The sequence below is a fragment of the Vanessa atalanta genome, chromosome 3 (genome assembly GCF_905147765.1).
Source record: "Vanessa atalanta chromosome 3, ilVanAtal1.2, whole genome shotgun sequence".
Taxonomy (NCBI): domain Eukaryota; kingdom Metazoa; phylum Arthropoda; class Insecta; order Lepidoptera; family Nymphalidae; genus Vanessa; species Vanessa atalanta.
The window spans coordinates 8810441-9090105 of record NC_061873.1 but is presented as its reverse complement, the minus strand read 5'-3'; the positions used below and the strand labels follow the sequence as shown (position 1 = coordinate 9090105).

The window sequence follows — 279665 nt, the reverse complement described above, 5'->3', positions numbered from 1 at the left end:
CCCATCACAACAATATTACTCGCATCACAAGACCGTATACCATTTCCACCAAAAATCAGTAACATTCTCTATTAAAAAAAAATGACAGTGATAACGTAAGATAACCAATGTTTTGCTGTAGTTCAACAAGGACAAATACAAGATTCTTGTCATTATATTACTGTTTTTTATTGAGGATGAATATTTACGAATTTCAAAACACACTACTTGAACTTATGATTTTACATACACTAAGACCAAAACAAAATTTTCTTACAAAAACTAATTTTAATACCGATGACCTGAACTCGGAATATATTCTCGTGTCAAGCATTTACTATAGATCTTGATGAATGATTGAAACTTTTTACTATACATCTAGAATTTATTTTATGATCGTCCACTGAGACACATACATTAGATAAGATTAATTATTAATTTTTATTTTATAAAGAGACGAAAAAAAAGATTATCGATACCTCGTTTCATTAAATAACATTTTACCGTGAATCTCTAAAACTTGTCATATTTGACATTGATATTTCATTCAATTTTTTGACATTGACATTGACAATATAATATGTCAAAACGAAATCACGAATATTTCCTAATATCCATACTTCTTCAATCAAATCAAAGCGTTGATGATATTTTGCTTTATAAACATAATAATAGGATTTGTTTTGCAAGGAAAACACTCAAAGCAGTTGTCATTAAAGTTTTACTTAGTGTTATGTCTATTTCTATACAAATAATATACGTTAAAAAAATTAAATGTTTTATTTTTGTTTAAACATTTAACGTATCTTATTTGTAAATAAACAGATGATTACATTGGTTAACATGACATAGAACATTAAAGAAATTAATAAATAGTTTAAAGTACGAATATTTTTATAAATCAGTAAAAGTAGTTTGCAGTAATCACGTTGGGTCATCGACGTTTTCGCTTGTCAGTCGGTCGCGTGTCGTGGCGTAAATCAGTCAGGATGATCGCGGCAATCGGCGTAGTCGCAGCGGTATACGCTGTTTGGTTGTACCTTGGCCTCTTGCAAACGATTGTGGTATCATTAATACTTGCTGGTATTTATTTAATATTATTCCACACGAGATGGTGCTATGTAGCAATCAAAACGGCACCCAGAGACCTCAGGTAAAGTTGTACAAAAACTATACCATTCTTACTTAACTAGTTTATTAGGTATAAATTTTAACAATGTCATTGTAGTAAAGTACTATTATTACATACTGTTGCTCTTAAAGAATATGTATACAATTTTTAAATAACAGATGATTTTAGTGCATTATATATGTATTTTCAAATATATAATGTTATATTTTAAATTATAATAAAAATTTAAGTTAAAATTATAGTTTTTTTTTTTTAATCGTATTACCATTCTACTACTAAATCATTGTTACTATTCATCTGCAATGTATATTAACATTAAAAAATCAAAATAAAGGTCAGTAGAATTTAAAAATCGTGCTATATTTGTCATAGTAGAAATATTTTACTTAAAGTATGCTCTGATAGTTATATCTCAGAATTTTGATTTGAATAAGTATTAATATGAACATTCTATATTAATATATCTTTGAAACATATTTATATATTTTAGAGCATTATGGTGTTACCTCAAGATATTGTGGATAACAAGATCGCTTTCAAGAAAAAATTGGACTTTACCTGATATATTTCACGAGACAGTCCAAAGGAACCCTAACAAACCATGTTTCTTATTCCAAGATGAAGTTTGGACTTTCAAGGAGGTATGTTTGAAACTACTTACAAATCAACATAATATTTAATCAACTGTGTTTATATGTAACTGTAACATACAATAACTGTATTATATATGCTAAAAATGAAAAATAACACAAAGCACAAAACATGACATTATTGGTTACTAGAGATTTATTTAAAACAATCTTTGCATTGGGGTATTTAAAAAATTGAGATCAGTGTGGTTATATTTGTATACTCAATATATTTCTAGACTGTTGAAAGCAAATAAAATACTTTATAATAAAAAAAATCATGGTCGTAACTTATATGACATACTTATCATCATTAATTTACTTTAATGTAGTAGAATTATTCAGTATATTTAGTATAAAAAGACATACAGCATATCATTTGTAGAAAATTAACATTGAATTAGAATCTTAATTAACATATAAGTTAGACACATACAATTTTTACTATAATGAATGGTGAATGAATTTGAAATTCATACTTATTACAAATTACCTTATCTAATTAGTAAAAAATACTTCGTTTGTCTAGAAACTTTCTTTCATGATACATCTGTTAAATTATGTTTTAATCATTCATTTTACACCTCATTAATATATTATGATAATAATATAAACCTATTATGAGTAGTCCTTTTTCTAATTGATAATTTTAAATAAAGTTTTAATGTAAAATTATCACCCTGTTCAATGTGGTTCAAATTAGTTAACTTCTATGGCTCTTCCTTAAATTATTTACTTTTATAAATACTGAAAAAGATATTTTGATAATACTTACATGATAAATGCATATTGTTAGGAAATTCAAATATATACTTAGGCATTTGTTTGTCCTAATTGACTATCAACACAATAAAACTAGAATACTACGATTATGAACAATTTTAGCCATTCTACGTCAGGACGGACAGGTAGTAATGAATAAAATTTTATGTACCTAAAAAACTAAAAGCCTAAATAACTTCCTGTTGTTATCTTGCTGTTTTAATTCCTGTCAAACTATAATTTTACAGATATTTTTTTATTGCATATTCTTTTAATAGTTATATAAAGTATCAAGATATGTTTACCATATTTCCTGTTGGTATTGCAGATACAATGTTATTGTCATAATACTTAAGTGTTTATTTTTTATAACAACGATAATGTATATATGTACTTATATTTTTTATTATTTTCTAAAGGTCGAAGATTATAGTTTACGCGTGACTGCTGTTCTGAAGAAGCACGGTGTTAAGAAAGGTAGCATCGTCGGTCTGCTTGTCAACAATTCGCCTCAAATGCCGGCACTGTGGCTGGGCAACGCTAGACTCGGCGGCATTACGCCACTCATTAACACTAACCAACGAGGCAACGCGCTATTACACTCTATCAGTGTTGCTAAATGCGATGTCCTTATATTTTCCGATGAATATCAATCAGGTAGGACGCTGTTTTCACAAAGTGTGTCGATTTAGAAACAGATAAATATTACAGAGACATGTATTTATTGCAGCAATGCAGGATATATCGAGTCAGTTGGATCCTGCATTGAAATTATTTAAATTTTCTCATCGACCCTTGAATACGACCAAGGCTGAGAAAAACGCAAGCGGTGACGGTATAAGTGATTTGACTTCACTATTAGAGATCACACCACCGGCACCCTGGTCCCTGGCCGACGCTGATGGGTTTCAGGGAAAGCTCTTGTACATTTACACATCTGGTACAACCGGTCTTCCGAAAGCGGCTGTTATTTCTAATTCAAGGTAAGTCTTAAGAATTATACAAAATTTAATTACTTATATCTCAAAGTGTTTCGTCGATTTTACTGGCTGTTATATTCCATTTATATGTTTTTATCTTAGTGTACATATATATCAATGTATGATGTCTGTATGTTTATATGATATAACTTAAAAAAGTACAATGGATATCCAATAGTATGTGATGCGCGCACTGAACCGAAGCGAGTTATAATTATATATAAGCATTATAAATATTTACTTTAATTAGAATACCATTGGAAAAATATTCCTTTATCTTAATTGTAATCGTTATTATATTGCGCAGCGTTTAACGATATTTGATATAAGAATAATTATGAACGCTCATTTTCCTTATAACAAAAACTTTATTTTAATAAAAAATTATAAAAAAAGTTTCCTTAAATAAATAAGCAAATTTTTCACATTATTTAACGTATATTCGACTGATGGTTCCGTGTTGTTTCTTGTCTATATATTTTTTTAATGTGTCTGCATGTTTCTTTTGCCAACATAATAATCTAAATTTTATGTTTATTTATGATTTTATATTATTTTTATGCAATTATAATTTTGCTTTGGGTTTAACTACGACGCCTTCTTCATTGATTTGGAATAAGTTCGCTTAACTGTTACAAATATTAATTAATTTTATCCATGTGACATGTATGTGTTACGACATTTATGTTTTTTTTTTTATACAAATAAAAATCACATCAAATAGGTTACAAGCACGTTGTCCAATACCGTTGTCGAAGAACTTATAATATACATACAAAATGTATTTCTTACATGATCCTTACTAACACAGTACTTGGTGCGGTCTCAGTTAACTTTCACTAACACAATTCTCACTTTCTCTTGACCAGTAATATTCTAATAACACTTATTTTCTAGCTAAGACCAAATTTTAATCAATCCTTTAACTAATAAATCCTTTTTAAGTATGTGCTAATACATTATCAGTTTTTTTTAACTCATGACTTATTCCGTAATAATGTATTTTTAATCTGTACGCGTTGAGGTTAATAATATAGGCAAAGAAAAACCTGAATATTTTATTAAACAACCTACATTTTTAAGTCATTGCTAAAACGCAATCTTTGTCTCACTTTACAAAGACGTATATTTTTGAACTCAAAACAAATGGAAATCATTTGATACATCCGTAAAATGTAATTTTCTGCATGCGATTTCACTCAAGAATAACTTTATGTTAATGAGTGTGTATACTGCCTACCAGCGACTTCGTAATCTTTCTTACGTGTACACTTCGAAGTTCTTAGAGCTTTCGAAAATCTGTGTCATTCGAAAACAAAATCAAGTATACATCTTCCTTTGCAATTTAATGTTACTACATATACTTATTTTTTTGGTAAAACTGCGACACTTATATTTATTCACACAGGTTACCGACCGAGGTCTTTTAAAATAATGTATTTTCTCAGGGGTTACATATAAAGAATAAGTAGGTGTATTATAATTAGTTAATTATTATTCAGGGTCTACTCTTTGTATTTTAAAACTGATTTTGTTTTATATTTTCATACATATTACTTGTCAAACTACGTAGGGACGTACATATTTCCCTAATTTTGATTAACTTTTTTATGAATCCATAATTAAATGATATATTCGTTTAGCTCAGACTTAATAAGATCATGGTAGATACTAATTTTCTTGTGAGAAAGTTAGTGATAAAGAAAGTACGGTGTCCCGTTGTATCAAAAGTACCGAGCGTGAAGTACGAACATCCAAACACCAACCTTTGCCTTTATAATATAATAATAGATTAAAAAAAAAGTTTTATTATTGTGAGATCTTGCAAACACTTAAAACGTTATATTACAAGATATAAATTTTTGAAGCTAAAACCGGTTTGGAAGGTAGATTCTATCGAGTAAAATAGCAAATTGGGAGTATAAACTATTAAGAAAGGGATAGGTATGGCTTATGGCTGATTTATGAATGAAAAGAAAATAATACAAACTTTTATCTTAGCTTAACTTCATCATATTTATAAAATCTTTTATCGCATAATTTGTCTTGCTAATATTTTTTTATATGAATTTATAATTTGCGTTGCTTTTTTGTGTATCTTCACAGACATGTGAAGTGCCTTTGGTATATATTTTTTTTATGTGCCTGCTTATTTTTATTGGCAGGCAGCATCAATTTTCAGAAAACTTATAATGATTGGCTTAATTGTATTATAGAAGTGAATACCTTGACTAAGTTAATATGATTTAACTTCGCGGAGACGGAAACTTTTTTCAAACGGTATTTTTTTGCTGCCTTTACGCTTAGTCGTCTCAGACGCCCATTAATACTTCTTGTAAGCACGACTTACGAGCGTCACTCATTCTAATGCACACCGATAATGTAGGGAGATCTATATCATAACACATTGTACACTTTAACTATTAAAAATTTACAAATCGAGAAGTACCAATGTCTGTTAGTTTTCTAAATTTGCTAACCTTTTAGATAACGTAACACGGTGTTAGGTTATGGCAAAGGCTGGGTGCAAGGTATGACAAATTTGAATTTCAATCGGGTTATAATATATTGATAATGCCTAAAATTTTTATCACGGTGTAAATTACTAAAAACAACGCACAGAAACCGCAACACAAATATAAACAAAATAAAAAATAATATTCAGTCAAAATCGATAATCGATACAACCGTATTCAATTATGGCACTAATCAATACGGTTGTATCGATCGATAATCTAAATTTTACGTCGTCGCAATTTCTAGTTTCATCTGTCAATTTTGTCATATAGTGAATATTTTGTTGTACAGATAAGTAAACCCTTTTTACGTAAAAAAGTAGCAAAAGTAAACGATAATATTAGTTCGATTTATTTGTCACACATTATTAATCCTTATCAAAATAAATACCATATTAATTTTAAACGTTTTCTAATTAAGCGATTAGCACAAAAAGACTTAATTCTAGAAAGTGGCCTATTCACTACTTTGCAGAGCTAAAGTTTACTCTGATTGCAAATTAAAATATTTGCCCTAAATTACCATCAACCATTTTTTTAAGTTATTACATAATGTGAGATTATCTGTAATATGAACCAACCGGTGGTAAGTGGATACCATTGCTCATGCACATTGTCGTTGTAAGAAAAATAAGCATTCCTTACATCGCCAATGCGCTATGAGCCTTGGGGACTAAGATATGTCTTGTCATTTGCCCTTAAGTGATAGAATATGTGAAAAGTGGGCGGTACCTATCCAGAGGATTTAGAACAGAGGCCTACCACGAAATGGTACCACTAATTCTATAGATAGTTTTTTAAATATGTAATCCCTGATAATTTTAATTTTTACGCACAAAAGGAAATTTAAGTGCGCTGTGCGTGTACGCTGTTTAACTTGGTTTGTCGTATTATGTATCATCAATTTATTTTTATTTAAATATAGACTATAACCTTACGTATTAAATGTCATTCCGTTTAAATTATTACCTTTTTAATATGTAGAACAGCCAGTATACTTTTAATAATTATTTACTTGTTTTTTTTTTTAAATATCAAATCGATTGGGTTTTTAAATTAAGAATGTATGGAACCATTTCTTTTTTCACAGATTTGTGTTTATGGCATGTGGTCTTCACAATATGAGGCTTAATTCATCTGATATTGTATATTGTCCGCTGCCACTCTACCATACTGCTGGTGGTGTCGTTAGTGTGGGACAAGCATTAGTATTCGGATGCACGGTGGTGCTAAAGTCCAAGTTCTCCGCTTCGCAATATTTCCCAGACTGTGCTAAATACAAGGCGACGGTAAGTTTGTATTTTTTTTTGTTATACTAGAGACTTATACTACTAATAAGTTATATACTAATATTTATAATGTTATTATTATTTAGTTGTTGTTATTGCTGTAGACAAGTTCATGGGTCTATGCGTACCTACAAGCTATAGTCCAACTTCATAATATTTACCATTTTCGACACTTAAATTATATATAAAAAATAGCAAAAATTACGGCATTACCTGCGCGAAATTTATAAAACTTTACCCATAGTACACAGACCGTTACCCCCATTTCATACCCCCGAGGGGTGAATTAAAAAAGTAGCCGATGGCCTTTCCAGTGACTCAAACTATATCCATACTAAATATAATTTAAGTCGGTGCAGCGATTTAAGCGTGAACAGGTAACAGAGGTTACTTTCACATTTCTAATATTAATATATATTATTATATATCTTTCATTTTGGTATTTAGTAATACATATTTACTAGTTTAAGGGTTTTTACAATATGTGTTTTGCAATAATATATAACGTAACTTATAGGAAAAGGTTCTTGTATCACCACAATGCTTAAAGCGTAAGAATTACATCAGACATAGGCAGGTGTCTTCGATAATTTCCACTGCCGAACATAAGATTATATATAACTACAAATAATAATGTACGTAAATCCCGTTAAGTGCTTAATAGAGCTCGGTTGTGGTCAAGATCTACGTGTTATATATCCACTCGGCCATCTCGACTCTTGAATATGATTTCATATGTGACTTTAACATTTTAAACTATGGCAACTTTGTGACAATGTACAATAAATGTATTAGGATAACTAAGCAAGTTATTTTAGAAGATGACTCAATCAATGGTGAATTTTAAAACTTTGCTTATAAATATATACATTTATAACTTTAGCACCTATCATAATGATCATAATTACTACATAATCGGATTTACTTTATTGCACAGACAAACAAACACACACTGCACACACACACACTCGTGCAAACATTTCTAATATAACACATCAACTAATTTTGACATTGACACACTTTTTCTCCATTCCCTAGTATTGACAATACAATAATCGCCCATACAATATTCGTTTGCGTTTTTGTGATGTCTCTTACTTATTTTAAATTTTAGTATTAGCTAAATTTTATACATTTGGCTAAACAAATAATAGTTCCGGTTTGATGGGTGAGTGAGCCAGTGTAACAACAGACACACCGCACAAGGGACTTAATTCCCAAGGTGAGTGGCATATTGGCAATGTAACGAATGCTTATTATTTCTCACACCGCCATTGTCTATGGCGATGGTGACCACTAACCATCGGATGGCCCTTTGCACTTTCGCCTACCAATATTATAAAAAAAATACTTTCTCGTATTGCGTTGTGTTTATAATTTGACAATTTTGTTCTTGGCGTAACTGAAAGTCACTTATTTAAAATTTTAGTTTAATATAATATACTTAAAATAATTATATAGTGAGCAAATATTTATGTTTCTATAAAAAAAACGTGCACAAAAAAAGACAAATTGCTACATAATGTGAATAACATGCTGTGAGTGTAACAAGGTCAGAAAGTCTAAAGTACATTTTAACTTTGATAACTTCGGATTACTCAACTCAACATTAAATATTAAGTATAAATTATTTATTATCTATTTTCACAATTTTTAATTTTCGGTTTCAATTTTAAATTTTTCTTTTATAATATAATCGGTTTTTCATTAAAAACTAATTCAGTATAAATTATTTTTGAACAACAAGGTTTTGTTTTGGAAAATACAAACGTCGACTTTTATTAGTTCTTCGTATAAAATCTTATTGGTTAATAAATTTTATCGAACCGAAGTAATATTTATATAAATATCATAATTATTTTTTAAATGAGTGTAATTAATAACTGTTCTCTTTAAATGAGAAAAGATTATGTATTCATAATTAATCTCGTGCCAGCAAACACCGTGAGGAAACCTTCGAGCGTTGTATGAAAAACAATTTACAATGCAATGGCACATCCATTGCATTGTAAATTGTTTTGTAAATATACTGTTATTTTAAGATTAATTTTACATGTGGTTTAAAAAATAATATATATTTATATTTTTAAATAATTTATAGTTAAAATTCGAACTATTACTCCATTTAATAATTGCAGCCATTGGTTTACTAATCAGATATTCCATGGATAAAAAATAATATAATTTATAATTCTTTAACTTTTAAATCAGAAAACACTGTGACATTGTTTTAAATAGCGGTATTGCATCCTTCTGAACGTTGCACGTGGCGTACTCACTAGATTATTCTAAAAGGCATACACGTGGCCTCACACGGAAACGTGATGTTATTCTCAAAAATGTACCTTTTTGGAATTCAACATGCTAAATTGCGGTGCAAAATAAGCTATGTAAACATTTCTTTTTGCCCATAGGCCGCGCATTACATCGGTGAGATGTGTCGCTACGTGCTAGCGACGCCCCCCTCCCCCGCCGACAAGCAACACAACGTCCGCGTCATATATGGCAACGGGCTAAGGCCACAGGTAAAAAGATCATTATACTTACTATGTAACCTATAAAACTTCCCATCAATTAGACTTAATTGCATTAAATACGATTTGATGTTTACGTCATTTTGATATAATGTTATAATTTATTATTAAAATTGTTTTATAATTGAGTATAATTATATAATATAATTAAACAAAAATAATATAATTTTAATCAAAATGTTGTTGTTGTAAAAACATTGTTTTATACAATAATTATATTTATAACTCGATGCTTATTTTCATAAAATAATGATTTAAAATAATTTTGGTTTTATAATTTAGTATTTAAATGTGAGCATCGTACTGTAACGTATCGTAGTTAGGTAAGTCATTATGATTCCGAAAATGTAATATGTCATAATGTGTTAAGGAAAAAACTATGGGGAAGCGTACGAAAGCAACTCCACGTTAACTGTGCCAATCCTCAATGGATCAGCTTAACCAATTATGTCTGAAGATAAGCGATCATTGTTGTTGAGGTTCCCCTGACCGATTTTGGTCACAGTGGCTTAACTGGTCTTAACGAAGATCGTCCAAAGTTGGTGATAATATAGTGTTTGAATGTGTGCGCAAGTTCAAGTGCACTTTATTTCCTCATGCTGATATTGCGATGGGATGGCACAATTCAACACGACCGGATTTTAGGCACAGGGCCAATAGCTTTAAATGCTTAAAACTTAAACAGATGAGGCACAGATAAACATTACTCAGCCTAAAAACTCGTATAGATCTATTCACTTAAATAAATATCGTATCTGCGTGCACACACACCTGAGTGAGTTAGTGACGCTCGTGCTAGATGTCTTAGTGTGCGTGAGACGACTAAGAATGAAGACAACAACAAAAAACAAATTAAATTATATTTGTTAACTTTATTGTATAAAAAAAATTAACGTGAACGGCATGAGTGAATAGATATTATATTATTCTATCTATTATAACTATGTTCTTTTGTCAAATGGTTTTTGCGTTAATTCAAAAAAAAAGAACTATATATATTTTAATCTTCTGATATTAAATAACTATTATAGCATAAAGGTAAATAGGACGTATCGTCAAGCGCTCAACCGTTCAAACACTAAACTATTCAAGTTATCGCGATGAATAAATAATTCATATATTGTAAAGTATATTAATATATTTTATTCGAAAGACCGAAATTAAATTCGGTAACTATTTATATATGCATTTATTATTCTCCACGGGTAAGTGCGTCTGTGCATTTGTTTGCTTTTTATCTTAACGTTTAATATAATTGTATTATAATTAAAAAAAAAAACAACTTTATTACATTTTTCATGCGCCATAGAAAACTTTATTATTATTATATAATCTATATTTGTAATAACGCGCAAGTCTACGATACGATCGAGACCTATCCACAAGTATAGATCGTTAAAAAATAATATTTTTTTAGTCGATAACATATATCCGCAAAATTCATATAATCGAGATATTTCTATAATAAATTCATTAAATTCAATGACATGAAGTTCAACAAGCGGTCACGTTTGACGTTTACGGGTGCGTTATATGATAAGTAAAGGATACGCCGTATTTGTTTAGTATTATTTATTTTAAATAATAGATAGAAATTACAGCTTTGTATGAGCCCTTTTGTAAAATTACCACCTACTCATTCATTATTTTACTTCTTAACAACAAAAATATTAGGACTGTAATATAAATCGCTATGGTCAATACGTCATCAATATTGGGAAATAAGATATAATGACTTTTGTACTCTGGCTCATAATTAAAAGAGATAAACAGATAACAATATTTGTTATTAAACAAGTATTCCTGTTTGGAAGTAGAATACGCGATGGTGTAGTTCATTCATCTATTCTTACAAATAATACGATTCATTATTTTGAATGTATTTCAGATATGGACCGAATTCGTAACACGATTCAACATAAAGTACGTCACAGAATTCTACGGCGCGACGGAGGGAAATGCTAACATCGGTAATAATAATTTATTTGTACATTTTTATAGTTTCGTTGTAAAGAGCTTCTGTAAGAACTCCCTTCATATCTCACTCTCACTTCATATCTTTGTATTTTTATAAATATTGAAATCACAATAAATGTCGCATATAACTTTTTGATTCCAAGATGGAGATATTCGATGGCTTTGATTTTACCAAATATTAATCACTGATTCAATTAAGTGATCACTAAAACGGCATTTGGGAATAAGATCAAAAACATTCTCAACTCTTTTTATAACGAATGCTGTGTGTGAATTTTGTCACTAATATTATTAAGTTTTTTTCGTTGTTTTTTGTTTTAACTTAATATACCATTTACACCATAATGTATTCTATGCTCGACTGGAACCGAAAAATAATGTCCTTGGCCATTTGCATAATCTGTGCAAATAAATATACATAAATATTGTGAATCATTGTCTATGGTTCGGTCTGTTTAAAATAAGCTTAAATTATACCGTGGATATAGTTGTGTGAGTGAGTTTTGCCATTGAAGTATTAACACTGGGATCTGTTATCAAATTTAGCTCTCCATTGGTTTGACTGGCGCGGACATATCGATGCGAATAGTACAAAGTCCACACAAACGACTTGCGGCAATTATGTATTATTTAGAATATATTAGAATACATTATAATTCTAACATATTAATATTTGAATAACCGGATTAACGAAGCGCGGTACAGTAATTGTTATTTTTGTAACGTCTTCACGGTTCAAATGAATACCTGTGCTTTACTACTATACGTCGATATTATAAATACGTATTTCGATATTAGTTAATTATTTTAGTTTTATCGTTTTTAAACTGATGAATGACAATTAGGACATGAGAGTGATAATATTTTTTGGGAAAGAAAATAAATAAATGTATAATTATGCATTAACTGTAACTGTAATTGACTTCGTCATCCTCCATCCATCCTCCTGTCCTTATCCCAATTTTCAATTGGGTCGGCGCAGCATGTCTTCTTTTTCCATACTTTTCTGTCTTCTCTGTCGGCCGTCATCTCACAAGTAACATTCTTTCTAACCATATCGTCTTTCACACAATTTCACTTCTTCGTATGGACAAAAAATATTCCGTGCTAGTTTTTAATCAATGAAAGATTTAAATGAAAGATATTTAAAAATATTTCGTGTCTATTTGTAACCGTTATATATTATATATATATATATATATATATATATATATATATATATATATATATATATATATATATATATATGATATCGGTAGGCGGACGAGCAAGTGGGTCACCTTCACCAATGCGCCACCAACCTTGGGAACTAAGATATAACGTCCCTTGTGCCTGTAGTTGCACTGGCTCTCACTCACTATATATATGTTGTATTATATGTTTGTATATTGTTACAGCCAATACTGACGGTACTCCTGGCGCGATAGGTTTCGTGTCGCGAATCTTCCCAAAAGTCTATCCTATCGCTATCATTAAAGTCGATCAAGAAACCGGAGAGCCCATCAGGGATGCAAGTGGACTTTGTCAGGTAAATGAAACGAACGATATAGTTCATATCACCTTTTTATCAACTAGCTTAATACCGGATGAGGTAGACTTGAATGTTTTGAACATAGCTCAAGATTGAATGATTATGCAAGAAAATGTGGTATTATATTTTTTATATAAATATTGTATACACAGCCTTACGTACGAATACTTACGTTGATAACAGAAGTCTCTACGCAAAATTAAGGATTTTTTCTTACCTATAACATATTATTTTGATAATAATTTATACGATTGTTTCCACCAGTTCGCTCAGGCGGACGAGCCGGGCGTGTTCGTGGGCAAGATATCGCCCAACAACCCGACGCGCGAGTACCTGGGATACGTGGACAAGGCCGCCTCCGACAAGAAGGTGGTGAGGGACGTCTTCACGCACGGCGACGCCGCCTTCATATCCGGTGAGTACTGATAATCTAGTCATTATATATGTACCTACATTCGGAAATGTAAATGAACTGAGAAAGCTGATATATGAACTGAAGTGAAATTGACGACCTCGATATCCTGTGTGAGTTCGCTGCCGTCATGAAAAAATGGTTTTCGTTTTTTTTTTTGTGATAACTCGATTGTGCCTCCGTATACGAGAATTATGATAAAATACTTTTTTGTTGCTTCATTTAGGCTCTACAATTTAGGTTCAGTACATCTAGATCTCGATCATCTAGATCTCGAGCGCGAAAGTTACTATTGTATAATTATAATTCTCAAAAGAGACTACACAACTGAGTAAAGTCTCGTAATACACTCGAGTTGTGCAAACACAAATAAACGCTCTAATCATTCCCACACTCTCATACTACATCGAGAGGATATTTAATAATAATAACACTAAAAATATAGCAACATTATAAAAGAAGTTCAAAAAATTATATTAGGACAGCAACTCCAGATGTTAAGGGTGTTTTTTATTAATAGGTTCAATCAATGCATATCTTATTGGCTGGCCGTCAGCCACAAAGAGGCTTGGTTTTGTTGGCATTAATATAATTGGAGTTAAAAAAAGCACATTAATTACGATCTTGTTTACATTACGTACAACACACAACGAAAAGTTGTATAGTTCGTTCTAAAAAAAATATTGTATAATTTTGGCTTAGTGGTAGGGCTCAGTGGTAGGGCTCTGTGTTGATATTACCCATTCAACATATTCTAACACCAAAACCAGTAATACTTATTACTATTTAAAGGGTGAGTGAGCCAGTGTATCTGTAGGAATCAGGGACATTACAACTTCGTTCTCAAGGTTGGTGACCCGTTTTAAGGCATGGTTAATTTTTCTGATCGTGGTAATTATTGTGGGCGATTGTGAGCAAATGCAGACAAGTAGCCTATTAACAAGCCTGCCTACCTATTTTAAAAATAAACTTTTTTGTTCTTGTTCTCAGGCGACATCTTGGTAGCGGATGAGTTGGGCTACTTGTATTTCCGCGACCGCACCGGCGACACGTTCCGGTGGCGCGGGGAGAACGTCAGCACGAGTGAAGTGGAAGCCGCCATTTCTACAGTAGCCGACCATAGAGACGCTGTTGTTTATGGTGTCATGGTAATTCATATTTGCTTTAAATTATATAAAGGAATAGTTGTCGCCCGCGTCTTCGCTGGCGTTTTAGGGGTTGGTCGTTAGGTGTTAGACATAAAAAGTCTATGTCCATCCTTAGCCTTCAAGATTGCTTCATACCAAATTTCAGCAAATTTGATTCAGTTGTATGTCCGTGAAAGAGCAACAGATAGACTCACAGACAGAGAGGGTTTTTTGGCATTTATATAAGTATAGATACTGGTTAGTGGTGATCCGTTAACTATAATGCCTTGATTTGTTTTGTTGGTGTCATGACGAAATAGAATGAAGTTTTGAATGTCCGCCAGGTGCCGAACACGGAGGGCCGCGCCGGCATGTGCGGGATCGTGGACCGCGACGGCACGCTGGACCTGCAGCGCCTGGCGCGGGACCTGGCGCGAGACCTGCCGCCCTACGCGAGACCTGTCTTCCTGAGGGTCATGGCCAGTATGGACATGACTGGTAAAATCTTACTTTTATTTTTTAAATTCATAAATAAACAAGTAAAACACGCTTTCTTGATTGAACAAAAATACGCTATTTTAATATGACAACCGTACACTTCAACTATTACAAATATCAATGTATAGCGGGTGAAAATTCTTATTATATTATTTTAGTAATCAGATTATAGAAAGAAAAATATGAAGTCTTTTGAGAAGACAAATTATATAACCGCTATACAAAGTTAAGTACATACGAGAGGGTATTAGTGAGTGTTTCAAAAATCATTGAACCATTTAAACACCTAATAAATAATATATACGAAGTAGTCGTCTGAGGCGTGTTCCTGAAAGAATAGCTGTTTATCTAATAATATAACTATTTGGAAAATTTTGTGCTTTCTCTGTTGTTTTTGAAGTGATAACTTCTTATGGGAGGATAAACCGCTTTGTTACGTAATGCGTTACGGTGGCAGTCTGTCTGGCGTCCCTCTCTCTTACGCATACGGCAGCGGTATGTCTACCGCTCCTCTCTCACTCTAACCCACAGCCGTATTTCGGACATTATAAGTTATCACTGTTGTCGGGCGTCCCGAGACGCTCACGTATTTCTTTTAATTTATAATGGTTAATTACAATTTAATTTTCAGTCTACGCTAGTACTTATTTTAATTTGAGTAGTTTATTTTTTAGTATTTAAAATTAAATTTTAGTAATAAAATTTAGTATTTAGTTTATAGGTACCACTAGGGTAACTATAAATAAAATTTGCAATATGACGTTTGATTAGACGTCCTTGTAAGAGATTACTTGAATGAAGAATATGTTTACAACAGGTACGTTTAAAATGAAGAAAACTGATTTACAAAGAGAAGGCTTCAATCCGAGTTTAGTGAAAGACGATAAACTTTATTACTTGGACTTGAAACAGGGGAAGTACCTGCCGTTAGGATCTGAAGAGTACGAGAAAATATTGAAAGGAACAATTAGACTGTGATGTGTCGATCTGAATATCATTTATAAACTAGAAAAATATTTCGTTTAATTTTAAATTAAATTTTACAAAAATATTGTTAATATATTAGGCATTGTAAAATATATTGTTGAGTAGATGATGTAAAAAAAAAAAATGGTGTACAATTCAGAAGTGAAACCTTTTTGCATCAATAACGTTACATTTGCACCCAAATTCTAACTTGAAGTCAAAGATGTTTCACCTTAAGGAGCTTTTGTTAGAATTTCTTGGATAATACTGCCGGTATGTATCAACAGCAGCAGCCGTTAACACATATATTGTATTTATCTCATTTAATGTGATCGTTATTGCGAGAGTACCTGAACAGTTGTATTGTGTATAATTTGTTGATTTCTAAATAGATCATTAACTCCATCAAGTATAAATACTAATTTTATTGTGTGTTTAACTAATTACTCAAATGTTCTGTAACGTAGATCTGACAGATGTTTCTAGAAGACAGTATTAATACTAGATCTGATTTAAAAAAAAAATACAATTAAATTGTTTATTTATAAAATAAAATGAAAAGTTTTGTAGTAGCAAATTTCTATGTTAAAATAATTTGCATTTTTTTACTGTATATTATTTTTTGGTCGAGCCTTAAATAAATCCTTTTTTCAATGAAAGAAAGAAATAGCTCAGCTATATTGATTCTTGATTAATATTTACAATTCAACAGTATTCCTTCCACTACATATTATTTACTTACTACATGTATCCACTTTAATTTTACTTGCAAAGTTCCGATAACAGATTCGTCAACGTTCAAACGACATTTTTACGCAAATCCGGAATGAATATCGTAGAGTATTCATGATAAAGATCAATTATATCGCGTTAATTCGATGTCAAATGTTTTTTTTTTTTTATTTTGTCCTCTTGTAATTGGAAAGGCTATGTGAGTAATGTAATAAATTCTGGCATGTTAAAAAAAAAAAACTAATTTGTGTACCCCGAGTAAAATAAAATTGGTCTGCAAACTTTGATTGGTCATTCCTCATGAATATCAATTTGTAAATCAAAATAATGTTTTGTACTCTGTGAATGGGAATAAGGTTTTTTTTCTATATGTAGTCGACATTGACCTGGACTTTTATGTAAATTAAAAAAAAAAAATAATTTATCGTATATAATACATAAACATTCGCTAAAGGACTCTGCACTACACAACACCGTCTCATATTACGAACGTGCTAGAATCATGTCAGAAAAAAAAACTTTGTATTGAGAAGTATTAGACTATGTCCACCATTCCGTCGCCGACCAACACCGTTACGGGCCATGCACGTCAACGATTGTCGGCTGGAATATTTTTAAGGTGCCGATACCCTCTGTGCGTGGCACGCGATGTTGCCTAACCGGTGCGTGCAGGTGGCGAAACGGTGAGCGTACGGGTAAAAACCGCGTATGATAATTTAAAAAAAATACTCGCTCGTCCTGTCACGTCTGCTCACCCGAAAACACAGGTGAACTACTTTAACTCTGAGTGTGGGAACCTTACGGATATGATACGCGGATGATATGATTACTAAAACCGTTATCAATACGTTATACATACGACCCAATAGAACGCTATTGGGTAGTATGACAAGTTCATAGCACTGTCATAGTACGAGACGGTGAAGTGTGGCGACTCCTTAAGAATAAAATTATATTTTCATATTAAGCGTTTTTAAAAAAAATAAAATGGCAAATTAACAAAGCGATTCGATTTTTAAATCGTTTGTGTATGTATGTAATTATGATTGTATTTTGATAATCGATTTTATAAGGATTATGTTGATATTGCTATGCATTTCTTGCAACATTTACTTTGTTAAAATTATAAAGCGCCATTTACTTCCGACCCAATGTTCCGACGATGAATAATGGATAATATTTATTCATTTACGTTGAATGAGTCCGAATTAAGTAGGGTACATATACTATCCTGTTTGCTCTAAATTTTAGATAATTTACTTGATACTCGAAATAGACCTTTATCAACAATAGTTTAGAAACGAAATTGGTTTTGTACATGAAAATATATTGAAGATATATTAACCTTATTCGTATGTAACTATGCTTCGATTTACGAAAACACAACACAATCACAATTAATTTAATTGTTTATGAACTTTGTACTTAAATAATCATTAAACGGGTTAGAAAGACATGGTATTGGTTCTTGAATAAATTTGAATGTTATTATGTATATATGTTTTGTTTTCTTATTAACGTCTTGGTCAATTTTATGTTATTGGGTAAATAAAATGACCGATACTATTTTTAAATGTTTCTATCATAAATTGATCTGTTTGTGTTATGATTAATTTAATGTTAACATTATTAATTAATAATTCCATTTATTGTTTGGTTTATTTAAAGAGTTTTAATAGTTATTACTTGCCCTTTTTAATACGCAATTAGAAATAAATATCAGCTTAAAGTTGATTGATGTTATAAACTATTTATCGTCATTCCAGTCAACATAAAGACTGAAGTGATTTTTTAATGTTTTTTTTTTTTACATTTTAGAATAAGGGTTCAAGGTAAAGGGTAATTTTGCGAAATGCCTAAAAGTAAATTGGATTTTTAAATATTGTTGTTTCATTTAAGTGACCTTTGTTTTTTAACAATAGTGGTACTACGAAATGCTTTTACGAAAGTGTTAATGTATGAAATATAAAAGTAGACATAAAAACATTATTGAATAATTGTAATAAATGCAAGTGTTTTGAGTCCTGGGTTATAAAGTATATTTAAAACATTTACACTGTAAGCCTGAATCGATGTACCGGCTAAGGTCGGTAAATAAAGCAGGTAGGTAGGAAATGCATCTTACAGATTATAATGCTTATTTCAATGGGCAGAGATTACTGTTTACCATTTACGAAATCGTAAGATTACTGAAATAAAAAATATGGTACTCTAAGTGTCGACTGTGGAGAGGACCGGGGTCACATAGCATTGGTTAGTAATATTTAGTAAGTAGTTAGATTTACCGATTACCTGATACATTTGCCGGACAACAATTCCTAGTAAATATTAATTTTCTATTTAATAGAACTGTATTGGTTTGGTAATGCCTGTCACAGTAGTGCACTCTTAATCCTATTCTATCAACTTATAATGAGTAACGTTAAACCGTCTACACACAGACGGACAAATGATTAATCTCAATCTGTTAACCAAGATATTATATTGACTTTTTAGTGGGGGACAGACGACGTTTTTCGATTTTGGTTTTAAATGATTAGTTTAATATGAGCTTAAAAATAGAACCGTAGTATAGCAAATTTATTCATTTTGAAATTTCAAGCTGCATACTGTATTTTACCAATAATTATGAGGAAGAAAAAAATGGTACATATGTCATATTTAAATTTTGGAATCAAACCGAAATAACAAAATGTCAGTAAAATTTGTCGCATAGATAAATTGTCAAACATTTTTGTAATTTTTTTTGTAGGATATTTACATGAGTTAGGTAACGGTTATTTTTTTGTGTATCAAGCGGGCCCTTAGGGGATCAGCTGTTCGCGCATGTGCATCTGGTGCCGAGGGGCGCTCCGCCATTGACGTGTCGCGTGGCGTTGGGCGCACGTCCTTGCGCATTTACAGAAAACTATTCATTGCCGGTGCACGTATACGCGCGGCGTTTACGTATTATCAGTGCGTTTGTTTGGTTCCCAGTGTGTAGATAGATTTTGGTGCGTCCCACTGGGCTGATCGCCAGCATGGACGCGCTTTTGGCAGCGCTCGTCGCCCTCATGGCATTAGCCGCCGCGATGGCCGCCGTGCTGAGTACGCTCTCGAAAGCGGCAATTTTTGCGATCCTCGCGGTCGCGCCTTGCGTCTATCGATACAGGAAACGAATTTATGTGATCGTGAAAACGTTACCTAGGGATTTCAAGTGAGTATTAAAATCCTTCGACTAATAATTGTGACGTTTGTCGTGTGTAAATAAAAGACAAGACAATTTTATTTTTGTAATCATCATGTTAGACGAAAGACTAAACATTTATTTTAAGTAGCTTTGGAACAAAGAATTTACTTTTGCAGAACGTTTAAAATTGGTAAGGAAGTTAATTAATTTTTAGTAGCGTGATTGATATACGGCTTTTGAGTTTTTGAATAGAGAGGCCGTACTTTTTCTTTTTGAATTTGTTATTTACTATTACAATAGTACCTGAATTTGTCATAGTGTAAAGAAAGATATATCATAATTATGCTTATGATATTTTGAGGAGGTGCTATAATCTAACTGATAATATTGAAAAGACTTAAATACCGACTGAAAATCTAATAGTTGTATAACACCCGGCGCATTTTGTAGTGTACATTAAAATTGTGGTAGATTAGTAAACGCCTAATAAATAGTAATTGAGCGTTGGTTATTATTAGTGTAATTTTAACATCCTCTTACATGTCAAAGTATTTACTTTAAATATATTTACGTGTACTGTGCCCTTATCCGTCATGTGACGTATAAGTACAAGTACCTGCAACAAGAGTAAATATTTGCGTACCCGATATATTATAATAAAATGATGGCTAGACGGTTGATACGCTTTTTGCATAACTATGTCTTTAATAGGTTTCGCGGCGATAAAGAAACCTTATAGTTTTTCATTCATCCGATTTCGAATCTATAACTTAATCCTTCTTGTTAACATATTTATAATATAACATATTATTTTAAAATTTATTTATATTTTGTTTGAATCCATTTTACAAATTTTAATGTTCTTATACTCTTTAGAGCTTGATACACGGCCCAAATGTGCAATAAGTGTTATCCATTATTATATAACGAATTACCTAGAATGTGTCGCGTTTTATGTAATCAAACAAAACCATGACTCCTAGTTTTATAGTTTAAATAGAACCATGTGCAGTTCCTACATATTCGTACCTACATATATGCTTAAGGAAAAAATACGCCACAAAAACTGAATTACTATCCGTTATCAATTAGCATAGGAAGTACATATTTAACGTACTAGTTACAATGACACCCATATTAAATTGATAATAGAATCACTTGTGAAAAGGTAAGTAATTTTAGCTTAAATAAATGGTTTACGCGAGGTTTTATTTTATTTGATGACTTTTAGAGTTAAGCAAATACCGGAATATTGACATGGAGCTAAGTCAAGTTCTGGGGTCCTACTTCCAATAGACAGATAGACTAGATATATGTATGTATACAGGTAGGTAGCTGCCAATAAAATTTCTTATAGAGAGTCCTTGTGATATAACAATTTGAAGTACCGATACAAAACAATATCGATGTTTTTTGGACTTAGTACATAATAAGTATATTTACAGCGTTTGTCAATTTTTTTTTTCTCGAAACGTGACCAAGATCGACATGCAATAAATTTGCTGCAATACTAAAATGAACTTACAATAAAGTCCGTCGATCTTCATAAAAATATTTAATTATAAAAATGACAATTTGAATGGACTCTTATTTATACTATTATTATGAATGAAATGTTGTTTGCATAAAAAGACCTAAAGAACTTTAATTTATAAAAAACCTCAATAATATAAATGTGAAAGTATTAAATAATCAAATGGTATAGTTCACAATTATGCTCAATTTTATTGACCCGAAGGAGGAGTTTAATACAGAATAATTTATACATTCATAAAATACACTATAGTAACAATTACATGTGCATAGCATTTTAATTGAAAAACAAAACCAATTCATCAAACCAATAAAGTAATAAACGCTACCAGAATACTTTTTGAACGGTTACGGCTAGATTTAGATTTTTTTTATTTGTAAGCATTAAGTAATATGCTGCTGGCGCCAACATGGTTAAGTCTTCGATCGATGTTATTCACATGTTACTCAACATTACCGCTAGCACTGCGTCGTATTTAAAGAATAAACTTCCTCAGTTTAATGCCAAATCACGATACAGTTTCGGTTTTAGAAGGAACGGAATATTAAGGTCAAAAAGGTTTTGAAATTAATTTATATGTTTAATTACTCACTTAACATAATTGCATTGTAAACAATATTCTATAAGAACTAAGGTATTACAAGGCTTATAATTATTTGCCATGACTAAATTACATGGTAGGGTACCTACATCTTATGAAGACAGATTAATAATAATTTTGTTGATCATACAAAATCATAACGTATAAAGCAAATCGTTATAAAATACCTAAAAGAACAATGGTTTTACAGGGATATAAATCTATTTGCTCTTGATATTAAGCATTGTGTATTCTTAATAGAGCATCTCAGAAGTCTATTTTTTCTTAATTGTAGAGTCTAGTTTTTATTACTACTTTCAAATAGAAAGCTTTAAAATCACAATATATCTATATATATATATAGTATAGTATAGTAAAGTCTTAGTATATTTCATTTTCTACAAAGTTTCCTTGAATTTCATTATTAAAAGCTAATTTAATAATATGTTTATTTATTATATCTAATTTTAAGATTACATTTTTGTTATCCAATTTTAGTAATTGATCAAAATTTAATAAACTAAATAGCTTTACATATATTTAATTTGAAGGAATATTGGATGGATGTTGTGATTTTTTTTGATTGATTTTTAAAGAATAGCCAGGCGAGCTGGCGGAGGGAGTACCTTATGGTAATTAGTCACCATCGCGCAAATACAATGGCATACCTATCGAGACGAGTTTGCACAAAGCCCTACCACTAAAATCCTTTAAAAACAAATACTATTATTGTGTGTTTAATTACTATGTATATTGGTATCTTTGTTATATATATTGTTTCACCTGGCAGCTTCTTTGAAATTGGTATTTAAGTACTTTGGACGGTCAAGCGACACCCAGTATGTGTTTCAAGGCCAGTTTTTTTTCTTGAATATTTCGTTCTTTTTCTTGTAGTGGTTAATCTTAGAACATTAGCCAGTTGTTTATTGTTGTAAACTTTAAAAACTACAACAATCATAAGAGTCAATTTTCTTATGAGATGCGCGCAATACTTCTTATGCAGATGTTTGAATGTGTTCGAGGAACGTCTATGCCGAAGGTAAATCAGTATATAGTGTAATTAGTAACTAAACAAGACCAAGAACTCGGCGATGACATATAAATATTGCTTACTTAAATTCTGTGTTTGATTGAATAACTACATAGTATATGAATGAATAACTACATAGTTCAAATGAATATCGAAGGCGGGAAGAGTAAACAAAGTCTTCGAGCGAGATAGCAAGTTACAGTAATAATACGTATAATAACTTTATATCTTCCTTTCGTAAATCAAAACTAAGTTCAATTAGATGTAAATACTTTTATTTTAACACAATAGGTTTAATCGGCACAATTATCCAAGTTGTACAATCAATCACCCTTCATTTTAAGATAACCCCGTTGAGCTCCCAGTCTGACACCAGTCCGCCTTCCTCTTTTTTTTCCAACCTCCTTCTGTCACATCAAAATATACGCGATCATCAAATAGGTCAGCTGAGCTCGATCGTGATTGGCTGCTTTTTCAACCAGCCAACCGCCATGCAACAGTGTTACCACCTTTAAAGAATCACCACATCCCTAAGATATAGGCTTTTCATAAATTTAAATACTAGAAATAAGTTCGTAGAAATAAAAGAATACAATTGTAAATCATACGTGATTAGCTTAAGAGCTAGACTATAAGCGGCATGTAATCGTTCCAGGATCACGAACTGTCATACTGCTTTTAATTCATTTAATTCTGTACATTTATATTTCATATATATTTTTTTTTTTATGGTATAGGGACGGACGTCATCTTACAAGTAACATTATTTCCAACCATATCGTCTTTCACACAATCCATCTATCGTTTCTTTGGTCATCCCCTACCTCTATATCCACATCCATTCTCAAAACCTTTCTCACAACATGGTCCTCAATCCTCCGCATGACATGTCCATACCAAGATAGCCAATAGCTTCTCGGTTACCGATGCTACTTTCAAACTTCCTCTTATGTATGATGTATATAAATTAATATATTATTATATAGATAATACTTATATATAAATATATTAAAAGTAGGAGAAGTCTATAAATAGAAAAACGATATCCGTAAGAATTAACGTTACTAACGGGAACATAATGTCTACAGTAAAAATAAGTTTATAAATTTCCTACTGCTAGACTAAGTCCTCCTCTCCTTTTGATGATAGGATGATCTAGCACGCTTGGATGGACGCGTGGATTTGAGAATACATCTGATTGATGTTTTCTATCACCATCAAGCAGAAAATTAATAACAAACACAAATAAGGCTCATGAAAACTCAGTGGTGTTTGTGTGGGTTTGAACCCGCAATCACCGGTTAAGATTCAAGTGTCCTAAGAACCGGGTCATCTCGTCTAATTAAAACATACCTTCAGATAATTTATAAGCGCTAATTTGTAAGGTCTTATAACATCTTTGCTAAGTATTTTCTTTGCAAGTAGATAGCAACTATTAGAATTTAAAATGTCGTAACATTTTAAAAATTTGCGCAGCTTCTGTTTGTAAGAATATCACCCACGTTCGTTGTGAAATAAAAAAAAATCTATAATGTTTGATAGATGTTTGAAGAACAAAAAGTTATTTTATAACCGTTTTTCTATTTATACTGCATGTAAGTAGCAAAAGGGTTTCTTTTAAGTAGATACTTACATTTTTAAAGCTAGCTGTTATATTTCTTTATCTAAACTCATCATAAATATTAATTTTAGTCCACATCTGTGCAGCCTCAATGGCCGTTGACTTGTCCGACGTGGATCTTAGACATAATTTAAATCGGAATAATATTATTTATTATACAAATAGTGTCTCAAAGACAATCCGAGATGTAAAAGCGGCTTTTTTTATTTCGTTTTAGTAGTGCACTGATAAGTTATTCCCTATATACGAAATGCATTGTAGGAGTACGGCAGAAAAGTGTACTCATTTCGGACAGACAATCAATATTGCTTTGGCTTTTCGCTTTTTCAAATGGTCATGATTATTGTTGCGCTCTGAATTGCAAAAACAACGGAAGTAAAAGTAATTGTAAATAGTACATTTCTTTTTAAAGCGATTTTGAAATGGGCATGGTCGTTGAATTCACTTGGTAGTAAGGATTCGTGCCCGTCTGGGTAGGTAACAACCGCTCATCATTTATTCTGCCGCCAAACAGCAATAATATTGTCGTGTTCCGGTTTGAAGATGAAGGAGACATTGTAACTGTGCACAAGTGACATAATATCTTAATACCCAAGGTCAGCGGCGTATTGGTGATATTAGTAATGATTGATGTTTCTAACAGTACCAATATCTATGGGTATTGGTCACTTACCATCAGGTGGGTCATTTGAAAGTACGCTTACCTATCTATCTACTGAATTAATTTTATAATTGTCTGACATACAAACTCACAGCCTAAACCTGAGCCTGAAATTTCGGACAGGTATTTCTAAATTTATGGAAAGCAAATGTCTGGGGCAGTGAGTTTAATGGGAGATTGATGTTTTTATGGAAGTTCGTAATTTCTGATACTAGAAAGATGAAAATATGTATCTAAGATTCTGTTTTTGAGTAAAAGACATCTATTAGAAGCGTTTATCAACAAATAAGGTGAAATTTGCGCCGAAAATTTGTATGAATGTTCGTCATTTTTTTAGTTGGAAATCTGCGTTTGGTAATGAATTATAAAAAAAACTGCGACATAAAAAAAATTACGCTATTCCATATATTTCGCGATATTCTAAGTAATATAAACTATTTTATTTATTTTTGGAGCGTTGATAGGCTGCCATGGTATTCCAAAAAGTCACGACATGATTTACAGTACCTAAACATTTTGCTGGAGGCAAATATTCAGTCGCGTGAGCAAGTCTTATTGTTGTATATGTTCCTATGATACCTATTTGCTTATAATATATATCGAAAGAAGAAGGTTTAGCGATCACCAGATACCTGTATGTTAGATAATACCACAAAACACAGAAACAGGCTCAGGAACTATATAAGAGACATGTAAGAAAGGAGCCAAATCAAATTTGGGCGATCAATGCAGTCAATATGTGTTTCTGAGTTTTAATGAAGGAAAACATCATCTTCAGTGATCATTGTGATATTGAAATACAACCAGCGTCAACCACGACGTGTCAGAGTTCAATACTGGCAAATTGTAGTCAGTTAAGCACTTCTTTTAAATAAATTTGTTGAATCTTTGTGAATTTTTCGGGAATCCGAATATTGATTTTTCTATTATTTGGCATTAGGTGCTATAACGGCAGTGTCACTTTACTTTTTTCTTATCCTTAATTTGAAAATGCCACCCTTATAGTGAACCACATTACTTACTGCATTATTTTCAATCCATTAAACAACAGAGTTGAGATAATGATAAGTCTACCAAAATTAATTAACTGATACTTAATATAATACAGAATGTCATTATATACAAAATTCATAGCTTTATGTCACTAGACAATACACGGCTTGTATTGTCCCTGCGTTTTATATTAATAAAAATTATATAAATCTTGTGATACACAGCTTAGGAGTAAAATGCGAAAAATTGCGTATTCAGAAGGTTCTTATTTCTTTCTATTTATTACTTTTTGTTTAAATTTTTTTTGAACGAATAGGAAATGCTGTCAATTTTGTAAAAAACCATGTGTATATTTAAAAAAAAAAAATATGTTTGACGAAGAAAAGGTTTGAATACAATTCAAAAAGTTTTTTTTACGTTTTACTTATATCTATTGCTTAACTAATTTGTCGTTGCTTATGTATGTATCTATATGTATATCATCTTTACACTGATCATATTTTTCTTATTACTTTTGACGGGTAAATTATTAAGATATATTTTAATACTTAATTTGATTACGTCTTAAAATATTATCACTTTCTTCCAAAGACTTGATTTTAATAGAGTATATAACATTACTAATCCTAAATAAAAATATACGTGTAGAATTGACGAATTTTAATTACTAATATACTTTTTGATCCGTGATAGTGATAGCAGCACAGTTGAATCTTTTTCTCCTACTATTTTGGGTTCAAACTCAAGGTTTAGTTAAGATAACAATAACGCATCGAGCGATCGCGGAAGGTAACTTTGACTTATTATTACAACAGCCCATTGTTGTAGACAGAAACAGCATTACATTGCGAGGCCCGATCTACGAGAGGGGCGGTTAAGGGATGCGCGGTGAAATATGAAATTTTGCTAACATTTGGCGCGCTCTTAATCAATAAGAAACACGTGAATTAAGATTAATAAATATTATTTATTACTTGTTATTTTATTAGGACCATGATAAACTTTTCTAGGATTTCAGAAATTAATTTCAGGAATGTATTCTTGAAAGGATGCATATATTATAAGTATGTATATATAAACAACAGAAATAATCTATTGACGTTAATACCCATTAAATTATCGTGACCTTTAACAACTCTTAACTATAATGTATAAATTTATAACAGAAAAATATCGTATATTTCTATTATATTCGTTACGATGTTTGTTTTTTAAAGCTCACGAGAATCTAGGTAGATACGCAACACTTGCAGTGGTTATATGTAGCGAGCTAAAATTAATTTGAACTTTGCCCATTGTGCGTGCGAACTCCAGTTTTTCCTGTAGTTATCTTTGAGTTAAAAACGTTATATATTTTAAACGGTAATTACTGTAATAAATATCATCTTTATAAAAACAATTACCTATAAACTTTCTCGAAAGTTCATTTAATTTTGTACAGGTTTCACATTTTAGTAAAAAATTAAATATTTTAATGTCTGGCTGCTTATCTGTATGTTGGTTAATATATCAAGGTCGAATATCTCAGTGACAACAGACGATATCGGTTTAGTTTTAAAACTTGTTTATAATGTTAAATATAAAGGCATAATATTAAAAAAAAAAACTTATAAAATATTGCAGGAAATATATGTTACTAGTTATCGATGTCTATCTCATCAAATTCGGTTCAGTGGGTTTAGCCGTGAAAGCGTAACAGACGGACAGAGATACTTTCGTATATCCAATATTAGTATAGATAGAAGTGGAGATGTATAGGACAGCGATAAAATGTGTCGCAAAATTTTCGTGACAGCTGACCTACGTTTATAAACAACAAGAAGTGGCTTACGAAAAATTAAAATGAATGGGATTTTTTCTTATTTGTTTACTTTGATTACGCGTTATGACTACTATAATTGCTTTGATATAGTTACAGTAAAGGTACGCTTCCACGGTCAATGAAAATTGCTCAATTATGACTTATGAGTAATACTGATCAATTGTGACGTGACAAAATATCAAGCAATTTACGGTAACGGCAACAATCAATTTAGCAAAATGTTTTGCAACAACAATGTTGAGCGATATGGAGCAACTCCAAGAATCTAGGCAATTTTTTCAACAAGAGCAATTTTCAAATCGTTTTTAGACCATAGTTTTCAAACTACAGTCAAAAAACGATCGTTTACTATGGACGACGTTTTTCATGCAGCGGCCGGCGGTTTGCATTATTTTTCTTATCATGAGTTTTCTTTGTGGTAGGGCTTCGTGTGAGATCGTCTGAGTAGGTACCACGCCTTTATCGCATATTCTACCATCAAAGGGTTTTGAAGGATTAGCGAGGGAGTATTTAAATAATAACTTCCTATCAGGATCAGCCTACTTGAATAAAGTATATTTTGATTTTGATTTTTTTTTGACACAAAGTCGGTGCCATGTTGACGATATAAAGAATGTTTAGTCTTTCATAAATTTTTATACATTTCATTGGCCGTCTTTTTAATGTTTTATACAGAAAAAAAAGAGCAAAACAGACGTATTTGAGTGCAAATGTTTTAAGTAACACGGAAGCACTCTTCACTTGTGTTGTGAATTAGATAATATTTTATTTAAAAACTCCATTTGAATTTCCCGACGTGATTATGTGTTTTTTGCGCTGGCGCCACTACACTTCCGCCTTCCACGTCTCGCTCTCCTAGTGTAAGTGAAACGGATTTAAGCCGCAGATTAGATATATGAAAAAATTTTATAGTTCTAACTTGCGTTTTTTGTTTTCTATTTCCGGATATTAAGAGTAATATCACCAAAACAAATGCTGTATTTTATAGACAAAGAAATGCTATCGATTGATCGACTAATTTGCTCCAGATTGTTCTTTACGTGTTACCGAGCAATAATGGTTAAAAATTTGCCCGTGTAAGTGCACCTTCTTCAAGCACAATAATAGAACTAGTATTATCTTTAGTGCATTGAACTCTTTGTACAGGATCGCTTCACACAAGTCTAAGTAAGCTTTAACTACGTTTACAATTACCTTAACAACTTAAATGAAAAACGTATATCTTAAAGTATTTTAAAACTGATGTATCACACAGATAGCTGCTAAGTTCTACGTTTCTGATTTGCGTTATCATCTTTATCTTGACATTTTAATCTAAGACAAATCTAGTAGTAAGATTTCACAAATTTGTTCTTTCTCAACTCTGTGGAACTGGTAACTAGTTCTTCTGTGCAAAACACTTTTTTTTTACAATTTTATCTATTATAACGCAAGTAGTATTTAACTATTATAAGAGGCGTCGTAATTGTAATAAACTTGTATCTGTGACAGGACCAAACGACCCATATATACGATTGTCGAAATGGTAGAAATTTGAAATCTTAGATTAATTTATTATTAAAGAGCTTTTAAATCGGTTATTGATCGTGCGATTACAGTTTTATAAGTTATGAAACATTTCTCAGCATGCAAGTACGCTGTGCGACCAAGGCTACGTGGTCTTCATTTAATTATAGGATTACGATCGCGTCGACTTCGCTGGAACGGACTAGCGCCGCAATGCCGTTTGATCGTAGCCTAAACAGAATATTTTATTGGTCGATAGTATTCATGCATTTGACTTTTAAGCGAATACGAACTGAATGTATACTTTTTTACAACGTTAATTCCACCTGAATTTCGAACACGGAGTTTTTCCATATAGTAACAATTGAAACACAAAACCTCTTTGGTATAAGTTTTTTTTTTATTTTGGCACATCATTGGCATTTGGCACTGATGCAATTTTCAAATACTGCATTGAAAACAATAATAAAAAGGTTATCAACAATCCATTAGAATTAATAAATTCTTATGTATCTATATAAATAACCAAATTGAACTTACTGAAGTACTTTATTTTTAATTTCATACTTAAAATATTTTTTAAGGACTAAAAAATGACGATTATATTTGAAATATTACAAATCGAGATGTTTATAATAATATAAAAAATATACATATGTTTCATTGTGAGTTTCGTAATAAAAACAAATCTATTTAAAAACGCTTTTAACCTACTTATAAATCATGGTCGATTGATAACACAGAGTACTGTGACATTTTATTTGATTACTAGTTCGCGGTTTCGTCTACGAAGTCTGTTATACAAAATAGCCGAAGTATCAAGGCGAAGGTATGATACTTTTCCCGTATGAATATTTAACTAGAAAACAGCTGCAAAGTCCATGGAAAAGTACAATTAATATCGATCGATGTTACTTTACCTACGTGTATTAGATAAAATGTCAAACGTAACGTTGTTTGATACGGGTTGAAATTTTATGTTAAATGTGCCATTTATGAAATTACGAACTATATATTTTGTACAGTTATATTATCGCTTACCTATCGAAAATACCTCTTTATTCAAAAACATTAGTTCTTGTAATCACATCTGCTGGTCGTTTTATGCTGAATATATTTAAATTAATGTAATTCATCAAAACGTACCACGAAACGTAATGTATTTATTGAGCCTTTTGAAAGAATTTAGCCAAATAAAAGTGAGCCTTTTACTTGGTGGCAGGACTTTGTGCAAGCCCGTCTGGGTTAGACAAACCACTCATCACATATTCCATCGCAAAGCAGCAATACTGTTGTTATGGATCGGTTCGAAGGATGAGTAAGCTAGTGTAACTAACAGGCACATAACATCTTAGTTCCCAATGTTGGTGGCGCATTGGGGATGGAAGGAATGGTTAAGTTTATTAACGGCGCTCATGTCTTTAGGCAGTGGTGACTACTTACAGTCTATACCGTACAAAATAGAACCACAGCTGAATTTTATTTTTATATTCACAACTATTATGTTTTGGTATATATACATTGTTAATGTCTCCAATAAATAATTATTGATCTCTGACAGATTCCTATGGCGGTATGCAAATGCGATGGTGCGCTCGAAGCGGTGGGGGCGCAACAATTGTACGGTGGCGGAGCTGTTCACGAAGCGCGCTTTGAAATATCCCGATGCACCGTGCTTTATTATGGTCGGAGACAAAACTTGGACCTTCAAAGAGGTATAACCTCATATTAATTTAAAAAAATACCTATATATAAAATATGTTTTGTTATGTGTTGAACTGAATTACAGATTGCGGATAACTCGAACAGAGTAGCAAGGGTGATGCAAGATCATTTGGGCTTGAAGCTTGGAGATGTTGTGTGTGTATTTATGCCTAATTGCGCCGAGTACGTGTACACTTGGCTCGGCATGGCCAAGCTCGGCGCGGTGTCTGCGCTCATCAACAATAACCTACGACACCGTCCGCTGCTCCACTGCATCCAAGTCGCTAAAGCAAAGGCGATCATCTTCTCTGATCCGTTGGCAAGTGGTGAGATTTTAACTCTAACAATACTTTTTTAGCATTATAATATATTTTATTACGTTATACAATTTAGCGAGTTGATTTAATAATTTGTATACACATGCATGAGGGACATAACACAGTAAATCACGTTTCGGTTAGACTTCATTCAAGGACGAGGTGCTACTTACATCTATTCAGTATTACTGTTATAAATTGACGAAGCAAATATAATAACCATATCAAATATAATATACTTGTCGCAACTTTGTGATCAATATTTTACTAAAACTTGGAAAAACATCAATAAAAATAATGAATATTTAATGGATATTAGATAGCTACTCGCTTAGAGAATAAATTTATTATGGTTGGCGATAGGTAGACCAGACTTGGTTATTGATTTCTCTGTATTTTCCAACCCACGTGCCGCTTAACCTTTAAGCAGTTTTTTTTTTATAATTATAATAGTACAAAGGAAGAGGTTTATTGCGTGTTTGTTATACCTACTCTATATGTGTATATGTAATTGATCTTGACAAAATATGAAACGTACTATACGCGAAAATAGTAAACGAAAATATTATATTCTGACACTCTATAATAGATTACTTGATGTTCGTCAAATTGCTTTGATTAAATTTAAATGAAATGCTTTTATTAATTTGCTAAAACGGTGCAACACAAATGTCTCCTAATAACTAAGTATAATTAGATTTCCCTTAGCTCACTTATATTTGACAGACTTTCGGCCTTTCTGACGCTAACTATGCCTCGAAATACTATTGGATTTGTTTTCTGCCTTGGCATTACTGATTAAGGCACTTACATATGTTCGATTGTATTGATAAATGTGCTTAATCGGTTACGTTATCCACAAGATGTGATTGCGTAATTCCAATATGCCTAAATTAAGTGACCGTAAGTATATTATTAAAGAAATTAAATTTCTTATACAGCAATCGCAGAGCTAGGGGATCAGCTTCCACCGGAGCTGAAGCTTTTCCAACTGTACGGGGATTGTGCGCCAGGAGTCATTGACCTCCGCGCGGAAATGTACAAACATCCACCAGAATACCCGATAGTGACAGAAAAACCTCAGTATAAAGACACTCTCCTCTACATATACACGTCCGGAACTACCGGCATGCCTAAAGCTGCCGTGTTACCAAATTCAAAGTAAGTATGAGATATTACAACACCGTTCGTATATATTTTCTTACTAATGTTAGAAACATTAGAACAAAAATATTTCTTAGTTTGTATTGAAAGATGAAGTGTGGTGAAACATCAAAAGTCATGTGTGCTTGCCTGGGTTTGAAGCCACAATTAACGATTGAAATTCACGTGTTATAAATCGTGACTTATAAATCAAAGTAATTTATAAGTCAAATAGTACTGAAACTACGATCGACTCGAAGTTTAGATTCTACTAAAATAATCAATTACAGAAAAAAGGTTGCTAGAAATTGTCACCTACTCGTTTCTTGTTCTGTTAATTTATGTTTAATAATATCTATTTTATATTTAATTTGGTTTACAATTGAGTACCTATGTACTAGTTATATTTTATAGATCACAACCATTGACTACGCCGTATGTATATATGCTTAAATAACATTTTAGCTACTTTAACATCAGCCCGAACAGATAATTATATTACATGTATAACTAGTTTAATAATAATTGTTATACATATATGTACGATAGATGATCACGACACTCATTGGTGGCATAAGATAGAAAAAGACATAATCTCTGATAGATACTGATTTGATTCGCGCAGGTACTTGTTAATAGTGGTGGCAACGGTGCATATGCTCGGGCTCCGCTCGTCGGACCGCATGTACAACCCGCTGCCGCTGTACCACACGGCGGGCGGGCTGGTGGGCACGGGCGCGGCGCTGGTGGACGGCATCCCCTCCGTGCTGCGCAGCAAGTTCTCCGTCACCAACTACTGGACCGACTGCATCAAGTATGACTGCACGGTGAGTCTTAACTGGCACCCTTCTCAGACAATCTTCAGATAAATGCGCGTGTGATTTAGCTAATTTATACATTAAACAATCGCGTCAAATTTCGATATTAAAGCAAAGAAATCGTACGAAGTATTGTAATTATATTTTGTTGCCATCAGAAAGTAATTGTTTTAGTAATAATTATAGGAACGAGGGAACGATAATATCGATAATGGTGCATTTTAAATATTTTTCAAGTGCACTGATAATTACTTACTTTGCCTTCTCCCGTAAAACGAGCTGATACTTTTGCCCAGCAACCAGGAACAGGGGACGTAAAATGATGTAATTCCATCAAATTTCTTCAAATAAATATTTGCGTCAATGTTTAAGTGTATTGTGTAAGTCCATGGGTGCGCGGTGCTCAGGTGGCGCAGTACATCGGCGAGATGTGCCGCTACCTGGTGTCGGCGCCGCCGCGCGACACGGACACGCAGCACCGCGTGCGCATCCTCGTGGGGAACGGCATGCGCCCCGCCATCTGGCAGCAGGTCGTCGACCGGTGAGCGCAGCCCTCTGCAAGGATTGTTTAGATGTAGTGTTGCGCTACAAAAGAACCTAAACAAACGAGCCAACTTTATTATCTTGGTGTGCGTGACAGCTACGCTTGACAAGCACCAAAAGTCAAATTACTTTACCAGTGAGTGGTGAGTGGCCAAGAGTTAGCCACTATTTATTTGACGCGTTCTCAGCTCTGGCAGTCTTTTTCGACATATAATAGTCAAAAGCTTAAAAAAGCTTTAAAAATGTTTATAGTTAAAATCATTATTATTATTAACCACAATGGGATCCTATCCCGACATTAGGGATGTCTCGTCTGTGGTGTGAAGTTCATTCCATGATTTCGGATAATGTAGACTCTCTGAGATATTTCGATCATCCAGAACAACGTGATATAGATTTTAATATTACTGATATTAGCCTACTTTAAATATAATACATTGAAAATAAAACACAAAATACCACCAGTTCAACGTGGTTATCGGTAGCAGTGTAACACTGCAACTTTCCTAACCCAAAGATATTAATGAGAATTTCTTGATAGATAGACCCAATAATTTTTATTTACGATTTGAACGCAGCACCCCATGACATGCAGTCGCTAGACCAGCGAGGCAATCACTATGATAATTATAAATTATAATGTTCGTCCCGCGCACGTTTACTTCATTAAATTAAAATGACATTATTCATGTCTGTTTCGTACGTGGTGAGCACTGAGTGTTATGTACTCAAGCGCATCTTATTATGGTTGCTGCTCAGCTCCCCAGCGTCGTAGCGTTAACTATCGTATGTATCTGATTACCTTACTCAATACGGACAAGCAAACACGAAATGATAACATTGTATGTAATAAGCATATCAGCTTTATAAATATTTTGTTGAACACCGACGTACTTTTTTTTAGTATAGGTAGGCGGACTGGCAAATGGGCCACCTGGTAAGTAGTCACCAGCGCCCATAGACATTGGCGCTGTAAGAAATATTAACCATTCCTTATTTCACCAATGCACCGCCAACCTTGGGAGCTAAGATGTTATGTCCCTTGTGCTGTAGTTATACTGGCTCAATCACCCTTCAACCGAAACACAACAATACTATGTATGGCTGCTTTGTGGTAGAATATCTGATGAGTGGGTGGTACCTACCCGACTAGCACAGAGACCTATCTCTAAGTTTTATTTATTCAATCACAATCTCTGTTTAGGTTTAAAGTGCCGCAGATAAATGAAATATATGGAGCAACAGAGGGGAACGCCAACATTAGTAAGTGCACTATTTATTATCTGTGGAGTATTTGATTTCATTGTTTGATTTAACACAAAACAAACACGTCGTGTCTTTGTATAAAGAGAATATTATTGACATTGTTACACTACTGATTACCCTTAAAATTAATAATTTGTTATTTATTGTTTTAATCTACCGTTTTCTTTTGTATCACAAACAATTATTATGAAATGTATGCATTTTGTGTTTATAAAAGCATTCAATTCATTTTCTATTGAATAAAAGAGTAAAAGAATAAAAAAAACGATTTCATAAACAAAGTTATAAATATTATTTTAAATAGAAAGATGATTACCGACCTAACCTAGGCTAACCGGGTAATGTTCTCCTACATACTAATATTGACATACATAACATGCAGCGACATTCCGATCTTTGATTTATGAAACACACATATAGATATTAGATACCTATGCATGTTCTAAATGCGTCTACTAAATCTTTACGCAAAACGTTTTATAAATAGCCAGTCAATTAAACAAGACATTGTCTAAAATTGTAAAACAAATGCAACACATTAGAAGTTAATTTTAAATGTCAACGACATTAAAATAGTTGGCAATTAATTACATCTAATAATAGATTAGATCAGAGATGTCTGTACAGTGCACTGTCGTATACTACGTGTAATTAAAATGATTGTATGTAATGATGGTTTTGTTATTGCAATAGAATAGAATAGAACACTTAAAACTTTATACAATACACGGATAGAAAATAATTATAGTAATCAAAACTACGCTTATGATAAAGTTAATTCTACAAAAATAACTCGTATTATGAATTTGAGAAAAAATAGTTTTGAATTGTTGGAATCCATTTTTATCTCTGTTCTCTGTTATAAATATAATTAGTTGTTCTCTAAAATCGATTTTATTTTGCTTTTTTGCGATAGTTAAAATGATCTAGTGTCTATATCATATTATCTTGTTAAGATAATACCAGTAGTCAATAGACACAAGAAAATTTCCAGTACACATCGAATAATTGAAAGTAAATCACTAAGTCTTTTTCAAATACAAATCTGCACTTTGTACCTAAAAATAAATAATTATAATTGGGTAATCGTATCATCAAATGGAAAATAAAACAGTTTAGTAACTGAGATATTTGTTTATTATGATATAATGATTGATAGACTTGTTTGTTAAGTTTAGCCGTCCAGCGATGAGAAAGTTGAATTTTAAAGCTAGTATCATCCTGAACCCCTGGACTCCTCTCGCTGACTCCAGTCCCAGCACTAGCTTACGCTTAGTGTGAGCGATATAGTGCTCCCATCCACGTTAAGTTTTCGCCGTGCATTATATAAATAGTGACGCTCGTATATGAAGACAGCAAAAGAATATCAATTAAATTTTATTTATTGATGCACGGCCGATAATTTAACACGGAGGCCTTGTGATTAACAGATCTATAAATCCTTGAAAACTTATATTGCAACGCCATTTTGTATTACATTTACTAACTTACGTGCATTAAATAGTTTTCTTATATATCCCTAACACAAATATCGTATTTAACTCCGCAGTCAACGTGGACAACACTGTGGGCGCAGTAGGTTTCCTTCCTAAGCTGGTGCCGACGATTCTGCACCCCATCGCGCTCGTCCGCACAGACGACTCCGGTGAACTCGTGCGCGGACCGGACGGGTTCTGCATTCGATGCCTTCCTAGTAAGTTTTCTAATATTTCGAGTTTATTTCAAGCCTTTGTTTAACTTTACCTTAGAAAGATGAAAAGTTATAAAAGTATGTTTTGGTTAAATTTGTAACAATGAATTATAGTCAAAATTTGATTACTATATTTATAATACTTTTAGCTTACGCTGAAAAGTGAAGGACAAATAGATAATTTAAATTCAAATATCAAAATAACAGACAAGGAAGATACTTCACAGGTCTGTTTACAAAAGTGAGATTTGCGTGTAAAACATTTGTTGCTAATTTTTTGTTTGCATTAAGATCATTTATTGTTTACAACAGCTGAGTGTAAATATATAATGTTATGTTTCATTTATAAAGTTATAAATAATTCTATTTAATCATGGTATTATTAACGCGATTGGACGGATACGGTTTTCCGGTTGTACCTCCATAGTCGAATAACGGAAGAAGTTGTCACGCGTTCCATGCTTATGGAATATTTTTATACATATGCATAACACAATTATTATAACACAGCTTGTATCAATTACTTCGTTTTTAAAAAATACGTTTACAATTTACCTTGTTTTCAAATAGACATAATAAATTTTAGACAATACACTGAAGGTGAACTCAAAATGTTTATTTAGAATAGATAACCGCATACATTATTCTTAGTATCTACTTATGTACATAGAATAGTATAACAACCTAACTGAAAATAAATATACCTACCATTCCAGATATAATCGGTTGTCACACTAGATTCCGCTCAAAGTTGGCTCTCGTTTTTTCTCATCATCATTCAGGGCCGATCATCCAAACATTCGCATTTAATAAATATCATACCCTGTACAAGATAGCTTGATCTTTTTGACAGATGTAATTTTTCTGATCGGCATAACTTTGCTTTGACGTACAAATCAATTTCTTATTTTAATGTTTTTAAAAATTTTAAAAATATTTAAAATAATACATATAATACAAAAGTTCCTAAAAATTCAAGCGTTATCCGAAAATTTTAAACTTTTTCTATTATATATTATTGCTTCAAAGTAAATTGGAATAGAAACACTGAAAATAATTGACGCTTGTACAATGTTACATCGGTCGGACGGTAGGGACGCGAATAACAGGCAGTAACTGCTACAAATATCGATTACAAAAATCCTTATTAAAGATCATTGTTAAGTTATTGTTACGAACGGGGGTCCTTTTGGTTGGGGTTATTTTGGCTAGTGGTTAGAGGGTCTCTTTAGGGAGTATAACTGTTTTTAGAAAATTAATTTAAAAAAATTGAATTCTAATTTGAATTACGCATTCCATCGTCTGTTATATATGCTATATTTTCTGTTTCTCATCACTAGCCTGTTTGTCAAAAAGATCAAGCTAACTTGAACAGGGTATAGTAGATTATTTAAAAATCATTATACTGTCAATTGTGTTAAAGACAAAAGATAATCAATTTCAAGTTCATAATATACACTCCCCTGTTAGAATGAATAATGTATCTTCGTTTAAATAAAATAACACCTTGATACAACTCGTGACGTCTCCGCTTAAAAGGATGCTCGTTTGTTTGAGTAACGATATTAATGAGGTGTTCTGTATTCCAGACGAGCCCGGCATGTTCATCGGTCTAATCGCGCAGGGCAATGCGGCCAGGGAATACTACGGCTACGTTGATAAGGTTAGATTTGAATCTATGCTGAATAATATAACGAAGCGAAAGACTCCGTATCTTCAGTTTTACTAAATTTATTTATTTCAAAAACGTTGTATCTAATATGAGCGGATAGTAAACCTCATTTAAACGTGTATCCGTAGACCGACAGCAACAAGAAGCTGGTCCGCAACGTATTCCGCACGGGCGACGCGGCCTTCGTGAGCGGAGACATCCTCGTGGCGGACGAGCTCGGGTATCTGTTCTTCCGCGACCGCACCGGCGACACCTACAAGTGGAAGGGAGAGAACGTGGCCACGGCGGAGGTGGAGGACGCCGTGCGCGCCGCGCTGCAGCAGCGGGACTGTGTCGTTTACGGAGTGTCGGTGCGTAACCACTAGGCGGAAACACGAACGGGGGAGCCATGGGAGGTGGTCACTTTTGCCCTTAGGCACCGGTACTGTAGAGCCGGGTGATGACGCGCCGAGCGAAGCGAAGCGTACTGTGCACCGAGATAGTGTAGACTCTTCCCTAGAGGTCTGTCCAGTTCACCAAAAGCCGATAGATTCAAGGGCCACCTTAAGAAATATAAAGCATGTTATACATATATGCAAGCACTGTTAATATTTTGCCAATTATAGGATTATATAATATAATATTATCATATTAATTAGTTAAGAAAAGGTTTCGAGCTAGTTGTATAGTAGCTGTGTTAACGTATCCCGCCCTGACGGCTGCAGATCCCGCAGACGGAGGGCCGCGCCGGCATGGCGGCCGTGGCGCTGCGCGCGGCGGGCGCGGCGTGCGGCGCGGGCGGCGCGGGCGCGGCGGCGTGCGCGGACGCGGCGGCGGACGCGCGCCAGTTGTCGCGCGCGCTCGACCACGCGCTGCCGTCCTACGCGCGCCCGCTCTTTCTGCGCTTCGTGTCCGATATCGAAATCACCAGTTAGTGTTGCATGCTACCATTATTATTTTTGTAATAAACTCGTAGAGGTACCTAAACTTACGTTCGAAGCGATAATCGTATTATATTTTCTAACATATATTGTTTATTTTACAGGTACATTCAAACTAAAGAAGCTGAAATACCAGAAGGAAGGTTTCGATCCAGATGTGATCAAAGATCCGCTGTTCTTCAGATCGGGCGTGGAATTTGTACCGCTCACTACACAGCTCTTCAACGATATATGCAATGGTCGCGTCAAACTATAGACGTCCACCAACAAAACGGCATCTCGATATATTGTAGTAAAGTCCATTTGTTTTTTTTAGTTACATGCTTCGAGAGTAATTCAGTAAATAACCGCATTAAAGCAGCAACATATTAACCATGAGGTGATTACAATTATTTATTTCATTCATTTAATTAGTTTTTTTTAACTTTATATTATTTCTATTAGACATTAGAAAATTTGTAAAGTTATAATTCTAAAGTTATGCAGTAACCTAATTTTCGATATTGCACTATGACTAGTGTCTAGTGTCATATGAGCATTGTAACTAGTATTGCAAATGGACCATTGGCGAGATGTCATCAGACTTGTCATAGTAACGTAAAACTATAGTCTAAGTCGGAGTTTAGGCTGAATGTTTATACTCTCCTCAACGAACCAAAAGTGTAAGAAAATTAGCGGTGGCTAGACAAGTTAAATAAATGCGATCAATCGCTGTCCCCAAGGGAGTTATTGAAAGAAAAAAAATATTAGCTCATTTAAACAAAATTACATTTGTATATTTTTTGCACTTTGGTCTCATTGGTAGCAATACAGGGAAAGGAATTAAAAATATATATTAGTGATGTGTCTAAGGTACGCTGAACTCCTGTTTAAGGTCTGAGACCTTCAAAATTTAATATCCCATTAGGTTAAAAAAAAAATCAAATTCGTTTAGATTTGTTATTGAAATTAGTTAAACCTCTTTTATATGTATTTATAAGCTTTTTAATATATGTGCTGTGATCTGATGGTTTTATGTACCTAAAGACTTGCGACTTATAAATATAATTGTAATTCATTTTATAATGTAAATTATTTATTGACAATACAAGCGCGAGTCAATTTGGTATGTCATATCGTAGTTTATTTATTAGTCGCAATTTAGATTTAAACAAAGTCAAAGTTTTGTACTTCGTCGTCTATAGACAATCCTTTAAATAATATTCTCTTTTTAATAATAACAAATAATAAACACAGAAAAATATTGGATCTCAAAATAGTCGCAGTTTTCTTATTGCTCGCTAAGTTTTCTATTTGCATAATATGATTAGCAAGTTGTAATATTTAGTCAGGCGCATAGTCTCCTAAGATGTTTTTTTTTTATAAATACAGGCCGTTAGGATCGTGATACATTTGAGTCACAAGTCCACTTTTATAAAATGTTTTGTTTGCGAAAATGACCAATGCAATTTAATTTTTTTTTTTGTGATATAACCAATAATTTGCCTCAATTTTTAATGAATATACTTACTGAATGTTATGAATGAAATAATTGATTTTAACTGTACTTTTTCACTTTTACTATTGTATAAATTTAAAGTTTAATTTAAATCACATCCGTAGGATACCTTTGGTATAACAAACGTGGTCATTTTGAAAGGAATATTGACTTAAATCACTTATTTAATTAAAGATAGCATTATAGCACCCACTACCGTTTGTAGCTAAATTGTAGATAACATTCCGCAGTCTAGTCTTTTAAGTTGTGTTTTAGGGTTCCTATATTTAATATTCATTTTCGAATACCTACAATATGCATAGCAATGTTTATAAATATAGATCTTGATTGTGCCTTGTTACAAGGACCGCAATAGTAGGGCTCTACTGACTGCTCGGGGAAAATACTGTAAGTTGTAAATAAAAACCTGCAAAAAATTGTTTCTTTTATTTCATAATTTTTAACTAAGAACTTTGAATCTAAATGACACTCACCAAAACTATTAATTTATGCTCAAACAAATGGAAATTGAATGGTGGAACCATAATTATACTTATAGGCAAATTCTAGGCAATGCTAGTTAGTAATTATATTAAATGCTAAATACTTTGAACTATTTTCAATGCATGTGAATGACTTATAATCACGAACATGTGCACAAATAGACTCACAATTTGCAATAGCTCGCACTTACAAACTTACTAGCAACACTCTTATTATTGACTGACCATACTGTGTTGTATGTTGCACGAAGCTTGTATCATATTATTGTTATCGTCGAATGAGCTCCCGAGATATTACGCTACACCACATTTGTTAATTGTGAGCATACTTCTTAACTCAAAATATAGTGGTATCTATTTAATGATAGCTACGTTATCCTACAAGTTTATAATACTTAACGTGTAAAATAATCAATAAAAAAATTAAATATGTGAAACGAAAGGTAATGCCAACAACTATGGTATATATATTTTTTATTATTAATTCTTTATATTTTTTTCACTCCGTTATATTTGACCGCCTTGTTGACCCCGTGCGACCCCGTCTTTTCTTTCCTGTTATCGGTTGCCATGGGCGATAGTACCTTTTGCATAATTATTAATGAGTAAAATTCGGAAAAGACTAGGTCGGCTATTCAATTCCATGGCTTGGCTTGGCTCGGCTCGGCTTAGAATATAGCGTTACATATGTGTTAAATCTTGACATTTTCAGACAATTTCGAGAGTAATATCTGAAATTGTTCATCGCTGGATTGGACAGGATATGAAGTCAATATAAACAGCTAGTTCATCACACCTACAACAATTGATCGAACTGAATTGCAATTTTTAATAAAAATACAACAGAATTGTTCGAATAATAAATATACCAATTTAACTTTAATGATTTTATGTATACTGACTTCTAATGATTTTAAACAAAATATGGTTTACATAAAATAAACAAATTGCGTATAATTTGAAAATATCATTTATTTAAATAATAAAAATAAAAGCTACATTTCCTTTAAAACAACAAACAATAAATATAATATGAAAAAAATACATTGATTCGAAATACTTTTCAGAAAACAAAAAACGGAGAAACTGCGTTAACAATTCAGCTGTCAAAATAAAACATCATAAGTTTCATATTTAACTTAAAATTTCGAGAATATTAAGACTAGAATAATTTACACAAGATCTTTGAATTGTTACAATATCTACAAACGTGTAAGTACTAGTAGCTACAGCTAAGTGTATCAGATCATGTTTATATGTAACACAGTTTGGTATATATTTCGTTATATTCGATTTTTAAAACTATATATTTGTATGTACCGACTGTTACCGATTTTATTTTTTAAATATTTTGAAAAATGTTCGTATGAAAATACATGGAAAATAAACTAAATACTAATTGAATTATTTATGTATAATTGCCGAGTGTACATTGTCGGTAGGCATTTAAATGTTTTCCATTAGACTGCGTGGATTTTGCATAAAAGTAATTATAAATTACTCAGATCTACAAAATAAAACTGTTTCTTTTATCTAATACCCAAACAAAATAAAATAAACGATAATTCTAAATTTATTGAAATGATGATTTGGAAAATTGAATTATACAGAGCATTATTTGAGTCAATAACATTACATAGCGGCAGTGGTTGCTTTAACATTTTTAATAAGAATACAAAGTTTTATTTGAAGCCGTCCCTGAACTTTGTCAACTGTTAACAATTATACGTAATACAATTACGAACTGTACATATTTATTCTGACTAGCAACTATTAAGGCATAATTTTCAAACATTTATTAGTAATCCTTGTATTCAATGTTACTACATGATTAAATACAAAAGTAAAAATTTACAAAGTACATTTTACGATTATTATGTATATATTTAACAAGTTGTTATTGCAGTCGGGATTCGTTCATATACATGTTTCAATTTCACAAACGTTACAAACGCGAAATATCTAAAAACTACAAAGGAATGTAAAAATAAAAAAATTTAATCTTAAAATTGTAAATAACTTTTAAACTATAAATATCACAAAATAGTAAGCGAACGAGAGATAATAAATCATTTAAGAACAAATAAAAACAAGTCCGAACGACGTTAAAGCTCAGTTTGATTACGTCTCAGGCATTCACACGTTAATCTAAAACCGTTTTAAGATGTATCATTTGTGTGATCATCGTTTTAAATGTTTCTATACTAATGTTCAATTCCACAACGTATGCGTGACGTTTTAATCAAACATTTTATTGCACATTCATGTCCTCTCCGGTTTTCCACTTGGCAAATATAAACTATGAATGAATCTCGCCCGACCGTCTCGAGTGCAGTGCATCGTTTATATCGAATATTGTGATTTTTTAATTTCAAATGACGTTAAATTTTCTCTCTAATTGCGTGTCAGCTACCGCCTTAATACTGTAGCACCGCTGCGGAGGGGGCGGCGGGGCGGCGGGGGCGGCGGGCGGCCCTCAGGCGCTGAGCGAGGGGAACCAGGCGGCGAGGCCGGAGCGCGCGGGCAGCGCCTCGCGCAGCAGCGCCTCCTCGTGCGCCGACAGCCGCAGCAGCGCCGCCAGCGCGCGCGTGAGCTGCCGCGCCTCCAGCTCGCGCGACGTCAGGAAGCGCAGCACCACGTGCTTCAGGTACCTTTACGTGAGGTGGATACTGACTTTCTGGAGCTCACTTTTGCGATCTAATTGTTAATTTTAAAATACATAATGAGCTCACCGTCTACTTATGTCTTGTTCTTCTGCAGATGAGAGGTCGGACTTGCTACTCTGTAATTCTCTCTGAAGAGTTTTCTTCATGTCTGATATTCGATTATCTAAAGTCTTTATTTTCTGAAATATTAAGATTAATTAAAATAAAATACGTAAACAAAAATAAAATCATTAAATGTTTAAAAGCAATGTTATGGGCCGTCACCTTATTCTTATCACAGATTTCGGTTTGTAAGTCTTGTATGTTTCTCTTGAGAGCGCTCTCGCTCTCCGTAAAAACCTCGATATTTCTCTTCAACTCTTCCATTTCTTTTAATCTAGTCGTCTCGTTCTCTTTTATAATCATACACTCAGCTTGGTTCTAGAAATAACAAGATAATTGTTAAGTACTGATACAGTACTACAGACAAAAAAAAAACAAAAGTTTTAGGTGATTTTTAACAAGTAATAAGATTTTTAAGTACATATTTCATTGAAAATTGGTCGTATCGGTTGAAATACCTAAAAAGGAGGATTTCGAAGCTCTAAGATTTTGTTTTTCAATACTTTGTGTATTTCAACAATGTACTTGTTAAAATACAAAGATAAACTTCCATCCTAAACAAAACAATGTACTATAATCTTCGAGCTTCCAGAAGCATCTGGAAGTAGCAACAGGTTACATAAAGTAGCAACTTTATGTAACCTAAACGACCAATTTTTGATGAAATACAGCCAGTTGAAATTACCTCAAAATAGCACTTAATAGATATTTTTTTATCTACAAATGCATGACTTTGGTTTGTTGGAAAAATAATAATTAATTTATTATATGTTTTTATAATATTTGAAAAACGTATATAAAGTAAACATTTCCATACTTCTTTGTGCTGCGCAATGACACCTTCCAGTTCAGTGATTTTAGTTTTCAGATCAACAATTTCAGTCTCCAGGTACCGCACGTTGCACTGGCTCATCTCGATGTTCTGAGACATGTGGGCGTTGCGTAGCAGAGCTTCGTCCTTCTCTCTTTTCTCTCTACAACACAGTACGACAGTACGCATAAGTTAGCTAAAAGCATGTTATTGGCCACCACTGAATGCATAGGCCTCGTCTCTTCTTGAGAAGGTAAGAGAATTAACTTATTCCATTGGGTCCAATGCGGATTGGTGAAACAAATTTGGCATAATTTGTAGCTTTCATCGAGATGTTATCGTCTATCGTCAATTATAAAAACAAATGAGGAAATAAACTCGTACTGGGTTACGATGCGTTAAAACACGTTTAAAGGCACTTTAAATGTTACCCATATTAGTTGTTAATTTTAAGTGTTCAGTGATAAGTTGACGGTGTTACTTTTTCAATAAATAAACAAATCATATGTCGGGGAATATAAAATCTATTCATAGAATGAAGATGAAAATAATTGTACTCATATCATATTTGTAATTGCAATCGTTGAAGATTGAAATAAAAATAATGTTTATTTGAATATAATAAAAAATTTGTTATTTCCTTATTTATTCAAAAGTTTATGTTACATTATCCCAATAAAATAAAACAAGAATTTTAAATTATATATATATATGTACATAATAGCAAAATTTGTGTGCGTGACATCTACACTTGACAACGTCATACTTGACGTCATACTACTTTACGAGTGCGTCGTCCAAGCGTTGGGCAGTATTTTTCGACGAAACAGAACGCTCTTTGACAATCCAACTTGACATAAATAATAATCTTTGGCAATAATTATGTTTTTGGTTTAACTCCGTAGAATTCTTGATTATATGATAATTAAATTTGCACCTGTTATTTTTTTATTTATGCAATTTCAGTATCACCTTAAAGATAACTTTTGAGTCTGAGTTGGAGTTTAGTTTTCATTTTGTCATTATTTCTTTTGCTGTCACATTATACATATGTTGCAGCCAATTGTTTAAACTAGCTATTCAATGAAAAGCCTCTTTACTAAACGACGCTGTGGCTTCAACCAGTAGCCTTCACAAGCCAATTCATCTCACGTTCATAAAATAGGGTAAGTTTGTTGTTTAACACTATTTAGTATTGTCAGCCTAACACCTAGAGTGTATTTTAAGAAGCCAAATGCGAAAAGGAAGGCTGCAGTCCCGTAGCACCGAAAGCCATCGAGTTCCGAAATAGTTGAACAACCTTTTTTTCAGGAGCTTCCTTATTCTATGAATAAAAGATGAATTGACTAATGTCATTCAGGCCGCCGGTTGAACGGCGCCATTTAGTAAAGTGGCTAATTTAATCATTTTGCTGCGACAAAGCGAAGGCTATACATAGTTTTAAATATATCTTTAATGTTTTGAATTAGTAGTGCGTACTCTTTGCGAATACAGCTGTGACTCCCATATATTGAAACTATTATGTAAATATGTGTTTAACATTTACGTCATAGACGGTAAATTGATATGATATTTTATTTTAGTTAAATTTATAATTATATTCTTGGATTATCATTAACATTTGCACCATGTGTACTTAGACCTTTACGAATGAATTCACTGTATTTGATATCATATTAAATAAAAGCTTTTTTTGGTGTATATTTCATTAGTTTGTTTCATTTGAATGTCAACTTGCCTGTTCTATATAATGAGTTCTTAATTCTTATAAATAAATAATTGTTAATCATGTTTCTAAAAGAGTGATGAGCATGAGCGTAGATGTAGAAAGGGGAAGAGGACGGCTTAAGAAAACATGCACGGAGTGTTTGAGGAGGGTTAGAGAGGGATGGGTATGAACGATCAGATGAAGAATAATAGAGAAGAATGACCCCAGATATATTGGGACACGAGCAGGGTAAGAACTAAATAATTGTTATTAGTATCGTTTTTGCTATCAACTCATTCATTCGTTCGTTCAATAAAAAAACAAAAGTAAATGGGCTCACTTGTCGAATTTCCTCTGTATATCAACATAGTCGTGTTGCATGTCCGTCATCATTGAGTTAAGGTGGTTGACCTCGACCTTCTGTTCGTCGTAGAGCCGGTTGGACTTGTCTATCTTCTCTCGTAGTATCTTGACTAGTGTCCGTTCGTTTTCGAGTGCCTCGGTTAGTTCTCGGTTCTCCTCGGTCAGTACTTCGATACGGCTCTCGAGTTCAGCTGTCACGTCCTGTAAAAAAAAAGTGTAGATAAAATGGATGAGTACATTTTTTTAAAATGTATTGTATAAAGATTTACTAAATATAAAACAGTCATCATTTATTTACTTAATGACATACGCTATTTAAATTTTTATTTTATAAGATATATCATATTTAGGTAAATATAAAATTCAATTTCGTTGAAAAAAATATATTTTTGTATAAAACGTTTTTAATGTAATAAGCGGTGTTTATCTTAATACTACAATAATAACAAATTTAAAATAACCTTTTTAAAAACAAGCTTTTATTTCATCCATGAATTAAGGGATTTTTTTGCACTAAACGGTACAGACAACAGCACAAATATTTGTGCTAAATTTCAGCTCAACTCATTGTCAATGTGACCCACACAAACTAACAGGTGAAATAAAATACATGCTTGTTTAATACTTTCAGCATTAGTCATACCATGCACTACATGTACGTTTAAAACTAAATAAAAAAAGCAAAGCTATATCGTCAATGAAGCAAACTAACATAATAAACTTATTTAATATTTACATTATTTTTAAAATGTTGTTAAAATAAATAAGCAAAAACAGTAAGAAAGCTTAACGAATATGCCATCGCTAATAGCGAGAAGGTAAATAAAAATATTTAAAAATAATAAAATAAACTTTATTTTATAAAAGTGCGTGATAAATATAAAAACTATTTACTTGTGTAACAAAAATACAGAGAAAATATAACAATCAAAATAAAAGCTATCGAATTGCTGCTGTGATTTGTTTACATTTATAATAAAATAAGATAAAAATATTCTTAAAACTTACGTGGAATGTATGTGTTCAAACAATTTATTAATATAATTAAGTGAATAAGGAAAAATATTGACACGCCGTGTTATCTGACTTGAGTCATGTGATGTGTACATTATCTTTAAACTATCTTGATAAAATGACAATTCAAAATACTATCTAAGTGTGACTATACCGAAGTTACACTAAAGACTGAGAACACCAAATACGGTAAAAAATAAAATTCCTTATTCTATTTAAAAAAAAAAAAAAAAAACAAAGAAATAATGGATATTTTATACCCACATTTTAATTTTAATTAATTCTATTTTAAAAATATTATAATATAAAGAGACAATGTTAAAATAAAATAGGAACATAAATATTTAGCTGCCAAAAATAAAAAGTATAATTATATTTAAAATGTTGATAAGAAATACTTGTTACAAAATTTAACTACCTATACGTTGTAATTATTTTTTCTCGCAAGAATACATTATTAGGATTGACTAATGCTAAGGATTTCAGTATAGGTTCCAAGTAGTAATTAGTTCTAATAAGTACATAATACAAATGTGTAAATGTTTACCTTGTTTTACTTACATTATATATTTTTATTTGTACATTTTGTATAACATAAAAAAAATAATGTGGCAACCCTAATCGATTAACTATTGAACTGTAAATATGGTTATCGATTTATAAAAAAATCGATTTTTATATAAAATAAATTTAATCGATTAGTTGTCTATTCGGTATAAAATAAATTTATTGATTTTATTATCACATTTTATGTATATGGAACATGAATATTGCACACAGGTTTTGAACCTAATTTTTTGAACAATGTTTCGACCCCATTTCTTGTAACGCTAACGTCTGTACTTGTCATTTTTTTTTAAGTAATAATTAAATAACTAAGGAATACATCATTTCAGTTTAAAATGTTCGTATTTATATGTGCTCTAGTAGGGGTCGGGGTCGACGGTAACTCTCCTAGGGCCGGTGTTCGCGTTTGGGTGGCAGGCTAAATGCTGTAGAGGCAGGGACTCACGGCTGTGTGCGCGCGCAGGGCCCGCAGCTCGCGCGACTGCGCCTGCGCCTCCGCGCTCAGCCGCCACACCTGGCGCCCACACAACGGTTAGAACGGCCGATACTGACTGGCTGACTCGCACGAACACTTAGCCTGTCTAAGTCTAACTATACGTTGGGAGCGATCGAACGTACTCCGTAACGCACTTCTGCCTTCAGGACAGTATTAATATCGTGCCCTGCGTATCGCCAGGTGTGACTTTTAGAGGCGCATAGTACATTCCGGAACTAATTTAGATATTTTGTTAGAAAATTTAATTTAGTAGTTTTATGATCGACGATGATCAAGCGTACCAGTGATTTTCGTATGATCCTTTTTAGTAAATATAAGACTAGTGGGCATCTTAATTTGAAAACTTAAATTAATTTCGACATATATATTGCGAACACATACGCACATAAAGATTAAATGTATACATATGTCTTAGTGCGATTTATTGTTTTTCTTGTTGCGATTCTTTTGAAAGTTAAAACATTTATCGTTTTTATGTATATTTCTAGTTAACTCTTCAATGTACTCAAATTATTTTTATCGGTTTCCGGAATTTAAATTCTTGCTTCTAATACTTAAATATGGTAGTCGATTATTTAGTTATTTTTTTATTATATCTGAATCGTACCATGTACTATCTATCACCACTTATCATAAGCATATTAAAATATTAGATAAAATAAATATATTAAAATCATAGGTCTCATAATAATTATTAATTAATATATATTTACATGAAGAGTTTTGATAAAATTAAAATATTTTCTAGATAAAAGTGAAACAAACGAAATCAACAGACGTCATTAAAAAATTTGGATTGATCGTGATTTTAAATCTATAAAGCAATATGTAAAAAAAAAAGTATCATACCACTAAATCGAGTGCTCGATAGAAATAGTACTAACCTTAGCTTCACTATTGGCAAGATTTTGTTTTGTTTTTTCCAGTTCGACGGACAAATTATCAATTTTCTCCTGTAATTCCTTTTTCTCAATCTCGACCCTCCGTCTCTCGGCGCCCTCCTCGCCCGCTTGGCGCGATACGCGTGCCACCTGACGGAGCAAATCTTCAACAATTTATATCACAAATAACATATTTGATATATTATATATATGTTAGTGTAAAAAGTATTTATGTACAATTAAGAATGGAAATTAATAATTATAGATTTACATGCATTTTCAAAACAAATAGTTGAAAATTAGTGTGTATGTATATTATAAATTCTCTAAACGTAGTATGTGTTGTTATTCGAGAGTCGAATATTTAATGACTATTAAGAACATTGTTAGCTAAACTATTTGAATATTAACTTACCTGATTAATATTGTAACTTGTCTTCGTGATAACACCGAAATTAATACGTGTTTATATAAATAGTGATTTTGTATGTTCGCACTGAATACATAAATACAATAAATATTATAAAATATGTCGATACAAACATAATTATTTATTTTAGTTAGCCATAAATAAGTGTAACGTCTACGATCGCATAGAATATACCAACTGTATGTTTATGCAAGACAAACTGACTGAGATCAATTCAGTAGTTTTCGGGTTTACATATATTAATAAAATATTTTTAATATTGTGCATAAAATGCAAACTTTTTTAATATTATAGATAAGTCTCTGCAGCGGGGCAAATGTGCGTCGATGTCGAAGCTGACCTGGGTCTCCAAGGAGGCGATCTGGCCACTCCACGAGGTCTTGACGTCGGCCAGCGCCATCTTGGCCTCCTGCAGCTGCCGCGTCAGCACCGCGCGCTCGCGACACACGCGGTCGAACTCGTCGCAGCCCGTCGCTTTCACTTCTCGCTTGTCTAAGATTTTTATTTTTTAAATCAATTTATCGTATTCGGTCTTGTATAAAAAGCAGACGCGGCGAAGCTTTCCGCACAGGCCTCGGTAAGACCGGACAACTTTGAACGAATTTTACGAGATAATTTTATCATAGTGAACGACCGGCGAACGGGCTCACCGTCGTCGTGCATGTGGTGCTGCGGGTGGGGCGGCGGCAGCGCGGCGCGCAGCACCTCGAGCGCGTCGGCCGCGTCCCGCGCGCGCGCCTCGGCCGCGCCCAGCGCGCCCACCAGCTCGCCGCGCTCGCGCGCCCACTCGCGCCGGCACTGCTCCACCTCCTCCTGCGGGGAACGTCACGAATCCTCATAGTATGATATCTGCAGGTGTTAAGTACCCTATGTAATTTTCTATACCCCTGAACATACTTAGTGATAATAATATTAGGATGGATACAGAATGTAATAAGAAAATAGTATTATATTCTAGAGGAATTTACATTCTCACAAAGTTTTTGAATTACTTAATAATTAATCCTTCGCATATCTTTAATTTTTTTCAAGCCAGTACCAGAAGTTCTACGATTTTTTTTTAATTGAATGCATTAAAATAAGTGGAAGAAATATACACACATTTTGCTTTACACCGGTAAACTCTAGTTTAGTCTACGGCATTTAAAAGTGCAACATCTATAGTCTATGCATACTAAAAAAACTGACTATAAATAAAGATCTTTAACTTAAAATGACAATCTTAGGAATTTTCGAAGCCATTAAGGGCAACATTGAAACCTATATCAATAGGCTATTTGACAATGGGAAAAAATGAAGTGTCAATTATTGTAATCAGTATATATTATGATTTTAAAAATGGTTATTTATAGACGAAAGTTGAAAATAATAATTAATTTATTCAAAAATCCATAAATAAAAACGCATTTTTTTAAACGTTTGTCACGTGACACAAAACGCTCCTGGTTGGAGGGGTTTCTGATGACATCAGTTGTTTGTTAACCTCGTTTGCCTACTGTATGTGGATTATATGTGCCGTCACCGACCCCATTGCAGCGCCATATTGGCAAAGTAGCGTTTCCGCGCGCTATTTAAATATGCAATTTTTATTTTGATATTTTTACTAATTTGTAAATATGTACTAGAATAAAAAAACAACTTTTACTGGGTTACTTAACCTCTACTAAATAATATAAAATGCATTTTAAAAACGAAATAAATCTATACTTTTTGTGTTAATTCAACTAGTAATTATTCAGTATGTGAATGTTCATAATTGGGACTAACAGTTAGTGTGTCGAGTTTGTCCTGAGCATTCTCTGCAGCTGCAAGTCGCGCCCTCAGTTCACTGAGCTGCTTTTCAGCTGCATCTCTGGCTGTAATTGCTTTGGAGGCCTCGGCTTGAGCCGTTCGTGCAACAGCTTGCGCTGCAAGTGCTTCTTCACCTGTGTGAAAAAAGTGCTTAATCTAGATAACGTGATCTCATATATTTTTTATACAAAATGATAATAGAAATAACTATTGCTACTAATGCTAATAATTATATATTATTTTGAATTCAAATTTTATACCAAGATATTTTCATTTATTGCAGCAGGATTTAAAATTATTGTAAAAAGAAAACATTATCAGATTTTAAATTAACATGGTTATTTTTATTACTAACAGTATTTAAAACGGGATATTTACCACTTCACTCATTATCTACGAATGTCTTGTTCACTTGAACAAGACATTCGTAGATAATGTCGAAATATCAAGCTCCAACAAATAAAAATAAAAAACATGGTAAATATCCCGTTTTAAATACTGTTAGTAATGAAAACATTATCGATTAAATGAATTAAATTACCTTGAACAGAAGCTAATGAAAGTTTCAGTTCTTCAATTTTCTGTTCCCAGTACAAATCTCTATCTCTTAATTTAATCTCTAACTGTTCAGCATACTGTTGTTGAAGAGCTGCTTGGTCTACTTCACCACCAGTGCGGTCTGATAAGTAGGTTTGTAATTGTGGTGATATGGACTGTAACAAAATATTTATTATTATTTTTGTAGAAATATTCAATTTCTGTTACTAGATTCCACCAGCATTTTTGCCCATGTGTGATTGTATTTTTGGATGTGTTGAGAATAAAAAGCAACTTAATGCTATTCCAGAGTAAAATCATTAAAATTTAATTTAATTTTAATCGTCAGAGTAAACATTAAAATATTTACCGTTAAAATAAGTCATAGTAAAGTATTGCGCGATATATTGTACTTTGCCGGTCCCGTAAAGAATGGCCATGAATAACATACAAATTGAGAAATTGGTCGGACGGGAGAATTACTCCACATGGAAGTTTGCAGTAATGTCATATTTACAATTGGAAGAATTGTGGGAAAATATTGAACCTGGTACCGATGTCGATTTTAAGAAAGATGTCAAAGCAAAGTCGAAGATAATTTTGTTGGTTGAACCTATGAACTACGTACATATCGAAAATGCAAAAACAGCGAAAGAAGTCTGGAAAAACCTACAGAATGCGTTCGAAGACTCCGGGCTTTCGAGAAAAGTCGGTTTACTTAAGGATTTGGTCAATACTTCATTGGACAACTGTGGTAGTATCGAAGAATATGTGAATAAAGTTATGAGTACAGCGCATAAGTTGCGGAACATTGATTTCGAAGTAAATGATGAATGGTTGGGAACACTCATGCTGGCAGGTTTACCGGATAATTATAAACCAATGATCATGGGTCTGGAAAGTTCCGGTATCAAAATATCATCAGATTTTATAAAAACAAAGCTCTTACAGGAAGTGAAAGTTTCCGAAACTTCTGTATTTTTTACAAAGCATAAAAATACCTCTCATGACAATAAAAAGCCAAAAGGGAAGGGGCCTCGTTGCTATAGCTGCAATAAATATGGACATTTTAAAAATCAGTGTACAGTACAAGTACAGAAAAGTAATCAAAAAACCTTTGCAGCAGTTTTTTCAGCTTACAGCACACTGAACCAGGATGACTGGTATATTGACTCTGGAGCAACAATGCACATGACAAGGCGCTCAGACTGGATGTATGATGAACAGACACCTCCGGTTCATAGAATAAAGGTGGCAAACAGTGAAGCGATCCCTGTGCAGAGTATGGGTAAAGTAAATATTCAAACCAAATTAAACAAAGATGAACATCGAATACAGGTGAGAAATGTTCTGTTTATTCCTGAATTAACTACAAACCTATTATCTGTCAGTCAATTGACAAAGAATGGCTGTAAAGTGGAATTTACTAATACTGGTTGTAACATTTACAATGGCAATAAGAATTTAGTAGCAACAGCGAAGCTAATAGACAATATGTACAAACTTAATGTTGTAAGTGGAAATGCATATGCTGTGACAGATTTAATTACATGGCATAAAAGAATGGGTCACTTAAATATGGCCGATGTAAAGAGGTTACCTCTATGTACTGAGGGTGTAACTATTTCTGGTAAAGAAGTAAATACTGTTTGCATACCCTGTTGCGAAGCAAAACAAACACGATTATCATTTCCAAATTCGGGTTCTAGAGCAAATGCATTACTTGACATTATTCATACTGATCTGTGTGGTCCGATGGAGACTCCATCTTTAGGTGGAGGGAAGTACTTCATAACCTTCATAGATGATTATTCTCGTAAAGTATATGTTTATTTTCTAAAGAACAAATCGGATATTACATCAGTGTTTAAGAAATTTAAAAATGAAGTAGAAAATGAGCTAGAAAGAAAAATAAAAATATTAAGAAGTGACAACGGAAAAGAGTTCTGTAATAATGATTTTTCTGATTTTCTGGCAGCTTCTGGAATCAAACATCAGACCAGCACTCCATATACGCCCGAGCAAAATGGTGTAGCAGAGAGGATGAATCGGACGCTGGTAGATCGTGCAAAGTGCATGTTGTTTGAAGCAAAACTGCAAAAAACATTCTGGGCAGAGGCAGTCGCTACTGCCGCATATATCATAAACAGATCCCCATCACGTGTACTGGCTGAAACAACACCATATGAGAATTGGTCTGGAAAGAAACCAAACATTTCTCATTTAAAGATATTTGGTTCTAAGGTCATGGTACATATTCCTAAGCAAAATCGTCGTAAGTGGGATAGCAAATCACGTGAATTAATCTTTGTAGGATATTGTGAGAATACGAACGGATACAGGCTCTATGATAAAGTTAGTAAAAAGATTGTAATTAGTAGAGATGTGGTATTTATTGAAAATTGTAACGTTTTGGAAAATGTTGCTCCGAAAACTGTGTCAGTACCACAGCAGATTACACTTCCTCTGAGTAGGACAGAGATTGATTGTTTAGACTCAGAGAATCAGACAGAAGAAACAAGTATCAATGAAAGCTCACAAAATGAAACATCTTCAAGTAATGAGAATTCATCTGATAGTAGTATCTCGAATAGACAAACTGATGAGACTTATTATCCTGATACAGATGATTATGATGATTGTAATGATGAATATATACAAAGTAGAATTACATTGAGGTCACATCAGAGAAAAAACATGGAAGGCAATAATTTCATGGGTTTTATGGAAGTTTCAGATCCAATAACTGTTGAAGAAGCATTAACAGGTCCAAATGCAAGGCAATGGAAAGAAGCAATGGATGAAGAGTACAAGTCCTTACTTGAAAACAATACTTGGGAAATGACTACTCTACCAGCTAACAAACGTGCCATACCATGCAAATGGGTTTACAAGGTAAAATGAAATGAAAATGGAGAAACAGTTAAGTATAAAGCACGTCTAGTGATTAAAGGATGTTCACAAAGGGCCGGAATCGATTACACTGAAAGTTTTTCACCTGTTGTGAGACTTGCATCTCTAAGATACTTGTTAGCTTTGGCTGTAAAATATGATTTGGATATATGTCAAATGGACGCAGTATCAGCTTTTCTGCAAGGCGACATAGAAGAGGAGATTTATATGAAGCAACCACATCTATATGAGAGTAATAAGAAAGTATGTAAACTTAAGAAATCTTTGTATGGGTTAGAACAAGCGAGTAGGCAGTGGAATAAGAAGCTTGATTCTACGCTGAAAGAGATAGGTTATCATTCCAGGACGAAGCACATCGATGTGAGGCATCATTTTGTTCGTGACAAGGTGCTTGGTGGGGCCATTGACGTTCGCTATGTTCAGACGGACATGATGGTCGCAGATGCCCTAACGAAAGCCACGACGCACTCAAAATTGGTTTTCTGTGCCTCCAAGATGGGCTTATGTTTAAGAGAGGATGTTGGAAGAAGTTAAACAACGCCTAATAGCTTAAATACTTTTTTGCTATCTCTCAACTTTTCCTAGTGTCTGTCAATGTGTTATGTCACTTGCACTTGTTTTCAATAAACCGTTTTTAATGCTTATATTCTAAATCTTATTATTTCTACAAAATCTATCTTCAAATTTCATTCGGATTTGTTCAGCTGTTCTGTCGTGAATGAATAACAAACATCCATCCATCAACATCATATCAGTTCTAACCATAAACATTTGTACCTTAGTCAATGTAAGCCATTATCGGAATCTAACATAGTTAAAAGTAAACTCTACAGAGTTGCATAAGATTGATAATGTAACACATTTTATGTAAATATAATTACATTGGCCCATTCTCTCTCAAACAGACACATTTTTGCTGAACAATTGATAAGTCTGACTACTCACTCGGACAGGCACACTGCGTCCTATTATCAGTATCCTAAAATATTTATCTACAACTAATTCTGTTGGATTCAGTAAAGCAGCAATTACAATGGGACAATTGTTTGTTGTAAACCTATGTCTTGGTTGGTATCACTCAGCCATTAGCATTTAGAAGAAATCTCAATTTCCCTTTAAAAATTACAACTGTTGAGTTGAAGGAGAATAACTAGTATTAAATATTTAAAGAGTGGTTGATATTTTACAATAATGCTCACCTACCAATAATTAACAACATAGTACTAAATGTTATAAATATAGGAAAATACTTAACTTAGTCCTATCAGTAATAAAAAACACTTAACAGCATAGACCTTGACAAAATAGAAAATATTGTAGTTTATTTTTAACAATTTAACTTACAAGGTCAAACTAACAAAACTAGTAAGTTCATAAAATAATGATTAGATTATATGTTATACATATAATACTATTGGTACATAGTACATAGAGCATGTCATTTCAGCCACCAGTAGGCATAATGTTTTGCCAATCTCTTTAACAATAATATTTCAGTAAATTTTTACAAAACCATTACAAATTATGCACCTAAACCTTGCTTGTGAATTAATCCATCCATTGATTCAAAATCTGAAAAAATTGTATAGTTTTTGACTTTAGTTAGACAGAGAGGTAGATGTGGCATTTGGAGTATTTTTAATATGTAGTGATGCTATATGTTATGTGCTTAAGTATGTAAACAATTTTGAAGCGAGAATAGGTATCATTGAAAATAAAATTTATTTGATTGCTAAAATGGGATTATATGAAAATGGATATTAATTATATAACTTAATTAGGTAGAACTAACATACATACATTAAATAACTACTTGTATAATATTTAAATATAAGATACAATTGTATTTATTTTTATATAATAGCATTACATATTATGTATTAATTAAGTAGGTATCTAAGAATAACATGTATATCGCTAAAGTATGTTCAAGTGCTTGTTCAACTGAAACTATTGAATAATGTTGGTAAGTTTAGTTATACATATAAATAAACCAAGACTCACATCTGATGTTGAATCTCCGGGACCCCCTGATGTTGATGGACTTGTTGTAGACTGAAATTAGAACAATACATTCAATAATTAAATATTAAACAGAGCAATAAACAAACAATTACTTTGGAAATTTCAAAATAATTTTGTTTAATAGCTACATAGATTAAATGCTAGCAGCCAGTAAAATTTTGCCATTGAGATGTTTGTCAGCTATGATTAGTTATTGAAAAAAGACATAAAACATTTTGACACAAATTTACAAAATTTTATATTTTATTTTATGGAATAGCAAAATTAAAGTAGTTTAATAAAGATCGTACCGAGTCATCCCTTAACGTTATTCGCCCTAAAAAGGCCCCGCTTCGCCAGCTACTAGTCAATTTGCTAATGTCGCTGCCAGTTTCTTCCTTAATTTTACTTTTTAAGCTCGCGAACATTTTTACTTTTTAATATTTGTTCTGAAAATAAGAAAATTATTTAATAAAAGGGCTATCTAAACAGGTTTTTAGTAAACATGATAACAGTCATTGCTCACATTCGCAAAACTAAATATCTTGTTAAGGTTCACACTTATGGTCATAAAAAATACAACATAATTTGATACTAAAGCACATTTCTTAAGTTTACAATATTGTAAATGCAATTTATAAATAATAACAATTACAACAAAAGTCGAAATACTTTCTAAAGGACACAATAGTCAATTAGACAATTTACTATTTAGACATACAACATATGACACAACATTACAGTGTCGCCAGCTCTGTTTTTTTCGAACTAAAATTCGTGACAAATATAGAAAACTACAAAATACAAATCTTGCAATTTTTTTTATTAAATGTACGATATATCAAAGGTAATGGACTTTAAATTTCTTTTAAAGTCGTGATTTTGGGAGACAAATAAATATTAGACTATCTATATCTACATCCATATCAGCTGTTTTCATATAACCACCACTTAGTCACAAGTGATTATATCAATTCGGCACCTGCTTTAAAAATCAAATATTTCAAACTAGTTTCTGAATATTTATAAACCATGAAAAATATATTTTTTTTCAAAATAAATAAATTGTTATACAATCAAATCTATAAGTATTGATTTAATAAAGAAAAAGGCTACTACTACTTTAATAATTTAATAAATGCAGCAGCCTTATACTAGAACATAAAGTCGTCCATTATTCATAGCATAGATATTCTATTGTATATATAAATGCTTTAAAACTCAATAGATACAGAGACAATATTATTACATTAAAGGGTACCTACCTAATATCGAATTTAGACTAAATTGGCTAAACATAATATTTAAACAAATAGATACATATTAAATGCAAAAAAAACTTAATAATTTTTTTTTCCATTTAAAGACTTCTGCGAAGTTTTTATTAACTGTATAATTATGTCCTCGTATCTGTAGTTTGTTAATTTAATGATTACGGCTGCGTGGAGTCAATAGAAACACGAGTCAATTGAAAAAAGATGACGTAACTCTGAAGTCAGACGAGTAGAGCTACTAACGTCGAACCTTATGTCGTTTTTATTATATTTATGCTGGCTATTGTTCCAAAAATATTTTTTTAACGTACTTGCACATAATCTGGCGTCATTTGAAATTGATTTCAACCCGAGACATGTATTCATATCTAAAACATTTTTTAAATGTTTAGATGCTAGAAGCCGCCAGAGAACTTCAATCCGAACGTGAATAAAACAATGTATTGACTAAAAGATTTTATTATTATAATGTAGATTTTATAATAATAATTATTTTTAGTACCGTTTCACATTCACATCATTATCAGTAGCATTTCGAGAAACACTATTCACAGTTTCGATTAATCACGACACAGGGTCAATAGAAACCTAATCCAAGGTTTTCTAAATAGCTTTTGATTAATAGTTTTTTCGTATAGACAGATAGCCTAGCAAAGTAAGTATTAGAAAATGAATTCTTTGATTGGAATAAGATCTATAATTATAATTAGAGCCTATTGACAAAGCAGATACAGTATAATATGAAGTCACACCAACCGATTTTGTCAAATTAAATTAACTTCAGTCGACCCTACTATAACCCTACTATAACTGTAGTAAATTTTAATATGTACAGTTTTTAAAAAGATGCATTAAGTACAGTTTCAAATTTAATTATTAAATTTACATTTAGTAACAATGATTTGATATTCGTTTAAGTAATTTGATATTTTATTTATATTAATTCTAACGTAGGTAGGTTCAAATATTAATTAGATATCTATACTCTATTTCAAACACAAGCGTAGAAAAATCAAATAAACAACATTTGACAGCAAATTGACGGGATATCATTGGTCGAGAGCTTCATTAATCTATGATATTCATTTTGGATTTGCGTAAAAATGGCGTTTTGAACGTCGACGTAACTGTTATCGGAATTTTGAAAGCAAAATTTAATGGAAATAAGTGATTAATAATAAGTGTAGTATTGGTGTATTATAAATAAAAATATATTAATCTTAATCTTTAGCAGAGTAGTGCACAATATAGCTGAGTTATCATGAAATACCTAAATCTAAGGTTTGTTTATCTTTTTTCCTACTTCTATAGGTCCTTCTACTACTCGGTAACACCAACTTATTTAAAAAGTCATTATTTTAGTATGTCATTGTTTTTTTTATCGTGAATATAACACCTTATATTATACCGGTATTAGTTTCTATAAGATTCCATAGCATTTTTAACTTGGCTTATTAAACAATTTAAAGCTCGTAAAAAAAGCATAATGCATATTACTCAATACAAGATTATAATAATGATAAAAAACGTGGACTTAGTATTTATTGACTTCTAGGCAGGATATATAAAGAAATACCTATTACTGAGCGTCATTCACCATGACAAGACTTTATTTTTTGGGAGATTCTGAGACCTATTTAATTTACGTCTTAGTTTTTCTCAGCTTGGTTTTTGTATACAAATGTGTCAAGGATTTGTAAGTTCCGGGTTAATCTATTATTGAATGACCCTCCAGTAAAAGTTATTCTTCTTCCATGAATAGTTTGTATTTGAAGGGTCTAATAGGTACGTGAAGCCATTGTCACTGCAACTCCTCGGTTGTGTCCGATTGCTGTCTCGTTGAATGAAGATTGCACCTGTATCTGCACACACGCCTGATCTATAATAATAATTATATCTTACGCAGATGGTTGTCACCGTTGAGAATAGTAATCGGTCAGGACGACGTCATGTAATTGTTATATATTTTTATATTATTTGTGAATTTGAGTTCTATGCGGTGCTGACAACTTCCTATCTGATCATTGAGTCCATTAGGATGTATGTCAGTCTTATAGAAAATGTCGAATTTCTTAAGAAGTGGATTTTATTGCCTATCAAGAATCCCTACGATTTATTTATGGTTATTGACATCTGTGATAAAAACATTTAGGGAGACATTGATATATCTTATAATTTTGAGTTAGTCTTAGGTTTCGTTTGTGTTATATGCATTTCTCTTTTCTCGTGATTTAAGATCTACCAGTACCTTATAAAGATTTGTTTCTGGTAGAAATGCAGTGGAGTAGCTATGCGGGTAAAAGTTCCGGAGCGGCGTTGCATTGAAAAGAAAAATCGGGATCCTGCTTTATTTTATTCACAAATGTTATCATTTAGTATTGGTAGAATAGAAATATAATCTAGTGCAATAAATAAGTTACAATTTAATTTTTAATATAAAAAAAAATACCCTCACTTTAGGGGTCCTCTGGTGCACTGCACCACCTAGCCCTGTGATAGCTACGCCACTGATTAATATTGAAATATGACTTCAAGATCTCTATATATGTCTGCCTTTTTTAAATTAGCTACATATTTCCTAAATAATTCTTAGCTAGAAAAATAGAATCTTGGCTTGTACAGCAAATATATCGGCAAAATCGAATTATAAGTTGTCTAAGTGCCTAGGACTAAAAGTAAGATATTGCTAAAATAAATCAGTATTATTTTAACATAAATTTCGAGTTTTTTATGTAAGTATATAGAAAACTACCATTTGACTATTGTCTTAAATTAACTCCAATCAGTGTGATACTGAGATTATTTTTTATGATGTTAGGTAAGTAAGTGCTAATAATAAGTTAAATATCTTTATTACATATTTTAATGAAACGTATAACTAATTCTATGATACACTATGTGCTTTAATTTTATATATATATAAAGCAACCATTTGGGTATATAAGTTTATAACACATTTATTTGAATCGCAAACTATAATCCGATGAATTTTCTTTGTTTAAGACGAAGAATAAGTTTATATAATACTAGCGGCTGCTTGCGACATCACACATGCGCTTATATTGTTACATTCGATCAACAGTGCAGATTAAGGTAAGGAAATAAATAACCACGTGACATATTCAGTTGTTTATTATCTATACTGTACTCAAAATTGATCCGAAGATCACATCACATAGTAATTTCATAAATAATATTACAATGTCATGTACTTTCTGTGATTGCTCGTGAATAAAAAAATGTTCACAATATTATCAATACTTTGTTCACTGGACCGGTTCACCTTTAGTAGACTGTACTACTACATAATAACATACCATCGTTAGGTATCGAAGAACTTACAGTGTACTTGATGAGAGATATAATTATAATCAATAATTATTGTGTTGCAGTTCATTTTTTTGTTAATATATTTACAGTTTTACATTTTTTTTTTGTGATTTACAAATAAATTCTTGAATATTTAATTAATTAGGTCTTCATTATTCCATTTGGATTTATAATAACAGTACTTTATAGTTAAAAATATCACAAAATGAAATATATTATGTGTAAGACACACGCAACATTAAAAATACAACAAAAAGAAAAATATAAAATCCACTAGAAACCTTGGGCCAGAAGAGTCCCTTCTAAAGAGGAAGGATACTTTCGATGTTCAATATTATAACGGCAATTTGATACCATAATAATTATTATCACACTAATTAATTATAAAAGTAATCGATTGTCTTACAATAAATGCGTCAGATCATAAAATTTTGATAATAAAAATTAAAGGTAACAAATAATCAATGAAACGATAAATTTTAACACAAACAAAAAGACAACTTATGTATTTAAGTCATATAGTGCCGTATTGATAAAAGCGAACTGTCCACCAGCCAGCGGCTCGGACGATTATAACAACCAACGCAAACAAAACGCAACCTCCTCCTGACGAGTTTAACTCCACCCTCCGCTATTCATCTTTTATCGATATGGCATTTCACTTACGATATACGACAATAAATATAACGCACTTACACATTAATCACTTCTTTAATTCCGACGCTAGGAATTATTTCATAATATATACCTAAAAATATAATCACGGCACAAGTATCCCTCCGACTAAATTACTAACGTAGTGTCACTTTATCAGGATTTAGAATCAAATATGTATTATGTATCTTAAATATTTCATTATTAATATATCATTATCAAAATATCCACTAAATGGGAGGAATAAATCAAATTATTAATATTTTTATTCTAACATTAATCGCATGACTGATCAACAAAAAGGATATGGACTAGGAATAATATCAGGCATCGGGCTTCCTCGCCCCGAGAGAGGCGCCGCCGCGCCGCGCCGCGCCGGCGAGACCGCGCGCCGGCGACCGCGCACCGGCGCGCGCGGCGCGGCGCGGCGGCGCCTCCCCTGCCTCTCTCTATCCGCATATCACCTCTACATACATACGACGAGATAAATTTGATCAAAAGTTAATACTGTTCATGTCGAAAACAATACAGGGGAGCTATTTCAGTTATCTGGACTCGTTGACGGGTCGATCGGACTCGATCGTCGGTCGCTATTTGTGCTTCGATAGACAGGGATCGATCGGAAAAATAATGATTATCTAGCAAAATCTATCTGGAATAAAAGCCAACGTTCTATCCTATAATTTAGGTAAATAGCATTGAAGTATGCCTTCTTCGTTTTAATATTGTCCGACAACGTTCATTGTATTTCGATTTGTTAGTCCACTATCACTCTACGAGTGTCGTGATCTATTCTAAGTGGGGTAGGAGGACGCGGCACGGAAACGACAACCGAGCGGACGAGGCGCTCCACAACGCGTATTGTGCTCCGGCGTCAAAAGTATCAGTGCCGAAGGAGAGAAGCGGCTACACTATTGGTGTTTCATCATCGATCATCTTAATCTACTCTAGTGTAAAACTTGTCATCTATAAAAACATAATTTTACAACATAATAAAAAAATAACATAATTCTCACAAAAATGCTCACAGTAGGAGTGGGGTGGTGCAACTTTTGACTCCGGCCTCGGCCTTCGGCAGAAGCTGCGGCCGACGCGCGCGCCCGGCGAGCGCGCGCGTCGCCCTAACAATACCTCGCTTATATACAACAAATCTCACACGGCGCCGACAGGCGGCCGCGCCGATCTTTACAGGAACTCATATCGTATCTTAAAAAAATAATATACAATAGTAATAAAACATTTGAAACCTCACTAACTACTATTCGACGATCTCGGTACGACCTCGATAAATCATTCAAACGGCTCCGGCGTCTCGAATTCTATTCATATCACAATCGCATGACCGTGCCTGAGAATCATATCCCGCTACTTATGTACACACTCTTTCCCGAAGTCAAACACGAGCGAGCGGCGGAGGCGCGCCGACAACGCGGCTCACCTCCGCCTCTCGCACTAACCGAATTCACTAAAATATCATCACCTCCGCCGCGGGAGCGACAGTACCAGCCGATAAAAACCTGCCTTTCCCGAGTGTGTCAGAGGCGCGATCGATATGGATAACGAGGGGCGCGGGCGACGTGTGGTGTGGGAATGGGTGTGGGGTGAGGGCGTGGGAGGGTAGGGCGTGAGAAGGGAGAAGGGCGGCGTGCGGGTGGGGGCATGTTAGGGGGGGCGCAGCGCGGGCGGCAGCTGCACGGGGATGTGGTAGTAGCGGCAGGCGGCGCGGCGGCACGTGCCGGCGGCGGCGTCGCGGCACACCACCACGCGGCACCCCACCACCTGCAGCCCGCACCCTGCAGCACCACGTAAGTTATGAGTACAAGGTACGGATACCACATCACCTTCAATCGTCCAAGTATATGAATTACAATAAAATTACTGCGTGATATCAAATTTAGTTGACTTTTTACATTGTGTTACTGAAACTACATCAACTACTGTATTTTTTAAGTAAACTGATATTTCGAATGATATAATAAATATCATGAGAATATTGATAACAACAACGAGTACAGAATGGTATCTATGTCATGAATACTAACTCAGTTTATCTAAAACAGCTACAATTATTCTATTTTTCATTTATACAACAACAACAGGCTAGTGATCAACAGATAGGTTTTCTCTACACGACTACTTTCAAAAAGACTATTCTAGTACAAATTATCTATAAGAACTTGTAACGCTCTTTAAACACTAACCTACGTATTAGTGACAGATCATGCAAAAGGAAGGATGTCTGCAGGAATTTGGAATATAATATTCATGCAGGTTTTTAAGAAAAATTGATAACGTCATCTTTTACAATACTGTGGAAATTTTCAATTGGTAAATAGTAATTAATAATTTATATAAAGATTAAGAAAATGAAGTTTCACAATTTGTTACTCGAAAATAAATAATGTAGCAATATTATGTCGTTGTCATACCTTCACGAATATGAACGAATCTGCAGGTAGGTCTCGTACATCCTTGTCGATTAAAATCTTGGCACACCGGGAGGGTGTCCAGTAACTGAAAAGTGTAAAAATAATTCATAAGTATTTATTTATGGTTAAGTGTACATTCAAACAGTTTTGCCACAATATTTGTACGAAAAATCAATTACGTTTTCTTAGTATTATGTTTCCAGTTTGTAAAATTTTGGTCACACAGCCATTTATCGTTTGAGTTACCATTCAGCTTCACTATTGCATATGAATTTCATCAACATGTTGTAATCATGAAGCAAAATATTGTTACGACAGTAATAGTGTATTATTCACTTAAATTTTCATATCATTTGAAAGTATATCGGGTGATAATTTGATCATATCCCGTAAATATATATCCAATATTGTGCATAAACTGTTTGAATGACAATAACTAAATCGTCTACTTCATAAACAGTCAAAAATATTTAAAATAATTCAAAGAGTATATTAGAGAATACTACATTTGCTTGTAGAGTAATATTTGTACGATATATGTGAAATATCTGACGGTTTATGAATTTTAATTATGTTAATAGTGTTAATGCTATCTCTATCACTTTATGAACATTCATACATCTGACACTGAAAAGTATCCTCATTGCACAGCCGTCTGAAAAAAACGCCGAAGTAGTTTTTGTAATATCAAAGAGCAAAGGTACCGGGATCTACCTATTGATATTTGATATGTGACTATACCATAATGTATTCGTATTGACCCTCTAATGAATTAAACAAATGCGTGTGTAGTTTCTCAATCGCTACGGTATTATTTAAGTAACAAAAATAAGACACACGGAAGGCGAAATTGCTCGAAATCAAATCTTGTTGCTGCTTTAATATTACAATAACCTTACAAGATTTGTTGCACAATATGATTGTACCTTCCAAGCATTCTTTGATCAAGTGGCGCGCTGACAGTGTGTCACTTTTATATTGTAATATCCGTTATCGAAAAGAACTGTACACAGGAAATACACTACGAGCCCGGAGGCGTTGTCTCGATGTAAATGAGTTCCGTAACCGTCAGAGTAGTGTTAAAGTACGCTGCACTATGCAAGTAGGTATGAATATATAATATCTAAATGGCATGCAGAACGCTTGAAATATAATCATTATTGCGCAGCCAATCTTATTTAAGCGTGACTATATTTTACAAAAAAGCTAAAGCATGATGCTAGACAATTTGTACCAGGGCGAGGGCGTTCTATAGGTTCTGTAGCGTCCAAAGTGTACCCATAAAAACCAACGGTCGCTATAAAAAAAAGCTTAAATAGGCTGTGTGGGGATATTTGCGAAATGTGTCTGCGTCGGCTGTGGTGAGTCCATCGCTAGTTCTCAGTAGTGGAACCGAGGACAGTCATGCTGATCGGTAACGATAGGTAGGCATGGTTATATGTAAAAAGACAAATTAAATTTATACCTTTAGCTTACATGACAGTTCTGGACGTGACATGTTAGTGGTAGTACAAACTGCAACATAATGACCATTAGAGAGTGCGGTTACTGTACGACAAACAAAAGAAAACCAAGTATATTAATTACGTCTACGGTGAGTACTTCAAGTAAGCATCAGAGAGGCTTCAACAAGTCTTAAGCGAGGAACTGAAGCCGCAACGGCGAAGCACTTTAAGCATTGAATAAGAAAACTCAAAGTGGTTAATTGGCCCGAGCACAAAGCGAAATATACAAATCACGTCTTCAGACGGACGCTCATTACGTTAATGTTAAACAACCACGGACCTCACTTTGACTTCTCTTATCTCACCACCTTCATTTCAATTACCAACTACGCATTAAATTACATTTACTCATAAAGCATTCAGCTTGATATTAGTGATAAATAACCCCCTTTAGTAGTTGATAGTTGACTCTGTCGGAGGTGAACTTCTGCCAAGGAGTTGACGTTGTTCCGACGCCATCACAGTCGGGAATAATTTAGAGCGATATTTCATTAATATGTTTATTGTTATTTCGTCAACTCTTTGAGAGAAAATAAATATCTGGCTTCGTTATGTATTTATTAATAAAACATTACCTTTACTGAAATAACCGCAGCTGTGCAAAGTTTTAATTATCACATGAATTTTGAATTGAATTAATTGCTCTTGTTATTTCATTGAATTGAAACGTGTTACCATAAAGCGGTGTTTCAGTATAGGCTACAAACAGGAAATCACTTATATTGAGGATATTAAAGTAAGCTGATTATATCTTACCGGGTGTAAGCAAGGCAATACTGTAGAGTGACTTCTTCCACATTTGAAAGCAAGTATGTTTCACTATACAAAAACTAAAAATCATCAAGAGGTAAGTTGTAGCATCAACTGTTCAATACAATAACTGATACAGTTACAGCACAATGACTAAATGATGGATGTGACGATGACATTCATACGTATGCTCTGCTTCACAAGCGATGCCATCAATTCAGATGTGTCGTTAAATTATTAGCACAGAAAGTTCCAAATTATCTGTGACTAAATTATTGAGAAAAACTTGGCGGTTATGCAAAGGTAGCTTTCGAAGAATAAACACACGTTCCCACCGGCCGTTAAGCATTACAGGAAGATTCTTTCAATGTTTTATTTTTGTGTCCTTCGCTGTGATGTGTCAAGGCGACACGAAGCTTTACCAAGCGTACCGCGACCTTGTTACAGTGGCCCAAACAGGACGGCATTATGTTTAGTTCGCTATCATTAAGCGCTTAGTCTACTTTTAATCACCTAAAGCATAACTAAATGTTACTACGGAAGCGAACTTACGAAGCAAGCTCATAGGAAGTGTTGAACTGTTGAATATATTTGCAAATTAAATAGAATGAAGTTAACAGTAAATGCGATTATCGATCGATTGGTTCGATATCATTAGATATTTTTGCTTTTATATAATAGCTTGTATGAATTTTTTGATATGAAATGTTTTCGATTGACAAAAGTAAAGGTTATAGGCTAAGGAGCAGGTAGAGGTGATATGCGAGTTTGGTTAGAGCGAACACACTTGAGCCCGTGATCGAAAGAGCAGGAGTGCAGAAAAGCCGCCGAAAACCTAGAGGAGTGCCGACTTTAAAGTGTCAGGAGTAAATTTAGGGTTAATAAGCGACATGCTCACAAATCGCACGAGATTACGGGTGGCGTTCTAGCGTAGCGTTTGCGGGGAGCAAGCGTGCGGCACGCGGCACTCGTTACCTGTCCGCGCTCGTCCGTGTACTCCACATAGGGAGCGTTGGGCGGCGCACAGCCTGTCCGTCCCGAAACAAAAAGCGACAAAAGATTGCAATGCGGACGACAGCCGAAGCGGTCATTCGGAAGGCATGTAACAGAAAGCGTTAAAAATAAATAGAAAGAAGTGCGACTTAAAAGAAAACGCTAGAGCGACGCTCGTCAGCTCCGCAGCTCTAATGATGAACACGCCGGCACACATAGCACACACGAGGAGCACTAGAATAATGAGTATAATACCTGATGAGCCAAACGTATATAGGGGTGGTGGGTTCTATCCATGCGAAAATTAGAAGGCGGCTGTGTTAGGTGCGGGCTCGCTGCTGCAAGCCGGTAACCACTAGGTACTGGGTCGACACAATGGCCAAAGCGCACCCGTGCGGAGCTCCTCCGAGAACAAGCGTGTACGTAGCGGGAAACGGGATCGACGGACCAAGCGCTCAACTCTCAGTACGACGATACTCACGATAAACGACGATCGACAAGAGGTAATAAAAAACGTACAGTCATGCATTTCAAGCGTTATTATTACCGGGATCGTAGATACGAGAAATATACACGCATAAGATAAAACGGTAAGTGAGTAGATACATAATAGAATAGATATTATAGCGTAAAACTACCTAGACATCCGCGAGACGGAAACCGTTCGCTTCGTCCTTACAATAATACAATACAAATGTGACAACACGCCTAGCGCTAATACCCCGACAGGCCGGGGCCACACTCGATCGCACACGTACGAGTCTCTACGCGGAGACCCCGCGCCCCGCGCCCCTCCGGCCGCGGCCCGCCCGCGCACTCACTTAGGTCGTCTTCATTTTTTTGTAGGGATTGACCGCGGCAGCCGCAGCCGCAGCCGCCGCGGCCGCCGACGGCGGCGTGGGCGGTGGCATCGCGTACATGTACGGCTGCTGGTAGAAGGCGGGCATATGCATGGGCGGCCCGGGCCAGCCCGGCCTCATCATCAGTGGAGCGCGCATTAGCCCCGGCATGGCGGCGCGGGCCTTGAACGCTTGCTGCGTGTAGGCTGCAGCCGCGTGCGCCATAGCGGACTGTTGTGCAGCGAGTGCAAGAGCGGCTGCGTAGTTCTTGTGTGCGACCTCCTTCGCCACGGCGGCGGGGTCGGGCGCGGAAGCGTCGCCGCTGGGCGCGGGTGGCGACGCGGACTGCACGGGCGCGGACTGTGCGGCTTGTTGCGCGGGCGGTGGCGCGGGCTGCGGGGGCGGCGCGGGCTGGGGAGCACTCGTGGCTCCCGAAACCGCCGTAACCGCGGCCGGCGGGGCGGACGAGGCGGGCGCGGGGTACTCACATGACACGGGCACGAATGGCTGCTGAAGCTGCATCAGTTGTTGATACGTAGTCGCCGGCTGATACACGGGAACTCCGGCTTTATCCGCGGCGGGTCGCTTATACGGCACCACTCCGGGAAAGGCCTGAAATGATAGACAGTTGGATTGAGTGATTTCTGTCGGTTGTTCACCCGTGGTCTCTGTATAGTCCATCTCGTAGCCGTTGTGATACTTACGAAGTTATCGTAATAGAAGGATCCGACGCTTTTCATGTCCATCTGAAAAGAGAAACAAGACGGTTGAGCGGGGTTCTATGGGTTCATGGGCAGGGGTATGAGGGCGGCGCGGCACGGGCGGGCGGGGGCGTCCAGTCCGCGTCGCGCCGCCCGGGAGGGGCCGCGGGGAGCGTGCGGGCGGGAGCGGGTGGGGGAGGAGAAGCGTGCAAAGCTGGCGGCTGTACCGGTGGCGGCTCGAGCTCGGCGGGCGCCGGACGTTTCTTGCCCGGCTCCGAAGTCGCGCTCGCTGCCGGCTGCTGCGATGCGGCGGCCGTCTACGTGAAGCCAAGCGTCGCAGGACGGGACAGAAACAATAACGATGTAATAGATGCACAGAATACACCTAAAGCTTGGCATAAGGTGATATTATGCGATAGATAAAAAAAATTAAAAGTGAAGCGTGAGTGCGACGGAAGCGTGACGCGGAACGACACCGCGGCGAACTTAACAGAACAAGCTCTGCGAAACATAAGCGGCGTCGCGGCGAGCGAGACCAAGCGGAAGAAGATAAGCGAGCGCGAGCGAGCGAGGCGAGAGCGTGCAGCCTGGTGGCGTACCGCGCCGCGCGCCTGCGCCTTAAGGTGCGCCTGCAGGTGCAGGGGAGGGTGGAAATAGCGGCAGGGGTCGCGGACGCAGCGGCCCTTGACTGCGTCCATGCACACCGTGACACAGCCGTCGTCGTGGGCGACCACGGGCGGCGGCGGGTGTGCGAAGCGACACTCGGACTCGGCGCGCTTGCACGCGCCGCGCTGGAACTCCCGGCACACCTGCACCACCACACACCAGCCATGTCGCCGCTCGCGCCCCGCGCTCCCGTGGGCGTACGCGCGCCTCTCTACCCGTCTACATCGTACCGAGTGTCTACCGTTCATATCTAACGAACCTAGTCTACGCGAAGTTCTTTTGATATATTTATTAATTTTTCTTCCGGACCGCACTTGTGATGAAAATCGATTGGTGAAACTAAACGATCTAATTGAAATACCGAATTTGAGTATATTTTTTAATCATGTTAATTATGCAAAATAGTATGTCAGCTGTAAAATATCTACTGATTGTATTTTTGTAAGCTAATGTATGTGAGAGGAGTTAAAATTCACCCGACGCCGCTTTTTTTTGAATTTCTAAAGTTTACGCTATAAAAATATTAACGCATCCGTCGCATATCTATCGTTTTTTTGGTTTCTTTTTAATGTGAAACTAATTACTTTATTAAAGGTTATGCAATTAAACTGGCACCACTACAATGTAGGCACAAATATATTGTAACAGTTTTTACTTAAGGCAAGGAGGCGGCAGCTTTATTTGTGAAATATGACATTCTATATTTTCGGTTCTACCAGTGACAGTAACGTATGTGTGTGTTTCATATTTTAGAGAAAGCGTGGCAATGTTGCCGACATCGCGCCAACAGTGTAGACCCTTCACCGGGGAGAGAGTGAAGCGAGTGATGCTCGCAAAGCGAACGCGCAGACGTATTGAGCCAGTGCGCCCACGCACCACAGACACACGGGGACAGGTATAGGCTGCATCGCCTTAACTTTGCTTAGGAAACCGACACAGTATTATTTAGAAAACAAAATTAGCTGCCAATTTTTAATTAAAAAAATATTCACTGACTTATATTTAATGAACATTTGTGTCGGTCCCCGAAATATGTAGCAACATCAGGAAGCGCTACTCAGGGGTTAAGGATAATCAGAGTTTCAAACCGGCAACGTAATGTTCTTACCTCGAGACGGTCAGTGCGCGGCAATTTCTGCTGCAGCACTGGCTGCTGCATGACGCCCAGCGGCGAGGCCGCCGCGGCGGCCGGGTCATGCCCAAGCACCGCGGGTACCAACTGAGGCGCATAATACTGGGCATACGTCGACCCTACGCCTGGCACACCCGATAAGTACGGCGACGTTGCCTAAGATAAATACATAAAATTAGTCAAACTTTGATTGTATTGCAACCTCTTTATTTTTGTTAGTGCAATTGATCCCAAGTATATAGATACTAATTAAATCCAAAAAGCCTCAGGAACCTTAATTAAAGCACAAATCAAAAGAATATATATTAATATATGCATAGGTAAGTACTATAGTATTAGTTTAAGTAAAGTTAGCAGATTTAAGCCTTGGCATGCTTCATTAAAGTATTTAATGTCGAAGAATCAAAAAGCATACGATTTGTCCAGTAAGCTACCTCCACCGGCCAAAGGAAGAAGGAGTCAGGTTTGGAAATATACTTTTGTTATTGTAAAACGAAAGTGCTAAACTAACATAATAAAATATATAAACTAAGTAAAAGGTAATCGGGACAGCATTGAGGGGGGCTAGGCGATTGGTACGATCGGTGCGAAGGGCCGGCAGCGACGTGGCTTCGGTAGTCTGGTTACCTGCGGAGCGAGCAGGGCGAGACTGATCGGATCCAGCGCGGCGAGGTGGCTCGCAGCCGCTCCCGCTCCGCTCACGCCGCCCACCTCAACACAAAACATCACAACACGCTACTTATCGTGCGAGGAACAGCCCGCGCCCGTCCTTCGCCCCTCGACGTCACTCCGCGCACTAGCTCAACCAGCTTTTCTACTCAAGCGCAGCCGTTGCGTATGAACGAACTAAAAGCTCCTGAAGGAGAACATAGAGGCAGTGGTGCGAGGAGAGACCCCGAGGAGATCGGGCCGTAACGTTAGCAATAGTGTGAATAGTGAGGGAATATATTTCAGTGATTTAATTTGCATTACCGCTTATACCCAGTTCATACAAATGTGAGTAAGTTTGGAGAATAGACATGCCACTTAAGGAACGAATAAAATTATACAATACAAACATGCTTAAGCGGTAAAGAGCGATCGGCCATCGGCAAAATATTTAAATTGTTCCTGTCATTGAATATATCTATACTATTTAGAAGATATCATATATCACTATACATCTACATAAATGTTAACACTACTGAGAGTTAAACTTTAAATTGAAGCCCAGAACTCCAAGAGGAACTGTACTTCTTCTAAGAAGGTAAATAACTATTAACTTCAACAAATACTGAGTTGCATCTAATGAATTTCCCTAACAAAATGAGTTGATTTTAATTGAAGTATTACGACTAAACTTTTGTACAGATTATTTATAAGAGTTACTAACAAATAACGATTCAGGAACAATTTAAATGCTGTTTTAAATATCTACGTGTAAATCAATTAATGCTCCAAAATTATACAGCAAGTTACACCGAAAGCTGCGTGTTGCGTGCACAATGTGCCTACTTACTTCTCGAGGGCCGATCGCTCGAAGCATTCATTTAGTGTTAGCATATGTAAAATTAATTTAACTCACCACGGCTGGAACTTGGCCAGGGAGCACCTGGCCCGGCGTCAATCCCATCTGCTGCATTAAGGCGTTCTTTAGTGCTAGGTGATTCCGACCGTTAATGAGAAGCTGATCTTTGAGATGCTGCGGCGGGTGGAAATACTTGCAGGGTGGCTTCTCGCGGTTACACCGTCCCTGGAAATTATACGAATTTGCATTACACTTTTGATTTGAAAAACCATCCGTTTCAAACGGATTTCAAATTATCAAGTATTTCAGAATGCATTGCATTTATTATTACTTATTATACTTATTATAATTATTATGTTTACGTATTTCTTCTGATCGCTTCAGCATCATTGGAATACAAAGTAATTATTTTCGAAATCCACCGCACCCATCTATGATGATTTATTTACATTCGCGTAATTAACTGTCGCAGGACGTGACAGGAAGAGCTTCGTCGACGTTTTATCTCTAAACGGCGAGCTCCACGCAATATTTTATTCAGTAGAAAAAAAAAAACGGGAAAAGAGCTTATCGCCGTTTTAAAGAAAATACTTAAACAAACAAACTTTAACTGAATACCAAAGCAATTTTAGTTAGAAACTCAACTGATTATGTCTATGAGGCATTATTTTTTTCTTTGCGTTATATTACATAGTTTGAAATTACATGATTATACAGGTATAATCATTAAACATCAGGATGTTTAATGAACAAATTGTATAAATATATTGATTGATTAGAAGAAGTACTGACCGATAATGCTGTATGAAAAATAATTGCATTGTGTGGCTTCAGTGTGAATTATGCTGAAATTTTGCACTCCAGTTTCGGTGTCGGTGAAAATACAATAGCTTGCCGAATATATTTAATTAGTCTTAAAACTAGCATGAAATAAAAGCTTGTTTCTTATTTTGATTTAAATTTAACTGCAGGCGGAAGAATTTTCCGCGCAGTAAAAACAAGTTTGTGCAGTTAAGCGTGTTGTATCCAAGTAAAATAAAATAAAAGTTTGTAGGATAACCGACTAAGTGTGCAAATAATTCATAGCCATATTTAACACGAAATGATTTAAACTATATTTTGAAACTAAATAATTTTCTAAAACAAACCACAAATAAATAAACAGTTGGATCGAATGCAGACGTATTCCAAATTTCTCAGTTATTAAACTTCGGCGATGCGTGCTACAACTAGCTGGTGGAAGCAGTCGGCTGCATTTAGATTAACTTGTTACTGGCAGGCATAATGTTAGTTGGACGGTCCTCTCGCAGTTAAGCTTGGGATAAAGTTATTATTTCCTGTTACGCCGCGCCGTCTACTTAACCGAGTTTCGATTCCTAGCAAGCCGTTTGTGAAACTTGAATGGGTGATCACGTTCCTATCTTAACTACGATAACTCGGTTTGGTCTATCAAACTAGTATTTATTAGAAGGGACGGATTCAACAATTAGTGTCTTATATTTGATGAAAATTTAATGCTTTATATTATTTTTCATGAAATGTTACTAAGTAGTCCTTTCATCGAAATTAATTTTGTAGCAATTTCTAGTGTGTTTTTACTAGACATAGTCACATTATCTATTAAGATACCTATATACTTTGAAATTTTAAATGATTTATTATTGATGTTTGAAAGTGTTGGCTTCAATAGTTTGGAATTTGGATGCATGCAGGTGGACTCATCGATTAGCGTGACAGATTCCCGCCGTGACGAATGGCCGCGTCGCCTCAGACGGATGGTCAGCGCTCCAACCCTCGCTACACATTACAATGCATTAATTGCTGCCACTATCTGTCTATTAAAACGTTATCGATTTTGAGAAACGCGTTAATATTTCCTAATCAGCATTAGTTTTTTTTTACTTTGAACAAAACCGTTTTCTTTATGTGACTATTTTTTTAATAAGCCGAAATAATTCATTTACAATATATTATTAATGAATCAGATAGTTGATATTTTGCCGCCTGAATAACTTTTTTTGTTAAATACTGCAGTGTTTTTTTCGTTACATATTTTTATATTTGTACAGAAAATTAATTGGAGACATGCTTCCGCTTAATTCATACGTTGCCATGATAACATTTATGATGTTCTAGTCGAGTCGAATAAACAAATAATACAAAAATTTACTGAAGTATGGTGGAAACGAGAAGTAATATCTACTCTTAGAATGATATTGGTTATGTCGGCCTAGCATTGAATGTTCAATGGGTACTTGTTGGGGAGAAGGGTGAAGGGTTAACGGTCGCGGGATGGACAATAACCGTCCAAAACTAATAACATTTTTGTGAAAGTAGAGAAGAGAGAAACGAGAATGCCTCCCTTGCCGGATCCTTTATGACACAATGCTCTCTTGCAATAAGGGGTTGGCTAAGTGTCATTTACTCTGCATCAATACCGATATTTGACAAGAATATTCTACGAAAAGGTTAAGTAAGAAAATATAAACCAAAACAGAATACATATTTAAAAACATTCGAATAAACTAACTAGTTTTTCTACGCGTTTTCAATATTAATGCAAGAATATTCCGCAAAGTGTGTATCGTTGTGGAAAAATGACATCAATGAAAAATGAACGAAGGCGTTTTTGTCTCGTGGAGTCGAGTAAAGCCGCCGAGTGCTCTTTAAAGCTGTAACGCGTATAACGAACGGTCCTCGAGTGCAGTGTAGTGCAATGCAGTCGCTGCAGTCGGGCAGGCGGCACGCGCCGGCACCTTCGTTACTGCCGGCGAGCCTCACGTCCGTGACTTCGCCGTGCTAGCGACGACCGACTTAACGAGACTAACTAATTAATATGTTAAATGACTGCCGTTCTCCATAAAATAAAAAATACTTTCAGTTGTATTTTTTAAACTGAATTTACTATTTCGTATACCAATAAGTTTATGTTATATTTTAACACTTCCTTAGCAAATTTTACTTATAATAATAGTTTTTCTGAATAATTAAAATAATATTGTTAGACTTATTTTGCGACATGAGCGAAACAAGCTTCTCAGGCGTGATCGAGTACCTAGCATACAAAGTAATAATTTCCCATTCATAGCACATATCAGGGAGTAATATAAACTTAGTACCTTACTTTAAAATATTAGTTTGTTAACTAATAATAACATAAAGACCAATACACAAAAGAACAAAATCAACTTGGATTTTCCCTTTAAAAAGTAAAAAAAAAATAGTAATAAGTAATCATTGAGTATAAGCACGTGGTTATCGATCGATCGCATGTAATTGATGATCGGCGACACGCCGGCGAGAAAATATCATCGGCCGTAAGCGCATCGTTGTACAGTGAGCTGGCTTACGATTGGCCGGCACGACACGCGCCACTGCAAATCGATACACTAGGAAAACAATGAGCTGACGATTAGATGAATGACACACTCACAGTTAGATTCTAAAGCCCACTTGTACGCACGAAGTGAGTGCCAAAAATGTTCATGATGTCGAACAGGGACGGGAATAGAAGCGACCGGTGGCATGTGCCAACTTGTGTACCTGTGTATAACTGTCCTCCATGTGACGTGCTAGTGTGCGTCGGTATCCATGGCACGTGGCCACGTGCCTATCCCGCTACATTTTGTCTACATGATATGTTCTGATATTTGTGCGCATATATCTGAGGCGCCTACATAGTTACACAGTAGACATTTCAAATTTATAAAAAATAGTATTAAAATAAATTAATATCAATGGTATGTACGATATGTGACGCAATTTGAACCCGAATGTTAAAAATATTTTTAAATTGTCAAAAGTAAGGTAAAATCTAATTTTTAAAAATTTGCGGCTACGAAGGGAATTAGGTAAGCAAAGTCAATTCTGGAAGAAAGTAGAATTTGAATTTAAAATGATTTATAGAGGCGCAGGGGAGTGGCTAATGAGCCGTCACGCGAGAGGGGCGCGTGTTTACGCCTCGCGCCCGTGCTACTTTTTTATTTTCAACTCTGGGCGGCGCCAAGCACCACTACGTTCAAATTGCTCACGAGTCACGTAACGCAAATATACGTATCGAGTGTACGAGCACACATGAAACCAAATCCATATAATTCTTTACAAAAGCTAACGTGCTCCAGTTACAATCCTTATTATATTTGCGAACATTTTAAAACTACAAAGAGAAAAAGCTAGTTCTTTCAGGAGAAATCTTAAATCAAGAATTATTCACTCTGGTGAAGTTCCAAACAAGTTTGCATCGCGGCGCCGTAGCTTAACGTTAAAATATGCATTCGTGCGCGGAGTTATCTCGGCCACTTTTGCCGTTGCCGCCGGCGGACGGTCAGCCGTTGTTTATCCCGGCTTTAATATTAGTTGCTTACTTTTAAATGTCTGGATACAATATTAGAGTTATACTATACTCGGTATTACTGGTGAATTATTTATATTATACTACGTTTTATTAATTAAAAAAATGTCTATATTATTATTATTAACTGGGCTAATAATCATGTCTTCTATGTTAGATGGTAATTATTTAACATGTTGGGTCAACATGGATGATAATGCAGATGGTGCGAACGGACAGCCGCGGGGTGCGAGCAGCGAGATTAATGCAACGGAAGCAGGCACGACCTCTCCAGGTGTTTCATTAAATCGCGCGCGGCGCCTCGGCCGGCTCGTACGGCCATTATGAACGCTGTAAGCTCGAGGGCCATTCGCTTTAAGAACGCCGCGTACTTTGTAACTGCCTTAATGAATCTTGTTACTTATAGGCTCGCGTAAATTGCCTGCTTTACTAACGCATCCCTGAGCTGAAAAAACATTGCATTACAAATCTGGTAAGATTTCGACGGCGACTTTTATAAAGTTCGCACTTTATTTGCTCGAAAAGTTTAATTTGATTTTAAAAATATTCATTGTGTCATATAAAAATAGATACTAGGCCATTTAGAAACTAATTGAACGGAGAGAACGTGATGTAAAACGTTGCCAAGTTAGGCGGGTCAGCACTACCTAACCCGTTTAGCCGCTGCGAGCTGCTGCAGTAATTAGTCTAAGCAGACGAGTACTGTCACGGCATGCTCGCTTGACACACTTCGTTTCACTCGTTTACTTCAGCCATTGACTTGAGTGACATACCTATACACTTCATTATTCAACTGTGACCTATTAAGCAACATTTTTTGGTTTTGTGATGATTGTCTGCTTTCGCTGTAAATAACAATAGATTCTCGATGAATGAAGATTTCTGGGTCACTTTGGCAACGGTAAATGACTTTTGGTATTTAGAGATGTCAGTTGTCAAGATATTGGCCAGTAGCTTGGAAACATTCTCACAATGTTTTTGTTCCCGAAAGGTACAATATGATAATTATTATAATAAATTATTAATCTAATAAAATTATTCATGTCTCGATTCTTGTACGACGACGATCAATGGTGCCGTGTCGACGAAGATAAAAGGCGATAATTGCGAGGCGAACTAACTACAAAATAAAGAGCCTTTAGTAGGTACGATAAGGGAAGTTTAAGGGGAGTTTTCGGGTGCGGGTCGGACCGATAAATTGGGCGGCACTTAATTATGATCTCGGGCGGCATCTTGCAAGCGGCTAATGTCCCGGAGTCGTTTAATGCGCGAACTTGTAGTCTCAGCTCCGGCGGGCGTGATAAATTTCCATCTGCGTCTCGTTCCTGACCCTAGAGGTAACGTCAGCTCCGCGACAGCCCGCACGCAATCTAATTTGTACATTCTCCTACGTACTGTAGGTGCCGTGTAATGGTAATGCTCTCACTGTTTGTTTCTGGGACGAAGTTACACTGTTACTATATTTCAACAGAAGTTTCAATTGATATATATACATTGTATAAGAATAACATTACAAAAAAGAGCCTGTCGTCTATAAAAACAATGTACCTTAGTTAAATTAAAAATGTTTATCAACTGTACGATTTATATATTTCTTTGTCTTTACAACAAAAGTGGCTTTTATAAAAGTGTAGTATCTTATTACATTGGCAGTACAGAATAAACGAATTCCAGTTAGAATACTTCAAAGTCTGCGTTGCACCCGGTGTCGTTCCCACGCTACATCGTATTCCACTCACTAAAATCCGAGAACTTAGTAAACATGTCCGCGTAAATCAACTTTCTTTACACAGTCGAGTTATTAACGAAGTGATTTCAGAAAGAAAACCAGCTTCCTCATTGTTATCATTGTGCTTTCTTGAGCCGCTCTTCTAATCTTTCGATATTACATAGTTTTAATTTTTAATTAATTTTATTCATTTATATTAAGATAATGTTACTGTATGTAATAAGGACTCAAATAACCCAGTGTGTACCAAGCTTTACAGCCCCCAAGGAATCTTATATGAGATTTTACTTGATTTATAGCTACATTAAATTATTTGTAATTTTGTTTGCAAAGTCGAAGTGTACCTATATATCGTAAATTTATCGTACCTAATATAGGACGTTGTGTACTATTAAATACATTAGGTGTGAGACTTTTATTGCTTTATGTTAGGTTAATGTGGGGGCCCGAAATGCGACAAGGGGCTCGAGGCACGAGCGGTGTCTGACGGTATTATAGTTATAGGAATACCATACAGGCACTCGTAATTACAGCGGCCAAGACGTTGGCGAGACGTTACGCCGTCCTAACGACTTTTATGGCGTATGTAACATTGCCGGCACATAAAATAAATGTGCCGCCTCCAGCGTCTCGATATAGCACAGCGCTGTCAGATTAATAGCGCCAAAATGTTCTCTCACACGCTATACGACTGCCATTATTCGCAATTTAGACATATTGATGAGGTAAACACATACAACACATAATGAGATGTGTTATAGCACGAGACAAAACAAAAAATACCTACATTAAATTGCTTTTTGTTGTCGTTGTGATATATTTTAACTAGCGCAAAGCGCACATGTTCGTGTCTAACGTGTCATTTAAATCTTCATACGCCCACATTAACTTTATAGACGGGGAGTTTTCTTCGGACTTCGACGTTAACGGCGCCGAGTGCACTTTTATTGAGGATAAAATATCGTAATTTCCACTCGGCGCCAGTCCGTGACTGAAGAGATTCGTACGCAGCGTGCTAATTGTATATACTTCCGCTTAAGCAAAGTCATCCATTAAATATAAATTACAAGTTAAAAATACATCGACAGTTTTAATCCTTCTATAATAAACATCAATGACAATACTAAAGTGACAACTTGGAGTCCGCTTTTTCACGTTTTTCGAAGTATTTATTGCGCGATGCGCAAAATAAGGCACGGTGAATAGGATGAAGATTTATGGTTTATACATATAATTGTTGGTATCAAAAAACGGGATCCCTATTCGGGTAGGGAAAGTATTCTAAACAATAACCGCTTTTCATATCTCAATCCCCAAACAGCCGTAATCTTGACAAATGACGGTCTTTCAAGTGTAGTCGGCACTACGGGCCGCATTGACAAAGCCCCAAATAAACTGACACGAATATATAAATAAGCATATTCGATACTTTATTGAGTGGAGGAAATGTGAAGGAAATAGTTTCCCGCGTCATTACGCTACGCATCAATCAAAAGTCGACGTAAGAGTGTGTGAATAAACACTCCAACATTGAGCCCAGTCATTAGGATGCCCTTTGATTGTTTGATGCCGGAAACTTTGAAAATATGCTAAACGTTACCCGATTGCAGAAACCGTTTCATACATGAATAATTAATTATTCATTACTTTTCGGCAGATTACACGAGATTACCGTTTGATAATATTAGCCTAGTTAAGTATTTAAAAAGTGTTACATTAATTTTAAAATTGCCATTACCTACATTAATACATTTTGTAAGCCTAAGCCGCGTCTTAAATAACGATTTCCTGGAACCATAAAACTGGGTTTTTGGCAGCAACGCGATGGGGTCTCTAGATTCGCGTGGACGTAAACGGCGAACGCAAAGGCTGCGGTGGCGTTGCACGATATCTGCATTGTGGGACGGCGTCGCGACGCCGGCGGGTCTGGCGTCGCGGCGGCGGCGCATACATCAGGCACGCGACGACCCTGCGTCCCTCGCCTTTCTTCCCCCCTTTACTTCAGGCCTCTTCTAATTATTATCATCACCGTTTTCAATTAAATAGTTTTTCTGTTGCGTAAAAACTAATTGCTCCATCTGATTTATATGTTATTTTTTATTTAACTCGAAATTATGAATAAAAATCTAATAAAATTATTAAACAACAGTGCATTTAACATTTTCACGATATGAATTTCAATGATGGCAAATACATTCAGATTCACAATTAATGCAGAAACTTGAATCTAACGATTTCTAGGCGGAACTAAAATAAAAACATAGCTATTAATGAATAAAAGCTATTAAATCTTAATTTTAATAGCATTGAATATTATTATGAGTGGCAGTTGATAGCTCATTAAATAATAGAAATTTGCGTCATCATGGAATTATGCGCTTAAATTCTTATAAATTATAATCCATATTAGATTTGGTTTATTCTACAAAAGTACCCAAACGGTATTGAATTCGGAATGATTGTTAAGCTTGAAACACGAACACTATGGAGTGAAGACGACAAAATTTACAATTAGGCTGAACAATTTGCAGCTGATGCTTCGGTCGGGCGGTATCGCGAGCGAGTCGCCACCACCAAACTGCGAATTGCACCGCCACGCTCCCATTATCCTATGCAAATCCGGATTTCCCAAATATCGTGTTATGCCGCGGGCTACCTGCTATCGCGGCTATTAATAACCCGTCGCGTTACAAATACGAGCCTCTGAGCTGAGCCGTTTTGCCCGCCGACGAAATAAACTAGCAATATGTTAACTTACTTTATACGCTCGCGAGATATTATACATTATGCAAAATTGACGTGATAAAGCGGCATATCAAATAGTAAACTGGATATTTTCCTGAACGATACAGAGTGAGCTTGTAACATCGCTATATTTATCGTTGAATACGAATTTTTCACGTTTATCTAAATTGCTCGTATTAAAATATGTATTCATTTTTATTATTGAAAGTAACACTTTTATACATCGAATACTTTTCGAGATATTAAATATTCAAACCTGAAACAGCTGTAATGGTTACCTTGTGTCTAATGCTATAATTATAATTACTATGAAATTATGTAATAAAATAAAATCACGTTTATTAATTGAACGTATTTCACGGAATAGATTTGAAAAAAATATTTTGAATTAAAAAAATATATTGATAAAACTATAAAGATATAAAACTTTGCTAGATGGTAAATGACCCAAACTGGATGAACTGCTCTTTTACTATTAATGAGGCGGACACGGATATCAATTCCACGCTGTTTAATTGCGGATCGGAGGACGTACAATCATGTCAGAATTTATCGTAACGCATTGTATGTCTTATCATGTTATTTCGTGCAATTAGGAAAAAAAAAATGCCTTAGAAAATTTTCAACTTTGCTGTGTATTTAAATTTCGAACGAATGAACCCCTACTTATTGTATCCACTAACACGGTTTTCGCTACGATTAACACACAATAATGACGCATTCCGCATCTAGTGAAACAGGTTAATAAAATGAAGGGAAAGGAATCACCTCGAGGTCAAAGTTCCAGGTCGGACCGAACGGAGCCGGAAACTAGCAGTAATCCCTTCGTTTAGGGCGCCTTAAGAATAGGTAATAACCACGTCTATAACTCGTCATGTACGATACGATATAAGTAATGAAAATGAAGAAACGCAATTATCGTCTGGGGAGAAATGTTATTTCCCCTTATTATAAGGGCGAGCACTTACAAGCGTCGTAGTGAATTAGTAGCGGGCGGACAAGGCCTCTGAATAAAGGGACAGAATGCGGTCATGTATAACTTTTCCCTTTTACGATGATGTTATAAAACGTAAGAGTACCGCTGTTGATAAAATCTATGTATATCAATAATAAAGTCACCATTTCGTTGCCCCTGGTTTTATAAATTTCTCAAGTGAAGTTATTGCGCTCGCACCACACTTGGTAATTTTTTGAAGAGCTCACTGGATAATTAGATTAGACGCTGCCGCAGACCGAGGCCACGAGCAAACTGAAGTGAAGTTTTCTTATTAAACATTAATGTCTGGACTATTACCAACTAGTCTAGAAAACTTCGAAATGTAGGTAGTAGTGATTACTTTTAAATCGGAACGAGTAGAGCGTTTTAAAATTCGAACTTTAATATTCTAAGTAGCTACATATTTTATTGAAAATCTAATTAGCCTAATTGTGTTAACACGAGGCTAAGTAATATTGTCGCAAACACGTACATAATAACGGTAGGTATTATGTTATTTAATACAAATGTATTGTTGTCTTACCTAGGGGTCCGTAATGCTGTTTGTTAATCTGAACACATTTTATTTATTTAAATATAAAGAGTTCACAATTTGACGAGTCCGAACTGGTAGACGACTGAACAAGGAATGACCTGTTCCGAGGCACATACGGCTACAATTTAATTAGATACGGCTTCAGATTATCTCGGTACGGCTTCACACGATGTATGCTATTTCATTTTTTTAGTTCACCAACAAACATATAAAGGCATAGGTATGTACAAACATACATTGATTTAACATATTATGGTGATTATTATCCACTTATATTATATTAAAATTTTCGTCAGTAGGTACTTGCGATTTGCTGAATTAATATAATTGTAGTCTGCATGAAATATGGATTTACCTGTAACAAAAGAAATATCAAAATTAGTAATTGTGTTTCTTATCAGACCTAGGTTTGGGTAGGCAATATATTTATTAATATAATAAAGTCGGTGGGAGAGACGAATTATAGTCATTGTGGTGTAAAGTCTTGACTTCAATAATAATAGGTTCCGCGAAAGCGGCATGGGTAGGGGGGGCAGTTCGGATGGTTGCGATTGTTTCCGATGATAAACACCGGCCGCCCGGCGCCCACCCAACCATCCAAGAGTCGGCGCTAATTAAACAACAACGAGGAAAATTAATTTGATTGTTTCGAAACTGCACCTCTTTGTTTCGGGCTTTCGAACGAGTTACCTTGGAAAAATATTTGATTGACGCCTCTCAAAGCCTCCACGCTCTCCTTTATGTGATTTTCAATGCGTCACGATTTATTTTTCAAGCAAAAACATAATGCCTCGAGAACGAGCAGCGGCGATGACAAGCAAGAAAAGACTGAGGAAAGTAGTGTTTGACACCTCGACTGAAAGCTTCTAAGTGCATCGCGGTCGATGTTCCGTAACGTAAATTACTTTTATTTTTATGTTTAATTAAATGATAAATTAACGAAAACTTAAAAATTCACATGCAACACACATACATACCTAGATCATATAATTAACTCATACACTAGTGTTTTGGTAACGTAAACAAAACGTCAGTAACGTTAGTTGAATAATTGTTTCCAACAGTTTTGAATTCAGACGATGATAACATAGTTAATCTTTGTTTACTGCTTAATACTCGACAGTAATAGCAAATATGGAGATTATGACAAATTGTTATTGCATGACGTTGCGAGCTAAGTCGCGTTCTTACCTACCACAAATTGGCTTATTGGGCGACTGGGTAAATAAACGACACCCTCTAATTAATTACTACCAGCTAATGAATCGTTATTCCGAAATTAATTTAGTGTTTAGAAAATATAAATTGATATATCATGTTTAAAGTTGTTGATAGTATTAACATTGAATGTTCTAGCGATAAAACTTTTGATATTAGTAATATCCATGCTATAGATACCATCATACCACATTTCTATATATAGCACAAGGTTTTGGCAACGTAAATATATACGTATATATTGATAAAGATTATATTGCGAGTACTAGTAATTTAACTCTGATGTCACTATGTGAAGTCATCATTTGATACCGCGTAGGAAGGAAGACACTGCAATCAAATAATATTATTTACGTCATCGTTCTGAGTCTTAAAGTCTTTTCAAGTCAATAAGTTACAAAAGAAAACAAATGAAGATAATGTTCCAGTGTAAGTTGAAGTTTTACAGAACGACGTAACAACCGATTTAACAATATTGACTCTTTTAGTTTTTTTTGTTACGATTTCATGAAAGGAACTAACCTAAGATATCAGAAGTAGAATTGCACAAAACAGAGGGAGCAATTAAAAGTTAGCAACACAAATTACTAAACTACAAATGTTACAATAATCAAAATCTATTTAAATAGTAAAACGAAAAAAAAACACCCGTTTAAGTTAAACGTCTACCCCTACGTGAGTCTAATTAAATAAAGTATTTTCGCAACGTTCTCTAAGTGAATGGGTTGTAAAATTGAATTCGGAAAATTAACCGTGAATAGGCACGGGTCGCGGGCAAAAACTTAAATGCGTGCTCGGGAGGCTGTCGGTGCGAAAATGTGGAATTATATGCGGCATCCGATCCGGGCAACTCATTCCGGGAGCGTGAATTATTCACGCGGTGCCGAATGCGGGCGGAACCGAGATAGATTGGAGGCAAAGTTTTGTGTATGTACCATGAGTGCTGAATTAGCACGCACAATAGAATCTCAATATGAATTATGATACAACCAAACAGTGCACCGAATTTATTTATACTACAAGGGATTTAATAGTTATTTATGCAATATGAAAATACAAATTTAATATCGTAATAACTAAATAAACAATTCAGATTTTCTGACTTTAAGTAATGGATTAACAGAAGCAATTAATAGGAAAGCTTTTATAACGAAGTTAGCGACATAATGACTGTATGCATACGTTTATTATAATAGAAGGGTTTACCGAGGGAGGGATGGGGAATCATTAAAGGATGCGAGCTCCGTCTCATTGGGGTTGGACAAAAACGGCCCGCTGTCCGTTACGGTTTGGGCCGCAATTAAACAAGAGAACGAACGACCGTTCATTGGAAAAGCGCTGAACAAGTGAACAGTACAACAGCTATCTAATTACTTTGTGCCTCCGCGGTGCCAGTTGTCTCTACAGTGTAACGTCATTGCAAACTTGCTTGCGGTTTTTACAAACAGCTTTACTTTCTGTAAACTTTATCCAATCGAATTTTGGGGGACTTCGTTGTTTTGGATAATTTATTGCTACTATTGGTTTCATTGTAAATAAAGGACGGGGACAATTTTGTGTTCGATACCTTGTATTTGTTGTCCTTATTTTTATCATACCTAAACCGTCTCATAATTTTATCTCATTACCAACAGTTGAAAGTGCCTAAAGTAGTATAAACTATAAAAAAACGTATCAAAACGATAAATGTTTAAATGGCAAGTCTGTTTCATATAAAAGGAACTGTCTCATGCATCCGTTTAATTTTATTTTAAAATGTAAATCGCTTAAATATAAATCAATTGAACCTCCCTTTAGTGACACATTCACTATAAAATAAAAGCAATGAAAATGAGTAAAAGGTAGAACAAAGGTTTTGATTCAAATTTGGATTGGTAGCTATAAAAAAAGGATTACTCCGTTCTTTTCGGTCATTAGGTGGGAACGTGGGTGGAGCTAAATACAATCGAAATCAAATTAAGTTCATTCAGTTGCGGAGAGGCAGCGGCGGTCGGGTTAAGTTGATTCAGCAGCGGAGCGGACACGTGCGCCGCCCTAGCGCTCGCAATAAGAATAAGAAATGAACCGATAAATTATATATAGAACTTTCTTATAAGGCTATGGAATTTATAACTGTTATAGTTGACGTTCACAGATTTAATCAAACAAATGATTATCGATCACTTTAGAGCTGGTTTAACGACGACGATTTGTATTTAGATATACAAGTTAATATAGTAAATAAAGAAAATTAGAAAAATATTTGAAAAACTAATGAGGTTCGTTCAAGCTTATTTTTATTCAGCATATTATTTAAATTGAGAAAATAACTGGAGCCTTTGTTTTATTTACTATGTATAGCTAAAGTAAATGCAATCAGTGCCATGAAAAACACCCCAAACTCTAACACGACAAATGAACTCCAAGGCGCTAATGATTATTTCGATTCGTGTGTATTCAACTAAAGCAATTATTGACGACCACCACTATAAAAAACATTGATCCAGTAAATAATAAATTTTAACGACAAATATATTGGTTTTGATTTTGATCAAGATGCGTGTACGAATAATGTCAACCTGAAAATTCGATGCGCCCTGACGTCATGTCGAGTGCTCGTTGGACAGCAAGTGGGTTCGAGCTAAGCGATGTGAGGTTTCACGTCGTTATGGATGGTCGAATTAATTGAAATATAGCGTCGCGTCGATGCGCGGTCGTGCGTTATCGGATCGGAGATTAAAGTTGCAGTACGTGGCACGGCGCGAGAGCAGGTGCAGTGGGGAGATAGAGGCGGCTGCACTGCGGTTGCTCTATCGACTTCCCAAACACGAAATCGAAGCGTTGAAAAATTGCGCTGAACGTCTCGGATCCGCCCTCTGAGCGACGCTGAGCTACATACAAATAAGCCGAATCGTACTGCGTCGTCATCATAGATTCACAACTCGTTCGGATTCCGTTAAGCTTGCTTTCCAAATTACAGATCCCAGAAAGTTACTTTCATGATATTTTCACAAAAAATATATTGTTGTAGTTGCGTCGTATTAAAGGTTTTTTATCAATAGAAGATATCATAAAATTCAATGGACTTTGATATTATGAAGAATTGATCTAATAACGACAGTAAAATAATGTATTTCGAAGTAAAATTTTATCTTTATTTAAAAAAATCCGACACGAAAAAGTTGTTGTTACGTCATTATTCCTTTAAGAGATACAAAATGAAAATAAATATGTTCGTAGCAATGCAAGTTGGCGTTTTGCTAAATATGAAAAGTCTTCGAGAGCAGATAGGATGCCGGGGAAAATATTACAGCAAAACTAAGCGCAACTTTTGCCTTAACTCAGCGATCCTACGTGGATGTAAGACATTGGATTTATATCCTTTAAACGTCAAAATAAGATTGAATTGCTGTTTATTTTTTGGTTCACATAAGAACGGGACATGCATCATTTTATGTTATCGAAAATTTCACTGTTAGCAATAAAATAAACTTCAATCCGACAGTTATGTTTATAAAGCCATCGAGGGATGAGGAAGTGGAGACCCATGAAGCAAAGTTTATGACAAACAATAACATTTATTCCATAGTTGGTTATTAATGCGCACCTCATTTACAGCTGGGCGGGCGCCACATCGCCGGCTTTCTGCATTGTTAGTACCGCAACAAACATCTTTTGAAGTGAATAAATTACTCCGGCTTTTAGATTGCACTAGATTATTCTAGTTATAATATTTCATTTTATAGACTTCATGAACATTTACATAACTTTTTAATAGAAATTATGTAATTATCTCGTTTAGTATAAGCTGCCTGTAGGAAATATACCGAGTTTCAACAAATTCTTATTGAACCTCACAGTAAAAACAGCATTTGAAGACTGTTGAAAAATTTATTTAAGCGAAAATAATTTTTGCTTGAGCAATACGTGACTAAAGACATGTTAAAGAAACTTATTTTAAGATCGTTACGAAATGAGTTTGTCCGGTCGATATGATATGATTCAAGTATACGAGATTTCATTTTGACATTACTAAGAAATAAACGTGTCAAGATTTGCATTTAAATAAGTTCAGGACTATATCATCACGTAATAAAATTATATTATTTATTTTTAAGAAGATTAACTAACACGAAGGTTTTTTTGTGTTATAATTTTATAATTTATGTATGTTATTGAGGGACGAGGGTTTGTATAAATCCCTTAATGAAATGGGTCATAGAATGTAAAATACTATACTTTGTTTTTACCACGATTTACCCGCTGTTAGTAATAAGAAAATTTTACAAGTAAAAACTATAACTTAGTTTGGGTCCCGCGTTGGTTCGTAAGCCTAAATTTGGGTTGACAAGGATTTTCGTTGACGTTAAGCGGGGTATATGAATTAAATTCTCTTGAAATACGATATAATGAATTTTCAGTTGTTCCAAAAATACGACTACTATTTCATTACTGAAATAGAAAAAGAAAATCAATCTACGTTTAGGAATACACTTTATAGAAGCGTTTAAATTCTTACCACGGTAGTACAAAATCTTTCTATGAAAAATAGATTTTTGCGAGAAGCGCTGATACTTTCACACAAATAGTGGGAGGCAGGTTGAGGGGGACGATTCTTCTATAGCTCCCCAATAATCGACAGTTCAAGCATTCGTATATTTGTTGCGACCGCGCAAATGCCTGGCGGGATTCAGCCGCAAGTCGACTACTCATGGCCTGTCATGATTGCAGCCCGGATAATACTATGTAAAATTCAGAACAGAATTACATACATACGTACACGTTTTGCGATAAAATGGTTGCTGTTTTTTGGTTTAATATATTCCTTTCCTATTATTTCAATACTACTAATACTATATTAATCTATAAATATTGCTATAGGTGCTTCTTCAAATTTATTAATTTACGGACATTATACCTACTGATAAATTTTATCTGTATTATAATCAAAGTAATCGCAAGAATCCGGCGATATCGGAAATTAATCAAGACTATGTCGGTGTAATATTCATTTTATTATTTCGCGTTAAATTACACGTAGGAAAATAGTATAGATACCAAAGTCATTTATACATTATATCAAAATGTTTGACGATGCACAGGCAGTGTAGACAACATAACATTTTCCTAATATAAAATGAAATAAGTAAATGATTCAGCATGTGTTCATTTAAGGACCATTTTTATGATATCTGTTGATGTATTTATAACAAAACATCTAATAGTATATAAATAGTATATACATATTTCAACCTTCAATTTACATATATTTATTTCAAATGACAAAAAAATCTTCAAGAAAATGGAACTACATTTTTAAACTTTTCAATGTATGGGGGGTTTACATTTTCACTTCACTTTTATATTGGGGATTCAGAGTGTCGGTAATACTGGGCATGGCCTAATAGTACGAGCAACTCGATGCACTGTGTTAAGTAGTGACGTGAAGAAGTCTTATGCCTATGTTCGAAGGATCTCAAAAAAAAAAAGATTAATATGTGTTGGTTTGTATATGGGTTCCTCGATGTATCTTACACTTCGCATAATTTGAAAACAAGTGACGATTGCTACTTCAAATCACTTACATCTAACGTGAAATAGCATATCGAACAAACGATTAGAAATTCATTACATACAATTAACACTTCTTTATAGTAAAATTATTGCATAATAAGTATTTAACTATTGCATTTAAAGTCATCAACTTGATTAAAATAATTATAAATTATGATTAGAGTAAAAACATAAACAATTTTTCGAAATAATACTTGTACCTAAATTTGATTAGGTATACATATATTTTAAACATGAAATAACCCAACCAAATTACGGTACATTAAAATAGGAATCATTGCACACAATTTACACTTTGGTTGGTAATGTGTAATCGTGATGGCTTTTCAATGCTCATTTGCGTATCTAAGTGCTACCGCGGAGGCCATTAGCCAGCCATCGAAGACGTCATTACTCGTAGCGTATGCGATAAGGGGCCTCTGCCAGGAGACAGCGCGCTCTTAACGATGGACTCCCCATGGAAGTGGACAGTATTAAGGGTTAAACACACTCGTAACGGAATCGAACGGCTTTATGACAACTAGAAGGACTTTCGAGTTTGTCACGTAAATTTATAGTTTACTTTCAATGGAATACGAAATAAATACATTTACTATAAAAATAAGAAAAATAGTCAACACGTTCTTCGTGTTTTTATACTTGTTTTATATACAATCTTGTAAGTAGGGAATGCGCCATCTATACAGGATGGCAGGAAAACGCCATTGCAGAGTTTCGTCGTAGATTTTAACGAGATTGCTAGTCGCCGGTTCTGTAGCATCGAACTCTTGGCAAGCACCCTCCACAACAACTTAACGACTTATAAAAGGAGATCTTTCCTATTTTATTATAGGTGCTTTGTTGATATTTTCGCTTAATTAAAATCAGACTGAATAAAAAATTAAATACCATTTAAATATATCTATGTTATTCAAATTGGAAATATTTACGAACGTAACTCATTAATTTGTTTGATAAATATGCAGCAAAGTACCAACCTTGAATCTAAAGAGGACATAAATTATTAAAGAATTTTGAATCTGGTTTGAAGTCGAACATGAAGCTGGCACGGATATCAAAGATTCGTTGCGTTTTATATAAGAGCATTCTAAAATAATTGTTAGTGAAAGTAATGCGTGTATATTTCACTTTCAAAATATTTTTTGCATTGTCATTATAATTCACATTCAGTTCAGTTCACATGCATTTATTCTGTTACTAGGGATAATATTTATATATTGAATAACTGAATTTGAGTTTATGATTGCAAAAAAAGCTTTATGTGTTGAATATTGAAATTCTAGACAGGGCAACAACAAAAATTCAATCGACCTGGGGTATAAATACGGGATTTGCCAAATGTATGACACCGATCTAAAAACGGTTCTAGAGGGATAGACACGAAGTCGAGAATTGATCAGCGATCAATTTTCAGTGGAGTTCACCTGCGATTTACTGGGCTCAGGCACTCCGGCGTATGTTTTATTCAGGTGTATCCCACGCCGCGTGTCGGCCGAGTCCGCTCATTACAATACGAGTAAACGCCGGCGCCGGCTCGGCGGCCAACTTCTGCGATGGCAGACAACGCGACCGATTAAAATTTCATCTCTCTTTGTTCGGTAACGGAGATCGGATCGATGTGCGCCGTTATGTTCCGCTACAGTCGCTCGGACTCGAACGGAATCGAATTTATTGATGATTAATCTAATATTTTAAACAAATCCGACACATGCATTGTTTCTGTATGTATTTTAATACGTCGAGCTTAACATAATTACTGAATGATACTTGAAATTAACAGAATTAAGGAAAGTTGGACGTAGAACGAGATCATGTTTACAGAGTTCAGTCTGTGCCAATTAAAAGGACCCTGATTGGAAGCGATTCTCTAGTGAATAGAGAGACGAATAAAACGAACTTGCGAAAAGTGCAACCGTCTCGTGAAACTTATCTCAGGACAGCTGCTTCGTACTATACATTCAGAAAACAGAAAACATAGGCATTTCATATAAGTACCAGGTGCCATAAGTATATACATATCATTCTATCTTAAGAACATAACTCACTGAAAAATAACGGCGACAAAGAAGGCCATTTGTTTTGGTATTACGCTATCGGGTGTCCTGGCGACACCCGCAAAGGAGGCGGTGGTTTTGAAGTCGGGATTCTTTCAATTTTTCAATTCGTGAGTTTTGCGTCGTCTCATAGAAATTGTGAAAAATTCATATTCACTATGAATTCTTTAAAAAATAGTTTATCTCCTTGATACATTCTCCTAAACTTCCTTTCGCTGCATCGAGCTGACTCATATACTACTCTAGTTGAGGAACTAGTGTACAGACTTGACTTCTATTGTTCGTCTTACTCCCAAACTGTACAATGATGCGGTTAATTTGGAGGAATAAATCAGGCTTGCTTTATATTCCCGTCACAGCCGACAGCGGAGCCTTGGAAGCTATTACAGTAGCCGTAATGAGATTTAGAGCGTTCATATAAAGTTATTTATGTGCAGAACGAGACTTCTACGCGAATGTGAGCAACATCGAGAAATTCTGTATAGATAGCACATATGCTTGTGTATTTACAAATAATTGGAAAAAGTTTGGATCACGTCCGAGAAATTACAAGAAACAGTGTCACGCATTACATAGGCTTTACTGCATATGCCATATCAGTTCTACTTATTGATAAAAACTATCAAAATATGTGCGTAATCCGTAAATGTTTTACTACTCGACCAAGAACTGTTTTCCTGTTAACGACAAGGGTAAGGACAGCTTAACCCTCCCAATCTACTCCACAGTAGATTAGTGGATACACATTTTATAGTTTCTTATATATATACATACGACGATTTTCTGTATTTTTTTATCATCAATAAGCATATGAAATGAAATTGCAAATTTACGTTACTTGAAAAATTTAAACTTTGATTAAAATTTTAATATGATAAATGTTCTGGACACGGCGTCATTCTTAATTGTGATTATATAAAATCGATATTCGGCTTAGTTGTTTAAAATAAAACTTATTCAGAGTACAAAAAGGTAAAAAAAAAAAACTATTAAAGCATATCTACTAAAAACTATAACCGACACGCGAGCATTGTTTGAACAATAGAGCCGGCACCCTATTATTTATTATTATTTTTATTCCTGGAGGTGGATGATCGATCATGTGGAGGGCCTGTACAGTCGGAGTCCTTTGTTAGGGGCGAGATTAATCACACGCATCTATGTATGACGAGCTAGAGATATTCATTAGCAGGAAACGATCGGTACACTTGCCCTACTACACTTTCACTAACTCAATACATAAGTCAACAACATAGGAACTCGCAGTGTTAACTTCCCGTACTTTCGATTACAAAACGCTTCGAATAACTAGACTGGACAGTTCGTTGCGTAAGTTGTAGCGGGAGAGATATCATTCTGCATAGATTTAAGGATAATTGGCTAACAGACGAAAGGTTTAATGAATTGATTGTATGATATATTTAAACAGGAAATTATTTTAAAATGATAATTATAAACCCACAACTTTGCAAAAGAGTAACTACATAGTCAGAACATTTCGTGTTCCAAGATTTTTTATGATACAATATTTAAACTTAATTCGCTAAATAAAATACTAATGTTAATTTTAATTGTATTTTCATTTGATATGTTATATGTTCTTAAAATTCTAGCTGTTGTTATTTCATAATTAGTTTTCGCAGGATTTTATTTAACATCGCCTGGTGCTGTGTGTGGGTTAAATCTTGCAACTGAATTTTAAACCAGTTACACCCACCCAACCAATAATTGAGCTGAATTTTGCATACACTAATGGCGATTTTAAAACAAGGGTAAAATTAAAGCTTGTGTATAATGAAGTATATTTTTATACATTTAGTGATTGTATTTGATGACGTCATGACATTGATAAGGTCACAATTGCACCGTAGAAAAAAAATAATTTATATGTCAACAGTATTGCATGGTTAATATTGGCACTTGGTCCACTAAATATATTTATAAAACATTATTTCCGATGAGGAACTATTGCTGAGGAAATGCTTCAATCATTGTTAGAACGTTTTAAATATCTTATATGAAAATTACTTTCGAAAATTATGATTGTGTCGTTTAATATTTTAAATTGTTAGTACCAGGAGTTAAGATGTTAAGAGATGTTTCGTTATAAAATATTAATTTATTTTATAGTAACACGTGGGTGGCGGAAGGGCAAACTCAGGATGTCTGTACATGTACAACGAATTGTGAGCAGTGCCGTATGGCTCATATTGAGTCAGCGTTTAATCAAATCCCTACGGAATACATCCGCAATAGGATAGTTTTTATGTAAAACACATTTCGTTCGGATATATTTTTACATTGAAACTGACTTATTTCAAGCATCTCTTCAAACCAATACATGTCAGTATCAAATCATTATATCATGTCGTAATTATGTTGTATACAACTGTACAGTTATAATGTCGTTTGTCACTGTCATGAATACATGATCACTTATTAAGATTGAGATAAACCGCGTCATACATTGTTCCTTGTTACCCAATGATATGTTAATTAATTATTACATAGGTCTGATGGTTTCTCATCAAAGACAAATTTTACACATTATACGACACAGTTTTATTAACAACATCGTCAACGACGTAGTTCGCCGGCGGACCCGGTAACACAATAGTGCAAACAAACGCTCGGACACCGCGCCTCGCGATGTCAATTAAGCTAATTAAACACACAGAGGGGGAGAGTGGACGTTGTCGTACTACCCATACATACCCACCCTTAGTGGTTCGTAACTGACGCACCATATTATCTACTACAAAGCCGTAACTCATAAAACCGGAAAACAATGGTCAAACTGTCGCTTCGGTCTATATTTGTGAAGACCAACTATTTCTCCGAATATAAATTCTAATTTTAAGTTTCGTTTGACTCGTCAGTGTAAGTCATTGCTTTTACATTACAAAGAGGACGAAATGTTAAAAGTTTAAAATTGAGTAATGTAAATATTTAAATGTTATAAATTCGAACAGTGTCAAAATATGCAAACTAAATGAGAAATCCGCGGTTTAGTGGTAAGTAATTATTCGATGAAATTATGGAAATGAGCGGCGAAAAGACAAATAATAGAATGAGTGCTAACAAGAGATAAGACAGGGCTTAATTAATAAAGTTTGCGCGCTTGTCTTGGGGCGATGCGCGGAAATCGTCCATGATTCTGGATACAGATCGGATAATCGCATTGCCCTAATTGAGCGTTAGATTGACGCTATCGAGACAGAGTCTTCGAACGCTCTCTTCTCAGTACTGAGTAGCTTTTGCAAATACAACTGAACAGAAGGCTCAATTACCGAAGATAGACTAGGATTAAAAATAAATCTACAAAGGTATACAAAATTTTAAGACATAAATAAACCGTAGAAAAAGTGTAAAAAGGGTTGTATCGTGGGTCAAATTTCTAAAAAGTTTTAACGAGAAGGGACTACCAGTTGTTCTATACTTACATACAATTTTTATTCTACCCAGTATTTATTACTGTAACAAATGAATATTTACTTCAGTTCAACTTAAATAAAATATATTGAGGATAAATTATTTGTAATATTTATTATGAGCACAACAAAATTATTATTTGTTCATTAAACAACGTCGATATGTCATCGTTGCCCTGAACTTCCATTGCAGTTATCACATTTTCAAATAGATTAAGGCAAACTTATGTAAATGATTTCATAAAAAAACCGGCAAAATACTGCTCGTGTTTTCACGTATTTCACCCAGAGACTCACTGTAAACATTGCTGTTGCGTATGTTTGTTTATCTAACTGCTTCTTCCGACGAAGCAGGCAGTCGTGAAACAGAAATGACTAAGTGTATTATGTTACAGCACGTAATAAGGATAAATTATGGTTATAAATATTTAAAGTCCGCTTTCCTGTTTGTATGATTTAGATTAATTTCGAACGCAAAAGCTCGGGTAATAAAAATAAATATGTCAACGTGATATTTATTTCAGAAACGATTCTCCATACGGTTAAGATAATATTTTGACATCGATTTTAAGCAGGCAGAGGGCTGAAAAAACAATAACTGTATTTAATACATATATTAGTTTTATAAATGTAGTTAGTACATATTATTAAAATTATATCTATGTTATGAAATATTCCATACAAAATCATGTTTAAGAAATAAACTCGACTATGATATAAAATAATTCAATATTTTTTAATCTTGAAAAGATTTTGAACCGCAAATCTTAAGGTTTATTTATGACGTAAATTTCTGAACAAGTACAAAAGTAACGAGCGTCTTATTAAAGAAGTCCTGTTTCGGAGGGCGACAGAGTGACTAAGTACATTATAAAAACTGTATTTACACTCGACCTCACGAGGCGGACGGAAAAACTTTCGTTTTGGGCGTTTTATGGGCGAAAAAATTGAGAAAAGTTGGAGCGTAACGGCCGGTGGCGACGAGGAATAGAGGCTACGACGACGGCGAGTTTAATATAATATGTAAATGGAACGGCAACGCCACGACCTAACGCTCCTCATCGGTAACTCATATCGGGTCCAGGACATATTACACGGGCAGTCGTAAATTATTTTGCAAAAGGCAAGGCAGCAGTTTTACGCTCGTGCCTAGCAGATGAGCCTGCACAGCGTATGAGCATGGGTTACGAGCCTATGAATGCAAATGAGCCACGCACGAGCGAAGGTTATTTTATCGATTGCAATTTACATAAAACCCTGAAAGACAGACTGACGGACGCACTCACCGTTTCTTTTCTACCATGTTACGTTGATGATGTATGAACTAATGTTTTTAATTACCTGAAACGGACAAATATTACATAAATTAGTTTATTATCGTTCATTTAAGATATTTATATGTAGCTTCTAATTTTATTATTATTCATCGATACCTACGTAATAGCAATAAATTAATGAGATTACAAAACATTTAATATACAAAGATAATAATTAAAAAAACTACGAGTTTGGATTATATCAGAATACAAATTGTTCTCAGTATACTAACAAACAATGTCTTTACTGCTACTTGTTTTAAAGTTCAACTAAGTGTACAATTTCAAGCTTATCTAGGCGGTTCATGAGGTATGTTGTTATCATATGAGCAAGTTAGTGAAAACTTTAGACGTTGTATATTCTAATATCAAGCTTGTAAAGCAGTGGACCCAAAAGTTTTCCGAACGTGATGCTTCAACGTCTCTAACTACTGAAAAACAACGATACATCAAAAGTGAGTTACAAGTTAACTGACGGTGTCCGCGACGGCAACGGTAAAATTTCGATTTGCGCTGACACGGGTATTACCCGGAGGAATTCGTTTGTTGACTTCTTCATTTTCTTACTCGCGATCTGCATAAAGATTTAAAAACTTTACGTATAATCACACGATTCTATAAGTTGATCGTACGAGTTGCACGAATGGTCAAATGTACGGCTTTTGTGTGGGCATTAGTGACATACAAAGATGAACAGCGAATAGTAAAACGTATAATTCAAACAAAACTATACATCCTATTCAAGTGTACGGCAGAGTAAAAAGCAAAGGGAGGAGCGTTGAGAGGACCGTTGAAGGGCGGAGCTACAAAGAAAAACCTGTAGTTACATCTTCACATATAAAATGTTGTTAACGGTCACGAGGCGATGTTAGTTGCTAAGGGATATTTTAGTTTGATAAAATATTGCTATTTTTTTCAAGGATATTTTACGGATTTGCAATACGTATTATTCACGTCGAATAAGAAGTATAAAAAACTTAATGTAGAAAGACATTTTCCGTGAAGACAATAAAGAACCTAAAGCGCACAGTTTTAAACTTTTCACGAGACGAAACACGGTGAAGCGACGCGGACGCCTAGAAAGTTGGAAGGCGAAGACGACGGCGCGGTGCGGGCTGCCGCGATCTTACTGTCAAAGTAAGAAATATTGCTTACATTCGCAATATCGGAAGTAACATACACAGTTTCTATAGATTACTATACGATGGAAACAAATCTCAAGTCTGAGCTATCTGAAATTGGACAGTTTTTGGTAATATTCAATGTTACTGTACTTTATATTTTTGACTAGATAATATAAAGTTTTAATTGTATATTTCATATTCATTGCTATTTATGTAGTTAAGAGTATATTTATGTTTTTATGCTTACATATAAATATGGTTGCATAAACATTGACATGTATTTAAGTATATTTTTTATTTACCTTGCATTGTGTCAGATATGTTTTACTGCATAACTATAAACGTCTTGCCTTCGTCTTGTACTTAAGGTTGTCTGGTAGGTAATTTTATATCAACCTTTTGTGATTATGTTTGATGTCAATCTATTTTGTATTTTAGATCAATATTAAATAATAATGCACCTTTAAGCGTAGCGACCGTATATATTTTGCCAAAGCAATTTAAGTTTTTTTTTTATTTGCACACATTACAGTAAGAGTTTTAAGATCCTAAAACAATAGCTTATCTGAACTATACTAGTATAATATAAATGGTATCCTAACTAATTCAAAGAAAATACTTTAAGTCAATATAAGTTTCAGTTTTCATTCCACACCACTAGTTTGTTGATTGTGATTTAATTATTTTTATTACAATCATAGATTATTCAAATTAATTATTTAAAACAAAATTATGTACAATTTAGCAGTATTAAATAAGCAACACTTAGAACGTAAACTCCGTTCGCTGTTGTTTTAATCCTATTCCCGCGACAAATTAATATGCCCATCGTCAGCCGCATCAGTAGATTACGACGCATTCGCAGTGCGATTGTATTTTAAGTGTATTATCCAATTTGTTGGATATTGTGCGTGTGATAATCAGCAGTTGTGGAATATAACCGAATGGGTAGCCGTAAGCTGTGGCGGTTCTGCACAATGCCTGCATTATCGTACGCAGCTATGGAGAGAGCTAGCGCACTTAATAGATTTTGTTGGCGTGGTATCCGAAGCGGTCAGCCTATTGCAAACTAACGGGATTACTGTCCGAATTTGCGTTTCGTATACGATACCGGTACGTTGTTTCGAGCGAGTAGCCTATCATGTAACATGATACGTAGCAGTTCATCCTTGAAATTTAATGTCGATAGCTTAGTGGCGTGCTAAACAAAAAACTCTGAATGTCTTCGTTAGAGAAAGGAACTCCGGAGCACTTCCACTCAGCGATGAACGAGTACGCGTCAAGAGGTTCGGAGCGCCTCGTTACCTTGAAGCGAAAATAGAGCGGAAGATTTTAAGATTTAAAAGGTAATAACTAATAATGAGTCAATAAGCGACGTCAGCATAGTGTTCGTAACAAAATAAAATTAAAATTAAATGTTCATTCGCAACAGCGTCGGAAGTGGAGTGTGTACCTTGATGTTAAAACAAACTTGAAATAAAATCGGGAAAATAATTAAAATCGGCGCAAACCATTAAAAGAGCAGTTTATAATAGGAGAGTGCACCGTCGAGTGTCCTTCATGTAGGCAGTTAAAGAGTTGGAGGAGCGCACTCGAGCACGAGTACTGTAGCGGCGCCACCTCGTGCCGACTAACGAACCCGCCGACAAAAACTCTCGCGCTCGGCACCACGCGCCTCAGCGATAATAATCGCACCACCTTCGCTTTGTACTCATGAATAGAACCTCATTGACTTAATAAACTGTTCATACTAACTGAGCTAAATAATTAACTTCCACCGACTCATTCCATTTCTCTACTCCTAGTCTCTAAGCCCAACCGTCATATAAAAACAAATCCACTTTTAGAAGAGTACTTGATCACGGAGTAGAAAAATGTTTTAGTGTTCTTATAATAACATCCGACAAAACTGCTAAAGGGAAACGAATAAGAACAGTGATTCATTTTATGTTCGTTCCGAGAGAACCAATAAAGACAAATGATCGATATTAGGTCAGCGTCCCCTAAAGTTGCTAGTTTAATCTTGTGATGCAGCCTCCTCGTAATCTGCTTAATAAAGTTCTCATGACCAATCGGGCAAGATTTAGCTTATCATAATATTTACCATAGTATATAATTTTTCGAATGTTTATTATATTAATAAGTATGTATTTAGTGAATATTTGGTGCCAACTGGCAGTATGTGAAGCTGTTATACGAAGTACGTCAGGCTACTTTTAGCGTGGAGTCGTGAATTGCTTCCACATGATCACACCTTATACGTCGTCAGAGAATTGCATAGCTAACGAGCAAACGACGAGTTAATGAGTTGCACTTTTTTGCATACATAATACTATGCTAATGCTAATGTCTTAAATAGTGTCATTTTGTTTCAAAGTTATTATTACATACTCTTGATTTTTATGCATTACATTTTCATAATCAGTTCTTATTTAATAAAAATACATATTATTCAAATAAACTTAATTTCATTACTCGAGTTTAGAAATAAAAACTATGGTATGTATTATTTTATCGCTCAAGAATTAAGTTTTGTTGAATTTTATAAAAAAAGATGCGTCATGCAATGTAAAAATTAAGCCACATACAAAATCTTATTTAGTTTGTTATTATATTCTTAGTAGTACAAAAAAAAATTGCACAGAATGTCTGTTAATTAAGTAATCTATGGTATGCGAACACGAAATAAAATTATTTTGTATGTTCCCAAGTTGAAATGGCTCGTTGAACAGAACATATGGATCCTAACTATAGCCGGTTTATGTTTTGTAAGCATCTCTGTGATTTTAGCGTAAAACAAAACAACCCAAATTGTAATGTAGTTTTCCTGCATGTATTTGGAGTTTTAGAGAGATTCTTGAATATCTATTAATTCGAACGGCGAAGTTTCAGTCCGTCTTAATATTCAAAAGGTTTGTATTTCATTTTATGGAGAGGCTGCAGGTACTTTTCAGTGACGTCAATCAATTATTAAAACTGTCTAGGTAACGCAAGCAAAACTTTGTAGTTTGTAAGTTAGTTCGAAAATTTATTTTACAAAGCATTTATGTACAAATATTTCATATCTCAAACCGATTCTGCCACATATTTTATTATCGTTAATAATCGGCTATAACGACATAGAAAGCTTGTAGCGGGGTTTGATCGGCGGCAATAGATCACGTGGCCGTCACAAGATATATGGGCGTAGCCGACTATCGCTCGTTGCAACGCAACATTGTCCGCATCCAAACCGCAACCTTTTTGCAACCCTAAAATATTATCAGTAAAGTTACAAAATATGTGAAATAGTTAAGGATTAAATGTTTTATACTCTAATATTTCTCTTACACGAATAAGCTTTTAATAGACTATCGTTATGTTTCAATATTGTTGCGATATTATAATCTGATATCGCAAGTACTGACAGCAGGCGAATATTAAATCGATAACTTCGAATAAGATACGATGTGTGTCGTATGACAAGGCTGGCGTTCTTGTGGTTTTCTTGCAAGGATGACGGGATTGTGATATGCTAATGCGGTAAGAGCCAGCGCTGCAAGTGCGAGAGGGACGGCCTTAGGCTATGTCTGCTTTCGAGTGGACAAAGCGCATGATGCGCAAGCAAACCGGTTATACTTGTTTATTTTGCACGCATTCCTGTTGAGCAGTCGGGAATGAGCGAGCCATTCCCGGACGGATCAGGAACTCGCTTTCTACACTGTACGAATGGCCTTGAATTCTAAGCAATTTGTGGGGCCGAGTTGAATTTTGAATCATCTTTGTACGGTAACATCGTCTTCACATATTTCAGTTCGATATAATTTATTCCCTTATAAGACATTACATAAATTTGTATTAACGTTCATTCTTTTATTTTTATACAAAAATAAAATTTGTAATTGGAAATTTAAAATAATCTATATTTATAGAGCTACATGATACAAATATTTGCTTAAATATGATGAGATTACGGGTCTAACAATTACACGAAATAACGGCACACATTCGCTAGGTTTGTTATATGTTTATTTGCATACATAAAAGGACTTTCCAGGGTGAAAATCTCTTAGCTGCGAAATTATACTGGTTTCGTGTCACGTCCACGATGAGAATTTACTTTAATTGGCAAATAATACGTAGGGCAATTAAGGATGCTAAGTCGGGTAGAGGCGCGCGTGACGCGACTAGTGAATGTAGATATTCAATTATGCAAACACAGTCGCGAAAGAACACCCGAAGCTCCCCAACTAACTCGCTTTGAAAAATGTATTTGTTGACCCTTTAGAATGCGCAAATTAAATTTTCGTTTATAATGAAATTACTTTTTAAAATTTAATCTGATGTTCATGTAGCATATCTTCTTATGTACACTTCACCTTTCACTGGAATATATATAACTATAATTTTGTAGTATTCATATAGCACTATAAACTTTCACCTCACATAGTAACAGTCTGTAACTACACAACATTTGCTAACACCGTTTCTGTTATAATATCCTAAAGAAAAATTGAGATTTATTTTCGATGTATTGCAGGAAGGTAACATACTGAGCTGTTTTAATAATTTACTGTAACTAAAACATACAACAATATTTAATATCATTGTTTCAAAAAAATATTAAGGATATAAATGTAGTGAATAGGTATACATGGCATGTCATGAGTATATTCCATTAAAAGTACTTTAAGTGCATAACTACGTAAAGTAGTGACGTGTCGAGATAGCTCTGCGAAAGCTCTTGAGTTACGCGATACTCGCCTGGGGGACACAGGAATTGTCATGTAAAACGTCCTACGAGTGCGCCATGAAGCGGGATTTACCCTGAGGCTGGAAATGCACTTTCGCGAAACGATTGCTGTTATTTAGAAACTTAGGCCGGCAACCTTAAGATGCAAATGTTAATATAACGCACGACAGTCGGTATGTTGTTAATTACAAAAATAAATAGTGTACCAATATTCAAAAGGTCACGGTGAACACAGCAGTTTAGACAGGGCCGGATCTACCATACGGCTTTTTGGGCTTCAGCCCAGGGCTCCGTGGATTCAAGGGGGCCCCAACTAAGTCAAGTCAAAGTCAAAAATAGACGATAATGCGAAATAGTCCATAATGTTATTAAATTAAACAGGTCGTATGGTTTCGAGTCTACGTTCAGATATGTCTTAGGTGGGCCTCTATTCAGTGTTAGCCCAGGGCCCTCTAAACTTACGGTCCGGCCCTGAGTTTAGATATCATGTGCAGGTTCAAATACCTATTAAAGTTCAATAGTTTTGAAGTGGTAAATGTATGTTTAATCTTGTGATTTGTTGATGTTGTGTTGAAGGAAAAGATCGAGGGAACAAGTACCGGTGACAATATCCTTAAGCAAGTACCTACTATTATTAGGGGATGAAGTACGTCGGGGAAGTACTATAACGTCGGGGAAAACGTCATGTGTATAACAGGTTACTTTTGCGTGTTTTTTTTATACGGATGAGAACTCAAGCACGTCAAACGCCACAAACACGTCTGGGTACGAGTATGTTTGCACAGAGAAAAAAAACAAGCTTGTTTTGTGACGACCTGTGTCTGTGACTTAGTTCGCGATGACGATTGATATGCAAATACAGTTTATAATTAATATACCCGGTACTACAGTGGTATCTTTTATAAAGGACAAAAAGTTAGCCATATTTTTTTAAATATAAAAATAGAGAGAGTAGAAGCATATGTTAAAATGTAACACAAACCGTATCGAGCCAAGCGATTAAAAAGGTTCCACTAATATGTGCTTATTTTACAAAGCACGACTTGAAAATTGTCGTGAATGCGTTATTTTGTATGTATTAAAATATATCTCAAACTATCTGGTCTGAATCGCAAGTGTACAATATAGCATTTTTATTGACAAAAACATTCGTAATTAATATCATATTTGTTGAATAAACGCTGCCATTTATTTTTATGTTCTATTCTCAGATATATTTTGTTACTGTAAGTAACAGTAACAGTTTTTATTAAAGATATGTTGTCGCGGTCTTTTCTTTATAAATCGGAGCACTAAAAATGTTTTCTACAAACTTCTCGTTTATTTGTTGTAGTTTTCGCAGCATTAAAGGAAAGTTCCCAAACTTTTATAATTCCACATTGTCATTAAATGATATCACAAAGACTATACAACTAATAAACATATGGTATACATTCGTTCTGATAATAGCATCTAGTGAAACTAATATTATTACAAACCGAAAGGGAAATCCCCGATAATTTTAACACCTGTTTTCTTGTGTTGTGGCATATATTTCAACATAATCGCATATGCTATCAAAACATCGAAAGAGACAGCTATACAAAAATTCCCCCCCAATTATTGACAAACATTCATAGACAAAAACGGCTCCGTTACGAATACATAGATAATAATAGGAGATAAGATAATGTATGTTATTATTTTTTTGTGTCTATGCTGTTAAAGATATCCCACGCACGGTGGGAGATATTTAAGAGGAGGTTTGTTGGTGTGAACGAACCTTAAATCGGCATAAGAAATAAATTGATACTCTCGAATGACCTGCGGATGACATTGCTGAATTACTAAGAGACGAGGTCTTAAAATGAAGTTTTAATTTAAAATATAAAACAGAAATATTACAATTAATCATAGTAATCCCCTGGCGACCGATTCCGAACTCTTCGCCTGCAGCTATATGCAGACAGCTATCACCGCGTCGGCTCATACATCGTACTATTGTTCTTATCTTTTATTATCTATGAAACAACAAGATAAGGCTTAACACAGTTCTGCAAATGAATCGAGCTTCTGAGTTGCTAGCGGATTATCTTACCGTTGGCATTATTTTCTTTTTTTTTTAATATAAAAATAATGATTAATATTGCTGTGATCAATACCTTACAGTATTCACTTTTAAAATTTATACAAAGTTCTAATGTTTAAACTAAAGTATCTACATACATACAATTAAGGTAAATATTATTTCATATTTGGTTGTATTTTACCAAATATTGTTGTCTTCGATTACTACCATTGATATAATATACTTTATATCAATAAATTACAAAATATAAACATGTATAATCTATTACCTTTGTGAAATTATAAGTTAAGCGTTAGAGAAAGCTTGATATCTATCGATGTGTTCTGTATAATTCAGACAAACAAACCATTTAATGAGCGACGTACATATATGTATATACCACATTTTTGTATTATTTCCATTGTACTTTGCAATAATTGTATTATTTTTATTGTCTTGTATATTTAAGTTATAAGTAATATATATATTTATGGAAGAAAGTGTATATTTATTAATTTATAATTGTCAAGTTGTAAATAATGTAAACGAGAAAGCTTTTTTTTTTACTAAATAAATTCAGCTGTTCTTAAAGCGTCGGCTTGGTGTGTTTTTAACATATATATCGTGTTTAATATTATTATAGATACTAAAATCAGATTTTTCGGAAATTTAAATTTAAAAAAATACCAAATTTTCTATAAATATTTAGCGGTCCCAAAGCTCCTAACACACCTATGATTTTGAAAACTTGCTCAATACAAAAATGTCCTTCTCAAAGGGTTAATCGTTTAAAAATTATAATATGTAGTCAATGAAACATTATATAAAACAAAAAAACTCTTTTGCGACACCTATTTTGACACTAATATTACAAAAAAAACTACTATTGAAACTTTATTAATATTCTAGCATAATTTTCGGCCTTAATTTAAAAATATTTCTCTAAGTAAACCAGGGTCGAATGGACTATTCATCAAAACAACATCTTATTAATATTATTTAAACATATGCTTATTCATCTAATTATTTGCAAAATCAAATAACATTTTCTTAATTTATTCGGCGAGCAAGTCTGTCATCAGCTTGATCAGATTTATAATTATAACGCTTATTCTATTTTAACGATTCATGTAGGTACCAAATATGCGAACACAACACTAATTTCGCGATTCATGCAGTTTGCACAACTGGCAAGTAATATGCAAACATGAATTCGCATCGAACAAAAATAACATGTTTTTTATAATTCAACCTATATGAATTCTTACAAAAATAGTACAAAAGTTTTATACAATTACATTAGTTTGAATCTGAAGAGGTCGCTTACTAACGTATGTCCCGTATCAGACGAGACTAAGATGCGGGAACAAACTCCGAAGTTCCAACTTTAGATATAAGTACTGACATTTATGTTTCGATAATTTCATCTATATTAAGATGTACACCGTTCATAATGTAATCGAAACATATGTTCTAGCGACCACACTTTAACAAGTTTAATAAAAAGCAATGATTTATTTTTGTCCGATATCGTCCATTTTCATTTATGCATATCTGCATGGCGACAGGTTCAATTGACATTTCAAACACATTTAATATTTTAATTTATTTGCCTTATCTCATTCTGGTATATAAAATTATATGTATTAAAAAGATTGTGCAGGTAAAAAATACAACAATAAGGTTATTTTTAATTATGATTACTATGTAATAACATGTAAGTCAAGTTTTATAATTAGACCTGTAAAACTAGCGCAAGACGTAGAACAATTTTTCAAACATATCGACGGAAGAGCGTGGTGACGTAAAACTCGCGGTCGGCGTCGAATTCTGTGCGTGTAGCATGATGCAAGGTGCCAAGGTCGAGGCTGATACACTTTGCATGCAAATGGCCACAGATAAAGTCGCGCTCATTACGCCCGACACCCACCGACGAGGCCTACTGCGATTATGGACCCTGTTCGAGACGCTTTTATTTTATTACGGATGTGCTGAGAAAGGAGGTTAATGCTGTTAAATTACACGCATTGTTTTACCTTGTCGTCGCTATGGTAACAGCACTGCAGACATATATCTTCCTTAAATTAATGTAACGCGTTTCGATCTCATAAATCAGTCCATACATTTTATTGGATAAGAAGATCGTAGAGAACTTAGTATATTTTGGCACTTCGGATGTAGTGTCAGTGGACTGACTAAGCGTGCGTTAACTTTGTGAGCTATTTATGTGATTTTCCACGTTGCTAGAGACGTGTCTCTCGAGCCTCACCGTTTAATTAAAGGGCGAGGGGGATGGTTGCGCGGGGCCCGAGGAGCAGGGTATAATGGCGGCGCAATATCGGATGGAAATGCGCGGCATGTAGGAATGCGCCGCACGCCGCCCCTCCCTATCGCGAACGATTCGTGGTATTTTTTATTGACGACTCTGGAAATGCTAGTGAGAATAGTCGATGTGGTTTCCATTAAACGAGGAAGCATAATACGAGTTCATTATGAAAAAATAAAACTTATATTCTCTTATAACATGGCCGTAACGTAAGATTGTCCTGTTCTTGCATGCGAGATGTCGAAATATCGAGTGAACGTAAATATAATTTTGTGAATCCGAGCGTTATCCAAAAATAGTCTTTGCCTAATGGACACGGCACGACGGTATATTTCATCCACGATCAGCTCTGTGGAAAGATTAAATTTAGAGACCAACGTTTTTAGAAAGCGAGAATACAGCTCGCGCGTCACTTCTCTCGACGAAAACATTTTATAGTGTTAAAAGGAATTTATGTACGTAAATAGTGTACGTCAATATTCATACAAGACATTTGCAAGATTGTTATCAGTATCCGGTACTAGAAGTCTATAGTATATTGAAACAAAAAAATATTAAAAAGATAAAATAATTCGATATAACTGTGAAGAGAAAGAGTTTTTTTTTTCCAAGTTTTAATAGCAAATTATCGGCTAGTGCAAGGAGCGTACGATTCCAATCGGAGGGCAATTTGAACGGAGAGTGGGGAAACGAGCGAGCGAACGAAACGTGACACCCTACTTATCACGACATGTGAAAGTAAGAACTAGTATTAACTTCAATATTTACTTCTATTTATTGTTTGAAAAAATAATGAAATTATATCAAACAAAAAATAATATCGCTAGACAGATCGTTTCAATTGCTAGACTCGGCAAATATACCCGTGTGCATTACAGTTAGTATCCGAATATTCAAGCGAAACCAAACGCTAGCACAATTAGAATTGAACGTCAATTTATACAGCAATTATTTAAAGCAGGTTGGCGTTCAATCCAGGTCAGATTGAGTGATTTTAAAATCTAATACAAGCGACAGCATGCTACCTGAATGTTCAGAGTCGTGCAATGTTAATGAATGCTTGCCGGCAAAACAGTGGGTTTTGATCAGTCGTGTTAATTATGCTAATTGGTTTTAGGATAAAATGATCAAATACAGACAGGGCCCACATTAACTGGGTTACACCAAAGGCGAACTATAGTTTAGTAAAGTGGATAATTTTAACGAATAGCTCAAAAGTGTATCATGTTGCATCGGTTTTTGGTTTATTATTATTATTCTATACAATTTGAATGGACGATAAAAACAATACGCATTCAATGTATTAAAAACTAGCTAATGAGTTTCCTGTCGATTTTTATAGAATCGAATACATTCTTATGATATAGTTATTCGAAAATGCTTGTAAACAACCTATGATGCTATTTTAATAAAGTATATTTTGATTATCATTTTTATTTGGAATAATATATTAATAATTTTTTGGTCCTTTATATATAAATAAGAATTTTATCAAAATACGAACGAAAGTAATACTATACATACAAACAGATTAAAAACGATCTAAGAAATGTATTAGATCTATCTTTTAAGCTGCTCATAATAACGAAATGACAGAATATTACTAGGCTACAGATAATATCCATAAAACATTTTTCTCTTTCGTTGTTCTAATTTCAAATTATCCTACTAATATTTAAAAAATGTTACATGTAATTGTAGACTGCTAATTATATTACAAACACAATTATAATTATTATTGTTTTCATACAAAACTTATCTCAAATCTACAATCCGACATTCAAAGGTATTCCATTTCAAACATATAGTTTTAATTTGTCGATTCGTTACTATTGTCACACTTTACGAAACATTAACTGTCTATGTTATTTCGATCTTAAATTCATAATTCTGGGTAAACGTCAGGATAAATGAACCACATGATTGAGAAATAAATTAAAAAAAAGACAATTACAAATAATAAAATACACACGAATGTCTCGATGTAATTTATTTAAGCATAATTGTTTCGTTGCTACTCAATTTTAATTTAAACCGGGTTTGAGAACGGTGACCTTGATATACGCTAATATTTAACAATCGTGCTTCGTTATAAAATCTTTTAAATACATAATAAGATTATTGGCATCTGTTTTTCAAACGAGAAAAAAATACACATCAAATAAATTACATTACAAATCTATCAATACATCAAAAACAACCATTAATACGTATGTATATAACAGGTAATTCAGTAATTGTCTTATTACGATTATTGTGGAAATTTAAGATTGTCTTTGAATGGGTTGTTCGAAATGTTTTGTGTAAAGTCGGTCTGTTTGTCCACGTGACTCTGAACACGGCAGCAATGAATAGGCGGGTAGAGAGAGCCATCAATCGGCGCGGGAGGGCAGGCACGCGGTCGGCCGCAAAGTTCGCAACCTGTGAAACAACTCTGGCATACCGGACAAAGCGCAAGTCGAGATTACTGGCAGCTTTTAAACGCTCCAAATGTTCTATAACGGAACATTTGGCGAGCAGGCTCTAAAAATAGTAAAAAGGACTATATAAAGCCCGGCCTATCGATTCGCAAAGCGCACTCTGTTCCGTTTTCCTCTTTTGATAACAATGGCAGTGATCCATTTTAATGGTTCGGTAATCGACAGGTGTCGCTTTGATGTTCGCTTTTAAAATAATACAACAGATCGTGTTCGCAGAGTATCTTTTTTTTAATCATATGATAAACGTGAGTGACAATTCAAAGTCATTGTTAGACAAAATATATATTAATTAATTTTATATGAAACCTCTTGTAACTGGAGCGATTTTTTATAAATCAAATATAGTCATTGTTCGAATAACATTCTCCGCATTAATAATAAATACTAAAAAATATAGAATGATTATAATTAAAATTACCAATAGTCTTAAAAACATATAGATATGTCATAAGTTAAAATATATAATACCCGTTTCTTGCGGTATAACCGGTTATATTAAAATTTAATAAAAAAAATGTGCGAATATAAATTTTATTGTCCTTTTGTTTGTATTTTTAAAGCGTCATCGATTTTATTAGACGAGTACTATTTAAAAGCGTGTCGGCGTGATGAAAGTGGATGCGTGGGTGGAACTGTACACAATAATATATTTTTGACTCGTCGTCATGTCGAAAAGCATAGGTTATCGCTGCAACTGTCACAACTCGCCCCAACCCACGTACAGGTACATGTATATTTGTCGTTTTGAAATAAAACCAATTAAAAATAACACGAAACACTTTAGAAGTATATTTTAACTACAAGAATTTATTTTGCATTATTTGAAAATATCACGAGTCGTGACATTTAGTACATTTTAACGAAACGATAATTTCTGTAGACATTAGACAAACACGAAAGAGACCTTTTTATATATCACTTATAATAAGTGATAAAATATTCGTTTATATAAAAAAAACATAATTCTTGCACCTGTAATTAGGTTTAAATGTTTGGTGTGTACTGTACTTCATTAGGTACATGTATGTATTGTTAAGGTTTAAGGGAAAGTGTTCGTAATTAATTACCAAAGTTAAAAAAAATCGAACGTAACAAAGAAAAATATCAATTTCAAAGTTTAGTATTTAAGGCTGTGTAGTTGCGTAAGTTTCTAGACACGATCGAGTCCATGAGGAAAGAGGTGAGCAAAATGAACAAGTGTTGAACCGCGATGATGTCAGTGTCTAGTTGACTTAGCAAGTAGTCGACGCCGTATCCAATTCGTGACACAATCGATGATCAACGCTTTTGTCAATTATGTAATTAAATTTAACTTTAGATTACGCGACTTTTTAATTTAATCGATGAAAAATAAAACTTGTATTGACACAGTTTGTTGTCAAATACCTACTTTATATAAATATTTAATTCAAAAATTAGTTCCTTAATGTTATTCAGTATGAAGTTGAACAGGAACAGCCACAACACGAGAGGGAAAAAGAAGTGTAATTATTCAAAATTTACGTTTATGTTATACGTGCAATGTGCCCATGGCATTGTCTGCGTACAGCGGTTTTTAATGTCCCTCGCGGGAACCCAAATATCTGGATGCTTTATTGTCGCTATCTGTTTTGTATGCACAAGAGCAGACACTATACACACACGTACTAAACAATATGATTACATGTCAATATATATGTTCATAGCGGTAATACTAAATAATGTTTAATTTTTTAGTCACATGTCGTAATCTGCGTAGATACAGGTAGGCGGTTAGACCATCCTCACGATCGCACTCGTTCTGCCCATAATCATCTCACACATGGTCAATGATTCATGGCCATTTTAATGTCAGATGACGACACGAGTCACGACGTTTTCAGATGCGAAGTGATATTCCGAAATCCGGTTTGATACGCTGACTTTGGCGCGAGTGGGTTAGATTAAGTGAATAAGTCAATAAGCTCGTTTTAATCAACACAACACGTAGCCTAATCAAATATGACCCCCTCGTCATATCGCGTAATTGAAGGCTTAATCACGGGAGACGTTTTCGCGGTGCGGTGGGATGCGGGCGAGGGCGGGCTTGTTTGATCAGCTCTCGATTGCGCTTGGAACATGTGACAATTTACACTAAGATGGCGGACTTAATCGCAAATGTATCGGGTTTATTTCCTAGAGTTCTGGGTCGATACACGAGCGTAGCATGAGGAATAATTAAATTATAGCCAAATATGGTTTCGTTAGCAGTAAATTTCATAAATCATATTATCTATTACAAAATGTGAATACTTATGGTTAACCAAATTTGAATAGGCACAAAATTAGGTATACATTTTTATTTTGTTGATTGCCGCAGCGTTACCTATCGTTACGAGTTCAATAATAGGTCAAACCATATGGGACTATTAGTGAATCGGTAGTCATCTGAATTTTAAGCGTAATTTGATACGTTAACCAGCAAAATAAATTACATCTATAATTCATGTACATAATTATCCACGGGGATAATTCGAAAGTTCTAGTAACTTTCGGGTAAGGAAATGAGATTGCACCGAAATCGAAGATAAGCATTGGCTGCACTAGGAGTACGGGCGACGACGTCGGCATCCCCATTGTTGCACGCCGATACCACGATGCACAAAAGCCCGTACAATGCACGACGCTTGCCTATTGTTTAACGTCTCGGGATAAACATAACCGCTTTAAACGCATTAGCTTGCAATTTCTACGTACTTATATATCAATTCTATTTAAAGATTTAGTAGTAACTCAATTATTTATTTCTTTATATATAATGCTAAAATTATTATCACATTATGTGACTGATCTGTTGTCATATAAATTTTTAAAAAGTTTAAGATAAATCTTAAGTGAAAGGCGAAATCAAAATGCGACGAAAGTTATTTAGCATTTAGATTATAACCTTATGGCTTCTACCGCCCACGGAAAGTGCGGAGGAGATGAGAATGGGGCTATGACAGCGACTTTAAAGGTTTACGCACCAAACGAGTTATTGAAATAAAGCGCGGACAATCGAGACAACCGTGGAAATCTTTGCCGAGTGAACGGATACGCTCCTCTACTGTCGATCCTCGTTTCTTTTGATCACATTACACAGCAAGACATCAAAGGAAAACACTAAATAAACCATATACATATTATATATATAACAAATGACGTTTGAAAACTATTCATGTATCTAAAAATGATTAATTTGTATATATCGTTATAATTTAAATACTATGTTTATATAATGTTGCCAGGTACGGTGCAATTATATAAATAATAAATATCATTGATTTAATCGTTTAATACATTAGTTGGCTTATCTAATGTAATAAACCATACCGGAATATTTTTATCGCGACACATTCGCCAAAATACATACACATTATCACGTCATTCAACTGAACTGATAACACCGTATCACGTTATGCCCCTACAAACTGGACGATAAACTGTTATGTTGTGCGGTTTAAAATATTTTTAAAAAAATCCATAAAAAACCTCATACACAACTCGGATAAATAATAATAATAATAATAATGACAAACGTTGTTGCGGGTAACATTTAGCTTTGCGGATGTCGATGCAGACATTAAGGAGAATGATAATGTTATAAATAGCAAAACACTCCCGATACGGAATAATTACATAACTTCGGAACATATCGACTGGAATGACTACAATAAGCCAAGGCGCCGTCGAGTCATCGTTCTGTTCATTATGTTAGCACGATGCCAATTCCCATACAATGGTAGACGGCTTCGGTGGGGCGGGTGACGTCACTTCAGGCTAGCCTTGGTTTTGAGGTCGGTGCTCGAAATGGCGGCGGTGAAAATGTTGTCTCAAGCTTTGTCTAATTCAAGCAGAAAATCACTGTAACGTTTTAAGGACATTGGTTTCTAGAAATTATGTAGTTGTTTTTTGTGCAAACTATTCAATTTGACTTTGTCATTTAAATACGGATATAGCATCACGCGCATACTTAATATTTAAATGCAAATTTTGCGATGATCATTATACTATTTTTTATAGGTAACGGTATATTTATATAAATGTAACTGTTTACGGGTACCATCCTTTTAATTTTAGTTTCCAATATGTAATGATTGTTAGAAAATATATAAAACACTAGCCGGTACGCACCCGCTTCGCTGGACATTAAAAAATTACTGAAAAGGGGGGGGGGAGTCGGGCAGATTAAGGGGTTTCAAAAAATTAATAGGTCACTACTGTAGACGATTCTTCGTTCGACGAAGACGACGACGACGTTCAGTAGTTTTGACAGTGAAAAAATATTAATTTTATAGTATGTAAAAACAAACGCTTAGTATTTTTTTAATTAGGTAAAAACAAAAGGTAAATTATATTTTAGAAACATAAAAAATCTGAAATAGTAAGTTACTTATAAATTTAAAGTTAATTTAAAACAATTCACTGCAAATTCTTTTAATATGTTGTAAGAAAATATTAGACTATTGTTTCATACTAAGTTATTATGTTTTCTGGTTTGTCTTCTTGACTATATATAGCTTTAGAGTGACCGTTTAATAAAATTTGGATTTTCTTATTCCTTGTATGTAGTAAATAATTTACATAAAATAAAGTATGACATTATTCTTTTCTTTTTCAAAAAGGTTATTTTTGCAATCAAAGCTATGTTTCATCACTATGTTTCATTACTATCTTACTTATTATCTTATTATGAGAAAAGATCCGAGGAAAAATATATAGAAAATTATAAGAAAACACAATATTTAATATTAGTTAGATTACGAATCTTTTCTTTAAACATGCAAATGAGTATAATAGGGAAACTATTACGTCAATAAAATTGTATGAAAAATGGCATAGTTGCACAATGTGATATTAGTCTTCCGTATCTTTGTTTGCCGGACACATTAAATTCTGTAAAAAAATAATCTTACCTTGATACTATCGTAGCAGGCGGTGACCCTTCCATTCTGTACTTCGACGGTTGCCGGAGGATGTGCGAACTTGCACTCGGTGTCGGGTCGCGAGCACTTATTACGTTGGAACTCGCGGCACACTTCGAGTTGCAGCCAACGAGAGTCTTTTCCATTCAGGAGGCTATTCATGTTCACCATGGTTGCCATCGTTGCCACTGTGTTGGGGGGAGTAGGAGTAGCGCGCACAATTACTTAGAGCGAGTGCGGCGCATATGCAGAGGGGAGCGAGCGCGCCCGCGCGCTCCGAGCATACACTTCTCACTTTCGCTCGGCGAGTTGATTCTGTGTCACTTCGGCGCTGGCGCACCCTTCACTACAAACACTACTACACACGCGAAGGAACACGGAACACCACGACGATATTCCGAGGTTCAACGAATATTAATTACTAAATATTAATCTTAGAATTATGTTAGAATTAAAGACACCGACGTTGCAAGCTTATTTAGGCAAGTATTAAAATATTATTATCACACGCGTTCGTATCGATGTTGACGGTTGATTTTAGTAGAGGGCGAGCGGTGCTTGATGTGCGAGCATGACGGCGGCGGCCGGTGTGGGTCGGGGCTGGCGACGGTAGGGCGCGAAAAAAGCGAGATTAGCGGCTCGGCGGTCAGCGAACAAGCCGGTGCGGTGCGGGGCTCAACTCTGCGAACAACAAAACACAATGGTTATTCTCCGGGCGGTCAGCCCCGGAGCCAAGCACAAGCGGCTACCGGGTTAGAAAGCATGCGCGGCGGCCGTTCCCAGGCCTGCGCTATACATGTCAATATTCTTGCTCGTGACATAGGTATTATTCGAGGCAATCATCACGACACCTAGCTCCGTCAGATCATGTTAGTTGGCAATGACATCATTTAAATAATTTAAAAAAACTTACTCAATTTGGTTAATTGTTTTCTGTTATCAGATGTTGCCTATGAAGATAATACCTCGAATAACATAATTTAAAAAAGGGGAAATGATTGAAAATTTTGTTTAGTAACTATTTCGAAAAACACTTAAAACATTTTTATTTATGAGACCAAAATAAGCAAATAGTGACTCTTATTTTGATGTTTATTTTATTTTCCTAAACATAAATAGACCATATATCATGTACAATCATTTTCATCACCAAAGTGTTAATAATCTCTACAATCGTCAATTATAATATAATATATTAACGAGCACTGATGATTACCTAGATGTGGTTATAATAGAGATACTAACTTTGTTGAATATATTGTAATGTTTCCTTTGTGGCAATAGTTATTTATAGAAAATTATGATGGTTATGAAAACACTGATTGTTTTATGTGATGGACAGTGGTGGATGATGTGTATTTACGGGAACACGATGTGCGCGACTTAAACAGGTGTCGTACCAATAATAACACCAGCCAGACGCGGACGTAAATACTGGCGACATCATTACTTGCAGCCAAAAATTAATAGTCACATAAAATATCTTCTGGATACTAAAAATCGGGGCTGGGGCTATTGCGAGAAAAATTATGAAACGCACGAGACGAGCGAACAGACCAATGAGTGTTAGAGGTGGAAACATTCTCTGTGTGGGCGCCGTGAAGAGGAACGTAGCCGTCAGGGGCCGGTAACAGGGAAAAACTCGTGAAACCAAATCCTATCGTAATGCGCTATTTAAAGCATAACCCAGTTGAAAATAGCTCAGTGTGCGGCAACGCATCGTCGCGCTCTTCACCGTGCACAATCTTCAAATTTTATGTTGGATATAGGTAGTAGCATTATTATGACGGCGAGCACGCCTTCTTATTGAACAAGTCAATTAAAATGCTAGTCGTGTTTGTAGTACAGTGATGTCATACCAAATATATGTAAATTTAGATATTAATACGCACACTTATGTGAAGACTCAAAATGTCATATTGTTGCATATTTATAACAAAACATAATCTTCGAATTTTTCTTTTCATTTAATTTCTTAAGAATAATTTCAAAAATATAAATATAGTCAACAGCAATTATAATGTTTCAATGTACACATAATTCCATAGAAAGTTAATCTCTTCAATAAGTTAGAACGCTTAATATAATGTAAATAACTAGTTAGCGTGAATCAGTAAAATTTAATTCCGATAAATAAATATACATTAAATTAAAGGCGAGCGTCCCGTGTAGTATTAAGCTTTGTAAGTTTGCGTCTCTTATTCAGCATCTTGTATTATAAGCGCATTGCGCTGACATTTGTGAAGAAAGAAACGAATCGGATCGGAAATGTATTCGTATCGAGCACACATATAAGTAAAACTCAAAGCAAATGGACATCGTTTTATTTCGAGCATTAAACAAGCAACTGAGAATGGTGGCGTCAAAGGATATCGTCTGATTCCTTTCACGGCTAAGGCGCCGCTGGCTGGGTTTCTTAGATGCTCGACACGCACGGGGAAGACATTCAATAACCCAGTGAAAAGATTACCAAGAGCAATCAGACGGAAGCGAATCTAAATAAGAATCTCGTGAAAGCGGTCGGGTGCGAGGGTGGTGCGAAGGGGGGAGAAAAACAGTTGGGCTGGGCCTTTGTGATCGTCGATTCGATCAAATTGCAATACAGAAAATTTTCACTATGATTTTAGGGTTGCGGATAATGCGGTTAAATGCAATAACATTAAATTGATTCATCATGTCGCTGCTTCGCATCCTTGGTCTTGACCGGGAATCGAACCTGGGTCTCCCACCATATCAGTGGGCGCTCTCACCGCTGAGCTATCAAGACAATCAGAGTACAAAGAGCGAGCATAGACTAATCAAGTTGTTTAGTAACACCAATATCTAAAAGTAATTGTTAGAATTTTTCTTAAGGCTATTACAAAACATATAACTATGCTGGTAAATGAATGCCTAGTATATTACCACATTCAACCGCACCTTTCCCTCGCTGCCGTTGCCCACACACGATTGAACTTTATAACGTGACATTTGTATCGACGTTGATTATGACTGTCCCACTTATTCAATTTATCTACTGACTAATATTACGTTTTTATGTTAGAACTTAATACATTTATAAAAGTCTATATTCGAATTAAAAAGTAAGGTTTTCTTACTTTAGCGTTTGGTTAGAATACACTACATGTAATAAAATGGTCACATTTTCAGGATATGTTTGTATTTTTTTCTTCTAGTAAATTCTTTTGTTAATCGGAATTTCCCATAGGGTTAGCCGCTATATAATAATGTTTTACTATTATTTTTTTTAATCTTAAAATCTGTGTTTCCGTCACAGGATAATTTGAACTTTAGTTTCATCAACACGATTTGGTGATAAGTTTTTTAATAAGACTTAAGTTGCCAGGAAAATGATGATTTTCAGAAGAATTTGAAATCTTCCAAAAATAGATAAAGGCAACGATTACAGTAGAACTCATCAAAATAATGAAAAAATGAGTAACAAATATTTTCTTAACAAGTGTTAAATTTAGTATTAGTAATGAAATAAGTTATATTACATTTTGACGCAATAGCATTGCTTTAATTCCGGCATCTTTAATAATAAAAATACAATATATCATTGGAGCATGCAACTGTTTTTTGTACTTACAAAAGAGAATCACGTTGATATTAAAACGTTTACATGACTTACTATAGCTACAAGGAAGTATTAAATTTAAAATCTAATTTACGTCGTAAACCGTAACACAATCGATTATAAAATAGTTTATTTTCTGTGCACAAAAACTAAATTGGTTAACGTTGGTCCTCTTTGTTGTCGCTGTTCAAGCTCGTACTTAGTAACGACAGAAACCAGAAATTAAATGGGACAACAAATAGTCCAGGAGATAAAAAGTGTTTCGGTGACGAGGCCATCAAATAACAAAGCGGAAAACGAAGTAGGCAAGAGCGGGAGATGACCTTGGGCTGTGGTGTCGCGCTCCGCCGCGCCCGCGCCGGCCGCAGACGCCCGCGCCGGCCGCGCAAAAACTATCAATACGGTCGCCTTCGACACGCTTCATTTCAGACGTGACACGCTCCAAATAATCATTATTACAATAAATCATTTTATTTTCACTATTACAAGCTATTACCAGTTCGAACTCAAATAAGACTTGTCCATTATGAAAAGGTTGCAATGCGCAACTACATAGTCCAACAAGCTTAATGTTTGTTTACACGGAGTTAAGCTGACTCTTTTTAAGAAATTCGAAATTTAATCTATTAAATCAAATTGATTAATCATACTTTCATTATATAATTTCTTTTAGACATTGTGTTGTATATTATTATTCCGTTTTACCTTTTACGTTTTTTGTTAATGTTTACGTTCTATGTAGAGTAGTTCATCTGTTTTTTATTAGACGTGTTGACTGCCAATTGACCTCTGTGCTACGTGAACAATCAACAATTATATTGATTTTATTTAGCATTTCAATCCAATTCATATAGTTATTATACAAAAATAAATATTTTAACAAAAGTATGTTTTGAATGAGACGAAACGAAATTATAATGAAAAACAAGTCTTTTTCAGAAGAAGTCAGAATTTCTGTTCACAATTACAATATTTTGCAAATAATTTTAAGAGAAGAACAGTGCAATGTGTGCAATACTCCTTTGACAAATATACATGTATTCGTGCATTATTTATTGACTCATTAAAGTTTTAGTTAGTTACCTTCATCGAAATAATGCAGTCACATTTTAGAAAATGCTGTATTAATATTCGTAACACTTAGATCAGTATTGAATATAATTTAGTGCAATACAAACATCGGGGAGGAGAATTAAGTCTAGATTCATAAGATGTCGTCGACGAAGTTTATCGTCATTGGTTATTCTGCGCACGGCTCTACATTCGTTGGCCACGCGTGTTTGCTGACTCATAAGCTTAAAGACCTCTTTAAAATAATAATTTCAATAAGTCGTAAGCAATTTTTATAAAATGAAACTAGTGAATTGGAGACGCTGAGATTATGAGTAATTACTTTATTTCCTATTCTTTTCATAACAATTGTCTCTTGTAAAAGTGAGAAAGGCTGATTAAAATATGACTTACATAGACCGAACAAATTGATGCAAATACTGTGCAAAGCAAACCAAATTTTAGTCGAGCACGTAGGTCAGTTCCGGCAGTCAAAACAAAGGCCATTGTTACCTGTGCGGAGCAGATTGCAACCAGTACTGCTCTCGCATTCGGGACATGTACGAAGCACATTAAGCAGCCTCAGGGGACGCTAGCAGACTAGTAATTAGCAAGAGAGGCGAAAAATTTGCGACGGTTTAAAATTTACGAGGCGCAAATTACACGATTCCGGCGCTATCGCTGCAGTACGGTCGTTAATGTGCACGCCTTATCGAACATGGTGCGACGACTGCTTGAGAAGTTGGGAGCCCTCGTGTAGCATTACATTAAACTGATAGCACCCAAAACGATACAAAAAATACATCAACAAGAGAAATATGTACAAAGTTTATCTCGAGTCACTTTATTTACAAATATGCGTATATTTGTATCTTGTAATGTCTCACGGATACGTTTTTAGATATTTAATTGAACATATACTTGTTACATATATATGTACATGTATTAGTAAATTTTCCTTGCGAATTTTATACTTTGTCTTTATTTTTAATGACATTTTAGAACACGGGCAAGTTATCTTTAGCGTAACAGTTTCTTATCAATGATTAATTTAGTCGAGTAATCTGCAGCTTGGATTCGTGTCTCACGTCCGTTTATTTTCTACAAAGATAAGATAAAAAATCTTTAGGATAACAAATATAAGTGTCCACTTGAATTTTAGTATATTTTTATAAAACAATTACTTACTTATTTGAAGTATTATAAGGAAACTACGTCGGCGATGACACTTTTATTATATACGGGCTAAACATTTTCGTAACATCAAATAGTGTTTTATTTGAAGAACTATTCTGTAAAAGCTTGAATATAAAAGAGTTTCATAGCCTCTCGTGCTTTTTTGCGGTTTTAGAATTTAAAATAATAAAATAAAACAAAAATATTGTAGTAGAGCGAGCTCTATTGACAGAGGTTTCATTGTTGTGAGCAGGTAGCGGAGCCAGCTGTTACCCTCGTAGATGAAACGGTGCAAACAGACCATTGTGGAGTTTAGCTGATCCAATATACCGACAATTTTGAAAATTAACACATGCACAATCTGTGTCATTTAATTTGTTAATCCGTTCCATTTTTGAAATTACTAAATGTTTATTTTTTATTTTACAAGGAAATACTGAATATCAAACGAGTTTTTATGACATTTATAATCTTATACATTTTTGTAAGACTTGCATTAAATTTAGGTCTTACTTATAATATTTTCGGAAATGCAAAAGGTTATACATTACAATTATATTTTTTTCATTAGTACGCAAATGGAATAAAAATCGAACTGTGATTGCAAAAAATATCGCGTAAAATCTGTTCACCACAAAACTTTATAAAAGATACATATCTCTGAATATGGTGGAGATTTATCTCTAAATTATCAGATTCGATAACGGCTATCTTTACATTAGTAAGATTTTAGGAGTTTTTCATAAATTTAACATTTTTTAAAGATAAGACATTAAGACTTTTTTAAAAAAAAATTATATTGAATTATTCATTTCGGATAATGACCATAAAATAAACTTTAAACGTCTTTTAGTTTATATCTTCAACATAAGTTTTTTATAACGATTTATACATGACTTTTAAAAATTAGTTAATGGATAATTTTACTAAATTTAACAAATAACATACCAGTATCGGACACATTACTTAGCAACTATAATAAAACTACGAAAATATTGTTTCCGAATGACGTAATTCATGTTCGTGTGTGAAGGGCAATTTCATTCGGTGGGTTATGCCGTATTTTTTGTATTAGTTGCTTATTAAAGTAAGTAATACGAGAGAAGCTTTATAACTTTGGGAGTTCGTGCAAAAGCGCTAGCAGCGCTTTCGTCAATGCACTGAGTGGGTCCAGTTACCCAATGCGAAAGCTCTCATGCGGGGACGCAGACAACTTCTGAGCGACCGTTGAACTAACGCATACCACTCGAGCACTGATCGCTATTATTTCTAATTTTCCGTCGAATTTCGGAAATCGCCATCAATAGAATTCCGATGTCACAAATTATGGGATCACTAGCTATACAAGAACACGATAATAGTGTAGGATACCATAGAAACACTAGTTTTATTCACAAACTTTCACGATGCTCACTTTAACGCGAGTTACGAATTTAAGAATTACGAACGTTTCTAATATAATGAGCGGTAACACTTACATGATGAGGGGTAAACAAGCCGGGTAAGGGAGCGTAAATGTCCAAAAGTCAAATCATAGCAAGTCGCACGTAAGTTAGGAAAAACGATTCGCCGGTAGCGTAGAGGTCGCGTTCGCGGCCACGGTAGGGCGGCACGCGTCGTGTTCGGAGCACGAGTGCGGTGCACAGAGCGGCGCGAGTCACACAAGCACAAGCGGAGTCGGCAGGCGACTGACGGGAGGCGAGTGGCGCGGCGCGGGGCGTCGCTGCGCGCGCACCCCTCACTCCGCACCGGACCCCTCGGCTGCGCCGCTCCCCCCCCCTCCCATACCCCGACGCGCGACGCCAGCCGGCTGCCTTATCACGCCGCGCGGCGCGCCGCTTCCTTTCTCCTCATGCAGTTGCGAGCTTTTCGCCACTGCCACACTTCCGCCCGCCCCGTTGATTGTGTAGAGTTTTAGCCGGTCAATGTGTTTTATTTGATGACTTACTATTATCTAAATAACTTTAAAAAAAGAAACAATCCACAACTGAGGCATCATTGAATATGTAATAAAACAAAATTTTATAACTAATTAGAAAACTTATCTAGTAAAAATATCAGTCAAAAACGATAAATACATATTTGCGAAGTTATTACAGAATAACAATACATTTTAACAAGTAATCGTAAGGATTATAACAAAAAGTATAAAAGGGCTCATGCGAGAATAGGACATTATTCAGATGTGTAAGCGAGTGCGCAAGATTGGCGCTGGCAAAGCACGGTGAAAGTGCGCTGGAACAAGTTTGCGTACTGCGCGTGACCTGCCCGAGGACACGCAAACCGTCCACAATATCGCGCTGGATACGAATGGGAACAATTCCATGAGATTGGTAGTACCATAATATAGAAATTCATAACTCAAATTATATTGATTTAAACTATGTTAGTGTCGCGAGATTGTCGAGATAGTTTGCAGTACAAGCATCGTTATCAAATGGCTCATCGAGAGACGCTAAATTAATGGTACAAAATATAAGTCATAAGATTGTATGTAGAAAATGTATGTCCTTTTTTATGTGCGGTAAATGCTAACTGACAATAGCCGTTACATTCTAACATCAAAATAAAGTGCAGTCAGCACATAAGAATATGGGAGAGACAGCACAGACAGAATAGAAAACGAAGACATTATGAAATCGGACAGAATCGGGGAGGGCATTACATAAGGTAAACCGTATCGACTAGAGGTTCCAATCTCGAATCTGCAACGTAAAAGTCAAGCGGACCGCAATATTCTTTTATATTTGCACACTGAATTTCAGACAAATTGGGAATGATTTGTTAGCCGTGTAGTCGAGTATGCAACAAGACAGTGCAGGCCGCACCGCAGTCACGATGCGATGACGACGTGCGCTCGTTTTTGCGTCGCGCGCCTTCGAGCGTGACATCTAAACTCTAAAGGCTCATTTATACACTTCTTGCGGCCGTCTCGTCTCGAAACGTTTATTTTTTAAACATTTTAATAGCGTAATACATTCTATAAGATTACATTTTACGTGCCACGTGGCTTTGTGTCGCACAAATAAAGAGTTTAGTAACCTTTTTAAGCAAATCATTTTATAAATGCAGGTAAATTGTTCACATATAAATATCGGCAATATTCTGAGTATTTGGTATTAAATTTTATGTTATACTAATTTATGATATAGTTCCAATAGTTAATATTATTACATACCTATATATATTAGATTATATATGAATGAAACGAATCTGAATCAGCGATAAATAATTTGGCAATCATTTTAGTTAAGTATCGTGTAATTCCGCTCTATCCAAGAGAACGGTAATAATTAACATTAAAAGTAACCAAATATACGAAAAACATATTTTGCATTTTAATTCATATCATAATTAGTGTTATTTCATTAATGATTCCCAACTTGATAAATGGAAACAATCAGGACTGTCTTCTATTAATTTAATATAATAAAAGAAGTAATTAGCAACAGTTTATATTTTTGGCCAATGTTTAATTAATTGTAATTTAAGGAAGATGCGCTTCGTTGGCGAATTCGGTGTCCTCGAGACGATGAAGTTCAATGACCTGCCGTTCATCTTATGCCCGCAAAAAATGCACTGCTCCGTCCCACGCCAAACGCAGCACTCACACAATCTTACAATTAATATAACTAAACACACATTGATAATTCGTTTACCATTCGCGGGCAAGCAATAATCTCACACCACATTTCACGCCTTTCTTCACGTAACACAAAAATGCCGTCTAAGATTGATTAATTATGACATCCGACCTATTTATATTATTTAGAGCAAGTCGCATCTAATCTGAGCATTAAATAGCCAATTGTTGAACAATAAATAAGCCCGCGGGGGTGCACCCACGCATCTCATCTCCACATCAACTCACTGCGCACGCGCCGAGTTTCCTGTATCATTCATTAAGATTGAGCATACGCAAAAGTGTGACATACGATTGCTTAATTTTATGCTTTAATAAACTTAAATACGGTCACAAGAATAGACCATATTCAATATTTCGAATAGACGATGATGTTGCTATTTGCGTTTTTAACAAAGAGGCTAAAATTCTCGGTCCACCGCTGCCATATACCAATTAAGTTAAATTAAATGTACGAAGAATTTAGAAATTGGTTAGCTTCCTTGAAGCGCATCGCTGTAATTGACGTACTTGAGTTAGGAGCATGAAGGCATAATTCGCGATTTATTTCATACAATTTTCTAGAATATTATTTACATTTAATTCAAAAGACCTAAAACAAAAAAAAATAAACGTATTGCGTATGGACATTATGATCATTATGACTATTAAAATAAAATATAATAGATTCGTATCTCGAGATACGAATATTATTTATTAAAGTAAAATGCGCACATCACACTTTCTTTTAATGTAGCTTATTAAATCAATAAACAATGCTACCTTAGTAAAAATGTTTAACAAAATAACCCTTTAAAATTGAGTATTTTATTATTTGCTATTCCCGCATTTAATTAAAAATGGTGAAATCGCTCTCGCAGGTGAAACCGCGGGTCCGTACCTGCTGGATGACGCTGCATAAACGTTAATTAACTCGCCTCATTTGATTCCTTGTTGCTTAATGGCACTTATCTCTTAGAATTTCAAACTGTACGTAGATTAACCGCGTTGGCAGTATTGAATGTGTTTATGTGAATATTCTGAACGAAATTCGAGCATCTAACAAATCCTAAGTTTATTCTATAATGTAAGAAATGATCGTCAAGGTCATGTTTTATATAGAAAATGTAAGAAATTGGAAAAATATTGTGGAATCATTGAATTTGATTTCCGACCTTTGGTCAGAACTGAACGTTCGCTCTTCTTTGAATGATACACGTACAGAATTGAGTTCCGGATCCGTGATGTGGGCACGGAAATGAAAGACTTCTATTGGCATATACTGATATTTGCTGTTGTTATTTAACAACCCATAACGGCCGTGGTTTGCTCTTAATAAATTTATTTCATACCATGTATTTAATTTCAAAATCTTGCAAGTAATGACTTGACTATTAAATGTCATTAAGTTATATCAACGATAGTAATCGCTGTGAAAAGGTGAAAATATATAATTATATACAATTTATAATATATATACTAGTTCGTGTGTCTTTTTATACAATTGTGAATAAACGATATATCACTACCGATATGAATTAGTGGCGTGTATTGTTAATTGTAAAATATGCAAGAGGCAAAATATTTCACTGGTGTATCGAAGTGTTGTGCTGACACTGACGTTATAAACCGAAATATTATCAAAGTAATAAGAGACGCAGCAAGCGGCACTAAGAGCACTGTGTGCTAAGTGGCTTTTAAGGTCGCTTACCTCATCTCGCCTGCTAGTCCGACAATCTTACTGTTTATGCACGAATTTAGTACGATGCGATGTTTATTTGATCAATTTCTGTTGTAACATCATGAACTAGCACTTCATGATTGGCCCTTCCTATTTCAAAACGCGGTTGGGTGGCTGATTCCTCTCAGTATAAAGGACGTGCTGAAGAATAGATTTAGACAGGCTGTTTACCTCTCTTTCAAATATATTAGAACGTAATAATAATAATAAAAAAAAACAAGCGCTCAATTTAGATGTTTAGCAAAAAATTGTGAGTCATAATAAATTCATTCTAGGTACAAAGAATATCGTGTACACAAATAAATTGCGAATCATCATGTGTTAGTAGATGTTTGGTGATTCAAATACCTATATGGTATGCAAATCGACTTCTTATTAAATCGATATAGCGCAAGTTAACAGTACATCCAAAACATGATACTCATATATCGAATGTTACGTTTTCTCGTGTTTATTTTTTCTGCTATTGCATATTAGTGTATCCAAAACTATTGTCGTACCAATGTACAGAGATGGTTTTGACTGATCAAGTATATTATAGTTTCCAATCCACCCTATTGTATTGGCTTTACCTTATACGTAAAACGAATGTATCAAATCAATTGCTTGTCAATTTGACAGCTATAAAGCCTGTATGGTAGCAGCCAAATAAGTAACTGAACATGGCACGTAAAACATGATTAGCGAATTAGTCGATGTCAACGATTTCACAGATTAAATAAATACGAAAACAAATTAAATGAAACCTAATAAATTTATGTGTCGTGATGTTTTAGTTATCTCGTGTTATTTTAGAGTTAATGTTTAAATTTTCGGTATTAGCTACGCCTCGCCAGCGCGGCGCATAGGATCGCGTGCATGTGGTTCGGCCAAGTCGCCGCAGGTCGTAAATAAGAGCGTCTCTTTGCGGGCCATTATTAATGAATGCGCTGTAACCCCGCCTCCCCTCGTACCTTCAGCCTGAAAGCTAAATAACAGGTGCGTGTAACCCCATTCGCACAATCTATTTTCGATGTTCTTATAACTGTAAGGAGAAACGTTTGTTGTGTTGTCTCACTCTAAATATTCATTCCATATGCCAGATATTGAGATTTGTTTGGGCGTCATCTGCTCGACATCGTCGTTTCTAAATAAGCGCGGTCTCGTGTTGGCTTTGCAAAGTTTCATTAGCTAGTGTGGGAACTCTTACTTAGAGTATCACGTTGCAGCAATTGCGTATGTAATTTGCACCTCACAAAAATATTTCCTAATAACTTTGTATTTGTTAATTTCGAATCGACGTACGGACTATACATATATAAAACTCCCAATATGTACTAATATTATAAATGCGAAAGTAACACTGTCTGTTACCTTTTCACGCTTAAACTGAACCGATTTCGATGAAACTTGGTATGGAGATAGTTTATGTCCTTCACATAGGCTACTTTGTTTTATTATTTCAGCCCTTGTGTAATATAATGGTGGGTTGGGTGGGTGTTGTAAGTAAAGTTTAATAAATTTTTCGCGGTTAAAGTCGCAGGTACAGTTAGTATTAAATAAAATACATTTTACAATATAACACCTTACTCCAAGTTAACTTAATGACTAACATTATGAAGTATGTGCGTAATTGTACTACAAAGAGATTAATTTTAATATATTTTTACAAAAAAAAAAAAACAACACAATATTTAAAAAAATGTTATGCAACAAACATTAAAACTGCCTAGTTAACATATTTTGTTTTATCTACGTAGGGTAAATAACATGGGAAAGAAACATTAGTTTTTTATGTTAGCTTCAGACTGACATTCTATTATTTACTCCTCGGAAAACTGCTTTTCACATCAGAAACAGGCCCCTACCGAGGTACACAAAGATGGCGCCACCGCTGCCAACATTAATGCACTTACTCTATGAATGACGTAATCGTAATATTGTCCCGAGCTCGGATTTCTGTTCACGTTACCCCGTAATCTGCGTTTTGTAATAGTTACTGTAATATACCACTGTATTTAGCTATTGAGTTCAGTTATCACATTCCGTATAGAGAATGAAGTTGGCAACGTATTCGTTTAATAATTTCTATCTAAAATTCGACATGCAATTAATTATACAACAGTAGGTTATATAAATAAACAGAGTGGTGAGACGTATCATGCAATTCCAAATGAGTGTCGAGGTCAGAGTCAAATTCAAACCGAAGTGAGTCTACGAAGTTGCGGCTAATGAAACAGACCGTCTGAATCATAACAAAATGACGTAATATAGGAAGTTACCATTTGCGTGAACTCTCCTACGCGCATCCACGAAATGAACAGACTTATTGTTTCATATTAAAGTTAATATGTTATCAAAATTAAAATACTCATACATTCCGCAATTTATATAATATCGTAAAATATTATACAAAGGGAATATAAGTTAATTATCATCACGTACGTATCGTATACACAGCTTCATATAGCATCTATGTACATACATTTATCGTAAAATGTAATGACGATACTTATTGTATCTAAGCAACGCTAGTTTGCGTTGCAGTGATACGATTCCTCAACTACAGCTATGTTATGATTGGAGTTTGCGTTAATTAGCATGAGGTAATATGAGTCATCTAATTTGATTACACCGGCCAAGGTCGCAACGCTTAGCACGAAGCAAATCAATCGTGCTTCATCTTATGTCTCGCACGTGCTATGAACGAGTCTGCCCTTGGCAACTCAGGTCGTTGTGTCGATTTCGTTTATGATAACATGATGCCTATGATGATGATGGTGTCCATCCTCCAGCGTCTACAGCGACCAATCTTACCTATGACTATCCAATTGTTCAAGACATATTATAGTGCACGTGAGTGTGTGCATACAAAATTATACTGTCCAGGCACAAATAGTATATGTTATATGGAAATAGTTCAGGCACAACGACAATGATTTTATGTAATTTCTGAGGCACAGGAATGTAAGAAGTGTTATGCTATTACAGATAATTCTTGACGCAAAAACTTGAGTAACATTTCATTGGCTTGATTCGATATTTGAGACCAGGATATCCGGACGTACTTTATTAGCTAACCATTACACTAACCAGCCAGTTAATAATATATATATATATATATACTATTTAGAAAGGCGACTTCGTGACGAGGACGCTGAAAACGGTACATACGTCATCAATACGAAAAGTCAATGGACGAACGACACACTGACCAGAAAGTACTAAACTAAAGTGTCACATGTAATATAATATTTCTCTTAAAAGATTAATTAAACAATTAAAGTAATTGAAATAACTGTTTTTGAAATATTCTTACATGCTCTTTTATTGATCACCGGCAATGGCAAAATCTTCGATTATATAAAGGCGAACGAGATTCGGCCAAATTTTTTGGCACATGAGATATATGTTTCGTTTTTTTTTTCTTTTTCCTAGTTTCACGCATAAACTATCAATTCGAATAAATGAAATGTTCATAATACTATTATAGATTATATTTTCTAGATGGAAATGAGCTAAATAATTATATAGGTACCATTTGTTTTTGTATAGGTCATGCATATTCGAAAAATGATTATGAAGAACTCCGAGGCAAGATTTATTAATTTATTTATGTTTGAAAAATAAACGGTACCTTTTATAACATAGCTTTATTGTAACATCACTAATCAAAATATTTTAAATGAAATAAAATTGAATTAAATACTCTTGACTTTATGTTTTTTTATTATAAAAGTGTAATGCACCTACCCAGCATTGCGACACGTTTTTTAAGAATATAAACAGATGATATTAATATGTATTCGAATGCTAACACATTTTCTAAGATAAAGAGTGTCGAGTCGTTAAAAATTCCGTTACAATTTCTCACATTTCCTCAAATCCACCCCGGGATCGCGTGAATCATTTGAATTATAAAGTGAGATGCGAGTGCATACAAAGTGCATAGGATTCCTTGGCTATGTAAATGAAGTGTAGAAACTGGGGTTTATAAGCGACTTACATCTGGAGGTCACGTTTACTATGAGTGGCCGCGAGGCATTATCAAACGGTATGGTCAAAGATAGAAAAAAAAATGACTAGCGATATAATTGATATAAAAAATACCGAAAATTTATTTATTTAAACAGTGTCTGTTTATGATTGAAATATTTATTTTAAATTAGGTTATTATGCATTTTTCAGAAAAAAATACCGGCACTTTTGTCTTATTCAAAATAAAAAAACCAAATAATTTCGAATAACTTACATTCCTTAATATAACACAATAATATTGAGTAACATCTAAAATAGAACAATTTTAACTCTTACAAAGACTATTATTCTAAAACCGTTATTCGGATCTAAGACCGGCTTTGTTCCCTAACATGAAACTAATTTATTCGTAGCATGCCATTCCACAGTTTAAATAATCGAAGACCAAATTATATATGCGTATTAACGGTCAAGTCATAGTTCAAAGATTAGGGCAACGGGCAACCCTTTAGGACCGAGAGGTGAAGAAGTTTCGAATTAAATCTGATCACCCCGCGGGCTCAATGCACGCTTACTCTATTTGATATTTAATAACAGTATTCATTAAAAGCATGACCAGTTTGTGCGCCTATAATACCCGTTTCTATTCATAAGAGTATGTCATAAATGCATTATTTGAAAGGAAATTTAAACGAAGTTGTTAAATGTTAAACAAAGTAATATGGTATTGTAGCAGAATGGTCGTACATTACAACCCCTATTTATTCCAGAAAGTGCAAATCTCTATCGCATCGTGATAGAGTGTCGGTAATCGTCACAAGCACCGGCGGCCAGTCGGCGAGGCGACGGCGGCGGCGCGACGCGGCCGGTCAGCGTCGCGTGTGGCGCCGTTAATGGATATTGATGGCGATGGCGCAACTAATTAGACGCCTGCTCTACTATTGCCTTTATGTCTACGTTTTTGCGGGTAGATTTTTGCAGGTGCCCCTGTATTTGGATGCATATAATTATAAAGTATTCGTCCTTGCAAATAAATTGTACATTATCAAATAGAGATTAATGCGATAGGGGTGTATGGCTATATATGTAGTCATTTGACAGGACACAGTACAGACGCCACGTACGTCTGTACAGTGGCAGTTATTAGAAGCCGCACGGGCTGGCAGCCAGGCGGCCGGGCGGTATCAATCACCGTGGGCGGGCTGCGCGACATTGGACTTCAATTAGGCGGGTGGCGCGTGTGATTGCTCACTCCTCTACACACCAAAGGGTTACTTGACCTACTTATTATGATCGTCGCACGAGTCCTCGTTAGTAGGGAAGCTTGGAAATGAACCAGTAATTTAATTTTCAACGTTGACGTTATTTTAAACATCATTGTTAGCCATAACTTCTTTAGCTAAAGAATAATCCTGACCTTATTTTAGAAAAATATCATAAGCACAATAATTTTGTATGTATTTTGCGTGGAGATACAACAATTACAGTATATTAGAGAAACATTTAAAGACGTAACGGGATATAAGGCAAAATGAAACAAATAAACTGTTCAACATTATCGTTGTTTTGTACAGAAGCGCTTTACGGCCGAAGATCGGTAAACTCATTAAAACATAAACATAATTACAAAGGAGCCTAAGTTAATTCGAGCAGTCTTTGAATGTGGCTCGAGTACTGGATATGGTTTCATTATGAAAATAATATATAAGCGAAAGCGGTAACCATGACGAGCAGAACGATTAAATTTATGATCGCAAATTAAAATAGACAATTAAGCCGAAGAAGCTGTTTTACAGACAAACAATAAATAAATTTTTTGGTGCGAGTCTGTTTAATTAATACCGTAATGTTCGTATAAAAATATGTATCAACAGAAATTACGATCGTTGAACAGAACGTTCGCTCAAACTTTCTGTGCTCCTTTACGAGTATACGGCACTTTACTTATTGTTCACTAAATGTTGAACCGCGAAGTCACGTCATTCTACCCTTTTGTACTGTATATCGATAGAGACATGAGCGTATCATGCGAATGAGTGCATCAGATTAAATTTGCAATGTAAAGTAACCTTAAAACAGGTTTAGGATTACTAGCCAGTGAGGTGGTTGGAGCGTCTAGCATGCTTGACCACAAATAGGTCGTGTATTAAATAACACTGCACCGAACCGACCTGCGCAGGTTTCTAAATATGTTCAGAGCGACACTATCATAACCGCAGGTGATATTTCGTAATTCGCACATGAATTCAATGTTGCAACATTCATATGTCAGCTTGGATATAAACACCTTGAATATCTGCATCACCCATATGTGGAATAGAAACGTTTGAAATTAAACATTCTTGAAAATCTGAACTTATTTATTGACATATTGTCATAAAAAATTAGCATTTCGTTTCATAGTAGTGCGTCTAGAATGACGTGATTCATGTGTGTATTAAAAGATCTGCATATCTTTTAATACAGTATCAACCTATAAATGTCCCGCCGGAAGGCACAGGCCTCTTTTTCTGTTTAAGGAAAATGTAAGCTTATTCTTTTACGCTGCTCCACTGTACATGCAGTTCTCCGCACGATGTTTACCAACTCCGAGCCGAACAGAGCTCGAAATGAATAATTATGAACGCGCATGTAAAAAGTCAGCGATCTTTGTCCGGATTTTTGCTCTCAATCTCCGGTTCTCATCTGGTGGTTTAGATCCACAAGGCTATCCACACGGCTATCTCGGCTCATTAATTAATAGAAATTGGTTAATTGGTCAGAGATAGTGATAAATCATTAAGCTACATTAGTTCGGTAGAAGATAACAAAAATATCGACAAACTTATTACTGAATATGAAGTTAAACTCTTGAAAGAGTTGAGTTTTATGAATCAGCAAAAAGGTATTTTTTAGATAAAAACTTCTATAAAAGTTTTCACAATTTGTGTTTCAAAATTTATTTGAGTCGCAAACATAGATAAACATTCGATTTGATTAAAAATGATGAGTTCAACCTTGCCAATGTCATAAAAATCGATAATGTGGTTTAAGACGTGAGGTCAGACATAAATATGATGCCAGGAAACTTACTATATTAGTTTCAACGAATCTTAAGCATTTCCGCCATGAAATATTTTATAAAAATATTCAGCATACAGACTAGCTGCAATCCTCGGAGTTTCGATGCAGAAATCAAGTAATATTAATCCACCTAGGACTTCCAAATATACATAACATTATCATCATATCGTGAATAACTATATATGAAAGCTACATAGGTTTCGAAGAAGACTAGAGGCGTCGAAATCACGTCACCGACAAGACGCAAGCGACTGCCTACGTCACTCAAACAAACATTGCGGGAAACTACAAGAATCTACACCACTATAACTACAAGAATGAGTTTCTGTTCTTTAATAAGTCCGACAGTCTTGTATTCTTTTTATAAATATAGATGAATGCATTATAAAATAAATTATTATAATATTAAACATACGGCACATAGCTCGAAAATTAACGGACCATTAACAAGAGATCTCGTAATTAAATCTAGGAATTTAATTAAAGCATTAGATCACATAGGCATTTTTGAGTTAACGACCCAAACAATTTTGCCACTCTTTAGCACTACATGGGGATATAGAGTAAAGGCATATTTTACGTTACACAAAATTTGTTGATGAATTAAACAATATTTCAGCTCTAAATTTCGAACGCCGTTTCATAAAATATTTGGTGTAAGCGGCCGATATTGAAACCAACCTTGTTCTAATTTGAGTAATTAATGCAGCCACTTCGTTAGTTCCCGAACTAAGTTAGCCTCTCGTAAGCTCGCGTGAAGAGTAAGTCTCTGCCAGCTGTTCTAAGACTATGATTATAATTAACATTAAATAACTGCACTAATATTGGCACATGTACAGATTTGACGGGTCATACGCTATTACAGATTTAATATTTCTATAAGATCCATTCCGATCCGAAGATAAGGATGATCGTAAATAAATTTATAAATATATATTAAAACAGAGAATATTTCATATGTTTTGTCCTCATGATAGCGAATTACATTGATTCACGGACATATAGTAATAATTACTAATCCTAATTGCAATGCTTATGTCATCGTGAATGAAAATAATATTAAACGCAGGAAAACATAAAGACTAATAAACACATATTAACTACAAAATTATAGGTATAAATTAAAAAAAAAAATAAGAAAAATTTGTTACGCTGCTGAGACGTTGTATGTTCGTGAATTAATTACCAATGTTTAAACTAAAATATATGAATATATATATATATATATATATATATATATATATATATATATATATATATATATATATATATTTACATATGTGTTTGACACTTAGAATTATAAATTACTACTTTTCAAATTTTTCTTAACTGATAAAAGATATTTTTGCCATACCAAAAAGGAGAACAGTAGGGAAAATGGAATATTTTGTAGTGCTTTAGAAACTTGGTTATTTTAATATATATTTGACTTAAAACAATCGGTTTATTGTAAGGCAATAAATTGATTATTTCAAAAAGTGTTGCGACGTATTAATTTCATCAATGAGTAATCATCATTAAGTATGCGTACTTACAAAATATATGAACTATTAAATACCTAAACCTAAAGTATATTGGTAAAATGAAAAACTTAAACATTTCAACGTAATGACAGACTGTAAATAACTACTATCTTTATTTAAATGAATATTGATTCCGGCACGTATTTCTTTTGTTTATCTGTAACACTTCCTATACTTACTATATTGCGAATCGATGTGCTTCTCATCGGAACCAGGTCTACACTATCAAATCATATTGTAATTATCTAGAATTAATTACAACGAGAACGTGCCACCGAGTGATCATAGTGTTCGCGTCGCTAAACGCCACGTAACCTATGATACCGACCTGTCGTTATTGGATGTCCACGGCAAATATTGAATTTCATTTATACTGGAACGAGTTTATGGCTTGTTATTCAATTTCTCCTATAGTGGACAAGTGACCGTTTTATCTGTACGTGAGTACGACAGGGTTGTAGCAATTCATATTGATAGCGTCTTGCAAGTATTACTCACATTTATTCTTCGAAAACTTTCATCACCACAAGCAAATAGCCTATGTGCTATATATAATAAATAATATCTTGTCATTTTCCTTGTTCATTTGTCAGAAAATATGTTTAATTTTTTTAATTTTCCTTGTATCAAATAAATGTAGGTAATACATTAATATTAAATGTTTCCATTAATCGTATACACTGCATTATGTGATTCATAATTGATGCTATCAAGTAATGGATTATTCAGAAACGACGAGACAAACAGAAGTTACTCCTAATTTTCATGTTTCCTAGAATTTAATGTTAATTGACGTTTAAGAGAAAGCCAATGGAGTTTACGTGTTAATTTATACATCTTGACAGTTTAACCAGAGACACAAATTGTCTTAGAATCTAACGATAGGGCTCTCCGTATTCCGTCGAGACTAGAAATTACAATATTTATGGAATAAACACTGTTTCAAACTTAGTTCGACACAAATGATTGCGATCAAAACTAAATGCACACTAAGATTAAAGCAGTTTTTAATCAGTTGAGAACACAACTCCAGTTTACGAGCACCGTCTTAACAGTTCTTTTTTAATTGCCTCTCGACGGGCCCGGGCCGTGTAATGCGCAATTTAATGATCCTTCAAAATGTAAAATGCATTACTGCGCCATCTTTATTTTACTGCTCGCCAAGATTAAATGCACAAAAAGTAGGTGGCGTTATCGTGATGTCATTGAAAAGCAAATAGCTACCGTTTGCTGTTAATATTGATTCAGCACAATTAAACCTTTTTCGAGCTTATTATCATAATCCGACGTCGTCATATAAAATGTTTGCCCAAAAATAAAAGAAAATAATTATGTTTAGCTTAATTTCGATACTATATCTAATCAAGATCACAAGACAGCAGTTAATTTATTTTTCTCGCAATATTATTTTTGTTAAATGAATGTCACAATGTTTCGTGGCGAGAAGAAAAAAATATAGTCTCGTATTACGCATGCACCCTCACGGACGACTGTCGCTGGCACCTAATTATAATATAAATATCTACCGGCGTTTAACAACTGACCCGGCCATTATAATCTTAATAACCCGCTGCCTCGGAATAAAATTGGAAATGATGTAAATTTGCTAAAACATTAAAATAATTTTATGACTATAATAAGCAGCGAACACGTTTTTTTTTTTAATATGACATATTATTATTATATCATATTAAGGAAAAATTAATTACTTAATAATATCATAAATGTTAAACGGAAATTTAAGATAAATAAGCAATTTTATATCGGAAATGTTAATTTGAAAAGAAGCCCTTGACACGGATTCAAGATAACGTAACATAATTGAGAAGAAATTGAGAAAATAAACAAACTGGGTAAAACTAAAAGTGACAGAACCGGTTAATCAGCTCTATTAGCGTACGTCTGACTATTTTTATAAAAAAAATACTAAGTTGAGTGAAACAGTGCAAGAGGCGCCACCGGCAATATTCGCTTCTCGTGTCTCGTCTCAACCATATGGACGGATACATGCAACAATGAGCCATACAACCGGTCGTAGGACCGTTACAGATGAACCGCCGCGCCGTCCGTGAATATACATGAGCTGAGACTTGACCTCGTGATATTAGACCGCGGGTGCGGAGCGTGGGACCTCTAGGAACAATCGACATTTGACATTTTGTTAATGACCAAAAACGCTTTCCGTTTACTGTATTAAAGATATTTATAATGTTAAAAATCATAATACGATAAGTAAATGTGCACATAAAATGTCTTATACTTATATCTTAAGTAAAACGTAAGTTTGATTTACAAGTCATCAATCAGAAAGCGGCCATGGGTCAGGCACCCTTTACACCCGACCACCTGTCGCATCCGCCAGCTCGCAGCAGTCGCTAATCAGTCACTAAGTCAAGCTAAATCTCGGTCTGACAGGGAGACCGCGCTACGCGGCTAATGGTATTTTGACGAACGGGGATATTAGCTTTCGCGACGTGTAAATGGAGGTAAAATAGCCTAGGCCAATTTTTCCTTGGAGAGAGTCAGACTTATTAATGCATATAGCATTAATGTAATTTTAAAAGTTTACCGAATAAGATTTTTTGAAACGAATAAAACTAGTTTCAATAGGAGCTAACGCTGAGTATATTATAGGAGTAATAAGTGTTAATAATAGTCTTCGTGTATGATAGATCGACAAAAGAAAACGTTAACGCTTTTTCGGAGTCGTTCAAGATTGAGCAGATGAATCGTGGAACAAAAGAATTATTATTGCACGCACGGTGCTAGACAGAATTTTCGCATAAAATAGTAGACATTTATGAAATAGCGGTAGCCTGTCATTCGGAGCGTCGATATCGGTCTAGCGGGCGGCGAGCCGCGGCGATTGCTGTAAAATTTCATCGCAATAGTGAATGTACACGCGAGTCTAAAAATAAACACGGCGGTCACAGCGGGCGTAGCCATGCGATACTGAGATAACTGCTCCAGAGTATTTGCCGCATCGGCGCCACTCTGTGTTGTGACATGAGAATGTGCGTCACATGCGTACACTTAATTAGTCGCGTTAATTTTATCCGACACAATCGCTTTTAAGTGGCCGCTGCGTTTTGATCGCATATTGATTCATTTTAAGTAATCACTGTCATTTGAGCTTTACTGTTAAACCTAGGTCTGCCAAATACGAAATATATATACTTTGGTCATTGGAGTATGCACCTATAGCACTCTTTTACCTACCTTAAATCAAAAATACAAATTAGTAACGATTAGTGAACATCAATAAAGAATTTGTTACAGGTATATGTACGTGTACCGGTATAACACGTGGCATTATAAAGATATTCTCTCGATTCTGTTTTTTGCAATATTTATGTCACATTTGACTAGAAACCGTTAGTCACTTCGGGGCGTTATATTGGAAGCGAAGCCTTATGGAGCGATGAGATATGGCGGCAAAGCGAATGGCATAAAATGTAATGCATCTTATACGTCAGGGAAACAAATGGGAGTAGAAATTTTTCAGTCGTCGGGGGAAAATCGAGTACATTGAAACATGAAATCATTTCAGCGATGATAATACGCAAAGCAGCAAAGTGTGACTAGCAGAAACAAACTAGATTGAAGCGAGGAACGGAGCAATAACGTCAGTGGGCTTCATCTCGGCCAGATCACGTTCCTAGAACAAAAGAAGCGCGGCGAGCAGGCAACGGCCTAACGAAATAAAAAATCACGTTCAAATGTAGCTTTCATATTTAACAAACTCTATGCAATGTGGAACGTTTGCGAATGATTCTATCTAGAGCTTAGCTTAATATAAAACCTTTTTATAAAGTATTCTAGTAGATATACATTTCATTTAATTAATTAGCGGCTCTTTATGTTATAGACCTTGCGCGTCGAATAATCTACCTTAAATTATCCAACAAAAGAGTACGTCATATGATCTACAATATACAGATATTTAATTAAATACTTATTAAGTATTATTAACCATAAATTCGAATGTTAAAATAATTTATGAATATTTACTAATACAACAAAAATTATGTACATAGTTAACCAGTTAATAACCAGAAATATAACGATATTTCATTTTTTAACAGTATGAGAAGAAAAAGCGATTGCTCGTACTGTAGAATTTGATACATTAAAATGAAAACGCCAACAACAGCCGTGAATGTGTCACGTGACAACTCCATGCATTCGTGCAGCATTAAGAAGACATTAGGACTCATGGCGAGGATGCATTATTTCGCGATGTATTTAAAATTTTACTCTTATCGTTCTAATAGATCAGCATTGGACAGATAATAGAGTATGTGTTTATTATCTTAACGATCGTGATTTTGATTCTATGTAAAGATAATCGTGATGGTCTTTTAAAGATAATGTGTAGGTCTGTCTTCACAAATCGAAGTCTCTCAAGTCGATCACGAGTATCGATTATAATCACTAATCTAACCGTGAACTGGTAGGTATTTTTTTATTATTAGCTACACTTGGTTTGTTAAAATATGCATCCGACCTAGTTTAAAATAATAAGTAGAATTTGGACTATATGTTCGAAATAATCAGACTATGCTTTTTTCAACAAGCAGGTTTAATAGAAAAGTTTTATTTGAATATTTATTGGTGTAAAGGTGAAAATTTGTTAAAAGGCAATCCTGCATATTTTTAAAATAAAATGAAACATAGGTACATTCAAGTGATCAAACGCGTTAGTCTGAAATCTAGAAATTGCATGAACGTTTCATCACACGTAGTTGCGAGCTTTCAAAAAGCTTTCAGTGCTTGATCGTGCTCGATATGATTACTGCGATAAAAATAGTGCTTATTTTTGTATGCTTGACTTGCATTTTGGTAATCGTTAAAATAACTACCATTTAATTAAACCTATTATTAGTTCCATAATTATTACACTTTTCATATTTGAATATCACGAAAAACCCATTGCTATTCTCTTAGCTTCCCATATTTCTTGTCAAATTAATTACACGAGTAAAGTTTCACTAACTACATTCTCTAGGTGTATACGATTATTAAAAAAGTGCGGTGCTTAAGCGGCCACAGCGGAACATTTGGCGGAGGCTGATGGACACCGCAGAGGAGAACTATGCATTTTAAGTTACATCAATCGATACGCGGTCGGTCGCGCACGTGTGCTAGTTGTTTATGTGCCGCAAAAGCCGCGAAGTTTTGCATGACTGCCAAATGTGGAACTTTACTTCATATAAAGTGCCTTTTAGGACTTCCCACGAGAGATGTTAGGTTAGGCTAGTGCACGTATGGGGATGAGACCGCTCCGTCATCATCGTTACAGCTCGGTGGGCGGCGCCAATTTGACCGAGCCTAATGAGTAATGTGTCCGTCGCGGTCTCTGGACTCTATTATTGAGCCTGTCAGAGTGGAAATATAATTATACTTAAATAACATCATTTATTTTTCTTATCAAAATAAGCAATTATTAATAAGATTATGAATACAGCACTTTTTTGTAAAATTATCCTTTTTAATTTAAAGAAGCGGCGTCATAAATTAGTTACGTCAGTCGTTTCGTGTTTACTTTCTTGGCGCGGTTGCTATCAAATACTTCTCGACTCATAAATATTTTACAGGAGAATTCTTTATGGTATTGTGATCAGATAGTAACACTCCTAAGGCATGGGTCGATGTCGCATCAATATTTCAATGAATGCTTGAAACATGTAAGTGTATTTTGTAACGAAATGTGTTATTTTTAAATAATAAAGTGTTTCCAGCCAGTTAAAAGTATATGCGGCAAAAGAATGTTCTCTGCAGATAAAAGGATAAATTTAACGAATAAAAGTTTAATGCAATCAAACGGGGTCATGTTGAATGGCGCATTCCGTGATTGTCCGTGATTTTTTTTTTTTAATTTTAACGGTATCAGTGGAATGTTGGAGTGTTATATTCGGCGGTGTAAGTGATGAAAGCGAACATGACGTGAACACAGCATCGGAGAAGGGGACGTGGTAAGGTCGCGTTACGCTGTTTGAAAGTGAGATGCGAGGCGCCAGGAGAGCAACAAATTAAGTCCCCGCGGGGAAGGCCCGCCCACGCCCGCTCGCACCCGCGTTGAGAGCCCACCCGCGATAACGTCTCGCCGAAGGGAAAACTTGAATATTTCCAAGGAATTACATAACCAAATTCGTTGAATAAAAGTTCACGTACGTGCCGTGACAACTGCCAAACGGTTTCAGAGCTTCAACTCTAATTGAAGATACAAAGATATTGATTAACAATATTTTAAATTTAAGCCTTTCAACATGAAGAATTAAAGGAATTTTGTTGCGACGTATGGCTGAAATTATAATTCGTTAACAAGAATTTTCTTGAAAAAACGATTTTATAGATGGCAAAAATTTAAAGTAATTCATTTTTATATAATCTACATATGGTACCTAGTACGGTAAAGCAGAGTTGTTTTACTTTAGATTTATGAAATAAATAATTCTTTATATAAATATTACTAATTTTTCTTCTTTTTCTAAAATGTTGTTGAACATCGAAATACTTCGAAGTGTATCGCATTTAAGGTACTAAGCGATTATTGACAGATTTTGCTTACAGAAACAGGGGCGAAATAATAAACGATACAGTTAATGACGGACCTATAAAAGAAGGAAGAAATCTGCCAATAGCAATACTTAAGCGAGGATATAAAATTAAATGGGTAGAAGGCGTTTTTACAAGTTTATCGAGCGTTCCACATCGGGCAGACGTCTAATGGGCTAGCAGGCGCCGAGCACGCTGCCTGTCTGTCTCGGCGGCTAGTGACGTTGGCTCTTGCCATGGAGTACCAACCCGACACCAAACCTTAACGAATTTACGATCGATATATGTATTTTGTGTGGCAGGCGTTATAATCATAAGCTGCTTAATTAAGTATAAAATAAAAACATTAGTCGGAACAGTGTAATTAGGTCTACAAGCTACAACTAGTGCGGGCCAACGCGAACAAAGAACTCTGAATAGTTAGAGAGCTGCGCGGTTGGCTGCCCCTGAACTGACTTTTTATGCGGATTTATCGACTCAAATTAATCGTATAAGTAGAACCAACGGAGGTAACTTGCGTGAAATCCGATATATAGGTACTTTTTCGAAATGCAACTCATTGTGAAGTAAAATGTATTTAATAGCAATTTCTAAGTTTCTTACTTCTACTAAAAGTTTTTTTCTGTAAACTTTGAATAAAGTATGAAAATCGGCCAAAAGGATGACGATGTTAGGAAAAAAGATAGGAAAGTGTATTTAAAAAAAATCATATAGATGGACATTGATGTTAGTGTTTTGGGAGCACCTACGCGGCTGGGTCTCTGGAGCGACACGTCAACCCACAATCTCATTTACCGCTTCCCACTACAGCGAGCGACACGTAGGAAATGAGATGCGATTAGTTATCCACTCAACGAACGTTTACAATACCTCTACCTATATAGAAAGTTTACTATGCAGCAGCTGATTCTATCTAACTAAGATTAGGATCAATCGAAATGTTAATTCCGTCATTTACGCTTCTAACAGTGGACAGCATTCGCCTTCGATTGTATTTACGTAATCTCAACTCATTATTCCTCTAGACTATTAAACATGTCCGACTAATGTCTATAGCTTCCACTTCGGTCCATTAGATTTCGGGAGATATACTGAGAAAATACTAAAACTGTATTTATGTTATGTCATTTCACTATTTATCTAGACTATCACATAAATACGTTACACGTTTAACGAATGTTTTAGACCAATCAGAGTTCAATATTGAGTACGGCAATTATTTTATTTCAACTTAAAAAGTAGTATACGCTAGTATGAGGTTTGAATTGTTATCTGGTTACATTGAGTATGTATATGGAGATTTACATCAGTTACCAAATTGATTTCAAATTTCGAAGCAAATATAAATGATAAAATAACGTTACATATAAGCCATCATAGTTCGATTCAAAGTTTATTGCGTATAGTTTATTGATAAAATAAATAAGTTAAATTAAAGACATATTCTATGCAATGCAGTTCTCCTTGAACTTTTAGAATGGAACATTTTCTTGGAACAGCAGTGTTCTTTGGGAAGTAGAGTGATTCCGAGCCGCTTACTCCAGCGCCCGCTCTGGGACTGCATAATACATCGCAGCGAATGCACCGCAGTTTGATCCCTTTCTAGACAAGGTAAGTACGACTGGAAACTTCTTATGATGTTACCTCCACTTTTCTACCAAGTACGGACATGAACGACTAAGTCTTTACGGTCTCAACGTAAATTGACAAAGTTTTAGGGATGTCATCTCTTTGTCTTCTTATACGGGAATATCGGCTGCGTTCAATTATTTATGACTAATCGCTTCGAAAACTTTGCGAGACCAAAGTTTGTAGAAAGTATAAATGGCTACGATTCCACATCGGAACTTGAATTCGAGTAGCATCCAGTTGTGAGTATATATAGCACAAAGAAATAATAAAAACACCTTTAGGTCCTTTATGTCTTGCAATAAATATACAAACAATAAAACAGAAATCATATCGATGTATTTTCTGGTCCATAATATTATTTAAAAAACAAACTATATCAAAATATTATTTTAGTAGTTAAAAGCCTTTAGTCCCGAATTTATCCGGGTGAAAAACTAATTTTATTTACTTTCCAATTGTAGCGTCTTCTAACGGGTCCAATCTACACAATTTTTATATAATATCAAGATTTATAAATGTATCAAGGTCTTATTGTTGGAAGTTTCGGACGGATGTTACTAATTAATAACATAATAATGATCAAGTTTTAAACGACAAACTCGTTTAATGGCACCTAATATTTATTACCTGCTACAAATAAAACATAAATTTCTTAGTGTCAGCAATATAATATTAAACTTAAATAAAATATAATTTGTTATATAAATTCATTGTAATAATATTTTTAAAGGATGTTTGTGCATTTAATGCTTTTTAAAGGTATATCATTAATTCGATGGTAACGATATAATGTTGGGATTCAAGTTTATATTAATTTGTTTTATGAGACTAATGAAATGAAATCGAGGAGATTGTCTGAGACATGAGCTATTAAAGTTCAATAGGAGTCAATTTGGTATATAACCTTTAAGGTATTAAATACGTCACTATATCACGGATGAGTTTTTTTAGTTCTCTATTTAATACCTACTCATTTCCTAATAACATAACATTAAGAAACAACAAGGTGTATTTAAATATGCGTTGTGGTAAAGTAGTATGGGGGCTATTCAACATTTATTAATGCGAATTGGTTCGGTAACTCCAGACAATAGGTTATATTTCTTCGGATTGTAGAGCTCTGTGAATCTGGGCGTGCACACAAGGCAGGTAAATGACTATCTGCATTAGCAATTCAGACAGGACCAGCAAACAAAACAACTACTATCCCTTTCATATACGTCTGAACAAGAACAATATCACTTGGATACAGCGTTGTAAATATAGTTCGATATGTTGAGTAAATGTTACAACAAAAACGGATGTCTTAATCATTTTGAAACAGCCATTACTGACTTTTTAAGAATTAAACGTACAAAATAATTTCTATGAAAACCGAATGAAAGATATTATATTTTTTCAGATAGAAATAGATTTTGTATTGTGACATTTCTTTTGAAGTGGTAAAAGTGAAGATATAGAAAGACTACTAGGTAGGTTTATCGTCTGGAGGGCAATCATGAAAACTATGTCACATCGACGTTGTTTCAAAGATGTAAAAAATAACTCAAGTGGGTATATAACAACAACAACCTAGCGTTGAAATGTTAGAAAATCTTATTTTTCGTGTGTACATTTTCGTGTTATTTTTGTATGTAGGTAGTAAAAATAGTAAAACTTACTTTTTGGGCGAACTCGTTGAAATTATTATATGACTCCGAGCCAAAATCTGAAAAGGAGAATTGAGACATTAGAATTTGAAACAAGGTTAAATTTGTATTGTAATCAATATTAACAATTACAACTCATATTATTAATTCAAAAGTGCGTTTGTTTGTTACGCTTTCACTTCGTAACCACCCAACCGATCATCATGAAACTTTGCATAGGTATGTTGTCAGTGATACAGAAAAGGACATAGATGTTAGACCTACACCTGACACAAATATCCCCCCCCCCTCCTTCTCACGCAGGCTGCGTCATGGGCGGAAACTAGTAAATTATAACTAAGAACGTTATTAGAGGTGAAGATCAATTCTTAAGTGATATCATTTAAGTTTGCTCAGCACACATTGCCTCGCGAATATAAAACTAAACCAATTACAAGTTTTCCAATATGCCCGGCAAATTATACCAATGTTAAACTCGCAATAGCCTCTCAACGCGGCTTCTTGCCGAGTTCTGCTTAAATTGAAGTTTGGAACGCGTATAGGAGGCACCCCAGCTTTACGCACACACTGTTGATATAAACATTACGAAGTATCATTCATCAGTGACATAAATCCTTAAAGATTAACTAATATTTTGTGGATACTGTTAACCTAGTTACTACTTATTTTGTTATAGTAGGTGGTTATAGTGTTTTTTACTTTTTTTTTGTTTGAAGATACGTTTCCGTAAAATTGTAATTGATTGAATTTCAACCATATTTGGTGTAACAGAATACATCTCACTCATGAAACTTAATAATGTAATAAATCGTGACACGGCGTAAAACAATAAATGAGGCTCCTGTAATATTTACTGCGCAATCACGTAACCATTCTAGTTACATAAACACGTTTTGCAATACGAAGCGAAAAAGCTGCGCTTAAAAACTCCATTACGGGGCGGCATTCGTTTCGCCGTGTCACAATACGCGTTAACCGACAAAATGAGAGCGTCGTAGCTAGTTACGGAAATAAAAGGCGTTATTATGAATCGCAATGACTGCGGCGCGGCGACGGGCGGAGTCAGGTAAACATAGCTATTTGCTTACCCGGCCCTTGGCTAGGATTTGTGACATCCGCCGGTAAGCTGAGCGCTGCGAGGTGAGCATTTCAGCTTCAACTCTAATTAGTTATAGTTGAATTAAAACGTTAACACAAAGGAGTAATTTCGGAATAAGTATACTTACTAATAATGATAATATTTTAAATTAATTTTCGAAAGAGCATTAAATACTATTCTATTATTATTTTTTAAATTTTAACACACAATACTCGAACTATTATGTGAATCCACCTACCCGCATTGAGGCAGCGTGGTGGAATGTACTCCAAACCTTCTTACAGGGAGAGGAGGCCTTAGCCCAGCAGTGAGAAATTTACAAGCTGTTAATGTAATGTTAATGTAACTTAAACAAAGACTACTCTTTGTACTCTTATAGGTATTAAATTATAAAAAGCCATAGAATATTTTGTAAATCAATTTAACAAAGTAAATTAACTAACATGTCTCTTAGCACGACTCTGATAATACCTCTACCGCACGCTAATCATTTTGAAGAGCGAAGGCTGAAATATGCTTTTACGTAAGCGTCAAATGTGAATATTGTGAAATGTTTTTGCTCGCGGCGGCAAAACGGTTCGTCTTTTTACAGTAAAATCATAACTGACAGAATTGAAAAGCCAACTTTTGGAGTTTATGCTTAGATAAAAAATAAACTAAAAGTGTATGTCGCTACATCATATTGAATGGATTCATTTTTGTATTCGGTATAAAGGACAGGCGTAGAGTAGAAAAAGGTAGATATTTTTATTTTTAAAATGTTTGCTTATTTATCTACTAACCGCCGTAACCACTATGTTTTAGGCATATTTTGAACATAACAGAACATAAGCGAATATATGTCGACTTTAACCAAAAGCAGGGCAGTTTTTCTATACCTACTCTATAGGATACTGAAACTTGAAATGTTTCAAAAACTGAAGTTTTCAACAAGAATTAGTAAAAGAAACTCTGTAAGACTCGATCGGAGTGCGTAGCGCGTCTAAAGTAAAACTCGACTAAAGTATGACAAAAGCACGTGCGCACCCGAACCTTGCGAACTTCCCGGAGGACACACCGTCATTTTTAGGGGCGCCACTGAAAGGTAAGGTGTGTCGTTTTGAGGCCCCAGGGAATTTACTACGCTTTAAAGCTGGTAATTTGATGTGAGTCTTCCGAGATTTTTCCATCTTCTCGGGGTCGTTCAGGGGACGGGATTAGACTACGTGAACTTTAAACATCGGCGTCAACGCGGTAGATTAGTGACGTAAGTTTAGCTCAGTGTTTCGAATTTTAGAATAACAATTTATCCGTTATTTTATTTATTATTTTATTTTATTTATTTATCCCTTCAGCATTTTTATATTCAAACTATTTGACTTGTATATATTTTCCATTTTGAAGGAAGCGATGTATTTTAATCTAATCATCAAATAAGTGTGTACTTAATATATAAGTGACTAAGTGGTTTTTGTAGATACGGTATAAAAATTAACATATCTTATGAAAAGTATAGTCAACATGGAAACAGGGCGTAGGAAAAAAGCAAAGTCGTAAAACTGGTGCCCACCAATCGCCAAATAAGGTCGGCGTGGCACCGACGAGCCGCGCGTCGTCGTCCTTGACTCCCGGCCAAATGACATAAGTTGGCCCATGGGCGCGGATTCTTAACTAATCGATAAACAAGACGAAATGGATGAACAAACCAAACAACCGATTAGGCCTTCCCACGCGAAACCATCAATTTGTCCATTTTATATGACTATACGCAGCATTATATAAAAAGCACACTGACTGACTGTTAGTCACGTTTAGAGGCTTCACGTATATTTTAAACGCTAAATATATTCTGACCAAAAAAGACTATTTATTTAAAAAAGAGCAATAACGAAACGAAAAAAAATCCATACATACTGTTTATTGCCTTATAGACAAGCAACTAAAACCTTCTGTTATTTCTGATAAACGTATTTTTTTATAGGAACCGTGTTTCTTCAACACATGTACCACGACCGAAAATAACTTTCAGTAAGAAACAGTAATATGTATGTTTTCTCTTTTTATTTCAATACAAATGTCTGTCTGAGTGAAAATCGCATCCACAGTAGCAAGGGTTAAGTACCATAAAAATTTAAAATTTCATAAAACCATAACAAACAAACTAACTTTCGCATTTATAATACCAGTACGGATATTTTTATTAAACAGATTAAAAATAAATTGTTAGTGAAAATATTCAAACAAAAGAAGGTTTTTAATTTTTTTTTTCTAGTCTGCACGACTAACAAATAAATTCATTTGAACCTGTCTCGTACGAAAAATATATATAACGAAGTGCGTGTAATAAATTTTATAGTAATGTGCGTGATGTAGAATCGATGTGGGGCTAAATGAAATTAATATTTAGGTTATTAGGAATTTAGCCCTGTATTGTAGGTGTGACTGAGTATAATAAACTTTCAACACGACTGTACCGTAACAATGTTTTAATTAAATTTTTGTAAAAGTTATAGAACTGGTATTTTGTGAATTCTGAATAATATAAAATATTAATCTTGGAACCATAAACCGACCATTATTTCTTAAAATAAAAACTAAAAATGAACCTTTTACATCTTATAATGACATATTTGTTTCGGCAAAGTTATAAGTAAATTTTTAAACGCTCAGAAACAATAATTCCTTTGCATTGCTTGCATTTATTTTTTGTATTGGCTAATAATTCCAGATTTAAAATTGTTAAATGTTAAAATGTAGAATTAATTCAAACTTAGTCGAGGAAAGCATCTATTTGCCTCAAGGAGTCTTAATCCTTGAGGCAAATTGTTGATTTCTGTTTCTTTTAATTTAATCCAAATTGATCATTTATTTGTTTAATACCCTTTAAAGCTATTGTTGTTGAATATTACGTCTGTATTTAAGTGGAAAAATATCTTTGTTTACCAAAGGAATTGATTACACTCTTTTGGCGATTGGTACACACAAGATTAGCATGCGGCGCGGCAGTCGTCGCACTCAAGTTCATTGGCAAGAGCCCACGTGCTCGCCCCCACCGCTGCAGCGAGGTGACTGACTCTTACAGAGCCTACATAACATATATGGACGTATGTAATTAGTCCTTATGTCAACTTATTTTTTCCCATAATCACTATGACGTTGCATATCATTGCGACACTCTTTGCCCTTGTACGTGTATTGTTATCTAATCAATCAATACGAATCTTGTAAGATTGAGATGTTAAGGTTTATCGTTAAAACTTAAGCTATTAAAATTTATTTTGAAAAAAGAATCGTTTTTATAATTTTCTAATTAAAAGTGTAAACGACTTTTTAAGTTAAATGCGCAATTTTAAAAGAGATGTTGAAGTATTGATACTCTGTGGAGCGTTACAAGAGAGATGAGCTTAGGAGTTTCCTAGTATATCATTAATGATTCAGAGATCAATAAGCGAACAGTAGGCATTAGCGAGGTGATCGCTAAACGTCCACTTCGGCGGTGAGCAAACATGAAGGCGTAATCCGTTGGGCGGCACTTAGCGTGCGCCGCAAGCACCGTACTCTAATTGCACACCAACTAATCTGTTTGTGAAAGCGTCACATTACTGATTTGAGCTTTCAGACCGACTGGACGATTCGAGTGTTCACAGTTCATTAGGAGCTATAAGTTCATAATGAACGCCGAACAATGCCTTTGAACATGTTTTAAAACTAGTCAAACTTATATTGAAGTGCTCAAGCTTACTTAACCGTTCAACTAGTGAATGCATAACTTGTTCACAAGTGTATCTAACATACCGAACGAACAATGGGATTATTTTACTATTAAGATATGTAGTATTATAACTACATTATGCGGATGTTTGCATGACGTTAGCGATGGAGGGTTATGATTTATAAGAGTCGCGTTTAATAGAAAGGAGCGCCATCAATTACGATCTTTATAGAGTTAAATACCTAATTTAAATAATTTACTTCTTTTTTTATTCTTTGATTTTCGATAATAAAATAAACAAGCATTAATATACTTCATTGTACTTAAGGCATACTTTAGTATTTAGCCGATGAGTAAGCCGCCTGCAATATTTTACCGAGGCATTGTGTTCATCAAAGCGAATCGTCTGACAATGTTCCTGTAAATATTTATTGATAGATTTATTCCCTAAGCTAATTCCTGTTTACTCGTGAGGACAAAATTATACGCTGAGTAATCGAATGACTGTTCAGCGCCGTCGCGGTTTAATATTGTTTTTTATTCTCGTTAATGACTCGAATATCGTTCTACACATTATTCCTAATTAGTCACTGGAATACGTGTACTAAGATCTCATTATATACAAAGCTGGTGTCCCTAGACAAAACTAGTATGTATAAAATATGACGGTAAGTTGTAAGTGAAGACATTTGTGAAAATTTACCTAATAAACATAAATGAGAGATATAACTTCATTGTATCTTGCGTCTAAATTAATATAATCAATCTTCTACTTATTCACGTATTTGTTAGGGTATATACATAAAATTATCGACTAAGAATATTCTTATAATACTTATAAGAATAAGAAGACCAGAATTACAATGTTTTCAAAGGCAACTCCCAAAAGAATATATGTATATAGAAAAGGAGCCTATAAAGTAAAAAAGTATCTGTAAATGTCCTGCTAGGTGAGAACTTATTCCAGCATGTTTATCTACTTAGTTTAATAGCAAAAACAGTTGGCTGGATGGTATGTAATATATTTATATTTTTAAATTCATTTATAAATATTTGATGGTAGGGCTTTGCGCATACTCTGGGTACCACATCACATATTTTACCATTAAACAAAAATATTTCGTAATGTTCTGATTTGTAAAGTAAGTGAGCCAGTGTAACTACAGACACAACCTTAGTTCCCAAAATGCATGGCGCATTGGCGCCAATCTCTATTGGTAATGGTGACTACTTACCATGACCAGCACATCCGTCTAATTTTATTATGAAAAATAAATTACCAATTCATCTTTATTACAATTGAAGACAGCTGGTGACACTTGAAATAATTATCACTTCAATTCAATCACAAAATTTAAGTAAAAAAATTAATATTCTAACAATTATTAACAAATCAACAAAAAAACTAACATAAATACGATAAAATATATATAATGTCGATGGCAAAGAATTGCATTATAATTAGAACCAATAGAACAAATTGGATTTCGAAACTACAATCGCTAAGAGCATGAGTCAGAGTGGACAGTGCAATATTCGAAACCAATTGCGTATCTGTATATTTCTCATCGAGTTATTAGATAATAATTAAAGTGTTAAACGAGTGATCAAACACTTTTTAGTTTGTTTTTAGAATAAAGAAAATAATAAAGGTCGAAACGACTTTTACATTAGATAAATTAGACTCGGCCAACAATGGCAGCCTCTTGCGCTAACTAGAAAGTGAATCGTGCTGGTGCCGCGAATGGTCTTTCTGATTGTATCAAACTTCGAGTTCGTTACTCCTTTCATTATTCTTTCAATCACAATAAAATAGCTGTATGATCTCAACTAGAACGAAAACCTTTTAAGACAGATTAAATTATATGTTATGTATAGTGCATGTATGTATTATTTTAATATTACTTTTGACTAACAAAGAGTTGCAGTTTTTATTGAAATTATTTACGTAAGCGAGAGACAGGATTCTTATTTTTCAAAAACGAGGTTAACATTCTCATTCGGTATGTCCTTTAATTTTAACTTATTTTACGAACGTTGCCGCAACTTGCGATAAATTAACCTTTTACGGAAAAATGGACATCTGCTCCTCTGGAAAAAATCCCTCCTGGAACTTAGAAGTAAAAGGACAAAATTTACGATCCGTGTAACCGTGGGTAGGCGGTGCCCGCCTACGACTCGCATGCAAATGGCTCGATTGGAGGAGATTGCTGATGTTAGGCACCAAGGAAGATTAGAGTTGAAACACCTCGAGGGCCTTGATCAGTTGTCGATAGTAATTGACAGATAAATAAGATAATTTGTAATGGAAACACGCTTAGTAATAGAAAACAAAAACTATTTCTTTTTGGGTTAAATATTTTAATTAATTTAAGAATTAAAATTAAGCAGAATTACATTTTTAATAGCACTAACACTGACAATTGTCTATGAACTAGAAGTGGCTTTGTTTTATGGTAAGGCTTGAAAGCTTAGGAAGTTATAAGTTAGATCAAAACCGATAACTGGTGAATTGAATTACTAAAACAAAATAGATCAAGAGAAAATAAAAAGACTGGTGCATTTTAAAATGGCATTCGTTTTGCATTTATTAATAAAATTTAAAAATGTTTTTATAAATATCATGTATAAAATATGAAAATGTATACATAACCAACAAGAAGAAAACTACATTAAAAATATTCAGAGCATTATCATATCATAAGGCTACACGCATAAATTTATGAGTTACCATACAAAGGAATTGCATAAGCGTAATAAAACAAGTAAATTCAGGCTCGTATCGCCCACGCGGACGACTTCAGGCGCCATACGCCCACGATTGCATAGACGATTCTAGATATAGCACAATAATCCATCTAAGTTCCTCTTGTTCTACTTGTAATGAGACTAACTCGCATCGCGATGTTATCGTCCGTGTTAATCGATTCTACTACCTGTACTAATTTCTTAACTAGATTGCTACAGAATTTACAAATTATATATACACAGAATCTTATTGTTAAGCCGTATTATTGTCTTAATATTAACATATTCACAGTTATAATCTCATATTGCAACGTCATGTTCGCCTTAAGTGGAAAGTAGAGCATTGGCTGTGCACTTTCTCTCGCCAGAAGGCCGGCGGCTGCGCATAAGCCGTGCAAATTACGAAGAAAATATAAATAATGAGTCCATCTTAAATTAAAAAAAATATATGTATATAATATTAACTTTGACCGTTAATAATACTCATAATAACAGATATTTTGTGAGAATCTGATCTGAAACTTTAAAACATACGTATGTATAAATTAATATTCCACTTGACCAATCAGATTTATCAATCATCATCAATCAATCATGCAATAGAATCGTTCGCAACTTTAGAGTAATAATTTCAGAATTGATTTTAATATACAAAAAATTTAGTTAAAATAAACTATTTAATCTCTTGATAAAATCAGACGCAGAAAACGAGGGGGGGGGGGGTGTAGGGGGAACGGCAATAATGGCGTGCACTCAAAAACCAGTTTGCGAAAGAGCCCTCATACTAAAGTCGGTCGCTAAGCAGCACCGTCGGCCCCGCGACCGGTCCATTAGCCGGGTCATCTGCCTGCACACTGCAGTTAAACCGATCCTCTTAAAATAATAACAACAATATCGCGGTATAAGTATTACATAATCATATTAACAGTTTAAATGACGTTTACCTAACCTATCCACGACATAATATACGTATGTCTATGATGATATGAATGACATTAAGCAAAACTATAACGTTGCATCACTGGAATGTAATGATCTTTTTCGTTACATATTACTTTTCGGATTTAAGTCTTTACTATAATCTTAAAAGACATTTACACGTACCTTAGGTATATTGAAAGCTATCGTATTACAGTTGCAAAGTAATGAACGTCGAGTTGTATCCAAGGGAACGATGCAAACTTGTTTGCTGACATTTCAAAATGATTTCGTACTTGTTGTGTTGATAATCGTTTTGATTTGACGCTATCTTTTAAAAATATATTAATTTTTTAAGTGATTTCGCTCAGACAATGTAGTTTTTAGTAAGGCTTGTGTTGCTATGAAACTAGTTCAGTAAATACAATACGCAAAATTCAAGTTTGGCTTTCTCTAAGCTAAGTTAAAGCTCGCACGGGGAGTGCTTTTGTTCCTAAAAACTATATTTGCGCTGGCACTGTGTTTTATTTCTGTCCAGCAAATTTAGATCGAGCGTATTGGACATGTGTAGTTAGTTTTACTGACTACTCGCATGTTTTTTTAATATCAAAGCTTAAAATATTTTTGAGCAAAATTAATACCTATCCGTAAGATCAAAATTAAATAAAGTGTTAACATCGACTGCAGTAGTAACACACACATAACCAAAAGTAGTCTTGAGGAAGTTCGTCTTATGCTAACACAGGAAATTAGGTACACATTCAAGATATTAAATATTAAATGATAAATGAGCTCATTCTGTTTTTACTTTAAAAATAGGTAGTTCCACGTTCATCATCTGAAAGGATAATGGAAATTTAGGAAATAAAAAAAATGTATATAATAGGTTTTTTTTAATTGGAGCCTCGATAAAAATGTTGCGTTTGGCACTTCAAGTCGAACCGGATTTGCTTGAATAAGTACTAGGTACTTTCGAAGGCGTCATTGGTGGATAGAACGTTATAATATCACTGAATTACCTTGCGTGGGCCAAGGTAGCTTGCAAAGTGAATGTACCTAAAATGCCTGTCATTTGACTTCATCGAATGTATTTTTGTAGAAGGTCAAAGAGCTAACAAAGAAATCGACAGTGTTTGACATTATTTATAACAATCTGATTCAATTATTGGCAAATTTTATCAGCTTGTTTTTATATTGAAGTCGTTTTGTGTGCCGTATTCTAAGGTGAGTAAAGGAGGTTAAGGAAAGTTATAATTATATCCACCAACCCGCAGTGGAACACCTTGGTGGAATAAACTGCAAACATTGTCCTCGAAAAAGAGAGGCCACTTTACTTTTGCCAAAACACGGAAAACAAACATTAAAAGCTTATTTAATTAAATACCGTTATTTATAAATTTATAGTTTTATTAGAATATGCAATGAGGAGATCAATTTATCGAATGATGTTAATTACTCTGATTTCCGAGTAAAAATAAATAATTATATTGCATTATAAAAAAGACAATCAAAACCAGTAATTACTCGCAGTAAATGTTTAAATAGCGAAAATCCAATTCCATTAATTGATACAATAAATACTATAATCCAATCCAACTAATTCTCTATCAATTAACTACTGTTTGTTGATCTTTGTGTAAGTAAAAAAATATATACAAATTACAAAACGTTTGGTATGAACTGGTTCTACGTGTTGATTTAGAAGACTTATTTTAAACAATTTAAAGGTGTTAAACTAAAACATTGTGTAATAATAATTATCGTTCGTGAACCCTACGTGTTTATTTTTTAATTCCCAAAATATATGAAATTGAAGATTTAGTGTAGCGATATCGCAAAAAAATTAACCCTTCGGCGGATATGACTCATTACGCGGACTGCCAGGAAATGATATTAAATTTTCACGATGGCGTTTTATGTTACCCGCGCAGCCGGTTTCGCTAGTTCATGCATATTTATCAAAATAACAGTGCCGATTGAAAGGCTGCATATAAACACGCACTGAATTGCAAAATGGCGCTAGGGACTAAGGAATTAAGAGTTTAAATGTAATAGTTTTGAGGGTGTAATTTTGCACGCTGCTCTGATTGCATTCGGACGGTGCGTCGATGGCGGAGGCGGCGGCGGCGCGGCGACGTTGTCCGACAGTCATTAGCGAAGGCACCCCCTCTGTTGTGTAGAGGGTTAGCGAATTCCGCGAACCGCGCGTCGATCGACTATGACTCACAGCGATGGCGCCGGAAAAGCGACGATTGTCCACTCTATACGTTAATTATGCTTTCTGTTTAACACAATTGTGGCAGGTTTCAATTATTAATTACTAACATCAAAATCTACTATTAACGTTTTTATTTTCGTGAGTTTGACATAAGCTTTGCACGAAAATAACTTACGATAAAAACAGTCAATCGAACATAAAAAGCAGGTTTATCTAGAAAGGATGATTTCACGATTAAACGGATGCGATCCGTTTCATTGTAATCCTCATCGTTATCCTGATTATGTTACTTAGGGTACATTTCTATTAAAGGATTATTTAAAGTCACTTGTTATTTTTTGCGAGCCATATGTAGAAGTTAATAAATATGAGTAAATGTTAATATGACACCCAAGAAGGTCGGGTGTACGAATTTCGAAATTGGCAAAAAAAAAAAACAACACATAACATTTTTTTCATTATACCGGATTCCCAAGTGCCTGAATAAAACAGAGGTCGGGGACGAAGCAAGTTGGCGCTAATTTCACTGGGAAACATATCGCTGGGCGGGTGATGACTAAGTTGTTTATGTTAGCCCTCGGGCGAATGACATTTGGGATAAATTGTTATTTACGTCAAATAGCTCGCTGTACTTTATATATAAATTGAGTTTACTTGGTAAAATTATGTTTGTTATTCCAAGTTTGGGAACTTTATCCGATTGAACGAAACATCCCATATAACTTTCATAGAACGACACATAAGGTTCTTTAATTGCATACTTATGTTACTATGCTTAGTTAGTATGATTTCGTCATTACGAAAACATGAATTTATAGCCTTCAGAGAAAAGGAATATCAATATTATAAATCAAATGTCAATGTTATGTACACTGATTATTTAGAAACATGAATGATCTAAGAGTACATTTATAAAACAACAAAAAGTGTTTATATCATAAACTCGAATTGTCACCAACTCGAAATCAATATTTACCAAATTAAATTATATAACAAAGGAATATATCAAATTGATTCGCGAGATATCTGATTAGGAGTGGTCTTGCGACGAGTGAATATAAAAGTAAGTCATGACGTAATAAAATAACGAACCCTAGCCTTCGAAGACACCTTGTTCGCAATAACTTCTCGTTAAATAAATGAAACTGAGGCTATAGATACAATAATAAAGTTTCTCATCCAATTTGTCTCACCTCACGTTTTATTCGCTATCCTTCTGACTTATTACTACGCAATACAGACCGAACACTGAAATTGCTTGATCCGTAGCATTGTAAAAGTCCCACTCTCATAAAACTCCCACATATTTCACGACAAATAAACTTCTCATCCTATGAAATTTTCTTCTCGAGGAGCAGTTCACTGCAGGTAATATTTCAAAACATGTGTCATTCATAACTTTCGCCTTCGCAATGTCTGTCGATGGAGCCCGGGCGAAAAGGTCTCAATAATAAATTTTTCGTGAGCCCGCTCCGTTATCCCCGCGAGCGAGCCCAGGTACGTTTTACGGCCGCGCAAGGGAAAATAAACGAAAAATAAAATAAAAGTCGAAATGGCTGACATAAAACTATTTGCCCAAATATACCGCGTGAAAAATGTTTTTCAAAACATCAAATGAACAAGTACGTATTACAATGGTTTGAGAAAATGAAAAACGTAATCATTTTACATAACCAAACATTTGTTAACAGACGTTTCGGTATTGAAGGCCTTTGTCTGAAAACAAGAAAATAATTGTTTAAAATATTATTAGCTACCCGTTGCGACATCGGATGGGTAAAATAAGGATATAACGCCTTTTTTTAATAACTACATGACCATTCACCTGGCCAAATATTATATATATAATATATTCATATATATTACATATATTAGAAATAGTATCAAAACAAGCGATCTATACACGTATATACTGGGCTAATACATCTTCCAACACATTTTTCCCATCTTGTTGCATCTCAAAAAAGCTGCTCTATAAGTAATCGCTAATTTATTTTTTATTTTTCAGAGGATGATTACTGAGCGACGCATTTAACTAAACTTTAGTTGTAAAACATAAAAATGTTTACTATTAATTAATTATTATCTATTAAATATTTGCAGTAGCAGTTTTGCTGTTGACATTTTGGAGATCTACATTTTTTGTGTGTATGTTTTACAGTGTTCGCTTAATAAACGCGGCGTACTAAAAACAGCGCAAAATTTTCTCTCCGCATATATTCACATAATAAGCTATATCTCAAAAATGTATAAATATAAATATACTATAGAGCCCATGTTCTTTGTGGAACTAAAACATATTATAAGATGCTTTTTTTTTCGAACACCGTATCTTCAAATTGCACTGATAGCAGTTAAATTTGAAAGAAAATCCGAATCGAAAATGAGATTGGCGCGTTCAAACAAACTCTTTTTCTTTATAGTCCATAAAAAATATTACTATTATAATTTTGTCGAACATTTACGTTATTGAGCATTGTTGAATTCGATTTTTTAGAGAGCTAATTATGCGTTGCAATGCCTCTACTTTGTACAAAATTATCGGATACCCACGACTCGCGCGCCACCCTACATTACACTGATACTTCGTTACCAGAAATCTATACTCAAGCGCCAACAACAACGGTACAAAATTTCAACTTAATCGTATTAACGATGCGTGAACGCATATACGGACAAAAACAAGCATTAATATTTATATAAGTATAATATTTTCAAGTTAGAGATAATTTGGCATATTAATAAACGTATTATGATGATTCGATGTTACGGTATCTATTAAATAAAGTTTTAGATTAAAATTTTCGTATGAATATAAAATAATTACATGTTCTGTTTATGTGTATAGGCTAGAGATACCTTTGGTCGCCAATCTGAGTTTTAAACGTAGTTTGAAATTTGTCAAATGCCGTGTCGGAGTCGCGTGATGAGGCGCATTAAGTCTCGGCGCAAGTCACCGAGCTCCGCCGGTCGACCTGCTTCACAAGTGATAAACTACCCCCTATAACTACATTATTTTTTCGCGATAAATACCGTGTCATATAGAGTAAATAAAGCACAGAAATAGGAAATCTGTAATTATAACATATTAATACCGATTGATCCAATGCGATGCCGAGATCTGGCGACGAAATAAATTAAAGGTCTCAATTTTATGGTTGCTCATTTTTATTTAAAACTTAAACGAAACGTAATATATGTAAGAAAGTCCGTCTTGTATGTAAATGTATGACGATACAAACTTAATAAAACAAACCGTGTTATTTAAATTTGCTTATATATTAACTATGCAATTTTTTTTTATATTAGAAAAGTAGCAATATCCCATTATAATAATTTTAATATTCCTATTTACTCCTCCAATAAACCTTAAAGCCTTTGCTAGGAGTGAGGACTATAATAGTCCAAGGGACCAGGCTCGAACATGCTACTTTTTTACATCGCTTGGCGGCCCGTAAACCATTGCGCTATCGACGCTTTATTTGCGTTTTATTCGTTATTATAACAAATAAAACCAAATTAATCCTTTTATGGGGAAACAAAACGGTATATTGGAAATAAAACAAACGAACGGCCGCAATCGAACTCCTCGTAACCCAGGTAAATATTTTACTACAGAGTAATCAGGGAGCCTTATTTCTCACGTTACGTTCTATATTCGTTTTATATTTATTACGTTAACTTTTAAGTAAAGTATTGTTTAGCATGTTTTGAAGTCATTTTATACGGAATTGTAAACATATTCGGTACCAGAATTTGTATGCTATATTGTCGATACGTAATGGAGTCTGTGTCGGAGGGCAGGTCGGAAGCTCATAGCGTTCTGCTAAAAGCAGACAGACGGCAGAGTCATGAGTGATATGTCCTTCCGTAGCAAACGCTCTAAGCGAAATAGCCATCGACATATCTACTTACTTAGTTTCACCTGAAAGTAAATTCATAGGTATATTCTGTTTATAACAAATATACTGTAATCGAATAAACTGTAATGAAATATATTTATATTTCTTACGTCACATACGTAACCGTAGCTTTATCCGTATAAAATGAAAGTCGTGTCGTACGCTCTAATAAATATGTAGCTTAAATGCGACCCTAATCGGAAAGGCAAAACGGCAACAATACAAACAGGCGTGGTATCAAATTGTCGAGCATGCAAACACATTAAAGAGCGCCGGGTAAACGACGCCTAATGATTATCTATACATTGGCTCTGCAGTAAAAGAAAAGCAATGTACGTAAATAAAAAAAGGTATATTTTATTGGGCTTTGTTTCAGAAGAGTCGGACGGCAGCTGGTTGACGGGATACGTCGCTTATCTGACGCCACACCTTTTGTATTGTCGTTGACCCAATTCGTAGGTACTCGACCGCGACCGTGCGCACCTAACCTTCAGACACATCATTTTTATGACTAATCCTTTAGGCCCAAATTTGTAGCAGAGTCACAATAAATATTAAATATATTATTCAAATGAAGATATTGACGCTACCTTGGTAATGGTTTCCTATTGTTTCCTGTTAATATTTTAATTAACTTATACTCTTATACCAAGTTACGCATTGCTATCCGATCATATAAACATATATGTAATAATTGCGATATTTCAATGTATATAAAATTAAAAGCTTTGTTTATAAGTCCGTAACATATTACCTTTTCTTTGTAACCGAATGTAACTGCATCATTGCGGCACATTATATACGATTAAAACAGTAAGTTGTGCAAGGCCGATCGCCAGCGCGATAGTTCGCGGGGTCAAAAATAGCAGGCGAGGGCCGTACCTGGCGCCACCCCGCGCTCAATGTCAACTTTCAATCATGGGCGGGCGGTAGGAATCGGCCAGGAATAGGGTTATCGCTCTTTTATTTTAAAAAAAACTCGAAATCATTTAGTTACGTACGTTAAATATCTTACGTAAAGAAAATTTAGCTGTATTTAGGCGTGGTAATTAGTACAATTGCAATACATGACAATGAATAGAAATTTGTCAACTGATTATTTTGCGTTATAATAGTTGTCCGTTAACTTCGTTGAAGAATAATCTTATTTTTATATTATAATTGTAAACCGTATAAGTTAGTTAAAATATTTTTTCATATTGTGCTCTTTGCCTGCTAGCCCTACGTGGTTCATGCGACGTTAGCTTCGTATTCTTAGTCCTGTCGTGGTCGTATTGTAGACTTGGTATTTTTTACGATGCCGCTCTTGCTTCATCGGCGATTACAATTTGTCAAGAAAGGCTCCTCGTGTCGAGAGGAGAGATTAATAAAGATTTTTTTAGCCTCATACTACTTACGTTCTTGATTGTCTATTGGAGCCTCAACATATATTGTTTAATTTATAAATTATATATTCCAAACATAATAATTAAGAAGCAGAAAGACGTTAATTACATTGTTTACTAAAACTCTTTGCGTAATAATGCACTAAATTATTATTTTAGTAATACAATAATGGTTTAATACAGTGTTTTAATTTTTGAAACTGTATCGCCGTATTCCAAATGAGGATACTATGCGACCGTCCCTTCTGTTGGCTTCGTACTTTTACCACAGATCCTTGCAAACAGTTTCAGTGTGAATTTTATTCTGGGAAGTAAATTAAATAAACTTCTATGAGTTTTTGTTGGAACCTTTTTGTCCTCTTTGTTTACATAGCAGCTCGCAAAGCCTCTCCGTGCCAACAGTCGCTTTGTCAAGCGTCGGGTGACATTAGCTCGACCCGCTGTCAGATAATTTGGAAGCCAAATAAAATTATTTCCAACTCTATTTCCGGAAATGTTGATAAGATTTGAAATGTTAATAACAACTATGATTTAATATAAAATATTAATTTTTATTTAAAAATACGCATTAATTGAAGATTTTTTTAATATTTCAATAAATCTAATAAGTATCTTTTCTTTAACAACAATATACCAAGAGCTCAGACCTATGAAGAACTGGTGAAAGGAAAAAGCAGGATATTTTTTGCTTTTATCAATTTAATTTTTATTAAAATCGGTTTTAAACGTTTTTCCTTAGTAGGTACCTACTAACTTAATATATCCTACTAACATTATAAACTCACCTCGACTTATTTTTCTTATATGACTTTTTTCCAGATTAAAATACTACAATCCGATTGAAAATATACTTTATAGATTTGTGGCGAACATAAGCTATATAGCTTGTTTATGTGGTGAATATTTTTGGAGAATAACTTGTCGTATCTACGTAGTCGGAGAGAAAATGTCTTTCCGGCCGAAGGTACCACAACTATAACAGACGCACAAAATCTTTGTAAATCTCCAAAATGGCAACAAAAAACTTCCACGATCGCTTAGATACATATTTTATAAATGTCATCGTAACAATTTTTCTCATATATGTAAAATATACTATGAATAAATTCTATATTTGAAGTTCTTTAGATAGGAAAATAGTAAGTCGAGAGGCAAAATATAACTTTGTAGTCAGTCGCCCGTTCTAAAGTCAAGTCGGATCAACTTTATACGTTGGTGTCAATCAATCTAAGCAATAAGGTCAATATAATGTATCGAGAGCAATGTTCAACATTCATATCGAAGCTGAAAAATCATAACTAGAAGTCTTGTTTAAACCGGCCCGAAGCATTTGCCAGTCCATTAAGGATAACGAATCCGCAGGATCAACTTGAGGGTAGTAAAGTTTATTAATGGCTCGATTACAAGCTCGACCCGTGGTGTAAAGAAGTGCTATCAATCAGTCAGGTGTGCGACGGGAACGGTATCTATTCTCTCAGTAACGCTAATAACAAAATTCCGACGCTCCTGTTTGTTCTAGAGAAAGGGGTGAAGATGAATATCCTTAAACGCTTTATTTAGTTAGTTATTCGCATTGTGAAACTAATGCCAAAATATTAGTTTCACGATTCGAAATACAAAACTTTTTAATTCCAAAACTATTTTTTTTTTATTGCGTTATTGCGTAAATATTTCAAAATTCAAAATGTACCTATTATAACTTAATTGTTTTGTGTTTAATAATTAAATGTATGGAAAATTAAATAAAGGTGTGTTGGTCAAGGGTAAAAAAGAAAAAGGAATTCGTTTGTAAGTTAAGTAATCTTCGAATTTAATATTGAAAATAATCATACGCCGTAGATGAGCAGAAGGTAAATAGCCAAGCTATGGAGGCACCAGAGCGACGGACGCCACTGTCCGAATAGCTCAATTACAGTTAATTCGCAACGCACACACATTCAACGCGAGGTGCATGCATGTGCGACGTCCACATTAATGTATGTAAATGCATGCGACCGGCCGCGGCCGGCCGCCGACGCTCACAATATTGCGACATTAAACGGAATATGGCTGACGAGACGGACATTTTGGACAAAAGTCGACATTTGCTAACGTTATGCAGCCACTCATGTACACTTAATGTTTCGAATAACCATTAACGACGATTGTTCGTAGAGCTATTGCTGTACAGTCATTTTTATACAATATTTCAGACTTTCTAAGTCTCGTATTGTACCTATATTAAAATCGTTAAGATCGATCTATTTAGTGCAACGAAATAAAATCAGTTTAGATTTACAAAAACATTTAGCAAATAGACAAATATATATTTTCTCATTCAACATGAACTGAATAATACCGTACATACAGAAACGGGCGCATACTTGGGTATGGCGATGTGGCTATGTTTACGTCTAGGCGGCTGTCGAAGCTACGTTATCCTATAAGTATTTAAGTAACCTTCCACGAGATCGATCTATGTTAAAAAGCGTCCTCTTCCAAACTTCAAGATTTTTCTTTAGATACAAAATAAATATTTACTTAAAGTACGTTTGAAGATGTCTCTTTAAATTAATGTTAGGGTTTCTATATTTATTGTTAAATAAAAACTTAAAGAAAATTTAGTTTGATTATTCCACGGTGTCTTGTATGATTTAGCTGTCTAAAGTATACATCACCAATTTTAGGTATTTTAGCCTTTGTTAAGATTTTAAGAAAGCCGACCGCAATTGATTCTTTTGTGCGAATCCGTCTTGGTAATTACCACCCACTAATCACTTATTCTAGCACTAAACAGTATTACGTAATATTGTTGTGTTCCGGTTTGAAGAGTGAGTACAAGAACAAGGGACATGACATATGACGTCTTGAATCCCAAGGTTGGTAGCGCATTGCCAATGTAAGGAATATTTAATATTTCTTACACCAATGTCTATGGATGGTGGTGATCACTTACCATCAGGTGGTCTCTTCGGTAATCCGTTCACCATATATAAATACAAAAAAAGAATACAAGCAAATAACCTAAAAACTTAGTAAATGAACGGTCCGTTTTTTGTATAGATGTGCTATATATTCTATTAAAGTACATAGTTACTTCAATTAGTTATATGAATTTTACCTAGAAACAGATGCCACATCGTTGACAAATTGAATTTATTTTAGCTTCAATCTCTTTTAATTTTAATTTCCCAACATGAAGCTAGATATACATTTCTTGGTACTAAGGTCGTGGTCAGGCTCTATTGCTCCATCGCGTTTGAGGTACAGAGGAAACAAAAACATACCGATCATACATGTCACCTTGATTGGACTAAATGTTTCATTAGATCTTTGTGACTATGATCACATTTAACAAAATCTGACTCATATTCAGGAGTCATTAACGCACAATGTCATACATGTTCTTACATGGAATTACAACGCCAAAACAAGCATTCGTACATTGATAACTAGAGGTATGTCGTCTAATAGCGTTTCTGCCATTGTATCAAGGGAGTGACGGATAGAGTTGACGCTATACTAAAAGTGTTCTATAAAAATCCTAATCAAAACTTTGACCAAGTATGCGATATTTATCTACAGCGAATGGTTTACTTTATCAACAACGTGAAACCTGTAACGACACAAATTTCATAAAATTGAAGTGCTTCGAACAACGTTCGGCCGGTCCGGTTGTGTTAATGTAGTGTTCGCAACATTATCGTAGAAATAAAGACATGGCAAGACATTACCCAAACTGTTTAATAGCAGACGAAGAAAACTCGACCAGTCGACGTCGGAAAGCGCGTGGACTTTCTAGTCAAATCAAGACCACGAAATATGTAAATCTGGTAGGGGAGCAATGGCATAAAAGAGCCAGTTTACTAAACGGATCAAAAAAGTATACTTTTAAGAAAAGCAATGATTACTCTTTTTTGATTCAATTATTATTCATTTATTAAACAACGTTATTTAATACGAAAAAAACTTAAATACTACGGAAAAATCAACGAATATTTTTTTTTTTTTAAATGTGTTTTTGGATCTTTCATAACATATAGGTATTGAAAGAGCCACTGAAACCTATGTTCTGTTTTATAAAGTATAATTGTAGGAATAACGCAAAAGAATTACTTATATTTTATTAACAAAATTAAAACGCAGTGCTATGGAAGAGCCGGTTATTAAAGAGCCAGCTCTTTCAAGGCCCAATCACCCGGCTTTTTCAGAACTAATTCTTTAAAAAAAATACTCAAATAACAACAATTAAAAACTTTTGCGGCTTAGTTTTTACGCAGCTGCAAGGCCAAATATATGCACAAACTCAATCTATAATCCATATACCTATAGTTGATTATAATGAAATACCAAAAAACAAGTTGAATAAAGTACAATACTTTCTTTTTAGTACCAAAAACTTTGACTCGTTGTGTTGGCGTCCGTCTGTTGGTTCCGGTGGACTACCAATGTTTGTGAGTGACGGGAAATTAGTATTGCCACTCAAATATTAAATTATAAACCAATCCGTTGATAAACTCTACCAAAATAATACAAGTGGCTCTTTCGAAACTTTATTCTTTCGTGCCACTTCTCCTCTACTTAAGGCATAAAATGAAATGAATAAGTCAATTATCATTATCATTCCTAGAACAAGATAACGCTTATTTAATAGTAACCAATAGATTATTTTAGTTGGTGGGAGGGCTTTGCTCAAGTCTTGTCTTGGAAGGTACCGCTACTCGTTCTTCGCCCCTATGGTATTTTTTAAATATTAGACTAATAATACAATATTTATCATATATCTCTATTTGTGACAATCTCTGAAACTAGTATATCCGATATCTTCTAGTAAAAATTCAACATACTGTGTGAAAAATAAATTATCGTCAGAACGTCGTTAAATTGACGCATGTTGATGATAAGACGACTCGTATGCCGTGACGGCATACGGCATGACACTCTTTTTCTTGTCATCCTTCTTCTACTACGTAACCATGTTTTTGTTTGATTTATTTATTGTTTTTTAATTGCACATTTTTTCAATAATCATCAAATTCGACGGGTACTGTAGCTTATTAGTAAAATGTAGATTTACGCTGTACCGGATTTTTTCGTAAACATAAAACTCTACAAATTGTACATACAAAGTTTTCGTATGTTTTATAGCGTTGGCAGCGTTCGCTTGAAAAGCAATCGGACCGACAATTTTCTCTATGTTGACATAACAAGCTGTAACTTTAAAAGTGTGCAACATATAAACAACATTGCCTACGTTCGTCCTGATATTCTAAACAACCATACTTAAATATATTTTTTTAGGAACTGATTGGAAGTGTGTGCATAATTCTCCCCTTAACGTAAGCGTTGAAATTTGAATGTTCCCAGGAAAACATGATAAAATAGGGGCAGGATAAATATACGATACCCCATAACTTATGGAATTTAACAGAAACGCCAGCCTCCTCGGACGGAATATCATTCGTGGTGACCAATAGAATCAACCCATAACAATAAATTAAAAAAAAACCTTCGTTTTTCGTAAAAGTAATCAAACCGCGTAATTTTTGGAATTTTTATTTTATAGTTTTCTTTTACATCTAAGCTGACAACTCACCAAAAAACATGGACGAAGATTTACGTGAATATGAATATTAAAAGCTATATCTATGAAAATATACAACATATAAACATACAGCACAGTTGCGTCTCCCTAAAACTATAAGTTATCATAATGTAAAGTTCCGTATCAGTAGTAAGTTTTTGCGAGAATCCGCAATAACAAACCCCCATACTTCTTTATTATGTTATTATTTATTATTTCACTTTATCAGGGTTGGTCAAACGCTAGTATGATTATTATTTAGCAGAAAAACAACAACTTTTAATATTTATTAGACCATAATTGTCGACAACTTATTTTGTAAGTTAGTATTCTAGTTTTGTGTAGATACACAAGCATTATTTAAATCAAGTTATAAGAAGAAACTTAAATATTGTATTATGTTATTAAAAAGTATATTGAATTATTATTTTAATTGTTTTTATGAAAATTAAAACGAGCTAAAGGTAAATTTTCCTGCCGCCTAAACATTTCAATGCTCACTAACGCCCCCTACGGGACTTTCAGACAACGTCATTGTTTTATCAAGCTGGCATTGTCATGGTGATTCACTTCATGTCAACATTTGCACCACATTATGTTAATATTTTGCTACCACAAATTATCCTACGCGAATATGAATTCACTACAAGTCCTGCTATTATTATAAAACAAAGCTTAGTTTTATCAGATTTATAAACTTGTCTGTCACAATACCAGTAGGATTTGCTAATTCTTTTATCTTTTTGAATACTGTAAATGGTTTCAAAAGTATCAAATTAATCTTTGGATCACAATTGAGACTAATATTAACTCATAACAGATCCCATTAAAACCCAAATGGCTGTAAATGAACATCGTATGTGATGTCGAAGAGGTTATGTTCACGACAAACAAAAATATTAAGGCGTTTACCTTGTTTTATCTGAAGTCTGTCTGCTAGCACCACTATTATACGGCACAATATATTTCACATTAACGAAATACAAGAATTTTAGTTAAAAAATTGGTTTACATCACAGAAATAACAAAATAAAACAGAAAACATTGAAAGCGGGCAAGAAGCGCGATACGAAACAGCAAGCTAAGCAGCAGCTGACTACAAGCGCATGCCCGATGTGACCTTGTATGGGCGTTCGGCCGTCCAATATATTCATATTTTAACCGTAGTTTGAGTAAAGTAGGTGTTAATTGTAAATCTGTGTGACAAATAAATTTTACACATTTCAACTACAAACATCAATAATAATTTGTTATAATATATCTTAATTTATATTGCATATGTTTTATCAAATTTTATTATTATGAGTGTGAATAAACGGAATTATTTATCGGTGAAAAATGTACATTTTAATTTTTATTTAAGTATATAGTGAAAAGCATGCATGTGATAATATATTAATAGCGAATAAAATTTTTGACGTCCGTACAAAGTTGTAAGTGTGGATGCGCAACGTGGAGGAGTAGTGTGGGCGCGCACCGGCGGCGATGGTGTTGCACTCTAGCGGGCATATTGTGAATTATCGATTCTCCTTGTGCCGCCGCCCGCTATTGGCTCTGCTTCGTAATTGGTTTATGTAGCCCGTTCGTAACATGAATTCAAATTTAGCGCGCGCTGGGGCTCTCGAATGAACAGAGCCGAGTATTTGTACAGGGAAAATTACCCGTTCCAGATAATAAAATCTAGTAAAATACTATGGAAACTTTGTTTCACTCTCAGTGCGATGTTTCGAGGATATAATATACTCGCTCGCCTTTGGGCTCGTTAATTTAAATAATGCGATCTGACTCGAAAATTTATTAAAAAGAAATAAGTACATTATGATGCGATACGTATTCGTTCTATTCAACCATAAACGGTGAAGTATAATTAATTATTGTTATTATGATAATGCTCTTTAGTGATGAGTTTTGTTTTATGTTTTACTGTAAGTATTTATTATAGATAGTAAGTTTCTCATATTTAATTAAGTACGCTATGACTTTTAGTGATGTTATAAAAAATTAATTTTAATTTTTATTAATTTTTTTTTTTTTGTTTTTCTTTTATAATATGTAGTTATTGTGTTTGTAAACGACGATAGCATAGGCCAATAATCTTTTTTAAAATTGTATAATATATTTTAGTTTCAACTTAATTTAAACTTTATTTTACATGTTGACACCATACACTGTGAATGTTATGTACACTTGTAATCGATGTACATATCAGAAGTTGATTTTCTTTTTTTGCATGTTGTGTAAACCATCAATTAATATGTATATTGTTAGTGTACTTATTAAATAAAAATAAAAATAAAATAAAAAAATGAGATATCTTAAGAAAAACAAAAATTTTAATGAAATAAGTTTTTAATTCGAATGAAGCTAAGGTTAAATCAATAAAAAATATTTTTAGAATAATTTAGAAATGATATTATTCTAATAATATTTTATTTACGTATCATTACGTATCGTTTTTTTAAAGAACAATTGTCTTTTTTTATAAAGTAAAACCTTAAGGCGTATTACACATAGCAGGTTGTTTGAGCATCGTCTTGCTCCAGCGCTAAATTTAAGAGGAGGGGAACTGATATTTATGCACGTTAATAAGAAGCCGAGCTGCAGACAAAGCCTACCTTACGAACAATCTGCTACAAAAGTAGCTCATAAGTTTAATTTTCCTTTGAAATATTGTTACGTTAGAGAACCAATATGGTAAAATACTATTAGTAGAATCAAAAAAATTATATTTTGATGTTTATATATTATTATTATAAATTATATTATTATAAATGACACGTTTTGTGTTTTTTTTTTTGTAATACCTAATGAATCTAATGATATAATTTATATCGTACCGCACGACACACTTAAAACTAATAGCTTTTTATCTATTATTTATTCATTATTTATATATAAATGTTATACATTGTATTCACTTAATATTGATATAATATTTATTTTGTCATTCACATACCGCTTGTATTAATTAATATATGAGTTATCACATATTTTTTTCCCATTTCTAAACCCTACTGATGTTACTACATTTGTCTAATCAACAAAAACAAAGTAGCATGGGACGGTCCACATGAAACAACGAAATTAATTGTAATTGAAAAAATATATAATTAAAGAAAACTACTGAATAAGTTTCGTTAGAAAAATAAGTATCCTTTATTTCCTATGAGTTGACGTGAATATATTCGTACTTATATGTCGATGTGATTTCAAATATCAAAGACCTACATTTCAGTAAGTAAATTCATACGATGTGTATCTTGTAGTTTACTCATTGAAGTGAGCCCAGTGAGCGCCGACGACTTGATTAGCGAACTCCAGCTTATATCTAATTTATAAATCTAATTTATAAATATAATCTAATTTATATATTCAATAATAATTATACATATAAACCTGTCAATAAATTATCCAAGTATAAAATATAAATAGCCGGTTATAATAATTAAACACAAAAACAGTAGTTTTATACTAGGTAAGTATATACAGAGATATATGTAGGAAACGCTGATATATCAGGATTATTGTATTATATTTATATAATAAATGTCATAGTCAACATTACAAACATTTGATTGACACTTGACGTTTCAAAAATTGTTGGATTTTGATATTAAGTTAATAATGCTACCGGCTCATTGTAATGTAACCAGGGCCGGATCTACTATCTACTATATGGCTTTTTGGGCTTCAGCCCAGGGCCCCGTGGATACAAAGAGGCCCCAGCTAAGTGAAGTCAAAGTCAAAAATAGACGATAATACGAAAGAATCCATAATGTTATTAAATTAAACAGATCGTATGGTTTACAGACCTGCAAGTCCTGCAATTAATCAAACCCATTCGATTAATTTAATTCAAGTCTACGTTCAGATATGTCCTAGATGGGCCCCTAAGTAGTGTTAGCCCTGGGGCCCCTAAACTTACGGACCGGCCCTGTTTGTAACGCGACATTGCAGCCGGGAAGTGAACACTGCGAGCAAGTAACATTAACGCACTGTCTTCCTCGCTGCAAAAAAATAATTTTGAAAAGTAAGAACTGCATCGCGAAGAACATAGGTAGGCTGATAGAACTAAGCCTAAGTCTATTATATTGATTAAAAGTACACTTTGTATGTTTGTAATGGCGATTGGTTTTGAACGTGATTTTATTATAAAGCGATAAACCCGTAACTAAATCTTTATAGCCAATGCAAATATGTATCTTACCGCTGCCCTATAATTCGATAATGTAATTTCTGTTTCGTATATTTTGCTAATATCGTTTGCGTAAATATTGTGAAGGCGTTCGTTTTATTTGTTTATCTTGTGTTAGTCCACACTTTGGCACACATATTGCGGCTAAATTACTGTACAATGTACGGGAAATCCCCTGATTCTGAAACTTGAAACATGGTAGATAATTTAATTGAGACATCGTGCTATGATAAGCATAAGCAAGATCAATTTATTTTTTATTTTATACCCATAGGCTAAATGTCAGCTGTTTAATTTAATGACTAGCATTTAAAAACTTTTTAATTGCCGTTTCTTACATAAAGCACATAAGAACGTGTTAGAATATTTATTTATTTGCAGTTTATATATTTCATAAATTAATATGTATACCTTATCTATAAAAACCGGCTTTACACTTTATATTGTTCTGATTAATTTCGGAACGTAGAAAAGTAAAAGTGTCAATTTATGGTAAATGGTCACCCTTGCCATAGGTATGGCAAGAAGCGTAACCACTCCTTACACAGTCAGTGTGCCGGCAACCATGTGATCCTTGATGTTATCTTGTGCCTGTAATTAAACACATCCAAAAGGATGCGTGAACCACATTCCAGCTATACAAAGTTTTTATGTTTGGCATTAGAATAATTGCGGTGATATAAGTGTGTGGTACCCATCCAGACGGACCTACACTAAGCCCTAACCGCGGTAGAGATTGTTTAACTATTTGTATTTATATTTAGTCAAATCTTAATAATAATTGGGAGATGTGTGGAGCAGGCTTAAACATTGCTATTATCAAATGTTTGATATGATTTCATTATCTAAATTATTACAATCAAATTTTACCAACGTATTTCAATGACAAACATCGAATGTATGTATTTATAGCAATTCATATATAATAATAATCAAAAATACCTAATAATTTTATTGGAAATTATATACTTACGTATTTATAGATTATAATTATGGTAAAAAGCTTGATCTAAAATCATTTACTACTTTTTATTTATATTAATATTCTGGGAAATTATATTGTATCCTATAAAACTATGAAAACTGGTGTTAATGTCGGTTTTTTTTTCAGTAGGACAACCAACAAAAATATTATATTAAAAAAAAATTACATTTCAAAATTATCTCGGAAAATGTTCTAGTATTTACAGACAGTGTCACCATCTACTCTCACATTACAAAATATGTATTTTTTACTTGATTCAGACTATGTTTTTATGGTATTTGGTAGTCTGAAGAATAACATTCAAACGTATCGATAAAAGAGATATTATTATAGAAGCTTAAGTATGCATAACACTTAATTTCACTCTTAGTAAAATAACAATATTAGACGGTAGTCAAGTAATTTACTCAGAAAATCAAAATCAATCAGCGATTATACTTTGCTTATAGATCACACACGTTACACGTAGCTCATTTTCCTCCTCTTATTTTCAAGTATCTTATAACATTTATAAAAATATTAACACGTATATGCATCATATTATGGATATAGTATGTATACTTGAAAAAATGCTAAATATAATTCTATTGTAGAAATTTAAATTCAGCCCCGGGAAAATAATTTTAACTGTTAGATTAATATAGCATGATATTTGACTAAGCGCGTTTTAATTTAGACGCGACTGGAAAACTTGTGTAAGATTAAAATATACCCACAAAACTGTTTGTACAAAACTTTATTTACTGAAGTATCTAAAAGGCAGTTTAATTTAAAACGATCTTTATTTAGTTGCATGTATGCATGTTTACTCATAACTTGAAAACGTATTGATTTATTTGGAATACTAATATTTTAATGAATTTTGCAGTCGTTATCTATGTTATGTTTTAAAAACAGAATAAATATGGAAAATTTATCTTATTAACAAGTATTCCGAAAACATGTATGGAAACAAGAGCAAATGAGATGTACGCTAGTAAAATTTACTGGAGGGTAGTTGTGAATTTTGCACGGGGCGGTGCATTATGCGGCGCACGTAGCGCGCTGTCTGCACGCGGGCGGCGCGGGCGAGGTAGAGTCGTATTCCACTGGCTGTGGCCGGCGCTTGCGTGCTCTTCTATCACCGAATCTCATTTATTATTTAAGGCTCTCTGTACTGAAACGTACTTATTGCTGTACGTGATACTGACTTTACTATGTGATCCTTTTATGACGAACCAATTCAATACCTCGATAAAATTTTCCCTTTAAATCTTCAATCAAATACTGATAGCGTAAATCTACGACAAATTCAAAAACTTTAACTGAAAATGTTTAATCCAAAAAAGTAATCTTCAAAGAGGCAGCGCGAAGAGGATTCCATGCATATTTATTGCCGGTCTCTAAACCGTTTCTCGGGTAATTCGGTACAAGCAAAGCGACATTATTTTTGTAGTAATTTCAACGAATGTCCTTTAAAATATTCAGAGCGCTATAGCTGGGCCCATTAACGTGCTTGGGCGCAATTCGGAACGGGGACTCGTCCGCAAATGGCGGTGATATCATTAACTTGACCCCCACAACTATCCGTCGCTCCGCAAGTTTTTCCTGATATTACACAGGAGAGATATTTGTGATACGATACAAACAGACCTCTAAAACATTTGCTTAAAAAATTCATAAATTTGCCCAAAAACAACAAAACAAATCTTATGTTTAGTAAGACTTTCCAAAAATCAGTGTCTGAAAAGATGAATAAAGTCAGATGCACTTGTCATTTGAACTGAAAAAGTATTTATTTACCAAACTATACACCATAACACAAGTAATTTAGAGGATATTAAAATATAAAAGTTAAATTATAAATTATTTAATATGTTACTGTAATAATAAAAGCTAAAAATATACATTTCCTAATCGAATAACGTCATCAAAGTTATGATGCTGACTTTTCAAAGATCGTTTCAAAAAATAGATAACGAATTTCGCAAGAAAAAGGAAACTTCCCCTATCTTCAGACACAAAATATGTGGCGCGATACGAAGATAGGTGCACGGAATTCCTAACTAAACTTGTGCGAGGGGATTTCTCAGCTAAAGAAATAACGGCGAAAACTCACTAGCTCTGAACAAACGCATACCCGAGTGCCGCTGTTCTTTCAGATATGCAGAGCAAATTATAAGGCGCTCCGTGAGCCACTGTACAAATTTGAATTTATGAACTTTTAAAACGACTTTATACTCTTTGACTGTTATCCGTGGAGTCCTTGGAAGATATACTCGCCCAAATTGGTTTTTAATCTTAACAAAAAAGATCCTTGCACGTGATCATTTTAATGAAATTCGTACCTACTTTACTTTAAATACGATTTTATTGAAAATTATAATGTCATTTGCAAAACGTCGTAAATTTGACGTGCGCGCTACGACTTGAAATTGCTATTCGATAGGTGAGAAGAAAAAAAAGAAACAACGTTGTACGGCGCCCTAGAAGAAATTCTTCTTGTTTCCAAGAAATTGTTTTTGCCAGCGGGGTATCAAGCTCTTAATTGAAAATTATGGTTCGCTATGAGAAACATATATTTAATTTATATACGTTAACTTCGCATAAAGAGTAACAATTTATTTTTTATTTCCATAGAAGCTGGTGTCATGTCTTTTTATAACATTATTATACAGTACTATTATTTTACATCTCGTATACGCTTTAGCAATTTTAACTGATTCGCAATCCTGATTTGAATTATGCCTCGAAAGCTATAACTATCATTTATTTATATGGTAATTATCTGTGCGAATGTTACTGTACCATTAGAAAATCGCCGGGGCGGGTCACAAACTAAGAACTGTAATGTCGAGCACGTTATATATTAGTCCGAGTAATTTAAAGTTAGTTGTGGGCTTGCAAATAAGCGAGGGGTTCGGACCGCAACTTGCTCCGCCCGCGCCAAATTACAGACTGTCAACTCGACTCAAGTAACCTGTTGACACTATGTTAACTTGTGATATTTCTCAGAGGCTTTGTTTATTGTAGACACAACTTCTATCAATGTCACCATAACAGGATTTCCCGGGAAGAATCAAATGTCCTAACAATAATAGTGTCTTAATATTTTTTTTTTATTTATAAAGTCCATGTTGTATTGTTTTAAAAGCATTATTTGTTTTACATGAAAATGATCACTGTAAAGATTTTTGAATTCTTATCGTAGTTTCTTAAGTTATACACATGGCAAAGAGTACCTATATTATGTAGGTTTTACATAGAATGTCTTGAAGTCGTTTTCTCGGCAGCCAACTGAGAGGATACAGTCCCTGAGCCGCGCCGGTTCAGTTTGAAATTTCATTCTTTCGAACACATATCTCGACTTCGTCCGGAAATTTACTTTACATTTTTCATCCTAATGGCCATTGGGAGAAAATTGGAAAAGAAGTTTCGAATTCCCATTCCAATCCTAAGACAGTTTACATTAAAGAACGTTTTTATATAAGTTAATATATATAGTATATGATTGACTCTATGATCTTTTAAAATAATTCAAAAATAACCTTTTGAAGATATTTGTTTAAAAATCCTCTTCGAATTTTAAACCCACTGCTACAATTATTATAAAAAAAATGTTATAAGGCATAAAATATTATGAAACTAATTATGAAGCGATTAAAAACGTTAGTAGTAAAGTTATGCTGTAATGAAAAATCTCCTTAAAATAAAATACTTATCTATAAAGTTGAAGATCAGTAAGGTGGTTTTAATGATAAAATGAAAAGTATATAGTCATCCATCGCTCTCGTATTGAAATATGTGTGTAACTAAAAGTCAAAATAATTGCTAAAATTATATCGCAAATGACGATCAAATTTAGATATTATTTTCGGCAGCTGCCACAAAAAAACGTCATTATTAATTAGCAAATGTAGTAGAACTTATTTTTAAAACTAACCGCAACCCCTTGCAAAATTAAAAATGTGTATGCACTGTTTTCCTGGAACTCAGAAGGGGTGAGAAAGGGGGCATAATGTGTGGCAGCCCTTGCTTAGGGTTCGACCACTGATGATGCCTATAGTGCCAATGACCCCTTATCGATTCGTCGAATTCTATGAACTGACTTAATTGCATATTGTGTTCGACTCACGATTCTTATCAGACATGAGAATTTGTGATATAGAAAGTGCATTAGTTACCAACTGAATTGTTTACGAAGTATGATTAAAGTGTAGTATTATTTATCACGCTCGCTGTTAGCATAATTGCTAATGTTAACTAAAATTAAAAATTAAATATTAACTTGTCTGTTTGAAAATAATAATGGTCTTTATTTATTTATTTATTTATTTGTAATCAACAGCATTTACGATTATATGTTATTACAGATTCACAAGCCGAATATAGCCAAAGAGAGATTACATGATTTTGGTAATGTATTAATATAGATTTCTCTTTTAGATACCCTCCGTCATAAAATTCATAAAACATTCCAAAGACAGAAACGCAGTATTGCTTGAGTAAATTTAAGTAAAATTTATCATCACTTAAATATACCTTTAAATGCATTCTTAGTATGTAACGTTGGCTACCTAAAAATGACTACAATAGTCATGTCCTGATAAATAACAAAAATTTAAGCAGTTAATGCTTACAGAAAAGTTGCTTTTAAGGTAGCATACAAAACACAGACTGTACAAAAATCGTATTTTCCGACTTAAATCCAAGTAGCACCTATAAAAACAAAGTTCAATTCAAAATCCACCGTATAGTCATTTTGTCGAGATTGAATCGAATACAATATAAATACAACTATATAAGTAACAAGTAATAACTAGCTACGTCGCTAACGCTCCAAAATACACTCTTTATACAAAAACATTCAAACAATAAGATAAAAAATGTTCCCAATAATAAAAAACGATGGCATTACTATGCGACCCAAATTATTATATACGGAGCTCTTGTTTTTAGAGAACGAGAGGTTCGTTGTTTATTAGGGTAGGTTATGTATAGGTTGATTGTTTCAAGTTTCAAGAACGGTCCGCAAGGGAGCGGGCGTGGCTCCTTGCGTCCGCGCCAGAGGTTCCGACTCGTGGTCCGCTTGTCTTAATTTACGGCGGAGTTAACCGCGGCCCGCAGTTTGTATTCATTACCCACCTGGCCACCCCGCTGCAGAATTTAATTCCTCGCAGAATCACTGCTCTAATTTACCACTAATCAAATATTTATTTCATCGCTGAGATATGGAATCCTTGGATTTAATTTTCAACGTAAGTATTCATACACCGCGGAGAATCGCTTACAAATTTACGGAACAATTTACTTACCTACGTATCTATTGTTGTAAATTTGTGTTTTTAGATAGATACTGTGGTATGTTGTTATTATTTTATTACAAGTTGGAAAAATCGTTTATATTCACAATGTTTTTTGTCTTCCGAAGTAGTAGAAAGACTATAAAATATAAATCTTAATAATACTCATCACAAACACTTTTACTCGTACTTGAAGCGAATTGAAATATATTTGTCTACACTGTTTCCAACTTTTTGACACCCAGCGGGCACTGAATTAATTTAATTAGGAATCCACTGACAACTTTCTCTAGAAATAATAAAAACTTAATTAAATAGTTAACATTCTTTGGTATTTAATGGTTTAAGGTTGAGTGGATGACTTAAATTTATTTAATACCTTAAACGTTCGTTTTCTATAAGTAAACTTCACACATCGACCAGTATAACTTGACTAAAAAAACACTTTATTTCTTTGTTTTATAATCGCTAAGTGGTAGGGTGTTTCGTATTGTTTATTCGGAACATATATGATGAAGCAATTATCCTTGGCCGGTGTAAGTTATTTTATTACGGCCCGGGTCTGGGCGGCGGCATATTTACGGGGTACGGGACACTTAAACAGCGCGTTCGTTTGTATGTGATGCAAAGTTAGTCTTACAAACTATTTACACTAACGTAAAACACACAGACCTGGAATTCATTTCTAGCTAAAGAACCGTTTAACAGGCATTAGGCTTAAAAGGCAACTGTGTAAAATACTATTTAATTCATATTATAAATCTGAAATGTATTCTGTAAACGTTTTGTTGATTAAACAAAAATATGAATGATAAATCTATAGAACAAAATAAAAATGATTACAAATATAAATTTGAGAAAGAAAGTCCATATCGAATTTCATAATAAACGATTCTAATTATTCTTATAAATTTTATTTCGTGATCTAAATATGCTTAGGGAGATATGTTACACAATAGTGAGCCGAGATGGCCAGTGAGCCGAGATGGCCAAGTGGTTAGAACGCGTGCATCTTAGCCGTTGATTGCGGGTTCAAACCCAGGCAAGCATCACTGAATTTTTCATGTGCTTAATTAATGTTGAAAATTCATCTCGTGCTCGGTGGTGAAGGAAGACATCGTAAGGAAACCTGCATGTGTCTCATTTCAACAAAATTCAGCCACATGTGCTCCAAACCTTCTCCTCAAAGGGATAGGAGGCCTTAGCCCAGCATTAAAAGGCTGTTAATGTTGAAATGTATATGTTACATAAATTAGTTTACACAATTCAGAACAACAACATCATAGATATAGGAAATAAGAAGTATATAATCAATTATCCTTCTGATAGCTTACAGTATTTTTACTTATTTATTTTATAAGTGTAAACCCCGACCTGTACGATAAAAAGGAAAATGTTCAAGTTGCTTTAAATACGTAATTTTTCAAAATATTGGTCTTTCTTAAGCGTAAAGTTAGGAAAAAAGCAATATATTTTACATAAGTTTGTTTTGAAATCCTATTCGATCATATCGTGGTGGTAATTAATTTTGCTTTAATTATTTAAGTAATATTTATTTATTTGGCTGTTTGGAGGTAAATTGAGGGCTGGTTAATTATTTGCGGAGAGGATCGGAATTGTGACTCAGCGGGGAAATGCTGCTAGCATTCTTGTTACCATTCCACTCGGTCATGATTTGTTCAGTAACCATTTATAATTTTAATTTGTATGTATATAGTTAATGCCTTAATGTAAATTAATCTTATTTTAATGCATATACAATAAAAAAAAACCTTGCACTAAATATGTATTGAATGTCGTAGTGTTCAAGTCGATAAAGCTAGAGGCTTCGTTTTCACGGGCCATGTACCGAGCTCCGACACTAACATTTAACATATTACTCACAGCTATGATATGAATGAGGTCTCCGTGACTTTTGGTTTACTTAGCTTTGTATAGAACCTTGCAACTGTGTGAGAGCTTCATTACAATTCTCACAGATTGCTGCATTTGTAGCTGGCCTGATGCATTGAGTCAGTACACCTCCACGTATGTAGTAACTCTGTTTATTAAACTTATCATGTAGTTCTCTTTAATTTATCGTAACTCTACGAGCGTTGTTTGTACAACATTATTAGTGAGATTTTCATAAACGCCTCATAAAAGTCTTTAACCATGTTTCTTTTGAGTTTTTCGCTCTTTATCAGGAGTTTTAGTTGCTGTTTTTTAACAGCGAGGAGGTGTTCTGAATAAGCTTACAATACCCCGAATAAGCAAATGCGGTCCATCATAGTTATTCTAATTTATTTGTATAATACTCTTTACAGCTGTGATTATATCTATGTTTATAATATATAATATGTTACTTATTATCACATATAAAGGATTTATAGAGTGGCTTCATTTATTTTATGCTAATTAACAATAATGTTAAACGCCATTTATAATTTAGTTGAATTTTCTAGTAGGTATGAAGTGTAATCCATTTTTATTTTATTTGCAATGACCTATTTAAAATTATGCGTATGTTTATTTTATGATAATGATACTTTATTGTAAATAAATGTAGATGACAATTATATTTATTTATAAGTTTCAAAATTTATTTAACCTAACAGATATTTATTGATAATTGTAACCGATTTAAACGAAGCAAGTAATATGTTGATTAAATATCCAAATAATACATAATTGAAATAGCATAGTTATAGTTTTTTACGTGTTATTTACTTTACTTTAAATATGTATCAATATTTTCTGTAACACCAGTATATACAATAAATTAACTAAGCATAGTTGTCTTGGAACTAGTTATGGTATGTGGTATGGTCCTTTTTATGTCCCTTGTGTCTATAGTAACACTGGCTCACTCACCCTTCAAACCGAAACACAACAACACAAAGTATTACTGTTGGGCGGTAGAATAAATGATGAGTGTCTGTTACATACCCAGACAGGCTTGCACAAAACCCTTATCAAGTGAATCTCCTGTGTTACAAATATGCTGTACTAGTTTCCGCCGGCGGCTTTGTCCAAGTGTGAGAGGATTCGGCAGGTGTTAGGTACCCTATGTCATTTTTGTACCCCTGGCACGAATATGCGTGACGTCCTGTGGCGTAACAAACAAACTAACATTTGCGTTTATGATATTAGTTAGGTTTTTCATTTTCTACATTTATTTTATATTGTTATTGTATAATTTAAATTGCATTACATGGGCTGTAGGTATTGGGGCTACTTACATCAACTGATGTTCGTGATTGAAAAATACATAATTTAAACGAAGATGGAATGTAAAATCTTCGTTCCACATTATACGCCTCGGCTCTAAAGTCATCCAAACTCTGAAGTTTGCTGCAATGCATCTTAGTTGTCAACGAGGGGAACTAGTAGTTGATGAGAAAATTGATTAAATTAGAGAAGTTAAAAGAAACATTGCTATAAAACCGCTGAGGTCGCAGCTTCTCCTGTTCATATTAAATCAGGAATATTTTGTAAATATTATTATACGCGTAAATAATTGTATGTAAAAAATCATCTTTGCTTACGTTTTAATTGTAATATCATACGTCAAAATTGGTTATGCTATATTTGTTTGTGAATTATGTTGAAATATTATTATTTTTTTCAATTTAGATATTATCCGTCCGACTGAACATCATGAATGTTGGTTTTCTATATGGTTTATTGGTTTTTTCATGGATTTTTTTTATTCAATCCAATTAGTTGATGTTTGCTGCTCGATGACTCTGCAGGACATCAACTTTATGCCATTGAACCCAATTGTTACATAAATGTAGCTAGGTAGGCCGTCTTTGTCATAATTATATTATATTCCCTAAGTAACAATCTCGAGTTCACACGAGTATAATTAAGGTTACACTCATTTAGTAAATAATGAAAAAAAATAGTAGTAAAATAATGAGATTAAACAAAAGAGCCGAGATGGCCCAGTGGTTAGAACGCGTGCATCTTAACCGATGATTTCGGGTTCAAACCCAGGCAGGCACCACTGAAATTTCAAGTGCTTAATTTGTGTTTATAATTCATCTCGTGCTCGGCGGTGAAGGAAAACATCGTGAGGAAACCTGCATGTGTCTAATTTCAACGAAATTCAGCCACATGTGTATTCCGCCAACCCGCATTGGAGCAGCGTGGTGGAATATGCTCCAAACCTTCTCCTCAAAGGGAGAGGAGGCCTTTATCCCAGCAGTGGGACATTTACGGGCTGCTTATGTTATGTATGTTATGTAAACAAAATTTTGTATCAACATTGCGCAAATATGTCTCGGGCTGTACTGTGCTAGTCCAACTTAAGGCCTGACGCGTATTTCTATCATGCGGTAGTTCAAATACCTTGTTATATATTTTAGACTACCGGTTCTACATACTTGTAAAGTGTAAACGAAAATGTATGTAACAGAAAACAATTAAAATGCATTAATACTAGTTTTCTTAGTATAAATCCTGTCTAGTAAATAAACAGAACAAAAGTTATCGTTATTGCAAACTGGAAAATGGTTTTTGGGACTTAACTATAACAGACATATGGTATTGTGAACTTTCCTGGTATTTTTAAGCCGCATATACAATACACACTAATTTGATGAATAAATTATTTAGTGTGATTTTGAATCGAGAACTAAAGGCACTGCGCGATATTTAGTGGAAATCCCGAAGATCGGGACTTAGCGCATTGCGAACATCTTTATAATGTACAGAGCCAAGTTCTGGAATTCGCTACCGGCATCTGTATTTCCGGGCACCTAAAACATGAACGCTTTTGTAGCTGGAGTGAATTGGCATTTAATAGGTTTCCTCGCTCAATCGCCGACCACATCTTGACATACCTGTCTAGGTTATTTTTAAGAGAAAACCTAATCGCCATAAAAAATAAGCAGCCATCAACGACTTAGTAACAAATCATATATTTTTAAATATCATTTAATTGAATTGTAGAATGTATTTTGTATTGTAACTTTCCGGGAGTGCGGAGTTTGCCTAAGGAATAATGGAAACATACCATCAAAATCTTTTTCATATGTAGCCAGCCCCTAAAGTGCCAAGCTAAATTTAAGAGTAAAATGTAAGTGATTTTTTTTTGTACAAAAACGGCAATAGTTTATCATTATTAATATCATTGATATTACGTAAAAAGGAACATAAAATAGAACAACCAACATCTGTTCACCGTTTCGATTCCGATAACTAAAGGAAGGGCTTATTGATATTGGCCGTTTTAGCACCAGGCCACGAATATATTTTTAGAAAAAAAAAACAAACAATCGGACTGACGCACAAGTCATCTTTTATTTAACTTTTAATGATAATGAGTTCTTTAGTTATGAATTTTATACAGTTTAATATATGATAATAAAATATAATAAAAAAAGAAAAGTTTTTTGTTGTGTAAAGGTTGAATACAATAATATTCGTATACGTAATAAATTCGGATTGTATTTTATTTTCATTGAGTTCTGTTAGTTGGTTACGTATACATACATTTCAGATTGCGTTATTTTTTATGGTTTGCTGACTAAAACTCAGAAAAATATAACCAATTTTACTTAAACTAAACAAATGCTTACAGAGAAAATTTTATATGACGTGACTATTGCGATTTATTTATGGTAAATATTTTAATGTTTATTTAGGACTGAGCAATAAATTACTGACAAATTGACCGCGTGCAGGAAAGGTAAATTAGATAGTTCGAACTAAACGAGTTATGGCAAAGTTGCGATACCGCAAGCCAAGAGAAGTTCGCGACGTTTGGAGAACGTTGCAGAATGTTCATCGAATTTACTAGTAATATGAAGATGAGAAGTGATAAAGTCAACTCTGTTACACTAAGTAGAGCGAATTTATGTAATTCGAAATATTACATTACATAAGTAGGAAAATAACTGTAAAAACTACGCTAAGTGACCGCTAGTTAATATTCTAATTAGTACTTAGATATAAGAGGCTTCTAGTTGGGGTTTTATTTACTACATTCCACTAATACGGGGCAGAATTTAATTTGACTTCTACACTACCGAGCAAGAAATATAAAGACTTATCTGCGTTTATATTTCATATATAAACTAAGTGATACCCCGGGTTTGAATCCGTAAGCTTTAGATAAGATCCAAGTGTTCCAGCCACGGGGCTATGGCAGTTTTTAATAATAGATATTCCATGTCTTGTAGTAATTATTTATCAATTGTTTCTGTGTTTTATATTTCGACGGATCCATTTCTAATTTTGTTTAATTAAGTGTGTCTATATATATTGTTTGGTCAACATCCTCATTATACAGTCGTAATAATTCATTTATTAATATTTTTAAATCAAATAAACGAAAAAAGAAACACTGGGGACAAGATTTTATTAACAATATATTTTTTATCGGATTCGACAATTATTTTATTAACATTTTTACGAAGCAGTGAGACGCCGAATTGTGCAGATATTCGCCCTCTGGCGTGCCGCTAACACTCCTTATAAATACTGGTAAGCCTCCGGCTTTTGTGGCTAATCTTTCGCGTGAAGATCGCTATTATGCCGCTATTTATTATTTCTACCGTTATTTTTCTTTCCTTAAGTCAAGTGCTTCATATTCTTAAAGAAATTTTTCAAGCTCCAATTCCTCAGAAGGTCTCAGTAAAAGATTTCATCTTGGTTTATCCTGATGCGCAATCAATGATTTTAAATCTTAAAGGTTTGTAAACAGTTTAAAAAAAGGATTTCTTGATATTATTCTTATTCAGATCAGAATAATTGCCGTTGATTTTTGAGTTCTTTTATTATTATTTTTTTAAAAAAAGAACATATTTATATCGCAGACTATGGCGAGTTAATCTTTTAAGTTTTTGTTTTTATAAATAATATTTTGTAAAGTTTCACAAGGAAAAATCATAGCGAAGATAAAATTTACTGTTACAATTTGAAGTTTTACTTAAGTAATTTCTACAGAAAGTATAAAAAATGTATGAGTAGGTACTGCCACGTAGAGGCTAAAATTATTTTCGTCGTCACTCATCATCAATTCTGCATGGGTATTTTAGATCACTTACTGTAAAATGGTGACTATTTTTACAGTTTATTTTTTATTAAGTCCATTTCGCTTCGCTTGTAGCTAACAACATATGATTTTAATAAAAAATAAAGGTAAATAAGTTATAGCAGCTAAATAAGAAAGACACAATTTCAAAACTCGATTATATATATCTTTATATATTTTTAATAAGAATAATTCATTTTCATCGACATTTATTAGTCCCTATAAATATAACAAAAAAAGCTAAACGTGTTAAAGCATACTTATAAGGCTAAACGATTTTAATAGGCCGGTATGCATTGCAATACCTCTTTAATTTTTTTTATGCGGAGTCATCCAATACAATTTGTATGAGACCTATTTTACGTTGACGGTTTTAGATTAGAAAACTTCATATACATTTATTTTTATTTAATATAATTAAAATGAATGTCGGTAAATATTTGGTATATGTTATATTTGATATAAATAGTCTTTGAAACTGAACGATTGGCAAATACATGATTTTTTTCATGATGATGTGTCTACGGGTCTCGAGGCATGCCTCTTTACCCGAGCGTGTCCTCGATAGCATACAGCTACCGTGTCATACGTTTCTGACCCAATGGGCCAGGGTCCTGTGGACCCAGAATTTTTTCGTGAAGAATATTTATTGTTTAATTTTATAACTCACCGCTAGTTAGCGCTGCAGCACATGCACTTCTATAAGGTTGAACCTAATGCCATGACAATTGCTTTATGTAAGTAGGCAGGAAAAATATTAATATATAATATTTCATTACTAAAGTGTAATAAAGTTTTAATACATAATCTACATATAAATGTGATATTAAAAAAAGTCAGTTCTTAAATATAATTGGTTGTTTGGCGTGTCATACTAAATATGCAAAAAATTAAAATATTTATGTGTTCTAAAGAGTACAAATTAATAAATAATAACTTCGTTAAGTATTAGTTACGGAAAGAGAATCGTGAAATAAGATTATGCCATTTTTTTTTAATTCTTGAATGAAATGAGGGATTGCGAATGTCTTTCTTTTAGAAAGAAAATCACAAACAAAAGATGACGAATAGAAAGACGAAATTTTCTGCAGAACGATGAAAAGTCTTGACTTTTGTATTCTTAACTCTCATTTGATATGATAATTGTAATCATTTTAGTTAATTTTGCAATAATGCAAAATTCAGGCACGTTTATTTGATTACATCTATAATCTATGCTGTATTTATACACCTTGTATTAGAACACGAAGTGTAAAATAAAGGGATAAAATTTTGAACTGATTTTGGTAAGGATAGGGTGCCGTGAAAAGTCGGTTACTCGATTTTCAACATAATATTATAAGCAAAAAGTTGCCTTGGTGTACGCGTATTCTATACCCGAAAGTCGAAACCGAGTAAGTTATGACAAAGTGTGGTGGTTTGGGGCGCTAGCTTGCGACGCATTCCGCCTGCCTCGACGCTCAACTCTTAAATTAGCGCTAACTTACAACACTTAGCTTCTTCAAGTTTTGTTTGTAGACACCGTAAATATTCGATGTTGTGAGCGTGCAGTATGGTCGTTCGTTTTGTAAACGAATTAAAGCTTTCTATTTCTCTAAATTTTACTTTATTTTTTTAACATATTTGCGTAATGTTTTTACGCAACTACAAAAAAAAGACAATCATTAAAATAAATTAAAATATGTTTATATCTAGTGTTTACCGCGATGTTGTATAGATTTAAGTGAATATAATATTATAGGTATAAATAAAGTGTATTTTATTTAAATAAATTTTATTTATTGTTACCAATTACAATTGATCCAGTAACTTTAAACTGTATTTGGGAAGCCGACTGGAACTGCAATTGGAATGCGTGGAGGTATTGAATAGTAGCGGGCGGGGCAATAATTCGATTTCGCGGTTATTTTAGCTCATGTAGGCTGGATGGGACGCAGGTGCTTTCTCCAATAGTAATAATCAAACGGAACAGTGGAATTTGAGCACTAACTGTTCATTCCATATAACTTCAATTAGAAACTAGTTTACAACGACCTGCTTCTGTTAGGTCTTTTGTAAAAAAGAATAACAAAACAGAATTAAAAAATTTATTATTATTTAAATAAATTGATTTTTTCAAATATTGGGTTTTTAATATTATTTCGAAGGTTAGTTTGGTAGGCAGAAAAATACAGATAAAACATGAATAGTATTTTTTTTTTGCATTAATTTGGCAATGGACAAAAATATCTCTGAAGTTTTGTTAATCAGTCATTGTTGCGGAGAGCATATTTTAGTTAGACGGTGCAGGTGCGCTTTTCGCTGCAACTTCGATTAATTCCCATAACGAGGCAGGTCCATCACGCGCGCGCTCGTTTGTCTCCGGACCAGCTATAAATACATCAGCGCACTTGCAATTTAATCCGTTTTGTTCCGGTCCCATGATGCCGTATTCAAACGACGCGAATGCTTCCGAAAGAGAACGGACAAAGGATATCATGGAAGACACGGCTCGCCCTTTTCTAAAGTGCTTATTATTTTTTGGATTATTTATACGAAAAATTTTAATTATATTAAATTTATAAGATTTCAATTCGCAACTAACAGTTACTAAAGAATAATTATTCTTATTACAATTCATAGTTAAAAATATGTTATTAATTACGATTTTATGTATTTTCTTTCGTTTCATACAAAGTATAATTACATTTATAAGAAATGTACCAAATTTTCATGTCGCTATTGCTTATGGAAGTTTTGATGACACGAAGTATACGTTTTCGGTGCGAAAGTTTGTAGTGAAAATGAAAACTTACGTTCTGTACATTACTATGACTGTGAAATGACAGAATAATTAAATAAGAAATGCTTTGAGAGACTCGCTAATTAATTCGCCGTCTTAATTTTTTAAAACATTACGACAGTTCTTTGTAATTAACAAATTTACGTATAAAGCGCAAAATGTCTAGATCGTCTTTGTATGCTAATACTAGAGCACTCTGTTGTACGACCAAACTGAACTTGCCTATTGAGCTAAAATATCTCGCCTAGTTATTCCAGCGCTGTAATAAGAGACAGCGATCGAAACCTTTGACATTAAGTATGTAAAATTTCCCAAGAAAAGGTTCTCTCTAGGGAATCTTCTGGCAAATGGAGAGATGAGCACATAAGAGAGCTTAAGCTATCTAGACGTAACGGCTATATAAAGTTGAGGTTTCAAATTATTCGCCTTAATTTGGAAGCGATAGTTCATCATTGTTGAAGTCTATTGAGCAGAAACTCAAGCAAATTGCAGAGATGGCAATTCATAGGCAAATCTGCTCTAAGCGTGTTAACATGGCTACGGGGTTATTGCGGCGTACCGATCCATGTGTCTATATGTATAATGTTTTATGCATGTAACTTTGGCTATTTACTATCATATTGTTGCATTTATACAATGAGTATTTATTATTTAAGTAACTTTAATTTGAATTCAAAAAAATGATTCATATTCATTTTATTCTCATTCGCTTCATTGTTCATAATGATAATCAGATCTGCCTCCAAAATCGTTGGTTTATTTTCGGGAATTGAAATATCGGAATCGAATCTTGTTTTAATATAGCGTACGTTTGGCTTCACTTTGTCAGATGGATTAGTAAATTACGCGCGCAATTAGAAGTGACGATGTTTGGCGGATGTAATGAGGCGCAGGTCGGCAATGGCATGCGACACAGACGTCGCTGTCGTTACTGACAACATTCAATCACTTCGAGCGGAATAAATTCGGTTCGTCTAAATCAAAATCAACCTTAACGCGTTGGTATACGGCATATATCAAAAAAGAGTAAAATTAACATCAAGCAAATCTTTGTTTTTTAAAGTAAATGTATTCATAGATATAGAACAAGTTCTGGTTTGACATATTTAAGGTTTCTAATTGTTACACAATTAGTTGGTTTTCTAGTAAGCCCTGATCGGAAACGAAGCCGACCCATTATCACTTAACATAAACATTTCTGAATTTCATATCCATAGCACGACCGGAGCTTGCCTCGCTTATTACCTCCGCGCTGAAAAAGAATAACATCGTTTTGGTACTTTTGACGCGGATTCCGGATGCCTCCGTTCATATTGTGAGCCGTTAATATTCTGCACGAAGCATCCGACCTTTTTTATTTGTATCTAAAATTGAACATTTTGTCGCGACAACGAGCACGCGCGTTGCTCCCCTTCGGCGAAGGAGCGATAAAAATACGAAGATGCGAGAGTGTGACAATCCCGCGCACTAACGACCTCGTGGCCGTTTAATTCACACATCTGCTGCAAATTGACATCACTCGCTCTCCCGTAGCTCAAATGTATGATTCAAACGTAGCATGACGCAGCACGTTCCAAAGAGGTGGTAGAAAGATGTCGAAGAAGCATATAAATATTAATATAATAATATAGTATTTTGCAATAATCGAAATTTTAAAAATTTCAAACTTGAAAACCTGACGTGAAATCCATCAGGCATTCTGTTTAATAAAGAAGGTGAAAAAAAGGAACTGTGAAAACAGTGTGCAGAGTGAAAAGCCTCATCAAACAACCAGCGGCGAGCGATGAAAAAGTTAGCAAAACAACAAACAGGCAACTTCTCAGCAGCATTTGGTGGCCACCTCTACAATTTACGGCTTTGTCATTATTCAAAGTTTTGAAAAAGTCTCGGTTGCTGCGAAAATTAGAAAAAAGAGGATTTCCTCCTCAATATCTTGTGAATTTGCTGAAATCGGGTGCCTTTATGCTGAAGTGGCAAACTCGCTAAGATAAGGGGCGGAACGGACAAATTGTAATAATTGCGAGACGAGATAAGAAGTGACACCAGAAAACAAATGAAGGCGGGCGGAGTTGGGACGGGGGAGGCGACGCGCGTGACGTCATCGTGCCTAGAGCCCATAAACATCTTAGCCCATACTATTAGAACACGCTTTGCCTAATACTACGTCCAGACACATAAAAATAAAGTGAAAAAAATATTGCTGTGTTTGTCTGAATAATACCTACTACTATGGGAGATAAACAAACTTCAACTTATCTTAAGACAACACGGCTTTGGATAAAAAGTTTCCTGATATATTAGTGTCAGCGTGTTATAATCAATTATTCAGTTAAAACCCTTTATCAAATACGTGGTTTATTTCATATCATAAATTGTATATTTATTTTATTTAAAATTATACTGCAAAAATAATTATCTAATAATTTTTAATGAATTGTTATTACTGTTTTTTTTTCATGTTTATTACCGGTATAAGCCTAAATAAATTCATATAATATGTTATTTACTTTTGGCGTGTGGCAAAAAAAAAAACGGCGTGTGGCAGTTTAAGTTAGTGTCTTCTAGAATTACACAATAATCGTAGTTTTGGACTTCTTGCTAGATTTGAGGATAAGTCAATACTAAGAGCCACGGAAATTCGGTCGATGACTTCTCATATACTTAACCTAAAAATCTAGACATCAGCAGATATTTTTTTTCAGTCGCAATCCATTAGTTTTCTTAAAGGATGGTGATGATTAAAATGCATTTCATAGTTACGCAAGTGATATTGTATAAGGAATTGAAATTTAAAGCAGAGGTCGCAAGTCGCAGCCGATCCCACGGGGCTGGTACTTCGGCTGTCTCCGCCACTCGCCAAATTAAAATGATAAATCAAAATCTGTCAGCGACCGCACGCAGATAATTATGTCGAGCAAATTCATATTTGCCGACTACTTTTACACAATCTTTTACGTATTGAGATCGCAACCACTTGTACAGTTTTTTTGTACGGAACCAAACATTCGAATTGATGGAACACAAAATTATTCTCAGAAGCAAAAAGAATAACATAAATCTTGAAATGGCGCGATTTAATCATTTCATTCCTTTGCCTTTAGGTTAGATAATGTCGAAATTATACTGAAACAATGGAAAACGATAAAAACGAATATCATCATATTTTGGTGTGCAATAAGCCGGATCATTCTTTTAATTTAGTTTGTGGCCATATCTGACGCTAGTGTTATGAAAATTACGTCTAGTTATAATAACATAATTGTGTTATTATTAAAATTACGTACGATTTTCGTATTTAATGGAAATATGTTTATAGATTATTTGACATACATATCGAAATTATAAATATCTACTGTACGAATCATGGCCGCGAGGAATGGCGGCAAGAATGCAAGCAGCATTTCACCGTTGAATCGCAACTCCGATTTTCTGGACGGAAAAATGAACCAACATCTCTGCGGGGCTTAAATGTTCTAGATCGTAATGTCAAGTTTATAGTTAGTATAGAATAGGTCAACGCCTTCGCCTTCGCTCCACTGATGATCCAAGGATCGAACTTCATTTTATGTAAACATTTTTTTTGTATTCATGGCCATGTTCTGGAATTTCAGTAGCATAAAATAAACAATGAAAGAGATAGTTTTCAGTAAAATTATAGTTTAAATTTTGCTTTTATCTTTATATTTCATTTTATATATGTATATTTATATTTAATTTATCGCTAAAAGGAAGATAATAATAATAAAGGATACAAGAACAAAAAGAAGAAGAAGAAAAAGAATAAAACAGAGTAATATAATTTTGTTATTATGTATTACAATGTATCGCGGAAACCAACACAAAATTAATATGTGGTAATGACTAGCTCGAACGATCGATGTTATTGATAAAATAGATATCAATTTGTACATTTATAAACATTAAATATTTGTTCGATATAAATGCGGTTTTGAAACGCGTAAAAACAACCGCGTGTTCTATCAAAATGAACTTCAATTTGTCAACTATTCAAAATTACACTACATTAGTAGTTATACAGTGAACATTTATGTGGGTGCACTCCAAAAGTGAACTTTGACCGAACAAACATTGAGATATACTTTATAATGTATACTTATTAAAACTTTAACTCTATAAATGTAAAGTTAATGCTAGCTCTCCCTACCTAAGCATAAAGTACGATAAATCAAGCCAGATTGTAAACTACCGAAAAATTTTGAACGGAGTCTTCTATATATAATAAAATTTCAATAGCTTATAATCTTCCTGTCAGATTATTGTTTTTATATTAAAACAATAACATAAACTAACGTTTGTCACAATTTTAAGGAAGACACATATTCAAATAACAGAAAATTATTATCATGCAATAGTAAAAATGATAGTTAATATTCTTACTCGTGGATAAATTTGTAGTACGAAAATTATACAAGATTTTAAAATATATTTTAACAAAGCCCGGTTTCCTTCATACTTTTAAATTGAAAAGCCAACACTCGCGGCACGTTCATCGAAAATCGTTTCTCAGATAACCATAATGTTTTATTAAATGTCATCCGCAATATAATGAGGTGCGAGGGATCTAACATTTGCGAGAGAGAGGCGCTACAGAAATATGTGCGAAGTATTATGGAGTGCCGTTGTAAGTCAATGAAGCGGCAAATGGGGTGTTCTCGCCGCTTCGATGAGGGCACACTCTAATAAATAAAATTATGCCGCAGAAATTACAAGAATACGCGGGCTGCTAGCGATCCCCGCGAGATTGGATGTTGGAGATTTTCATCGATATCCTCCAATAATGAAGGTAATACGTAGTAAGCTTTGAGGACACTATGATTGCCTTGGCGATAAATAAATACGAGCACGTGTAGTGTCAGATGTTATTTTATAAACATTTAGCTTGTTAAAAACTCGATATGTTTTATTGCTATTTATATGGAAGTTGGATTAAAATGATGATGGCTTGTTGTTGTTATACTATGCTTAGCTTGATCTTTAAATCCGAATCCCCAGGACTGAATAGTTATCGGTAAGACTGATTTAACATTAATAGAATCAATACAAAAATGTATATATTTGGTTTTTACTATTGAATTCGATTTCATATTGAATTCGTGCATTGGATTCGGCAGTAGTAAATAAATTTTCGTATGTGTTATGTAAAATATAACAACATTAAAAATCAGAAATTTCAAGAAATTTCAGATTGGTTTTAAAATACTTTTAACCTACATTAAAATTCGTCAGTGGTACCCTAAAATATTTTCTTAAATAAAAAATTAATCCAACCATAGAACATTCGTAGCGTATTCGTATATAACATAAATAATATGTATTTATGTTATATAAAAAAAAAAAAAAACAAAAACGGTTAAAGAAAGAATTGCAAAACTTCATTGGTAATACAAATAAAAACGTTACAGCTGATAAAATAGATATTAATTTTTTTTGTAATAGAATACGTCGAATCTTATATGTTATTTGAAGTTTGAAAATTTTACAAATATAAGTAATATGTTTTGTGCTGTGTGCACATATCTGTATCCTGATTTGGTAACGATACACGATAATAGACATGCATATGTGATGTAAACTATAACTAATGTATGGGAGCTACAATAAAAAATAGCTTGTAAAAGTAATTTTATTTTACTCTCGTTCCGACGTGTTCGTCACAGTTTCTTGAGCGATATTTAAGTATTTTGTGAGCATTGTTGAGGATTTAATGACTTAAATTTTTGACTCTTTATGGAGAACTGACTGATCAGAGATCGTATAAAATACTAAACCTTAATCTATAGAAGTGAAAACTTTTAGTACATTCAACTTTGATATTGATGTGAATTTTGTATGTATAATTTATGTCCACAAAAGTTTAACGTTTTCAGACTATGAAATAAAACACCGATTGAGTTTTGTAGAACGCTTGGACGGGTCCAACAAAAGTTTTGCTACGGCGAAATTTACGATAAAGTAGCGTAATTTGTCTCATCTATTGTGTTCTCCTGACTGCACCGCCGTCGATTCGCTAATGATCCATCTCAAATACTTCATGATCAAATGCCTGTTATTATTTAATACTATAATACGGACTAGCAAAGTTATAGCGTTGCCCTGATTTTGTATATATTATATTAAAATTATTTTTTTATATAATTTTTTCTCAGGGTTATTTTTATCAATTCGTAAATGAACCGTAACCGTAATAACATATTGTATAATACGTCGTATGTCATGTATGTCATTCGCTCGACCTTTGTTTCGTCTACTACGTTGCAAAATTGGTCCCAACGAAAAACCCTTCTATTTTAACAGAGTAACATACAGCCTTTGTCCGTTCTGAAAGTTTTTGCCTCATGTAAACTTACAAACTAACTGAGTTTACCCCGTTATAATATTGTAGATTTTGTTTAATTCAACCAAGACACATTTTGTATATTTAATATAATGTAGAAATTATTGTTCGATATATTAAGTGCAACATCAACAAATGATTTACTTCTATGTTAAGAAGTGGAAGTATTCCCAGGAATTATATATATATATATCGGAGCGTGGTTACTTTGGTTGTTGATTTGGATAATTAATGAATCGAGTAGTTGGCAATAATGTTTGATGGCTGATTTACTTATAAGAGCGGGTCACCCCGAATGGAGTTGTAAGTGTCATGGCAACGCGAGTCGTTATGTTTTGACAAGCTTCTCGAATGCGATGGTTGCTTGCAAACCCATTTGCTCTTAATCGAGATGAATTATTGTAATCCTTTGATATTATTGTGGTGTACGATTATTGAATCAATGAATACAGTGATTAGACGATATTAAATACGTTTTATTTTATGAATATCTCCATTGCTCGCCCACATAGTCTTACAAATGTCGGATCAATCCCCGAACCCAACTGTTCGGCATCCTGCTTCTCCGACATATATATATATATATCGAATTATATATTCTCACGCCCAGTGATGATGATCAATTTCGGACACATCGACCTTTCTCAAGGGAGACTGACCAACTTTGAGGGACATCATATAATACAGTAGTGTTAGAATCTGTTAATAATTTATTGATAATTGTTTTGATATATAATTTATTTACATTTATTCAAGAATCCCAAAAAAGAGTCACTTTCTATTCAAAAGATCTTCTATTGATTAAAACTCCGTTTGGTCCCTTCGCCGTCTTGTTGGGGCGATTACTTGTTGATAAATTAAAAAAAACAACATTTATTTATAAGCTTAGTGTTAGTATTTAGGTAGTGCTACGAAAGTATATGTATATCGTGAAGTTAAAAGATTCATGTTTTGCTGGCAAGTAAGTATATAGTAATATGTGGTGTGACAACCAAATTACCTTTAATAAATGCGTGTGTAATTAATATAGATGAAATCTTTATTTCGTTTTCTAGTCTCACAATAAGATGGAATAGAAATCGGAAGCGACTCGAAAGATTTCAGGCGCTGAAACAAATGGTTTTCCAAAGGATTGCCATTTACTTGGTGGTAGGGCTTTGTGCAAGCCCAGCTGGGTAGGTACCACCCACTCATCAGATATTCTACCGCCAAATAACAGTACTCTGTATTGTTGTGTTCCGGCTAGAAGGGTGAGTGAGCCAGTGTAATCACAGGCACAAGGGACATAACATCTTAGTTCCCGAGGTTGGTGGCGCATAGGTGATGTAAGGAATGGTTAATATTTCTTACAGCGCTTTTGTCTATGGGCGGTGGTGACCACTTACCATCAAGTGGCCCATATGATAGCCCGCCAACAGAAGCCATAAAAAAAAATCACGGTTAATTTCGGTCAGCAATTGAGAATTCCTTAACAAAAAATTAACTGTATTTTTTTGCCTGAAATTGGTTTTGAATCTAGGATTTTGGGTTCTGTGTGCTGCGAAAACACAATTGAAACTCATTTAAAGTATTTTCTTTATATTACTAACAAAAAATCTCAAATTAAAAAAAAAGAACATAGGTAAATTTAAAAAAAAATAAATATATACAAGACAAATATCCAAAAAAGATCGCGATAAGAATATATTATTAGAAAGATTAAATCAAATAGGAGTGTCAGTATACATTTGTGAAAGAAATTAACCTAGAAACACAGCTCATAACCGTAAAGAGATCTAAAAATAAAAACTCTCACTTTTGCTTTGAAAGCCTCGTAAAAGTGGAAAAAATATTTTTACATTTTACTAGCTTATTCGCTCATAAATAAGTAACAGTGCAAAATAATTTTAAAGGATTATACTTTAATGTCGTGATTTGCTTAAACCACACATTATTTAAAAATCATATTTTTTAATATTATTCATATATTAATATGGGTCATATACATCATCTATAATTACCATAAGACTGTCACTGACATTTGAACTGCCAGATACATTAATAACGTACATTGTCAATGAACATCATCCTTGGGAACTAAGATGCTATGTCCTTTGTAGCTGTAGTAACTATTAGTAATTTTTATATAATCTTGTTGAATCACCTACCCCTAAATGTATTAAGACAGAAGGTACCTTGAAGTTCGATTATAACTGTACGTGAGCAGACTTCATAATTAGTTGTTTCAATAAGAAATAATTAAATTTAAAAAAATCTTGGTAAAATTGGTCTTAATAAATCATGCTCATGCGAAAATACACTACAGAACGTGCTAGTCGTGAAGTTGTTTCATGCATACATTCAATTGCATCGCAATATATTTGTAGTGCTTAATATGAGTTTACCATTAAAGTTTAATTTATAGATCAATTCTGTAGTTATAGGATATAAGCGTACTATTAACGCATTTTGAACATATTAAATTCCTAGCGACGATTAGCATATTACATAGAATGTCATATTGAAATTAATCATGTGAAAATATAAGGTTAATACAATAAAACATTAATTATTATTTACTGATTATACAGTTTTTGATTAATTATTAATGATTACCGCCATATTTGTCTCTTAGGCCCAGTGGTTAAAATGATTCCAGAACTTGAGGACGAGTTGAAATCCGGAATAGGTTCAATATTTTGTTCAATGCTTTGGAGTTGAAAAGTTGGTAATGATACATTCGCTTACCTCAGAGAGCACGTAAAGCTTTTGCCTCTGCAGTTAATCTCTCTCCGGCCGTGTGAAAGTCGGTATCGTGTTGTGAGAGTGAGGATATAAAATGAACCAGTGCTTAACATGACTAATCTTTGAGATCCGCTGACGATGAAATTCAGTTGTTATTAAATTATTATTTCATTGTTTCTGATAAGTTTACAAGATGTTTATGTTTTGGAAGCCAATGAACAAGGCATCATAAATGGAGTTCTATTTGTTAAATGGCTAAAATTTAATTAGGCGTTTTTTAATTTTTTTAAAATAACAACCAATTTTTATAAGAGTGAAAATTACGTATATCCTCAATTCAAATTCAGTTAACAACTAATACCTTTATTTTATTTGTTGTTTAGTTTTATAATTCGTTTTTAATCATTACAATATTTTAATAATATTGAATCATGACTACAAAAATATGTTATAAAAAAAGAAATAAATGCCGTATGAGTCATGAGTATTAATTAAAATGCAAGTAATCGAGTACTTTTAAAATCCCGAAAATAACTAGTTCAAGGAAAAGAAATATTAAGTATTAACGAAGCAAGAAAGCGGTTCGTTTTGAGTAGTTGTATAAAAAGAACAATTTTTTAATAAGACCTATCCATTCCGCAGCAGCGCAAGACGTCGAGATTAAAACGCTCGATAAAATAGCTAATAAAGGTTGGATCTCTTGAGCTTTGATAAGAAAGAAAGTTTTTAACTTTTAAGCGTGGTTTTGTTCACTTTTTATTTTAAATAATTGCATCAATCGCTTAGTTTTCAATAGTCTTTTAAATCATTTTACAAAGCAATATTATTAGACATATTCGTACTTTTTAATATTTCTCAAACAATTATGGAATTTAAATGATTGTTTTCGTCTTCCCCTACCGAATATTGCTTACGGTTATCATTAAAGCGATACATTTCAAGTAAATTAAGATCAATTTGCGGAGGCTTTATAGCGAAATGTGGAAAATTAATTTATGAACGGCGTGACGGAAATAATGTGAGTGAACGCTTAATGAATGATTTTAATTTAATTTAACAGAATACGATTGATGTGGACGTGTTACGGTTTTGCTGGATAAACGTTTAATAAAAAAAATAATTAAATAAATGTTAAATACATAATGAAGTAATATTTAATTAACTATGTTTTAAGTGTTTTATTATACAATAGATAAGGCGAAATAAACATCTTGACAACGTATATAAAGTCGAAAGTGATGAATGTTTATTTTGAATACGATTGCGATATTTTATATCCGGGTTGAAATAAAAGCGATAGCAGTCCCGATAGAATGATTGGCGATGATCTCGAGCCCGCACACACTCCCGCATCACTCACGATAATAGCCAGCTCCGTGTCGCGACGCTAAATGTAAATCGCTCTAATTTATATGCGCGATAACGTCGCCGTACTGCTGTTAACTGTAATTATATTACCGAGCGAGGACGTGTTGATCAAAATGTCTGATTAAAAGCCCGTGATGCAAACCGAGAAAAATTTTGCCAGTCCGTCACGAACTCCGAAATTAAGGCTAACTATGTTGCATCTGACCACGTTCATTATAAGTGCAAAAAAACATCTATCTTGTTTGCCGTCTACGACATTACATTATGTGCGAGTAATTTTATATTGTTTTAAATTCAAATATGACTAGAAGTTTAAGGTAAGAATTGAATAATATTTGACAAGAAACGCTAATAAGACAATTGGTTTAAATTTAGAGATGTAATTAAAGCTAGTGGGTAGTTAGTAGAACAATATATTCTTCTAAGGCAGACGACATATTGCAAGGTTGAACAAGTTTTGTACGAATATTTAGTATGCACGTCAGTAACCTTCCTATATAATGTTAGAGGCACATAGAGACAATGCCCCAATGGGCAATCTATTTGAGTAATTATCCGCTAAGGGCCATTGTCCGCCATCTTGTGTGCGTGGAATGAGCCTTGTTCACTCAATACCTTGTTATGTACATGCGTTTGGTGATACCGGATTCAGCACGCTCAACCCTTCTCATTAAACTTTATTATTCCTGCTTGTTCGCTAGCTTAGTGAAATATTGACATAACGAAAATGTCTAATGACTGCCACTTAATCGTGTAGACATTCAATAGAAATCGGCGAGAAATTGAACATGAAACGCTGTTTAATTATAACACCAGATAAGTTAACAATCTCGAGAGCGAGTCTGACTGCGGCTTATCTGGCGCCAAATGTTTCAAAGGAACTTTTAACGAGTTTAAAGTTGGCCAAGTGTAGTGCACCCGCAGCGAGTGTGGCGCTCAACGCCTCTGTAGCTTAAGATTAATTAAACAATTGCACGATGGCTCCTTGAAAACACTCCGACATGTCTCGGCCCGTCGTCGCCAACCTTGCCAAATTAAAGCCATAAATCAAATCCGCCGACCGGAAACTGTGAAACGTAATAATGAAGACTAACCTGAAAGTTAAGAACAAGACTACAATCTTAGCGTAAGATTAATTTCTTTAGGTTTTTAGAGCCACTGCAAATCAAATTCGAAGTGAAGTATAAATCTTTATTAATTTCATCGTAATAAGAGTTTATTTTCAAGAGTTTCATATAAGTGCTAAATAAGCATCGTAAAAATATACAGTAGGGAGAAAGGAGGTAAGTTTTTAACATCGGGTTCATTCGAAGCGGCTCGTAATTCAACCACAATTTATGTGCGTGCGCCTGTGACGCGTTAAAAGATTAGTCGCTACGAAAGAGCAAAATAACTCGGTACTCTACGCCATAGTCTGCTAAATGTGCTTACTTTGCTAGTCCCAAATAAAAAAACATGGTTCAAAATGAACGCAGTATTTGGCTCTACCATTCGAAACTTTTTCTTTACGATTTGCAGTAGAACGCTGAAGAGTCGGGACGGGGTATTTAAAGCGTACTTAAAGCGCTTCGATACTAAGTCGAAGCACTCGCTAAGTCAAAAGCAAAATGGCGAAACTTTATAGTGTCTAAATCACTTGTTTAAAAATGAACGTCTAGAACAACGGACGAGGAAAGTCAGGGCGAAGTTTAGGAGTGTGAAGCAACCCGGCCGGTAGAACTCGTAGCATTGAATTTGTTTTCCAACTGAATCAATCAGCTTTTGCATAGTTCACGAGTGTCGGAATACAAAATCGATTCAAGTCACATCGATGTTTAACTTAATAACTTAAATATTAACTTATTATATCAGGAACGTTTTCAAGACTTTTATCGGATGTTAATGTATGATGTATCTATTGTCAATATTTTGGCTGCATAGCCTGCATGGAGGACGTGGGACCAATCACGTGCAACATTTTAGTGGCCCCTCAGAGAATCGTCAACAACAGCCTTCAATTGTTTTCCATTTGAAAACGTCTATGCACATACATATTCGAAGTAATAAACATTTACAATTGTAAAAAGTCTTTTCATTTGTAAGTATATGTAGTCTTTTTTCCACAAATCATAAAATATAATTACTTATAACGAAACAAGCAAATACGTATTAGGTATGCATATTTTAGCAAATATTTATAATAGAAAGATAAGCTTAGAATGTAAATTATTGCGTTATTATGCTTGGAACATTATTCTCGCGTAAGTTTCAACACTACCTCAATTTAATTAACAATAATACCTACTACAACATTAACATAACATGGTTCTGAACAACGGCAATTGAAAATTATATTCAATAAAGTTCAAGTTTTGATGACTAATTTAACTGAAATACCAGTTTTAGTAGTTGTTGCCGTAACTACTACCTGACACTTTTTTGTTATTAATAGTTGTTCTTCGCAGATTTGCTCGCATTTTAGGTGTCGGTCATTAGTATTTAAAAAGGAGCCTATGTCCTTTCTTAGAGTTCGAGATTGATTCATAATCTATATGATTAAATTCTGTTCAGTGTTTTGATTGTGAAAGACCAACCAATATATACAGAAAGACAGAGTTACTTTCGCATTTATAGTATCAGTATAAAGGTCTAGATAAACTGGCAGGCTATATGTACAAGACAACTATATATAAGTATATCAATGTGTAACAGAAGGTATATTGATTTTCTTTATCAACTGATGCATACAATTTAACGAAACAATATTAAATTTTGTTCTCAAAGATTAATCGCATTAATCAAATATACTATCTGTACGGTTGTGTACACGAATTATTGCACCAAGTTAAATTAAACCCGAAAATTTTATAACTGATAAATTAATAATATGCTAAAATGATAAAAGTATCTTAATTATGTCACAGTACTCACAATACTATACATCTCTTATTGTTTTCATTCTGAAGAAGAAGAGGTTTCAGAGGTTATTAACTAAAGGCGCAATCTATATTTGTTATATTTCCATGGCTAAGAGTAGACTAGAATGGAGTTCACTGTATCTTTTAAAAAATGCAGATATAATCTTCTCCATTCTTCAACCCTCATTCTTTTAAGATTTTATTTCTTACTACGTATAGTGTCTTCACAAAGTTCAAACTTATTCAATGCATTACGGATCTTGAAAGAGGTTCAAAGAGGTCACATTAGGTTGGTAAGGCATTTTGTAGCTATACTCGGCGAGGCGGGCGTTTAACCTCATTTCATGTTGCATGGTGTTCTAACAAAAATTAAATATTCACTAAATTTATTCAAGTATAAGATTATAATGTAATCTTTTCAAACAATCTTTTTCTTTCGTATTAAAGAAAAAACAAAACGTATAAAAACGTTTTTCTTTAGTGGAAGGTCTAATGAGTCGCTTTATAAACAAGCCAATGATATCAATAATTGCGTCCTAAATTTTTATAGGTCACACGGATAGGCCGTGGTCGAATTCATTACCTTATGGGATTGTAGTATGGTGGGCGAGTGGCTAGGGAGGGGGCGGCCTACATGGCGACAGCGCTCAGCCGCCGGGGACGGGAATGTAATATCAGTAGAGTAGTGATATTGCGGTTTCTAACTTTTATGATCAAACGTGGAGCTGTTATTCACTAAAAACATATTGAAAATTCAATTGGCTTCGTAAATTTAAAATGACCTCAAAATGATAATAGCCTTAACCAAATTAGATATTGGAGTCAATTTGAGGTTTGGCGCCGCGATTATAATTTGTAATTTGTGATTTTATCACGTTTGTTTTGGTATGGAAATATAAACTCGTTAATGTATCTTACAGAACAATAGCGTTTCATTTCATTGGTTAAAATAAATTTAATACTGAAATATTTCAGTGAAATGTTTTTTCGACTTATATTGTTTTAAAAGTTAACTCTGATAAAATCACGTCGAAATAAGAATCGAATTATAAAAAAATAACATGCACTTTAGTACAAACAATGCGAGGGACAATTTTATTGTGTGCATCGGCCCCCAAAAACGTCGAGGGGTACGGCGGCGCGACTTAATTGCAACGTGCTTGTTATCAACAACCAGTGGCTACCTGAACTTTCAAACCGAAGCGTTCATATCTATTTTTTACACGGGTTCGTTAAGGAAATAACTAAATTTTCTTCCGATTCCGAATTTCTTTCTCTCAAATTCAAAAGTTAATAGTTTAACTGAATTCGCCGTATTAACCTATAAAACTCTAAATTACAACGTCCAATAAATGAATAAGAAAAGCATTTGGCCTGATTTTTTTTCACTCGTTAAGAATAACTAACGTAATCGCGTTGAGCGTTTCTCGCGTTTTATTAACGTATAATCTACTTTTTATATAACAAATGCAATATTATAAATATAACATTTGTTTTATATGAAACGCAAGAGCTGTTTTAAACTATATATCATATTTATATATTTAGAGTATAATAATACTGACACTGTGCGTTAACATTCGAAAATAGACTTTTTAATATAAAAAATAAGTGGTTTCAGGTATATATAAACGCAATAATTGGCTTTATTTGTAGAACTTGGCTGATGCGCAGTCGCGCATCCAGACAACAATTGTAAAAAAGAGCTAAGATAACAAATAAAGTTACAAATTTAAATATAGAATGAATTTTCAAATATTGAAATAACAGCAGTGTTCTGTTACGTTTTAATATTCATAAATGTCAGAGGCGAAATGAAAGGATTTCGGAACTGGATATTCCCGGTTTAAGCGATAAACGTTGCGTACAATTGCCTTAATTCTGGTCCTCCTTTATTGTAAGTTTTATTATTTTGAAGTACTTTAATTAAAAATAACAATGTTTTGAAGAAAGATGATTATGACAAGCCAACGGACTTGACGTAGACAAAAAGATCTCAAGGAATGTCTTTCTTAAAAAATTAGGGTTGTGAATGTATAAGGAAATGGAAATTATTATTAGAAGTTCCTTAGACCTCTCTAATTTTTAACAACTCTTAACCGCTTCGAAGTTTAAAGAGGTTTTATGTCAACTCTTTTGTTTGATGAATGAATTGAGATTTTAAATTTGCATCGCTGAAAAAAGTTTATAACACAATGACGGAAATTTTGTGTTGTAAAATTTGTGAAAGGTAAAGAAGAAGTAGGATATTTTTATTATAAGAAATATATAATAATCGATTTAGTTGCGAGACTTTTAAAAGTAACTAAGTCGGAAACTTCCATTGTGTAAGAAAAACGTGGTTGTAATAATAACGACTAATGAAGGTGTAAAATATAAGATTTCTTTTAAAATTGTATATTTATATACAATATATGTAATATACTATAAGATAAATAATTATAATTATGTGTGTTAAAAATAATCTTAGTAAAATATTACAATGTTTAACTTTATCGGTTCCAGAGTTGCAACAAAAAACATATAAGCTTTATTTTTTAATTCGAAATTCGAATCTTAAATTAATAGAGTTCAGAAAAAATAAGTACATTGCATTCTACAACGTATTCATTACTAAATAAAATTAAATTTTGTAGCCGCTTTTTTCAAACGAAACAAAACCCCGCTGTTAAATCTGAATATTGTACAGAACCACTGGTTAGTGAATTCAACTAACACTTGGCCGTTTTTAAATATGTACAGTGTGTTCGTTTCGAAAACAGCTTACGTAAAGATGTCAGCCCTGAAACATTGGTTACTTCCGGCGCTGTGAAGCGCTGGATATTGTTTCTTGCGTTCAACCGAGCCGGAGCTCTTTTATCTATTTAGTTTCACTAAGGTTCAAACTATTTCTGTTGTGACTGTACAACTAGGTTAATGAGATGTTTCAATTTGAATTTGTTTTGAAGAAAATGAGAAAGTATAATAACGTCCTCGTCTCGCGGCCATTCTAATTAAATTACGATACACATAGATTATGACACATGGGGGAATTTTGTTAGACACGAGGCAAAGAGATCGGTGCTGAAAGACAGAGCTGCGATCAGGTCTGGAAGGGATACCGTAATAAGGGATCACTCCATGGAGATATAATCTTAGATTCCGTGTTTGACAGCTCATTAACGATCTAAGAAATGCTATATATATATTTGTATCGATTGTCAATATGAAAACAGGCGGTATAATTTCCTTTCCTCAAAAAATCTGTGATTTTATATCAGTTAATTGTAGTAAAGACATTTGTAATATACGGCTTGATCGACACCCGATCAAAGAAAAGAATGAATGAAACTTAAATGTATGAACTGTGAATGATAATAATGTATGGAGTTAATGTTAAAATTACAAAACATGGATTGTTTTTTTCTTATAAAATATTAGAATATTTAAGGAAAAGGCTTAGGCTGTCAATTTTGTGAAGCTATTAAGTGAACTTTGTTACCTCTAAATATTTTTCATCGATATCTTACTAAATCAAAAGATAACTTATCGGTACATATATCTCCGTTGTCGCAATAAGTCGTATATATGTCTGCGCCTAGAAAGACTAGCAAAGAATTTTCTAGTGATATATTTGAGACTTTAGTATTTATAGTAAGTAAAAAAGTAGTTACATCCCCCCCAGCCGGTGACTCGCCCACCAGATCATTGTTATTTATCTCGTTGCCACCCCGCTTTTATTTCGTTCGTGTCCGCTTAGGTTTATTTGTCTTCACGATCTGAGGGTACATTAACGTATTTTTCTTCTCTATTAGGGAGACGGTCGATGGCTCACCTTCAAACTTTGCGTTCCACGAAATTCGAACCTTTCCCGATTGTTTTTTATTTCGAAGATAAGTCAAACAAAAGTTTACGATTGATTGCATTGTCCCTTAGCCCCGAATTACGGGAGCCGGAGAGTTAAAATGCGTTAAGTCGTCTGTGTTTATTTACACACCGTTGAGAAAAAACTTCACAAATTTGATAGAACAGCTCAAGTATGTTTGTCTTGTATTCTGTGCTTAATTGTGAAGACGTTAATGATCTTACTTAATAATCTAGCGCTTGTGGATTTAAGCACTGATTATTTCGTTTAGCTGTCATTGATTTGGCTTTCGAAAGAAGGGTAGAACATCATTTAACTGATTACCTTCTAAACAGAGTTTGTAACTAAAGCTATTGATGTTATCAACATATTCAGAATTGTTAAACGCATGTGCTCCAAATCTATTGACTTTGAGAATAATAAAAAAATGTATATGTATTGTGATTTGTGTATAAATATACTTATATGAAAACAATGAATACTATAAAGCAGTTATTATCACACTTAACATCACCAATACATCAGTCGAGCTATGAACTGGCCTTTCCTGCATATCTAATACTCTAACAATCTCAGTACTGTTTTTTTGTTTCAAACCTATTAATCTAAGTAAATTCATTGATTATGTAGAATTATTGTCATCACAATACTTTTACTTACGGGTACGTCTGCGTTGGTACTAAACAGCAATATTTAGTATAGTTGTATTTCGGTTTGAAGGGTGAGTAAGCCAGTATACCTACGGGCACAAGGGACATACCATCTTAGTTCCCAAAGTTGGCATTGTAAGGAATTATTAATATTTCTTACAGCGTCTATGTCTATAGGTGGTGGTGACCTCTTATCACGAGGCGTCCCATACCCCGGTCTGCCTGTACACATCATGAAATAAAATCCGGTTAAATTATTTTAAACACGTCCTCAGTTCTGGCATCAGTCAAAAATATGTTTTCACTTTCGTAATAAACACAAGATCGCAACGAGCTTAGGGTAAAACAGTGTGAGTCATGCGGCGATAAATAGTTACACTATTTTAAGACGTCCTTCGCACAATTTCAGAGCGTTTAACATAGTTTGATACGAGTGCGGCCGATTTTAGCCGCAACCGCTTTATTTTCTATGCATATTGGGAAAATGTTGCGCTTCAATAAGATCAAGTAATTTAGTAAGGACTTACTGCTGTTTACAAATTCTGTTAATTTTATTCGAGATAGTATTAGTGAAATTGATTTATCATATTATATACGTGCTTAAAAGAACAATAAAAGACACCAAGGCGGTGTTCCAAGTTTCGTTAATTTAATTGAATACAAGCTGCCCTTACGATGTAATCGCCTTTTGTATATTTGTTTCTATTCAAGTGTAAATAATCGCGTAATTTGAAGGCAAATTACTTAACACTGGAAAGCTTCAAAAGGTCTATTAGCTCTTAAATGAAATAAGTCGAACGATACGTAAGAAAGTTAGGAGCAAATTGCTAGAAAGAATAAATCCATTCCTGCGGATCGCTTGCATGAAAATTGCAACAGCGGGCAATAGCGGCGCGCCAGCGAAGCGAACAATTATAACGAGAGCGTATAAATCAGAATGAGTTGTGGCATGTTATTAGGACTATTCCAGCAAAATAGGAAGACGGAGGCGCGCCCGATGAGAATCGTAAACTCCACTCAAAATATTCATATTTTTAATATAACAATTCATTGTACGATTTCATAAATATCTTGACGTTCGCGGAATACTTTTTAATATCATATCATCGTGTTTTATTACTTTTTTATATATTTTCGTCGAAACTATTATGATAACATTTAATGATAGAGATTTTTTTAGAAAGCTTTATAGTTAAAAACATATACATGATAACCGTAATCCCAGTTCGTTGCAAATAATTATATCATTCATTTAGCTTTACTTAGGACTTAATGTATGTCAACAATTGTATAAATATACTATTAATTAAAGTGTTGGTAAAACACTACTTACTGTGTGTTTACTGTTTAATTTGAATAAAATAAAAATAAATCATTTTATTATAACATTATATAATATTTATTTCACCAACGATTTATCGATTCATATTTCAATTTTGTTTTGAAAGATAAAAAGTTCAAGGTATCAAAATCCTATGCTCAGACCAGCTAATACGATTGGGATGAAACCGTAAGAATCGAAACTAATCATTTATTGGAAAAAATAAAATTATTTAAATAAAGAAGTAAAAACAACATTGAATACTTTTTCAAATTAAGAACCTATTCTCTAAATACGTTTACACGAAGTACTCTGATGTTATGCGCACTTATTCTGAGGATTATCTGGGTCGGTATCGGATAAAAACGATAAAATGCCGAGGACCTATATAGTTTGGTACCTAGCCTCACGCTCGTGAATACAAATTGACGTTTAGGGCTCGTTCATAAAGCACTATACTTCAGAATTGTTGCGGCCTAAATATTTAACATAAAACCCAAAAGTATGAATTCTTTTTTGTGAATAGCACCATGATTAAAAATCAGTGGTTCTAATGTTGTGTATGTAATCGTTAAATTGTGTATTTTTATAGAATGAAATTGTGGATCACTGGAAAGTATGATGTGTATGGAACCTTACCTTTTTGCAAATTATCTCTTCGTCGTAAGGCGGCAACGTAACCTGCAAATAAGATTTTACAGCTTAGTTATGAAACGAAAATCTCAACCGTTCTTTGTTAGAACAGCCATTTATAGTACGTTTTTATATTATTGATAAAATTGCGTCTATTTTATATATAATATATCAGAATAAAAGTAGAGTTTTACCACATTATTTTTAAATAAGATATAAATAAATAATGTAATACTAGGTAGGGAGGCATGTGAGATCGCTTCCCCCTATTGTGCTAATATATCTTATCGTACGCCCCACTTTTCTCTTTTCTTCACGCGTATATCAAAATCTTGTAATATCACTAAACATTTAGAGAAAAGGAAAAAAATTAAAGGTCTTTTTATTTGTAGGGTTAGTGCGTGAAAAAAGATTTCTTTATTATACCATGTTTGCCAAATATAGGAAATATTTGGCATGGGATTATTACTACTAATCTATTAATGACAGTATGTATGCTGTATCTAATCTTACTGTAGACATTTAAATACAGACAGAGATATATAAATCTTATATCCTATGTTTCTAGATATAGGCGGCGTTCGCTCAGAAAGCGCCCGACCGACAATTTTCTCTTCGACTAAATTGACACAATAAGCTACATAAATCTAAAATAATACACAACATATATATAATATAGGTTATGTCAAGCCTTAAAATATTCAATTTTGAATCAACAAACAAATTAATTGATTTATAATATTAGTAGTGTTGGTCATTTTAATTTTAGGGCTAAACACTATAATAATAACATCGTAGAACCCACTTTTTATTTTAACGGACACAATTATTGCCAGCTTTTTTATTTTTTATTAAAGATATGTGTGTGTTATATTAATTTTAAAGGACTTATTTGAAATGTATTTTAATAAAATTGGTACTGTTCCGTAAACTAAGGTAATAAAAAATGTAAAAGCGTGCCGTTCGAATTGGTTGACTGTAGTCAGCGTACAATAAATCTGGCGAATTACATTCTGTTGAGGCTTCAGGGGTAATGAATTCGACATCAAAACAAATGCCCCAATTATAGCGACATTTGCCCCTAGTTTACGAAACCATAAAATATGATAAGCATCAGGCAATGAGATACAGACGGAATCCTATTTATTTGTATTTACGAGCAAATTGAGCCTTGACCTGGGCCGAGGCAAGATGTACGCCTACTCACGGGGCTCGGTAAATAAATTTACGTAAATACGACGACGGGTGATTTGTCAATAGAGCATTCGGATTAAATAGACGATTGCACAAGTTAATTCAACGGGCTTGCAATCACAGGGTGCGTTGGCGTGTCAGCGCATCGCGTTCGATGCGGGCTGGTATTGCCGGTCGCCGGTCGCCGGTAAACAACGTTCGGCGGCAGCTGCGCGCCTGCACCCGACGCGCAATATCCCTCTTACAAAATAAAGGAATTCTTCGCGACGACAATTGTTCGCCTTCTTTACCCTCTTACCCTTACCCGAGAAATACAAACGCACGCCTTCGAATGACTTTACAAAAATTTGCATAGCATGTTTTTTTTTCTCTATATTTTCACGTTCAGAAAAGCAATTTTTGTACGTCGCTCGCGATACGGAACGCGGGAAATTGCACTCGTTCTTCGGTGAACGGAGAGAACAGTGCGAATGGAGTCGCACGGAGTATTGTGCGGAGTACGGCCGAGCGATTGCTTAGCGCTTTATTGCCATTTCTTCTTTCCATTATGGACGTTTGAATATGTTTCGTTTTGCATCACACATGCACGTTCTTAATCCTTGTCTCGTTTTACGGGGTTTGTTTAATGTACTTTAAAATTTTTGCACGTGATTCTTGTCTTATTCACGAAATGGTACTTAATAATTCGGAATAATATAAGACGACAGCGCAATTAAGCAACCCTCCAGTGTTCACGATTTACAGAAAGAGTTTCACTGCAGTCGCAGTTATTTTCCGATGTTGTGAAATTCAATTAGCCGGAGACATCCCGCCCGCTGCGTCTCTGTATACTAGCAAATTATCTTCATTACGCGCCGGAGGATAACAAAATAATTGTTAATTACTTTAAGATACTCGCCTCTTCTTGATCGTAATCTTAAAAATACCGTTAAAAAGCGGGATGGTACGTTGAACTACCGAACAAAGTAACGATGGAACAGACGATATTATCACTGTCGAGATCTCTTTGAGCTCGATAAGTGTATTAGAAATATTTTAAGAAATTTCATTGAAATAGATCATTTTATAATTAATATTTAATGTCTATAGTTAAAACTAATTGCTTTGACTTTTGCATTATATTTAGTTTACCTTGATATCGCTTCAAGGTTTTGATGATTTAAGAAAGCAGGTGCTGCATAAATTATCGCTTTCTCGAGAATATTTCGAGGATTTCGTATCAAGATTGTAATTTAGAGCGACAGTGTCAAATGGTTCGTTATATTTTGTTTACCTTTCGCGAGTAATTATAACAAATAGGTCGGCGTGCAAATCTCGCCGGTGTTAATAATGGTGACGAGGTCCTTCGACGGCGTTGGAAATGATTTACGAGTTGCCGACATTTCGTCAGGCCAATGTTAATGATGCGACGAAGTGCACTTAAATTTATTTATTGAGTTTATCATACACGTTATCGTCTTATAAATTACATCTATGCTTCGAACTTTAATCAAAGGTTAACAGATTTGCAGTTTTGTATAGTTATAATGGGATGTTGTTAAAAATTTAAAACAAAATCAAGGACTGTTTTATGTAGAAAATATTGAATCCCACTTCATACAAGTAGTATATTATCAAGACAAGTAAATATTAATAGGTCCCTATTGAAATTCGTTTATTTTTATTACTAGAAATATATTAAAAAGTTATAAATTTAAATCGCGAATCATGTTAAAAGGTAATAAAGTATAAAATACTCATAAATCTTATTAAGCAACATTCATTTCGAGTATATTTAAAATAATTATAGTCAGAGAAGAGCTACAAATCATAATAAATTCGGCAAACTTATTAAGTCAGCGGCCAACAAACAATGGGGGCAAGTTATTGGCGATATATCCTCATTCTATCATGCGATACTCCTCCCCCCCTTTCCTCTTTCCATTCGTGCCAAAAGATAGAGCAATCGGAAAAAAAATTGGAGAGGCCAGAACCAATTAACACGGCGGAGGGTTAAGGAGTAGATGATATGAACGGGTTTCGTTGAGAGATTTTACGCTTCCTTTGTACGTAACTTGGAAATAATTAATTATTATTATAATTAAATTTTTAAACGATTTATTTTTAGTACGTGTTTTATATTTTTGCAAACACGCATTGCCGTCTGTCACTCTAAATTGAAAGACAACATTATTCTACGATCATATCTTCTACTTCGTTGACACGATCTTCTATATCCCATAAAATATTGATAATAACAGCTAAAGCTATCTCGTTTTGAACGTTTAATTTTAATATTATATTTGTAATCAAAACAAACAAAATTTATTTACCCTCTCATTATAAAAGCATGAATATTAAGTTGATTTTTTTTTCTGATGGTTTCGTTTTATTTTGAATATCTAAAAGAATATATTGTAATGCATTTGCAATTGTAGCATTGAATATAGATGTTTAAATCTATAATAAAATTATTACAAATCATCAACTTACAGTACCGGGTATATCTGTGATTTATAATATTCATTAATTTTATTTTAATACCTGTTTCGATGGTTTCTAAGAAATTACTTGATCCAGACATCCCAGAGGGTAATAAACAATTCTTGATTTTGGAATAGATTGGAAATTACACAGGCAACGTTGATGTTTCTCATGCTTAGTAGATTAGTGATAGTTAAGAAAAACATCGTGAGATCTCCAGTGGAGAGCAGTGTTTTGGTATCAACTCCAGACCTACTTTCTAACAAAAGACGGGGACTTTTCAAAGCAATGCGGTATTTACGGTATTTATAATAATAGTTCAAATCAATTGAATGCCCACCAATCGACAGATAACAGAGAACATGCACACGTTACGTAATCCTATTTACTATAATCTCAAAGAGTCAAAGACTTAAATCTTATTTACACGGTATTACGGCATTAGCGCACCGATCTCTCGTAATCCACTTTACGAAAACACGCTTACCTATCGCATAACAATGGACACGAAAATTGATTGTGCTCTGTATACGGTTTGTAAAGAATAATAATTTATCCTTAAGCGTACAGACGATGTAAAATTAAGGGAAAATATTGGCTCGAGATTTATTTCAATATTTAAATTTGGAAGAATATGATTTCATTTATTATTTGAAATCGAACATTTAGCTGAAATAATGAGTTTATTTTGTTTGATTTGGTTTAACGAATCATAGTTACAATTATGTAGAAATATACTGTTAATTTTCTTATTAGAGATGGCCAAAATATCAGCAACGGAATGCTCGGTAAGGTAATGCGTTTTATATTAACTTGATGTTTTTGTATTTAATATTTATTGATTTATTTAAATGTATTAACAAGCTTATAATTATTGTAAAAATATATCTTTTTTCATTTTAAGCATCCACAGAGATTGTGCAGACCTTAAATGTTAAATATAAAGTTATTAAATATATTATATATATGCATGATTCGAAAAGTGGGATTCATTGAAATCAGTGAATTTATACAATTTGCCAGGTATGCTTTATACTAAAGAAAAAAATAATTTTCACCCCACCCCTTCTCATCATCATTGCACGTGCCATCATTGCATTGCATCCTTATTATTAAATTACATCAAATTATCAAATTGTTCAAATACTTTGTAATTAATTTTTTTCGATATTACTATTGATGCAAATTTGCTTACAAGTAATTTTATTTCATTCAAAATATTAAAAAATCCCAAGACTAATTATGGTTTAGACATTAATTTTACCTCATAAATAAAGAGGAACCCGTTAAATGATTGAATAAAATTATTTTTAATCTAATGTTACAAAAATCATTGTGCTTGAAGAATTTGCGCGAGCGCAATCCGGAACCGGTTCTCGCTTTAATTAATTTATATAGAAACATACATGGTATACATAATAAAACCGACAAATCACACAAAGTGCTAAAGAACATATAAAATTTTCTTGGATTCGGCCCAGAACAAGCTATTCGAGTGAACGAATACGGATCCAATCTAACAAAATAGCGGCAATTACAATCCCAAACTAGACGCCATCGAACGTAATGGCCGGCCTTCGACAACATAAATAAGAGAAGCCTCCATACGACTTTTCCAGTAATAGTCTAAATATCGCTCAATAATGGGACTGAGCGGAGGAAAGTGTGGAACAAACAATAATGGGCCGAGCGAAGTGGCACGTACGAAGTCGCAGAATTAATCAGTTAGTCACACTTGTGCCAAACTAAGGAAGAGTCGATTAGGAGGGTACCTTGAGGATTATTGAGACATCGGTGGCGGCTCGCCAGCTGTGGCCGGCGAAGTTGCCGATATTGCCGTCGCGGACAGGACTGCCCTCAACTTGTTACAACTGCCCAAGAATTTCTAGCTCCACTCGAACTCCACCGTTCGATCACACTTATTGGAAAAAGTGAAATACTTTCGCTTTCTTCGGAAAACTATCGCATAATTTTTCACTTTTAGCATTTTTAATTAAAATGATACAACATATCTATCTTTTCTACTAAAGGATTTTATATTACAACACTAAAATAATTAAATAAATCTCAATTGATTTTTTTCTCAAATAAAATACTAAATATCAGATCGTAAAATGAAAATCCAATATGTCTTTCGCGGAATGGTGTTTAGTATAATGTATTTAGTGAATTATACATATATGTAATAAAATTAATTTACTAAATATACTAAGTAAATATTTAATTATCGAAGTACCTCCAGAGAGTCCACCTCTGTACACAATATTCATAACAGAAATGCACATTATAAACTAATTAATTCTCCTCAATATTAGAATAGATTACTGAATAGCATGCATATTAATTATAGAGCTTGAATGTGTTTATTATTAGTTAACCAATCACATTATTAATTCACACGACCGAATAAAATAAAGAAATATTTAAAAAGTATATATTTTACGTATCAAATAAATTCAACTTGGGTTCTTTTTGAGAATTTTGTTTTTCGAATGATACTTAATAGACTATTTGTTCAGGCTTTTGTTCTATCATTTCAGTGTACGTTAGGTATTTGGTTGTTTATTACCAGGCAGCATCAAAATATAAATTTTAGGATGATATAAGTCATCATTGGACCACAACGACAACCTACTCTGTTGAAAATTACATCTGCATTAATCTTGTATTGAGTAAACTTTCATAATCAATTACACACACAAACTTGAGCTAACACACACGAAAATAATTCACACACGTACAATATAGTATGAGACAGAGTATAAATATTTGTAACCAAAAATATCTTGTGTGAGAGCGGACGGAATTCAAAAAGAGGGTAATTTAATTTGCGCGTGTATACAAGCTTAATTGATAGTTCGTTATACATCTCGATACGACATTATTTAGTTATAAGCCGAATCGAGCTCTGCATATGAGCCGACGCGGGCTCTTCACGTATCGGTAAATTTTATTTCAATCCTGCGTGCCGTCGCCGAGGGTCGCTCGCAACTTTATGATGACCATTATACTTGTATTCGTGTAATAAATTTTAAATTGACTTAGGAAACAGTCATGATACTTTAGAGTTATTTTCATTGTCTGTTCCGTTTAATGTTACGTAAAATATGAAGGTTCATATTACGGTTTGTGACATTATATATAAAACGAATTTTGTGGACTATGATGTCTATGAGTTTTATTATATATATATAATTAAAATAATTTATTTTATTACCTGAAATGTTAAAAAATCAATAGTAATTACCTAAGGTACTTTTTACTTTTTTTGTGGTTAATTAATTAATATATTTAGCAAAATATGTCCCTAATTATAAATAAAGTTATGTAATTATTAATTTTTGAAAGTTTTTCATAATTAAAAGATGGACATAAATAAAGTTATCCCGCATGGAGCGTGTCGTTAAATAAAACTTCCTAAAAAATAATAAAATTTAATTCCTAAGAGGAAAGGAAGGTTTGAGATTGAGAGTGTAGAAGAACAATTCTAAGCCATTAGATACTAATATTTATTTGCGTTAGAAACTAATTGTTTTACATTTCTTTAACTCAAAATATTTTTCAACGATTGTCGGATTTGGTTTATTAGATGATTTTGGTGAAAATATATTGACCAAGCATCAGCGTGATAGAATAGCTCTTTCCTTGATAGTCAAAGGAGCCAAGCCCTTTGTGTTGATTGAAAGAACAAATAGCTTTGAACTTTCATTATATTTTCGATTTTTGTATATTTTTTGAAATTATTTTAATTTAGTTTGAAAAAGAATTGTAGACTCTTTTCTAGCAAACATTAACAAAACTATTTAAGCCGACATGAATTACTATAAATGTATAAGAAAGGTTAAGATCTCAAAAAAATCTAATTATAAGCGTTATTGTTAATTTTAATTTACGAGAACGTAAATGCTTACGCTTTCCCGTTTGCGCTTGTACTTCTGGAAATTTACGATGTTTAAAAACGCGTAAATGGTACGAAGGGCGTACGGTATAAGTATTACCATTGAATAGCCGACGATTGATTCGAATATTTGGTCAAATCTCATTATTTATAAAAATCGTGAAATAACCCTTTATTTTACGAGTCATTACGGGTCTATAGTTATGAAAACCTAACAGTATAATATATAATTTTACCAAATTGTATCCCACTTGTCCATGACAAAATTCTATGCATTCTATCATTTTTAAAAGTAAAATTTAAACAACATTATTAATTCAAATTGGACTAGAAAAAAGAAACGGCTTTTATCTAAACAATTCAAATCTTTATGACGAACAAATGGAAATGGATAAGCCTTAAAATATCCCGTGACAGTTGAAACAATAGGAAGTACAATGGACAACACTAAACCGGTCTAGGCGTATGAAAATAAAATAACCTTCAGAGTATGGACCGAACGTGTACATGTCGCATCGTTTAAAGGCTTTTGTTAAGCCAAGACCTCAACTACGTTCGTCCATTTCACATGATATACCGTCAAGTGAATACAACGGATATATGCTCGGATGCCAGAACCGACTGTCAATCACAGAACACTGATTGGATTTCGATATAGCACCAATGCTGACGTCACGCGCTATCCAACCCTCCACAGAGACATATACAAACTCACACAAACTTTATTCGAGTCATCACTCGCAAATGGAATTGAAATAAATACTTTATCGGTCTTTATAGTCTTAGTTACGGCTGTGGCCGATCATAAAATGATCTCATACGAGTTTGATAAAAAACACTCGGATGGAATATTCGTAGGTAGTCAATTATTATTATATTAGTATTATTTCGTCGTAAATAAGTTTAAATATACTTTTTCTACTTTACATATGTACGAGAAACGAAGTACGAGTATTTAGTATATAACATATAACATAATAAAGACAAAAATGATGTTGTTAGTAAGCTTATTGCTCATATTATACCTAACACTTCATAATATTATCATAATACTAAATTAAATGATTGTTATAAAATTCGTATGTTATGTGTTCGAAAAAGTTTTTATATATTTTATCGAAAAAAGAGTTTATAAATTTTTTTATATAATTAATGTTTTTTTAAAAATTGATCTGGCCAGGATGAATATTCGCACATGCATGCAAAGTACCTCCGAAAGTTCATCATATTCTCGTCGCACGGCCTGCATGCTCACTATCATACACTCTATCAATGACGTGCTCTCGCTACTAAGTACTTTACGAGCTTACTGCTTAGTGCTAATATATTGATCAGCTCGTTTGTAGATAATGCCGCCTCGACAAGAATTACTAACCATCTAGGGATTTCCTTCTCATACATTTTAGAGTGTTAGACAGCTATCAAAGAAATTTGTATCAATGAACTGTAATGCTGTAAAATTTGTTACTTTTATAAACATTTTTTGTATAATTCATTTGATTTATTTATATGAATCACTGTATATAATAAGACACAGTGAAAAAAAAACTTTAAAAAATTTATATATGATTTTGAGTGTATTAAACTTATGTATGTAAGTCTATAACAATCGTCATTATTATTTTTTTATTTGCACTCATATCTCTCTTTTATATCGATTTTTAATGATAAACGAATAACGACGTTATCTGGATAAATTAATAAATAAAAAAAAAATAAACAAAAATATATTTTTTTTTAAACGTTAAGAGATAGAAATGTAAGTGAAGTGAATATTTCCTCAAGTCCAGACTTGGTTACAATTACGGTTATATTATTTATTTATCGCACGGGAACGGGGCTTCGTCCGTGTAAAGGAATTGATTTCTGAATAATTTAGTAGCGAAAACACCTCCTTGGGATCACTGTGTTGTAATAAAAACAAAACATTCGTTTGTATTTTACTACTTTTACCCTGAATAAATGAATGCATCTTTTATGCTTTTTACCCTGCTTACGTAATCAAGAACTAAATAACTTTTCTAATTTACGCCTCGTCTGAATTCCGTCGCGAAATAATGAACACTTGATTCTCTTTGACAGTTCATGTCTAATATTTTATTCAAAAGAAGGTTTCGTTAACATAATAATTAAATGCGCTTTATGAATATCAAGTCTCAACCGACGCCTCGTAAATAACCTAACTTTTCCTACTATTCAGCTCGATACACATTGCGCATATTAATTACTTACTTTTCGGTAGAAACAAAGTAGCTTAATTAAATTTTAACAATGTACAAGGGCCTCCCTGGAAATTATACCTTTGAATATATACATAAGTAAACACTTTTACAGTAGCCTTATCAGAAAGTAACGTTAATTACTCGAATCTCGTCGTTAATTCAAAAGTTATTAAAGACGCAGTTTAATATGCATAACAAAATATTTAAACATAATTATAATAATTAATGAATTACCAAAAATCATAAAATTATATTATTAAATTTAATAAATTTGGCTGTGGCGCCGGTACATGTTAAACATTAAAAATGATGGTTGTTAAAATAATTTATAGAAAAGAAAACCAATAATGACTAAATTGAACAAACAGCAAAAGTTCCGTTGTGGTTGTTTTTATAAACATATATTGAAACGAAGCATATATTTTTCGCACCACACACACACAAAAAAATGGCGAGTGGACAGGGGTTGGGCGCTATGAGAGCGCGTGATGTCGTTTACCGTCACGGCATACGAGACGGTCCGAAGTAATAATCACATAAATAGTAGTTATGTTATGTATAATATTATATTGCATATACATATACATATACATATACATATATGTCGCATACGTAATCACCACCGTAACCATTACAGCAAAACAGCAAAGAAAACCTTAGCAGAGAGAATATAAGAAGCAAAATTGCATCAAAATGATGTAAAATAATGTTGCCATCACTAATGCTCATAGAATAATCAATAAATTCGAAACTTTTGCTACTATACTTTTAAAGGATATTCTAAATATCAATTTTCCTTCTCATATGAAAACTTTTCCCTACTCGTTTCACCCATTTAAAGTTGGAATTTCAAATGTTCCTGTCGTTCGCGAGAGTTGTAAAATACTGCACCATTTCCAGGTTACAGCTTTCTACATCTGTTTGATCTCGCCGGTGATTTACTTAACTTATCCGCCTAATAATGTACATAGATAATTATCATTGCATTTTGTTACTTTGAAATTTGTAATAAGTAAATGCTTCTAGGTAATTAAACGTCGCTATAAATTAGACTGTCGGTTGGTGTCCAGGCTCATTGTGGATGCACGGCACGACGGTCCAAGGATGCGACGCCCAAACATTGTCGCTGCACCGCAACTCCAGCTGTGTTCGCTAGTTAGTGCCTACACGACATATACGTGTTGAAATATCGTTGCCAGAGCTGCGTAGGTAGTAGAATTTCTTCGATAAACTCGCTTAAGGTCAAACAAATTTTACAGAAATGCTCGGTATTTTCATCTAGCTTTTATGAGCGAAAGTTGTTCATATAAATCTTCTTTCAAGTTAAAAATAGTCATACTGAGAATCAAGAGTTGAACAAGTAAACAGGGTTACTAGCGTATACTTCCTTAGTAAAGCGAACAACATTAAACGAGTTAGTCCAACACTCGTAAGCACCTAATTTCAAAACAGCAGCAAGGCACTCTGATACATGTCAACTCGCTCCGTCTACGAGCTCCAGGTAATCGCTCGCTCACGTATCTGATGGAGTTTCCAAGCTTCTAAACTAGTTGGGCTGTTGTCGGAAACTTTAGACGCTCGGTGCAAGGTGCATGTACGGACTTGTTCCGATAAGGAGTCGGATTCGGTTCTAAATCCTCACGCGCTTGAATCTGTACTCGGAGGTTAAACTTGTAGGTTAAATGATTAAAAGTTTCATTCTTTTGTTTTATGAATTAAAGTATTGCATTCACAAAGTGCTGTCGAAGGAAAGTTTCTATTAGGTCATTTATTTTCTTTATAAATCGCTGGACCGGCTGAAGTCTAGAGACGTATTATAGATATGTCGATATCACGTGTGGGTGACAAAGCGTTATTGTTAACTATGATATTGGAGAAAACTTGGGCGCTTTAAATGGCGATCACGACATGACACATACCAAACGACGAGAGGAAGGGGAATCGCGTGTCGGCGGCTTCGAACATCCTGAACGATGCTGAAGCTATGAGACTTATGAGGATTACAAGAAAATGCGTATTCGATGACATTTTTCGGGACGGTAGAAAAAGATGAAATATAAGGAATTGTAAACGTGACTTGAATATAGAGTAAGGCGCCACCTATTACCGGTCTGTGTGCGTTCTTTTCGCGGTCGGATGGACGAGCGTCGATGAAACCGAGCGTGACATTCCATTCCTGATATAAAATGTAAGTATGAAAAAGCTTTGTTAAACGGGACTTGGCTTCGCTGAAGTGGCGAAGTTTCAAGTGGAAAACTTTACACGGAAACATCTTTGCGAAAAAACTATTGGACAAGATGTATTTTGGTTTTGAATCGTTTGTTTGATCGAATATTCAACATTCGTTTCCAAAACTGACGATAAATAAAAAAAATAAAAACTTACTAATAAAATATAATATGCTCATGCTATTTATTTAATAAAAATGATTACGTCATATAATAATAAAATAAATAATAGGCCATCAAAATCTAGATCTAGACATTACCGTCAAATATTGGTCTTATTATCGCCATAAATTAATGAATAAAACTATACTCGCTCTATAACTATACTATATCACTCTTTGATGTATTATAATAAAATCGCATTGCATTATATTCTGATAAAAAGAAAAAAAAAAAATAGATCAATTGTTCAATTGGAAGAAATAAGAATAAAATTACTAAAAAACAAGCATACCTCCTCACAAATTGGCAACATTTCTGAAATGGCGAACATCATCATATAATATCGATATAATTCTAAGGTCATCTGTTATATTTAATATAATCGAGAGCAAAATGTTATATTTCGGCTTTAGTTTTTATTTCAACAAATCGCCCGTTTGCTCAGCGAGATTACGTAATTAAATAATTAAATTTGAGGAAGTGCAATGGGCAGCAAACGTAAGCTGAATCTAGAATGTGAAACTGTAATTTAATTTGCAGCCCTTCTTCATTGTGTACGTGACCTTAAATAATAATAATAATAATCTTATTAATACGGCACTTAGTGTTTTCTGCAACATCGTAATAAGTATGTTTTATAATTAATTTATCGAAAGGTTATCAAATAATTTATTTTGAAAAGTCGTCTAGATTATCCCCAGAACTAACCTTTGTTGGTATATTTGGGTTTCTTAGAAATATACGGTCAGAGATACGTGCTACTGTAAGCTTTCCCAGAAACATTAAGAACCTATTCCGAATTCGGACCCTCGTTACAATCATCCTTGAATTATTTACAAACCATGTTGTAAGTGGGCAGAGCAAATTGTGCATAATTAATTGAAGTAATTGGATACAGGATTTCAACATTTCCGGTATAAATCGGAAACTTTGGATGATTACTTTTATTGCTAAATGTGAATTGAATCGTATAAAATGTGCCAGCCACTATTAGATAGTTGAATCAAGAATGAGGGAGGCAAAAATAAAATCAGTACAGTTATTAGAATTCAGTGCACGTGCCGTATCGGAGGTTTTGGTGGAGGATGCGGCGTCGGCTACCGCAGTGCGCTCGTTCGTCCGACCGGGAGATAGCCACTATTCGTACCTGTTCTAAGACAATTACCGCAACGTAAACGGAAAATTGTTCGAGAGCTCTTCGAAACGTGTTTTCTAATCTTCGGTGAGCCGGATTGAGAAGAAAAGAAACCGCAATTTACTCTTAGAATTCCCGAACTGGAATTAAGATGAAACTCGCTAGACTCTCGTATATTCTAACAATTTTATTGTAAAAAGCATATCAACAAGCGGATTATGAGAGTTGTGAATAAAATTAACAAAGATAATATCACACGAAAATCATATACTGCATGCAAAAGAATGAAAACGGCGTAGGTATGAGTGTCACGTACAGTTTAATATCCAACACAATATTTTCACAAAGTTTCGTTTTCCGAGCAACATGCGCCGTCTGAAACAAAGTGAGCCTTCTCTAACGAGTGTTTTGCGTTTGTTGAAATTTTGGAAAATAGTTTGACAAGAATATATTTCTAAATATATAACACTTTGATGATATAGCATTTGATCAAAATTGAACAAGCTGATACGTAAGCTGGTAGAAGTAGTATTACGTATCATGTTGACGTTTCGTCTAGAAAGTTAGTCGGTGCGATATACTTAACATGATGCAGCTTTGTTACTGCGGAACACCCGTGCTTCGTTAGAGCTTAATTCGAGAACCAGCAAACATATGGACTAGGTGAAGTTGAGAGTGACTTTAAGATTAGCAGATTTGCATGTTGACAAAAGCCTAAAAATCTTCGTATTTTCTTTAGTAAATAGATACTGCAGATGTTGAGCAATATTTATCTACTATTTGCTATTTTACGTTAAATTTATTTTTATTAAATTATGACATTTGTGCTCTATAAAATTTAAAACACACTTATACACATATATAAGTAATGTGACTTAATGTTAACGTAATCCATTGCGTTTAATGTCTGGGTAAGGGCCATTACCAATAAATCCTGCTGTTTGCTACCCCTCCTTTCAAGTTCCTCCACACCCGACTGACGTTAATCAGCTTCCTACTGGTCTAGATTATATAAGTCCGTCTAGATAGTCTTGTTTCTTTTGTTTCTCCGCCACTCGGGTCAGCAGGAATACAATCGCTTTTACTTACAACAGTTCATGGCTGTTATTGGATTTACTCGAAAACTTATCTTGGGAATGTTGCTTGGAAATATTAGTTGATATTAAATGTTCTCCGTCACGTTACTGAGTAAATTGCTTTAGACAATCCCTTGTCCGGCTAAATAAAAACTTGAATTTATTATGAATAAGTTATAGCATGATAAGCTTTACCACATTATTCTATGTACGTACGTATTTATTTTTATAATTAATGTATTTGAATCAAACTTAATCATGGAAAAGAGTAGAAGATTAATGCGTATTATATTATTGTATAAAAATATATAGCATACGTCTTATGTTATATTATGATTACCGATGATAATTATAATTGTCTTAAGACCTCAACGTATAATTTATATTCTAATAAAATTCGTAGGTTAGATTTTCCTTGAGGTATTGTCATACCCTTGCCTACTAAAATATTTATCGCTGAATAGAAACAAAATTGGAATAATATCTTATTAAAAAGGTGTTTTAATAAAAAATAGTAATAATGCCTCAAACAAGGAATTACTATTATTACTATTTAACTCTTTTAAGCTTATTACATACGTTAGGAGTGGGTACGACTTTGGGTACCAGGGGTCAGAATCGATCCTGCGACTTTTTACAGCGCTAGGCGGCCCGTACACCATTGCGCTGTTAACACTTATTATTGCAACATTTCTTTTATGATATATAATGTACTTTCATTATTAGAAACATTTTTCTAGCACAAACTTATCGAGCAATTAAAAAATCAAAGCTGTCTTATAGCCAATGGAATAACAAAATTCTAATTCTTTTAATTATAAAAGATTAAGTTTAGTTGTTTAGTTTTTAATTGAATACGTAAACAGACTAAGTTAATTTTAAAAAATTGCATAAAATTTTAACTTAATTCTGTAGCTGGATGTCTCTAGAGAGACCTGTTTTTAAGCTGCGCGTAACATAAATTTCACAGCTCGTTTAAGTTTAGCTCATTACTTCATTGCTCCCGTTAGTCGTTTAAAGTGCCTACTTGTTAGGTTAATTTGTAGTTATTAGTACAGTTAAACACGTGAAGTATTATTTTCAAATTTGACCGCCACTAACATCAGAGTACATAGTTCTATAACTGTGAAATACATTCCAGTAACCTTAAATTCTATTAAAACAATTCGAGCGATAAAACATTTTTTTTTATAAATCCGTCCGACCTATTGACATAGTTTATATTGACAATTGACAATTCAACGTCCAACGTTTTGTGTTTATATTATGAAAATTGAATCAAGCGTTGCTGTTATATTCATAAAAATATTCAAATCGATTCGTTGATTTCACTTCTTCAACTTTCATTACGACATAACACATAATACTTCTAGCATCTAGGTTATTTTTATGGACGTAACATATCATTATCATCACCATCCTCCTGCCCTTAACCCAATTTACTTGGGGTCGGCGCAGCATGTCTTCTTCTTCCATACTTCTCTATCTGACTTCATCTCACAAGTAACATTCTTTCCAGCCATATCATCTTTCACACAATCCATCCATCTTTTCATTGGTCCGTCCCGTTTCTCTATATTCATCCACATTTTATGGACGTAACAAACAATATAAATATTACCTGTTCAGTAGTGACCTCTAGACGAGCCACTACGTTAGAAGATTAATTAACGAAGGTGGTACTGATAAGCATCAGATAACGATCTGGACCGGCGAGACGTTAAGTGTTCTCTGAAGCTGATAAAATAAGGCAATAAGGCCGTTGAATTATTATTTTGCAATTTTTATAAGGGAATAAGTAACATAATTAATAATGAAATAGTATACGTAACGGCAACAACACATAAATAAAATTCAGAAAATGATTCTTACCAGCGGACCTAGCTTAATTGCAATACTCATATTTTTTATCTTTTCCTTCATAAGATAACAAGGCTTCATAAATACTATTTTTTCTTTAAAATGACTTCGGGGTGCGTTTATTTAATTTTTAATTCGAGAAACTTAAGGTATACAAAACATTTCAGGAGGGTTTGTTACGGAGTTATTACTGTACTAGCGGAACAGATGTTAAGGATTTTGAAACATTGAAATGTACATCTCAGAATAATAAATATAGCAAAAAATGTAATACAAGAACAATGCTTACAGTAACGTTCCCTACAAATCCTTCGGATCACGGTATCTCTCTTTATATTATAATAACTAGTTTTTCCATAAAAGCACAATGGTTTACATAAACTCAACGTGAGATAGTACAATCCTGTATCATGTATGGAGAACGTCTTGACATTCCAGTCACGTTTAATATTTCTTATTTCCTTCCTCTCATTTGTCCCCTAGTCAGAATGGCATGTGCCTGTTTCAGTGTTTTTTGTTACAATTTGGGAAATAATTCCACTTATTTATTTATTATTCAATTCGTAATCAAATAATAGTGACTCATTACAAGTGTTTCTTCAATTATCTTCGTGTTTATAATTATTATTTAATATAATACATAATTGTTAACTTAAATTGGCAACATTACAATTATTGAACAAGCCTGTACTATTCTTTCAATTCTGCCGGTATACTTATCAATATTAAAGATATGGCTTTAATAATTCAGTGAAGTCGTAAGATCCGTTGAAGCTAGGTTTAGTTCGAGAATAACACAATGACGATCCATGAATAGCAAACGTCTGAACTGTCTGTAGAATACCCTTTAGGCATAATGCGTTCAATGAGTTACGGTTAGGTACAAGAGATCTATTAGAACTCTCTCAGCCTAGTTGCAATATTATTTACAGGGTGTATTGTGTTTGTAATACAATCTTAGGTAAATCAACTGAAGGTTATGTTAATAAACAGTAAGCCGATATATATGTTTAATATATGACGTGATGATATTAGCGGATTTAACGTTTTATGATTCGCTTAGACCAACGATATCCGTGTGATATATGACGACCGGTTCTATAATTAGTCGTGATTGTATTGATTGACCTAAATGCTTAATTTTCGGATTCAATCTGAGGTATTCAAAATTTTACAATATGATTTTTAATAATTTCATCATATTAAAAGTTTATAAATTTAAAAATATTTGAAAGCAAATGTTTCTTGAGATATTTGTAGATAGAGATGATCGTTGAATGTATTTTCCTCATTGCGAGACAAACAGAGCGCACATAATGTGTTACATGCATCTCTAAAAAGATCGAATCAAAAGCGCGTATCTTACCTGCATAATAAGATTGCTTTGATGCATTCTTGCTGTTTCGCTTGGGGATATTATATGCATTTATAGCATTTTATAGTTTTTAATAAATCCCTTTAAGCTATTCTGTTTTCAATTTTATATATATCATGTAATGCTACATATATATATCTATACATATAATAAAATTGGAGTGTCTGTTTGTAATATTAAAATAACCATTTTTTACTAAATACATATGTATACACGGAATATACCAAAATATATTTTTTTCATTTTTTGTCTGTCTGTCTGTTGTTTCCGGCTAACCTCTGGAACGGCTGGAACGATTTTGAAGGGACTTTCACTGGCAGATAGCTGATATAATAAGGAGTGACTACAACAATAACTTTTTTGTTAAATTCAAACCGCGCACGAAGTCGCGGACACAGCTCGTTTCTAATAACATTGATATTAATCAACAAATTTAGTCACGATTCGAGTCGAGCCTATCATAATGTGCGGGTTTCGTCAAAGTAATTTTTAGGCATATACGAAATAGCATTGAACGTTTTGTACATTTCACCGGTATCGCTACCATTTGATATTGGATAGCAATTTATTTATCATACATATTGCGGGCGGAGCGGGCACCGAAACTCGCTGTGGACGCGTCTTTCCTCCTCAACGGAATCAAGAAACGAATACGTGTGGTGAATTCTTGCTAGCCTCGTGTCTCGTTGAAATGTATCCATTAGTATTAGACTTCTCTTTGAAATTTATATACTTTATGTTATTTAACGTGTCTCGAGTCTTATAATATTTTCCTGTTTCCTTTACATATAGCTGACATCAATAAGAAATTGAATTTTTATTATAAATAGGTAGCACATTTTGCTAAGGAGTAAATTATATCAATGAATATGAGGAATACACAAATTTCAATTACTGATGTAATCTTTATGATAATAAAGACTAGGTTTTGCATGTTTTGTATGTTTTTCAATATGAAAACTTACTTATACGATTGACATAGAACGTTAAATTCGTTTTAACCTGTAGGTGACAAGCTATAGTTATATAGTATGTAGTCATTAATATGGACATTTTAAAGTGGCTTTAATTTAACACCGGTGCCACTAGATGGCGCTTTGCAGAGTCTGGTTCGCGATTGGACAGTGCGCTGTCAGTTCAGTTGCTTGGTGAACGTTGGCTGTCACACTACCTGTTAAACTGTTCTGTGGTTCAACGCTCAACATTTTAATTAGTGAATTATGAAAATAACATTTTGTTTCCTTTTACACGATACCCACGTACGCCCACACTAGGTCGTCCGAAGACGTAAAATTTAATCAATTTCTGATCAAATATACTACATATATATTTTGAGCTTTAATTAATTATGTTAACGTCCAAATAAAATTGTTAAAAAAATTAATTCGGCCTTTATTATAAAGATAATTTCTAGTGTGACAGATGTCCTTGTCTTTAAAACCGTGACTGTATAATTGTATATATCCAGTCAATTAGTCATAGCAACAAAATATTAAAGAATTGTATAAATCATAAAAAATATATTATTTTATTAATTTTAAACGTACAATTTATAAATCTATAATTGATATTTTAAGAAATACGTAATAAATTTATAATGAGTAAAAATTGTAAAGTCAAAAATGACTGATTTGAGCTAAGGCGACCATTTACAATGTACTATTATTGTATTTTTGTAATTCCACTGCGCAAGATTTAACACAAGGAAAAAGTGTGTGTATGTGCATACAGATGCACTCTTGTTATCCCCATAATTCAAATTCCGTCCATACAGAAGATTAATTTATTTGTTTTCAAATTAAAAAATATTACTGATTCTAAAAATTGAGAGAAAAATATACCTTGACCTAAGAAGAACTACCAAAAGAAATTCAGAACTCGCCTTGAGCAAGGTCAAAACAAAAAAAGAGCAAAGGGATAAATATTAGGCGCATGACCAATGCGCAATCTTTTATGACGCTTGATGAGAGAACTAAAACTTTCTAGCCGTGAGCTTGATTCGAAATTAAAACTCGTAATATATATTTGTTTCATTTTTTAATTAAATATTATGTAGTTAAGCTTAAAGTTCAAAAATCTTATTAATAATTACAAAAGCTTTTTTTTATATGGTCTTTAAAATGAGTCAGTTCTCAATGAAAGTCCGAAATACGTCATAAATATCCTATTTGTTGTTAACAAACACGTTATATTAAGAAAACAAGGCCACTATTTCATGTAAGAAGTTTATTTTGGCTCAAATAAGAAAACATCTCGATCAAATGGGATTGCAGACATCGAAATCAAAATAACCGATGCCTGTGTAAACGTTTCGAGTCGCGGTGCAGTATCGATAACACGGTTTCATTTAGAAGGATGCAAATGTCTTGCCGGCCACGCTCCACCGCTCCCGATATTGCGCCTTCGCGGTACCACCCTTCGATTTCACCCTCTCCTCACCTACTATCTCCACTTTTAATCGTTCTCTTGGGAATTTATTAAAAAACTCGCTGTTTTTTTTTTTTGTTAAATCGAAACCAGGCAGGAACTTATTTATTTTGTATATAGTATTGCCATAAACAAGATCTATTCTTCGGGTAAACTTTGATGTTTATTCAGAATTATTTTTATATAGTCAAGTATGTTAAGGTTGTAGATTTTATAAAATAAATCTTACTTCGTGTTATTTTTCTAGAAAAAGCCATTGCTGATAAAAATACCTCGCAATACCCTGAGGGTTGGGACGATAACAAACTAAGACATTCTATAGACTAAGTGACATGCTATTATGATCGAAGAGGATTATATTGTCGTGGTCGACTTTCTGAATGATGGAATCAGATTCTACTTAGTAAAATTAATAGTTTGTAATTAATATATATAATACTTAAGAGATGATATGGCCTCGTTTCTTAAAGGCTTTGGGCTCTTACAACTATCAGAAATGACGTATAAAAAAGTATATTAAACTAAAGGCTGTTTTTTAGATTGGTCCTTGGAGAGTCCGTTTCATATCGCACTATGCAAAAAATATATATTTGTCTAATCTGTTATCGTATACATATTAATATACATTGATAATTCATATTAAAGTAGGTACATGTAGATACGTTTGCAATGGATAGCATAAAGAATAAAATTTTCATAAAATCATTAAAAAAACTTCGTCGCAAGCATATTTTCCTTTTAGTAAGTAAATGCAATAATTTAGGGAGTTAGTGAGAGAAAATGTTAGTCAAGTTGTAAAAACTTCATTGTGAGAATGCCGCACATATCTAAACCAAAGTTGTGGGTTTAAGTTGAAATTTATGCTGTGCGATTCACGGTGGTGCAAGAAGAACATGTGAGTTGGCGTCGCATTCATCACGGACGTGGCATATCGCGACGCTGCATATGCAAGCCACAGGCAGCCCCGAGCAAACACATCTAGCACATTATAATGCTAAGTAAATGGACTACACTACCGTTACCCACGCTATTTACTTATTGAACGCAACCACGACCGATACAAGGGAACCTCTTTCATTACTTTGATGCTGTTTCTTTTTCAACGTGAGATCAGAGATCTTTATTATAGTGATTTGTACCGTTATTGTTTCTGCAACAGTTATAATATATTAGCTTACACGCTTATTAGCTTGCACACATATATACATACACATTCACACATATAGAAGAGAGGCTTACTTACAACCAACGTTTATGTAGATGTTTTTGTTTTTATCTGTTTTTGTTTTTGTTTTTTATTGTTTTTTGTTTTAAATATTACTTTTAAATGTCAAGCAATGTTTTCACAGGAGGGATTTACTGCTCCTAGTTGAAATACACGTTTCCTAGTTCGGAGACAGATGCTTCGTTCGTTTAAAGACTATATTGTTTTTTGGCTTCTGTTATTTCGAAAACTTATACATTTTTTGTACAATAAATTATTTTTATTATTAGCTGGCCCAAATTTTCGCGTTGTTTATTTTTTTGAAGATATTATTATCTAAATGAACTGATACGCCAAGTGATTTTCCCAAAGTGTGAAACTGATACGTGGTCACGTGTGATAAGTTGTGTCAATACTTGGTATATACTCTTTGTCTGGATTTAGACGGTTTCTTGGTGTGATGCTAATGGTGTACATATTAAATTAATTGTTTCGGAATAGAGTGCCCATGGGATAGTTAACTCTGTTCATACATTTTCATTGTCAAAGTGAATGATACAGGAAAGTTCTCGAATATGTGTATATGTATAAAATAATATGATATGTTGTAAGTACCTACCAAAAACAAAATTCGTTAAATTAATAATAATAGACCTTAGGATGCTTAAAACCGGTCCGAGATTGTGATAATTCATTATTAATTGAAACAGTTGTTAAACAAAACCATTAGCGCAAAACGTTCATTTCATTATTTTCAACAGTGCGTAAGAGATTTCCTAACTTCACGTGATTTTCCTTTTATTCCTCGTTCGCTTTTCTCCCATTCTCGGCCCGAATCACTCCCGGGCTTCGTTAAGGAACTAATCGGCTCATTGTGCAGGAACTGCACTCTGACCTCGTTCGACCTACGCCGATAGATAAATGAAAATTCAATCTCTATTTTTAACAAATACCCTGCGGGCATTTTCTTTTTTCTTATTTTCCTTTAACATTACATTGACTATAAAATGAATAAATCATAAAAGACATCGACACAGCCTTCATGGCGCCGAAATAGTCGAATACGGCTAACAGAAGGCGGTTTTGGCGCGCAGTTAGTAATAAAAACTTTTGTAATTACACTCATTTAGGGCAAAGAACCGGCGTTGACGCGATGTCGTGCCAAAAACGGCAATTATTTTTATAACGCTAGCTTAACAAGTTCTTCGAAACTGCAACTGCGTCCTTATATATCTATCTATCTATCCCAGACTTCTTTCCTGAAATTATCAAACTTACCTAGTTTAAATACAGTGCGAGGAGCAATCGCAATGTGATGAAACTTTAAATAAATGCGTTTAAGACAAGGTTATTACAAGATTTGTAATGAAATTTTGATATATTAGAGCGATTTTGGCGCTCTACGAGACGAGGATTGATGACAACTTATTCGCCTTGACATACAACACTCTGAATTACCTTGACAAGAATATATTTATAACATTCTGAAATATATTAATAAAGTGCTCATATCGGATAAATAGCAGTACTTATAAAATATGAGCAGTATTAATTACGAAGCGCGATGAGTTATAATTTTAGCGTGAATACTATCGAAGGTATACAATATATAAAAAATGGCGAATAGTCGAACATTAATAACAATTTGTAAATAATTTGTTCGGTGGAATTATAATCCGCATCCGGACATGAGGGAGCCGTGTCAGGCGGTGACAAGCGAAGACTCGGCTGAGCTCGGCTCGTAAAAACTTTTCTAATTATGTACATTTTGTAGCTAAGAAGCGCGGGCACTCGCACCGTATTATATTTCTAGTTAATTTTGCGGATCTGATGTCAACACGCCTCGCATTTCGTTTCACGGGACATGCTTCTGACGTAATATGAGGTATCTCGGTGTTATGCGTGCAACGAGAAAACTGACTCATAGAGAAATATGGATGAAATTATATTACGCTGCAGCTTTGTTCATATTCAATATGTTTCGATATTGGGTTTTGTTTTTGTAGAAGAAAATACGAAAAATATAAATTGACACGGTCTGTTACTATGTGTTGGGAATATATACTTATGTCCAAGTTTTATCGTAGTCTATATTGTCCCTGAAGCTCTCTTGCTATACGATACACCTACGTAAGGTGTCGTAAAGGTATCGTCCACCGTAAACGAGAGTGGTCGTACTTTTTACGCGATGCTTGTTTCGTTTGCCTCACAGTCTCTGGGAATATTTTACAGCGGACGAACCCATTCGTCTCAACGATGCTGTGTCTGCATGAAATAGAGAACTTTTACGTGTTTTCACACAAAATTTTTAAAAGTGTTCACTTATATTTCTACACTTCTGCAACAAAGTTAAAAACTTTACTGTTATAGCCTTTGTCTAAAATAAATATCCGCCTTCCAAAAATATTTACAAGAGCATCTATGTAGATATATCCGAACACCTAATCGTTTAAATGTCAGATACGTCGGATAAAGTGTTGTTTTGCTCCTAAAATTTTCCATCATATAAATATGCATTCATGAGTCATAATTCTGTTATATAAATGGATCACTGAGGCACACTCTGTAAAACACATAAGTGCTGCGCTGGTTAGTATAAATGACATAAACCATTACAGAAAACCTAACGCGAAACTTTTGCAATTATTGTAATTATTAGTCGACCGAGAAGCAACCGACCTCGTCATATTTTCTACTTAATCGAGCAGAGTTTGCAACAGTGTTATAAATACATCTATTTGTAAACTTCGTCATGAGTTATAAGTACAATACGTCGAGCATAAAGTTTGCGTATACACATGTGATTTATTAATTCAGTGTGAATATTAGCTGCCCGTTGCATGTGATCAATCCTGTCGAAATATAAAATGGATGCACTTAACGTATTAAATTCGCAAACAATGACTCATAGGGGGAAGGCGAGCCGTAAATTATTTATCTTAAAAAAGCGACATTTAAATCTCCCCCGGTAATATGAGTAACGGCTTATTTGGGTATAAATCGCAGCACGCTCGTTCGTCAAACGACTTCAATGAACGATGCAATCAGTTAGAGTATGTTCTCCAGCTAACAGCCCTGTAACCGTGTTTACAAACGAATGCCGTTCTGATATGATTGCAGTCATTAAGTCGAACTGAAACTGAGGTGCCGTAACAAACTTGTAACTTTAGAGTTTATATTACTTCTTACTAATTAATTTATGTATTACGTGCGCGCAGGGAGAGCTTATTTTTAATAATGCAGTGTTATATAGTATACTATTTCGTCAAAACTTCGAGTTAAAAAGTAACTTCAAAAACATAGTTACAAATGTTTTAACATTAACTTTTTTTTTTATTGTAGTAAACACGTCTTTGTGTATTATTAAATATGAACAATGGTGGTTTTGAACATTGTTTTGAAATAGTCTTCGCTAATTTGTGTACAAGTAAAACATTTATAATTCACAAATGAAACAAGGATAATGAACAAGAGACGAGGCAAAATACAAAATACAATGCACTAACAAAATGATCATTTAAATCCGATAGTATCAGCGTTATACGCTTTTGTTTTGTATCTGTAGTCATACCGTAGTACTGTTAGGGGGAATACAAACTAGCGGGACTTGCGAGTATTTTTCGCATCTACTAATTAATCACCGAGCGATGATTAATCAACGCAGCCGCGGGCACATTTAAAACAGACTTTAATGATCCGTTTGTCGGACGGTACTAGTCTTCCAACAGGCACGTGCCGGGGACGGGTTTAAACTTCTTGTTTAACGACAGTTCGAGTCTTTGATAGATTTTCTGGGGTGATTTTTATTATTTTTCTATATTTAATTTAAAACTTCTTTTGCATTCATTACGTAAAAAAAAAATTATAGAAAAATATGTACATATATTGTATATGGTTGAATTTGTCTGATGAACAAAGAAATAAAGTGCCTGGAACCGCTATGTATGCCATATAGTCAAATGTAGAGTTAGTGATATGTTCCAAGAAAGCGTAATAACTGTTTCTAAAGACTAAGTAATAACACTGCGCCTATTGAATAACACCATTCAAAGTTGAATGATGAAAGAAAAACATGGGGAGGGATTGCGCTTTTATTGAAACCAATCTCACCACTTGCCTCGACTGACTGCGCTCCAGGCTGAATGCACGTAATTGCTTCGTCATTCAGATGATCGCAGCTTTGCCCGCTTGTCTTGTTGACTGTACTCGGAGGCACTCGCTTTGTACACGCGGCCTTACGTCGGCTGACATGTGCCATTGTCTAGGGAGTTTCGTCGCTCGCTTTTATGACGGCAACAAGTTTCTGTTCGTGTTTTCAACAAAACACTTTTTTTATATTTTTATTTTGAGCCAAATAAAAACCGTACTCAAAAATATCCCTAATTCCTATTGACTAGACCAGTATTCCGTCTATGAAAAATTTTTCAAACGCCACCGTTATACAAAAACTGTATCCGAAATACGGTCATTATTTTTAAAACCTTCCGCCATGTTTTTTGATGAAAGAATTAAAATGGGTGAATAATATTAATACCTTAATTAACTGGCGACGGCGCTTGGAATTTCTTATTTTGAGAGATCTTCGACATTTACTTTTGTTCTTCAAGAATTTTCATTTGAGATACAATTTTTCTTTGATGTTATTATCTTAATCGTGATTTTATTCGAGCACGGTATTAATAAAATTAATAAAATTCAGGAGAATATAATACGTTTACAAATAAAAGAAATGTTATATTATTTAAAAAAAAATCCGCTTCAAAATACATCCCCGAAAGGACATTTATTTACATTAAAGCTCAAGTATATTCTTGATATGAACTTAAAACAACATGTTAATAAGGAAAGTTAAACTTTTGAAAAAGGTCGAGACTTCGGTGCTTTAAATACTCGAAGAGACAAACACAGAGGGTGGTTATTTTTTTAGATCGGATACATTCGTCGGTATTTTCATTTTCATTTCGGAAATCGTAAGAAAGTGAACGTTGGGGAAAAAGATAAAATGAAAGAGTCTGTGTTTTAATGGGTTAATTAGCCGACGATCCTCCGGTCGGAGCTTTAATTAAAATGAAAAATTTTCGTGACTAGACTGAGGGAATTAATTGCTTCCTTTCATGAACTATTCAGGTGAGAGGAGAGAGTAAATAATGCGACAATTAGAAATATTTTTCTATAACTATTAATGAAACACTCTCACTTTCATATTTTTCTTTTAAATTAAAATCATTAAGATTTAAAGTTACTACGAAATACCGTGACACCTTTGTTTAAGACAACGGTGTCGATTGGTAATTCATCACCGTCTATAAACACAAGTTCATAATTGAACATAATTAATAATATAAATACTCAAATGAAGTCGAAATGAAACTTTTATTTCGAATAAACTGCGAACCCGAGAGTTGCTTACACATTAATATTGCGGGCCAAATCCGAAACAGGACATAAATTAAACGACTCCTTACACAAATTGCATTCTTAACTTGCAATAAACTATGTAAATTACGAAATTTAAATTACAAACAACGGGATGTCATGGGGCAGGAATGGCTGTCCAGCGTAGGTGGTTAAGAGTGACGTTTTCAGCAGCAGTGGGATGTCAAAAGGTAGGCGTGAATTATGGTCAAAGTGCTGTTTGTCACTCTCTGATGGTAATGTCAACATTTGTATCTTCAATGTGACCGCTAGTAATTATATATATTTATTTTTATTATCTATATAATATAATGTGAATTTTATTTAATACAACGTATAAATGTATTCGAAAAATTAAATGCTTTTACGCATGTGCTATGGTCCGGGTGACTGCGTTGAAAAATGCGAAAGTATTTCATGCCGCTTAATTGTTACTTCAATTCGTTCCTCTTAGGTAATAATGAAGGTTTGATCGTAAGTTACTTCAGTAATAGTTGAACTTGTTCTGAGCAAAAGTACAAAAAATATCCAAAAGCTAAGCATACCATTTGACCGCAATTACATTATATTTAAATATTTTTAATAACTAAGGCTGGTTTCAATTTTAAAAATTGAGTGATTTTAAAAATCAGTACTAATAATACAACGGACTAAATTCAAGTGAATATTGCAAAAAGCAAGAAAAAAAAGTGAAATAAAAACTTTTCCTAGAATCATTTTTATGTTATAAATAAAGTATTAAGTAAGTAACTAACTACATACTGCTGATATTAAAAATGTGAATCTTTTTAATTGATATATTAGGTATAAAAAAAAATTAAGATTGCGTTCCATTCGAAGCACAAAACTGGATTACATTCGATGATATATGTACTTTATTATCATACCTTTGTTAATATTGCCAGAAATACACGAATGCGAAACACACGTCGCGGAACATCCACTTGGAAAATATTATCCAACCAAATAAAAATGCATGGTTTTTCTTTCTGAATACAGTATAATGCTCGTTGGAAACCATTTTACTCAACGTACATCATGTAGTAAAATTCATGGATTTTAATTTAATGCATCTACGTGTTCATTTCTGTATTTTATAACAATACGGTGTAAACGTTTACCCTTTAATGAACTCTGGAACGAATATTTAAACATCGTAATGTAAATAAATTGGAATTTGCGTTCGAAAGTACTTTATCAATAATGAATATTCGTTTACAGAATATAATAACTGTTAACTTTACAGGATAATATTAACTATGCGTCTATAAATAAGTCAAGAATCTGTTTGTATTTACTGAAGTAGATAGTATTTTATTCAATTGAGTTGTTTAAAGATTTCATTCATAGTTCAAGGTTCTAAAATAATTTAGTCTTATTATTATTAAAAAACATAAAATGAAACATGTCAAGTGTACCGTAATAAAAAGCCCTTTAATGTATAAATTAAAAATGTTATGTAACGGAATTGTGTTAAAATTCTGAATACTTTTGTATTGCGTCACTTTTTACTACCGACGCCTGCAGACTTGTAGAAAATTGAGAAAATAAATATTTGATTAGCAGATTGTAGAAAATTAGGTGCGGAGCAAGCACAAACTTCATTTAGCAAGTATCGCCGTGTTCGTTGTCTTGTTTTGGAAGCATTAACTAAGTAGAGAGAAGGCCAAAAACGGAAACATTTATGTTCTCCGCCAGCCGTACTGCCGCTCCGACGGATATTATTTACCAAAAAATAGGATCATTACACTACATTAACATTATTAACTTTTAAAGTACTCTTAGTTTCTTGTTTTTTTCCTTTTATTATTTTTTAATTGTATATAATAACATAACATAAATAGCCTGTAAATTTCCCACTGCTGGGCTAAGGCCTCCTCTCCCTTTGAGGAGAAGGTTTGGAGCATATTCCACCACGCTGCTCCAATGCGGGTTGGTGGAATACGCATGTGGCAGAATTTTGTTGAAATTAGACACATGAGGTTTCCTCACGATGTTTTCCGTCACCGCCGAGCACGAAATGAATTATAAAAACAAATTAAGCAAATGAGAAATCAGTGCTGCTTACCTGGGTTTGAACCCGAAATCATCGGTTAAGATGCACGCGTTCTAATCACTGGGCCATCTCGGCTCTCTTTTATATTACCTGAGTATTTTAACGCTGTTAATAAATATTAGTCGAATTTGAATGATTTTATACAGAAATTAGTCTCAAAGGACAATGGTGTAATTAAATCCATATTTCATATAAAGGTATCGTATATTATGATGCTTAAAACATATAAAATAAAATATATAAGTTTCACCCACGTCTCATATTTTTATCTTTGTAATGTTACCGTTTTATAAAATGTGGATATCCACAGCAGTTCAGGCTTGCAACATTAGTTCGATGGCTATCTTGTTTGCTTTTATCCTTATAGAAAATTTTGTGCAGCCCAGTGAATGCAACGAGCCTTCCAATATCATACGGATTATCCACTGTAAAACGCTGTAAAATTGTCCAATGTTTTCTTGAAAATAAACCTAGTGTGTGTGGATACAATGTTTAAAATTGAATGTAAGAGGTAGAGAATTTGTATTTTGCCTAAATATTGGTAACAGATTGGCGTGGCTCTAGTCGGTAAGATAAGAACGCGGGTGCACAGTGATACATTGAATGGATTACTAACTGTGGTCTGCTTTATATACACTCACGTAAACACAGAATCCTAGTATATTTATTGCGGTTTTGTATCATTGTTGAATTTTTAAACAATTGGTTTTGTAAAAAGTTTTAGTAAATTATTGCATATGGAGTTTAAACCATCGCTACTCCAAGACAGCGGTTTGACAAGGTTGTTTCCTTAGCGCGTACACAGAGTATATAAAAATAATAAATAAACGAAATAGTAATCAGCACAACAATAATCCTTGTAATTCCTTTGATCCCGCGGCTTTGGTGTACAACATACAATGTACTAGAATACTTCTCTTGTTAATTATAAAAGTTAACATAATTTAATTTCATTCATGATACTAATCATAGAAAACTATTTAAGGAAATATTTTCATTTAAAACGTATATATAGTTCTAAATGTTTTTATTTGGATGTTGTGATGGGATTTGTCAAATAAATTGTTAGCAGTTTTAATTGTTGTATTAACACAAACGTATATGGCATCGATATATTTGTGTGAAAAAGTCAATACAAGTCAATATTGGTATTATGGAGCAGCGAACTGGTCTAAATTTCTGTGTTTGCTCACCCATATTGAAGCGCTATATGCATGAGCCAGCCGGCACTAAGCTGTGTTCACACTGTCTTATAAAGTTTTAGCGTTTGTCGTTGGGACTAGCTTCTATTACATTACTTTCAGTTTAAAAAGTAATTTTATGAGATAAATTTTAAATAGTTAAACAACGTCCAATGCATGTAACCATTTACGATACATACCAACTTAAATATACTTAATAACATATTTGTATATGTTTACGTGAATAAATGACTTACCTATCGCTTTTTATATAAAAAAAGGAATATTTCGATTTAATAGATACTCTTTTAGTGGATAATTCTCTTGCCCAATGTAATCAACGTTGCTTAACGGGTAAGAAAAAGTTTAGTATCCCAAATATACCTTTATAACTATTAAATTCACTGGTTTTATAGTGTTTTATTACGAAACCTTAATTTACCTTATTAGTTGTAATTTGTTAAAAGAGGTTTCGTAAAGAAAAAAGTACAATAAAAGTTGGTAAAATAGACGCAGCTAATCGCAGCTTTACTAGCATTGACTTGACAGCCCCGTAATGGATTGTTTACCTCCACGCGGACGTCCGCCGCCACCGTCGATCACTGACACCGACCTAATTACATGTAAATAAATACAGGGCCAATCGCCTGAACTGAGTTCTAGTCAACCCTCTCGCCACGAGCCCACTGACCCTCGTGCGATCTATCTTGCGCACGTTGAATTTTCATATATATTTTTTTAATCTGCTTCCTTACTTTTTTTTAATGTTTGATCGGGATTTTTTTACATACTATTTTTTAATTACAAATTACATGATAATTGTTTTATTGTTAATGTTTGTAAAATTGATTGATGCTGATTTCTGTTCTGAAAAAGAGTTTGTTTTTTAGAATTTTTTTACCTACTTTGCTATAAATCAAATAAGTAGTATCAAGTTTGAGGTAAGTACAAATAAATCACCCTAACTTTCATTTCGACTTTAAAAATAATTCGATTATTTTAGCTATAGTGATCTATGTAATATCAAAGTGTTGGATAAAGGCTTCCCCTATTTATAAAAGCAGGATTCGGAGCTTATTCCACGACGCTGCTCCGCTGCGGATTGGTAGGTACATAGATATAAATGTCTTAAAACCTTCTGACATATGCAGGATTCCTCTCGTATTTATTTATTTTACTTTACCAGTATGAAATCTATCATATAAACAATTTTAGCACTCGAATAACTTAGCTTCCTCCCCCGATTTGGAACTTGCTACATTCGGTAAAAACCGAACGGTTTCAACCACTGACCTAGACCGACTGTATATTTATACAAATATATTTAAGTTTATCTCAGTTTGCATATAGGTAGTAGTTTATTCAGCAATGATTAAAATGCTAAAGTTCACCTATTTTCCTTAGTGACCTTAAATAAACAAAGTTATACAAATACAGATTAATAGAACTAAATAACATTACTATTTTTTTTAATATAGTAACTTTGTATCGTGATACACTTCACAGAAAAGAAAACGAGAAAAAAGTGATTAATTTATTTTTTCCCTGGATGAAAAATATATTTCTCAGTAAATCATATTTATTTTAATAAGTTATATTTTATTTTATTTTTTTGTTTGAATTTGTTAGGTGCGTTATATTAAATTGACCGTTAAACCGATCTTTAATATGAACTCACTTTGATTCTGATTAAGTTTTTAATATAAAATTATTGTATGTGTTTCTTTTTGTTTTTGAAACAATTTGTGATTATTGATGATACAAACACTTGTGATTTATATACTTTATATCAGTGCGTGATATGAATATGCGTGTAAATGTACCTTCATAAATAAATAAAGACAATTGATGTATAAATTACATTTTAAAACCTTTCTCAAATATTCATTGACGATATTAAATTTTCCCTTAATAATATTGAACAATAATGGAATCTTTTAACTTTTAACGGTGACCTCATCGCTTGATCCCGACTTCAGTCAACCCTTTCGCTACATTGGAGCTGTATTGACCTTACGTAATCGATCCGATTGTTAGTAAGTTACAGGAATTTAACGAAATGATAAAATAGAACACACGTGTTGCTAAAAAAATAATAGACGAAAATATAAACAGTGCAAGTTTACAATCCGATTTACGAGATATGTTGTAACTTTTGGGTTATTTGAAGAAACAAATGACTATTTTACATTTTGTTTGTTACGCATACACAATTTTACAATTTCGAACAGTTAAAATGATGTTTTTTATACAATGAATCTTATTAATATAATTATATACGCACATACGGACAAAAGTTAAATGTTTGCTGAAAAAGTATTATCTTCGTTAGTAATATTGCATACAGAATTACTGATTCTTACGAAATATTTAATGAGTTACATAAAAAAAAAATCTTTTATGCCTTTTATTTGAGCCAAGTGGGCACAGATTATTTCGCAAATGTCACGTGCGAATGAATTATATTAGAAAGTTTGATTTTGACGTTTGACATTGCAAGTAAAAAATGGCGCGCGAGGTTAGCGCGGTAAAGATAATGAACAAAAGAATGGTTCGTGTATGTTTAAAAATGAAATTAATTATCTACAAACGACATAGATTATATTATACATTTATGATTTGAATTGCAATCAAACAAAATTAATGATTAATATTGATACTAATGTTAGATAATAATGAATAATTATTCGACGACCAAGCGACCTCAATTCGCGCCTAATATTATTTAAAAAAGCGAGCTAAACTCATCGTTGATATTTTTATAAAATTAAATAAGTTACTGTATCAAGTTTTTTAAATATCTGTGGTAATTGGATTAGTTTTTGCGTGAAACCAGTAAAATACTTAAATATTTTTTTATTTAGAATATTCAGCACACAATTTAGTTATATTCTAACAAAATTAGTTATCGAATAACTAATTGGTCTGGAAATTGATTCTTATTATTTATTCATCTATAATAATTATTATTTAAATTGTCGTTAGATTTCATTCGCTTCAGCTTCCAATTACGAAAAAGATGGCATGTTTTTTACATCATTCGTTCACTCACTACTTGTAATGAAGTATATTTTTATTTTCAATTATATCAGTACAGACGAAAAAAAAATATTAAATTGATGTCGACTGAAGTTAATAAAATTTCCGATAGCATTAAAATTATTTTTAACTGTTACAACTCGCTTTTGTTATTTCATTCAATTTTAAACATTTCGTTGTTTCGAAACAATTTCGATTTATTGTACAATTTGCGAGCATAAATAAATCTGTGTTTTATACGTAGTTCGTTACAATATTTCCCTAAGAACAGATGAGATATTCGTATCGGTGGACAAGTAAGGATTCCTGCGGTATCTTGGGGTCGAATATTGCGGATTGCCATGGAAATTAAAATGGTTTTTTTGGCTATTTCATTTATTCTTAGAGAAATATTTTATTCTTTGCTAAATTAAGCACAGAATAAAAATACTCGCTATGCACACATACACATAGTATATTCCATCTTTCCCCATTGGGTAATATTCCATTTGATTTAGTTACAAAGTATGCTATCTTATCAGCATAAATGTAACTTGGCTGTGTTTTTTTTTTATTTTATTCTTGCACTGCGCTAACATGTTATTGGATTTATAACCTTTATGTGTCCTTTGTATCGCATATGGTACATTTTTATTAACCATTGTGATCCTGTTTAATGTTTAAATCAAACCACTTCGTATTTAAAGTCATTGTCACGATTTTGTTATATAAAAAAAAAACAAAACGTGCTATTGACAATTACGCATATGTTTATTATATCAATATTCATAATTACATCGGTAGCTGCACTGTTCCCTAGGGTGCATTAAACTGACTGGTTCGTTGGAAACTGCGATATCGACCCCGGGCCTCGCGCTCGAATTCTCCTGTGACAGGTGAATTGAGCCGCCATTATATGAGACTTCGCTATTTGACCTTTCGAACAGAGTATATCAAGCCTTTTTAAAATTGGAATTAAAAAAATAAATTTCTGTGTATAAGAAAATAAGTATTTGTGTTCATGATTATTTCTACTTAATACGTTCTTTTTATAATATAACTTACTTCTCATGTATAACAAAGACCGTCTAGAAACTTATATAGAAAATACATATAAAAAAAAATATATATCTACTATTTTATTTGAAAATATATATCATTCAAAATATACTTTATTCAAGTAGGCAGTATTACAAGCACTTTTGAATAGTCATTTTACAAACTATGTTAAGTGAACTACCACCGCTTCGGAATATAAATTCCATCGAGAAGAACCGGCAAGAAACTCAGTTTAAACATTTAAAATACAAAGTTATGTTAGCCAAATAAAATTATATTTTTATTATTATGAATAACAGTATAATTATTCAGTATTATTGAGCTGGTCTGGAAATGAAACCGGGAGGACGATAGTGAAACTCTTCAATGGGAAATGGTAAGACCCTTGAGTTTGGGCTCATTCGATCCATTTCAACGAATCCGATATATTGCACTTAGTATTACTCAGCCAATAGAGTATTTTATTTTTAATCTGTACTTAACCTTATCGATGTTTTATCTGTGGGGAAAAAACAAATTATTGTTCATGTTTTGGAGTAAATATATAAATTAGAGAACGCATATTTATACAGCACAAATTTTAATATATTAAATTCGTATTTTATTACAATCGAATACCTCAATAAATTGATTAAATAATACGTGCAGTCTGTCTCAAAAACATATACATTACTACCACTATTGACCAATCAGTTTTGTTTCAAAATATTGTATTCATTTCCAATAATAATCAAACTTTATACGCAATGTTGAATCAATGAATCATTTCCGCAAAATATTCACATAATATTTAAAAAGCCAATGTCAAAGTCAAAATATTTATTCAACATGAACGTATTTCATTCGTTTAATGATTGTCAACCGTCGTTTCGAAAAGAATCGAGTGCCTTAGACCTGAAAGAACCAACAAAAGAAACTCAGCGGGATTATTCTCGAGTAATATTGTGTACGTATATTGTTATTTGAAACATCCCTGTGTCGCTTTAACACCAATAAAGCCCTTTAGTTTAATAGTGATTTTTAACACTGTTCATATTAACGAAGTTTCAGCTGTAATTTTTAACGTTTCCACTTTAAAAATTTACATAATAAGAATTACCTACTAGTACTGCATTACTGTAACAATAACAGAGAAATACAATAATATATATTTCAACTTATGAATACTAGATGGCGTTATGTCAAATTGTACACAATTCTAAATCGCGATGGCAAGATTCGCTAATTGTTTGTATATAATACTTAGGAAATTTTTGAATAAATATGGTTACCAATGGCACCTAATAGTTTTGTTAGTAAAACATTAGTTTTGTGGAGTATCCTTAGGTTGTTCAGGGATACTTATTTCTTGTTTGAATATATTATAAACCTCCATTTCAATAAATTCAGTTAAATTTTGTGGTTAATTAATTGATGTATGTTGTGAGAAATATAATTATTTTAAATAGATATGTTATATTAAAAAAAGCATCACGCGAGTAATGTGATTTTAATTTCGACTGAGTGTGATCTCGATTTTTTGATAACATTTGTTATTTAGTCTGAGGTTATGGTTTATTTTGCTTGCATTTTATGTAAAAAGAAGCTTTTTCTCGACCAGTACTTTAGTAAACTGAGCATAATACTATACTATTTTATATAATAGAGGTTATTATATAAATATAGGATATTCCATGCATCGTTAAGATTAAGGCGTGTTTATGTTTATTATTAATTTAGAATATTAAAAATAATAATGACTTAAAATATTAAGTGATTATTAGCTTAAGTTAAAATAGCCAGCACATGTGACAGAAGCCGGTTTTTGATGTCATTTTTGTCCATTGAAATGTTGTCATGAAACTCATCTATAAATTTTTGGATTCTTTATTTTTTTTATATATAATCAAATTTAAAAGTCAACCCTTTCAAAAATGTTGTGTTTTTTTTACAAAAAAGTAACGACAATTCGATTTTATGTCACCAAATAGAATTGTTTTAAAATTCCCAGCGTCCCAGAATATGTAATCACCCAGTAAAAAAATATATGTTTTCCAACATTGGTAACGTATTTTCAATTCTAAACTTTTTTAAACTGATCCATGCGATGTAGAAATTTATATTTATTTTAAGTTCATACAAGTAAATATCATGCTAGACTCTATTAAATAATTATTATTTGATAATTATTTGTTATATTTTTCTAGTAATTACTATTTTTCCAGACGAAACACTTATCGTTATCGGTGATAAGTATTCAAGTTTTATAAACACAACAAAACGCAACATATTAAAAATCAAGTATTGAACGTTCAATTTTTATATCGAAGGTAAAGTTTCAAAAGTTTAAAAGATTCGTTCAAAGGCTTAACAAAATTCAAATATAATATATTAAACGTAACCTCGTTCGAACGTAGTCGGGTTAAGTAGAGCAACGGCTTTCTTTTCTAATGAAGGGGCATCTTGAATCTTCTACTAATTAACTACAAAAACGTCTAGTCATGGATACAAGGCCAAAACTTTAGTTATCATTTTCTTACTTCTTTTGAAGGATAACGTAACGTAAAAATGCGTGGTTTTTGAGAGTTTCAACTTTTATCGACGTGTTAATGTTCTCTTTGAAACCACTCATGAACACTTTGTGATTTATTGTTATAATACTTCTTATTATATCATACACACAAACTAAAAACAGAGATATTCCATTATTGTGCGGTTAGCACTAACGCGTTAACAATTTAAAAGTTTTCTTCATGGAGAAACTCGGATAGAGCTCGTGTAACTGTATAAGTTTCATCGACTCGCGAAGTTCCCTAATCGCTTAACAAAGTGCAATAGTACACGGGAATTTCACTTATGCTTATTAAATTTCCCCGACGACGAGACAAGAAAATGTAAAACTGGTTTTCACAGAGGGCATACAACAAGGCTCAGCCGCGCGGCACATTGGCCCGACACAAAATATTGTGCAGCCCGGGTAAACGCGCTCTAACTTCCAATACAATATAAATTGCACTTCGAAAATGCCCTGTACTTCATAGTCTGTACACAATTCACAACTTTAGCGCCTAACGCGAGAGCACATTTCGGAGGAGCGCGACGGAGCGCGGAGCAGTGCCGTAATACCGGTAATGTGGTGTCGCCTTTCTGTGGCGAGATAAGGGTACGCGACATTGACTATTCAAAGGGTTGCGGTCTTCAAAATTTACGCTCAATAAGTCCAAAATACCTACGCTCCACCTATGAGCCGGAGTCAAGTTTTTATCTCGTATACCAGAGTTGTTTAAATCTCCCGTTTTAATATTTTAGTCACGTGTCGATGGATACGTGGAACGTTTTAGTACTAGGTTTTTTGTATGTTTCGATTTGGGAAGGCAGAAGATCAGCAACATGATTAATACGAGGGCCTATTTATTTAGAAGTTATATTAAGTATACAAAATAAAGTTGCTTGTTTTTTTTGAAGTTTTAAATGAGACGATATTTTTCCTTTTTTTGTATGAAAATAAACTAGGGAAATGATATAGTCATAAAACATCATTGTATAATGACGTTTGTTTGCTGCTTGCCTTATATATAAGCTTACGCTGCTTATCAGTCAAAGGGTTGTTTGTTGAAATTTTCACAGATTACGTTTAACAATGGTCGATAACATCACATAATAAAAAATAAAAAAAATTAGCGAGAGAGGGAATCCGACTCGCGCTTGACTGGCTTACTGCAAGTTTTAATGTCACATTATAATAAGTTATTGTAAATGTTATCATTAATATAATGTTTAAACGTGATATATTGGCCAAATGAAATAAGAGAAAATAATATTTCGTAACAATATTCTACTCAGTTGCGCTCTAAAATGATTTGTAGCAAAATTTAATAGGGGCTTTAATGGAACCTGAATTACGACACAACACAGAAAACATTTTTATTATTTAAAAATAAATCCCTGGGCTCATTTCTGGAACCGCAACTGTATAAAATATCCATTAGGGAGCAATCAAAATGTCCGTCACGTCTTTTTACAAAATATTTTAAAGCTTCAAATGTAAGCGTCCTGTTTAATAATATAAAAAACTTCGAATGAGATTTATCTAGTTTATGCATTTGATAATCGGGAAATACTGACTCAAGCAGAGTATGCCTCAGTTTCCTTTTCCTCCTTCTCAAAATACGATGGGATGGAAAATCTGACACGACCGGAAAAGTTCAGGCACAGGACCAACATCTTACGTTCTTCCGAGGCAGGCGAGAGGCGATGGCAGTATACGCACTTCTAACTATCAGACTCCGAACTGAGATTTCAATGGAAAAGTAACTTTATAATAAATAATAACTTTTTACCGTCGGGAACTGCTGCCCCTAGACCAATGAGGTCATGTTATCTGTGCATCTATCAACCTTTCATTATTTCGAATACTTAGATCATATAAAAATGTTACAGGCATAGCATATTTTATAAGCATACAAAACGAACATATACAGTTCAAAACTTGAACGGTTTTAATACTAGATTTTAACGTTACCTAGTTACTTGGATGTGTTTTAACCAAAAAATACATTAAATGCACAATTTTAGCGGGAATACTAGTTGTAGCTTCAGTGCGATTCTGTAAGAAATCACGTCGTATCTCACTCGTGAAATATTAACAACCGAAGTGATACGCCGTTTTAATACGAATATTTTATAAGTTTTATATAGTCAATGTTGTATATCACATTGTGACTTCATCGGGTTCTGCGGTGAGTTTCTTATTACAGAATAGCCAAAAGTTGAACAACATTTGACAATAATCATATTAACAATAATTGAAAACGAATAAAAATTTAAAATCAATTTAAGTAAGGTACGAAATCTCTGTCATTATACATATTATAAATATATTTTAAAATACATAAAAATAAATCATTGGGTATTAAAAATGACACTGATTTATTTTGAAATGTCATTTTTTAAAAGTTTATTTTAATTAATCAACCCGGACTTTATCATAGCAATCCAAGCTACTAGATCATGATCTTTTACATGATATGTCTTAGATATAAGAATACGGAGCGTATATATACAGGACGATAGAATTACGTATGAGTAGAGTATATGCTCAAAAATTGTAATCAGCTGTACCGATGGGGTTCTTATCCTCATTCCTGAATCTAAATAATTCGTTTAAACGTTACTACGAATACAACTTAGTTTATTTATTTGCAATTTGTAGGATATCGTTTGTAAGGTACCTTAATGAGGCAATAACAATAAATAAAGACCCAAAAGTTTTCTAACCACTTCACCCTCATGTCGGCGCGGACCCTTGCAAGCAACGCCGCATTTAACCAGAATATATTATAACTAAGAATATTCCATTTCATTCATTACATTTGCATTACGCTATTGCATTAATTTTATAACTTCAAAATCGTTTCGTTAACTTCGATAAACGTCATTTTTTTATTATTCATTTCGATAGTTTTAGTTGTATTATGAACGTCTGGATATATTTACAGTACCGACTTGTACCGAATTCAGATTTCATATAAAATAACAAATACAAATTACATATTCGGGCTTTGTGCGTCGTCTGGGTGCTCATTTAATATTTATATTATGACTCCAAACGCCAATGTTGTGATTAGATTTTAAGAATGAGTGACCCAGTGTAAGTGTATCCGCTGGATACGTTTTAATTTCCTTAGAACTTAGTGTTTAAATTGAATTTCCAATTACAAGAGAGTAAGGAATGATTCATTCATTTACGATAAATTTCCTATAGTATCCAATAGCACGAGCGATGATGATCATATGCCATCTATTTGCTTTACACTCTAATTGAATAGAAAACAAACGTATAAACCAATCTGCAAACATCGAGCTTCTACTGAGATTGATTGATGGAGAAACTTAAAAACATTTTGACCCGTTTGAACCCTGTACCTCGAGTATCTGCAACCTTATACACTAACCACTTGACGAACGAGGCAGTCGTATAAATGAAAGTTCGTTTTGGTAAATTTTCACTTGACAAATACGCTTCATAAAATCGTGCAATGTAAAGGAATTTAAGAAGATTCATGACTAAATTATTAAGCCAAGAGCCACATGTAAACATTAGGTGTATATAGCTACGCTACATAAAACAAATATACAGGTTCATGCAGAATCAATGTACTCAGGTGCTCTCTTCGTCCCTGGAGGACAGTAAAGTCACCCGCCTTGCGGTGCCCTCACTCTGTAACCAGAGAGTATACTTTTAGTCGGTATATACTCAGACTAAATTGTAAGTATAACTTATGTGATTAGATTAAATAATAATGAAACACAATCTCCTTAAAAGATTTATTATATATTTGAAATTGAATAATAATTGAAGTTTTCGTTAAGAGGTGGGTTTAAATTTGAATAGGTCGTAGTTATATCAAATTATTAGATTGAGGATCTGTTCGTCTAGTTAGATTCAATACACATGACTGAACAACATTATTTGTAATTTTAGTCGAATATTATTTGGAGTCATCGATGACACGTAGGCTTTAACTCCTTCAATCTCATCCAATGCATTTCAACACAGACAACTACATCGCTGGCAACAATTACTATAAAATAAGATTGACGCTTATCAAAATGAAAACGTGACAATAAAATACAATTTCAAATTTCACGTGTAAAATAATTTTACAATAAATGTTTACACTCTTGGCACATGTGTAAAAGAATGTATTCACCGAAGTGAAAAAGCCGATTATTTATTTATGATCAATACACATTCGCAAAGCGTATGAGTGCAACGATCGTAAAAGTAATGGCGGCCACAAATATAGTACCTGTATGCGAACCAATCGCATGCTTCGGTATATTAGTGCTCGATATAATAAAACACGCCATTGCTCCATAAAACGATTCGACAGTGTTGTAAAAAAATCAAAAATGTTGATCTCGGCAATAGCTCGCAGCCAGAGCAATTTGTTTGTTTTAACATTCTATTTTTAAACAGCTTCATTGATGTTTGTTTCCATTTTGCGCACTCAATTGTTTTTTTTTTTTATATCCTTTAAAATGCATTAAGGCATCAACTGTTCATATCTTTTACATAAACTGTCACAATCAACATTTTTCAATTCAATAATTAATTTAAATAGATACTTAAATCGCATGAAATAAATGCTATTAAATTTTATAGAATCATAGCAGTTATTTAAGTAATTTTAATTAAGAGCCGATTGGCACAATAAATGCAGTACTGGAGTTAATTACAGTAACATACGGATATTCTATTGCTATATAACTGTTTTTGTTGTCGGGGCGTTGCATCGCAGACCGCAGAATGCGCTCAGCATTTCATTACGAACACATTGACAAGTAATGTTCTGCCGATTAATATTTCACAATAATATATATTGGAATTTTACAATTTTCGCGAAATTGCTGATTTTACTCCGCTAATTACAAACCTGGATTTATTCAATGCCGCAAAGACATTTCAAATATTTGTAAATTATATCTATTTTACGTGAAGACCAAAGTTCAAAAGCCTATAATAATTTCTAACGGAAATGTTTTTAAAAATCCATGCCAATAATATAAGCTATCTGAGTAAATTAAAGTAATTGAAAACCTTTGAAATGCTACAATAAAACGGCACTAATCGAGTACATACGTTGTAAGTTCTGATTGAGTTTCAGACGGAGTAGTAATTAGAATAGGAGACTAAGTCGTGAAAGGTAACAAATTAGCTTGTTTTGCGATCTTAATGCGTAGCGAGTACAAAGGAGCGGAGTATATAGAAAGAGATAGAGGCGGCAATGATATAGTGTCGGGCTGGCGGCCGCTCCCTCAGGAACGATAAACCCTTCCCGCCGCTTCCCGTCTACTCTTCTTTATGGGAAGGCCGGAATGGGCAGCCCAGGTGAACAGGTAGCTAGATTGCGAAAGTATTTTTAGAACATCTTGTCGGTCGTTCGGTGTTTTTCCTTTGTTATCAAATGTTTTTGCTACCTTCGATGCGGTTATAGGTGTCCTTAATATGTCGGCGGGCTTTAGTAGCTAAGAGTTACCCACTCCTGGCTGGAGATAAGAAAATGTGTTCGCCTTTAAGAATAATCGTGTCGCCGTGACGTATAAGATATTTAAGGTGTAATATTCGACGTAAAAATGTTTCCGAATTTATTCGCTGAACTGAAAAGTCATTAAAAAAACGGTGATTAACAAAAGGTACTTCGTAACTTCGAATGCGGCATTTATGGTTTTAGTCAGGTCAGTAAAGCTAGAGCAGAAAAAATTAGACATCCATTTGTTATTTCCATTTCGAATGGCGCAGGTCTTTTATCGCATGTTGTAGGGAACGTTCGTTGTTTGATATCTTCCTAGGTTTATTTGCAAATCGCGTGCCGAGCGTACACGTTTACACTCGTAATACTTACTTGTTGAATTACCTTTGTTAAAGTAGAATTTGGTTTGAAATGTACTTTTTATTTTAAACTCGAAAAACCATAGTAATTTATTCTTCGTTTTCTGGCATAATGCTATTAACTTTTGTTTGAACGTGAGGGAACAGGATTAATTTTTGATATGATGAAATGTTAATGTCAAAACGTATATGTTTTAGAATAAAAACTTAAAGGAGTTTGCATCAGACTGGCGGCGTATAGTGGACTCGAGGGTACATCCGCATGAGGTATGAATTGGTAATGAGGAGGAGGTGCATTTTGGAGCCGCAGTTTGCGCGCGATTGCCATTCCGAGCCATGCTTGTATTGCATTAACAACTACGTACATATTATTTCTCGAGGAACAATAAATAACTTTGGTTAGATTTCATTCCCTAAGCAACACAATATTTATAAACTGATTTACATTATCTAATCATATAAGTAAGTATTTATTTCTTAAACAAATTTCATTTCTAAATTTTTCTGATAAAATAAAGCATGAATAGAATAGTAATATTTTCAGATAAATTCCATACAATAATTTAAATAATAATATTATTTTGAAACTACCTTAATAATATTCTAAATTACGTGTCGTTAATAATAGGAAAAAATGGAGATAAAAAACGAATGACTTTCAATGATCAATAAATCAAAACTTACATAACATGTAACATTGGCAAAACGTCCTTTATGTCGTACATAATTCGTATCAAGTTTGTTAAACAGCCGCGCGGTTGATGCAAGCTAATTAGTTTTTAAAAGCAAACTCCTAATTACTATGCAAATTGATCGTTCGGGTATTAGCCGCAATTATACACTAGTTCTCTTTAAATTTAGTGCGCCGCTACACCTCGTGTTGTTTTACATTTAATACGCTCGATGCAAGTATTAAGGATTATTTGATGCATATTTGCGGTTTATTTCCATAATTATAGATTAGCTCAAATTAGAAAATCTATCAACTGATGTTTGGAATTTATTAATGGATTATTATTATTTATTTTAAATGTCCCGTTTATTTAGTGGCTAGTTCATAAGGCTATGGATCTCGAGAGCCTGGTCAATGTGTAGTTATTCGGTTGTATTAGTAGTTGGTAGTGGTAACACTCTTGTGTCCCAGAAAGAATGAAAAGCTGTTGGTCCTGCGCCTGAACGATTCGGACGTGTTGGATTATCGTCTTATCAGATCACGAGAGGGACGAAATACAAAGTGCGCCTGTTTTTGTGCACACACTCCAGCAGTTGCCTATTCTATTATTCCGTTGAATGACCGCCAAAAACAAATTTGTTTAGCAGGACAACATTATCATCGTTATTTATAGATGTTTTTTCATGCTCTGAAAAGTTCAATATCAAAAAGAAAATATTTTAAACAAAAAATATATTTTACTCTAAATAATCAATCTCCGAACACGGACCTTTGAATGTACTACTCGATAAATCACGCAAAGCAAATGGAAATTCAGTTTTATTCTAAAACAATTCAGACATACGGAATTCGAACATCAAATATAAATGTCTTTATTCGATTTTATTATTTGAAAAAAGTTCAAAACTTAATAGAAATAGTTTTTCTGTTTTAAAATTCTCACAATTTTTTGAACAAGTGACTCAAGTCAAATCAAATTTCACACGAACGTGGTCGGTCGTCACGAAGCAATTAGTGAGTTCTAGCTATACAATGCACGTGTTGCCATATATACCTATGAACTATAACAGTTTCTTGTCCAGCATACTAGTACAACGCCAATCAATACGCAAGAAGCAAACGGAATATGAGTCGACTGCAGCCGGATGTCAACATTTACCCTGGCGATTTTCCTCTTGGGACGGCACGAAATGACATGCGCTTTTCATCCTACTTTCCTCGCTCGACGATGCAATTGCATACGAATTTCTGTGAGACATCTTTGAGGTGGAGCTTATGTTTTTTTAAGTTGTCGACTTAATTTGCAAGTCATTTCACTCGAGATGCTTTTTTCGTATTATTTTAAAATTCACTACGAACGATACAAAAACATTTGGCATTTGGCTTGGAATATTACTAGAGACTGAAATTTAAATAATATATTTCACTTAAGTATGAGTTTATATTTCTCAAGCACGCATATAATAAACAACCAAAAATTAGATTACGAAGTTTTTCTTTACTTTGGTTAAAGATTTTTTTTTTTTTCATCTAAAATATTTGGTTTAATGAACTTGAAGTATAAATAATAAGGCCGCCATGCCTAGACAATAGTAGCATTGAAGAAGTGCGCGTCACCGAAGTCACCAAGTCCCGGCGGTCGAGGAAGCAGAAATCACGAGTTCAAACATTGACTTTAGACTTTTCCTCTTTTACTCACTTAGTCTAACTCCCGCTGCACTGCAAATCACTTCACTACGAGAGAGAAAGTTTTGTATATTCTAAATGTTTTAAAAAGGTCGCCGTGATTCAGTCTCAGGAGTCGATTGACAGAAACACGATCCATTATTGCATTTCCAGTCTCTTCCTACTTTCTTTTATATTGTAAGTTTAAATTTATTCTCTTACTGTGACTATTTCGTCGTTTTATGTATTTTATTAAAGTTACAATTTACATTCTATATCGAATAGAAGATGTTGTTTATTTGTCACTGTTTGCGATTGCTTTTGTGTTATTGCTATTCCCTTGGAATGTTTTGGTATTCATGCGAGTTGCAATTTAAGCCTGTTTCTGTATTTCGTAAGATTACAATTAGAAAACTATTTATTAGCCATTTTGTTGATGATCTTTTATAGAAATCTATATCGTACTAGCAAACTCCTCCAGTTGACGTGGGTTCGGTTGAACGGTATAGAAGTTGATGCGCTGCAACGCAATCAAGTAGCAATTATGCAATGTACATACTATAAACATTTCTTCATGAAAAAATACATACATGTAAATGCCAACTGTCATAGTAATCGATCAAAAGAAGCCGGTCTAATATTCTCAAACATATATTTATACAATAAACTATATATTTTAGATACCCTAGTCACCTAATCACAATATATAATAATACAAAAATAACAATGCTTATTTAACAAAAATACATCGGTCTAAATAAGACAAGACCCTTTACAATTTAAATACATATTTTAAACGTTCCAAAAAAAGATAAAATTGCCTTTTTTGTTATACGGACAAAAGCCTAAATTCGGTACATTCAAAAAAGCAAACAAAATTGTAGCGACAATTTATATGTAAATAAAGATATTATCATAATAGCAAACGTGTATGATGCATTTAACATAACATTTTACTCTCTTTAAATTTCAATATAATTTCAGGTTAAATTTCGATAAGTAAAGCAATTATAATAATCTGAATCAGCACAAACGGTAGACTTTTAAGCAGCACTCAGCGATCTAATAGCCTAAGACCGCTGCGCTTCATACCTGACCGGATGAGAAACGGTTTGCATTTAATCTTTCAGACTTCGGCAAATATCCTCTCATTAACTCGTGTACCTACTTCAGACATCGGCAATTTGTTACTTTAAATCGTGCCGATAGGATAAAGGAGCGTTCAGATTTTCGGGAACAGGTATTTTCAACGCCGCTTTTCGCCCTCGGGCTCTTTTAAACGCTGGTCGAAATATTTTCTTATTAAACCTTCAATCAACTTGATGTGCAAATTCTTAGCTAATGAATCAGCTTTCATAACTTGTAAACGTCAGTCTGAGAAATGTTATTGAAAATGTTTCAATTTTTAAATAACTTCAAAGGGAATCATGATTTTTTTGTGTGCCTGTATATTTTCTAGGAAACTAAAAGTAATAAGTGCAATAGTTAATTTTGTAGTTTGAAGTATTACCGTGATTTTTTCCAGGTTTCAATCTTTTTCCGTCAATCGCTTGATTGATAAATGATTTTGATATTATTTATACAATATGTACAATAGTATGCAACTCGATTCCGTGTGCTATTAAAATTATATACTAATGTCAATAGTTGCCAAAATGAGGCGAAAATCTGATCGAAATTACTCTCTCATGATGTGCATCATAAGTTGAGCAATACAGAATATGAATGACGACCTCCGTGGTCGAGTAGTGTGTACACCGGTTTTCATGGGTACGCCACTCCGAGGTCCCGGGTTCGATTCCCGGCCGAGTCAATGTAGAAAAAGTTCTTTAGTTTTCTACGATGTCTTGGGTCTGGGTGTTTGTGGTACCGTCGTTACTTTTGATTTCCATAACACAAGTGCTTTAGCTACTTACGTTGGGATCAGAGTAATGTATGTGATGTTGTCCAATATTTATTTATTTATTTGTTATTTACTTCAATTATAATTGTTTGGGATGATAACGACTCGTGAGGCACGATTTATACTAGTTTAGTCAGGGCTGCATTATAAAATATGTAAAAATTAGGTCCACGATAAATCTATTAATACTATGTTATTAAGGAACTGAAAAATCAATTACGCTTTAACCTTTTTCTAATTTAACAGTCAAAGATAAACGACGGAGGCGTTCCCCAATGATAATTAAATTAGAATTAAATACTTCTATTCAACTACTTATAATCATTTCAGTTTCTATTTAATATAAAATCGCTTTTTGTTTGTTTTCTGTTTTCTGAACTAGAACTATATTTAAATTAAGAAATTATTCTATAAACATTATCTAAGCTGCTTTTCGGACAAGCTTTTTAATTATATTTTTTTATAGTTGAATGTATTATACCTTGGTAGTGTTTTTGGGCAGAAGAAAAAAAAACTTTGAATTCTATGTAAAATAACTTACATATTATGGTCGAATTGATTTTCTCAAGCCTGTCTGACTGTTGTTTAAATATTATAAAAAAAGTAACGAGGAGTTAGCTCTAATAATCCGAGTGACCATTTTGTAGTGCATTATGGGCTCACGAACAACAATTTATACAATTACGTTACTCCATTTCAGTATCTTACAAAGGTGTCTATTCTCCTAACAAACGATAAATATTTGAATATTTTATCGCCGAATTCTGATAAAGGGATGTAAATGACTACTCGTCCAATTTGCATTGAACAGATTAACGTCATAATCGGAGCGATTCAATCAGCGATCCCGAGAACTCTGGACAAAAGGAGGAGGAGGTGGGGGGACGGGACGATGGTATTCACCGGGATACTAATATCTTTAGATAAAATGTTAATTTTGTGTTCATTCGATTTAAGGAAAGAAGATAGGCTGGCAGGTAAGAACAAAACTGTTTTGCAGTATCACTTTGTGACAAAAATCAATATTGGCGAATATCGTCTTAACATTCGTCTTTTATTACCTTGATATATTTTGTATACATTTTTGATGCGTTTTAAATATAGAATAAGAAAGAAGAAAAATATTTAGTACTAGGTTTGAGAAGAAATCTTTATTTGTAAATCATACTCAGTGTATTATTATATGCGCAATAGGGCAATTTTTGTAAAACATATTACAATATAAGGCTTGAATAGATTCAGACTTTTGAAATATCTTGACTTCGATTGCTCTCAATACGAGTCCACGCAATCTAAGTGTTCTCCTGTTGTATTGATTCAATGTTCGGAGCAAGTGTTTTTAGAGGTACGATAAGACGGTACGTGACTGATGCTGCCACCGGCGGACCAGTTTTGTTGACCTTAGCACTTTAGAAGCTGTTTTAGTAAGACCATACTTGCGAACCCCTTGAGATATTAACGCAATGCTTTGGCAAACCAATCAAAGCTTATACAAGATTCACATCATTTCCTATTTCGTTGGGATTAATTTCTATTTTGTCATATCTATTGTAACATGAAAATTTACAATCGTAAGAAACATTGCTACGGTACCTACTGCTAGTGAAAAATCGATGCTGTCCCCGAAATAGACAGTGCATTTGTGTGGGTGGTTTTGGCGAGAAGCGGTCTAAATATGTCCAATAGATTTCACGTGAAGCGCTATCAAAATACTTTTGATAATATGTTCCAGTAAGTATAAAAAAATATTATTACGCTTAAAATCTTTATTTTACAATAAGTTACCTATCTCTCATTTAATATTATTGTTCTATTTAGAGGAGAAGAACGTGTCACTCCACTCACTTAGTGGTAGGGCTTTGTGCAAGCCTGTCTGTATAGGTACCACTTATTCATCATATAGTCTACCGCCAAGCAGCAATACTTTGCTGTGTATCAGTTAAAATGGTGAATGAGCTAGTGTAACAGGCACAAGGGACATACCACCTTGAAATGAAATTAGTAAGTAAACAAGTTTTAAATTTAGCAGTCAGTTTTTTTACCGATTCAAGATTGATTTGCTTACTTTATCCTATATATTATAGTAATCTATAATTTATATATGCATAAATGACGTATCAAAATTTCTAGGCACAAATGTATGTAAATATATAAAAATGTTAATTGCTAATGAAAAGTTCTGTATCAGATAGTTAAATTAACGACTCAGTGATGTTCTGAAATGTATTCATTATGATCAACTTTTTCGTTTTTATTCGCATTTCACTAACGCCCGTATTTACGTTGTTAATTGGCTTTATCAACTATTAAACGCATTAAAGAAATATTCTCACCAATAAAAACAGGTGAAGTAAATATATTAACTGTTATAACATGAGATTAATGTTCGGTAAGCAAAACTACGAGTTCGGAACTTAGCGGAATAAGAGTTTTGTATTATTTTTAACGAAGTGGAACATTCAGAATTCATTAGCTTTGAAAGTAGTGACTAACGTTCGACATCAAATATGTGCTTTAAAACGAGAACTTCCCCCTGATTTGTTATACATAACGGCTTATAACTTCAAAGTAGAAAAGTCTGCAGTAAAACGACAACTTGTTACTATTAAATATATTTAAAAAAAGATAAATTAAAATAACGTCCTAGTATTAAATACATTTTACTGTTTTTATTTATTTATTAAATTTATGAGTCTCCAACAAAAGATACACAATAAATAAATAATCTTAAAATAATAAGGGTTACGAGTTGTCTTTGTGCTCCTTCAATTATAGGAGACTGCATGCACTATTAAGTAATATATTTAAATATACATTTAAGATAAAAAGTGTGTAGTTTTTACATAGCAGTAAAAATCAAATATAAATATTAGAAACTTAAATTTAGGAATTAGCTTAATAATTAAACTTTCTTTTGTTTTTTGGTTTGGTATTTTGAGGTTAAGGTTATTGCAACATACTACTTCAATACAGATTAGGTCTAAAATTTGCCTAAACCGTGCGAGAAAACTTAAGCCCAACAGTGAGAATTTACGGGTCTATTTCTGATCATTAGATACTTTATTATTAAAGCAATAATATTTTCTTATTCAGTATGAATAATGATGACACTGAGATGAGATAAACACGTCACAAGAATAATTGCTTTTTTTCTATTGGATACAGATTAATGTGACTGCCACACCAACGATGGGAATTTGCTACGTCCAATTATAATTTTTTATTTTGTTATTATTCTTTTTTTATAAAGACGTTATGTTGTATTTTGTGACAAATTGTAATTTTCCCACCGATTAGCTTATACTGCTGTAGATCCGGAAGGTCCCCGGTCTGAAATCCGGGGTCGATTTAAAAGCAGTTGTTTTGGAACTTTCGTTATATTTTCAATAAAAGCTTGGAAGTTTGAAAAATGTGCAATTTTTAAATGATGTTTGAACGTATACAAACTAAAATAATTTAATATCGACGCTAATATATTTCGTTCCTGTTTTAGTAAGTATGTCGTAGACGAAAATATTAACATATAATCGAATATAAATAATTTCCGTAATTATTGACATATCACGTTTTATTGTATTTGAGTGAATAGTTAGTGACGTCAGAAATCTGGTTAGGTGAGTATCATATCTCGAGTCTATTGTATCAGTGATTAAGAAAGCGAGGGAGTTAATGTAGAAGTCAAACACAATTTTGCATAATGTCCTTGCGGAGTCAGCCAGAAGGGAATCGTTTCTCATTAGGCAAATCGGATAATGTTAGCGTATTCAATTAGTATAGTCAATGTTTGGTTACCCAATCAACCGAGATCAGCCCGTCACTCAACTTAAGTCCACGATAAGCGTCTATCAATTTAATTTTTAAATCCTCTCCAGTAATAACCGACGTACTTCAAATTGACCGACTTTGTTATTTCTAATAAATATTGGCAGTAGATTATTTTAAGGAAAGCTACTTGTTTTATTTTGTAATATTCTTATTTGAACTTATAAAATCGTTTACGTAAATTTATTCTTTATAGCCCCATAATAAACGGAGATCGAAGGAAACACCAGTAATTAGGGTGAATTACAAAGTTCCGAAGACCAGGTTAATCGCAAAAAAATATTCTAATACGCTATTACCCTAAAAGGCACATTTTTTCGTAACTTTATGAAAACGTTTCTGTAGATTTATGAATAAAACCTTTCAGGGGAGATGTGAAGCCGCAATGTAATTTAAGGCGTATGGAGGAGAACCGCAGCCTCCGAAATGAGACCGTTATCATTCCGCCGCTGTCGCCGCTCAGATCACCAGTTATGTGAGCCAATACACCGAACGAACAGAATAAATTTGCTTTATATCAGACAGTTGACCTTCATATCCAATATTGTTGCTTTTCTACAGGAAAATATTTCGGGAATTTCTCGCGTCCGCCCTCTTCGTATTCCGGCCTATACCCCTGCATTTACTTTTAAAGTTATTTTTCCTATTGAGCGTAATAATATAAGGAAATTGGAAGTGCTTAAAGCCGATACAATTGTAGAAATAAAGGATAATGTTATTTTACATAAAATGTGATTTTACGACAATCCCAATTTATATTATTTTGACAATATTTTATTGTGTTTTTTGTGCTTTGAATAATAAAAGAAAATGTTTCAGATTGCGTATAATGGATTATTAACAATATGCATAGACTTTTTATTTATCAAGTTACATTTTTAAATGAAACTAGTAGAACTATTGATATACATAATTGATAAACCGTAAAAAGACAATTAACAAGCGTGAACCCGTTGATAAACGACTTAATTAATTAAAAATAAATATAAATTACTATGTATGTGCAAGCGTATTGAAAAAATGGGCACTTGAAAATGTTTTGTTCGTATTTTAAGTAAGTGCTTGTTCATTATGTTTTTAATTAAAATATGTGCAGGAATTATTTTGAATGAAAATGACATGTTGATGTGTAAATGATAAGCAAACGTAACATTTTTATAACACTTACCGCATAAATAATACATCCACTTTGTCACAAATGTACACAAATATATTTTCACTGAACAATATATGTACAATACAATGTAAATAACGATTCGTAAAAAATGAATCTTTATGTCAAATTTATAAATAGAAAACAATCAAAATTGTATAATTATGCACGCATAATATTTTATCGCTACGATCGCGACATATTGACTTCATAGTTTTTTTACGCCTACCCACATTAAAGCTATAATCTAACTGGTAATGTTACCATTAATAAAAAGACACATTATTTTGAGGGATTTTTTCCAATCATATAATAAATAAATTTAAAAAAAAATAATATTATTTTTATTCATAATATATTTTTTACTTTTTTTATAGTATAGCTAGGCGGACTATCGCGGGCCGGCGGGCCACCTGATGATGATTGGTCACCACCGCCCATAAAACTACTATTACCAGGTTAAGTTAGACCTAATTTTATTTCTTTTGGCAAGGGCAAACATGTTGTATAAACAGCCTAAACTTTAACTACTTTTTAGTGAAATATTAAACAGGTTTACAATTTTAACCTCATACAAAAAAGGATAAATAACTTATATAAAAAAAAAAAAAAAAACAAAAATTAATTAATCAAAGTGCAACATTTTTGGTTATTGTTGTTTACACAAATATTGTTTAAAACATTTTGTAATTGTAATTAAAGAAAAATATAAAGAAAAAAAGCTATCTATATAATATAAATTGTTTTTGAAGATTCATACCATAGACATCGTAGATTGTTGAACTATTATAAAACAACAAATACATATAAATATAAAAAGTTTTGTAGTCACTATTTTGTTCTTACAATCTAGCGACATGTCATAAACTTATTTCTTAAGACTTCTTAAGTCATAAAAGCCAGATACGTTTCAAACAGTCGCTTCTGAAAATCAGACGAATAAAAAGTCTATTTGAAAAATAAGAATATACATTAAAACCGTCACAACATAAAGACAACACTCGATTATATATTTATTATATTATTTCGCAGTAAAACAAACTTTATGCTAATTTTAAAAAAGTATATTGGAAAATTATGGTGTGTTTTATAACGTATAGTTTTAAAATTATTTTCATGATAGGCTATGCGCTAAAAGTCTTTGCCTTGATTTCAAATATAAATAAAAATAAATTAGTTTATGGTCGTATTATTATGACTTGAGTGGCTTATGTTTAAATACATATGGCGATACAGTAACTTAAGACACAACAGAGGCGTCGTATTAAAGTTTATTACACTGAGACTAGGATACATAGCTTAATTGGCAGAGCATCATGGAAGCAATACCCGCGGGATCCGGTTACAAGTCCTGCTATATCATAACTTTTGATATAATTTTAGTGGATTAATTGAATACAATGCTGAGCAAGATGAGGTCAAAGAAACTGTTCTACAAAATGGAGTACGATAAAACTCATTCGCACACGTAGATCGTACGATACCGCACGTCACACACACCGAGTCCAGAGTTGAAAATGCCCGCGGGCGGTCTTTGTCTTTAACTACCGTTTTGTCAACATTTTCAATTAATATGTCATAGTTTCGACTATCACAAAAAACCGTATCGATTCATATTTAAAAATGGAACGATGCCACGTAACGTCTGCTATACATCAAACGTGTATAGCAGACGATGTGTGATTGTCGTATTCATAATTCTCATAATGAATATCCTGAAATATTTATTTGGATTGTGTCATCATTGCAGTTATTGTTGTCTTGCGGCTTAGGATTTGCTTAAATAAGTTATTTTCTTGTGTGTAATATATTTTTAAAATAATATTATTTTGCTATGTATATTAATATAATAAATCTAAAGAGTTTTTTTCTTTTTGTTTTAATGGAGTAATTTTGGTTCTACTAATCGGAATTGAATACTTTTTATCACTGTTGATAAAAAAACTTGAAGAAGATTATTTACATCACTTACAGCCTACAAAAGCGGGAAACTTTTGACGTACGTAAAACCGCATCGGGCAACTAGTTTCATATTTTTTTATTATCAATTACGATTATGACAAACAAATGGAAGAAGAGTGATAATTCAATTTGTTTTAAATTTTATTTCATTGTCTGGATATTTTTCTTTTTTATGTTTAGAATTAACAACAATTAGTATGACTAATTAAATTAGTGCATTAAATCACTTAAACTCTTCAAATTTTTAGTATTTTTACAATTTTTTATATATATTTTTAATTTTATTCAACAGTGGTAATATTATAAGAAATACTTTAAAGTTTTACTAACCGTAACATACAAATACATACGATACTCCTACTTCAAATAATAAAGCGAGGTTAATACGTTTAATGCTTGATATTGAAAGAAATGTTTTAGGAATATTATCTCCATTAGGTTAACATGGCCCACAGGCATGAGGTATTTCTTTTCTACTGTCTGTGCGCGCCCTTACACTACATTGCACGCTCATTGTCCGCTTTCATGTGTAATTCATAGCAGCTGCGCGACGCATTCCAAATGTAATTCACAAACGAACATCTAAACAATGTTCTCTGTTCATATTAGGGACTAAGCTTAAATGATTAAAACAATTAGATTGTAGTGGATCGGCTAGTTTTTTTTACGAGTACTGCAAGCGAGGAGGGTGTAAAATATGAAATCAATTGGAACGGACTTTCCATTAATAAAGGAACTCGAGACGGAACGGCATGTCTTTTCTAATTAGAAGTCGCGAGTCGAATTTTCAATGCGTCTCCCCGTCGCTTCACTAATGGTGGACTGAAATAAAAGTTTATATTTACTGTGCGTGGGTTCTTTTCCGATGAATATTTATATATTCCCTCTTCGCGTTATTCACCTCAAAGCCAACACTGGCTAAAGTTTTTAAGGATATACTTTTTGTAAATTAAATTTCTTTGACATTACTTCTTATTCTAAAAGTTAAATGCTACTACATTTTTTCGACTTCATATTTTATTTTTGTCACTTGTTAATTTAAAAGCGACCTTAATTATCAGCTTATAACTTTTAATATTAAACGAGCATTTAATTTTTTTTCATATTGCGTTGCCTTTTAAATGTATTGAATAAGTATAAGAACATGTAAACTACTGACGGCGACGATCGGTGCGGCAAGAAATCATTTGTTAGGGACTAATAAGACAGAGGATTAGCAGGCGTCAAGGGGCGTCCGCGACAAACTTCCAATAAGCCGTCGCCTTCCGGTACATCGAGACTCGCTTTACAAGAGTAATGATGCTTAATTTTAATGACGCGTCGCGACCACAGTCACCCGCGACGACGCCCGCCCACCGCCGAGAGCCGGCCCGCGCGCGTGACTCGCCTCACCAAGTACCTTTCATATTAGAAGACTCTGCCTCGACCGAAAGTCTGACGATAAATTTAGTTATTACTTGTGAAAATAGACGGAAGGAGATCGCTAACTTGTCCTCGTGAGAAGATAATGGATCATTCGGGGGGATGTTTTAGTCGCTTTACGAAAAAGGTCTCGTTAAAAGCCCCTTTATGTGAAGAGTTTTCAGACTGTGTGGAATATGTTCCGGAGTAATTTTTCGTTTAGGAACTCTCGTTAGGACCCTAAGACATTGAAGCCCACAAAAAGTTAGATCCATTTATATAATCTTATAACTTATAAAGTTTTAACCAATGTATTTTATAGATAGGCCGTCGCTTTAAGTCGTTAGTGCAAAAGGTCGTATGAAAAATTGTTAGACTCTTAAGCCTTATTATTATATGCGTATTTTCCTCTGATGTTAACTTACGTTCACTGTTACTTCTCACATTATCAACAGCATTGCGTTACTTCACCATAACTTATCATAACATTGGCAAAGCGAATAATTGTTGATTCAATTTATAGTATGATGTAAATTCACCTTTAACAAACACGGTCTCAGTTTTCATATTTAATTGTAACAATCTATCAAATGACGCTGTATTACAATAGATAGGCCATCGCCTTAAGTAGTTAGTGCAAAAGGTCGTATGAAAAATGGTTAGTGTCCTCAGCCTTATTATATGCGTATTTTCCTCTGATATCAACGTATATACATTGAATGTTACATCTTACATTATCAATAGCGTTGCGTTATATAACCATAACTAATGTATCGCTAAAGCGAATGTTTGTTGATTCCATTTTCAGCGCGATGTGGTTTACCTTTAACGTGATTCACCTTTAACAAACACGGTTTCAGTTTTCATATTTAATTGTAACAATCTATCAAATGAGGCAGTATCACAATTCGGGGAGAAATATTTACATGCCATCGGTTGTTTGTAAAATTAAAGATGCCCGCGGGCGAGCGTAGCCGTTGATCCATCTAGCCATCGGCTATAATGCCGGAATGAATATTGTTTACAAATGCACCACATCCATCATCAAACAGTTTGTTGACGCGACTGAATGGATACGTCATTCTGTTTACTTTTTATTTATAATTTGTCACGTTAACAGAACTATGATATTTTATACACGTGACATTAGTTTGACGCAAGAATATTTGATAACATATAGAACCTAAGGAAAGTTTTAAGGAAAGAGTATAAAGATACAAAAGAATAAGTTTAACCTTCACCCGAAACTTGTAACTTTCCTTCACAATCAAACACGAGATTTATTGTAAATACAAATTAAGCATGTAATATTAAAATGTTATGTTTGTAGTATGTATATTTACTTACGTTTTTTTATCTGTATTCCATGAAAATCAGCAGTCTATCTACTGGTCAACTCAGCTGTAAATATACTTCTCACCATAAAACTATAAAAAATATTTTTGCACCTCTATTGGGGCGTCTTGGAGTTACTAGCTCATTGGTAAGGTATCCTCCTCGGTGGGTAACACTCACTTGTTACATATTTTACCGCCAAATATCAATAGCGCAGTTATGTTATTTATTTTATTCCATATTTACTTTCTTCCTATAATAATTAATTTAAATAACCATCAATGTCGATATTCTCATATCTTTCGGTCTTCTCTTGACGCCCATATTTTATTTTTAATTGACAAATGGAAGCTTTGAAATCTGAATTGAGGATTTAATTAGTAACATAATATATTATGTATGTCAAAAGAAATACACATCGAAGCAAACATACTAAAAAAATAGACGATTCGATATCAGTTTGAGTATTGACAAAGATGTCGGAGTTCAGATGAATATTGGATTTGTCCTCTTCCACATGAAAACAAAAATTTAGTAGATTTGTTATTCTATGTAGCTGGTAAATATTTTTACGATTAGTAGGTACTATTCACTTTAGGTGAGATTATATAAACAACTGAACTATCTTATTTTCAAACTTTGTTCTAATAATTTTAATGATTCCGTCACTCGGTTCGTTAGTTGTAACGTAACTGCTCCATAGTCCATGGCTCATGGAATGATCTTATAGCTTTCTTAATAAATTAACAATCTAGTCTTCCATATCTTTTTTTAACTATTTAGTTTGTCTGTTATGTCAGAATTCTTTTTAAAAAAATCTAAATAGCTTTATATATTAATAATAAATAAATTTGCCTTTTGCGCGGATTGCATTCCTGACAAGATGCATATTAATTCACTTGTAAATACATTTAGAAAATAAAATTTAATCTACTTCTAAAGGTCGTATCGACTTTAAGCTTTGTAGGTTTATATATTAGTATTTCGGGCGACATTAAAATTAAGGCGAAATACTTAATTATGACTGGTAAAATGTTTATAAAGTATTTAATTTATTCTAAGAAAACTAGAACTAATCTTTAAATATATCACGAGTTTCTGAAACTTTGGTTAGATCAGACCTACTACGGGTCGTTGACAATCGACGACGCAAATGACGACCAAATGCTTGTATACAAATTAGTTAATTAGATTTTGTTCAGCGTTTCAGAAACTGGAGGTCAGTATATCTGTTTCATTTACTAAAATTCAATAGAAAAGCTAATTCGACGATTTTCTATAGAAATCTATTTCAGAACATATTCAACCTTATTATCATTACTTCCAGTACCTGCTTAATTGTATTTTCAGTGTAATTTTTTAAAAGCAAATATTAATTAGAATGAATATTATAATAATAATACAGTGAAAACACGTGAGTTCCTAATCGCATAAACCATTTGGTAGAGATAGATATTCTAAATATTTGTTTGTATGTGTGAGTAGGTAGGTTGTGTGACTCATATTGAAAAGTTATAATAAACCCAAATTCACATACGACAGTATGTAAGTTATTCCAAAGTAAGCATCAAGGACGCAGCAATAAACGAGCAACACGGCGGCAGGTAACAATATTTCCCACGCCAACAAATTGAATAAACACATCAGCGTTCGCCTTAAACGACGAAAAGACAAGTCCAATAACGTTGGGCTCCGAACGATAAATATTCTCCTATACGGCGTCGACTTACACGAGCTACGTGTTTATCCTATCTAAGTTCCCTCACTAGGTTGCCTGTTTAATGTGTTATTTTTGCGGTATTACAATATTTGTTACATTTACCCTGTTACGCAACTACTATACAATGAATTATAGGCCTTGTTCGTATGTAACAAGCTTATTAAATTGAAAAATATTCAATAACACCGTCACAGAACTTAATATCTTATATTTCTATTTCTTATTTTGTATAGTTATTCGATTAGACTCGGATGCTATCTATTCTACGTTGGTGATATTATTGTCAATTCTTCTATTGTTGATGATACCAATATCAATTTCAAGTTAAATACAAGTTTCAACCCAATCAGATAAGTGATAAAGGACGCAACAAAAACAACATTATTTCTATATATCTTGTACTAGCTGAACTTGCGGCTTTTTAAAACTTTGCCTATAGCACACAAAACATAAACAACCATTATACCCCTCGAGGGGTAAATTATAAAAAGTAGCCTATCCTTTCCCGCGACTAAAACTATCTTCACATCAAATTTTATCTAAATTGCTTCAGCAGTTTAATAGTGAAGAGGTAACAGACAGAATTATTTTCGTATTTATAATATTAGTTTAGACATAGTTACAAATAACAAATATTTGTGTGGTTGTTTGTGCTAACGAATGTTTTTATTCTATATTTAATCGAAACGGCAAAGTATTTATTTATCTTTGAATGATTGTAAATTAGGATTAGAGTTATTGCATACATCCATTTTATATTAAACTTGCTAAGGATTTATTTACCAAAAGCGTTTAATTTACTAGCGTTTCTTTTAAAACGATATATTTACTGATTAATTCTAATATGTTACGAATAAATGAATAAAACATTATATTAGAACGTCTTTGATAAGATTTAAATTGAAATTGGCAATTCAAAGGACTTTCTAAGTAACTCTTAAGTCGTCAATATGTATAGGTTTATGTCTTTAACATTTCGCATAAAGAAAAATTCGTAATTTAGGGTTATTTATTAGATAAAAAAAATGTTAAAGTATATTGAATTACTCATCGCTTCGTTGAAATATCGCATAATTTGATGTTGAAAGTCTGACAAAGACGAAGTAACGTTAAATTTTTCACATTGGTAGTCGCTGACGTCGTACATATGTCGGTGCGTGAATTCCTCTTAAGGTCACGTATGGCTCCCTCTAATACAATTTGTTCGGAGACGTGCGTCCTCCGCGGAATGCAAAGCAAGCGCCACTTCATAACACGAGACGATTATAGGCAATTTGTTGTCTAAACGTGTGAGACGTTAAAATTATTTACGTGCTACGTATTTCAGAAAATTCTGTAATGTCATTTAAAAAACGAATCCACATTCTTGTTATAAATAAAGTTGATAAGTATTTTACAATTTTGTATCCTAAAATTGTCTCCTTTGTTCTTATTAAAAAAGTCTTAACAGCAAATAACAGTTAAATTTCCATTTATACGCGACTACACTGTTATTACAATGAAATAGAATCTAAATTTAAATGTAAAGACAATAATGACAAATTAAAATACAAAGAAAATATCGTCTTTAACACATTACCGATAGCAAACTCCATGAAGATATAAAACTAAAGCCAAGCTACGTAAAAGCGAAAAATTAATTTTACGTGGTAGAGCATGTTTGCACAGCGTATGCTCGCCTGATGTTTACATTGATATTACACTCGAATTATTAAGTCTTGGCGGCGTTTACCCGCAAAGCAAACACATGAATAATAGCCGTGAATATAGTAAACTACAAACACGATATGCACAGTCCAGGGATTATCGGAATTTATGTGGCACGTATGTGACGCACCTCCGCTTGTTTCAAATAGGGGCCGTCGGCTCGAAGAAAAATATTGTGGTCGGAGAGCTTAAATATTGATGGATTTATGAACGCTCTTAAAATTATGACAGCCTGAGCCACCGGCAACTTTATTGAATCTTATCCTGCGGCTGAATTTATTGGGGACTGTATCAAGTTTGGGGGAGAATCATTTTGTTCGGCGTAATAGGTACACCTTGTTTTCGGAATGTAGCTTGTTATTTTTTATACATAAGAAATGTTACACTCGTGGCCCGTTACGAGACATGTTTTATTTTATTACCTTCCATCTTTTAGTTTGTTTATCAATAAAAATATATACATACATACTCGTACGAAACATTGCGATTGAATGCAGATAGCCGGTCATTTCACGCGTAAAAATCAGAGGTGACGTATTTTGTTCGATACGCTGCATATTGCTTTTATTTTCAAAAGGTAAAGTTTTCATAATAAATATATTCTGAAAATAGTGGAAGTTTCAATAAAATATAATATTGTAAATAGACGACAATACAGTTGCAGATACTACGTAATTCTAGATTATGATACTATTAGTCCTATAGTATTGTGTACATAGGTTAGTTTTAGCAAATATATATTCTAATTATATGAAAGTCTTTCTCACCTCAGAGGTGAGATGGAAGGGATGCGTTAGTACATCGGTTAGATATTATTGGTCTTTAATGTTTAAGTATATAACTCTGCATATCGTGCGGAAATACGGTTCGTAAATACACACGATAGATTTGTTAAATGAAGATTAAAAATCGTCATAGCGAGTTTTAAGACATTTTGATTGCTGTATTGATAATACCTCCACAATATAATTGCGCCACAACATTGGTAACTAAGATGTTATATCTATAATACTATTGCTGCTTGGCGGTAGATTTTTGTGATAAGACACAGGCAGCATGCAAGTCGAATGAGTGATGCCTTCAGTTTTTGCGACTGATTAAGCAAATTAGAACCGGCAATCGTCTGATTGTTAAATTCTTATATTGTTACTTAGGTTTCTTACTTTGGACAATTAGGTCAATGAACTTACTTTTGTCCAACCCTAATAAAAACATTATAATAACGACAGTACTGATGTTTAATCACGCTTGAGCGACCATTACCTATATCGATTTATCGTAATATTAACGCAATTCACAATACACGCTAACGTGTAGCTGACCATACCTAAGCCCCGACAAATTTATGGCTGTCCTGATGCGATAACGGCCCTCAATGATATAACAAAATTTACAAATACAAAATAAGCGACACTCCAATACATTTAAAAGCCTCTTTCGAGTCGAAGCTATTGAAATCACACCAACAACGGCTCGAGCCAGCCATTGTACATTCATACGTCTTACGAAGTTGAAAAGAAAATATTTTCTGAAGGAGTACATCCAAACTAAATCATTTGAAGCAAGAATATAAGTTGCGAGTATCAGACAGATGGCGCAAGTTGAGGTGCAAATAAAGTTTGAGTGGAAAAACTTATTCCTATTCCGCAAATCCTGAGTGTGCCCCGAGTCTGTGCCCCCGGGATACCTTTAACAATTTGTAAGTTATTTATTGCTGCCGAGAAATATCATTAACCCCTTTAAAATTTACCTCTTTTGCAAAACAGGTAATAGGTTTTGCTCAAAGATTGTTCAAAGTCAGAGTTTTGTGTTTCAACATGATTTTTACGCTGAGTTTCAGTTTTAAATTCAGATATATTTAACGTAAGATCTCGTCTGCTATATTGTTTTTCATAATAAAACTTACGTTGATTACAGAATGTTAGTATTTTATTCTCTTTTTATAAAAAACACATTTTCAATAAATGTAATGTTGCGTATCGTTTTTGTAAAGAAATAGTTTCAATAAACTTGCTCATATATGCGGCATTTTTATAACATAAAAATATAGCCGTCACGGGACGGCAAAATAAAAAAACATCGAAGTTAATGGTTATGAAAGAATTTATAATTAAAGATTTTTTATTAGTCTAATAAACTATAGCCATGAAGTACAAGTATGTATTACATGCGTCATGCACCCACAAGGAATAAGTCGCGGCGAAGAGTTGGCATGACGGTATCAGGAACGTCATGTCGCTTGACGTCACTACATTCTAGTCGGACTTACAACCAAGCAATATACATAAAAATAAGTTATGAAAACTTTATAACCGGATAAACGATCACAAAAGAATCATGAAACCGTTTATTAAAAGTATTAATCTCTACTTTAGAAATACTCGTTGAAGTTTTGAAATAATTTATTACAAATCTTAATAATTTCATAGTCATCGTCAAGTTTGCTCGTTTCAAAGAAAGTTTGTCGGGTTATAATGGCTAAGCTAAACTATTAGTTATGGAAACTGAGTTGACATGCAAATCCGCCTCCATTCCGTGGCGCGGATGTTCTGCTTATCGGTACTTGGAACTATCACTTACCAAAGGTACTCGACTACAATGTTTTTTTATTTACCAACTACTAAAAAATTGCTCTATATGTAATAGTAACAGACTGTAAATTTTCCATTGCTGGGCTAAGACCTCAAACGCTCCTCTCCCTTTGAAGAGAAGAATGTTAGGAACATATTCCAACGCGCTGTTTCAATAATGGTTGGTGGATTCATTTGTGGCCGGATTTTCTTTGAAATTAGACACTTGTAGGTTTTTCCTCAGGATGTTTTTCTTCAATGCCGAGTTCGAGATAAATTATAAACACAAATTAAGCATATGAAAATTCAGTGGTTCTTGTCTGGGTTTGAACCCACAATCATCGGTTACGATTTACGCGTTCTGAGCCTTCTAGGTTCAAAAATTGCTCTATCGAAAGTAAATATCACTCCCATTATTTTAGTTACTATACAAGTAACTAGATATCAAAAACTTATTAAATCACACAAAAGAAATACAATAACTATTTAAAGTAAAAATAATATTGTTTTTCTTTTGTTACACTAGATTCCGCCCGCAATTTCAACCACGTCTAAGGGGAGAGTTGACAGTTGTTAGTTCTAGTATACCTTGAAAAAACGTAAACAAAATTTCATGATGATCATTTAAGTAATTAGGACTAACAAACAAAATAACTATCGTATTCATAGTATCGGTTTGGATATATGACGTTAAAATACTATAATTTAATATATTATTATTTTAAACGAAATCAATCCCTTTTAATTATATCTGATATCTTCCTCAAGTTCGAGATAAGCGTTTGATTGATCTTACATTAATTAACCAGCCAAGAATGCTTAACGTAAATTGTTCGCTGTTGTTCAATTAGTTAGGAACTAATAACTTAGTTAGAAAGGTGAAAGTCTGTTAAGAAAACATATTTCGCCGGGACCACGAAAATCTTATTAAGTAAAATTTCTGTAACTTTTGAGCGGTGCCTGTTAAGAAATTAAATTCTCAGTTTTAAATTTAAACGAATAGACTTAACTCAGTTATGACACTGTCCAAGGAGTCTTCCTGTGGCTTATTTATTATGAGTACACCAGACAGATTCGTAGATGAGAATATATTTCAGTTTATGGATACTTAAATTACAATTACCTCTCGAAAACTTTGATGTCAAATCATTAATTACCTGAAACAAAGAAGTGTAAAGATTAATAAAATACATATTAATTTTTAGCCAATTTACTTCCAAGGTTAACATCATACCGATGATGGAAACTTTTATACACAATACATTTAAAGACAAGGTCCCATCTCATTGCTAACTATTAAGAACCCGATCAATTATGATTTGGTATGATTTTTCGAGTCACTAACGGGACATGTTCATTACTAAATCCTTTGCAAGTATTCAATAAGTTGACGTGGCTTAATTTCTAATACAAACACAACATGACTCTATCAATGCCTAAATCGTTGGTCAGTGGTTAGCCTTTTCGATAGCACACCATAAAGTTCCAGGTTCAAATCTTGAATCTACCAATTAATATAAATTGGGTTTTTCTCGAATTTCTTAGGAACAGCCCGTACATTTGGTACTTGGCAGTGTTACATTCCTGTGTCTCGTAAAAATAAACCAGCTCGTTTTTGCCTTTATTTATTTTATTTGTCTGATCTCTTTACAAACAATGGCGGACTTGTAAGCCTTCATATGGTTATTCCGTTTAAATTTGACATCGTGATCAAATTCGTTCAGGAAGATGACAATATCGTCATAACATAGGTATGAGTAAAATATTACTGATTTATCACAAGATCTCCGAAATTATAGATCGGATTGACTTGAAATTTAGACTAGTTACTTCTTCCACGACGTAGATGCTCATTAAGAAAGTAAAGTAACGCAGCAGCCTAAGAACTATACTGGGCTAAAGCCGCCTCTCTCTTTTGAGGAGAATGAGAATGAGTCTACTCCACATCGCTGCTCTAATGCGGGTTGGAGGATATACATGAGGCAGAATTTAATTGAAATTAGGCACGTGTAGGTTTCCTCACGATGTTTTCCTTTACCACCAAGGACGAGGTGAATTATAAACACCAATTAAGCACATGAAAATTCAGCGAAGCTTGCCTGGGTTTGAACCTGCAGTAATCGGTTGATGCAAGCGTTCTAACCCCTGGGCTATCTCAACTCAACGAGGGCAAGGATTAAGCAGAATAAAAGGATTTTTTAAATACTCCTCCAAAGTTTTTGGAAAAAAAATCAACTATCATCTAATTTACTATTTGGTCCAAAAACAAACGAAGTCACGGTGCTTGCGATTGATAATATATCTATCTAATATTTATAAGTAATACGCGTTATCGCTTGAGGAATAATTAAAAAAAAAATGAAAATGAAACATTTTTACCGTCAGTATAACGGGAATCTGTCACAAAATTCTATTATAATAAAGAAGGTCATTGGTAAGGCTGACAGATCGCGAAAATCCCTGGCTGAGATGACTGATGGCTTTGAGTTTTGAGTACAAAGAAGACGTGTTGGCTTATTACGCCAAGTAACATTACCCAAACAAAAATCGGCCCGTATATCTGACATTCCATTATTTTAGAAGATAAATGTTGATATAGAACCTCGGTTTACAGATATGTAATGTCATGATATTATATTCTTTATTCGCTATGTAATTAGGACTACTTTGTTATAATACTTCTGTGAAAAATAATATGCTGGCAAGTGAAAATGAAGACGGTTATTTATTGAACTTATCTTGAGGATTCTATAGAATACCTACGCATATTTTAAAATAAATTCTCATAACGAGAAACATCTTGAGTTTGTTCGAAAACTATTTTGTAGACAGAAAGACTTATATACTATATATATATTATATTTATACGTTTTTGTAGAAAAAAGAAAATTAGAATATTATTTTGTTAAAATGTTTTTGGGCTAAAACGGGTTACTGAGATTTTTTTTTAGAAACATCCAATATATTTTTATTGATCCATACAAGATTCGAACCTGTAACTTTATTATGTGCAGTCGAACAGGCTAGCCACTGACCACCGAGACTATCGAGTCCTTGAAATTGTGAGTCACATTTAGCTGTAGCGTCATGAGATAGGTATAATTAATAATGTGTGACTACATTTGTCTTCAGTCTTTATATCACAGAACCCTAAGTTCCCCTGTCCATTTCAGTTTTGATTAACTCCAATGATTACGTAACATCATATAGTGTAAGGTACTCCCTTGCAATATCGTCATTTTTATATTGAAGCTAGGTTATATTTTCGTCATATTTTTACCGAAAATATTCGAATTTATAATGGTTTGCTTTTGAAATATATAAAACTAAAACCATAAAACTAGACTCCGAGTTTGGAAAATAGAATGATAAAAGTATCTGAGCTAGGACATTAAAAGTATTGGTGAAGTGTAAAAGTTTGTGAAAGTGGACAAGTTTTAGGCCGATGGCGGTGGCCCGAGACGCGATAATGGCGCGTCACTCATCCGTTCTGGATGCTACAGATTTACATTCGCGTGATTTATGACTTCTTCATAGAGAGGGGAAAATATACAGGAAAATACGAGGGGCGGTGCGTACCACGCGTACTACGCTCGCCTTTCTGTTAGCGAGATTGTTACAAAGTGCATTAAATGCATCAATAATGTGAATAGCGTGCCTTGAAAATATGATATGAAAAGGTTTTTTATTCTTGTTTATCTTAGGAAGCAATAGCGGAGATCGTTTTTATTTACACTATCTTTGATGTACTTCCTACAGTAGTGAAACAAAAACGAATCAGATTTGCAGTATACATATATATATATATATATATTTACGTTATTACTTTAACAAAAGCCCACCTATTTTGTAGTTCAGTTATAAACAACCAAGTCACCGTGAAAATCGTGTGTGTACAAAAGGTAAGAACATTATGTGATATGCCTCAGACGAACAAAATAGAAAAAGGATATTGAATCGGCAAGAAAATGCCGTAACTTAAGAAAATGTCACCCTCTATCAACCTTCTACGTGTTGCTTTGTATTGAACCCATGTAGATACTGTTACGGAAGTTTATGAAATTTTCTCCGAGAAAATATGACTTTTTATGTTTCGTTACAAATTAAAATATCACCGTCACTAATTCCTGTATTTTATATGAATTAGGAACTGGGCTAAAATGTATAAAAAAGGTCATCCTTTTATCTCACAATTTGCAATTTGAATACGCAGACAAATTAATCCAGCAAAAAATTAAGCAAAAGAATACAAAGCCGCAACGCGCTAACAACGCTCGCCTCCAAAATATGCGACTGAGGATAACATTACCACCCTTCTGTATATATGAGTACGAACAGAGGGATATTGCCAACTCAACTTTGTAACATTTTTATGTTTGTTATTGCATGTAGTTCGGGCATATTCAGTCTGTGCTTTAACGGGCAATGCGAAATCTGGTGGGAGTTTTATTAAATTCACAGTTATATTCGAGTAAGTATAAACTTTGACCCAGGATTGTCAAACACTATCGCGATTGTCACCGGCGAAACCGAGAGTGTAAACTCCTTGATATTCATAGCGCGTAGTTCAATTCCGAAGGTGGTTTGTTATTCTGTAACAATGAAAATCACGCAATGTATTCTGACAAAAACAAGAAATCTTCAGTAACTAATTTTCGTTCCTAGTCTCCTGTGAATAGCCGGGAACGTGTGGAAAATATCAGAGGATTCACAGCGTCTTCGGGCCTTGTTGGGAAATAATAACCTGTCTTGTTTTCAGTTGTGTTCGTCAAGCGTCACCCGTCCTTATTTTCACCCCGGGGACGAAAAGGGACGGGGTTAAGTCGTTTTGTCACTAACGCATCATTTGTACTGTTTGCCAGACCGTTATTGAGCTTGTTTTTGGCAAACTGACTGGCGTATTGCTACGCCCTCCGCCTTCTAGTCTGAAATGAAAGACCGTTTCGGTTCAGGCCGGAGAATTGGTTGCCTTCATTACAATTAACTCTCTCTGTTTGTACGTCTGGCGAAACAATGGTATTACGACTAATTAACCGAGTATAGCGATAGCTTCAATGGAAGGAAAATAATGAAAAGATTAAACTTCGGAGCAGTAAAAGAATATTTTAAACGCTATTTATTGTTAAATCTAAGAATTAATCTTCTGTACTTAAAACTATTATAATGTATTAAGGGAACACTTGAATTTGCTCTTATTATTATAATAAATATAAAAATATTACAATGGTAATCATTTCCTTTTGGCTCTCTATTTGATTATTTCAATTACTTTTGCTATTTTTTAATTATGTCGTGTAGGTGTACTTGGAACTTAAAAACTTGCAACTTGGAACTTAAAAGCAGGCTTGGTCATTATTAATTTTATAATTTTGGTATTTTCGACTCTCATATTAAAGAGAGGCGGATAAATGAATTAAATAAGGAGAGCTCAATTTATTTGGCAACTGAATTTGCGATGAAAATGCGACCCTCCGCTCAGCAGCCAAATGTATATTAATGGGTATCCCGAACCACAACAGTAATATTGTTTTCTTTTTATATCCTACGACCTCGAAAGCTTTTAGTAATGTCAACTATTACAATGACATTTTATGGTTAAAGAAATTATATACAATAAAATGTCTAAGATCTCACAAACAAAATGACAAACTGACTATTAAGGTAATACCTACAAACTGCCTACAAAGGTAATAAATAATATAGAACACCAATCCTTAAATCTGTAAATTCATAAAATGTATGATTTAATAATTTGTTAAATGTCAAGTCTCTTGCAACCTATCTTGCTTTCCGTGTTTAAAAATGATTGCAGTCTTACCAAACTAAAGTGTTTTGTTTTGTGTTAAATATATTTTTGTATCGAAAAAATCGATAAACATATAGCTATTGCCCTCCCACTCACCGGCGACAGTGTGATGGCGAAATAATTAGATAAAGACGTCAATATTACTTCAGTGCATTGCTCGTTGTTTCGTACTTTTAAAATTAACCTCAAAATCAAAGACGGCTGCTTTGCTTACTGTATATTGAGCTTAAAGTTAAAAACTTGAAAACATTTTTAAAGTAAATAACAGTAATAACTGGTGCAATGTATTACAGTTGTTGTTATATAGCACCACGATGCTAGTGCAAGTATTTTCAAAATTATTGTTATTTTCATTATAAGTTTAATATAATAATTAATTATCTGTTTCTACAAACATCACAAATTTAATAAGTTAAGTTTTTTTTTTGTTTTTTCTTAATCCGAGGTCAAAACCGCTTAAGGAGGAAATAAAAAACAAACAATAAGTTTAACATGCTGAAATTTTAGAGAAAAAGATGTAAACGTTTATTTAATAGCTTCTAAATATCACGCTGCTGGGCTAAGGTCTCCTCTTCGTTTTAAGAAGAAGCTTACGTGTTGACTAACAAATATGAATTAAGCACATGAAAATTCAGTGCTGCTTGTCTGGGTTCAAAGACACTTTCATCGGCTAAGATCCCTAAGTTCTACCCACTATCCCATCTCGTTATTTTTTTCTATTTTACTAATTTTCCGATCGAAATGTATATGAATTCATGGCCCATTTTTAATGACATGTTGACTTGATGTTGAATTGACATGATGAATTGGAGCAAACGTCTGATCTAATTACTTTAGTAATATACATATCAACGCCTTCTTTGTCAATTGGCTGTCATGTAAATATATTTGATACCATACTTGATATGTCTAAGCTATTTTTTTGTACATAAAAAATATTACATTTATACAGCGATAAGTTAAAAACAGTCGTGTTTAAGTAATGATTTCTAATTAATTTCGTATTTTCGTATTAAATATTAAAATATCAATCTGGTTGGTAGTCAACATATAAATCATGATCTCACTCAGATAACACTCAGAAAAAAGAGAGTCGATGTAAGAAACTCACAGATTTTTCTTTTAAAATTTCGTAATCGTCTACTATTTTTAATTTAGTCAATGGTTTCGTTGTCAAGTTTTTCTTTCTACTAGCTCAATAATTATATTAACGTCCAAAAATTTCCAAACAACTCCAATGGAAAACAAAAAATAAACTTTTATGAGAAAGTTTACAAAAATAAAATTCACTCGCTTTGATTTTAAAATTCGAACATAACCTGCCATAAAAGTTTTTGAACTTGTATTTTATCATTGAAACATACCTACGCTTATCTACAATGTTTGATATCAATAGGTTAGATATGATTATGATATTTTAAGGCATTATTTAGGACTAAACTAGCGTTTATTGTTTCGTTCTAGTACACTGGTAGTAACTTTATAAAAACAAAATATCACGATTACCATTGTATTCTAAGGTTTGTAAGTGAGGTGATATACTCTTTATATAACTTTGATAAACTTACAACTAACAACCCGCGCTTTCTGAAACTTCGGCGACGACAAAGTATAACTGATGACGCTCTTAACCGACTTGGCAGTTCTTATTGATACAATTCATTCAAGTAAGAAACTTACTGCTTCGAGTAAAAACTAATTCTGAAAATACAGTTTTAGCGGCAATGCGGGATTTTTACGTGGTATATGTACATTATTCCTAATTGCTCGGTTCCGGCTGACTAAGAGCTAATAGAGTATATCATCCTTCAGAAATTTGAACAGTTCCATCTATTTTAATTTTTATTCTCATCTAAATCCTTATTAAAATAAAACCTAAAGTTCAAACTTGTACAAAAAGTTGAGTTATGATAAAAATAGAAACAGATTATTTGTATTTAACATTATAATCATTGCATTCAAACTTATCCACGCTTTACCTGCTGCACCATTTACTGTTTTTGATTCATATGGAAATAATTAATATTTAGAAGGATAAAATATTATGAACAGTTATAAAATAAAGTGTGTGAAAATTGATGATACGAAAAGTTAAATTCGAAGGACACGTCTTCGTTCAGCCATTTTTATTAAGCTCCAGGAAATATATGTCCTGAATTAATCACCGTTACCATTAGTTTTGTTATGATTTGCTTTTTGAATTATAAAACTTATAATTTTAAATTCTAACTATTTTTTAAACTAATAGATTTAATAATATTAAAACAAAGAAACAAACATCTCGACAATGTAATTTCACAAAATAAAGTACAAAACGAATCTTAATAAATACAGCTAAACGTTAATCTTTTTATCTTGAAGATTATATAACTTCTTGTTTAACAAAATAGATATATTACCGTCTGTAAGGACTATGGACAATTCACGATAAATTATGTTAAGTTACTATGTAATGATTTTCCTTAAAATATTTTAAGAAACATACTGATAATTTAAACTATTTAAAGCTGCATGCAATGCAATGAGCGATGTATATATTTAACACTTTAAAGCCTAATAATAAAATGACAAATATTTCACATACGAAATCGGTATTAGGTATACTAAAACGAAATCTTCATTATTTTTTTATCAATACGACATATGATAAAACTGATATAGTTCCTAGATTTTTAAAACTAAAATAGGTCAATCGAATGTATTGTGTAACTCGCCACATTGTTCACTAGCTATACTTTTAAAGGTGAATAAATACTGCCGTAGCATTGTTGCCTGAACAATTGGGACAGTTACTTTATACGCGGAACATATGCCTTTATTAAGCCACGATTGATATTACACATATTTCTGAAAAGATAATTCGAAGGATATTTTTACTCACATTTAAGCGAATCAATAAAGTTACACAAAGTGAGATGGTTTTTTTTTTATTTTAAAGAGATTCTGCAACAAGAATATATTCATAGGTATATATTTTTCAACTGTTTTATAAACAAAGAGATTATATTTAAATATTATAAATAGATGACGGATTAGAGTCGGTTTATTTGATAAACCTCTTATAACAAATCTTGAAGTTAATTATATTAAATTTAAATTCCAAACAGCGCTTTTCAATTATCATTTTAAATGTGATATATTTAAATAAATAATAGAGTGCTATGGAAGACTTACATTCACACAAAAAATCGTTTATATTTTGATTCAATTATATAACTATCATTCTTTAATGGGACTCATCCCTTTGGCCTGTTAAATGGTTAAAATGATTTTGATATTCGATGGAAAATGATTTAATAATTTATATATATATATATGATGTAAAAGAATATCGATACATCTCAATAATAATTCGACTTTTATCAAATGTAACAGTTTAGGTAAAATATTCAACATTTGCTCTCTTTGGTCGCGAAACAAATTTTAGTGTATGACTAACGCCGATGGAACTAACTGTTATTTAAATACAGAAGACTAAAAAATAATTTCTGTATTTACTAACAAATTTTCATACTAAAATAAATATATTCATACACAGTAGTTACAATGAAAGTTTTCGAATAACTGATATTAATTTACTCTACATACTATAATGAGAGATGTATTAACAATTATTGTTTTAATAAAATGCAAGCTATTATATTTTCTTTTTAAATCCAGACGACACTGGCAGATTTCCAATTTTTAGGTCTGCCATCTTCCCTGCATCAACTCCACTTTCGCAAGCTATTTCTGAGCAAATCGTATTAAAATTGAATATCCTTGTATCAGCTTAAGTTAATGAACGGGGAGGTGCAATTCTAAAAAATAACCCGATGACCACCTACGCGATATATTTTAACTGCTTAATATTATAATATTTTTTTTTATACATTTTTTCACTAATTTTTATCATGCCGAAAAGTATATTATATAATTTTGTATAAAATTTGACCTATAATCAAAAAAATATTAATATACGGAATGAAAGTTATTTTTTATGATGACTAGGATTTTGTCTTTTGACAGTCGCTTTAACTATACACACGCAGACTAGAGCATACAATCTTAGAAATACTGAAACGATACGTATGCTTTTGTTTTGATAAGCATTCTTAAAATAATTGTATAATTAAGAAAAATAATTATTATTATTATTCAAAACCAAAGTAAAAAGGAAAATGTCTAAAAATATAACGATGATATGAAATTATTATGAATAAAATCTCTAATTATATTTAAAATATCTGTTCATATGACCACGATTGTTTAATAACGCCTGTATCACAATAATAGGTAATTAATTTCTTAAGCCATGGAATTACTTAATAATCCTGAAAGTTAAAAAGTAAAGCAAACGTAGACGGTCTCATAATACGTTGAGCCGTCCATCTGTGTGGTCCAGCGTTGACGTAAGAATTTTATTACCAGTTGAAACTCCTCCCGCCCGCCGGCCCTCGCTTCCCTTTCGAGAGGATTAACTTGTAATCTCACAGGAGGACCAATATCATTCATTAGAATGCTATTTTCAGCTTTATTATTCCTGACACAATGTTTTTGCTGGCCTCCGAAAACGTTTTAAATGAATTTTTAAACTGATTTATCAGTATGACGACGCGCCAGCAGATTTGATCCCGGCGAATTTATAATGATTCAATGAATATGCTAGCGATTAAAAGTTTTGAGTTATAGGTTTGTAATTTGTAAACAGCAAGATTTATATTAGTTCAACTATTTCCTTACGTCATTAATATAATTAGTAAGCTGTCATAACTAACGTGTTATTTATAACAGTGTGTATTTTTATTAATCACATATTACAATTACTATA

General features: G+C 33.7%; 4 protein-coding genes across 14 annotated transcripts; 2 read left to right on the top strand and 2 right to left on the bottom strand.

The window, feature by feature from the left end:
- The first annotated feature begins 763 nt into the window (after positions 1 to 763).
- On the top strand, positions 764 to 16506 carry LOC125077117 (long-chain fatty acid transport protein 4-like). 2 transcript variants are annotated; one of them, XM_047688924.1, is made up of 12 exons: positions 764 to 1132; positions 1602 to 1752; positions 2922 to 3159; positions 3233 to 3485; positions 7089 to 7287; positions 9702 to 9812; positions 11710 to 11791; positions 13196 to 13326; positions 13594 to 13744; positions 14732 to 14889; positions 15213 to 15407; positions 16298 to 16506. In XM_047688924.1, the coding sequence occupies exons 1-12, from the start codon at positions 969 to 971 to the stop codon at positions 16322 to 16324; spliced, it is 1860 nt and encodes a 619-aa protein (XP_047544880.1). In that variant the 5' UTR covers positions 764 to 968; the 3' UTR covers positions 16325 to 16506. The 2 variants fall into 2 exon arrangements, with proteins under 2 accessions (XP_047544880.1, XP_047544879.1); XM_047688923.1 differs by having other exon boundaries at positions 766 to 1132; positions 15213 to 15366; positions 16184 to 16506.
- A 3291-nt stretch (positions 16507 to 19797) lies between these two features.
- LOC125077019 (long-chain fatty acid transport protein 4-like) lies at positions 19798 to 40390 on the top strand. Its single transcript, XM_047688791.1, has 12 exons — positions 19798 to 20260; positions 31542 to 31695; positions 31770 to 32010; positions 32943 to 33162; positions 33770 to 33971; positions 34370 to 34503; positions 35710 to 35768; positions 37321 to 37464; positions 39051 to 39124; positions 39262 to 39483; positions 39838 to 40042; positions 40158 to 40390. The coding sequence occupies exons 1-12, from the start codon at positions 20085 to 20087 to the stop codon at positions 40307 to 40309; spliced, it is 1983 nt and encodes a 660-aa protein (XP_047544747.1). The 5' UTR covers positions 19798 to 20084; the 3' UTR covers positions 40310 to 40390.
- Positions 40391 to 43016: 2626 nt separating this feature from the next.
- LOC125076819 (golgin subfamily A member 1-like) lies at positions 43017 to 58999 on the bottom strand. 3 transcript variants are annotated; one of them, XM_047688516.1, is made up of 14 exons: positions 58843 to 58999; positions 58628 to 58765; positions 58317 to 58367; positions 53404 to 53575; positions 52839 to 52996; positions 51722 to 51884; positions 51412 to 51563; positions 50645 to 50791; positions 49710 to 49778; positions 47661 to 47884; positions 45619 to 45775; positions 44964 to 45119; positions 44766 to 44878; positions 43017 to 44684 (listed from the first exon to the last, which is right to left on the bottom strand). In XM_047688516.1, exons 2-14 carry the CDS (start codon positions 58742 to 58744, stop codon positions 44510 to 44512), a joined length of 1854 nt encoding a protein of 617 aa, XP_047544472.1. In that variant the 5' UTR covers positions 58745 to 58765; positions 58843 to 58999; the 3' UTR covers positions 43017 to 44509. The 3 variants fall into 3 exon arrangements, with proteins under 3 accessions (XP_047544472.1, XP_047544473.1, XP_047544474.1); XM_047688517.1 differs by lacking the exon at positions 49710 to 49778; XM_047688518.1 differs by lacking the exons at positions 49710 to 49778; positions 50645 to 50791.
- Positions 59000 to 64011: 5012 nt separating this feature from the next.
- LOC125076826 (muscleblind-like protein 3) lies at positions 64012 to 167800 on the bottom strand. 8 transcript variants are annotated; one of them, XM_047688525.1, is made up of 11 exons: positions 122941 to 123175; positions 115648 to 116337; positions 74154 to 74321; positions 73217 to 73300; positions 72566 to 72745; positions 71019 to 71108; positions 70795 to 70836; positions 70579 to 70702; positions 69234 to 69286; positions 66004 to 66088; positions 64012 to 65367 (listed from the first exon to the last, which is right to left on the bottom strand). In XM_047688525.1, the coding sequence occupies exons 2-11, from the start codon at positions 115834 to 115836 to the stop codon at positions 65237 to 65239; spliced, it is 1146 nt and encodes a 381-aa protein (XP_047544481.1). In that variant the 5' UTR covers positions 115837 to 116337; positions 122941 to 123175; the 3' UTR covers positions 64012 to 65236. The 8 variants fall into 8 exon arrangements, 7 of the variants coding, with proteins under 7 accessions (XP_047544481.1, XP_047544477.1, XP_047544476.1 ...); XM_047688521.1 differs by lacking the exons at positions 64012 to 65367; positions 66004 to 66088; positions 69234 to 69286; positions 122941 to 123175 and adding exons at positions 145220 to 145266; positions 167644 to 167800 and having other exon boundaries at positions 69371 to 70702; XR_007120725.1 differs by lacking the exons at positions 69234 to 69286; positions 71019 to 71108; positions 73217 to 73300 and having other exon boundaries at positions 65239 to 65367.
- Positions 167801 to 279665: the final 111865 nt, after the last annotated feature.

Bases quoted from the DNA above. Each gene is read 5' to 3' on its own strand.
- LOC125077117 (XM_047688923.1), top strand. From the start codon at position 969: ATGATCGCGGCAATCGGCGTAGTCGCAGCGGTATACGCTGTTTGGTTG. The intron at 3,486-7,088 runs GTAAGTCTTAAG...CTTTTTTCACAG, and splicing joins GCTGTTATTTCTAATTCAAG to ATTTGTGTTTATGGCATGTG. The intron at 11,792-13,195 runs GTAATAATAATT...ATATTGTTACAG, and splicing joins GGAGGGAAATGCTAACATCG to CCAATACTGACGGTACTCCT.
- LOC125077019 (XM_047688791.1), top strand. From the start codon at position 20,085: ATGGACGCGCTTTTGGCAGCGCTCGTCGCCCTCATGGCATTAGCCGCC. The intron at 33,163-33,769 runs GTAAGTATGAGA...TGATTCGCGCAG, and splicing joins GCCGTGTTACCAAATTCAAA to GTACTTGTTAATAGTGGTGG. The intron at 37,465-39,050 runs GTAAGTTTTCTA...TCTGTATTCCAG, and splicing joins CTGCATTCGATGCCTTCCTA to ACGAGCCCGGCATGTTCATC.
- LOC125076819 (XM_047688516.1), bottom strand. From the start codon at position 58,744: ATGTTCGCGAGCTTAAAAAGTAAAATTAAGGAAGAAACTGGCAGCGAC. The intron at 58,368-58,627 runs GTACGATCTTTA...TTCTAATTTCAG, and splicing joins TAACGTTAAGGGATGACTCG to TCTACAACAAGTCCATCAAC. The intron at 44,685-44,765 runs GTGAGCTCATTA...CCTCACGTAAAG, and splicing joins GAACAAGACATAAGTAGACG to GTACCTGAAGCACGTGGTGC.
- LOC125076826 (XM_047688526.1), bottom strand. From the start codon at position 115,836: ATGGCAACCATGGTGAACATGAATAGCCTCCTGAATGGAAAAGACTCT. The intron at 74,322-115,647 runs GTAAGATTATTT...TATAATTTCCAG, and splicing joins CCTGCTACGATAGTATCAAG to GGACGGTGTAACCGCGAGAA. The intron at 70,837-71,315 runs GCGACGCCGCTT...TTCTCTTTTCAG, and splicing joins TCCGCTTGGTCTCGCTCGCC to ATGGACATGAAAAGCGTCGG.